At 47.7% G+C, this 237,924-nt stretch overlaps 11 protein-coding genes across 20 annotated transcripts; 6 read left to right on the top strand and 5 right to left on the bottom strand.

The window, feature by feature from the left end:
- Nucleotides 1–6,024: 6,024 nt before the first annotated feature.
- On the top strand, nt 6,025–9,507 carry FNDC11 (fibronectin type III domain containing 11). The gene is made up of 2 exons (XM_066199225.1): nt 6,025–6,083; nt 8,473–9,507. The coding sequence occupies exon 2, from the start codon at nt 8,518–8,520 to the stop codon at nt 9,505–9,507; it is 990 nt and encodes a 329-aa protein (XP_066055322.1). The 5' UTR covers nt 6,025–6,083; nt 8,473–8,517.
- A 721-nt stretch (nt 9,508–10,228) lies between these two features.
- HELZ2 (helicase with zinc finger 2) lies at nt 10,229–35,260 on the bottom strand. Of its 3 annotated transcripts, XM_066198750.1 has the most exons (20): nt 35,208–35,260; nt 29,299–30,442; nt 29,005–29,188; nt 28,535–28,642; nt 27,460–27,983; nt 26,491–27,123; nt 24,594–25,377; nt 24,117–24,192; nt 19,314–22,824; nt 18,397–18,482; nt 17,891–18,019; nt 17,493–17,660; nt 17,133–17,274; nt 16,539–16,655; nt 15,970–16,162; nt 15,374–15,508; nt 14,920–15,138; nt 14,506–14,662; nt 13,834–14,001; nt 10,229–13,373 (listed from the first exon to the last, which is right to left on the bottom strand). In XM_066198750.1, exons 2-20 carry the CDS (start codon nt 30,297–30,299, stop codon nt 13,249–13,251), a joined length of 8,460 nt encoding a protein of 2,819 aa, XP_066054847.1. In that variant the 5' UTR covers nt 30,300–30,442; nt 35,208–35,260; the 3' UTR covers nt 10,229–13,248. The 3 variants fall into 3 exon arrangements, with proteins under 3 accessions (XP_066054847.1, XP_066054848.1, XP_066054850.1); XM_066198751.1 differs by lacking the exons at nt 10,229–13,373; nt 13,834–14,001; nt 14,506–14,662; ... (1 more) ...; nt 15,374–15,508; nt 15,970–16,162 and having other exon boundaries at nt 16,619–16,743; XM_066198753.1 differs by lacking the exons at nt 10,229–13,373; nt 13,834–14,001; nt 14,506–14,662; ... (5 more) ...; nt 17,493–17,660; nt 18,397–18,482 and having other exon boundaries at nt 17,899–18,019.
- A 5,041-nt stretch (nt 35,261–40,301) lies between these two features.
- On the bottom strand, nt 40,302–55,897 carry GMEB2 (glucocorticoid modulatory element binding protein 2). Of its 3 annotated transcripts, none has more exons than XM_066199046.1 (10): nt 55,820–55,897; nt 53,135–53,291; nt 48,666–48,763; nt 47,800–47,930; nt 46,300–46,403; nt 44,869–45,026; nt 43,599–43,670; nt 42,937–43,074; nt 42,293–42,415; nt 40,302–42,112 (listed from the first exon to the last, which is right to left on the bottom strand). In XM_066199046.1, the coding sequence occupies exons 2-10, from the start codon at nt 53,263–53,265 to the stop codon at nt 41,466–41,468; spliced, it is 1,602 nt and encodes a 533-aa protein (XP_066055143.1). In that variant the 5' UTR covers nt 53,266–53,291; nt 55,820–55,897; the 3' UTR covers nt 40,302–41,465. The 3 variants fall into 3 exon arrangements, with proteins under 3 accessions (XP_066055143.1, XP_066055144.1, XP_066055145.1); XM_066199047.1 differs by having other exon boundaries at nt 47,800–47,927; nt 55,820–55,890; XM_066199048.1 differs by lacking the exons at nt 53,135–53,291; nt 55,820–55,897 and having other exon boundaries at nt 47,800–47,922; nt 48,666–48,708.
- A 4,020-nt stretch (nt 55,898–59,917) lies between these two features.
- Nucleotides 59,918–76,462, bottom strand: STMN3 (stathmin 3). The gene is made up of 5 exons (XM_066198963.1): nt 75,980–76,462; nt 66,152–66,247; nt 65,630–65,805; nt 64,963–65,154; nt 59,918–64,485 (listed from the first exon to the last, which is right to left on the bottom strand). Exons 1-5 carry the CDS (start codon nt 75,996–75,998, stop codon nt 64,426–64,428), a joined length of 543 nt encoding a protein of 180 aa, XP_066055060.1. The 5' UTR covers nt 75,999–76,462; the 3' UTR covers nt 59,918–64,425.
- Nucleotides 76,463–80,178: 3,716 nt separating this feature from the next.
- Nucleotides 80,179–126,258, top strand: RTEL1 (regulator of telomere elongation helicase 1). The gene is made up of 36 exons (XM_066198967.1): nt 80,179–80,223; nt 80,823–80,943; nt 82,341–82,539; nt 82,906–82,999; nt 83,919–84,000; nt 84,593–84,653; nt 84,888–84,963; nt 85,142–85,226; nt 86,388–86,453; nt 87,905–88,058; nt 88,383–88,421; nt 89,052–89,130; nt 89,795–89,892; nt 90,955–91,010; nt 93,615–93,692; nt 94,586–94,667; nt 97,894–98,026; nt 98,347–98,460; nt 99,837–99,877; nt 100,655–100,740; nt 101,543–101,620; nt 102,297–102,374; nt 103,583–103,726; nt 104,483–104,598; nt 105,450–105,573; nt 106,748–106,901; nt 108,496–108,650; nt 110,647–110,742; nt 111,882–112,089; nt 113,298–113,435; nt 114,129–114,245; nt 116,017–116,259; nt 117,707–117,877; nt 118,748–118,933; nt 119,440–119,543; nt 124,966–126,258. The coding sequence occupies exons 2-36, from the start codon at nt 80,842–80,844 to the stop codon at nt 125,038–125,040; spliced, it is 3,912 nt and encodes a 1,303-aa protein (XP_066055064.1). The 5' UTR covers nt 80,179–80,223; nt 80,823–80,841; the 3' UTR covers nt 125,041–126,258.
- Nucleotides 126,259–129,189: 2,931 nt separating this feature from the next.
- Nucleotides 129,190–136,658, top strand: TNFRSF6B (TNF receptor superfamily member 6b). Its single transcript, XM_066198900.1, has 5 exons — nt 129,190–129,203; nt 130,996–131,072; nt 131,570–131,948; nt 134,038–134,232; nt 135,752–136,658. Exons 2-5 carry the CDS (start codon nt 131,031–131,033, stop codon nt 136,027–136,029), a joined length of 894 nt encoding a protein of 297 aa, XP_066054997.1. The 5' UTR covers nt 129,190–129,203; nt 130,996–131,030; the 3' UTR covers nt 136,030–136,658.
- An 11,838-nt stretch (nt 136,659–148,496) lies between these two features.
- Nucleotides 148,497–161,055, bottom strand: ARFRP1 (ADP ribosylation factor related protein 1). Of its 2 annotated transcripts, none has more exons than XM_066199116.1 (8): nt 160,974–161,055; nt 159,894–159,993; nt 159,429–159,516; nt 158,890–158,972; nt 158,181–158,262; nt 157,950–158,020; nt 150,944–151,044; nt 148,497–149,437 (listed from the first exon to the last, which is right to left on the bottom strand). In XM_066199116.1, the coding sequence occupies exons 2-8, from the start codon at nt 159,984–159,986 to the stop codon at nt 149,350–149,352; spliced, it is 606 nt and encodes a 201-aa protein (XP_066055213.1). In that variant the 5' UTR covers nt 159,987–159,993; nt 160,974–161,055; the 3' UTR covers nt 148,497–149,349. The 2 variants fall into 2 exon arrangements, with proteins under 2 accessions (XP_066055213.1, XP_066055214.1); XM_066199117.1 differs by lacking the exon at nt 160,974–161,055 and adding an exon at nt 160,854–160,945.
- A 171-nt stretch (nt 161,056–161,226) lies between these two features.
- ZGPAT (zinc finger CCCH-type and G-patch domain containing) lies at nt 161,227–168,809 on the top strand. Its single transcript, XM_066198931.1, has 6 exons — nt 161,227–162,284; nt 162,942–163,075; nt 163,787–163,945; nt 164,970–165,101; nt 165,820–166,231; nt 166,674–168,809. The coding sequence occupies exons 1-6, from the start codon at nt 161,635–161,637 to the stop codon at nt 166,810–166,812; spliced, it is 1,626 nt and encodes a 541-aa protein (XP_066055028.1). The 5' UTR covers nt 161,227–161,634; the 3' UTR covers nt 166,813–168,809.
- A 211-nt stretch (nt 168,810–169,020) lies between these two features.
- Nucleotides 169,021–176,030, top strand: LIME1 (Lck interacting transmembrane adaptor 1). 4 transcript variants are annotated; one of them, XM_066199170.1, is made up of 6 exons: nt 169,021–169,219; nt 171,360–171,471; nt 173,211–173,363; nt 173,863–174,086; nt 174,256–174,668; nt 174,891–176,030. In XM_066199170.1, the coding sequence occupies exons 3-6, from the start codon at nt 173,248–173,250 to the stop codon at nt 175,275–175,277; spliced, it is 1,140 nt and encodes a 379-aa protein (XP_066055267.1). In that variant the 5' UTR covers nt 169,021–169,219; nt 171,360–171,471; nt 173,211–173,247; the 3' UTR covers nt 175,278–176,030. The 4 variants fall into 4 exon arrangements, with proteins under 4 accessions (XP_066055267.1, XP_066055265.1, XP_066055266.1 ...); XM_066199168.1 differs by having other exon boundaries at nt 171,220–171,471; XM_066199169.1 differs by lacking the exon at nt 169,021–169,219 and adding an exon at nt 170,837–171,107 and having other exon boundaries at nt 171,220–171,471.
- Nucleotides 176,031–180,198: 4,168 nt separating this feature from the next.
- Nucleotides 180,199–184,519, top strand: SLC2A4RG (SLC2A4 regulator). The gene is given in 9 exon segments (XM_066199131.1): nt 180,199–180,300; nt 181,169–181,320; nt 182,030–182,139; nt 182,223–182,467; nt 182,836–182,936; nt 183,016–183,232; nt 183,234–183,275; nt 183,425–183,504; nt 183,589–184,519. Coding segments are annotated over 9 exon segments (1,161 nt in total). The 3' UTR covers nt 183,701–184,519.
- Nucleotides 184,520–185,153: 634 nt separating this feature from the next.
- On the bottom strand, nt 185,154–236,002 carry ZBTB46 (zinc finger and BTB domain containing 46). Of its 2 annotated transcripts, XM_066199128.1 has the most exons (11): nt 235,716–236,002; nt 235,404–235,584; nt 228,969–229,096; nt 227,115–227,233; nt 219,535–220,504; nt 204,578–204,859; nt 198,523–198,695; nt 197,310–197,361; nt 196,908–197,219; nt 193,297–193,472; nt 185,154–189,977 (listed from the first exon to the last, which is right to left on the bottom strand). In XM_066199128.1, the coding sequence occupies exons 4-11, from the start codon at nt 227,166–227,168 to the stop codon at nt 189,591–189,593; spliced, it is 2,406 nt and encodes an 801-aa protein (XP_066055225.1). In that variant the 5' UTR covers nt 227,169–227,233; nt 228,969–229,096; nt 235,404–235,584; nt 235,716–236,002; the 3' UTR covers nt 185,154–189,590. The 2 variants fall into 2 exon arrangements, with proteins under 2 accessions (XP_066055225.1, XP_066055226.1); XM_066199129.1 differs by lacking the exons at nt 196,908–197,219; nt 197,310–197,361; nt 198,523–198,695 and having other exon boundaries at nt 235,716–236,000.
- Between the last annotated feature and the right edge of the window lie 1,922 nt (nt 236,003–237,924).

Raw genomic sequence — 237,924 nt, 5'->3', positions numbered from 1 at the left:
TCACTCTGGATTTGCTCTCTGGAGACCTGTTATTTTGCATGCAAAGAGGTTTGCTGAACTCCACAAATGTGCTTCAAGCATTTGACAGCTGACAGAATCCCCCAGGAGCCACCAGCCCTGTGCTCCTCAGAGACCAGGAGTGAGGCACGTGCTGGGGCAGAACTGCGCACGGCAAAGGCCACAGCCAGGCAGCAGGGCCAGAGTGGGAAAGGAAAGGACAGCCCTGGCAGCCACCATGGCCTGAGTGCCAGCACCAACCTCACCTGGAGAGATTAAATCTCAGAGCAGAGTGAGGTGCTGCAGCCATGGTTTTGCTCTCCCTCTCTCTGCTTACACAGGAACTTTTTCAAGACCCTCCTCCCCACAGAGACTGTGTTTTACAGCAAAAGCACTAAGTCATTCATCACAAAACGTAAGCCCGTGTTTCTTTGAATACCTCTTGAGCTCCTCAAGCAGCAGTTACTTCAGCAGCCCTCGCTGGGCCAGAGCGACACCAGCTGCTGCTTGAGCTGGTGGGAGGAGAGCAAGGTCCATTGTATCGACAAAGGACATTCATTTGCCTCATCCCCACACTGATGAATTGCTCCACTTGCCCATGTCAGGCTCCAGCACAGCAGAGGATGAACAGCTAAAGCTGCACTAAGCCCACACACTCCATTGAGCTGGGAGATGACTCAGAGGAGGCTCTCCGTGCGGGTGGAGGTGACAATGAACACAAGGGACAAAAGCCTAGCGAGCAGGGACTGCTCTCCCTGCTGACCCGCTGTGAGGCAGAAGCCTGGACCCTCCTCACCCTCTGTCCCCCTGTTCAATGGCAGGACAGTCACGAGGGTCCTCAGACAGCCCAGCCCCAGTGCTCTGCCACAAGGCTGTGGATGGCACCAAGCTTAAATACCTTCCATCCCATTGCACACAATATCCCAGCAGCTCACGAGCTCAGACAGGAGCAGCGCAGTGTGTGTGGAACGGCCGTGGGCCCCGTCCCTCCTTCTGCAGAACCCAGGCAGCCCTGCCCAGGGGACCCGGGGGATGGAGCAGGGGGAGCAGCATCGCCCAAACCACCTCCTAATTCCACACAAGGCTTCAAAACAAAAATGTAATTTTTGCCTGCAATCTGTCTCAAATGCATTGTGCAGTCTGCCCACCCCACGCACACCCCACCTGCCTCTCCCCAACAGTAGGGACTGCACGTGGCAGCAGCAGCAGCTTCACCCAGTGCCACTTCGGGTCAGTCTCAGTTCCGTGAACAAAAGCTGCTTCCCCAGCTCGTTTCCTGACAGAACTGTTGGCCTGTGCCCGTCTTGGGACCCAGAACTTGCTGGGAGGCAGCAAGGGAGGGAATTAAGAACTATTTCCTCTGCCAGAGATAAGATCTCTAAACAAGCTTCTCAGCCAAGAGCTTTAATTTTTTTATTGTACAGGTTTTGCAAGGGAATCTTATTCTCCAGAATTGCATCCGCCTCCAACCCCACTTAGAGCTGCCAAAGCCTGCACTTCCCCCGGGATCAGCATGCAAGCAGCAGAGATGGATGGGATGACACGGGCGTGACTTCACCCTTCTGTCCTGCTGCTGGAGCCAGGGGCTGTCAGGATTCCCAGAAGACCCTCCTGCTCTGGCCCTGTGCTGCAGCCCCTCCAGCCTCCCTGGATCAACCCCCCCCAAACCACAGCCATGGGGTTCCGCAGCCCCTGCCCCAGCCTAGGGGCTGGATGAGGCCCTGGGAGAGCACTCCTTTGAGCAGCAGCAAAGCCCAACATCACTCCAAGCTGTGACTCTGCTCCCTCCACACAGATCCAGCCCCACACTCACTCCTGTTAAACCCGGGAAGGGCCAGCCAGTGTCTGTGATCATGTGAAGGATGCTCGTGCCCCCCTGAAAAGCTTTCTGGGAATCAGTGAAGGCACTAAACTGGCTGTGCAGAGTTCACCTCCCCTTCTCCACAAACCCAAGTAGGTCATTATCTCTCTGTGAGCCTCAATCCCTCCTTGTGCTACGTGCCTCAGTCCTGGCCCTTCACACACAAATGTTCCTCAAACCACTGTAGCATTCAAGAAATAAAAGCCCCTGCCTTGCTCCTGCAGTTTGCAGTCCCCCTTGCTTGTAGGCTGTTGTGGGATCAAACGCTTCAGGCTGATTTATCCATGGGAGATGGAAGCCCAGACAGATGGGAGGGGGCGCAAGCCCAGCCGGGTGATAAATCACAGCAGGGCAGCTCCGCCTGCCCTGCTCTGCGGCTATGCCGGTCACCGCGTTCCCAGCGGGATCAATGCTCCAGCCCTGAGCTGTGTCTATGTCCCATTCCCTGGGGAGGGAGGGAACACATCCAGCTCCCCAGGCGTGCTGCACCCCGGCATTATCCTGGCTGTACTGTGCTCCCTGCCAGGCACAGCCCCGAGCAGTGACCAGGGGACAAAGCTGCAGGCTCAGCAAGCTTCCCAATTCCTGTCTTTGCTCTCCCACATCCCAGGAAACGTGACCCCCTTGGGAATTTTCCTGGAAAAACGGGAAGCACACTCGCTGCTGGGATGAGGCTGCCAGCAAGGCATGTCTCGTGGGATCTGGGACAGGGCAACCTGCCTTGAACTTAAGCTCAAGGGCGTCTGTCTTGCAAAGCTCAGCACAGCACAAGGAGATCCGAACGGGCTTTTGATGAACTTCCAGCAAGATAAAGGAGCTCCCCTTTTCCCGCTGTATGTCCCTGAGAGAGATCATCAATAAACCAGCGCTGCTGCAGCCTGCGGTTCGGAGGGGCTCTCGACTCTCCTGTCGACACGTGTCGGGTGCTTAAATTAATGTCACCGCTGGAGAAAGGAGGGGGTGTCCATCCCAGGCGTCCACTTTGGTGCCAAGACTTGTCCGGGCTGTCCATCCATCAACAGGGGAGGAAAGAAGGGCCTAGGACGCAGCTGCTCCTGAGGAAATACGGGGCTTTCAGCCCTGCCTGATAGCGAGGCTCAGACCAGGGAAAATTTTTGCCCCAAACCAGCCTACAAACCCCCAAATTTATTGACCTGCTCTATGCAAACAGCCACTACAAATTCTGCTATGTCCAGGCTTTGGGGCTCCCTCCTCGGGTGTCATTAGTGGGTGTAATGAGCTGGAGATAATTGCTGCCTCGGGGACACAATTAACTCTTTCCTGCTCTGGTCCAGCTGGGGCTTTTGCATCCCACAGGAGCAATTCCCTCCCTCCTTCCCCCAGGTTCCTTAGAAAACTTCGATTCCTCTTCCTTCACAAAGTGAGCTTCTGAATCAGAGTCTGACGAACGCCACGAGTTCACTGATGTGTGGCTGTGATTTAGAGTGGGAATATATTTGGAATGTATAATTTATTTCAGGTATCTGAGGCACCAGTGAAACTGGGAGCCAGCAGTGAGTAAATCAGTCATACCCTTGTGATGATGGGGGCTGCAGCCTTTATGTTGCTCTGAAAATCCTGCTTCCACGCAGCTGGGTGAACATCATGAAGGATGGGTACTATTTGGGGCTGCAGGGATAACTCAGGCACCCTGGAGGAGATGATATTGGGAGACTTTAATGACCGTGCTGCCACTGGGACACAACCTCTAGCAGAAAGGTCAGTGTTGCACAGCCCTTTGTCCTGGGACAGGGATCACCTTGTACCAGGTGCTACCCAAAATACTGCTCCTAACCTGGCACCTGCCTCGACCAGGTACCACCTGGAAGCAGCAGAAGAGGAATCAGGCACAAAGTCCACCCTCCTTCCTGCCTCTGTGGTTGTTGCTGTTGCCTTTTACAGCAAATCTCTTTTTCAGAAATGCAGAAGGTGTAAAATATGAAGACAGAAATTGCCAGTGACTTTTAATTTGGGTTCTGCCAATTTTTCTGTTCCAGGTATTGATTTTCCATAAAGATTAATCCCTGCTCCCAGCTTTCTCTGACAGGCACTATCTGGATGTTTTGCTTACCCTGAGTGTGGAAATATATGTTTTATTAAGTGTCAGAGCTCACTAATGAGAAGAAGGAGGAAAATCAATTGTCTGCTTATATCTTGATCTCAGACAGGGCTAACAAGTTCTTTATTTTGAGGCTGTGGACAGGACAGGCAGAGTGACAAACAGTGACAGTGGCTGTCAGCTCTGTTACAGACACAGCTCAGCTGATGAGGAGGGCAAAGGGTTACATCGTGTTGGAGGCTTCAAACACATTTGTATGTGCATTAATTCAAAGAGATTCATAGAATGCTATGAAATCCTATAGTTGAATTGTCCCCGGATGCAAAGTGATGGAAAATACTAAAATTTCAGCTACAGACTCTAAGCAGGTTTATTCTCCTATCCCTAAAACAAAACAAAACAAAACAAAACAAAACAAAACAAAAAAAAAAAAAAAAAAAAAAAAAAAAAAAAAAAAAAGAGCCTGGCTAGCAACTCAGGATAGGGGCAGTCAAAGGTATTCCATTTTTCCATGCTAAAGTTGCAATTTGGGTTAGTATTTATGGCAATATAAGTGCATGCAAGTTGAGTGCAAGTCTCTGCAATATTCCAGTCACAAACCCCATTTCAAACATGCACTGTGCTGTGCTCACAGAAAGTGCTCAGGTGGAACGAGAGGAGCATTCATGTCCCTTCCAGACCAAGCCAGCCTGTGATTCTCCGATTCCATGATTCCTCCTTGGGCATCTGGCACAAGACCCAGCTGAAACAGGAGGCAAGGTAAGCTGGACCTGCACAGGACTCTTCTCATTCCCTCAGACCACCAAGGCTGATTGGAAAGGACAGCTCCATTTCCCAGCACACACACTCCATACAACAGGATCAAGACCTGTGACATGAGCACAAACATTCATTTCCCACAGAAACTTTGTGTAATTATCAAATACTAATCTCTGCTGACCCTCCTCCCCAAACAAGGCTACCAACCCTGCTTTCACTCCTATTTGTTATCTCCCTTGTCTGTTAGAGGATCACACCTGACAGTTGTATAATCTCTTGGCAGCTGTGAAATGAAACGGTAAGCTCTGGCTGCCTTGAGAAGATGCATTGATTTCTTAAAATGACACATCGCCTCCTCCCTTGATGTTCAAGCAGCAGCTCAGGGCTGGTGTTATGGATCCTGCCTGTCATTCAATTAAAAAAGCTTAGTGGAGATGCTCCAGCTGAGCACACCAGACAGCATTAAGGCTAAGCCCTGACCCAAAGATTTAATAGCAGGGAGTACGAAGGCACCTTCAGCCCCAGAGGCTTTACCAGTTTGCTGATGAGTTCACCAGTGGTGGTATGGAGCTTGCCACCATGAACCAGACAAGCCACTCTCTTCTCCACAGTAACACAGCTGACTGGGCAGCCAGGTCCCATAGGAAAGCAGAGCAGGAAAATCCCTTCCTTCCCAGAAGGAAGTTCTCTGCACTTATAGAGCATTTTATATCCTATTTCAACACAGCTCTTTCATAAGGATTATGTGTTTGACAAAACTCTTGACACTGTGAAATGGCTTCAGTCTCACTGTGGACCGTGAAGCGCTGGTGTCTGGCCTCTGATGGACTCTGCAAGATTCTCCCGCAAAAAGCAAATAAGCCCTCATTTGCAGCAATGCCATAAAGCCCAGAGGGCTTTATCTGAGATTTAGATAAGATATTAGGAAGGAAGTCTTCCCTGTGAGGGTGGTGAGGCCCTGGCACAGGCTGTCCAGAGAAACTGTGGCTGCTCCATCCCTGGAGGTGCTCAACGCCAGGCTGAACAGGGCTTGGAGCAACCTGGGAGAGTGGAAGGTGCCTCTGCCCACGGCAGGGCGTGGAACAAGGTGACCTTACAGCCCAAGCCATTCTGTGAACCGGCCATTTCATGGTTCCATCGTGCCGCCTTCCACCTTCCCTGCTTTCATCATCCCATTGTGACTCAAGAGGCAGGCACCGAGTGCCGTGGTGCTGCTGCCCCGTGTCACCACCACACCACGGCTTCGCGGACGCCGCGGACACGTCTCGTTGTCTCGTTGTCTCGTTGTCTCGTTGTCTCGTTGTCTCCTTGTCTCCTTGTCTCCTTGTCTCGTTGTCTCGTTGCACAGCCAGAGCAGACCTGCTCTCCCCACGACGCCCGGCGTCACCGAGCCTGAAGCCCCCGAAGGTACCAGGGACCGGGGGCGGGGGGGAAAGCGGCTGGGAAGGAGATTACTGGGATTTACTGCTCACGGCTGGGGCGTGGAACGGGATGAGCTTTAAGGTCTTTTCAACTCAAAGGATTCTGTGAATTACGGAGGGGAGGATACGAACGATCCTCAGGCCGAGGGGTCGCCGTGGCAACGGCCGCGTCCTGCGGGGACGGGCCGGGCCGGGCCGCGCCGGGGCCGGAGCGCCTGGACACAGCTCCCGGGGTCTGAATAGCCCATGGACACAGCTCCCGGCGCTGAGGAGCGCCTGGACACAGCTCCCGGGGTCTGAATAGCCCATGGACACAGCTCCCGGCGCTGAGGAGCGCCTGGACACAGCTCCCGGGGTCTGACAAGGTGGGCCGGAGCCCGAGGGGGCAGCCCCTGGGTGCCCCTGCGACGTCTCCAAACCCCGGCCTGGGTGAAGACAGAACCCCGTCCTTGGGTGATGCAGCCCTGCCCGGCTGCAAACAGAGCAGCAGTGCAGGGAATACAGCCAGCCCTCCCTGGCAGGAGAGAAAAAAAAAAAGGGGGGGGGGGGATGTAAAAACATGGGAAAAAGCAAGGGAAAATAAGCACAATGACAGCTCGGTCTGTGGGCAAACACATTGCTTGGCAGAGCCAAATCCCTCCAAGAGGGGGGAATGTCACCTGGCACATGTGCTGGTCCTGCTGCTTCATACACGACGCCGGGAGCTGGCACTGCTTTGATTTAGGTCGGGGTTTTTGTGGAAAGAAAAAAAAATGAAAAGGAAATACAGCTTGTTTTTCTTTAGCTGGCAGCTCTCTTGGAAGATAAAGTTGCAAATGAGTGACTTACTATAAACTGTGGTGCTGCTCAGGGCCAGACAGCTGAAAGGTTTACAAACGCTTGGAATTCCTATGAGGATGTGTTATTAGCTCTGTTATGAATTTAGGGAAAATGAAGAAAAAGAAAATGGCTATGCTAAGTAGATCTCACCATCTAGCTTCTACAGGGCATATAAGAATTAAGATATCCCAATTACATCTTAGTTTCAGGATACTGTATTTATATTGTTTTCAAATCAAGTACATTCAGCTTGTGAAAACCACCTAAATATCCTTCTGGGTTCTCATTACAGTATCACTGACAACAGGGACACAGGCATTTATTTAGCTAATTGCTGTTTGTGGTACATAAGCTGTGTGAGCCACGGGCACTTCAGCTAAAGCACAACAGAGAAACACTTTCCACCTTGGCCCAGATGGCACCATCAGCCAGGTTACATCTTTGCCAGTAAATGAAGTGTAAAATCATCCCAGAATGGTTTGAGTTGGAAAGGACCTTAAAGCTCATTTCATTCCAATGCCCTGCCATGGGCAGGGACACCTTCCACTAGACCAGGTTGCTCCAAGCCCCATCCAACCTGGCCTTGAACACCTCCGGGGATGGGGCAGCCGCAGCTTCTCTGGACTATCTGTTCCAGAGCTCCACCACCCTCTCAAGTAAGAATTTCTTCCTATTATTCAATCTAACCCTGCCCTCAGTCAATTTTAGGCCATTCCCCCTTGTCCTGTCACTCCAAGCCCCCATAAACAGGTAAGATTAAGCCAGCAGAAGTGGTGCTGCAAGAACCACTGCCTAAAAACTCCCCACAGCAAACTCTTACCTGTTTACAGGTGCTTTACATGTGTGTCATTCTCTTGCTTTACATTGCAGAAAGGCAAGTAGACCTCATGGTCTGAGATGATGCAAACTAAACCCAAAGATAGGGAAAGCCACACATCACAGAAAACATTGTCAGGTTATGACTGTCAATCCACTGGTGAAGGTAGAAGCGCAAGGAGAATGCTGTCATTCCTCTTGGAAGCTGTTGTAAAGTGGCACTCAGTGGTTTGTGTTGTTCTGCCTGCTGCATTCCAGCTCATGTGGGGGCAGAGGGTTAATTTGAATCACCAATGTGATTATGTAGCTGTAGGAACTGGCTAAGAAGATGGGCCTCAAACCTCAACAGCCTGGCAGATAACAAAGAGAGAAAAATAGGCATCTCCAGAGAGGCAGAAGAGTGGAAAGAAATTGCTTACAGGAGTACAAAGGCAGCTAATTAGAATGAAACAAGATAATAAGATAGGGAGAAATTTTGGCAGAGTGTATCAGAGAATAGTTCCTGTCAGTGAAACTATTAAGTAGAGGTAGAACCTCTCAAGGGCGGGTAGAGAGAGACCAGTTGGAACACGTAAGTAATGGATACAGAACACTAGAAATCATACAAGTATAAGGAAGAATTCCTCTGGAACTACATCTAGTCTGACAGTTCTTTATGAGCTAAGCTTTAATTAAGAGAGAAGAGTCACAGCCATGATTGTACTCCCTCACATCTCCTTTCCCTTTGTTTTTTTCCTTAGTGCTATTATTGTTGCTTTCCTACACAGCATCTAAGCTTTGCAAACATGGCTGAGATTTTACATGAGACTGAAACCACTTCAGACAGTACTGTACCCAGAGAAGAACAGGACAACAGTGCCAGCATGGAGCAGTACCTGAGGAACAAAAACCTTCTTCTTGATTTCCTGCGCTATGACCTGAACCCACACTACCTCCAGTACCACTGGAACAAAATCCATCTTCTGAAGAAGTGTTACTTTTACTTGAAGTTTGAGCCCAGACACGTGTGCGTGAGAGACCAGAACAATATGATTTTTGCTGACATCTTGCAAATAGCAAACCCCTGCCAACTACAGAAGATCAAGAAGTTGGGAAAAAACCAGACTGAAATCCAGCTGACACTTTTAACTGAGCTGTTGGAACAGTTGGAACAAGGTCGGGAGGAGCTGACCCGTTACGTACAGACCTGTGACGTGGAAACTTTCCTCTCCCAGTGGGACTTGAATATGAAGAGAGTGCTCAAGCTTTCCATGCTTTTCAATGAGCTCATTTCCTTGGAAGAGCCAAGGAAGCTCCATGTCAAGCACAGTTTGGTGTCAGAGATACATCTTGGAGGTGCCCAACACCCTCCCATTAGTTTTTCCCTCTATGCAAAGAAGCCGCCGATTTTTGATCGGATGGAGTCGTTTGCATGCCAGACCTGGGCCCAGCTCAAGTGGTTCACTGAAAGTCAAGAGTCGCACCTGGAACGATGGCAGCTGGAGATCAAGCTGGTGACAGATGACAGTCAGACAGAACTAGGATATGGTTGGACCCAGGAAGTCATCTCCAACCTGTGTGTAATCAACCACCTGCTGCCCGGCAGGTTGTATGAGTTCAAAGTGAGGAGATCTGACACTCACATGCTCGTCTACTCGCAGTGGCACGACTGCATTATATTGAAGACAAAAACTCACCCTGCTGAAGACACCAAGGAAGCCCCCAGCTGCAGCCTGATGAGGCGGCTCCTAAGACCGACTCCCCCAGTTCTATGGTTTAATGAAGAAGATGATTAAGAGTAATTAAAAATAAATTGTTTAAACAGGTTGCTTAAAATCAAACTCGTTCTGTTTTCAATGCAATTGTACAGGTGTCTTCCCAAAATCTTTCCAGGTTAGCAGTGACCCCTTCAAAATTTCTCGCAAAAAATAACATCTTTAGGCAGCATTTGGGACTCAATACTTTTGTCCCACTGCCAGAGTCAATAGGTGGGAGCAGCCAGAACCAGGACCTCTTGCAGAACACCTCCGAAGCAGAGCACAGGAGACAGAAGCATCTCCACCATACAGTGCTTTCCATCCACTGAAGGATGTTCAGTGTCAGCTTCTTCCAATGATGTTTTGGGTCTTTGCTGTCCTTCCTCCAAAATACCTGAACTGAACTCTTAAGCTCTTCAAATCACCCACCCAGACTTATGTCCATCACTGGCTTCTCTCACCCTCTACACCTTGTGCCATATAGGTACCTAAACATGACTTCACCCCTCTACAGTGCATGAAAAGATCACTTAATTAAAAAAAAAACAAAACAACAAAACCCCACAACCAAAACCCAACAATAAATAACTCCCAAGCCTCCCAACAAACAGGGAAGGAACATCAATATGTAAAAAACTATTTTTCTGCCAAAAACCTGCAGTTAATGTTAATTTTCTTTTTTACCATTTGGTTCAGTCCAAACTGAGCTGTTCTAGTCAAACAGGTTCTAGTAAAACCATCACATAAACAGACCTTTTAGTAATAAAATTTATTATTTAAATAAATTCAAATCATTTTTACAATTATGGCTTAAATATAAAAAAAGGAATGTTGAGATTCATTCTTATGAACAGTCAAAGCAGATAAAAATATTTGTATCCAAAAGGTCATTTGAGGTTTGCTGCGAGTCACAGACATACAAAAGATAAAAACGTGCCCCATTTCAAGTTCCTCAATTCAGACTTCATGACACTTGACATTTCATTTCTATTTTTAAAAACTCCAACAATTTATTGCAGTAATTTGATTGTCCTACACAGATCTGTCCAAATCCTCAAAAACAGTCCGGCCAGCCTGATGTTGGGCTCACTCCTGGCTGCCTCCACAGGCTCCCCTTGTTTAATTTGTGCTCAAGCTCTAGCTAGGGCTGAGGAAATTAACTTAATGCTGTTGAATGAACTGACATTTGTGTCCTGCACCCATGTGCTTTTGCCATTGACTGTGGAGAACACAGAGCCTGTGACTGGACAGATGCCCTGGGCACCACACTGCCAGGGGATTCCTACTGAGATTACCAAAAGTTTGGCATTTTAAGAATATTCCTTGAACATAAGATTCTTCCAAAAGTAAATTCAAAACTCTGCATGCAAATGAAACCAGGCTAATTTGAACTTTTTTTCCTCTACTGATTTCTATGATTCTCTCCATGAGCATAAGGACAATAACATGATACTCAGCTGTCATTACAGTCTATAAAGAAGTTTAATTGCACTTTCTGCTATCCCTGACTATTGCATGACCAGCTTTCCAAGAACCTGATGACAGCACCAGCAATCCAAGGGCCCAGCCTGGCTGTTACTGCTGCTTGGGTGCATTTCCTAATCACCAGTAATAAAATACATCCTCAGAGGAAAAAAAATAACATGTATATTGTCTTGTAACACCGAGGTGACTAAGCAAAACATTTCATTCTGCCTCCATGGGGTAGAAATAAACAATTTTTTTCCACTAAGGGCAAAAGGAGTTGCTTTATGAGGACTCTCTCCTGGCCAAACCTCCTCCAAGAGTACTGACTAAGCTACTACATCTGGGGTGAGTCTTCTCGTTTGTGTTATATGTATGAAAGAACCCATGGGAGAAACTCTTCATTTACAGGAGATCATGAAAATGAGGCCCACTGGTTCTAAAGGAACCAAGGTGGCTTTGTTAAATGAAGCTGGCACCGTGCTAAAGTAGTTATTCCAACAATTCCAGCATTTTTGAAACTCTCCATAGCATCTCGGAGCTAGATGATTGCATTTTAGTAGTCCACAGAATGATCCCCAGACAATCTTATTTTGGAATTGCAATAATAGTTGCTAATCAGGCTGGTGCAGAACCTTTTAAGACCACAGGCAGGATGATTTCAAAGAGGAAAAATGAATTTTGCACCTTACCAGCTTTCACCAAGCATCTTTAGAATCAGCAGGGGATACTTCCTATGGGTTTTTATCCTCCATGGAATTGCCAGCCATATGCTCACTATTATGCTTCACTAGGACAAGAGCAAGCCTACATGGTCTTTGGAATACAGCTCAAACTCCCCAAAGGCAGACTGCAGGAAGGTAGTTTAAACTAGGAAGAGAACAATGAAACCTCTCCATAGGTTCTGGAGTCAAGTCTAACACAGAGTCATGAGAAGAAACAAAGCGTTAAATAGAGACTTTTCCAGACACAATGCTTTCCTATTGCCATTCCTCCACATGGGAAAGAGCCACGCTGGATTTCAGTTGCAAACAGGACAAAATTCCTCCTGCCATAGCGCTGTGACATCACAGGGATCCACACCACAAGGAAAACTTGTGTGATTGCATCTCAGCTCCATATCCCACATGAACACCTAAGGACAGCCAAGCATGTGGTTTGGGGAGAGCCAAGGCAGGCACTTAATACATTCAGAATTGAGATAAAAGACACCCTCCCATAAAACTGTCATACTTCCAAAAGCAGCTCCATGATTCTCAAAGGGCACCATTCACCACAATACATCTCTACCAGCCACATGTCACTGGATTAAAGCAGCCTCTCTGGTGAACCACAGCTTCCATCTCACAGAAATTTGGCTACAGAAAATATAAAAATACATTATACACATACACTCCTTCACTGCTCTTAAAAACTCAGGCCATAAGGCTGTGAAACAAATTCACAGAGTTAAAAGTTAATAAATTAAAAGCAGCTTTTAAAAAAGTGGGGTAGGAAAGGGAAGAGGGGGGATCAACAGGAGATTTCAAATAAAATTCTGAACAGTTTAAAATGGGCTGACAAATCCCAACATTTCCTGGTAGAGGTCCCCGCTTTTCATTGCCTTTATGCTGGTGAGGACAACCTCCTTTGCACAAAGAACACATAAATCTATTTACAAAATCACCTTGGCCTTGCCGCTGAGATATTTACACGCTCAGAGAACAACATTTTGGCTAGACAAAGAGTGGTGCATGCATCTCTCGTTGCTTTCCTCCTTCACTTAAAAACAAAACAAAACCAAACAAAAAAAAAAGTAAAAAATGAGAAGTCTTAAAAATCTCCTGTCCTTGGATTTAAAATGAGAGGCAGTACTCAGAAGCTTTGGTCCTCCATGGCAAACAGCAGCTTGCTGCACTGCTCCACTGCATGCAGTCATTCCACCCTGATGAATGGACTGAGCATTTGATCCCCGAAGTGCAACTCCGACAGCTGGAGTAAATATTTGGTCCCGCAAACTGCAGCTGCAGTGGCAGGTAGGATGAGGGTTCTGCTGAGCAACTTACAGTTACAAAAATAGTATCATCATCAGTAAAGTCACATGCCCATCATCTATCTCCAATGCCTTTTTGGTTTGCTAGAACTGAAAGTTCCTGCCCAAGATTGCACTGATTAAAAACACCTCAAGGTGCTGAAGCAGATGCTGAAGCTGAGTTGTCATGGTGCAGGAAGCTCCCAGATCTCCGCTGCATTTGGCTCCGTAGGTCATTGAATAATGGAAAGATTTGGTCCTTCCCAAGGCACACATAATGCAGTTCAGGCAGAGAGGGCCCATCCTCACTGGCGGACAGCTGAGGCCCTCCTGACACGAATTTCCTGGGCTGTAGTGCAGCTATTGTGGTGGTAGTAGTGCTGGATCAGTCTCCTCCACAAAGGGTTGCACTCCAGGAGGTACCGGTTCCCTGTGAGCACCGTGATGGGGACAGCAGGTTAGTGGCAAGAAGAGGCTTGGCTGATACCATTTTTATATATGACCTCTAGCTAAGGGGCCTGGGTCACTTGCAGTGACACATCTGTAAAATCCCAGCTCCATTTTCCATTCTGTCATATCTGTAAGCAGCTTCTCTACATATCACAGCCTACATCTGCATGATTAGGAGCAAAATGAGCAGCCAGATTTTTGTTAGGATAGGGCTCTAGCATGAAAGCAGCAGGTCCAAAACAAAAGGTGAGAAAAACTAAATATACTTGCTGTATTCAAGCTGAAAATGAGCCCTGCTTTGCTCAGATTGCCCAGTTTCAAAACCCCAGACTAAAGGGCAGAAGAATAAAGCAAGACCACTTGTACTAATTTGCATCACAACCACTTTATCCAAGAATCCTACTCCCCTAAAGGCTTGTGCATGGTTCAAGGATACCCACCTATGATGCAGAGTCCTTCCTGAGCTCTTGTGATGCCAACATTGACCTGGTTTGGGTCAGTAACAAACCCCAGGTATTTCTTCTGCCAGCTCTTTGTCGGCTTCCTGTCGATCTCAGACCGGGGGCAGGAGCGTACAGTTGACAGGATCACATATCTCCATTCACTTCCTAGAAAGTGGAAGCAAACCAGACTTTCTTAGAAGGAAGCATCTGGCCATTTCTCTATCCCACAGGACACTCATTTCTCTACTGCCCCCCTCTGGGTTTCTTCAGCTTTGGAGGCCTTTGGACTCCTGGTCATTGCTTTCCAAATAAAATAAATGTCTTCTGGCAGTTCTCTAACACCCTTCTCAGATACAGAAGCACAGAATCACAGAATGGTTTTGTTTGGAAGGGACATTCTGTGTTCCAACGTCCCTGACATGGCCAGGGAACCTTTCACTAGAAATCTTCCACTAGACATCCTCCGCCTTCCTGCCTTCAGCAGCCTCACTCTGCTCTAACACTCCAGAGGCTTCCAAAGGATTTATTATAATCACAAATCACCCAGAAATCTGGTCTTCCCTGGCTCAAATGACCCTGGGGTAGGGTTTGCTAGAAGACTGTATCTGTGAGCAGCTCCTCAGGAAGACAGGAGGGACAGACCCAACCCTCCCCCTCCTGTGCCCTCACCTTGACTTTTCATGATGGTGCAGACAGTCACCCCGCGGATGCCCTCCCTCTGTAGGCCCTTGTTGATCTCGGACACCTGGGCGTTGTAGGGGCTCAGGATGGCGATGCTGTCCGGCCGGATGGTGCCATCTAGTGTCAGCTGCTTGGCTATCCTCACCTGGGGACACCAGCGTCCTGCTCACCTGGGAGCGGGGCAGGGGGGAAGAGCCCCCAGCACCCCTCCCCAGGCCAGTGATAGTGCCTGCCTTGGGATCACTCCTACACCTGCCTCTGCCCAGGGGCGTCCTGGTGTGCTCCAGACCAGGGAGGCACCAGGCAGACACTGCTGATCTTTATGTTTTTATCATCTTTCCACAATTCCAGCACAATGCCCTCCCTTCTGCATCCCCAGCAATTCCCCAGGACCCTGCTCACCACTTGTGCCACTTCCTCCAGGTTAGCTTTGGAGTTCTCGTTTCCTTCCTCAGTAGAAACCATGAGGGAGTGCTCCTTCCCTTCCACATGCCCAAAGATGATGGGGCAGCAGTTATTTTCTCTGTGGTGGAGAGCACTGGGTTTCCGAGTAAGCTGAGGACATGTTCTCAGCCGCCTTTCATAGAACTCCTGGGATGGGAACTCGCAGATGCTCTTGTGCTGGCAGAGAAAAGGGGGGAAACTGGGGTGAACAAAACCCAAGGAACTTCTCAGCCTGCAGCATCTTTCTGGGCAGGCTTCACTCACGATGCCATTCTGCTGGAGCTGGCACTGGCATATTCCTAGATATAATCCTGTGTCTAGGAAGGGGAAGCACTAATGGAGACTATCTGATGCTTAAGGCAAGCCTTGATTTTCTGTGATGGAGAGAAGAGAAGCCACTGGAGAGCCTCACCATGCGGTACTGCGTGTCCAGCATCCACGCCTGTCCTTGGTAGCGCTCAAAGAGAGACGTCTCCATGCCAAGACTCTTGCAGATATCATTGTTAACCACCGGCCGAAGCTGTTTGTGATCCCCCAGCAAAACAACCTGGAAGGAAGTGCAGACACCTCAGCTGCGGGGTGGTGGCACTGCAAAGGCCACCAGCTCTTTGACAGGCTGTTTGTACACAGACATTCGGTGCTACTTATTTATGTTATGCTTACAACAACCTCAGCCAAAGACCACATTGGACATGACATAAAGATCCTGTCCTAGATAATGTTTCCATCTGATGGGAGGAAAACAAAGAACTATAGAATTTTAGAATCACGGAATGGTTTGGGTTGGAAGGAACTTTAAAACTCATCCTGTTCCAACCCCCTTCCATGGGCAGGGACACCTTCCACAATCCCAGGTTGCCCCAAGTCCCATCCAACCTGGCAATACCCACCCCATAAAGAAGCACAAACCTTAAAATCCTAACAGATCTTGTAAGCATAGTAAAGGATGGAAAAGGTTTGAGAGCCCTGAGCAGCTGCCCCAGAGACACACCTTGGGCAGGGACATACCTTCTCAGCACGGCGGTGGCATACCAAGGGGATGAGGGTCTCCGGCTCTGTGGACATGGCACACTCGTCGATGATTATCTGCTTGACATTGAGGTGCTCCAGGGAGCTGGCCGATGAGACAGAGCAGGTGCACAGGATGACATCGTGACGCGCCAGCTGATACGAACGACCTTGTAACAACCAACTTTTGTACCTAGTGTGGATGCAGAAAACATCAGGTTGTGCATAAGGGAAACACCTCCACATTCCTCACGCGGGAACCAGGCAGAGGCTGTGCTTTCCCAAATTATAATGGCTTCACCTCCCTCTCCAGGATGAGCTGGTGTTCCCAGAAAAGGGCTTTGGATGGACACTGTAGGAAATGTACTTTGTCCTGAACTCAACAGGGCAGGGAGTCCAGGTGAAGGATTCAAGGGTCACACAGGCAGAATTGGAATTTTGGTCCAGATGGACAACAGCACTAGTGCAGAAGGGATTCACTATTTTGAACACACAGTTTATTAATCTGTGCTACAGAGGTGGCACACAGCCAAAGTCAGCCTCTCTCACCAGGGTCTCCTCTTACTCACTGCTCTATTTCTTCTTCTTTGATCTCCTCTCCCTTCTTCACCCGAGCGTCAAAGTGACAGATGCTCTTCCAGAAGGGGCTGGGCGCCCGCCGGATGCGATGATGCAGGATTATTTCGCTGAATAAAGAGTCAATATATAATAATTTTCCCTCAACACCGAGACCTGAGTGATTTCTTCTACAGTGAAGCAGACCATACCACCTGCCTATGTGGAGAAACACCATTAGCTAAAAAACTCACAGCCAAACTTTCCCATCTTTGTAGACCAAATAATTCAACCTTGAAGACATAAAATACAACTGGCTTTCCTTTAGCAGCTGCAAACAGGGATGAAGACAGAGACGTTCAGGGCTATTCCAAAAGGAGATGAAAACAACTAGGGACTTTTCAACAACTTGCATTTCCTGACTAGGTGCTACATTAGAGTGTACACATTCACTTGAAAAAATTAATTACAGATTAATTAGAAAGCAGGTTAATAGTGCTGCTCTGGAGTGGTGGAATGAACTATCTGCTCTGGTTTGTTCAGCATTACTGATGCAGAGGCCACCTCTCCCCAGCATCCTAGGAGCCTGCAGGGCCATGCCATCCTACCTGAGCTCACGTTTTGGCTTTGCATCCCGTAGGGATTTACGGGAGATGTTCCGGTTGCTCCCTGGGTAGGGGAATTCCATCGTCTCAATGGCCTCCCCATAAACCCTCAGTGGTTTCAGGTCCTTCAGCTTCAGCAGCATCTCTGCAGAAGGAGGGCAGGTCTGCTCAGACAGCACCAGGCACTGGTGATGCTCAGGCTTGTCTCTCCCTGCCCCTCACTCATCATCCCATCTCCACTGGTCCTCGCCCTGCAGTGCAGGGTGTTCTGTAAGGACCAGCCCCACTTTCTGCCCCTCCACACCACGTCTTCTCCCTCCCACCACTACAAGCCACTTTAGGGGCTTAAAGGATGACAGTTACCAGCTACAACATCAACAGATTTGTTGGATGGGCCACAGTACAAGATGCACTTTCTCTTCTTGTCCTTCTCGTCTTCCAAGTATGGTGTTTTGTCCTTCTCAACACTCTCCTCATTCAGTTTATGGAACCAGTAGACAATGTGAGTTCCAACAACGGTCTTCCCTGTGCCTAGAAAAAAAAATGAGTATGCTGAGAACATTTTAACCACAACATTCATGCTCTGGATCAGCATCCAGCTGATCAGCCATGAAATAAAATCAAGAACAGAGGGGACTGCCTTGCACAGCTATAGGTGATGCCAGCCCATGCTCCCTTCTCCTGGCACACTGAGGGTCCTATGGAAAGCAGCAGATCAGCTCTCACCTGCCATTCAGGTGCATTTTGCTGTCTCCCCTTACCTGGTGGGCCTTGAATGAGCATGAAGGATTTTCTTAGAGCATCCAGAACAGCCTGGTTCTGACTCTTGTTAAGTTTCCGGTTGCCAGGGATATCAAAGGATTTTTTCTGCAGGAGTCTGGATGTTGTCACTGTTACAGCAAAGAGCCAAGAAAACAAATTTAAAGAAGGTTACTGAGGACAGCACAGAAGTGATTCAGCAAGAGGGTACAGCAGGTACCTAGTGATGGTGGTCCATTACAAGACCACATGGAAATAATCCTTGTCCCATGCCAAGATACTCTGCCCATGAGCCATCTCCGTGAGTCCTGGGAATGACAATCTCAGCCATGCCAGCTACTAGCAGGGCATCCCAAATTACACAGAACCTCCTCTCATCCCCCTGTCAGGCGAACCTCCTTGTGTGGGAGCATCACCCCTATGGCAAGGGCCCAGAGAAACTGCCAGGGCACATGCCTGGCCAGAAGCAAGTAGCCACAAGGAAAGAAAGGTTAATATTTGCACTTACGTTTTGGAGGAGGTTCGTGGCCAAGGGCAATGCTTTTAGCAAGGTCAGAGGCGTACTTGAGCCTCCAAATTGCTTTTTCTTTCCGTCTGACAGACAAGGAAACATAAGAATGAATGGAATGGAGCATAAAATAGCAAAAGTTGTAATACAGCTTTGCACAACTGTCTTACTTATTTTTTCTCTCTGCTTTGTTGTTGTATTAATTCCTTCCACAAAGAACTTAAACCACAAATAACTTGAACTTATTCTGCCCCTCTACATCTGGGACCATTTCTCAACTGGCTGAAGAGCTGAGCCTGCAAAGATGTTGAGAGCAAGGAACACAACTCCTGTCCCAACTCTGTTTTGTTATGATCCACGCCCTTTTACTGGATTAGCTTCCAATGTTTCCTAAAATTCACAATGCAAAAGGAAGCACATTCTACCCTGAGAATTCTCCAGTATTGGGGGTGCACAGCAGCCTGTTCTGTGTACAAGGAACTGCATACTAGACATCAGTTCTGATTTTAAAAGAGCAGAATTTGCTTTGCAGCAACAACAAAGAGGAATGATTTGGAAATCAGGGAGCTCTTCTGCTAAGCAAACCCCACTCCAGGGCTTCACTTGGTGTTTTATAACACATATTGCAGCAACTCAGTAACATAAGAAGCAGGTGCTCAGGGAAATTTCAGCACCTTCCCCTATCTCCCCATTCTCAGGGAAAACCAGAAGAGCGGGAGACCCTCTGGAAAACAGACCTGAGAAGTGCTGCCACACCCCCCAAAGAGCCACAGCCCAACAGTATGGCCAGTTGGAGTAAGGATAAGGGCAGGTTTTTCAGGGGATCAGCCACAGCAGTGAGGAAAGCCCATGGAGGTGCAGCAGAGGGGTCCCGTGGGAAGCCAGGTTAACCAGAGAACACTGCTGAGTGCGCTTACATGTCTGGCAGCATCTTTGGAATGAGCTCCACTGTGAACTTGGCAGAATTCTGTGAGATCTCCACAGGGATGGTCTCCATAGACATATAGTGGATGTAAAAGTTCACAGTCTGCTGGCTAGACCTGTCTGACTTCTCATCTTCGTTGAACTCCTCCGTGACCCCGTGAGCCACCCAGGTGTAGGTATCAGGATCAACCACAAGTTTGTTTTCTGATTTGCCACTGTCAAGCAAAGACAGGTTCTGGAGGCCATGACTAAGGCATTCCTCATCGCTCTGGGGGCTCTTCGGAAGTTTCAGCCCACCTAAACGAATGCACAGGTAACAGTGGAGGAAGTCCACTTCAATGGAGCAGTCTTTCAACCACATCTTGTTCAGCACAAAGCTCCCTTGCAGCTGTCCTTTGCTTGTCCTTTGCTTTGCCCACTTTATTTTAATATCATGGAGAACAATCGAGTCGTTCTCGGCCACGGCACACGACGCAGACTCCATGGCGCTCATGGGCATCCACACCTTGTTGTATTCTGTCGTGCTCTTGTAACTGTCCTTGGATTGCAGCATGGCGTAGGCTGAGAAGCAGTCGATTGGCTTCTCCATGTGCTGCAGGCAGACATCAAACCCCGGGGTCACACACCACAGCTGCACAAAGGGCACCAGGAAGCCACGGCTGACATCGGTGGTGAGCTGGAACCACAGCGCATCACCAGCGCTCAGCTCCAGGGACAGCTCCATGTAGTGGGAGCAGGAGCTCTTCCGCACCCAGCCTATGTGTCGGTGGTACAGCTCCTTGCTCTGTCGCAGGAGGGATGCGGCCCTGTCAAACTCCTCATTCCTGATGGCCATGAGCACGTCTTGCCACGTCTGGGTACGGAGGAGGGTGACGCTCTTGTCACGGAGGGGTCCTTCCCGCAGGCTCTGCTCCTTTGTCTCTGCAGAGTACATCCTCCTCTTCCAGGTCATCCTGATGCTGTTCCGCTGCTGGATGAACACAGGCTGCTCTATCAGCTGAAGGGACCTGTAGTTAATTCTCTGTGGATCTGGAAGACTCTCCTGGTTCAGGGGAAACAGAGCTTTAAAAAACCTGCTTATCTCTTCGACATCCACCACAAAGGCAATCTTCTGCAGGACTTGGTCCTTCAGCTGGCTGGCCATCTGCAGGGAGTGGGCTTTCTTCTCATATGCCATTGCCTGGCTATTCTTCCTGTTGAAGTCGTGACAGAGAAACTCAATGTCATCTGCAGAATAGATGACAGCCTTCTTGCGGAGCACAGAATGAAGGTGCCGCTGGACCACGACGTCCACGTACCGGCGGATGGGAGAGGAGGCCCAGGTGTAGGAGTCAACATGAAGGGAGTAATGGCCTGCCTTCGACTGGACAGTGGAGTTGGAGCGACAGAAGTAGGAGCGGCTGAGCAGTCTCCTGAACTCCAGGGTCACTGGGGCCAGCTTTGGGTGGATGTCATCAGTGACAACAAGGTCGAGCATCTTCTGGAAGTCATGGGATTTAGCAGCTGACTGCAGGTGCTCCCAGATGGGGCCCAGAAGACTGAACTCCACATTTTTAGGAGAGTCTTGTTCAGGAGGCATTTCTCCCAGGTGATGCAAGAGATGAATGGACAAAGGAATGATGTGGCTGTACTTGTTTTTCATCTGTGACAGCTGTCCAAGACTTGGCTCACACTGACACCGGAGAGGAGTGACATTTCTGGTCACCTCGTGGTTGGTGAGAAACTCAGCCACGAAACTATTGAACATGATCATTAACTCCTCTATCATCTGATGGGACCCCCTGTTACCTGGGGAACTTTCCTCATCCAGCCGGTCATAGAAACAGTCCTCCTGCAGCCGAAACTTCCGATGGATCCTGGAGAAGTGATAAGCCACAGCTATGCAGTCCTCCAGAGTATCAAAACGCAGGGCCCTTGCTGCTCCCTTGTAGCAGTTCTTAATGCAGAGCTCTGCCTCTTCATAGGACAGCTGCCTGTCCGAGCGAATCACGGAGATGGTGAAGATTCCCTTTAACATCTGATCAGTCTCCTTCTCTACGGTGACAAACAAGGAGACCACCCGTCGATCTTTCTGAGGCAGGAGGCTGCAGACATCTTGGCTGATTTTGGGTGGGAACATGCACAGGGGCTCCTGCTTGGGAGCATAGTAGGTGACACCCCGCTTCTTTGCTTCCAGGTCCAAGGCACTGCCTTTGGGAATTATGCCAGCCACATCGGCAATGTGGATCCCAATCTCATAGTGACGCCCAAGATCCCTAACGCTGATAGCATCGTCCAAATCCCTGGCACCTTGTGGGTCAATAGTGAAGGTCATGTAATTCCGACAGTCCTTCAGAGTTTCCTTGGTGAGGTTTATGTTGCTGTTGGAGGAGTATTTGGCTGACTCTCTGGTGACAGCAGCTGGGTATTTGTTCTCCAAACCATACTCCAAGGCAAGGATCTTTAAGCCTTCTTCCAAAGTCAATGCTGTCTGCAGGATCTCTGTTATTATCCCCAAAGGGTAGTAAAACCCTTCCCGCCAGGAGATGACCTGGACACAGAAGAACTGGCACCTCCTTGTCTCCTGGCTGATCTTCTCACAGCTGACCACTCTGTACTTCCCATTGACAAGCCTGCGGATGGGAATGACATTGGGTTTCTCCTTCAGCCCCGGGACGAATATTTTTGTGACAGTGGGATCGATGGGTATCATCACACGGGGATCAAACTCATCCATCATGCAGATGAAGGTCCGTTCCCTATCGGCACGCTTCAGGATGCCCACCACCCTCCCCTGTGGGCGGTGGCTGCTGCTGTCACCTGTGCTGTTCTGCAGGATTTCCACCAGCACCTCATCCCCAGTGAAGGCTGTCCCACAGTTAACTCTGCCTTTGATCTGGATGTTCATAGCAGGGGAGTCATTGAGGGTGAAGGCAGAAGCTCTGTCAAACCCCTCTTTGATCAGCTCACACCTCTTGTACATTTGGGGGTGCATATGCAGGTACTGCTGCATCGTCTGAGAAGAGAAGCTGACATACTCCCACTTGTCTTTCCTCTGGTTTGAACCCTCGGACTTCACGTTCAGCAGCCCTTCATCAGACACTGTCACCAGCATGTTCTTGCTCTCATCCAGGAGCTCCTGGAGGATGGGATCATCGGCATTCATGTTCTCATCCTCAGAGCTCAAGGAGTCTGTGTCACTGTCCTCCTCCTCCCCCTCCAGGCTCCTGCTCCAGCTTTCCTTGTCGCATGCAGCCTGTTTGATCTGAGCCATTGTCAGGTTCTCTGGGAAGATGCTCCCCTTATCGATGCACTGCTGGATGAACCGTTTCCACACTTTGCTGCACTGGCCATGGGAGCACAAGGCCACAGCGTCCCCCACCACAACCACCAGTGACTGAGCTCGGGTCATGATGGTGTTGAGCACTCTGGCCTCGTTGAAGAACTCAAGGTGGTGGGAGGCTGAGACACGCAGGCTCTCAGTGGTGTGGACCGTGCTGATGATTATGACTCGAAACTCACGCCCTGCACCAGAGGGGACAAGGGAAAAGTCACTCAGGAGAACCCAACAGGGATGACCCTGCCTGGCTGCCACCTATTTTTGTCACATGGCCACTGATGTAACCTCGCTTGACTGAAACATGGGGGTCACCTGATGTGGGCAAAGCAGCTCTTGGGGATTGTGAGATCCTCTGTGCATGAACCAGGATGGACATCACAAGGCACCACCACCCACACACACACCAGGGAGGGAAGGAAAGCTTGGAGATGGGACGAGGGCAGAGCACTGGAACAGTGCAGCCATGAGCACCCACAGAGTAGCCCAGTGTGCCCTGTTGCCACCAGCAGCCCCTCCTTGCAAACACGGGAAGAGTTTGCTGTGAATCTCAAATTCCCTGGAGGAACTGAGGGTCTTACAGGAACAAGAGCAGTGATTATTTGCAAGGATCCCTCTCCCCTCGGGAAGAGCTCTGCTGATCACACAACAACCAACAAGAGGCATCTTAGTGATGTCAGAGCTGGGAAGAGGCTGCAAAGAAAGGGTGTGGAGATCACAAACACCCCCTGGGGTCAGTTATTCCCACCACGAGGAGTCCCAGTTGCGCAATAAAAAAAGATAATAAAACCACAGATGAGTCATAAATTAAGTCCTTGAGGACAAAACCAGCCTTATCCCTCTGTTGTCATCCAGAGCAGGAGACTCCTCCTCTAGTGAGCTGTTCTGTGATTGGTACCCATCCTTTCAATTCCCTTCTGTCACTTGCCTTTCTCCCTGGTACTTAGGGCTTCACATGATTCACACATACACAAGTCTCTGAGATGGCACTTACAGGGTTTTTACCCTCCCACAAAGCAACGTCCATATATTTGAAATGAGTTGACAGTTGGGTGCAGATTTAATTCAGTGTGAAATCTTATTCACTCAGAAAAAGACAAAATCAAAGATCTACCAACCAGAAGGGGATGGAAATCAGCCAAAGGAGTTCCAGGCACTCCCTCCTAATCGGTGTTACGTGGACTGGGGTGGTGGCAGAGACACCAAGAGGGCAGGGGAGCTCTGCCTGGCAGCACCTCCCAGAGAGGTATTTTTTCCACAACAGCCAATATTTTGCATTTTAACAAGGAGGGAAATGTAAAAATGTTGGCAACTCCTCTGCTAATGCCCCAGTGTCTCTACTCCCTGCCTGTTATACAGTGGCTGTAGCTGTTATGGACCCTCCTGTCCACCAGCATGACTGCAAAAGCTGTGTATGACTCACGCACAGAAGACCCCAAAATGCAGCCAGGCATGAGGGACAAATGCACAAGACACAAACCTGGCAAATTTTCATAGTTTTCCACCACCACATCTTGTAGCTGCTTTTTCCTCAGCTCTTGTCTTGTTGCAGAAACCTGGTAAGAAAGAGGCACAACTGAACTCAGCTCAGAAATGCCACCCATCAAACACCAGGTCCCTCATTCTGCCCAGCTTTAGGTTCCCCAAATTACTTGAAAGCAGCCACACATCTGGGCTGACTTCAGCCAGAGCTCCCACTGACCTGTCATTAACCTATCTAGAAAATGCTGATAGAAGTGTTTAACTGAGCCATCCCACCATCTCTGCTCCAGCCACCCAGGACACACTACCTAAATAGAGAGTGCCTCAAAAAACCACTGAAGTCACGAGACCCCAGATTTCCTATTTTTACTAGCACAAATAATAACAAATAGATTAAAAGGGTTTTCTTTGGGAGTGTTTAGTCAGCAGTGCAGGCATAGCCTTCTCAGGTGGAATGCAGGTTTCCTCTACGCACCTGCATCCCATGGGAGACCACGCAGATCTTCTTCAGATCCCGGACACCCCACTCATCTGGCCACCTCTGGTAGATCTCCTTCACTTTCTCAACCACTTGTATTATCTCAGAGACGTTTTGCCAAGAAATCATGGAGATATCCCTTTCAGCCACACCAGACACATGGCAGAACACGAGGGGATAAATTTCAGGATGGGGTGGGATGTTCCCACTGGCATGGATAGCATTGCCCTTGCCAATATAGAAGTGCTTGGAGATGAACTCAATAATGCCAGCAGTGGAACGATAATTCTCATTGAAGATGATCCTGCTCTTCATGGCCACCTCATGCCTCTCCTTCTGGTAGAACTGAAAGAGCCGATTCAAGAGGGTGTGATCAGCAGATTGCCCACTCTCAACACTGAACAGCTTTGGGGTTATCTGCATGTGGTCCCCAGCCAGGACAATGCGGGTCTCAAAAGTGGCGTAGGAGAGCGGAACCAAAGCTTCGCACTCCAGCATCTGCGCAGCCTCGTCGATCATGATGTGGGTGAAGTAGCCTCGGGGGACCTTCAAGTCCTTGGATTGCATGGATGTGGTGATAATGATGCGGTGCTTGTCGATCTCGGCCTGCGTGGGGAGGCGGAAGGAGCGCTGGTCTGGCGAGAGGCAGCAGTACATCTGGATGATGGGGTCCGTCATGTTGATGGGCCGGTCGGTGAAGATGATCCGCAGGGGAACAGCCCATGGATGCCCCGTGGTCACATAGTTGTGGAAATACTCCCGGATGTAAATGTCAGCAGCGCTGGAGGGGAACAAAAGGGAAAAGCATCAAGGAATTTGCTGGTGCTGTTCCTAAATTCTGTGAGGCAAAGTTCTCTCTCATCATTCTGCAACACACATCCAGTTTCTCTCCTGGCTCTGGTGACACCACACTTGTCACAGCAGACATTCACAACTGCACAAAGGAACCAGTGCCTACGCAGCCACCAATTCCCAGCCTCTTTCAATAGTATGATTTAAAATAGGAATTGATATTTGAGACTACGACATCTCTTGACACTCTTATGGAAAAATGTGATGTGCCCAGCAAAACCTGTGGCCCTGATGCTGTCCAGGGCCAAGTGACAAGGAGCTCTCCTCTGACAGCAAAGCATCCCCATCCCCAGGTGAGACAAGACCTAGAGGAGAAGCTTCCGTGCAAGCAAACAGCCTGGAACAGGCTAAGATTAGCAGTCACCATCTATTATGCATTAAAAACTGAGGCAGTAACAGCCTGCAGGATCAGATGTGGACACTCTTTTCAGTGTAACTGCTCTAATTTTAACAGTCTTGGCCTGGTTTCTCTGAAAACAGATCCAATGGCATTCAGACCAGATCTGCATTTCCTCTTCCCCAAACTCTCCCTGGAGAAGTCAATAGATTGGCATGTACATAGAGCCAAACAGTCTTCAAGGGCAACTAGAGCACAATATTATCCCAGCATGGTCAGGCAGCAGTTTTCTCCTTCTTGGAGTACACAGTAAAGGCTGGAGAAAACTGTCTCTCCAGCCACACTCCCATTTTATGATGGGGCAGGAATATGTTAAGTGTTCAAGGCCAGGATGGATGGGGCTTGAAGCAACCTGGTCTAGGGGAAGGGTTTGGAACAAGACAAGCTGTAATGTCGTTTCCAACCCGAACCATTCAGGGATTCAGTGAGTCTGCATTGGCTTTTCCACAAAGACTTCCACCCATGCTAGGCTACCTCTCAGCAGAAACTAGAACAGTTTAAGGCAAATTCAATAAAAACTAAATTTATTGCACACTGAGAAAAGGGCAGCTCAGCTCTGGCTCTTACACCCTGGCTCCCCTTCACCCCCTCCAGAGAGCAATGCACTAGCTTGCCCACAGTTCTAGTTGCCTCTTCCCTGCTAACCTGTTTGTGTGAGTGCAGATCAGCACCCGTGTGTTGGGCTGCTTGAGGATCTCCAAGGTGGCCATGGCCAAGGTGAATGTCTTCCCTGTGCCGAAAGGCCCATAGATGAGCAGAGGTGGCACCTGCCGGCTGGTGGTCGGCTGGCCTGTGATGAAGGAGATGGCTTGTTTCTGCTTGCTATTCCCTCTCTGTGGGGACCCAAGAGAGTACGGGATGGAGCAATTGGCAACATCTGGCACAACCAGCTTTTCATCCAACAGGCAGTCCACAGCCTGGTGCCACTGCCGGAACAGCAGCTGGTCTATTTGGAACTGGATCTCCACCTTGTGGGAGGTGTTTGCCTTGAAGTTCAGCTCAGAGCAGCATCTGCTTGGTATCTGTAGCCAGATGGTCTTCTCTGTGGTGGCTTTATGCTCCACAAAAACTTCGTAAACCCGATTGTCCACAGGTGGGTCAAGGGCCAGGAAGGCAGTGGGCACAGACCTGCTCAGCAGGTACCCCTCGTCCGTGTCTGGTGAGAGGTTGTAAGGGGTAGGCACTTCAGCAAACAGCTCCCCAGAGTGAGCAAACTTCGCCCCCATGGAGAGGCTCTGCAGCATGGGGGTCAGCGAGATGACCACACGCAGGTTGAGTCTGAAAGGAAGAAACACCCAAATGAAGAGCAGAGAAAGATCTGTCAATTCCTGAGCCCTCCCCCATGGAAAGGGGATTGCCACCTACACCCAGATAGGGTCTGCCAGCCCCCCAAGCACATACAGGCAGAAACCATGCTTTAGCTAATCCACGGCCACAGGATGAGACCCAGCAAGCCATCCTTCTTGGCAGGTTTCCCGTTTTCTGGGAAGGCACCACAAGACCCAACCCAGAATAGACAGAAGACCCCAGGAGCAGCATGGTCTCAAGAGTCAGCAACAGGTTTGTCGTCCCCAGTGAAGGGAAACCCCGAAAGGGTTCACGCCTGGCACTTACTTGGCAATCAGAGCCTGCTCAGCTTCTTCCTCACGGAAGAGGAAGCTGTGCATCCTCTCCCGATAGTTGAGCCGGGTGATGGGAACGACAGCACTACCCTCACTTTGGTAATCCAGTGCCAGGGCAGGTGGTTTGTACTTTGCCAGCAGAACCACATCTTCATCAGTCTTTGGCACGCTGGGAACGATGATCCGGTTACCCCGATTCCAGCGCACAAAGTTGACGGGGCGGCTGCTCTCCCTGGTGCTGGGGACGTGCTGGGGGGTCTCCCGCCGGCCCACCCTCACCCTGATCTTCTGCATGAGGACGGGGCGCTTCCCAAAGTCAAAGACCACCCACTGCTCGAAGATGCCCAGGGTGCAGCACTCCATGCTGACCTCCACCAGCGCGGTGCGGGGCGAGGAGGACACGGTGGCCACGTGCTCCCCACAAATGTACTGCAAGCCCCGGGAAAGCCCATTCCCCGAGAAGTAGAAGTTGACTCCAGGCTCCCGCTTCAGCAGGGCCACGTGCTGGAGATGCATCTGCCATTGAGGAGAAGACAAGGACATGGTGAGGGTAGCCCATGGGAAGAGCCCAGCAGCTGGTAAGATGCTCCAGCAGCATTTCCTAGAAAAAGCTACTAGAGGAACCAAATACTATGCCAGTCCCACCACAGCTTATTCCTCCAACAATCCCACAGCGATTACTCTAAGGTCTCAGAGAACCTCAGGTTTCAGTTTAATATCAACCAGTGTGCAGTAAATGGGAAATCTACTTTGGAGAAGTAGGCTTCTGCCCCCAACATCCACAAAATCCTGGGCAGGAAAGCAGCTGAAGCATGTTGTTATTTGTGATGGTACAGGGGAGGTGTTGAGAGCAGCCAGGTCTGCCCCAGGACCACTGCACACAACAGGAGACACAGTGGCTGCCCTCCTGCACACAGCCCCAGTGCTGACACCATCTGAGCAGCTCCTGAATACCCAACATGTGTCCTCATTTACACATGCCCAAAACCCCATCCTTCTGACCCTTGCAGAAATAACAACTAAAAAAATTCCCAACCAAACAAAACCCTCCAAAGGCCTGAGCTTACCTGAGAGTGGACCTTGAACCGCCATTGGTATTTCTTCTTCCTGTCCTCCAGCTGCACATGCAGAGGCTGCTCACACACGACTCGGACATCCTCGATGTGCTCAGTCATCTGTGGGGAGGCATGAGAGGAGAGGGACTGAAGGCAGCATCCCAGGAGCACACCTCAGAGCCCTCCACAGTGCTATCTTCATCCTTGCCTTTATGCTACATCTTGCCAAGAAGGATCAAGAGTATATCCTCATATTCTGTCCTCACCCACTACTGCTCCAGGTCCCCATACAGTAGCCTTGGGAAGCAGGAGGACCCATGGCATAGCTCGGGTACCCAAAGCAGGCTCTCAGGTTGCTGTCTCCAAAGAGATGAGGGAAGGAGGATGCCACATCCCCTTTTGCACCCCATTAGGAAGGGGGCAGTGGGCTCCATTCCCAAGCTCACACACCAAAGTGTTCCTGCCACCCACAATTAACTCACAATTAACACCTCGTTGGAGCACATCTTATACTCAGCAAGGAGCCGGTCCTGGTAGGACAAGAGCCCGTCCTTCAGGGCTTGCTTCTTTTTCTTCACAGAAACCTTCACCCTCTGGATCCACTCCTGCAGCTCCTCTTTGGAATGAGCCTTGGTGCAGCTGTTCCCCATTTCACACACCTCTGCTCTGTAGGGAGAGAGGTGTTCCAGGTGCCATCCGTGCCGGGTGGCAGGGGGATCCTCAGGGAGCAGGCAGCTCCCTGCTGTCCCTGCCCTGTTCCCTGTTGGATGCCTTACCTGCTACACAGTGAGAACTTGGTCAGCCCGAGCGGCGGTGCACGGTGGACCCACTGCATGGAGCTGTCAGCCGAGATCATCTGCACGTGTTCGATGGAGGAGCAGTGGTTCTCAAAGCTCTCCTGCGAGCTGCAGGTCACCAGGCAGATGGAGCAGTAGAAGTGCATGGGCGCAGGTGCCGCCGGCTTGCCGTTGGTGCTGCCGGTGGCCACAGACGGCAGCAGGTCGGAGCGCAGCAATCCGTGCTCCCTCTCGGCCTCCCAGACGGCCATCTCCACATCACTGTGGGCGAACTGGCAGCGCTGTGGGCCGTGCCTGCAGGCCCGGCCCCGGGACACAAACCGGCAGTAGTTGAGGGTCTCGATGAACTCGGGGCAGGGCCGGATGGCCGTGTACTGCTGCTTCTTCTGGCTGTCCAGCACTGCGTGCACCAGGAGCGGGTCCCAGGCGTGGTGGGACTCACAGAGCCACCCGCAGCCACCCACTGTGATGCGCTGGGGGCAGCCGAAAAAGCAACGCTTGCAGATCTCCTGGAAGCACCCCCCGAACTCGCTGATGATCTCACTGGCAGCACTGGCAGTGGGTTGGGGGGTGGCAGCAGCGTGGTCCCCCAGCTGCGCCCGCAGCACCGCCGCCTTCAGCCAGCGCCGCTCCAGCTTGTGCTCCCTCTCAAAGTTCCAGACCATGGCCTCCTCCGCGCTCCAGGCGAAGGTGCACTGGTTCTTGTGCCTGCTGCAGCCCATGCCCATCACGTAGTACCTGCAGACGGCGTAGCGCGCCGGATTGGGGAAGCCGGGCTGCCGGGACACCTTCCTCCATGCTGTGCTCCTGCGGCTGCGGCAGCGCGCCAGCAGGATCTCATACATGCACTTGTGCTCCACCTCCCGCGGGTGGTAGGTGATCTCGTTCTCCTTCACACTGCACTTGGAGCAGACCAGGAGCAGCTCCAGCTGCTGCTGGAGGCTGCCCAGTGGCACCTTTGGGCCGTTGGCTGTTGGCATCTTTGGCAGCAGCTTGAGCGGAGCAAAAATTAATGGCAGGAAGATCTCAGAAGGTGATGCCGTGGGGAGGAGGTGCCATGGGGTGAGTGGCCTTGTCCTTGCTCACTGCATACCTGCTGGTCATCGGTGCAAGCTCATGAAGCCTGGCAAAGGAACAAGGAACAAGTGACTTAGCAGGAAACATCAGACAATCCCTGGCTGGGTGCACACAGAGGCACTGGCACAGCCAGGAGCCTCACCCAAGCAACCTTGGTCTTGGCACCCCCTGCCCCAGCTCTGTTCCTCCCACCAGCCCAGGTCCCAGGGGAGTGCTTTGCACAGGAATCAGACTGCAAAATGGTGCTAGTTCCCAGCAGGGCTCAGCCTGGTCCCCGATGTCCCCATAGACCATCAGCATCTACCAGCCAAAGTGGCAAAGCAGTGACTGATCCAGAGGGCCCAGCACAGTCCCCACAGCAGTCACTGATCTCCCACACAGCCACATGATCCAACTTGCTCTTCCTGCTGCCAGCACGTGCCCCACCTTGGGTCCCTCCTGCCAACTTTCTCTTTCTTTGTCCTATTTTCTTCCCTGAGTTGGCCAGGCAGCCCCACACCGAGCAGGAGGAACCCAGCTCCAGCCTCTCAGCCCATCTGCTCCGTAGCACAAACGATTAATTGGAATTAATTAATGAAGCAACCACCCTCTTTGCTCCTGGGATGCAGCACCCAAGGCCGGGAGATGGGCATGCTGGAACAGGGGCCTGCCGGCATCTCTCCAGCTGACAGCTCTGTAAACATCCGGCTGGGAGAGCTCGGCCCTGGTGGCCAGGAGGGCAACTCACAGCTCACTGCCCTCTCCAGCCACCACCTCCAGCATTTGCCATCAGTTTCCTGGGCAACCAGAGGCCAGGAGCATCCCTGGGAATGATGCCACAGGGTTTTGTGGCTGGGCCACGTGGTCAGGGTGAAGGGAACATGCCCGGGCACATCTGTGGGCAGGGTGTGCTGCCAAGAAAAGCCACCGGCCTCGTGCCGAGCACCCAACTCGGTTTCCTGGCCAGCAGCCACCACAGACTGGCTCTCTGGCAATACCAGGGAAGTGCAGGATTTCCGTCTGAGGTCCAGTGGACAACGAAGTAGGAAGGCAAACCTTGCATTGCTTCTGCATTTTTAATTAAGAATCCTTTCCTCTCTTCTGGGATAAACAGGGTGCTGTGCAAAGTGGGCAGGGAGTGCTGATGCTGCTCCTCCAGCTGGAGCTTCAGACAACAAACACCAAGCTGGAAGTGGCTGGAGCATCACCCACATTCCCAGCCTACCCTTAAAGAGCTCCTCACCTCCCATCCCAGTGTCACAGCATCCACCTGCTGCTGAGCCATGAAGGAGTCATGTAATCCTACTTCTCTGTGTGCATCAGGTCAGACGCGTGCTCGGTGGATAAACACCCGCTCGGTTTATCTCTCAAAGCCTGGCAGCAAGCCTGGCGCTGGGCAGAGCTGCAGGTTTCCGTTTCGGGAAGCTGTGGGATGCTGTGGCAGACTCCCACGCCAGTGCTGGCTTGATTTGGGTCACTGTGCCATGCCACTGTGCCATGCCACGAGCTCTGCATCCAGAGCATCCAGAGCTAAATCACCCAGACTTAGCTCTGTGACTTCACTTCCTAATGTTTACTTGAAGCACTCAGTGCAGGCTGGCACTGAAAGAAGAGCAGTGACCCCCAGCTGGCTGGGGCCAGCAGACAGCCAGGGTATTCCTATCCTCTGGCTGTAACAAGGCCATGGTCATTGGAATAAAACTTTCTGCAGTCCAGGGGTCAAGAGCTTTTTGTTTGTTCTGGTTCTTCCACAAAAAAAGAAAAATTGGAGTGACAGCTGAGATTCTGGTGCTGCCTGATTTCTGCCTGATGCAAATAAAATGCTTTGCACTGAAATGAAATAATTTGGAAAAATTTGAAAATAAACACCTATAAGAGGGGAGGGGGAGTGGAACAATCTGTCTCATGCCCAAGGGCATCAAGGGATGCTCCTCCGATTCCCAGCAAGACAGGAAAGGCAGCACGGTGCTGGTGGGGGCTGCAGATCCCCTGGAGCTGCTCCTGTCAAACTACACTAGGCTGTGAGTACTCAGACCCTGGGAACCAGGCAGAAGCCTGCGGAGACACAGCCTGCTCCGAGGGCTCCACTGCAGGAGGGAAAAACCCTGCACCCTTTGGGGGTCAAAATCCCTCCTTTTGAGCCTGGGGAGACTGTTTGCTCGAAGAGAGCATTCCCACTCGGCTTTCCCCGGGAGATCAGGGATGGACTGGAGCTAAGCGGGACCCCAGGGCAGAGGGAGTGTCCCTCGCGACCGCAGGTTCAGCTTGCCCCGGGACCTCGGCACAGGGCAGGGGGACACGGAGGGCGCCGGTGGCAGCGCGGGGCCGGCGGGGCCGGGCTGTTCCCGAATCTCCACAGCGGGAACGCCCGGAGCGGGACACAGGTCACGCTCAGCTGCCGAGAGCCTTTCAGCTCCTTTGAAGCTGGCGAGGGCGGCACGTTCCCAGTGGAACTGACATCTGCAGTTTCGGGAACTCTTTGGTATCCCTCCGATAGCAGTTCGACCTTCCTTCCTCTGGAAGTCTCCGCCTCCGGCCGAGCCCTCCTGGGAAAGGCACTCGAGCTCAGGGTTTGTGCGACATCTGTGCAACACTGTAACTGGTGAAAACTCCAGTAGACCTCAGTTATATGCACGGGAGAGAAAGAAATCTGATCGCTGGCATTCGGCTCCGTGCAGAGGGAGCCGAACTTCCCGGTCCCGGCACGTCCACAGCCGCAGAGCTCATGGGAGACGCGGTCCTGCAGCACTGCCGGCACCGACCCACCCGGTTAAACGCTTAAGAACTGCCCATAAAGACCGTGCAGGACAGCCAGGGTGCCGCTGGAATTCATGCCTGGGCAGGGCATCCCAGCTGGAAAAAGCTAAGAGGGAATATTCCACCTTTAAAGGGGTCAATTCCCCTGCTGTTTATTTTTTTAAGAAGGCATTTGATTTTGAGCAAACTGCCAGAACATGCTCTGGGTCTGGGAGGTGGGAGGGAAGAGGAAGGGGAAGTGCAAACCCCGCTCCAAGTCTCTGCACAGCACTAGTGCTGACGCCAAATTAAAGCTTGTTTCTCTCTACAGCACTCTTATACTAGGAAAAAAAAATGCTAAGGGAACTTTTGCAATCCAAGCTTGGGTGGAGGGAAGACACAAGACATGAGGAAGCTCAGGGAGGTGTGCCCCAAGACAGCTGTCCCACTGGGAACAACACTGATGTCAACAGAGCAAAATCCAAATGCTTCAGGGAAGGTAAGAGCGCATGGGGAGTGGATGGGGAGCAGTATTTACCAGCAAGCCACAGGCCATGATTTACAAGCTGAATTTTGTATATTTCAAGAAAAACAACCTTTTTTACACTGATCCTGAAAAGCTCAGCCTGACATTTAAAGCCACTCACATCCTGCTGATGGGTGACAAATCACCAAAACAGACAGAGACTGGCTTATTGTACCCTCCGCTCCACTTGGGCGAGTTCTGCCTCTCCCAGGCACCAACAACGCCCCACGCAACCTCTGCCCAGCTCTGGTTCAGCCTTGCCACAAACCAAACCCAAACAGAGCACACTCTGGCCTTGCTGATGGCATTTCCTCCATGCTCAGGAAGATGCTTTGGGTCAGGGCCGGGCCACGCTGTGTCCAAGCGTCGTCCCTGGCAGGCGCCTTGCAGGGCAGGGCTGCAGCCAGAGATAATCACATTTCCCTGGAAATGGCGAGGGGAAGCACGGCTGTGGTAGAGAAATGCTCATCGTGCCCCTGCATCCCGATGCTCTGCACCCATCCTATCCCACCAGGAGGAAGGCAGCCCTTCTCTGAGCTCTTGGCTTTGTTAATTATTGACAGAACATTAGGCAACGTGCTACGCTGGTGTAAGCCAAGTGCCCCTCGATCAGAGCAAGTGACGTGGATCAGTGTTGGGAGAGGATGGGGACAGGGGACCATGTGCCTCGGGTGGCTGCAGCCCCACATCCCGGTTACCAGACCTAGCCAAGCACTGGCCCTTGGAAGTTTTTCTACAGCTACAAGCAGCACTCAGAGCAAAAGTGCAAGATCTTCCCAGCATCTCCAGCACCCCACCAGCGATCAGTGCAGCCGGGCTGGCCGGGAGGGTTTGGAAACAGTGGAAGGGGGGCTGCCTGACAGATGCTGGCCAGTGCCCCCCCCCACCACATGCAGTCCTCCTGGCTGTACCGAAACCGCATGCCTCTGGAATCTCTCTCCAGTGCAAAAACAGCCTCCAAAGTTCTTGGCGCCCCCTTTTCCCAGCCTTTTTCAACCAGACAGCTCACTCCACATCCCACTCAAGAGCTGGCACTACCAGCCTGGCTGCTGCGTGGCAGCCGCGACACCACTGCCCGAGTGTGTGTGCAGGCACAGACCCTCCAGTTTGTGCAGAGTCCCGAGACACGTGGACCCCAAGATGCTGCATTTGCTTTTATGCAACTGTAAGAAGTTCACCGGGAGCTCCCAGATGCCATCCCCGGAGTTCAGAGGCGGCAGCAGGGTTAAAACATCGCGGTCGGGGATCGCTCACCGAAGGCAGCACTGTGGACCCCCGGAGTTCTCCCCACCCTCCAGACAGGGCTTTGCACCTAAAAACCTGCACTCTGGCTATGACCCTCCTCTCCCGAACGCATCCCAGCCCAGGCACGGACGCTGCGAGCCGGGGCGGGGGCTGAGCGGGATGCCCGCCCCGCACGCCCTGCAGCATCCCGCACGCCTTGCAGCACCCCCACGGCTCCCTGCGGGGCTACCGGGGGCACCCTCGGTCCTGCAGCCCCCCAGGGCGCTCCGCTGACCGCCCATCCCCGGAGTTCCCCCACCCCCGGAACGCGCCCCGCCGCTCTCACCGCCGCCGCCGCCGCCGGGGTGGGGGGACCCGCGGGGAGCCGGGGACTCGCCGCCGGCGGCAGTTTCGCTTCTCGGGCCTCCCTGCATTCAAACCGGGGCCGGACTTCGCGGAAATTGCATCACTGCGGCCCCGCCCCACCCCGCCCGCCGGCACCGGGGGGAGCAGGAGCCGGCACGGGCATCGGGCGGGCACCGGGCATGGGGGGATCGGCACCGGCACCGACGAGAGCCCCGGCGGGCACCGGGACCGTCACTAGGAGGGGGGAGCCGGCACCGGACAAGAGGGACAGGCGGTGCGGTGGGGGGACCGGCACCAGGGGGAAGGGGCACCAAAGGGAGCGGGCACCAGCATCCAGGGCAGCAGGAGCCGGTACCGGTAGCGGCACCGGCGGGACAGCACCACCCGCATCGCGCAGCGAGCAGGACGGGCGCTCCTGGGGGTACCAGCCTCACACCCCGGTCCCGTCCCAGCACCGCATCCCCGCGCTTCGGGGCCCGAGTCTCCCCCCGGTCCCGTCCCCCCAAGTGCAGAGGGGCCGCCCCCGGGGGCGCTGCTCACCCGCAGCAGGTCCGGATTCCCCGCGCTCAGATTCAGTCCAGAGACGGGAGCGGCGGCACCGGAGTTTTAAGTGAATATTGAGCGGCAGCCCCGGTCCTCAGCCCGGCCCCCCAGCAGCCTCCTTTTTAACGGGCTCGGGGAGGCGGAGGTAGGGGGAGTAGGGCGCTGCTCTCCTTTCTGTTCATCATCACTTTCGTTTTCCGTTCCGTTCTACTAGCGCGATGCACCCGCTGCAGAGCTCAGCCTCGAGCCAAAACCAAACTTAAACCCCAAATCGACCCCCGGCAGCAGCCGAGTCTCATTTGTATCGTGTTTCCTGGGGCAGCACAGACAGCCAGGGGGCAAGACCCCGCACCCCAGTTTGTGGGCACGTGTTACCACACAAGCACCATCAGCTGATGCTCAGCGCCCGAGGAGTGAGGGTTCCTCAGCACCCGGGCTGTGGAGCCCCTTCTCAGCCCCTTCGCTCCTCATCAAACCCATCCCACAACAGCTCAGCACCTCATCTCAGCAGAGGCCGTGCCCTCCCCCTGAGCGGTTTGGTGATGGGCCAAATTTGTGGATAATACACACAGAACCAACGAACCCTGGCACCCGATATGACGCCAAGACACCACCCAAGCAAAATCCTAGGAAGCTTCTCTAAGAGCCCCAGCCCCAGGAACCCACCACAGCAGCCACATCTCACCAGCCTGGACACAAGGCTTCAGGAAGTCCTGACCTGTAAAGCAGGTGCTGTGCACAAGACTGCGGTCAAGCCCCAGCATTCCCACTTAATGGAATTATCTTCATGCCAGAACCCAGCTGCAAGCCCTGGGAACAACCAGGGGAAACTAACACACCTCCAGCTACAAGTGGCTGTAAAAAATCACAGGCACCAGAGGCAAAGTGTCCCTGCTGACAGGGGCGCTGTTCAATCCTTCCATCGACTGATGGGCACGTCGTGCGTGGTGGTGACACCTCAATACAAAGTCAGCCTTAGCAACAAAAGAAAAGTTTTTCCTCAAAGCAAGTGGGAGGAGGGATCACAGAGCCAGCCTATGGGGCTGGCCGGCACTGAAGCAAGGAGGAAGGAAGGGCAGAGACTGATTTCTAGCACATTTGTCAACACCAGTGGAAAGAGGAAGAAAAACCATGCTTTTGACCTTCCTGCTGTGTGCAGTCGCAGCCATTGGGTGCCTCAGAGATAGCTCTCACCTTGCTCCCATCCAGCAGCACCCTGAGGAGCCAAGAAAAGGCTTTTCCCACCAAGGAGAGGAGTGGAGCAGCCCAGGCCTCTGGGTGCTGAATGGACCCCACTGGAGTAGAGGAGGGCACTGGATGGATCCCAGCAGAGCACTGGGTGGCTGTGGAAACCAGGCATTCCTGGGCAGCAAAGCCACCAGGTCTGTGCAACAACACCCTGGTCACTGCTGGACCCGTGGCAGGATGGCCACCTGCACAGGACCACAGCTGCCAGGCTCTGCTGCTCTGTCAGTGAGGAGCAGTGGGTGGCTCAGCCTCACAGCAGGACCTGACCCCATGGAGCCCCTGTGCTCAGTGTTGCCATCCAAGAAAGGGCTTCCCAGCTTTGTCCTTGCAGCTGCCATGGGAACTGATATGGTTTGTGCAGCATCGGGGCCCCATCCCTGCCTGGGAAGGAGTGACCAAGCGAAGCCCAGCCCTGGCATCAGAGTGGTCCGTAGTGATGGAGTCCATGCCCATTTGCTACTGCCTAGGGCAGGAATAATCTTCTCTGCAGTCTTGACTCTAAACCACAGCAAAGATCTCTGTGACAGCATCAGACGGCAGTGGCAAACAAACAAAATACCTGGCACTACTTCCCTGAGGAGCCAGGATGGGCAGTGCCCAGCTCACCCAGGGGGAGCAGCCTTGGCACTGAGGTTTCACTCTGGTTTTACAGGTGGGATATCTGGAGGTTTCACTGATTTTACAGGTGAGATATTTTCCCTTCAGCTCTAGAAGCGAACAGCTTTCACTGTATTAAATAAAGCTTCCGGCCCTGCTCAACACACAGCAAGGAGCAGCGGAGCAGCCCAGGGAGCAGCCGGCTCTGCCGTCCCTCCATCGCTGGCGGCAGAGCGCAGGAAGCCACTGTGGAGCAGGGAGGAGGCAAAGCTGCGTCACCACATCCACGGCATTAGGGCGGGGGAGAGCCGAAACCCAGGATCTGCCGATTTTAGACAAACAAACACCGAGCCGAAAGCCCTGAGTTTCGGTTTCCATTCCTGCGGCGACACGGCCGACAGTTCAACGGAGCGATTTCCCCAGGAAACCATCTCTGTTGTTCCCCGCCCCAGCGCCGGACACGGTGCCCTTTGTGTGCTGCAAACCCCCCGCTTGTCCGAGGAAGTTGCTGGGAGCTGGGAGAGCCTTCCTGCCAGGATGCTGGAGCATCTTCTGTCCCGGTAACAGCTCTAACCTGCCCAGAGAGACGCAGAGAGTGAGGAATTGATGATTCCTCACAGCCCCCACGCCCTGGCACCCCTGCCCGGCAGGACCGTGGCAAAGCTCTGCTCGCGGTGCTGCCGGGAAGTGGGAGCCTCTACTCTTTCCCAAACACTGCAGTCTGCTCCTGTGGATACCTGGAGGAGAAAGTGCAAGTGGCTGAGTCTCCATCACCACACAATCTCAGGGAAAAACAGGGACTTGGCATGAATCATTCGCAGCCCTTACGTAATTTTGTCTCTGGGTGCGAGCGCTCTACACCCGGCTGTGAGTGGAGTAGCCCTGGGCTCCCCACGGGAGGAAAGGGGAGCAGATCTCAGCCTGAGCAGCCAAGGGGATCCCAGGAAGGCAGTGCCAGCAGCACCAGGCTGATAGAATGGGTGCTGAGAGCCCCAGCCCTGCCCAGGGACCCCAGGCTCACAGAGCAGGCTGACACACTGGTACCCACAGCAATGATCCAGTTGTGGGGGGCACGACACCCACTGCCAGCCCCCTGGGGAGGGCTTGGGGGCTCCTCCCTGCAGAGCCCCGGGTCTCAGTGCCGTGGGGAGGGAGAGCTGATCCACGGGTGGGATGAGCTCTCCATGAGCAATGCTTTTATCACCCCTGCTGAAACCAGTGCTGCGAGGCCAGGATCCACAGCCACACTCACATGGGACTTCCCCCCGGCCAGGGAATGTTGCCCAATCGCCCACGGCCGCATCCAACCCGAGGCGCCTTATGCAGACACTGATAATCTCTGCGTGCAACTCGCTGCAGACAATTCCTATCTTTGCTTTTCCTTCTCAGCTCTCATTCTACTGGGAGCTGCTGACTCTGCAAGCCCCCAGCTGCCCTCGACTGGGCGGGGCAGCACCGCGGCGCACTCCGGAGCAGCACTGCCACCCCAGGAGTGGAGCACGTCACCGGGGCATCCCTGAACATCCCAGGCGTTCTCTCGAGGGAGCCAGGGCTGCCCCGCTGGCACCTCCCTGACTGACTGCTCTGAGAGCTGCTGCAAAGGGAGGGAAGAATTGCACCAGCCCAAATCTGCCTGCTAAGCTTTTATTGCTTGGGGAGCTGATGACATCCCAAGGAAGAGCTGTTTTGCAGGACAAAGTACACCCACGCTGGGAATGCTTTGCCGGTGAGGTGATCTAGTCTTCCAGGGCAGGTAGAGGTGCATGGAGCCAGAGAAGAGCTGCTGCCTCCAGCTCACTCTGCTCTGCCCCGGCCCTTGCTTCCCACTGCTGGACCACACCAGCACAGAGCTGACACAAATCCTGTCCCACCCCATACTCCACCTGATGCCCTCTCAGATACCTTTAAAGAGGAGCTAGGAGGTCCCTCCAGCTGTCTCCTTTCCACCTGAACATTCCCTCTCACACAGCTCCTGGATAACCTGGACCAGTTTGGTCAAAGCAGAAATGGCTGTAGTAGTATACTCAGCCCATAGCTCCCCAGGGCTGGGCAAGGCACCAGAGTTTTCCAGCCCTGGCACTGCTGGGGAAAGGTGTCCCTGTGTTGCACAGGGAAATTCACTCACCGTTGCAGCACAGGAAGGGTGGAATTCAGGCTGGAAACACACCTCAGGTGTGGCTCAGCACTGCTGCTCACGCTGGAAAGGCAAAAGGCAGCTCAGGCTGATCACAACCCTTTATATGTCCTCGGTCTGACACGCTACTGCTGTCCCAAGTACAGAGATATGACAGCGATATCTTAGCAGCAACCAGCTGGGAGGGAAAAACCTCTGATAAGGCAGGACTCCTCCTCAGTTGCGGCCCCAGCTGAGTCTTGGCCAAAACGAAACTAAATCTAATGCTTCAGAGGAATAGATCACTTTCTTCCTGATTACATGTCAACTCTTCTAAACGTAGGTTGGAGACCAGTGGTTATCAGCACTGGGTGCAGCCAGGCCACCCCAGCTGTGCCGTGGACAATCAGACTTTGGAGCTGCATTTCAGGCTCCTTGGACACCCACAGCCAGAGGGAACACAGAGGACACATAGATTTATATTTAATAAAGTGTGTTCCTGTCCTGCCTTAGCCCCATTTCACAATCCCAGCTGTCATACCTGGACATAGAAAACACAATAAACCAGCAACATTCTTTCAAAAAAATATTTATTACTCAATAAAGTGACCTGTCGTTGCTGCTGTTGCCAGATCAGGTTTGGAGAAACCCCAACACTCCAAGCACCCGACTCCTTCCAGGCGAAGACAGCATGAGACACACAGGCCCTGGGATGGGGCCTGGTGAGAGTCACAGCGAGTGGGGTGGCTGAAGGAGAACTGGGGCATCCATCACCCCATTACACAACAGCTGCTTGATCCCAGCAGGGAGGGAATGGCAGTGTCCAGCTCCCGTGGGATGCTGGGGACAGCAGGGTCCCCCTCGTGAGGAAGTGTGAGCTCCTTGGAGCACGGCTGTGGGGCTCAGCTCCGCACGCTCGGCAGCACGGCTCTGCCATGCAGAACGAGCTTCCCAACCAGGGCTTTGCTTAAAAATCGCCGTTGGCTTAAAAAAAATCCCAAGAATGGATTTTTTTTTTTAGAGAAAACTAGAAAAAGACCCTAAATCCTCAGAAGTCACAGCTCTTCGCAGCCTTCTGGGTTCCTCTCTTCCTGCTCCTTCCCCAGCAGAGCTGGGCAACCGCCATGCCCCACTGTTGAAACAGCTCCCACTTGTTTCTGCCACCCAAAGCCGGTGTCACACACAAAACTCAACGTCCCAGGGCCTGTGCCCATGCTGCCAGAGCCCTTCCTGGTGTCAATGATTGTACACCTCCACGGAATTCCTGCTCTTGGCATCCCTCTCCACTCCTGCAGTTCCTAGGGATGGGGGAGCAGCCAGCTCCCTGCACACCAGACTCCTCGACAGCTTCTTTTTGCTACTGCCTTCTCCCTGCTCCTGCCCACACCTCTGATGGACACTGCTCCAGCTGTGCCTGCCAACGAGGCTGGGCTGATGACCCAGAGCAGGAAAACTATTCCAAGAGAACAGGGGAGGAAAGCTTTATAAAAAAATAAGCTCTTTTTTTCTTCCCTCCTCCAAACAAGGCAGACCATTTCTGCCTTCCCCTTCTCCAGGCATCCTTCCTCCCCCCTCCTTCCCTCTGACCTGAACCTCCTTGCTCCCAACACGAGCCGCTCTGAGTCTTGTTAGCCCGTGCCCCTCATGACACCACTCCTCGTCCCACAGCGCAGCCAGAGAAGAGGCAGTTCCCCCCAGAGTGGCACGGCCAGCGTCCCTCCAGGCAAGTCCCCCCTCTCACTTCTGCTCCGCCTCATCGGCCACTGCGGTCACCTCGATGGCGGCGGCAGCATGCTCATCCCCGGCAGCCTCGGTGGCACCGGACGGGACAGTCACGACCGTGCTCCCACTGGGAGCTATTTGTGTCACATTCTGGATGGTCGTGCCAAGTCCTGGAAGAGTCAGGAGCTGGAAGGGGCTCATCACCTTCACCACTGTGCTGCCATCCTGGACCGCAGCCGTGCTCAGCACCGTCAGGTTGGAAGCGTCCGGGTGGATCTCCACCGTGCTGGGGAAGGTGGAGCCGGCAGAGGCCAGCACCGTGTACCCCCCCAGCAGAGGGGAGGCCGGGGAGCTGGCAGCGGGGGGCTGGGCTGGGCTCTTCCCCAGCACCGAAGGAGGGAGGGCCGAGACCACTTTGCCAAGAGGGAGATTGGCAACCTGGGACACTGGCACGCCGGGGGTGACAGCGAGCTGCGCTGGCTGGGACAGGACTTGGGAGGTGATGGCAGCTGGTCCGGAGGTGGCCCTGGTCAGCCTGGGGCGTTTCAGAGGCGTGGGAACAGAGACGGGTGTGAGGGTCATCAGGACGTTGTTGAGATGCTGCGATTTGTGCTTCAGCTCCTTCGCTCGCTTGCGGTGCTCGTCACACTGCTGCTCCAGAGCTGGAGAGAGAAGAGGTTTGGCTCAGCCTGGATCCTGGACAAGCTTCTCAGAGGCTGTGGCAATGCCTGGTGTGGCTGGTTTAACAAACACCAGCTTTAACACAAATCCCACTTTCTCAGCCCAAAAGAAAAGGCGCTGGCAGCAATGCACAGTGCCACACCAGTGTGTCCAGGGCATACCTGCCAAATCCCGTGTGTACTGCTCCCTCGAGCGATCCATCTGGCACTTGTGGCTGGCCAGAACCTTCTTGACCAGATCCAGCATCCCAAAGTTCTGGACTACGTTGTTTAGTAAAACAGCATCTTAAAAACAAGACACAGAATCTTTGAGAAAGCAAAATTCCCTGCACAAACTATTTGTGGCTTGGCAAAATCCACATGACAACAAACACGTCCAGTTGAGACAGCCAAAATCTGCGGGAGGATAATGCAAGAGGCTGGGGAAGAGGAGAAGGCAGAAGCCATGAGAAAGAGCAAGAGGTCACTGGCATATAAACAGTCCTCTCCTGCCTAACAGGGGTGATAAGAAATCTGCTGGCACAGTAGCTGCTTGCTGCATCGTTATTCCAATGGCCTAAATTCCACCTCAGTTCCCAAGCCAAGCATTTGTCCAGACCTAGAGCCAGCAGAAAGGAAGTCCCAGGCATGGGGAATTTGAGGTCACCTGAATTATCCCCAAAGCGCACCCTCACCAATCAACCAGAAATTACTTTTTTTTATGATGAGCTATGTCCCTGTTGTGCCATCCAGATATCCCTAAGGACAAAAAAAAATCCACAAGCCCCTCTCCCAGGATGAGTGACCAACCATGTCCAGGTCCTTACCCCCGAGCTGCAGCGGGGGATCCTGTGCTCGCTGCTGCAAGCCCTTCATGGTCTCCACTAGCTCCTGGTGGAACTCATGGATCACTTCTTCCAGGAGACCACTGTCCTTCAGACCTTGCCAAAAAGCAAAGGTGTCATCTGGAGAAAGAGGAAGCAAGGGAGAACCTCAAAATCCTCAGCAGGGTTTAATGGTAATCTGCTATGGGTTCCCCGTGGGCAGCCCTGTGGGGGTGCAGTCCTGCCAGACTGGGAGAGACCCCTGAGGTCACAGGGCTGGGGCAAAGCCCACCCAGAGCATGGACCCAAAGGAGGATACACTCTCCCCACTCCTGACCCACACCAATAGGAGACTTTGCTACAGCCAGTAGCACCAAGGAGAATGATTTCATGACCCTTTTGATAAGAACTTTTTCCCTGAGCCACATTTGACCCTGGCTTTGACATCTTGGTGCTTGGAAACAACATCCCAATGTTGCACAGCCAGCCTGCACACCGGTGGGATATAATACAGTGCTATTCCATAAGCAGCAAAGGAATAATCCTAGTGGAGGTTCATGCCAGGCTGCTCTGGTAAGTGGGTCCTTCCTGCTTCTCACCCTGCTGCTTCCCTCTTTCCCCACATCTCCTCTGCCCAGCAAGCCCTGCGGGATCCCAAGCCATACCTCCAATGCTGGTGCTCCAATCACTGGCATCCTCACATGTTTCTATGGTTATTGTAGCTGGGGATCCGTTCACTGCAACCAATAGCAAAGAAGAAGAGAAAAAAATTCCCAGGTCCTGATTCTTCCCTGTATTTTCACAGGCTGTTTCCAAGGGAAGCACTCCCTTGCTGCATTTCTGTGACTTCTCCTTTATATTGCACAGGATCACATCTGTTTGAATGCAGATCTCAATGCTGAACAGAGATGCCCAAGTGGTTGTGGTGCCAGCTGTACTTATTTTCCTACAATGGAGTGCAATCCCCAGGGATTGCTCCTGCAACCTTTGCAGCACAAGAACACATGCTTGAGAGCAGCATTTCCCTCCCATTCCCCCCTCCAAACACACCAGCGCTGCTCAGGGCAAAAGTCAAACAGATTTAGAGTCTGATTTTTTTGGCCTTTTTACCCAGCCACCGTTTGTCTGGAGGGTTTCTAAAGCCTCCAGGGGAAGAGCAGCCTTCTCACTGCACAGGGATGCAGGGGGGATTCCTCCTTCCCTCCAGCTCTGCCAAATCTCAGCAGTTTTGTTACCATAGAGCCGGGGAACAGGCGTCATTCATGCCGTGCGCAGGAGCGGGATGGATGGGAATCTGGCCAGAGCCCCACGGAGCCGTGCAGAGCCTTTGGAATGCTCAGTTGCAGCCATTAAATCCAGTCCCTCTGCTCCTTTACTCTGCAGCTTTCAGGGCTCTGCTTATTTCAGCACAGCCCAGCAGCTGGCAAACATCTCACATTAATGAGCTCATGTTGAACAGGGGGGCTTGGAGTGGGCTGTGCTGTGCATCAGCTTCCCCACCACAAAACCAGGACGTGGTGGATGGGTACTCTGCAGAGCCAGCCAAGGGGCATATCCTGTCTCAGAGACACCACCAGAACTTGGGGTGTGGGACACTTTGGGGGCTGCTCTTAATGCTCAGGGGCAAAAGCAGTTAAAACACAGAAGTATTTCAAAATTAGAATGCTTTCCAATGAAACAGTTGCCTGTAATTATAGGTCAAATTCATAAAATCAGAGAATGGTTTGGGTTGGAAGGGGCCTCAAAGCTCATCTCATTCCAACCCCCTGCCATGGGCAGGGACACCTTCCACTACACCAGATTGCTCCAAGTGCTGTCCAACCTGGCCTTGGACACTTCCAGAGATGGGGAAGCCACAGGGACATTGGTTATGTGGCACTGGTGTGCTTTGATGTGTCAAAGCCCCTGCTGAGGGGGAGGGATGGCTGCACGTACCATCGGCAGAGGCGGGAGTCAGAGGGATGTACTCTGTCGATGTCTGGCTGGTCAGGGACACCCTGGCTCCAGTCAGGTCAATTTTGGTGCTCCGGCAGGTGTTGGAACAGACCTTTGTGTGCTGGTAGAAATCCAGCTCTCCTGAGTCCATAATCTTCCTGAAAGACAGGGAGCAAGCACAAGGACAGGCACATCAGCAACAGCTAAGAGCTCTGAGATGCAGCTCCTGGCAGCCTTCACCCCAAACTTCTGAGTCCCGAAACACTCGGAGAGCAGGCAGAACCAACAGGAGTCCTTACTGGGACTGATCGATTCATGTCTTGAGGAAAGAAAGGGAAAAGAGAGCCCCTATCTGGTCCCACCAGCACATCCCCTCCGAAGCTGCAGCTTCCAGCCAAAGGGTCGGCTGGAGTCTCAGTTCAGGGTGAGACCACAGGGAGCTTCTTTCTTGCCTTTTTGACTCTACAGCTCAAAAGGAGACAGGACATAATCCTATTTATACACTAAAATCAGGTCTCTCATCTCATTCAAAGGGAGTGGCAACACTGGAACATGGGATCTTCCAATCCAAGAACGTTATCTCCAAAACACTCCCAGGCCTTGCTGGCCAACAACCACCTCAGCTTCCCAAGATTTGCTCCCATCGGCAGCTGGGTTTTTGCCTTCAGATATTCCCCTCAAGGTTTCTTTCCCCACTCTCAAAGCCCTGCCTTGACAAAGTCTAAACTATTATGCAAAATTTATGTGGAGTAAAAGCTGCATAAAAAGGAATATGGGAGATGCCTGAATTGAAGCAGAAGAACACAGGGAAAGGCAATATCACCCTGTGAAAAGAGCACAAAACCACTGACAATTCCTGGGGAAAGAGGTGATTCTTTTTTATCCTGCCCAAAGGCAGAGAAATAATTTAATTAAATCACAGTCTTGGGCTGGTGCTCAGGAGGACTATAGAGGAATTGAATTACTGTAGTTAATACTAGAGAAGAGAAATGCTTGCAATAAAGAAGCTTTTCTCTTTTTTTTTGCCAAGGACTTATTTAGAAGTTATGTCAAGCAGGAGTGCTGCAACCAGAGCATTGGTGATGACCAGACTGATTTCATTTGGTGGGTCATGCTGAGAATCCACAGACAGCATGGCCCAACCACCAACAGCCATTAAAATTTCCAATGTCCCTAAACCAGCTGGAAACTCAGTGTGGTTCAAGCCCTGAAAAGACTAGAGAAATATTTGTCGTCCCAAATTATTCCCTAGGCACAAGGACAGAAAAAAGCCACTGGACCGACCATACTTGGGACCAGGCTGTCATTGAGACAAATGTTTAGTGCTTCATTTGCTCCCTCAGCAACAAAACTGGCACACCAAAGGTTCTGTTGCACCCCACCACAATCCCCCAGAAAGAACTGTGCAGAGATACGAAGGAAGGGACTAACCGGAGCATGATCCCGTTCATCCGGATCGCTCGCTTCCAATCCTTCAAGGTCGACTTGCCTGCCAGGTGGACAAACTCCTTGGGGCTGATTAGGTGATCATGAAACTGCAAAAGGTGCAACATCAGTGCCACAAGCCATAAACAAGTCAAGGGTGCCCTGTGAGCAGGGTTCAGCTGGAGCCTGGTGGCACTTCCCAGTGCCCAGCAGCGGCTGCAGCCTCCACATGCCACTGAACACCACCAAAACAGATGGCTGCCAGGCACTCCCCACCCCAGAGAACACTGCCCAAGTTAGAAAAATTAAAGCCAAACATTTTTGTCACAGATGGTTTGTTAACATCTGCTCCAACCTAAGGATTCAGGGAGTGCCCAGTTCAGGCAGGACAGCTGGGAAAACACCCATAGCTTGTGCAAAGTATCATTAACAGCAGGGAGCTGCTCACAGTCCCACTAACAATGGACTCAGTGAAAGCTGGGCTGCACTGCTAACATTTGGGTCCAGGGGCACATTATGCCCCATAGGAGAGAGGGAAGAAGCCCATCTGGTCTTTGACCTTCTGCTCCCAAACACAACCACCGGTATCAGGGAACCTCTGGCCTCTCTGGCAGCGCACACCCACTGCTGCAGCAAACCAGCTTCAGGGAGCTGGCACACACCGTGCCAACTCTTCACTTTCTTTTATTGCCCTACACACCCAGCTGTGCCTGAACTCACACGCTGAACCAACAGCAACCTGCAGGATCATAGGATTATAGAATCACTAAGGGTGGAGAAAACCTCCAAGATCCTCAAGTCCAACTGTGACCCAGGCACTCCTCTTAAGAGCTGCCTTACAGCCCATCTCAAAGGATTTCCCAAATCCAGGCCTCCTCTTTCCCACGGCCATGTTGATCAACATAAAGCAACTCACTGTTACTGCATGAGAAACTGCATCTCTGAACAAGGACATGGGCTTCAGTGCAGAGAGTACAGATTTCAGGAGGCAGCAGCATCTATCCTCTGCCTCAAGGATAGAGGAGACCGTCTCTGCTGGGAAGGGCAAGGACTATCCTTTGGGAGCCTAAGGAGACTCTCCCTCAGCAGGGTATTGTTTAGGCTGTGTACAAATGCCAGCAATGACTCACCCATGGCATGTTCCTGAATTCATGCAAATTTTAACCATGAGTTACCCAGGACACAGCAGGCAACTCTTCAGTAGGTCCCCCAATCAATTCCTCAAACTATCAACTTTCCAACTGAGCGGACACTGCAAGCGTCAAAATTCCTCAAATTTTCAGTAACACATTAAACCGAGGCACCATCTTTCCAGCCAGAACTACACAATTTAGTCAGGACAAATATCAGGTACCCAGCACCAATAAAATGTCATTCTTTCCTGCCATGACATGGTTCTGGTGTAAAGCAGCTGATCAAAGCTCATCACAACCAGGATAAACCAGGTGATCTCACAATGTGGGCAAGGGGAAAGCACAAGTCCAGTGCTGGGCTCTCTGTTCTCACCTGCACACATTTCACATTGATCCCGGGGCACACAAACTTCCTCCAGATGAGGTTGGCTTTGCTGTCCCCGCAGGTGATGGGGTAGACAATCTCTGCCTCCAAACTGTCCTCGTCTTCAGCCATCTTCACTTCTCACAGGGATCAGAGGAAAGGACAGATCAAAGAGAAACATGAGCCACAGCTCCTGATTCACATGCCTGAGCCACACATGCAATGATGGTTTTGAAACTCAGAAATAATAAAAAAAAAAAAGTAGATGATGCATGGTGGGGTGTGCTGGGGTTTGTGGCCACCACTCACTTGCACTTTGCTATGAAAGCATCCAAACACCCAAATTTCTCAGGCAAAACAGCTCAGGCAGATTTATGCCAATCCAGCTGCAGCTGAGCACAGGGAATATGAGAAGTCATCCATTCTTGATAAAAAAAGAATGATGTTATCTGGGTGGAGTCACCCTTGGTTTTAAAGTAAAATTGGTTTTAAGTCAACTCCAGCCCAGCAGATCAGTCTTTGCTCCCTAAACTCACTATTTCTTGCAACAAAAGCCAGCAGGTAGCTGCAAAACTGACAACCCTGTAGCAAGCTGGAATGGCAGGAGCCAGGCTGGACACAGAGACTCATTCCGGACCAGGAGAGGGCAGCAGCAGCCCAGCCAGCCCTGCTGGACACCATGCTCCCCCGGATGCTGGGAGAGCAGCCCTGGCATCCCCGGGACAGCATCCCCAAGGCTCACAAGAGAACACCCCCAGAGCCTCAGCAGCTCTGCACAACAGTGCTTGGACTGCCCCATTTGACACCAGTGCAGGGCTGTGGCACTCTGGGGTGGTGGAGCTGGCACCAAGGGGCTATGGAAACAGCTGACCTACCTAGAACTGCTTCCTTCAGGTCTGTGGAGGCTGTGAAGGCAGCAGCAGCTGCAGCAGCTGCATTTTCAGTCTCCAGAGTGTCTTCGTTGATGTCACCGCTGGGAAGAGAGGCAGAGACATTCTTAAGCCATGTGGCTGTGCCACCCCCACACCCGATGCCCTGTGGAGACACTGCCTCAGAAGTCCCTCAGAACACATTTTCCCACAAGAGCTAAGAGTCAGCTCTGGGCTTGGGAGGCTCAGCTCCATTTTCTCATGCGGAGATGAAGAACCCCACAGCAGGCAAGACTCTGTCAGCAGCCTGGCCAGCTCTCTCTTGCCTCCCCTTTAATCCCAGCCCTGTGGATCTGCCTCCAGCCCAGCCCAGCCCATGCTGGAGAGCTGGCATGGAGATGCTGTCAGCACAGCCCCTTGCTCAGAAGTCACTGCCAGCCTTTGGAAGCTTTGCCTGAGATTTCCCCAGGAAAAACATGTGTTGAACATGCTGCTGCTCTCTGGGCACTGGACTGGCTGAATCCCCTGGTATGCAGGCTGCTCCAGGGAACAGGACCTCAAGGAGCCACAGAGACACTATAAAGGAGCTGGACAAACCCCAAGAGCAGATCTGTGAGCAGAGATAACATAACATGAGCCACAGACACTTGCAATACAATCTCTGAGCCTCTTAAAACTTGATCTATCCATGATATTCCTTAATAGCTGGCTATCCAACTGCTTCCACTGCCCCACATTGAGATCTCCACCTTCTCTGAGAGCTTTGCCCATGGTGTCACACAGCGGGTCCTGCACAGCACCCACTCCCTCGCTGTTCTCCCATCCCAGCTCTGCTACAGCAATACAGAGCCCCAAGCCCCTCCAAGGAGCTTCCCACACTCAGGGAGAACAGGCACTTCTGGCTGGGATGTGGGACATGCTCCTCACCCCCCCGGCTTTGGAGGTGAGGTCCCAAAGGGGGGGAGCCCACACTGGTGCCCTTATGGACCCCACCTGCACATCACAGCCAGCACTCAGCAGGGACCATTCCTAGCGGGTTTTCATAGAAACACAGAATGGTTTGGGCTGAAAGGGCCCTTAAAACTCATCTTGTTCCAAGCCCCTCCCATGGGCAGGGACACCTTCCACCATCCCAGGTTGCTCCATGCCCTGTCCAACTCAGCCTTTGACACTTCCAGGGATGGGGCAGCCACAGTTTCTCTAGACAGCCTGTGCCAGGGCCTCACCACCCTCACAGGGAACAATTTCTTCCTAATACATAATCTAAGATAGATTTTTATTTAGATGTACGTTTGATGGTGTTACTGAAGCTGACTAATTGCTGCAGAAAGCTTGACCTGCAGGGGCAGGGGGAGAAATACAATTAGCTTTTCACATACTTTGACATATAAACTCCCTAGGAAAACTCCACAGAGAAAACAAACCTCCCTCAGTTTGGTACCACGGATGAATTAAGACAGTCCTAGTGACTCACTGGCAAGCATATTTCTCACCCCCTATGCCACGGGGACAAGGAAATTCAAGAGCAACTGGTTTTTCCATGCTGGGCTCCTAACACACAGCTCCAGGGTGGAACTGCAGCTTCAAAGGATTTCTCCCCTCAGCAGCTGCAGGGCAGGCTCCTGTGGGGAGCATAAGAGATAAGGAATGGTGTGGGTGGCAGCTCAGCCTAACCAGGTGAGTGGCTCGGAGATGCTGCTCCAGAGACAGAGGAGACAGCTCCTGCTGTGACAGAAAGAAGACGGACACAACTCTGTCTCTGCAGCTCACAGGGACCACCAGCCCAGAGCCCTGGCAGAGCATGGGGAGGGTAACATGAAAGGAGTCCAAAAGGTAAATTCTGAGCTAAGGCATTTGCATACAGGTGATTATTACGTATGGGGCAGTCTGAGAGAAGAATTCTAACCTGAGGTTTTTCATCAGTTTGCCGCTGGGTTCTTGCATTTCTCCAGGTGAAAGGCCAGCAGTGGCACTTCAGCAGGATGCCAGAGGAAGCAGCCCCCTCTGACATGCAAAGCCCAGCACCCCACAGCCCTGACCTGCCTCCAGATCAAACACCTCCACTAACTTATAGAGAAAAAAATCCCCCAGCAGAAAAGTCAGCACCTTCCAGAGCTTCCTCCAGGACTCCACCGCTCCAAAAAACGACTGAAAGGCACATGGATGGGGAAGGATAACCCAGTCCACACCTTAAATCTCCAGAGGAAAACAAACAAACTAATTCCCAGCTTGTATGAAAAATTCAGGCAACTGAAGTCTGCATCTGCCGTGGACATGTGGGGGAGAGAAAACCACAAAAAAAGCGTCTCCACGCTATTTCTCCCATTCCAGGGAAACAGACTGAGGCAGAAGCAAGGGAAAACACAAACACCTTCCAAGGCCCAGCAGTGCAGGCCCCCAGCTGGCCCTGCCTTTGCCAGTTGCCATGACGAAGGAAGGGGAGGATGGTTCTCATCTTCCTCCCCAGGAGGATCCATAAACCAGATGGGAGAAAGAGAAGAAAGCACGTGCAGATAAGTCAGTGGGCTGGCGTCTCCTTCCTTTTCTGCTCCTGCCTTGCCTGGAAACTTGACAGAGGAAAGTCTCCCCCAGAATCCTGTGCTGATCAGAAATACAAGAACCACACCAGAGCACCCAGCACAGATCCCCTCCTCTTGCAGACCAAAGAGAAAAAGCTTCTAGCTCATTATTATTTTCCCATTTCCCTCAGTCTTTTCCTTAAGAACACATGAACTAATTAAGCTCTTAACAACTGGTTGTATAAAGGATTGTTTTAATAGCAAACCCATACCCAGACGAGCACTAGAAAAAGGCACCAACCCTCAAGCTGAGTTTGGTTTAACTGTCACACAAGGCAAGTTGAAAGCTCCCCATGTGAGTGGTGACCGAGCCAACACCAAGGGATCCCAGCCAGTGCCTGCAGCTGCACTCCTGACACCAGCTGGGGCTGCAAAGGGAAACCAGTGGGAAAGGCAGGAGCCAGTGCCACTGTGACATTGTCCCAGAAGGAGCAGAGCCTGGTGGGGGCAATTGTGCAAGGCCACGGAGACCGTGTGTGGCTCGTGCTGCCACCCACCACCAGCCCCACTGCCCTGCTCAGTGAGGGCAGTCAGGCAGGTTTTACTCTGTGACCCCAAAATTCACATCCTTTCCATTAATGCACTAGCATGCCCAAGATGCATTCTTCCCCAAGAGCAGCCACATCCCAAGTGTCACGTCTGGCTGCTTCTCCACTGAGGGTGACAAGGGAGTCTCCATGGGACAGAAAACAAGAGGAGTAGAGCCCTTCTTCCCCACCATCACCGCTCTTCTGGGAATTGAAAATGTTCTTGGGAACACTCACAGACGCAGGGTGTGGAGGAAGAACAGAGCAGATCCTGCCCATCCCAGCACCAACAGCTCTTGCTTTTGCCTCTCCGTGCCCATTCTTGACCAAGAATTAATCTTTTAATGGGCTTTATCTCAGCTGGAGCAGCACAAAGGGAGGCACCTGGACTGAGCTGTCACCTTCTGCCCCAGGGCACTGACACAAAGGCACGTTTGAGAAAAGGAGACAAGTATCTTGTGGAAAGCAATAAACAGCCATTCAACACCCACTTCTTTCAGACAAACGTGCCTGGATGCAGCTCCAGGTGTGAACTTGGATTTTCTGCCCACTGAAAGAACAAAATACACAAACGGCTCTGGGCTCTGTCTCACCCCAAGAAAACATAGAGAAATAAAGCAAAGAGTCCATTGATATGTGGGCCTCCAAGGCACCAGCCAGGCTCTTTGGCCATGGCCAACTTGCCACTGAACAGACTAGACCTGAACAAACAGCAGCCCTGAATCTGAAATGCCAACAAAAAAGGCAGAAATTGGGCAAAACAGCAGCACTTCAGTAATCAGACTTTCACTCTGTTTCTTTGAGCAGTGCCTCCCCACACAGGGCAACACTGCTGTAAGGACACCTCTCTCACTCCTATTGCTGGCAGTGGAGGTTCCTGCAGAGCTCAGCCAAAAAACAGCCAACCTCAAACCTCTCAACCTTCATGGAAGGGGAGCTCAGCCGCACCACCCTCAACCTGCTGTGGACAGACTTGTCTCTTGGAGTTCAGAGTTCAGCAGAGCCCCCACGAAATAAATAGCAGCAAAACATTGATTTAGCTACTGGAGTCCTGTTCCAACTGGATTTGTGTCCACTCCAACATCCAAATGCACTCAGAAAAAGGGGTAGGGGTTGGTCTATTTGGGGTCGATCTTTTTTCCACCCCTCAAAAGAGGGAAAGAGTGGAGCCTGTTCTGCACAGAGCTGCAGAGCCCTGGGTATGGGAAGGCCTAGCAAAGAACTGGACACTCCATGGACACCACCACTGAGGTCCCCACAATGAGTAGGGATGCAGGAGGAAGCAGCGAGGGATCAAACCCCAACCTACAACCACGCGTGGGAGGGTTTCCAGCACATCCCCTCAGCGTGCACCAAGCCCATCTCTTACCCGTGCTGGGACAGGTTGGTGGTGACCAGCACCGTCTTCACCTCCTCCATGCCACCACCATCCACGGCGCCATCCGGCGTGGTCACCACCACCACCTCCTCCATGTGGACACTGACGTCCGGCGTGGCCATCGTGCCAGGAGAGCCTCAGGCACCAGCTGCTGGTGGAGAAACGGAGGGAAGCCCAGAGTCAAAAGGTTTCCCTGCAGAATTCAGTCAGGGAAGGGTCCTGGGTGTGGTGGGAGCAAGGAGAGGGGGATGAGCACATCCCTAGGTGCCCCATCCCAGGAGGAAGGATGAGGGGAAGCTCAGCCCAACACACTGCAGGCTGGGTGAGAATGATGGGCATGGGTGGGACTGGGGTGCAGGAGGTGAAGGGCAGAGTGTGGAAGAGGTCTAAAAAAAAATGTTCCTGGCATCCACCATAAACTCTGTGCAGATACTCAGTTTGAAGGTGCATTTCCAAATGTATTTCAAACTATCTCACGATTTCACACTGTTGGAGGAGCTTGTCACTGTCTCCTCCACAGCAGAACAGGGATTTTTCCCTCCTCCAAAGTCACACACAAAAAAAATCAAATTAAAAAAGCACATCAAGCCCGCAGAAACAAGTGACATCTGGAAACTATTTCAAAGTGTGCATTTCTAATAAATCAGCAATAGATGTAAGACAGCACTCCCTCTCCAGCTCTCTTGGAGCCCCTTTAGAAACTGAAAGGGACCCTCAGGTATTCTCAGAGCCTTCTTTTCTCTTCTCTAGCTCTCTCAGCCTGTCTCCAGAGCAGAAGTGTTCCAGGCCTCAGAGCATTTCCATGACCTTCTCTGGACTTGCTCCAACAGCTCCACATCCTTCTGATGCTGGGGGCTCCAGAGCTGGATGCAGCACTGCAGGTGGGGTCTCACCTGAGGAGAGCAGAGAGGGAGAATCCCCTCCCTTGCCCTACTGCCCACAATGCTGGGAATCAGCCCATGCCCAGGCATGGAGAAGTCGATGCCTACAAAGGATCTCCTACAGCACCTATAGCACTGGGGCAGTCCACACAGAGACAGGTAAGGGAACACCTCATCCAGTCTGGCTGCTCCAGGCTCAGATCCCCATGGAGTACTCCAAGCAGTGGCATAGAGCACAGGAGAGATGCCACCTGGCTCCCACCACTTCCCCAGGCCATGGCTGGAGCAGAGCACTGACCCAGCATGCCCAGTCTGACTTCACAACCAAGTTCATGTCCTGCAGAAACATCTGCCTGATCCACAGGGACACCACGAGGTGCTCTTTACCTCCACAGAGCCCACAGGGTTTATCTAAAGTGGAATGGCCCCTCTGTGCCAGCCCAGCAAAAAGCCACCAGCAGAAGCACTTCCGTTTTCACAGCAGCACAGATGCTCAGCTGCCTCCAGCTCAACCACTCCTATTTTTGTGGTCACTCTATCCCTACCCTTGTCCTTCATTTTGGGGTAAAACCCCTCCCACAGTATTAGCATCACTCACAATGCCCCTGAGCTGGGACCCGGTTTCAGGATGCTCCAGACATCCTGCCCAGCATCACGGGATTGAACTCCACGTGTGTTGCTCAGATGCCTCTGGGCAGGAAGCAGCACTTGGAGAAAAAGTGGGCTAAAAACACAAGTAATCTAAAAAGTGGCTAAAGACACACCAGCAGTGGGGCTGTAGAAGGGGACGAGGGGCAGCCCAGCTCTACCAGGACTCAGGGTGTCCATGTATGTCCCTCCTGCTGCACCTTGCATGGTGCTGAGAGTGTGTCAAGGGCTGTGGGAAAGACTTGGGGTGAAGTGAGGGAAAAAATATAAAAGGAATAAAAGCATAGCAGAGCTGGGAGAGGAGAGAGATCTTTGGGGTGCAGCATCAGGAGGGCAGAGACAAGGGAGATTACACTGTGGGCAGCCAGCAAGGCTGTGCACAGGGAAGGGGATGCAGTGTGGAATGCAGAGAGAGGGGGGATGCATGGGGAGATGGCTTCAGGGGGGTTAAACAGAGGAGCACAGGGTGGGGGGGGGGGGTCATAAGGGTGCACAGAGGTACATGGAGAGGGGAGATGGAGAGCAGCACAGGCAGCACGGGTGGGGGGGCTACACGAAGAGGGGGGCTGCAGCTGCACGGGGGTGGGGGGACACATGCTGGAGGGCTGCATGGGTGGGGGGCTGCCCGGAAGAGAGCGGCAGGGAAGCCGCAAGACGATGGAGAGCGGCCTCAAGGAGGGGGGCTTGACAGAGTGCGGCACAGGGGGGACACAGAGAGGGGGTGCCCGGGGGGGCTGCGGCTGCACGGCGGGGAGGAGGGGGGCGGTTTGCAGAGCGGGGTGCACGGCGGGTGGAGGGCGCTGCACGTGCAGGCTGCCCGGGGAGGGTCTCCCGGGGGTCCCCCGGCGCCGAGGCGGGCGGGGACTGCCCCCAGTGTCGCCGCGGTGTCCCCCCCTCGGCCCCCGCTGCGGGGCGGCGCGCGCGGGAGGGGGGTTGCGGGGGGGCGAGGGGGGCGCGTGGGCGCGCTCCCGCTGGCAGGGAAGAGGAGGAGGAGGAGGAAGAGGAGGAGGAGGAGGCGGGGGGGCCGCGGGGCGGGCGGGCGGCCGGGCGCTGCCGCCGCCGCCGTAACGTCCTGACGCTCCGCAGGGACCCGGGCGGCGCGTGCGGCGGAGGCCCCGCGGCGGGCGAGGCCGCGCCCGGCGCTTACCTCGGGCCGGGGTCCCGCGAGCCCCGCTCGGGCTGCGGCGGCGGGCGCTGGGGCCGGGCGGCGGTGGGCGCGGGCAGGGCGGCAGCGGGGCCGGGGGGAGCGGGGCTCCGCCGCGCGGCTCTCGGGCCCCGCGCAGGCGCACGGCCCGCACCGGCTACCGAGACTTATTTGGCGCGGGCGCCGCGGCCCGCGCTCCCCGTGAAATAGGGACCGGGCGGGCGCTCTGCGCCTGCGCCGCCGCCGGGCGGGGGTGGGAGGGGGCGCGGCGCGCGCCGCCGGGGGGTCCCCGCGCGCGGGGTCCTGCGGGGGAATCCCCCCGGTGTCCCCTGTACCCCGCCCCCCCCGTGTCTCCCGTCTGTCCCCGCCCCGTGCCCTTCGTGTCCTCCTCCTGGTTCCTACTACCCCCCGTGTCCTCTATGTGTGTCCCCTGTACCCCGCACGCCCCCCCGCCCCATGTCTCCTGTCTGCCCCCGCACCGTGTACTCTGCGTGTCTCCCTTTGGCATCCTGCATGTCGCCCGTGTCCCACTCCAGGGTTCTGCATGCTCCCCGTGTCCCCTGTATATCCTTCCCCGCCGGGCTGTGTTCCCCATGCGTGCCTCCTGTGTGCCCACCACGTCCCCTGCATGTCCCCATCTGGGGTCCTGCATGGCACCTTTCCTCCTGCATGTCCCTTTGCCAGGTTCTCCATGCTCCCATGTCCCTTGCATGTCCTTTTTCCAGGTCCTGCATGCCTTCTGTCCTTTCTGTGCCCTGCATGTCCCCTGTTGCCCCCTCCTCAGTCTTCTGTGCCCCCCATGTCCCCGTGTGTCCTTTTCCCTGGTTCTGCATCCCCTGTGTGTACCCCCATATTCCCTGCATGTTCCCTTTGGGATATGTGCCCGTGTGTGTCTCTCCCAAGCCCTGTGTCCCTCTCTGGCTCTCCCGGGTTTTGTGAAAGCCCTCAGCTGTTCATTGCTGAACACTTCCTTTAACACTTCCAGTGATCCACAGCTTCTCTGGGCACCCTGTGCCAGGGCCTCACCATCCTCACAGGGAGGAGTTTCTTTCCAGTATCCCATCGGAACCCGCCCTCTGTCAGTGTGATGCCAGTCCCCTTACTCTGTCACTCCATACCCTTGTCCAAAGTCTCTCTCATCTCTCTTGGGGCCCCTTTAGGCACTGGAAGGGCCTCTAAGGTCTCCCCAGGGCCATTTCCAGCATTTAAAAAGTGTCCTTGACCAGTTTGATTCAGGGTCTGTTTTCCTGTTTGAGCCATCCCCAAGGTGCTGCTGGTCCTTACCAGCACTAAGTCTCGAGCTGTGACTCTGCTCTCCGTGTTTCCCCAGCCATGACAAGCTGTCACAGGATTTGGTTAATTTCTGCCGTTTCTGTGCCTGTGAGGCCCAGGGTTTGGGAGGCACTCAAGAATTTCTCAGGGAGGACTTTTTGCATGATTTTATCACATTGCATTTCTTCTGTGAGTAGGTGGGTAACACGTTCTGGGAAGGGATGAGCGAGGCCAGAGGCCCCAAAAGTCACAAATCCCTTTTGGAAACACTCGCTATGTTTCCATTCTGTCAGCTTTTCACAGTTACTGGGTGGGTGGCTTTTCCTGACAGGTGTTCAGGTGGCATTTGGTCTGTTTAGTATTTTTTACACAGATTTCTAATGATCCTGTCTGATACATTTATGGTCGGGGTTTTTTTAATGCTTTCCCCTCAAGGCTCTTTTTTTTTTTTTTTTTTTTTTAAGTCCCCATGCAAACCAAGCCCGCCTGATAACCAGCTGCCACCTCTTACTTCCCTCATGTTCCCCCTCACCAGTCTACCCAAGCTAATACCATTAAAGTGATATTCCATAAGGAATTGTATTTCTTTTCCTTCTCCAAGATAACCAGCATAGTTAAATCACCCACTGGAAATGGTGACTCCCTTTTCCTTGGAAGCCTGTTTATCTCTCTACTGCTGTTGTCTTCCCTGTCAGCTGCACCCTCAGGATCCCATTGGGGTTGGACAGGACAGATAAAAGGTCCCTTTTCCCACTAAAACCATCTCCCTACAGGGCCCAAGAACAGTGGCCTTATCAAGGTGGTAAGAAGGCAGCAAACCCCCAGTAATGCTGCCCTACTCCAGTTTTCCCAGCAGTCAGTGGCCTCCTGGAAAGCAAAACCTGGCTTTTGCTGTCAGATCCCAGGATGCAGTAAGGTTCCTGGGATCCTCCTAATACAGTGAGTGGGATGATTTCACCTCCTGGCACCTAATCTGCTCCCTGCTCTGCCCCTTTATCAGTGGGCAGACTCGCTCCAGCCATGGTTCCAGTGAGGCTGCTGAAACCGGGTGAGCTGTTATTTTTCAAACCAAATCACTCTGCAAAATTTCTGGGTTTTGCCTGCCCAGGTGAACCTTTGCATTTACCTTGGCAGAGTCTCTGATCCCTTCCCTTACTCAGGCACAGCTCGATCACTTTGTAGGGATCCCATCAAGTTACGTAGGTATTTTGCTTTCTTGACTTGATTTTGAATTTTCCCACAAGGAATTCTTGACGTGGCATGGAGTGACAAGACAAGGGGCACTGACAGAGGGCAGGGTTAGATTGGATATTGGGAAGACATTCTTGGTTGGAGAGGCCCTGGTAGAGGGTGCCCAGAGAAGCTGTGGCTGCCCCTGGATCCCTGGAGGTGTTCAAGGCCAGGCTGGAGAGGGCTTGGAGCAACCTGGGATAGTGGAAACTCTCCCTGCCCATGGGAGGGGGTTGGAACCAAACTATTCCTTGATTCTATGGTTTTTTGGGTGCTAGAGTGTGGCCGAAGCCTTCAGTATTGTGTCTTCAGCACTCAGCCCCACAGGGCTGCACAGTGGGTGGGGCTGGAAGGTGCTGGGAGCCTCTCCACAATTCCTTCCACTCCTCCTGCCCCATCCTGCCCCAACAGATCCCGTACCTCTGTGGTTTTCTCCTTTAGATCAAGAAAGGATGAAGGATGTGTCTTGAATTAACTAGTTAGGAGGTGACCATGCTTGGTTTCATCGATATATCTCGAATTGTCTGGCACCAAGAACTGTGCCTGTTTTCCTAAGACAAAAGCTGAGGTTTACTTTACTACATCCATGTTTTAGAAGAGCCTGGGTTAGTGGACTGTATCATATCTCGGAGGAAAAGTGAGCAATGCTGCGTTTGCAGTCAGGTCGTTATCTCCAGAATCAGGAAGGTCAGGCTGCAAAAATAGAATTCCTGTTTGTGCGGGCAACAGCGTCCTGAGGACATGTGGGAAAAGCATCAGGCATGGGCTGCTTGCCACTGCCACCACCGTGATGGCCCCAGCACTGTCCTCCTGGCACTGTCCTCCCTGCCCTTACAGAACACTGCCCTGGGAATTAAAATTTACCCCCGTGTCTTCCCCTCAGTTTGTCTCCTTGTGCACTGAGTGCTGCTGAGCTCTGTTTAAAGTCTCCCACACTGGTTATTTTGATGGGATCACAAGATGTGGGACAGCCCAGGAGGATGCTGCTATTTCAGTATCCCCTCAGGGACAGGAAGGACAGTGGCCAGTGACATTGGGCACTGCTTGTGGTGGCAAAAGCCCTCCCCAAAAGGCAAGTGGGGAAACCTTTCCCCAGCAGCGCAGCCAGGCACCCTCCCCCACATGTCCTTGTGGATTACAAACTTCCCTGTTTTCAGTTGCAGCTTTTGGACATTTTTGTGTACCTGGCTCCGGGGACGGGGTTTGGGAGCGTTGGCCATGCGGGATCTCATGGGCTGGGGTCCCATCTCCCTGAGGACTATAGCCCTGCTCCCTCCCACTCTTTCCAGCCCAGGCTGGATCCTTTCTCAGAAAAAACTCAAGAAGGAAGCATTGGAGTTTTAAATAAAGAACCTCATGTGGTTTCTAGAACTGCAGTTGTTGTATTTGTAGCTGTTTTATATCTTTTTCGATTTCCCAGTGTAAAGACTTTGCACACCCTCACTCCCAGCCACAGGGGGTGGCAGCAGAACTCTCATTCAAGCATTTATTACTTTGTCCCTCTGAGAATGGTGATAAACTGTCAATTTCTGCCTCTTTAATGCTGTGTGAAAAAGTCACTGAGCATTCAGAGGATTAGGATCTATTTTGTTAAATCTTTAGGTCAATTTTCTGTTTAATGCTGTTTATTAGTATTCTCACAATACAAATAAAAGCCTTGGAACTAAAACAACCCATTTCTGGAGAGAGATGGACACATACAGTTTCATACCAACTTTATTTCTTTTTTTTTCCTTTATTTTTTTTCATGATCACTTCTTTTGCACAACAACAACCTCAAGTTGACAATGAAATGCACGTGGCAGACCAAAGGGAACCGGACAAGGCTCTGTTAGGGATGGAAAGTCTTTCCATGACACTGTGCCAGCTCCCCACCCAGCACAAGGGATGGTGACCCCGGCTGTGGCAGGAGGAGCACATCCTGCCCGGAGGGCAGTCAGGGTGCTGAGTCCTGGGGTGACAGCTCAGCCCTGTGCCCACACAGTCATCTCCCAACCGTCTCCTGTAGCCACAGGCCGGGGTGTTCCTTCTGGGGTGCCCAGCTGTGTATCCCAACTCCATACTTTGGTACTTTCCATTTCAGAGCACTTTAGAGATGTGGAGGCATCGGTTATCCCACGGTCCCCATGGGGAGGGAGCATCTATGTCCCCTTGTCAAAGGGTGTGGGAAACTGAGGCACGGGGGATGCTGGGGCAGGGATGCCCAGCTGTCCCCTGCGTCCCTGCACCCCGGGGACCACAGAGCACCCACCTGTAGGTATGGGCCAGTGCCCCTCTGCTGCTTTACTTAAAGTAACTGACTACAAAGGTGGAGTTTATTGGTCTTACTATGTCATCTCGTCCCTAGCATGGAGAGTAAGAAATCTCTAGCACCGTAAACAGCCATTCCCTGACTCATTTCAAGTGGTATCAGAGTGTATGTGCATATATCGTTCCCACGGATGTGTTTCTGTGCGCGTGTGCACAGCCAGGTGCACAGCCACTGCGAGGAGGACAGGAATGCCATGGGTGGGATATAATGAACCCCATGAGATAAGATTGCAGAGCCAGGGCCAGGGAGTCACGCTGGATTAAGCTAAAGCAAGCAAGCTGAAGTTTACACTTGAAAGGGAGCAGCAATACCGACCTACCCCCGAGGTAGGATGCATGAAACTCCTTAACTCCCACCAGCCCTGGGAGGTCAGCTCAAAGGGACTTGAGCTCACAATTGGGTTAGAGCAAGATTTTTAATGACTCCAAAGTAATAAGACAAGGAATAGGCTCAGTCCAGAAGCAGTTGGAGGGGCCAGCATCCTTGGAAGTGCCTATTTACAGGCAGAGCTGAGCTCTGCTGTGTGAAATAACAAGGGCACAGAGCTGTAATTTGGGCCGCAAGGCCGGTTGTTCCAGCTTTCCTACAGCTTCACCCATTGCCCGGCTGTTGGTGCCAGTTGGGAGCTCATTTAGCTTCAGCTCCTCGTTCTTGTCTGAATCAAAGGCTCCTCTCCAGGAGGGCTCCTAGAAGACCTATGCATGCACATAATGATGTCACCCTCCTGACTTTCCTCCCTCACACCGCTGCCACACTTGAGGTCCAGGCAGGGACGCTGTGGGTGCCCTGAGGATGCTCCCTCTACAAGGCACATCCCCGTGTCCATATGCTGCTGGAAAAATGGGTCTGAAAACTGTTGGTTCAGAACATGATTCATAAACACCTTCAGGGATCAGTGGAGACTGCGAGCCCCACAATAAGGAAGGTGACCCCAAGAACTGGGGGTATTGCATGCTGTGTCCACATGCACAGTACATGGGAATGCTCTAGGAATGACATAGGCTGGGGCAGTAAGGATGTTAATGAGGATACTTAATTAGTCTCATCTTAGGCATGAAGTATGCAGCTGCACATAGCCAATAGCATGAAAGGATATGGAAAGGCATGGAATAACCATGATCCTGGCCCGTGCCATGTGCTGCAGGTTGGGCACAGTGCTGCATGAGCTCCTGGCCATGATGGGTTTGGAGCAGTGGGTGGACACCCCTCATCCAGCCAACACCGTGCAGCCAAAGCAGTCACACATTTCCCTGATAGTGCCCAGTGGCACTGGACAAGCTCCTGAACATCCCTACTCCATCCATCTGCACCAGGCAAACATGGCTCTGGGACACGTAAAGCCTCTGGCCCCACAGGTGAGGCTGTTTCCTTGGCACAACGTGTCTCGGCAGCAGCTCCCTGACATTACCAAAGCACAGCTCTCCCTGCACGTCCCTGCTCCTCTTGTGCAGGAGCTTCTCCTGCAGTAACACGTTTTCCGACAATATCCACTGTCCCTCACTGCACCAACCTGATGGAGGGAAGAAAAATTAGTTTCCCAGTGCTCACACCTGCATGAGCACCATCTGCCAGGCCATTCTGCACATGCCATGGGAATTTTTGCCAGGAAATTCTATTGCGAGAACAAGTCCCCACTTGAGACCCATCTGGGCTTCAGGGAGGGGGAAGACAGGGGTGTGGGGCAGCACAAGGGACAGAGAGGGAAGATCCAGGCAGGAATTGAGCCTGGAGACTCAGAAGCTGTTTGGGAGGACGGCTCTGATCGGCACAACCCGTTACAGCCCTCTTCCAGCACATGCTAAACCTGACAGATCCTCCAGCTTCCACAGGATTGCAGAGAACCACCTGGAACCTCCACATGGGGAGGTTTAGATCAACAATAAATTATATGTACTAGAATTGAAGCACCACCTCTATTCCTCCTCTCAGCCCTTCCTTCTCCTCCCAGCATGAGGAGCAGCCGTCCCCGCTCTCACTGCCCTGCCCGCAGGACTCGGCTGCCTCCAGCTCCCAATTCCATCATTTTCGAGCTGCTCTCTGGTCCAGCATCCCACTGGCACCCTACCTTCACCTGGCCCAGCCTCTGACTCCTTCTGAGCCCCCAGGAGAGAGTGAAAATGGCCATTTCTCTTGTTTTCAACTCTTGCTCATGAGTACATTTCTGATAATAATAATCATAATAATCATAGTACTAAAAACAGTATTTACAACAAGCTCCAGGTCAGAATTACACACCAAGCAAACACTCAGCACCACAGAGAGTAGGACAGGGTTAATATCTCGCAGATACCTTCTCAGATCCCACCAACGTGGGACACAGACATTTGACAGTTTCAACCATTTCTTACACACAAACATTTCATTTAAATTACTTTTTAAATTTTTTTTTTAAACTTTTTAAAATTTCTCGTCACTATATGGATGAGGTGATGCTGGCGGTGATGCCGCGCTCTACACAGATGCTTATCTAAGACAGCTGCTACTATAAACTGATCATTAGCTACTGTTAAGAAATTCAACCCTCAGTTTCCTTCTTTGCCCTAAATCTAATTTTCTTTTGTCACTGACTGCACAGGAGCTTTCTAACAGCCCTGTCCTCCCCCCAGCCCAGGAGGAGGGGTTTGGGAGTAAGGTAGCCCTTCCTTTTAGGAGCAGAGTCCCCTGACATCAAGCCATGGCCATGGAGGGATCGCTCCCACATCCAGCCGGGAATTCTGTGGAGATCAGAAAAGAGCCCCAGGATTTGGTCTCCAGCAATCTGCCCTGTGATGGCCCCAAAGAGCCACATCCATCACTGAAAAGAGGGAAGGATTCTGCTGTTCACTAAAAGGCTATTTCACAACCATGCACCGTCTCTGTTGGATTTGCTTTTCTAACAGAGTGGAATCCTATATTGTGGGAGCACTGGGGAGCCCACAGAGGACTGAGGGTCTCTCCCAGGGCTCCCACGGAGCTGGAAATGCAATCACCACCCACAGCTCTCCTGGACAGGGCAGCCAAGTCCTCTCAGTCCCCGCTCAGCCAGGGAGAGGGCGGCTCAGTGGCCAACCAGGGCATTGAGTAGTGCCCACCATGACAGGGACTCGCTGTTATCGGGCACCTGACACCAAGCTTTGGGTGGAGCCCCTCAGCTGCTTCCACATGGGTTCTCAAAAATCACCCACAGACGAAGACTGTGGTCACTGCCTACCTGGGCTGGCTCTGGAGGCAGCCAGAAGATGGGGGTTTTGTACACTGCAACTCCTGAGCCATCCATCCCTCTCCTTCCTTTCTCCTACCATGGGCAAACAGGGGGCTGCTCCCTATTTTACTTCACATACAGAAATTATCACTTACTTCCCATTTTTCTGAAACTGACACTTGGCTCAGAGCAGAGACCAAGAGGAGGAAAAGCCCCAGATAAGAGATCCGTCTCTCTCTGACACTGCTGGTTGAATTTATTAATATCTTCATTCCGTTTTTTTTTCCTTTAACATCAGTTTAAGAAATACTTTGTTTTTTTTAAAAAAAAAGGACAAAACCCTCCAAAGAAGCTGTTTGATTGACTGATTGACTGATTGATTCTCTATTTGATGTGAACTAGTTGCTATTCTGCTTAGAGGTCCCTATGATCTGTGAATCCCCACAAGCACTGACGATTAGGGATGCAGAGAGGAGCGTGTAGCTGGGGGACGAACACCGGGGAGGGGGATGGAGAACCAAATGTCGCATCTAGACAAACAAAATAAAATGTGTTGGTTGGTCGATTGGTTGGTTTGTTAACAGGAATCAGGTGCTAGATGTGTAGAAAAGCCCTTTATCCAGAGATCTCCTCCCGCTGTTCCTTGTTCCTGCGGACTTCGGCTGCGTGCAGTTCCTGCAAAGGCGGGAGAAATGACACCAGGCTAACGTGCCCTGCTCTTGTGATCAATATTTTCCTCCTGAACACAGGATTTGCATCTGACATAAAAAAAGACCAGTTTCCCATTCAAAACACCCCTAGGGGAGGGGGTTACACATGGAAGGAGTGAAGGATCATCTGTGGGAGCCTGGAGGTGATGGAACCCCCAGTGAATGCACTCCTGGAGTGCAAAACCCTTCAGCCATCCAGCCCTCAGTGGGCCTGATGCTGTGGCTTTGGACTTGCACTTATCAGGATTATCCAGGCTATGTTCTCTACTGACCTTGAAGGACATAACCCCTCTCCTCATGCTGCTCTGGAGCAGAGCTCCTCCTCAGCAACCACCAAGAAAACACCCTGTCCCTTGCACCCATCACACATGGGACTAGACCCCATTTTTTCATTAGGATCAGCAGTCCCAGCCCCCAGCCCCATCCCAGAGGTCACACTCACCTTCTCACGGAGCCGCTCCCTCAAGGCAGCGAGATGTGCCTCACGGATCTCCCTGCTCAGCTCCATCTTGTAGTTGAGCTTCTCCTCAGCCAGGCGGCTGAAGTTGTTGTTCTCCTCCAGTGCCTTGTGCAGCACCTCCCGCTCATGTTCCCGCTTCTCCGCCAGCTGCTTCAGCACCTGCGCCTCCTGGGTCTGCCGAGGGATAGGGGTGAGGCCACCTGAGAGGCTCTTCCAGCCTTCATCTCCACAGAGAAGCTTTCTGACTCCCTCCCCTGCTCAAACCACTGTCAGCCCCCTCCACCCCACAACACAATCTTCTTGCTTGGAAGATACTTTTGACGCTTTTTTCCTGCCATCATAGAATCGTCTAGGTTGGAAAAGCCCTCTGAGATCATTGAGATCAACAGTTTACCCAGCACTGACCCACCACTAATCCATGTCCCCAAGTGCATCTACACTGTGATGATGATGATGATAGAGTTGAATTCCCCACCTAAATCATGCTGCAGAACCTCACTCCATGACTCCTATGTCTCACTTGACAATTTACAGTGAAATAACAAGTGTCAGAACACTTCCCAGCCATTTTAGATTACTCCTGCTGAGTTTTAGGGTTTGGTGCAATTAGTACCAGAAAAGTCACTGCTTCTACAGGACATCTCCTTACCTTCCTTCTCTCTTCTGCAGCCTCCAGCCTCCTCTGCAGCTCCTCCAGGGACAGGTCCTTCTTCTTGGGAGGGGAGGAAAGGATTGGGCTCTCAGGAGATAAATCTGAAGGGGACTTCAGGATAACTTCGAAGCTCTGGCCTGATGCCCTCTTATCCAGCTGCTTCACCTCCATATCTTTGTGGGGAAAAAAAAACAGTGACTCTGTGAACCTGTGTCATTCAGGAGAGTGACCTGAGGTCATCGAGCTCCTCACACAGGAATTAGGATCTTCCCATGTCCTGATCTGGGTGATTTTGTTTTATCTCCAGAATTTCTTGATTAGCGATCACCTTCATCCCCTTCATGCAAATGCAATTAATTTAAAGTCATGGCATAATTACAGAAAGGTCACATTGCTGTTAATACCCTGTATGTCACCCCAGCATGAAGCAGACAGACTCTGACTCTGGCGAGCTCCCACATTGCCTGTGGGAGAATAATCCAAACACTGCTGGAACCCCTGTGGGAGCAGATTACCTACCTCCATACTGGTAGATGGTATTGGGATGGGGCTGGGTGTGGAAACAGGAGCAGATGAGGGAGAGCAGAGACAGCTCCTTCATTTTCTCCTTGTAGGCTGAAAAATATGAGATAGCAATGAGAGAGATTCTAATGGCAACAGCATCTCTTTTTCATGGAGAAATTAAGCAAGTATCCCACTTGCAGCTATCAGACTCTATGGAGGCTTTTCCATGCTGCCAGGATATCCCATTTGCAGCTACCAGACTCTGTGGAGACATTTCCATGCTGTCATAGCTTGCCAAAAGGTCCCCAAGGAGTGTCTGATCTAAAGCAGCCTGAATTAGCTCCTAGTGCGGCAAATGTTATGGGAACACACACAGTAGGGATTTAACATATCTAGGGGTATAAGTTTCTGTGCAGGGTTTTCCATCCAAAGGAGCTGGGATGCTGCAGCCTGTTTAGTTAAACATGTTGGGACAGTTGCCCCACCCTGTCTCCACTGGAAGTGGAATTTCCAGTCTCCGAGATAAATGATGCCCACTGACACCTGGAAATATTGCTCAAGCCCTCACGAGTTGGGAATATTTCACAATTCAGCATTTCTGAGGTGAGGGTGAAGAGGCAAGAGGAGATCAGGAATGTGGAGAACAAAGGGCCATTTGAGTGATGAAACTGTTCAGGGGCTCTGCTACCGGGGGAAGAGCTGGACCCCCATTTCACAAGGTACCTCCTGCCCTGCAGCAGCAGATCAGGGAGGATGTGAGTGGATTCTGCCACCACCTTGGTCCGCACAGGCAGAGGTTGGCACAGTCTGTGACCACAGTAACTGTCCTCTGTAAAGGACAAGAAACACACAATCCTTTCGAGCTCTGCTGCTGTGAGCCCTCCAGTTTGCTCGTTGTTCCTGTACTGGAGGATGCACCACAGCACCCTCGGTGATCACAAGTGCTGCCCCAACACAGATTGCAGCAATCTGCTTCTGGGGCAATCTTCACCTGTATTTTTGGAGTTCAGCACTTTTAAGACAGTGAACTGTTTGCACCCACCTGACAAAGAACCTCAGAATAGAAGGAGCTGAAGTGAGTGAGGTGCTCTGTCAGGTCATCACATTCTTTGTCACATCAATGAGACCCTCACAACATCACTCCTATGTGGCAGATGAGCAGCTGGGGCTCAATGGAGGGTGCTGCTGCCTCATAGGTCCTGTGAGGGTCTCTCCTGGGCTGGGTCCTTGGGTGACACTCAGGCACATGGGGACAGTGTCTTCATGGCTGCATGTCCTGACAAATCTGTCCTGAGTGTCCTTGTGCTGCCCTTCCTCCTGCCTCTGCCACAGGCACAGGCATTCTGCTGCCTTGGCTCTACCTCTGGATTTCCCACATATCCCGGTGCTTCTGGCCTTGGTTTGTCCACTCCGTACGGAGCTCATTTCATGCTCCAGCCAGGGGCAACTCTGTAACTCAGCTTCCAATGCCACCTTCAGAGAAAGACCCTCCCCTGAGCCAGGACAGGGAAATCCCCAGAACTATGTGATCCGAAGAGGCATTAGATGCAGAACAATGCTGAAAAAAGTAACATTGTGTAACACGTGCCATTAGGAATATCTTTCAGGTATTCTCCTCTGCCTTCCCACAGTTTTAAGTGGGAAAACCCATGCCTGCTTCATGCTTGCATTTATTTTTTCCTCCTAGGTACAGAACTTCACCCTAATTAACACCCTTCTTTTGCTAAACCACAGTCCCTGAAGCTCAGATCTTGACTGAACACTTTTTTAGCTTGCTCCCCTTTCTGATATGAACCTCCTACCCAGTCCTGCTGTTAAATGTAAACCAAATAGGAATAGTTTACACCAGCAGTGGCAGCCAGACATCTTTGATTTTGTTCTTAATGAAAAAAAACTCTGGAGAGCCTCTGAGAGGCCCAAAGTCGTGGCATGGAGCAGGAAGCTAATGCATCTCCTAATGTGCTGCCAAGAACCCTGAGGAAGATCCCTGGGAATAGATGAGAGACATTATCATTTATTATCATTTAGACATTATCATTTAATACAAACAAACCAGTCAACAAGGTCGTTGCTTCACCATTATGTCTGGTCCTGGGCGAAACCAAGGCATGAGGCAGATGTGCCCCACCCCTGACCCCCTCATTTAATTCAATTTAATTGTCTGACAGCACTTGTTACAGAGCACAGTGCTTTGTATTTCATGGCTTGGGCTTCAGTACTGGCACTGTGTGCAGATGATTCCATGCTGCATTCCCTGCCGCTCACGAGATTTGCCGTGGTGATTTCACAGCTGCCCCCATTCCATCGGGATCTCCCCTGTCCTGCTTTCCCTTCTGTAGAGCAAACTGACCGTCCCTCTCTGTCAATTAAAATGAAGAGGAGCAAGAGGACAAAAGGCCCTGGGCTGCGGCAGAGCTGTGGTGAGCGCTGGAAGTACTCTGCGTCCTTCCCCCGCCCCGGAGCCTGCAGCTGCACCCCGGCGCCAGCCGTCAGATGCAATTAGCGGCACACGGGGCCGGGGAGCGGGGCTGGAGCTGCCGCGGCCCCGGGGACCGGCGGGGGATGGTCCCGAGCAGCCCCCGCTGCCGGGCACTCCCCTCTGCCGGCGGGGAGCGGGGGAAGCAGCGGAAAGGGGGCAGAGGACTGAGCCCCTCGGGACCCCGGGAGCTGCCGGTGCTCACCGCCCAGAGCTGTCCCTTCAGGACCGGCACCCCCGGACCCCGGCCGGGAGCTGTCCCTTCAGCACCTCCGCGGGGGCCGGGCATGGAGAGGGACAAGGACTGACTCCTGAAGAAATTATAGAATCATAGGAGCACAGAATCATCACAGATTTGTTCGGATTGGAAAAGCTATCCAAGACCATCAGGTCCAAGTGTTCCCCCAGCACAGCCAAGCCCATCACTAAACCATGTCCCCCAGGTGTCCATCTACATGGCTTTTAAATCCACCTAGGGATGGTGACTCCACTTGTTCCCTAGCCAGCCTGTGCCAAGACTTGACAGCCACTTCGGTGAAAACATTTTCCTAATGTCCAATCTAAACCTCCCCTGGCACAGCTTGAGCCATGTCCTCTTGTCCTGTCACTTGTTAATTGGGAAAGGAGGCTGATCCCAACCTGGCTGCATCCTCCTGTCAGGGAGTTGTGAGAGTGAGAAGGTGCCCCCTGAGCCCCCTTTCCTCCAGGCTGAGCCCTCGCAGCTCCCTCAGGTACTCCTGGTGCTCCAGACCCTTCCCCAGCTCTGTTCCCTTCTCTGAACACAGTCCAACCCCTCAATGACATTCATGTCCTGAGGAGCCTCTGAACCATGCCCCGAGAACTACATGGATCCCTGAAACCTCCACACCTGTGATGCAGAGCCAGCAGTTACACCTGTGGGACACTGAATCATCACAGTGATGGCCTTGTGCTCATGACAGATTCTGTGACAAATAATTGTTTTATCAGCCTAAGACAAGAAAAGCCATATTGTGACAAGAGGCACATCCTCTGATTCAGTAACTAGATGAAAGACCCATAACCTCTGGGTTGCTATTTAGGAACCCGTGTCAGCGAAGATCAAACCTGAGATCTCCTGAAGCAAGACTTTGGCTCAATCACAGCTGCCTAAAACTCAGGGGTAAAAGATTGTCAACTTCAGCACTAGGATTTGTTTCAGAAGTATCTGCACTCCCATTTGCAGTAGATTTAAGGTTTTGAGGACATACTTTTGCCAGTGGACAAAACCCTTGAACTAGGAAAAGACATGTGGCTGGCCAGAATATGACATGGCCAAGGAGTTCCTTCCTGTCAAGAAAGGATGGATCTAGTGCACAAATGTGCATATTTTAAGAACAATAGGACAGGGAATGTTGAACTTTTTACTCGAGCATCTATTAACATTTTTAATTCTATTAACTTAGTAAAAATAAATTCAGCTTGCACTGAGCAAATATTTCATTTCTGCATAAATTAATCTCACTCGGGTCCTCAGGGACTTGCAGGATACCAAAGCATTGCTTCAGTCTCAGAGGTGCAGCAAGAACTCTGCCTAGCTGGTGGGCAGAGGATTAGGACAGGCTGCTCACTCAGGTATGAATTACTGACATTTTACTTCTCTTTTAAGGCAAACACTGCAATAGAAGGATCAGCAGCAAATTCATTCACTCTGGTATGGTCTTCATTGCTGTGTCAGAACATTTCACTTCTGTCATATCAGAACTGGAGTGAAATATTGCAAATAACTGAGTTGTGTATACCAAAAAAATGAATAAACTATAGAAGCTAGAGAAAATACATCAGCATCCCATCCTGTAAAGTGGAGTGAATTCACATTCCATTGGCTTTAGAGGAATTTGAGCCGTGATTGAGCTACAATCCATAGAGCTCCAGTCAGTTCCTCAACCTTTTTGAACATTTGTGCCCTGCAATCAGCACAGGCTGATTCTGGTTTGGTTGTATTCCACCCCACACCCCATGGGCCAAACAGTCTTTATTAAAATTTTTCATCTTACTTTTCTTCATGTATTACTATTATATTACAATAGAACATGTTGCCTGGGAAAATCACTTTCTCCCTTTGGCAAAGAGAAGAAGGGAGATGTCCTGAGCTTTCGCCGAGGCACCAGGAGGCTCAGGGTGCTCCCAGCTCACTCTAGTGACCCCTTTCCTGTGCTCCCTCCTGTGCTGTAGGGAATATCCTGCATTTCCACATTCCCACTGCTTTGCGCAGTGCTGTGCACACAATTGATCCATGTAAAGTGTTTATCTCCAAGTCAACCCCTGGAGACATTATCCAGCTGCTCCCCAAATGCTGGTGGTGCCAGAGATGGAGGAACAGCTGGGAATGGTGTGATGCAGGAGCAATGGGATTCATTTTCCTGCTCAGGATGTGCCTGGATGGTGGGGCTTGACACCTGTTATTCATTAAAAAGTTTTGTTCTCTGTTTCCTAAATACATAAAGCTAAACTGCAGCCAGGTTTTGGAATGGTATTTAATGACATCCAGCAAACAGAGCGAGGCGATCTCGGCACAACACGGACATGGCATCAGTCACAGTGAACCAGAGGCAGAGCAAAGCTAATTTATGTGAAATTTAAATGGATGAGACTGGATGTGGTCTGTCTGATAGCAAGGTCAGAGGAAGGTTATTACAAGAAAATAATTTGGTTTGTGAAGATAACTTTGGAGAAGTAAGAATTGCTTCCATAATGAATTTTATCTCATGAAAAAACAAGAACAGGCCAATTATAAATGCAGTCAAAGCTTAAACAGAAGGTACAGAAGATAGAGAGACAGAGAACTGAGACCTCCAGCACAGACTGCAAAGCCACAAATACAACAAAAGCAACCGGAGTCCTCAACAAGCCTTGAGAGAGTCCTCAACAAGCCTTGAGAGTTCAGCAGGCTCTAGATATTCTCCCCTGTTATGAATCCTATCATAAAAAAAATTGGCCAGGCTTTCAATCTAATGCACTTCCACCTTCTTGCTCCCCAGCTTCCACAAACAAGTCAGCAGCAGATCTTACAGAACCAGAAAACACTAGTGGGTTTTTTGTTTGGTTTTCTGTTTGGTTGATTGATTGGGTTTTTTTGGTCAGCTCAATAATTGTAGCCCACACTGATGGTATATGGACACCATGAGATCCAGGTGCAGAAGTTACCATGGGCTCATGTGGAATCATCCATGAGAACAGGCAGATGTGAGGTTTACTCTGCCTTCTGTCAGACTTCTGCTATACTATTGCCCAGTAATGTTTTCCAATTACCCACCTCCTTTCCCCCAGGTTTTATTGGCAGCTCATGAATGTCACAACAACCTGTGCTGTGCACAGCCAATGCCTCAGCAAATCACTTGAGCTGCAGCACTGGAATATGTGGGCTGGTCCCAGGAAAATGACCAGGGAAATCTCCTCTTGTATGGGCTCAGCAAGCTCAGAGAAGGGCCCAAGCTGCGCAGCAGGGCCCTGGCCGGGGGTTACTGTTGGAAGGAGAGAAGTGTGGTCTGTGTTGCTTGATAAAGCACAAGAAGGAACCAGATGGAAGCAGCTGACCCAGAGTGTTTGTGGATTTGGGGCAAACACAGGTTTCACACTCAGGTTTAGGTGAGACAAAGAGCTATGAAAGAGCTGTGGAGCTGATGAGGCAGCAGTTCATGAGACAGTCAAAGACAGAGCCCAGTACCATGATGTGTCAGGTGCAGACATGCTGTGTAACCACAGACAGTCATTTGGTCTCTTTGGATCTGGGTTTCCTTTCCGTTAATTGAGGATTATTATATTTCCCTATTATATAGTGGTACTATTGTATAAACAAATTCAGAGGGGATAAGATTCTCTAGTAGGGAAATAACCATGTAGAGGTACTTTGAAAGAATAAAAGGATTATTTGGAAATATGCTGAGCAGCCTTTCACCATTTGGGAGGTACCAAAATGCCACAGCACATGCACATGGTCTTTGGTTGCTCTCTGACTCTTTTGTATTTTCTAAATCATAGCACATTGGTTTAACTCCCCTCTGGAGGGAAGACTTTAATTTTTAAAACATGACTCACATCTGGACGAATAAAGTCCATGTCAGTAGGACACCTGAGAGGGATTAGCCAGGCATGTTGTTTCCAGTTAATTTAGGGGGATAGAAGTTTGAGTGAGTTTCAGGTCCCTCCAATGATTGTCATGAGGAATCATCGGCCCTGTTCACCCCTCTGCTGCCCACACTGCTGTCACAATGGGCTTATCTGCAGCTTTATGGTTGCCACATCCGACCACTAAACCTCAGCTTTTACTTAAAAGAAGGAAAATGTGTTCATCTGATAAACCAGTGTCTTCACCATATCTGAACCAACAATGACAGATTCCAAGCAAGGGCTCATTTGAGATATCTGAAGCATCTTCCTGGAGTCTACATGGTGCCATTAAATAAGATATTATTTAGATTTTAGAAAGAACAAGTATTTGCTAATTATCTAGATCCCTTTGGATACACTACTGAAAAAAATACATGAATGAGTACAATAATATGCTCTTTTGGCATGTAAAACTGAATTCTCAATGAAAGATCCATAATTTTTTAAGGCCACATATACTTCTTCAACAGCCAAAGAAAACGACAATAATCATTTCTTGAGAACACAGAGAGGTGGAGACCTTGACAGAAAGGACTCTGACCCCCCAGTGTGGGCAGTAGAAATGTCAGGATGGGACAACACCATATGGTGTCCTTCAATGCCACCCAGAAAAGGGATCAGGGGATAACCCAGGGCTGCAAGAAGTCCCTCAGCTCTCACATTTCAGTGCAGGACGGGGAAACCTTGGGATCTGACAAGGCCAATTTACCATGCCCAGTCATGAGGCCAGGAATGACAACCTGGTGTTTCCTCTTGGCTCCACCTTCTCAGACACGCCAACGTCGGAGAAAGCCGGTGGGGATGTCATCTTCTGCATCACTCCATAATCTCAGTTCTCTTTATTCAACCCAGATGCTACAACCTGTGGGGGGGAGTTCCGTAGCCCTGCAGAGCCCAGCCAGGCCCCCGGGCCGCGGTGCACAAAAGCACAAAGCCTTGTGCAGATGCTGCGGGGAGGAGGTGCGAGGGCTCTGCCCCTGCAAGGGCTGCCCGGCAGCAGGGCCGGCACCGCAGCTGAGCCGGCACTGAGCATGTGCCGCCCATCCCGCGGCTCCGGCACCGAAAACAACCCCCGGGGCCAGCAGAAAACGCCTGAGGTGACAGGGAGGAAAGAGAGAGGGCAGCCAGGCTCGGGGGAGCGAGCCCTGTTTCTTTTCATCCCGAGGATTCGGTTGTTTGTTTAAACAAACCAAGCAAGTCTTCCCGAGGGGGATAAGCCCCCGGGCATCAGCCGCAGACGACTGCAGCTGCCCTCCCCTCAGCACGGATCGGCTTTCGCTGAGAATAAAGAAGGAAATAATGAAGAAAGCGAACAAGACTCATTCTTTAATTAAAGGATTCCTAATTCTTTTTCTCCTGCCTTTCCAGGCTACTCTCCATCGCTGCTGTACGAGCTGTAGGCGATGGGGAGATGGGGAGCTGCTCCTGCAAAGGCAGCTGGGCGAGGCTCAGCCCCGACCCTCCCTTGGCACACAGCGCCCTATTCTCTTCCCTCCTGCCAAAGCACTGCTTTCCATGACTTCCTACTCCTTGAAATTGCTTCTCTGCTTGATCTGAGTCACAAGGAAGCCCCATTTCACGCTTCTTCATGATCTTAAGCCTCTTTGACAGTAAAACTGCATCTTTGGGAGGACGAAATGTGCTATGGGCATGCAGTGGGCTGGAAGGGTGAGAATGCACCAACTGGAAATCGCATGTTCTGCCTACGTGGGCTTCATCCACCACCTCATCCATCCCAAGTTTGATGCAACCTTGGTTTAGAGGGCTGGTAAGTCTGAGCCTTCCCTCCCACCCCCATTCTGCAAACGAGGTCCAATCCTGCTCAGTAGGGAAGGGAGGAGATGGGTGGCATCTCCCAAGAGTGCACTGCTGCAGACGTTCATTGAGACAGGGGTACTCGCAGGAATATATACAATAGCTGGAGGTTTTCTATCATAAACACTTTTTTACAATGCTGCTTTATGTCTTTAATTGCATGCAAAGCCCTCTCAGGATCAGCTGCGCCCTTATACACTCCCCACATACACACCCCTCCATCTCTCTGTCCTTCCTCCCCCTGCATCTACTGGTCTTTTAAAATGAGCAAGGAATAGAAAATGCACGGCAGGAAACCTCGGCAAAGGGCAGTGAGAGAAGCAAGAAGTGTTGCCTGGTCTCCTGCGGGCTTGTTCCCTGCCTGGGGGGCAAAAAGCACTGCCTGCTCCTCTTTTAAGTCTGTCGCTCCTGCTCAGCCCTCCAGGATCTCGCTTCCCCCTCCCAAGCCCCTCTTTGTGGGCTGCAGAATTCACAGTCGTTCTAAGAAAAAAAAATCGGTTTTCTAAAAGAAAAAGACCCTCTAAACCCACCCCACTGTTCATTGTACCATTTGAAGCTTTTCTTCTCCTTCACCCACACTCCCAGTTTCAGCCACTTGAATCCCTCCTTCCCAGTCAAAGGGGGCAAGACGGGTCTTTAGGAAGCTGGACCGAAGCAGCACAGCTGCACATCCTCGGGCTGCCATCCTGAAGCCAAACCCGAGCAGGCTCCCGGGCAGCCGCGCTGTGATTCCCGGCACTGCTGCAGGAGGGAGGAAGGGCTTCCCTTGCAGCATCTCATTTCATCCAACGCCATCAGAGGACCGCTCCCCTGTAGCATCTTCGAACCAAGAAATGTGAGCTGTGCAAGAAATCTGGGGCTGGGAAGCCAGGAGAATACCCAAACTCCCATCCAGGTTCTTCTGGTTGGCTTTGGGGGATTTTTTAGGGCATTACTGACTCTTGCCCATGTCTTCCTCTCCATTACCCATTTAGGCAATACATGATCTTCACATAACAAAACGTAATTTCTGACTTCCTTACATCCACCTGCACCGTGTGCAATTTTTTCTTAAGGGGAAAAAAAAAAGCTCTACGACGTTACAAAAATAATATTTAATTGGCACGTAGCAGCATCTTCTAATGGCACAATGAAATGGCAGCAATACTTTAAATTGGCAAGTTTATCACACGTGTATTCATATTAAAATAAAAAGCCCACCTGCTATCTTGCATCAGAGGGGTGTGTGTACGGGGGAGGAAGGGGAACAATGCTGCCATACCAGCTGCCTCCTCAGCACAGAACTCCCCCGAAACCCACGGGGGAAAAAAACCCCAACCCAACCCAAACCTTCAGAATAATGGTTAAAAAAACCACAAACGTATAAAACTTGATGGCTTTAGAAGTGCATTGATGTCAAGCCCCCGAGAAGCCGCCTGTCCTACCTGAGACGGTGCTGGCCATGCTGCGGCGGGAGCGGAGCGGTGCTGCAGGAGCAGGAGGGAGCGCAGGAGCTGCGGAGGTGCTGCAATGCTGCGGGGAGGGAGGACTGACTCAGCTGGAGGGGGCTGCAGCCATCCGCGGCGGGGAGAGGCTGGAGCGCCCAGAGAAAGGCGAGGGGCGGAAAGAAAAAGAAGGGTCACTAGTTCAGAATATTAATGAGCGTATCAGGCCTCCTTTCCTGGGTGGCTTTGACGGCAGATCCCTCCCAGGCAAGCCTGCCTGCCAGGAACACAGCCCCACGGCGGGGGGGCGAGACACACCCAGCCGGGCGCTGGCAAAAGAGGATTTTTTCCTCCTCTTCCTCCCTTTCTTGTCTGCTCGAGATGGGCTAAACTGCTTTTTCCTTTGCTGAAAGCAGAGTTAAGCAAGATTTTTTTTTTTTTTTTTTAAACCAGCCATTCCAAGGCAGCCTCACCTGCAGGGCCAGGTTGGGGGCCTGGGTTGACTGGGCTGAGGTATGAAACCCAAACCCCAAACCTTGCAGCAGCTTTAGGCAAACAGCAAAGGGAGGAGGGATCCCAGCAGGTTTTTAGACATGGGACTAGGGGGGTTTTTTGTGTGTGTGTTTTTTTGGGGGTTTTTTTGCTTGTTTGTTTGATTTTGGGTTTTTTTGGGTTTTTTTTCACCAGCACTGAGGCACTAAAAGGAGCTGCAGTTTGGGGAGGAAACTGCTGTAAAAGTAGAGGAGAAAGAGCAGAATGGAGCCTTTCAATTTTATTGAGAATTCTCTGGGTTTCTCCCCCACCCTAGGCATCAGAACATCTTTTCTTATAATTTTCTGTCTGTTTTCTATAATTTCTATCATTTCCATTTGTCACTATTGCCAGGGGCCAATGCTTGTGTGCTTTTAGAGCACCACGCACACACTTGGGAGCAAGGAATCCTCCCAATCCCACACATCTCCTGGCACGCTGCAATGCAGACACTCCCAAACAATTCCAGCTGCTGCAGAGAACCACAGGTTGTTGGAATACCTGCCAGTGCTCTGGCTTGCTCAGGGGCAGAAGCCACATGCACTGCCTACTAAATTCAGTTATCAAGACAGAGATTTTTCTTCTTCCATAATTTCTCCCCCAATCTCCCAGTGCCCTAACACTGTTGTGGAAGGAAATGGAGAAAATGTCTAACTTAGAATAAAATGAACACTATACACACATTTTCAATCTGTGTTTGCAACAGAAGTTTTTTAATGACTTTTGACTGCTCCCTGTTCTGTCCAAGCCCTTGTTTTGTAGTTCTAACTCTCTCGACTTTCTCCTTGGATTGGAACTCTACGACTTGACAGGTTATCTTGTGTGTGTTTCAAAAACAAAACATGATCAGAGCAAGGCAGCCATCCCAGGCAACTGACTGCTGGAATGATTTCCCCCTTCTGTTCTGGATGAACTCTGGCTTTGATATTCCCAGCAGTCCCAAGAGGGTCTGGCTGCCTCTTGCAATATTCTGGATCTTTGGCATCAATCCAGTACACATTTCTTTTATTGAGGAAAGGGTGTGGAATGATTTAAAGGTGCCATGGCCATGTGTCCCACTGGAATACACTGTGTAAGAAATGGGGAGCAAATGATTTGGAGGGTCAAGGTGGAAAGCTGTGTTGTTATTTCCCAACAGTAAATTAACTGAAAGGCTCTGGACCATCAGGATTAAAAGAAATCAAATAATTTAGGGGGCAAACAAAAGACTCAGAAAGACAACAAATGGCAACTCGACCCTCCCCTATCTGAACCTCATGCCAACCACAGGAGTTTCACAGATGGCCCTCGTGGCTCTTTTGTCCCATTCCTGAAGCTTTCTGCTCCTCTGTCAGCATCTGGATCTCATCTGGGAAGAGAGATCCTGCCTGGGCAGGCTCTGAACAAACATGGCCATTATTCACTTTGCACTTCTGCAGAGCACCAGTGTTTCCCTTGCTGGGGTCTCTGGTGTGGTTCAGCCACTTCCCCACAGAGGTTAAGGATCATCTTTCACAAGGTTTTTATTTTGTACATTGTGGGTTTTTTCCTTGAAAATGAAAAATAGTTTATCCAAGATCTTAAAACCCAGTAATGAGTGAGAAGTGGAGAAGGGCTGGTTCCTCCTGGCTGGGCTGGCAGGGACAGGCTGGTGTGGGGCTGTCACACAACCCTCTGTGCTGCTTGGACACAGTTTTGAATTCTCTCCTTCCTCTCCAAACTCCAGCTTTGTAAGAACTCAGGGTTTATCCTAGGCAGATGACAATCCAGTGTGAGACCAACGCCTTTATTTATCATGTCTTTATCCCAACAGATGCTGCAGCTTCACTAAACCTCCACGACAAGGAATACATTTTTCCCTCAACTCACAACCCACTCCCTCTGTTCTGTTTTTAGAAGGCCAGCAATGCTGGAGGCAGCCTGCAGCCCTGGTCAGGTGAGGTCACTGGTGCAGAGGAGCAGCCTCCAGGAGCTGCAGAGTGGCTGGTGCTGACTCATGTTTGCTGCTGGACTCACAGCCCACTCCTGCCTTGGGCCAGTCACCTCCCAGCTCCCCTCTCTCAGCAGGTGACACTGCTGCTATCAACAGCGCTGAAATAAGGCAAAATAATATCCTTCGATACACTAATGATGTTGTTCTTCCACGTGGGAAAGATGTATTTAAAGGAAATAACAACACGGTATTCCATGTATTTATGAGGAGTTCTAAACATTTTTTCTCCCCTCAAGTCATCCCACACTCACTCTCCTTTCACAATCTTTACAAACTAGTATCTTTTGCAGCTTAATCGTGTGTGACTGGTATTACATTGAAGAGTTCATAGAACAAAACCAGCTGCTCAATTTTGTGTGGAACACACGAAGATCCACAGGAATAACTCAGTGTTCTCCAGCCCATTCCCTACAATTAAAGACAGTTCATGATCCAGGGAAGTTCAGCTCAAGGAATTTAAGGGCTGGCAACCAAAACAGCAACACCCATGAGCTCCCCTGACCCAACACCACGACAGAGAAGGTAGACCAAGTTCGGGAACAGAACAGACCACACAATGTTTAACTGACATAGTTGAAGGTCTGTTTCTTTTAACATTAGGACTGTTTTACACACAAACAAGCTGTGCAGCTGGCCAGGAGCAAAGCATTTTAAAGCGACATGAGAAGGAGCCACATCCTGTTCTACATCTATGCAGTGACAGCATGAGGTACAGCAACAAACCACAGAGATGAGTACAAAGTATTTTCTTCCTGCCTTCTTTCTCACAGAGCTGCATAAAACACAGTTTTACAAAATCTGGGGATCCAGGTAAACCATGCCTATGCATTTATTCAAACCAGATTCTGACAAAACTGGCTAATCCGTCAGTTCAGAGCAATTCACACGGCCCGAGAACCTGGAATGCCGACAAAGCCATTCCTGGATGTGCCTGGACACACTGGCAGGGGACTGAAGGGTGGGAGCACCGTGCTGAAGAAAAGCCGGGAACAAAGGAGCGGCACATTCACCCCTAACAAAAGAGACCCGTCAGAATTCATTACCGCTCCTAACGCAGGAGCTACGAGGCTCAGCATAAAGCCACAGAACCCTCCCACTTCAAACGCCGAGGGTTTCACAAAGAATCCTGCCGTGTTCTGCCCTCTCCTGCGGGCAGCACCGCCCAAGGGTGGCCGAGGCCAGCACAAAGCACAGCAGGGAGCAAGGAGACCAACCCTGGCCAAGGGCATCGCTTATCACACGCTCCTCAGCCGTTCAAAAAGGGGAGAAACGCCAGTCTCGGGTGGCCCTGGCGCGGGGGACAACTAGAGGGCTGGGAGGCTTTGGAAATGCAGCTTTTCGCCAGCGAACAGCCGACATTCCGCCTCTTCGGGGCCGAACCTCGGCCTCCGCCCCGGGGGAAGCGGCTGCGGAACCCTCCGGCGGAACCACCCAGGGCCTGTCTGGGGAGCCGAACCCGCTTCCCTCAGACCCGCCAGCACTCAAACCCCGCCGGGCTTGCGCCGCGTCTGCCCGGGGCCCTCATGAGACACCACCAGCCCCCAGCTCTACTCGCTCCCTGACACCCCGGCCCGGGCTCCACCGGGATCCCCCGACCCGGGCCCGCCATGGCCGCCGCCTTCCCGGCCCGTTACCGGGGCAACGCCGCCGCTCTCGCGAGCGCGCGCGCCGGAAGTGACGCGCGGAGGCGCCGGTGCGACACGTGACAGCGGCGCGGGGATTCCGAACGGCGCCGCCGGAGGTGCGGGAGCGCCGGGCCCCGGGAGACGGCGGTGTGGGGACATGGGGACGGGAGGGCGCCGGGAGACGGCGGTGTGGGGACACGGGAACCGTGCACCGTCAGGGGTCTGGGACCGCGTGGAGCCGGGTCCGCAGCGGGCGGTGCGGCCCAGGCGTACGGGAACGGGAGCGGGTCCCGAGTGCCCGTGAGCTCCTGCGGAGCCGTTGGTACCGGCCCGTCCCGAAGCGGTGTGACCTAATTGCTCCTTCCAGTTCCTGAAGGGGCCGACAAGGGAGATGGAGCGAACCTGTTTACCTGGAGTGACAGGACAAAGGGGAAATGGCTTCAGCCTGGCCGAGGGCAGGGTTAGATGCGATGTTGGGAAGAAATTCATCCCTGTGAGGGTGCTGACAGCGCTGGCACAGGTTGCCCGGGGAAGCTGTGGCTGCTCCATCCCTGAAAATCTTCATGGCCAGGTTGGACAGGGCTTAGAGCAACTTGGGATGTGTCCCTGCCCGTGGCAGGGGTTGAACGAGGTGAACTTTCAGGTCTCTTCCAGCCCTATCGTGGCATGACATCACCATGACAGCAGGATCATCACCATCTGCCTTTCCTTGCAGGCACCTCAGGGAAGGAACCATGCCCAGGATCACTGTGAATGGGATCACGGTGGATTTCCCCTTCCAGCCCTACCCGTGCCAGAAAGCCTACATGGCCAAGGTGCTGGAATGCCTGCAAAAGGTGCGTGAGTGTCCAACTGCGTGTCATTTCTAACTGTACAAAATGATTTCTCTAAGACGAGGTCGTCACAATTCAAGTTTTCTTTATGTGCTTTGTATGCTGCCTTTCCAAATCTTCTCTGACCTTTTACTTGTATTTTTATTTTGCTCTGTGGTAATTAAAATCGTGGCTGCCAGGTGATAGTCAGTAGAAATTTACATGGGATGTTCCTGCCTAGATTGGGAAAAGAAAGAAAGGCTGAGAAAGTAGTGCTTGTATTGTCTGTCCTTGGCTGGCTGGGTCTGATTACAGAATCATGAATGGTTTAGGTTGGAAGGGACATCAAAGCTCACCTTATTCCACTCCCTCCCATGGACAGGGACACCTTCCACTATCCCAGGTTGCTCCAAGCCCCATCCAACCTAGCCTTGACACTTCCAGTGATGTGGAAGCTGGGTTCTCTGGGCAGCTTGTGCCAGGGCCTCACTACCCTCATAGGGAAGAATTTCTTTCTGATCTCCATTATAAACCTATTCTCTGTCAGTAGGAATCCATTTTACCTTGTCCTGTTTCTACAGGTCCTTGTAGATAAGTCCCTTTCCATGTTTCTTGTAGCCCCCTTCAGAAACTGGAAGGCCCCAGTTAGGTCACCTTGGGGTCTTCTGTTCTCCAGGCTCCAATCCCAATTGTCTCAGCCTTTCCTCATAGGATGGATTTGGTCTTGTCTTGTTAATATTTGGACTATTTGTATAATTTTCCATTTGCTGTGCGAGAGGATAGTTTTACTGAATGAATGTCAAAATAATAAATTTTTTTTTGCAGTAGTTATCTTTTTTTTTTTCTGGACACATCACTCTGTATCATGGTACCTGCTTGGTGCCTCCTCTCATTGAACTCAAAGTGTTGTGACCTCATGATATAAATTCCTTTCATATACTTGAGCCCAGCTGCTGCTTTTTTCCTATTTTTAGTATTGCCACACACTTAAAAATTGTAACATCCTGTAGGATGAGGTGTTCCAAGTGCTGACAAAGTTCTCTGCCTAAACTGACATGGGATAAAACCTTAATCCTAAAGGAAACAGCACTCTTTTATTCAGGAGGAACTTTCTGGGCTGTTTTTTCAATAATTTGCCATATTTTTATGTATTTTATGCTGAAATGTGACACACTCCAATGGCTCCAAGAGTGGAGAGCTGAATTCCTGGGCTAAATAAATCTGATGGCTGGCTCTGGGTTTTTGATTGAACCTGGTTAAGTTAATTAGGGAATCCTACAGGCTTATTAGACCTCTTGTGTGCGTGTTCCTTGGTGGGGGCTGCCAGCTACTGTTTGCTCCTTGGCAGAGGACATTCAGTACTGCACCAAGACCTGTCCTACTGACCCTCTAAATCCCTCTTTTATTTCTCTCCAACAAAGAAGGTAAATGGCATTTTGGAGAGCCCTACAGGCACAGGAAAGACCCTCTGCCTGCTGTGTTCCACCCTGGCCTGGCGGGAGCACTTCAAGGACACCATCTCAGCCCGGAAAATCGCGCAGCGCATGAACGGCGTGGAGCTCTTCCCTGACAGACCTGTGTCCTCCTGGGGCACTGCTGCCACAGATGGAGATGTCCCGAGTGAGTACCACCACCTCTGCACTCAGGGATGTTGGTCAACACGTGCTTTTTTCTGTCTTCTATAATAAATGTACAATTATAGAAGTTACAGAGCTATCGCTGAGCAGCTGAGGCATAGTTTCACCATTTTTTTAGGTTTTCAAGGTGTTTTAAGTAGCTTGAATTTTTCTTGGAGCTCAGTTGGTTCTTTAGTTTCTTAGAAACTCATTTTATATGTGTGAATAGTTAGATGACAGCATTTCCTGCTGTCTCTACTAGGCAAACTGTTACCATAGTGCCAGCTGGGGAAGGAGGCTAAGAATATCCCTAGTTCTCCTTTCTATGCTTATAATGTCTTTCTGCTTCTTTTCCTCTTCTGTTTGGCAGCTTATTACACTGACATTCCAAAAATAATTTATGCCTCCAGGACTCACTCCCAGCTTACACAGGTCATTAATGAGTTAAAGAACACAGTGTACAGGTGAGTATGATTTAAGGTAGTGTCCTTATTCAAAGAAAAGGTAGAGAAACCCCTCTGGTGTAGTTATTGTTTGAACTTCTATGGATAAAAGATGATATCCAGAGAAATGTAGTTCCTTTAATGTGCATGTTTAGAACCTGGTTTTCTTTGTTGACGGGTTTGGTTTATTTTAATACTTCACAGCTTCTCTTCTCTCCTTCAGTCAGAATTTTCTGAATTTAGTCTGGTTTTGTTTTTTTACTTGACACATTAACTTATAAAATTACCTTTTTTAATTTTCCCTCTTTATATTTTTGGGGACATTTTTTAAGGCAGTGGGAAGCCATTACCAAGTTGAAACTCCTCAGGCTGATGTAAATCTATGAAGAGCTTTGTGGTTTTGTTGTACCAGTGCCTGTCACAGTTTTCAGCTGTTCCCATGCCAGTGTGTGACTGAGCTCTTTGGACAGGCATAGTCATTTGTTTATGTAGTTCTTGGAAAGATACAACCTTGTAATAAGCAGAAAAGCCCAAACTATGGTGAATGTTTGTAGTGAATCAGTTCTGTCCTAACCTTGCTCTGAACATCACAACCAGCTGGAAAAAGCTTGTAATGGATGACAGGCCCCAGCTGACTGGGCTGAGCTGTCATAACAGAACCCAGATTTTGTGGTGGATGGTGTAAATTGCTGCTTGTGACTTCTTGCTGTGAGCTGCTGCTGCTTATTAACACCCACTGCTGCCAGCAGAGATGCAGTGCCTCAAAGTCCAATAACACATACAGCAGTTACAGACAGACTAATTGACTTGTTCTGGCTCTGACTCTTGCTTTGGGCTCATCTATTTCTCCTGAATCTTTCACTTTTAATATATTGAATCTAAGCACGTACAACTCTGTTCTTTCTTGCCGTATTTTTAACGTTCAGTTTTGTGTATCCAGGCCAAAGATTTGTGTGCTGGGATCCAGGGAGCAACTCTGCATCAATCCTGAAGTGAAGCGACAGGAGGGCAACCACATGCAGGTGAGATCAGAGCCTAGAGAGGATGTTCAGGGAGAACATGGAGGCTTTTGTGTCATTTCTGTGTCATTCTTCACTCTGACATTGTTTAACTACAAGAGGCTGCAGGGAAACACAGTAGTTGTAAATGTGTTTTTAGGAATGTTTAGTTTCCAGTTTTGTGAGTGCAAAATGTAATTCTGAGTCTCTGGTGACATTTTCTATCAAGAGAAAGATGTCACGGTGTAGAAGATGACAGTCAATAATTTGTAGTTTACTTTCTGATCTGCTCTTTAGGTGTTTGTCAAGAGCGGTAATAATTTCAAAACGTTGCTTCAGTTATTGATTTAGCTGTTATTTTTACAGTATCAAAGATTACTGTTTTGAGAAGTATTAATGGGAAAATATAGCGCATTTTTCTCTGAGCATGTGGGTGTTCTGTGCTGCAGAAAAAGAGCCTAACTTGCAAGGTGAGCAGGACATGTGATTTTGAAGCTGAAGAACTGTGATTAGCATTTATTCATTAACTGGTGTTAGAACTGATTTCACTCCTTAACCTGCTTTCAGTGCCTGACAAGCTGTCCTTCTCCGGACTGAAATAGGTTTTGTTTTACAGATCTACATGTGCCGAATGAAAGTGATGGCTCGTGCTTGTCATTTCTATAACAATGTGGAAGGTGAGTGTGGCTCACCTTAACTTCCCCTGGAAGCAAAGCCCTGTTTTTTTGGTGAGAGGGACGTGCTAGGCAGATGGAGAAGTTTGGAAGAGTTGGCAGAATCCACCTCTGTTTTTCTCTGTTACTGTCTTTCAAAGATGAAATATTAGTGGATGAGTTTGATGATCAGGGTAACAACAAATCTTCTTGTGATGCCTTCACCTAAGCTGGTGGTTTTAATGTCATATTTTACAGAAAAAAGTACAGAGAAAGAACTGATTGATTCAATCATGGATATTGAAGACTTGGTTAAAAATGGAAACAAGCACAGGTGAGCGATCCCCTCTGACCTTCCTCCCCCTGACTTGTGAAGATAATGAAAATTGTTTCTCTGTTCACTTTTATTAATCCATTTGTGTATCATAGTGCATGAATGTTGAATGCTCTTAGTATTTCAGCAAGGATTATAGTCTGTACTGTGGTTTTTTTGTACTTTTTTTTTTAAACAGAGCTTGTCCTTATTATCTCTCTCGAAGCCTGAAGCAGCAAGCAGACATTATTTTTATGCCTTACAACTATTTACTAGACTCAAAGGTAACATGTTAATTTGCTTTTAAATACAATTGTTCTCCTGTTTGTCATATGTTGGCTTTTAGTGGATAAACAATGAAGAGTGATGCCTGGCAAGTGAATGCATTATGTATGATTCAAAACTGAGCAAACCCCAGTTCAAGTTCAGGGCCATAGGGGCTGCCATTTTGGGTGTTTTCTCTGTAAATTATCTCCTATGATTAAAAAAAAATTGTTTAAGATTTTTCTGTATTTGTGGAGTTAGCTTTGCAGAATGGGGTGCCATTTTTAAGTGATGTTCACCTCCTGGAAACAAATCTTCAGTCACACACTGTGCAGTATTTTTGCATGCAGTCTGAGATACTTTTGTTTCTGCAGCTGCTGCATGATTTTCAGAATAAGGAAACTTTCAGCAGAGATTGGACCTATCCCTTGGAAATAATTTCTGGCTTTGTGTACAAACAGTTGTAATAAGCTGTCTGTATTCCATGGATGGAAAATGAAACCTTTGAAAACTCTTGTTGAGAGTTTGAAAGCTTCTTGTTGAAGAAACAAATGTGCTGACATCTTCGTGCAGCTTGGAGTAATTTGTGAATTATAAAAAAAGCCAGATTGCATTCCACTGCTGCAGGAAGACCGAAAGTTTAGTAAAGTAAAAAATAAATTTTAAAAATCCCTTAAGCCCCATAAGCAACAAAGCATTGTGAAATGAAGTTATGTGGTCTTGGGAGGAGGTGTTTTCAGAATATCCACTTGCAAAGACAACATGAGCATAAAATTGTAAATGCAAGGCAGATCCTCTGCTTTACACCCCACTTCTCCCAGATCTCTATTGCCAAAAATGACTCAAAGTGACTCAAATCGATAGTTAAACTTTCTCGAATCAGTTAAACTAATCTCAATATGGCACACCTGGGCTTTTTTTTTTCTTTATTACAAATTGTAACCTCTGTAAACATTTATATGATACATTTTAGCACCTTCATTTCCAGAGAAAGTGATTCTGTGGTTTCTGCGGTGGGCAGCCACAGCCATTACTTACTGTTTTCTCAAAGGAAGAAACCAACCCAACTTCAAAATACATGAAAATCCAAAAAGTATCTCATCATCCACTTTCTCAGCCAATCAAATCCATATTTCTCAGTGGCTTTTTTGTCCATTTCCTTGTTCTGATTTTGTTTTTAGAGCAGGAAATCACACAACTTGGACCTGAAGGGGACTGTGGTGATACTTGATGAAGCTCACAATGTGGTGAGTTGTTCTGGTCTGTTACCATTTTTCAATCTGCATCCAAAGAGTAAAACAGACCTTGTCCTATTACAAACAGCCTGTAAACTCTGTGCTCAGATGTGTGTTGTTAATATTCATTATCACGAACATTTCTTGTTTCTGTGACAGTTAAATTATTGTAGTTCAATTAACAGTCCTTTGACACTGCTGGATTTTTACAAGGTGATGGTTTTTTTCTAAAGGGTACATCTCCAGATTTATGAGGTGCTTCTTTTCTTGGAGACTTCTGAGAAATCACTGTGTAAGAAATCATGAAAGACCCATTCTCAGCTGCATCAGCTCTCCCAAGTGCAGTAGATGGCAGACAGGACTTTTGTAATATTTCCAAGTCCTCACTCATAGAGGAAAACAAGAAAATATAAATAATGCTGCCTTACGTGTTCTTCCTTTTAGCTGGCTTGAAACTGCAGCTCTTTTCCTAAATGATGAAATGCAAAGGAACATTTGAAATATGTCCCTTTCTCTGCCACACGAAGCCAGAGTCTCCCAGTGGGATTTCTGCTGAACAGCTGTGGTTTGTGGTCTGAGTGCCTGGTGTCCTTTCAGTAAACAGCCACCCGGGTCTGCTCTGTCTCACTAGAGAGACTTGCATAGCTGCATCCAGGATTTGCTCCTTTCATCAGAACATCTCTCTTTCTGTTGAAAAAATGCGTGGAAATCCGGTCACAGTTGTTTGGGGTTTGGATTTGTTTTTCCCTTTGTAGTGTGCTACACTACAAAGGGAAAAACTAGAAGTTCTAATTGATGCCTGCATGCAGAAATTAACCAGAACAGCTTCTCATTTTGCAATAGTTATCTGATGGTGCTGTCTCTTCCAGGTTAATATGTGGAAAATTAGTGATTACCCTGAAATAAAATTAATTTCTTTCTGATTAGATCACTCAGCATTTTTTTTTTCTTTATAACTTATTTCTCCATCGCTATTACAGTCAAATATTTGTGTAGGTTAGGCCTTATGATTTATCATCATTTGTCAGGGAAAGTGATTTTTTTGGTGAATGAAAGTTTCTGGGGAAGCAATATGTGATTTAATTTTCAAAGTCAGAGAAAGTTTTGTCAAGCTTACTAATCCTGAGTGTTTACTTTTTAAATAGAAAGTATAGAAATAGCTTTTTTGAAGAACAAACTGATTCTCTAAGTAAAAAAATTTCCTGCTTGAGCATCAGACAATTACTGTCTGTACTCTCTAGAATGTTGATAATGTGGAAGAGGCAAAATCTGTTCTACATTTCAGAAAGAATGATGCTTACTAATAGTCAAGGTCTTCAAGTGTTTATAAAATATCCTCTGGCCTGAGCTGGAGATGAAAAATGAAATCAAGCCTGGTCTTCTGGACTTCGTCATGTCTGAAACTGCCTGAACAAACTGCACACAGAGTGGTCAGAATAATTCTTCCATTCCTTGTTTTTTAGGAGAAGTTGTGTGAGGAGTCCTCTTCTTTTGACTTGACTCCCTATGATTTGGCTTCAGCAATGGATGCAATAAATGTTGTCCTGGAGGAACAAGCCAAAGTGGTTCAGCAGAATGAAATCAATGCTGAATTCAACATGGAGTTGGCCAGTTCAGGTGTGTTGACAGTGACACATCACTGTGTCTCTGGGATTATAAAGTGCCACTACCAAGAACTGGAAAATAACTTTTAGGGAAAGTTTCTGGGAAATTTGCACTCTCGTTAGTAAATAAATTGTTGATAATTAGTAATTGTTGCCAGACACTGGTAGATTTGGTCAAACCAATGTGACCTGAGGGGTTATGAAGGAGAACACAAAAAATACCTTTCCGTGCACACAATTCTAACCTTCATAGCCATAATTTCTGGAAAGGCATAAGGAAACTGGGAATGAAATGGGTGTGAAACAACTTCTGTGAAATCTTTACCTTTTTCAACAGGACTGAACATGGAACTGGAAGACATAGCAAAGATTAAGAGTAAGTTTATTTTTCGTGTTGTTGAAAATTGTTGAAGCAGTTTCAAAAGGTCTGCAATTATAAATCAAGCTCACACACCATTGCCATATATATTATTTATAACTGAGACATTCACAGAGGCTTAAATTGTTTGGTTTTTCCCAAGAACTTTTGGGAGTGTTTAGTTAGTTTTTTCCCAAGAAGAGAGATTTGGCAGATGAATGCGTCTTTTCCTTCTTTGTTAGAAGTTTCCCTGTTTTCTAATCTTGTCAGTGTGCTGGAATTTCATCAGTTGCATCGTTCTGCTGTCAGAACTTGAAGTTAACAGCAAGAGCTTGAGATATCTCATGTATACAAAGCATTTCCAAGAACAACTTTCCCTGTCTGTGAAGAAGAGTTTAACATTTAGCTGCTGACTTCAGCTTCATCTAGGAATTGAGGTCATGGAAGTTCTTGGAGTTGATTATGAATATTTAAAGTTGATATCCAGGAAATTTGTTTTGATCAGTTTGGTTTGTTTATAGAGTCGAGAGAAGCTGCTCTCTTTTGCATCAGCCTTTGTAATAAAGTGCATTTGAAAAAGTGACTTAGATGTGTCCCAGACGTGACTTTCTGTGCACCCTAACTTTAAATTTTTTAATTTTCCTAAAGAAATACTACTTCAGCTTGAAAGTGCCATTGATGCAGTGCAACTGCCAGCAAATGGTAGTGGAGTCACCAAAGAGGGAAGGTAAATTTCTTCTCGTTTATGTGTTTAAATGTTTAAAAGTACAGCAAATTGGGGCTGGATCAGCTGTAAGAGTTTTATCTCTATTCTAGTTTCTGGGAATAGTATTTATTCAAGGTTTTGGTTTTCCTTAAATCCCCCTATCTGTAGTAATCAGTATTTTTGGAGGAACTCCCTTTTTTAGTGTTTCAGGAGAGGAAAATTCTCTGCTTGGATTTCCTGAGCTGGAAGAGGCTCCTCACTGTGGTTCTCTCAATTTCATGTCATGATATAAGCAGAGGTACCAATATTGCTGTATTGTGTCTGAGGTACCTCTGAGCTCTGGAAGCCCATTTCTAAACTGGTGCCTGTTGAACATGGTAAAAAAAAAAAAAATCATGGAAATTGCATGCCAATCTGCTTCTAAATTAGCAATGGATTATATGTTGGAGAGGAATGATGAGAAAAAGGAATGATGTGGTCTGGGCTTTCTGCCATGGCAGTATTGTGCACTGCCTTTATAAGCAAGTATTTACTTTTATTCTTGTGAATTTTTCATTCTCATGGAGACAGAAACATGTTTTGCTACTTGATTGTGAAATTGTTGTTCTGAAAGAGTAACATTATTTGTGCCCATTTGATTCTTTACAGTGTTTACCCATTTCTGCTTTTTCTTTGTAAATTGCAGCTACATCTTTGATCTGTTTGCAGAGGCCCAAATAACATGGCAGACCAAATCCTCCCTCTTGGAGTCGCTGGAGCAGATTTTACAGTTTCTTTCAGGCCGTAAGTGCATGAACTTTTTACCTGTTTTACTCAGACTTTCCTCTTTAGTGGAAGTAACTGGAAATTTGCATTGTTAGGGGAGACAATCAAATGATAAAGCTTCTATAAGCTAAAATTTGACCTTAAGGACTTATGTCTTTTTATTAAGGCTTGCAGGGTTCTCTGCTGGGGAATATATTTTATGTCTCTTTCTGTAACTGAACTAATGCTGAGAACCACCTTGTGTCTAAACACGAGTGTGTAGCCATGTATGGGTCCATCCATCCACACAGAGGATTTTGGACAGACACTATTTTTCTCCAAAACCACATGGATTGTGGTGTGAAGCTTGCTGACATTTTGCTGATGGTACTTTTAGTGTCTTGAGTTCTTCCTTGGTCCTAGAGTTAAAAGACAGGAATGTAGAGAATCGTATAATGTGTTTGTGTTTGGGTTTTTTTGCCTTGATTTAACAAGCTTCTATTCTATTATCTGTCAGCAACTTGTTCTTAAATTGCTCTTCTGTAAAGAAAATTTTTCAAGTTCTACATGTGTTAAGAAAATGATTTAGCTCTTACCAGCAGACTCTTCAGAAAAAACATTGAAGGGAGTAGAATAGAGACTGTCAATTCTGCAAGGGCATCCTTGGATGACACATCCACCCTTCCTTTTTTCTTTGCCCAGCACCTTTCTCCTTTTAGGCCATTTGCATTCTGGCCTGACAACTGCATCTGTTGATCATTTCTGCTGCAAAATCCCCACCATCAGTATGTTTCATATGTTCTTTTAACTGCTCCTCTAATTGCTGCTTTAATTAGCTCCTTTCCCATTTTTAATGCAGAGGAGCTTTAAGAAGTGTATGTAATTTGCTGGGATGACAGCCTCCCAGTGTGTCAGACATGGAATGCCAGTTTTAGATTTCTCTTTGCATCTTGAATAATGATGAAAAACTTGAAATAAATTATTTGTGTCAGAGAATATTTTGAAGTCATATTCAGTGTTGAGCAATTCAGATAAGGTGTGGTTATACACAAGAGGATGTATATTGGTATTTTAAGAGTAATCTTGTTTTGCTTTCTCCAGGTACTGGGATATTTATCAATACATCTGGATTGCATAAGGTCTCAGATATTATCCAGGTAAATATTTAATGCTGCTTCTGTAAATATGTGAAGGATGGAAGAGTTGGTTTAAAAGATGTGGAAAGATACTGGGTCACTTTTATTCTTGTTGGGATGTACACTTGTGCAATGGTGCAAGTTTGTAATTTTTGAGCAGAAAGCTGCTGCCTGATGGGATGGATTAATCTGATTTTTACCCAGGTTGTTTTTTTACAGTTCTGGTCTCCCTTTCTGGTGATGATGAATTTAAATTTTGGCTAAGCTTTAGCATCCACCAGGTGGAGCTGAGTCATTGAACTTGTTTGCAGCAGTGTTTAGGAATATGAGATCATTTCATGAAATAACAGTAGAGCCTAAAGAATAAAGCAAACAAAAGATAATTTAACTTTTTTTTCCTATTTAATTATTAACTTATGAGATGTCTAAAACAAAGAAACTTTTCAGTTCCCTGGGAACTGAATGTGACACTTGTGGCTTTCTACATAATGCTGTCAGTTGTGTCCCTGTTGTGCACTTCCAAAACTTTGATTATGAAAATCCCAAGCCCCATAAAATTCAGAGGTGCAGTGGGCCAGTGGTCTGCCAAATACATGTGTGCAAAAGGGCACCAGAGATTACCACCCTGTTTAAAACTGAAAAAGAAAAATATATTCAAACTTTGTAGACTGTATGATAAAGACAAGTTACCTGGGTGTGTTTTGTATGGTCCTGGCAGGTTTGTAACACTGAGCTCTGAATGCATGGGTGTTTGTGAGGGTGCATGCACAGTGGCATACATAGGATTTTGTTAAACAAAACCTTCATGTGTGTTTCAGTACAGTAGTAATGGTTTGTGTACACTGGTACCAAATGGTTTGTACTGGGAGATGTTGCTTTCTGAGGGAAGGTCATGTGAGCCTTATTTAAATTAATTTCTCAGGGTTTCAGAGCCTGATTAGAGACAAGAAAATTCAGAAGTAGACAGCAGGTCTCGTGATCCCAGGACTGTTGACCAACCTGGAATAATTGTCTGTGTGTGCTCTTTTGGGCTGTGGATAGATAAAAAGAGATTTGAATTTGGGGGAGAAAGCTCAGATCCCTTTTCTGCTGCTGAGGATGTGCATGTGGACAGTGACTGCAAAGGATCTGACATCTTGAGATGGGTGGGACTAGGACAGAGCTTTCTTTGAGTAAACAGTGTTTGCTTCTTGCAGAGCCTTGTCTTTGAGTCTTAATTTATCCCCAGCTGGTTTTAATTAATAGTAAATTTTTTTCTTCCTTTTCCAAGAGCACTTCCCAAAATGTCTTTTCTACACCATATCTTTGGCTATTTTTCAGAAGTAAATATTTCCAGGAAAAGTGCTTTTTTTTTTTAATTGCTGGGGAACATCTTGTAACTAGCTGAATCTCTTATGAACTTAGGTAATTCCTATCAATATCTGGAGAAATTTTGTTTAGAAAAATTAACAGAGTTGTAAATATTTGAGAACCACAGCTGTTTTCATTGAAGTTGCACTGGGATGCTTTATGTTTGAAGGAGCATCATCTGTAGTCATGAGACATCACATACAGGAAAGGGGGGAAATCATAACTCTGATAGAAGCTTTTAATTTAAAATGTGGACAATTAGATATGGTTACAACTTGATTGTTTTTCTAAGCAGAGTGCTATTAGCAGAGCGACCACGGATGACATTTTAAACTGAAGGAACTCAAAAAATTCTTCTATGCTTGGTTGTGACTGATCTCTTATATAAGAATGTTTGTTTATCCGCAGCCAGAGTCATCAACAGTGTGAATAATAATATTGTCATTTGTATAGTTTGAGTATATTTAGATACTGGCTTGCAGTTTTTGGAACAATGAGTGCACCATGTGGGTAGCAGGAGTCGCCTGAAAGAACCATATTTATTCAAGGTTCTCTGTCTTATTTGATAGCAAGAGCAAGGAAATAAATTTAAGGTTATTGCAGCAGTAGCTTTTGTGGAGACACTTCTCTGTGCAAATACACATTAGGGATTTTACTGGAAGCAAAAATCAGAAGGATATATGTGTTGTATGTAGCAAATAGAACGTGGCCAGTAGGACCAGGGAGGTGATTGTCCCTCTGTGCTGGCCAGTGGTCAAGCCTTGCTTCCAATTCTGTGTCCAGTTCTGAGACTCTCATGACATGAAGGACATTGAGAGGCTGGAGCATGTCCAGGGAAGGGAACAGAGCTGGGGAAGGGTCTGGAGCACCAGGAGCCACTGTGGAGGCTGGGGTGGGGCTCAGCCTGGGGAAAAAAAAGGCTCAGGGGGAGGGATCTTGTTCTCTACAACTCTCTGACAGGAGGATGCAGCCAGGTGGGGTTGGGCTCTGCTTCCAGGGAACAGGGACAGGACAAGAGGAAATGATCTCATGCTGTGTTAGGGGAGGTTCAGGTTGTTTCTTTGTGGAAAGGATTGTCAGGCATTGGAAGGGGCTGCCCAGGGAAGTGGTGGAGTTCCCATCCCTGGAGGTGTTGGAAGAGCACCTGAACGTGGCACTCAGTGCTCTGGGCTGGGTGACAAGGTGGGGATCGGTCACAGGTTGGATTCTCCAATGATCTTGGAGGTAATTTCCAACCTAAATAATTCTGTCAATCTGTTTCCCTCCACTTTCCAGACAGTGTTCAGCATCGATCCTCCAGAAGGAGTCACAACAGGGTTCCTGCCACGTCAGGCAATATCTAAATATTACAAGGTATGGGAGGCTTTGTGTGCTGCGTTTTTCCTCACAGCATTTAATGTCTGTGTGTTGTGTATCTAAGACTTGGAAGGATGTGGATAGTACAGCAAATGATGTTGATTACAGGGAGGGAAAAACGAAGACACAACAACAAAAAAATACCCCAAAAACAAAACAAAGAGCCAAACCACGAAAAACCCCAAAAAAACCAAAACCACACCAAAGGAACTGTATTTAATTTAGACTCTGAAGAGAAACACAATTTTTAAAGGAACTTGTAGATTAAATTTTGAAAGTGCATTAAATGGGAAGTTCATAAAATTTTGATACTGGATATTAAGCAAGAATTGATGTGTTCTTCTAGTAATGTGTTTTTAGTTTAGTCCAGTGCCAAGCAAATGCAACAAAACCACTGAACCTCCTTACTGAAGTTGTTTTAATTTGTTTAAAGTTTGGGATGTGTTGTTTATGGGATGTGTTGTAATGATGAATTTTAGGAACAGATATTTTTCTAGATATCACATTAAGACTTGGTACTATTTTTGTTACCAAATGAAGCAAATCTTTCCACCATGACACTGTTCTACATTTAATCTGTGTGGTTTATGCTGGTGGAAATACCCAAATAGTTGGACTCTTGGTCTCTGCTTGGGTCAGCCCATGAAAAGCTGCTCCCATCATCTGAATCAAAAATGACTGATTGAATGATGATGCACTTTTTTGCTCCTTTGTTATGAAATACTGGAAGCAAAATAGGAAAGAAACAGGAAATTGTATAACCTCAGTAAAACTATAAAAGTGACACTGATTGCATTAATTATGCTTAATGTGAGCCAGATTTTTTTGAGGGATGAAGTGCAAGTTTGTTTCTGCATCCATTGCTAGAAATGTTTGTTGCTTTCCTTCAGGTACATATTCATGTGGATAATGGTAATCAGAAAAAGAAACAAAGGACAGATCTCTGGAATTCATCATCTTCAAAAAGACAAGGTACAGGACTGCCCTTGGGGAAGTTCATGCAAAAGCTAGGTTGAAAACTCCTCAACTGCTCCTTTCTGATTGTAGTAGAAGAAAACAAGTACACAGTTCCATTGTTGATACAATGAGTTGGGGACAAGCTTTTCACTTTCATAGTTATTTCTGAAGGGGGCATGACATGTGCCATCTCAATATCAAAATTTCTTGTACCACTGGTGTTTTGTGCACTGTTGGAATTCTTTTAGGGCAGTGATTCTGGTGAAAGAAGATCATCTCCATTATGGAACTGTTGTTTGTATTTGGTGTAGAAAAAATCTTTAGAGCAGCCAAGAATGGGGAGCTCTCCTCCAACCCTCAGGTTGATACTGAGGCTCATGACATGTTCTGTTCTCCTCATACCAGCTGGATTTCTCTGTACAGCTGTCTTGAGTTAAACACAAAATTGGTGTTGAATAAGGCTGTAACTGCCTTTGGCAAGAAGGGGTTCAGGTACGGTTATGATGGCAAAAATGTTTGTCAAAGGTGGTGTAAGAGTAAATTCCATGAAAGTTCTCATTCTCTGTTGAAATTGTTCACATTGTTCAGGTGCTGCAGTTTGTTGGCTCATTTTGGAGTCCCTTGGGAAGGTTCATGTGATGTGCCAGATATCTTGTCCAGATCGTGTGAATTCTTAGGCAGAAAATGTCGTGCCTTGAGGCATGTTTACCTTTCTGGGGTGACCTACTTAGTGAAACTTCCTACTTTGAGCAACTTCCTAAATTCTTCAGCATGTGTTGTCAGTTCTTGATGGGATTTCTCCCTCCCCTTGTCTCTCTCCTCCCACCTGTTTTTGTTCCTTATGTTCTGCAGAACCCAGTATCTGGAATTGCCTCAATATAACCCTTCTTCGAAACCATGTATTTAAGAGAAAAGAAACTTGGCTTCTAAATCAAAGGCTTATCCTAATGCTCCTATAAAGCAGCACCAAACTTGGCTTTGTTGGACTACAGCATTCATTCTTTCTGATTTTTTTAATTTATTTTTTTAATAATTAGGTTGAAAACAAAACATTTTCAGTTAAAGAAGACAGATGCAGATCTCTTTACCTAAGTCTTCTTAACAGAGCACTCTTCAGGGATTTTTGTAAATACTTTGCCTCATACTTATCTACTTAATTACTCAGCTAGGTACTCATAGTATGTAAGTATCTGTTTCATGTAAGTCCTTCTTTTAAGGACAACAGTAACATTTTTCAAAGAATGAATTTCCAAGAATTTACTGGGTTTGCACATAATATCCCCTTAAACGTTTCCATGAAGTTAGTGCTGTTTGGTAATCTTTAATTGTTATTTTCCTGAGATATTGCTCAATTGGAGTTTTAAGATAGAGGAATAATTCTGAGTAGTTGTGGTTTAAGATGCGTGCAGGAAGAGACTAATGCAAACACTTTTAGGTCAATTCTGGGATTCTGATATATTTGCTTTTCAAATAAAACCAGTATTTGCAAGTACCTGTGTAACACAACTGAATATGCTGAGAACTTGTGCTTTGTGGAAGCCTGGCAGAGGCCAGGCATGATAGATCAAGTCTCTGGTTTCCTATAGTGATATAACAAATAGTATAGAAATAATTCAAGCATTTAAGAGCAGCTGTTTTCCAGGGATTTTCTGCAAATTATCCACTCAAACATCATTCTCTACAAAGTAATTGATGAGGAGAAGGGGCATAGCTTGGGATAGCTGATGATATTCCTGCCTGAGTCATCTGGGAACAGATGCTGTTTATATCAACAATATTGGACTGTTGCAGTTTAGCATTAAATTAAAGTGATCTTATTTGTGATTTGCTCAAAATCATCATGTTGTAAATTATTAGCAAGCCATTTCTCCTTGCTTAGCTGTTGTTGTACCGGGAATGGAAAAAGCTTCTGCAGAGGTCAGCTTTGTTTAACACCCAACCCTTCCTGCTGGTGAATGCAACCTTGAAAATGGTTGAAAATTTTTTTTAAGCTTAAAGACAATTGCAGCACACCAGGCTAAAAATGTACAGCAGTCCCAGCTTGTCCAGGAACTGGTGCCAGGCAGTTGTCATGAAAATGAAATGTCATTTCAGTTACAGAAATGTGTTTCCAGCTGAGCTCCAGAGGAGCAGACATGAGAGGTTGGTGTCCTTTTCCAGGCCATCCCAAACCAGCCCAGTTTGCGTTTGTGCTGGGATTTCTTGGGTTCCTGGCTGAGTGACTTTGTTCTTGTCTGTAGATACTCACTGGCCTGCCCATACGCAGATCCAAACTAATTTGCACCAACTGTTAGTGTGAGTTAGAAAGATACAGAATTTGCTGAATTTTGGAATGTGAGTCTTCTAGAATTTGGGCATTGTCTGGATGTGTTTGTCCAAATGAGATGTAAGGGTAAAACTGTACCTAAGAGTAAATGTTCATTTGTAATTCTAAGCAGTAAGTGACTCATTGAGCAGATATTAATGGGGATTTCCTGAAAACGTCAGCTTTTGCTTTCAGAAATGAAAGCTTTGACTGACATGTGTAAATTTAAAAGAAATGCACGTGATACTTGGGTGAGAGATATTTTTTTTTATCACTGAAACTAATCATGCAGAGCAGAACCAGAAACAGAAACTGAAACAAAAGCTGATTTTTATTTAGCTGCTCTTGTTCTTGACATGGATATTGTTCTCATTCCCTTGTGCCTGTGTCTCTGAGAAGCTGATGCAGTTTCAGCAGGTTGAGCTGAGCAATGAAAGAAATGACTGATGCGATTTATTTATTTTTCTTAATATTCTTTCTGTTGATAACTTACATATTTTCAGAGTCACACCCTAAAATACGTGTGTGTGTGTGTGTGTGTGTGTGTGTGTGTGTGTGACCACATCCCACAAAAGATTTGGGCAGAAATTGTAACATTTGGGAGTTGACTGTGGGGAAAGTGGGAAGTTTAGGTGAATGATTTATAGCCTATATAGATATATAGGAAGTTCCTCATAGAGAAGTTTTTTTTTTTTCAAGCAAGTGCAAGGTTGGATATACTTTCTTATTAGATTACGAGGCACCAGTGATGTTTTAACTAAAAATCATTAAATCTGGGAAGAACCAAAGCAGGACATACCATTCATCTGGAATTTTAACTTTGGTTGCGGTCTGGTTTACTCTCAGAGGTTCAGGTGCAATGTGCCATGTGCTGGTCATAGTTTGGTTTTTCCACTTTGACTGACTGACTTAGTGTTTTCTCTTTATTTAATGCAGGGAAGACCTTAAGCTATTGGTGTTTCAGCCCTGGGTACAGCATGCACGAGCTCGTTCGGCAGGGAGTCAGGACAATCATCCTCACCAGTGGGACACTCTCCCCCCTCTCATCATTTACAATGGAAATGCAGATGTGAGTACCTGGGTGTGGGAACATTGCCATTCCTGAAAAATGCACAATCTACTCTCGTGGGTTTAGGTTTTTTCTCAGGATTTTAAAGTGTTCTGTTTGCCTAGAGAAGCTGTGGCTGCCCCACCCCTGGAAGTGCTCAAGGCTGAGCTGAACAGGGCTTGGAGCACCCTGGGCTCGTGGAAGGTGTCCCTGCCCATGGCAGAAGGGTGGAATGAGATGAGCTTTCAGGTTCCTTCCAACCAAACCATTCTATGATCCTATCGTTCTGGAACTGGTAGGGAATCATATGAGTGTGACTGGGATCTTCTTTCTTTCTCCAGCCCTTTTCCTGTTTGCCTGGAGAATCCTCATGTAATTGATAAACACCAGCTCTGGGTTGGGATCATTCCAAAGGGACCTGATGGAACTGTGCTTACTTCCACCTTTGAAAGAAGGTAATGAACTTCCGTGTAGAATCCTGGTTTGAAGTTTTGGGTTCCAATGTTTTGGGTTCTATTAACAGGAGTATGCTAGCTAAGTAAGGGATCTCTAGTGGTTTTCTTGGATAAATGATGAATAACAGCACCACTCCTAGTGAAAATTTAGAGCTGGAGGTCTGGAAGGGATCAGGTACCAAGGCACTGATAGTCCTTGATGGCCCTGACCAGCCTCAGCTGGGACCTGCACCCACAACCATCCCCCAGGAGCTGCACTGAACCCCATCCAAAATTTTTCTTTTGCTGAACGCTTAAATGGCTTGAAGCATGACCGACCTTTGTAATAACTATATTTATATTTAAAACTTGTCACCATGCCCAGTCTCTCTTTCACCTCTGCGTTGCCTACTTAAGGAAAACATGTCCAAATATTTGTCAAGCTTTTCGTCATCATTTTTCTTGCTCATCTGGCCTTCCATCACTTTGCCTTTGTGTATCTGTTGTTCAGAGTTGGCAATGCTTCTGCTGCCAGCAAAGGCTAGATGTTCCATAGAACTGGAAAGGGACTCAGCAGTTGTAATGGACTTTTACGGAGAAGTCATAATCTGGAAAACCCTTAGACTGGATTTCTCATTTTCAAAGTTTTAATGTGCCATTTCAGTTCTGTTGAAGATACTGTCTTTTAAAGAAGGAAGGGTTGGGGATTCCACCCCTCCAAGGCTTTAGAACATGGGGATTTTTTGAAGGAAAGGTATTCACAGTGTTCACTGTGTTTTGACAACATCTCTGTTTTGATACTGGCATTTGTAGGTCTTATAAAGGTATATATGTTGGGGTTTTTCCGTGCATATATAAATTTTCTGGGAAAACGGTACACAAAACTACAGGGCACTAAAAAGAAAGGAACATAAAGGCATGAGAGAACAGGGGATTTTTTCAGTCAGGTCTGGAAGATGGCTTATTGGAGAGCAGGACTTCTTCAACTGAAGATAAAGTGATTTACAAAACAATAACCATAGTAACCAAGCCTGCAGCAACACCACACCTAATTCATCAATTACTTTAAATCGTTGTAATGTTAGTCAGGCTTGGCAGGCCTTCTGGCAGAAATCTCACACGTGTCTTGTTACTCACATGGCAGCCCATTTTTACCTGTGCATTTTGAAGTATTGAAGCTTAGATCATCTTCAGAGCCATCAATAAGAATATTTCATAGTATTAGTAAAATGTAGTCAAGGTATTATTCTTGCCTTTGGTGTTGGTGTTTGCCCCTGGAGGGAGAGCAACTGGGAATCTGGAAATGCTATTTTAGATAAACATCAAAGGAAGTCAGGGTGGATGAAAAACATAGAAAAGGAAATGCAATAGTGTTACTTGATTTTTCTTCTTTGTAGGTTTTCAGAGGATTATTTGTCTTCTCTGGGGAAAACAGTTGGTAAGTGAAGTGTGTGGATTTCAGAAATGGGTTCATGCCTGAGATTTTTGGAAATTTAGAAAGGGCAATGCTAAAGAAGATGCAGTAAGAGAAAGTTAAAGGATTGCAGTGCATATCTCACTGCTGTCTGGTTTTCTGTGTTTCTGCTTGCTCAAGGCAGCTGGGTGCAGTAATAGTACACAAAATTGAGTCCCTGGCTTCATATTTCCAAGTCTGGACTTCATTTTTACTGTCAGGAGTTTCTGTTTGGGTCAACAATATGGTTCCTAAACACTGTCAGGAAGTGGATCAAACTAGGAAATCAATAGCCAGAGATGATGCAGCCAAGGATGAGCAGAGCAATTGAGGATCACAGGAAATCAGTGCAATTTTTGATATTTTAATCTGTGTCAAGCCTGCCTGAAGTCAGCATTTATTGTTTTGGTAGTATTTTATAAATATAACGGAATTACAAAGTCATAACATGCAAGGACAGAATAAAAGAAGAGCATTTGTGTAGCTTGGCTAACATGATTGAAAAGAATCTGTTAAATCTAGAAATGCTTCAAGGACATGGAGGAGAAATGAAAACTGGTTTGGTTCTGTGTTAAAACTTACACCTTGACAGGATTATCAAAGAGTTTAGAAATGAAACAACTTCTAATACACAGTCATTCATGTCAGGAAAGTAGAAAATATTTTAGAAGGAGGCCATGCTTTTGTTTTTCCTCTGAGTCCATGTTCTCCATCCCAGGATGAAAATGCCCTCAGCTACACACTTGTCTTACCTCTCTGCAGGTAACCTTGTGCGAGTTGTGCCGCATGGGCTGTTGTTGTTCTTCCCATCATATCCTGTCATGGATAAGAGCCTGGAGTACTGGAGGGTATGTTCATTGCTCTGCCTTTATTAGGAGGTTTGAGTACATGCATCAAGACAGCTTGTAGTTATTCCATTTAACCATGTTAATTAAAAACCTTCTAGTGGAAGGAGTCACTGCTCATGGCAGGGGGTTGGAACGAGATGATTATTAAGGTCCCTTCCAACCCAAAACATTTTGGCATTCTATGAAAAATTCTTTGTTGATAAGTAAATTATAAAGTCTGGAAAGTAAAATCTCAGGTAAGCCTTCTTTTATTTTGATCACAATATACTGTGCAGTGCTATAGAAAGCAAAAGAATCCAACCAAACCCAAAAGAATCTTAATGTATTATTCCATCGGATGTCATATTTTATTTAGTTCACAAAACCTTTCTTTATTGAACCTCTGAATTAGAGTTGGTCTCTGTGTTTCAACACTTGGGGGAAAAATATGAGCATCTCTATTTTTAATTTGTAACCATTGCAGCTGTAACTTCTGGTACTTCTGTGCTCATGAGTTGAATATCCCTGGTGAGATTTGCTAGAAGAGTTTTGGTTTAAATGCTCCTTGAAAAGGCAGAGGTTTTATGCTGCAGAGTGGGACTGGAGGTCAGTGCTGGAACTCTCCTGTCTGCCTGATGTCTGAGGTGCAGCAACTGCAAGGAATCAGTTAGGAGGTTGCATGTTTCAGCTTCCATCTCTTCCTCTGTTTGGCAAGAGAGGAACAGGCTGTGGTGGGAAGGTGTAGTGACCATTTCTGAGCGTTTCTGTTCTTGTGGTGTGAGCTCACTTGGTGTTTCTGACCTGCTCCTTCTCTTTCTAACAGGAGCATGATTTTGCCAAAAGAATAGAAGAAGTGAAGCCGATGTTTGTGGAACCCAGGAACAAAGGAAGCTTTTCAGAGGTTGATTATTTACATTTCATACCTCTTTTATTTTCAGAAACTGTTTCTATGTTTAATGACCTTCTCTAAGGTGCATTTGGGTGTGAAACACCCCAGGTTTTGGCCTAGGGGGAAAGTAAAACTGAGTGCTTCTTTGAAGTGTAGTTTTTCTATGCATCCTTCCTTTCCTCTCTTGTCTGGCCATGCAGGGTTCAGTCTTCATTTAAATCTGGTGATGTAACAGCAGCTAACATACACAAATGCTGAGTAATCGAGCTGTCAATTCAGTAGTCAGTGTTTGTGAATGTTCTGCAGGACTTTTCCTCCCAGCTCATCCTGCTTTGGATGTTAAAGAACTGTGCAGTGTTGTCCTGTTTATTTATACCCATTCTGTTTGCTTCTTAGAATGATTGATATCTGAGAATTGATTTCCTGTTTTGTCTATTTTACTTAACAATCTGCAGAAACACAGGATGGTCCATCCTCTCATCAGAAGTATCAGAATTTTTTATGCTTACCCAGATGTGTTCTGGCTTTCACCAGTGTTATAAGGATTTTGCTGAGAAAATGGCTTCTGACATTTGCAATTAGTTAAAAGTAAAGACAATTATACTGGGCCAAATTAATCACAGTTTAGATCAAATTTAGTTAGTACAGTATAATACCATTCTTCCTCTCAAACTTGTTTATATTTTAGGTTATTGATGCCTACTATGATAAAGTCACCTGTCCTAAGTCCAATGGAGCTGCATTTTTGGCAGTGTGTCGGGGCAAGGTAATGTGACTGAGAATTTGTTTCATCTGAGATCAGATTATGTAATTGTTAAAAAACCCTTCATTTTGGATTTCAATACATTTCTGTTATTTGACTGTAATTATATGTGGGGAAAAAAACAAGTGCTCCGAAGCTTTTTCAAAATTAGGTCACATTTTTATATGATTCACTCCTGTTTTTATTAAGGGTACACATTTTGATTTCTCCGAAGTGGATGAGCATCATACTTGCATTTCATGTTGACTGCTCACTGAAAACATAACCCATGAGATGAGAACAGCTGTTCTGGAGAACTGTAATGAAACAAGTTAAAACAACACTGCTCCAAACCAAACATAGTGCTCAGCTTTAAAACACTTGCTTCGTTAACTTCATGTTGTCTGGACACATTTGATGACCTTTCCTTTGCATCTTCCAGTGCTGGTAAATTGACTTATGTTTATCAGTCGAAATATTTGTGAAATTACTCTTAGAGCCTTTTTGCTGCTGTTTACTGTGTACCAGAAGATCCAACTTTTGAAACTTTGGTTCCAGTCTCCAAGGAGACTGTTAGAGTGAAGAAAATACTTTAACAGCCCTCAGCAGAGCTTGAGTAGCTCTCTCAAGTCTCATTGCTGGGATCTGGAGAATTGATTCAGCTGAAAAACAGAACGGCTTTTTTTTTTTTCCCTATTTTTTTTTTCAGTCTGTTCAACTTTATTCATTTCACAAAGTGATTTGCCAGCACAGTGAGAGTGTACAGGGGACATGAATGACAAGTACTTGATGGGATGTTAAACAGCACAGCTGCTGGATATGGCACTGTAGTCTGGTGAATCTGATGGCTTTCTGTTATTGCTTTGAAATGATCCTGTTAATTTTTGCTGTCAGAGAAGGTTTGCAATGTTATGTCTTGTCAACAGCTCAGGGTGTGGAAGGTGTTTAATCAAAGGTGTTGACATGTTCTCAATACAGCTGTTCTCATCTAGGAACAGGCCAGCCATTAACAGGGTTGGCTGAGCTGTGCTTTGGCAGAGGAAAAAGCCAAGTTTAAACTCCTGACAATAAAAGAAAAAAAAAAAATCTAGTTGAAACAATTCATTGAAACTACTGACAAACTACACTTGGCCAGGGAATTAATTGAATGGAGAAAAAGGGCCAACAACTGCTGAATTGCTCTGAAATGTCACTTCAAACCCTGTGGGTGATGGAAACCTCTGTCCCTGCAGGCCAGTGAAGGCTTGGACTTTGCAGATGCAAATGGACGAGGAGTCATCATTACTGGGCTTCCATTTCCCCCTCGTATGGAGCCCAGAGTCATTTTAAAGATGCAATTCCTGGATGAGATGAGGAAAAGTGGTGCAGGTGCACAGGTAAGACTGGGCAGCTTCTCACTCTTGGCTGTTTGCATGTTCGTGTCATTGGTCCTCCTTCTTGTCCCAATGGGTTTTGGGTTTTGTCATCCTCTCAGCCTTGTGGGACCATGAATATCAAAAATGCAATCAGCCTTGGGAATTTGTCACAAATACAGCCACCTTTTTTAATAGTGTTGAGGGTTCCAAATTCTGCCACAGGCTTAAATATAAGCCCCAAAAGAGGATGTAATTAAAGTTTACATCAAAATCTTTGTATGTGTGTTATCCATCTCTCATTCTGAGGGTTGTATTTCATCCAGAGAGAGTGCAGGCAGGAAGAATGGCCTGTGCTGCCTGGTTTGGGAATTACTGTTTTGGAAGCGTGGTGGTGTGTGTTGGGGTGTTTAGGTTTGGTCTTCTATTGCTTCAGGCGCAAGAATGAATGGTGTTACAATTTAGTCTGTTCTGCAGGTCTTAAAGAGTATGGTGAGTCTGTTGTACTGCCAAGGCTCTGAGTGCACCATATAGGAAATAGTCTCTGCAGCTGGACATCGCTGCTTGAGTTTTCTGTGTTCTGTAAACCAGGTGTGACTTTTGAGTCTGTCTGTGTGTGGTATTCCTCAGCTCTTTGAGATTTTTCAGTACGTCTGGTTGATACTATCCAACATCTCTTCTGTACTTTTTATTTCTTTAGGAAAAAAATAGTGACTGTACAGCACAGAGAACACAATTTACCTGGTAAATAATCTTAATTCTTCCTCCTACCTCTTGCAGTATCTGTCTGGGCGTGAGTGGTACAGTCAGCAAGCATCCCGGGCTGTCAACCAGGCCATCGGCCGGGTCATCAGGCACCGCCAGGACTATGGGGCCATCTTCCTGTGTGACCACAGGTAAGCCCTGGCTCTCTGGATGCCAGAATATTTTGGGTTGGAGGGAACCTTAAAGCTCATCTTGTTCAAACCCCCTGCCAAGGGCAGAGACACTTTGCCCCAGACCGAGTTGCCCCAAGCCCCATCCAGCCTGGCCTTGAGCGCTTCCTGGGATGGGTTGTCAACAAAATCAACAACTTTATATCCCAAGAGAGGTGTTGGTATTTGGAATATAAATGTGCTGCTGTTGCTGTTTGGAAAAGGCTACAGTTCGTAGTAACAACATTAATTTATATAACAGGTTATATAAATATTTCACTACTTCAAGAAAGTAACTAGATTGTTATCTTCTCCTCCCCAGCTATGTAGTCTTGGAGTTGCAGAAGGAGGTTAATGGTTTTAATGGAAAATAGACCAATTTTTGGAATTCATGTTTGTAATACCACAGGAAATTAAGCAACAACATCTTACGGTCTTGCATTTTTTCCATCTTTCATTTGAGATGGCAGTCAGCAGCATTGCAGTGTTTTGAGAGAAGAAGAATGGAAATGAGGACAGATTATGTTACTGAAACAATGTTATTTATAGCCATATCCTGTATTAACAATATACTGCATGAATATCCATTTCTGTAATGCTAATTAGTATAATATGTGTATTATAGGCAACAGGAGTTTAATTGATAGCACATGGAATTAGCACAGCCCCTTTCTCCTGAGTGAAGGCATCACCCCATTATGTTTACTGCACTGTTATGTCTTTATTTGTGTTGCTACTCCTCGCTTGTCTTTTTGGATAGTGATCTAGGGTTTGTTTAATTAATTGTTTGTTTAACCTGGCAAACAATTCTCAGGTTTTTCCATCCTCCCCAGGTTCACAACCTGTGATGTCAGAAGCAAACTGCCTTCGTGGGTCCGTCCCTACGTGAACGTTTATGACAACTTTGGGCACGCGGTCAGAAGTGTCTCCCTCTTCTTCCGTGTTGCTCAGGAAATTGTATGTGTCTTTTTAAAATAACCCCACAAAATAAATAACAACTTTCCTGAATAGTGTTGGAAACTGGGAATGCTAAGCTAGGTGAGAGATGTGAGGGAATCACAGCTAATCTCAAATTGGAAGGTATGCATAAGGATCACTGAGTCCAGCTCTCTGCTCCTCACAGACCTGCCCAACACAGAGTCACTTGTCACTTCTAAACACTGGAAGATTTACTGGAAAGGAGATTTCCCTCATCTTTCTCCAAGACTGATCTGGTACAGGATGTTGTTCTTATGCTGGGCAACTCATTAGGTTAGATCACAAAAATAACTTCCTCCTCCAGTTCCTCCTAAATAAACATGTATTTATTGGCTGGTATGCAAATCCTGGAACTGATACTGGCATCCAGAAACTTTGTATCTCAGGGAGAAGTTATGTGTGTGGAAGGATCATGCCCCAAAATTTAAATTGAAGCTGACTAGTAATAAAGAGTAATACAAACAGTCAGTTGTTACTGCAGTTCATCACTGGGTCATTTATACTAAAACGACTTCTCTATTAGCATTAGGAAGCTGATGTTGTCTGTAATAGTTCCTTGATTTAAAAAGTAATATTGAAAAAAAGCTTCCTAATTCACTGAAGAAAGTAATAGCAAGAAATGGGCTGGAAGCCAGAATGGGAAATTCTTTGCTCCCAAAAGGGAGGTTAAGATTAAAATTAGCATTTAAAATTTCATATACAGGCTTGGACAACTTCCTGGAAGATGCTCTAGCCAAATGCAAGTTGTTCAGACTAATTAGTTACAGATGGATGATGCTTCAGGACTTGATGATCTTTTCTGATCATGAGTGAGAGTTTTGTGGTAAATCAAAACCACAACCCAATGTACTTTGTCAGAAGAAGCTGTTGCAGGGATAGCATCAGGAAATGACTGTTCTTTAGCAGGTCACAATCCTTTTTCTGGTACCAGGTCACTTAGAGTTAAGCCTGCTTACTGCACTACAGCTGTGTCACTTGTGAGCTGTTTGATCCTTTATTCTAAAACCCATAAACCCAGAATGTGTAACAGTCTTGCTGCCAAAGGTTATTTGGGGAAAAGGAGATGTCTCTGGATTGTTGCTGAGATTTTTGGTCATAGATGGAGTGGAAAAGTGGCCTTTGCTTATTGTAACACTTTGTAAACTGCTTGCAGATGCCCCCACCCCTGCCTCAGTGCCCTCCTGGACATGCTGGTTCCCTAAGTGAAAGCAATGCAGCACCATCTACTTCATCTGAGCAGATCCTCTCCCTGCAAAAAGCTAAAAACCTGGATGACCATGTCCCAAGTTTGAAGAGGAAAAGGAAAGGTAATGTTTGGATCCTCATAGATGCACCTTTTTGTTTTAAGCTGAACCACGAGAAGGAGGATCAAGAGGCTAGAAACTGAAATGGGAGAGAAAGCAAGGAGGGCCCAAAGACTGATGGAAAAGTCTCATCAGAAGGGACATAGTTAAGCATTGGAAAACAGGGGCAAACAGTTGCAGTTGCAGAGAAAAGAAGCAGATGGGGCTGGCAAAAGAGTCCCACAGAACAGGAGGAGTTTTTGATGGAGTATCACAGATAGTTTGGAAAATAGGAACTGGAAATCTCTTTTTTTTGCCTAGCACTGTCTTCCATGTGTCCTCCTTCCATTCCGTTGTAGAAGATGATTCTTACTCAGTAATTTGTCTAAGACAACAAAAAGGACATGGGAGCAAAACAATATTTAAAATTCTGTGGGTAGCTGATGCCAAAGAATGGAGCATTTTTCATATCAGATATTCTTTCAGCACTTTAGATTGCTTGCTGGTTTGGAACAGCACAGTGAAGTTTGTTTAAAGCTGTGTTTCCTAATCGGTTATTAGTGGGGGTTGAGTCCACATTACGTTTAAGCCAATTGCTACCTGTAGGGAAGGCTTTATAAACCTTTTATAAAGCTTTATAAAGCCTTACCTATTGGTAACAGCCAGTGTGATTGCTGGTTGTTGTTAAAAGGGATTGCTTTGGCCACCACATTTTTCCCCCTCTCAGTTTCCAGCTGTGCACTTTTTGCTCCTTCCTTTGATTTGAGTCCATCTTTTGTGCAGTTGCAGAGTGAGCAACTGAGCTTTGCTGAACCAGTTTATTTACCTTCCATACACTTGACCTGTAGATCAGTCTCAAAGGATGAATGGAATGTGTGACTGGAGGTGAAGGGAAGAAGCTGCATTTCCTATTTAATAGAGATTTTCAGTTGCATTGCATCAGTTGTAACATCAAACTCCCCTGTAGTCACAGTGATCATAATATACTGCCATCCTTTTCAAAATAGTGATATTAGTGATACTAATTTAACCCTACTTGCAGATCAAAATTCTTAAATTTGAAACCTGGATTCTGATTAGTGAGAATATGTAATTTGGGACCTTGGTCACTGTGTCTTATGGGTATTGATACTATAAGAATTGTAGGCTTAAGGAAAACTTCCTCTGTTTAAAAGTAGTAAATCATGTTTTGTACCAAAATCTCTTAAAAACTCTGGAACTCAATTTTGGGAAAATCCATTAATCTAAAATAATTGAACACAGACAGCTGCTGTAGTAAGAATTTTTCCCATTGATCCTAAACCATTTTTGGGTTAAATGTCACCATCTCTTAAGAAAAAGTTTGAGAGTGATCTGCCAGGTTGTGGTATCAAATGCTTGAGCAATTTTGGAAGTGATGTATTCATATCAAGTGCAGTCTTCTTATTAAATTATATTTAAATTAGATTAAATTACTATTAAATTATATAGTGCACTTTTGCAAGAGGTGGAAGATTTTTTAATTAATCAACACATTTATGGATTGCATCATAAGACTGGGAGCTGTCACTAAATTAAAGAAAATGCAGGAGAGAATGTGGAATGTTAATTTGTCTGCTGTGTTCTGCTGTGATGGCAGTAAATGGAGATGGAGCACCCAGCCTATGTGTGGAATATGAGCAAGAGTTTGTCTCACCACGAAGAAAATGTGTTGGGCTCTTGGATGCCTTGGAGCGCAGTGAGAAGAGCAGTGAAGATGCAGAGGAGGAAACTGATTTGCCAGGAGAGGAAAAGGTAATGGTAAAATACTTCCTTATAAGTAAAATTGCAGGCTCTAAAGCAGGATGGTTGTGGCATCAAGGGAACCAGCTCAACCCTCTTTCAAGAAAAGCTCACTGTGATCAGCACCAGTAACTGCAAGTTATCTTAAGTAAATTAATCAAAGGGTTTCCTTGCCACTTTCAAGTAGATGATCAACGGTATGTGCTTGTTCTGTGCTCCAAGGCTGCTGACCAGGAGGATTCCTGGAAGTTAACCACACTTTCTGAGGAGCAAGGAGCTCTCAGGGAAGAGGTTTGTAAGTACACAATTTATCCTGGGTGGAGTCTGCGTCAGCCTTTGGTATGAGAACAGGTATTGAATTCAGAAAAGGGTGGGAGAGGGTTTATGGATTAGAAATTACATTTTCAGATGAAAATCTTTGATTAGCCCCAGAGTAAGAATGTTGCTGACTTGTGGAATATTTTATCTGAATTAAAAATCCACTATCACGTAAAGATCAACAAAGCTGCTTCTGTGCTGTTAGTTTTCTTTCTGCTTGGATTGGTATTTTTGATACATCAGTGATTGGGCTGTGTAATCCCTGTTTGCAGTAGTTGGAGGTTGGCTCCCTTACCTGGCTGGAGTATTTTACTTGCAGACCCAATTCATGGGTTTCAGCAATGCCTATTGCAGCATTCTTAAGTACTTTCCTTAGGGGAAGAATGCCTGAGATAAAATGTGTAAATGTAGGAGTATCTGGGGAATATCTGCGTAGGCCCAAGAACATGAACGGAGACACGTACAAAACAGAGGGAATGTGTAAAGAGCAGCAAATATTTAACTTGTGTTCAGCCAAATGGGAAATGGGCTCCGTCACCCTTTGGGTGGCCATGACATAGACACCAAAACCCATTCTTTGGAAAGCCTGGCACATTTCCAGGGACTTGGTAACTCAGCTACGGAGTATTTCTAACACAGCTGCAGTGCTTTTGGCAGAGCTCGGCATTTCCTGGAGTCAAATAAGATGATAGCCCCGGTAGTTTGGCACTTGTTCAGGTCACTTCCTATTTGCATATTTGGCTTTGCTGCCTGTCTGAGGCTTGTGGAGAGCTCTGAGGTCACCCTGTGCTGCTCCCAAATTGGTGACCCAGCCCCAGCAGTCTGATGAGTGTACTCCTGAGACAGGCTGTGGCTCTCAGGCAGCTTTCGCTCTGAGTCCAGCACTGAGCACTGGTTTTGGACTGAGGATGGGGTTGGTGTAATTTCTTGTCTTCACCATCCAGCACAGTGTCTGTGTTATCATTTTTCCTTTTATCTAATTTACACTGTACTCTTGTTCCCTAAATAATGAAAGTTTAGCTGCTCTCATTCTGAAAGAATTTGCTTTGTCACTTCAAAAATTCACTATACAAGTAATAATTTCTCAATCCATTTAAACACTAACAGTTCCCCATAGTCAGATTTCCTTGTGAGTTACGCCTCATGAAAACTTGTCTTGGAAGCCTTATTTCTGCTGAATCATGCTTTTCAAGGTGCTGCCTTCACATTGCACAGGATTAAGAAGATGGTTTTGATTATTTTTCTGACTTACTGCATGTATCACAAATATTTGACTTGCTGCTTAAATCCCAATTCTTCATTCCCTTATGTACAAGGAGTTCCAGGCAGGAAGGTGAAGGACAGTGTGAACCACCAGTTACACACAGGTCTGTGTACACTCTCAGACTGCCCTGGAACAGTCTGCTGTGAGTCCAGCTTTGCTTAGTCAGGAATTTGCATACTTAAGACCAAGTTTGTCTTTAATTTCTTCTGGTTTGCTCTCTGTGAGTTGTCCAGTAAATTTCTATCCTCTAGAAACAGCTTTCTGCCCAGGTTCCGTTAGAATAATTTATATTGGCTTGTTGCACTTTCTTGAATGGTGTCACAAACTGGGTTACCAAGTTTCACTGCTGAAAAGACATAAATTAAATGGACAATAACTCTGAGGAACATTTTTTAAACCTCACTTGCTTTCTTTTCATCTTCACAGGCACATCGTCTGTCCACACTTTCCCTTCAGTATGAGAAGAGATTAACAGATGAGCAGAAAGGAGGAAGGAAGAAAATAAAGCTAGTCAGCAATACAGTATGTGTTTCCCTGTGTCTATGCCATCCCTTTGATCTGTATATTGCTTTAATTTGAATTGCAAGTTTCCAGGCAGACAGATGACTGATCCCAGAACAAGTGTGTTTTTTCTCTAAATTGTAAATATTCATAAGTGCACATCTGAAGTCTATTTGTCATGCTCTTTCCCAAATCCAGACATCCCAGACCAAATCAAGCACAGGTCCAGGTAGGGATGGTAGGTGAAAAGAATTGTTTTCTGACACTGATTGCTTTGTGTACAATTTGACCAGGGTGGTGGGTGCTTTCATTCTTTTTGATTAAACTGGAATAGTTCAGTTGGCAGGGAACTACAATGATCAACAAACCCAGCTGCTCTGGTAGAGCCTCAAATGGTTGAACTGACCAGTTTGGGGTAAGGAATCACATCCTACCCCCCTGAGGTGGGTCATAGTTGTGTGTTAGCTCTGCAACTCTGCATTATTGTTTTGCCCTGTCTCCAGTTAACTAGTGCCACCAGTTAACTCATTAAGCAACTCATTGCTTACGTCCCAATAAATTCAGGAAAGTTCCCTGTGTGATGTGAGTGCCAGTAGTTGTCCAAGGTGCTGTCCTAACTGGATGTTCCCTGTCTGTCAATCTGCCGAGCACCTGGCAAACAAAACTGATCCCGAAGCTGATATTATCTGGGAGAAGAGAGTAGGAAGAGAACAGGTTCATGCAGAAGGTTGTTTGCAGTTTGTTGCTATCTGATGTCGTGATGAGTCAGCTCAACCTCCAGCTTTGGAAAAAATGTCATTTTGTTAACCCTTCTCCTAAGAATAGAATTGTGCAATGATACTTGGCTGCCTTCTCTAGGAATTTTTCCTGAAGCTGTCTGTTTTGTCAATGGGAGAGGTGAATAATACATGAATTACGGGGGTGACTGCCATAACTGCAACCTGTTAGGTGAAAACGTTCCTGGTTTCGTGGTGAGCACAGTGGTGCTGCTGGGTGTGGTCCGTTGGACTGGATGACCTTGGAAGACTTTTCCAAACACGGCGATTTCTTTGATTCTGTTCATTATCCTGTGTGCTGTTGGAATTGTAAACACATTGCTTCCACCTGAAAGTAACTCCTCAAGTGTTGCTGTTTACTGAGGAGCCTTTCCTGCCTTGCAGCAGGGGCAGAGAGCGGAGCCGGCAGAGCCCAAGAAGGCGCGGGCCACGTCTTACATCGCCACGGTGAAGGACACCCTGAGCCAGCAGAACTACGAGCTCTTCTCCAAGGCTCTGCAGCAGTACAAGAAGACTGATGACTTCCATGCCATGCTGTCCCAAATGAGCTCTCTCTTCGTGGAGGATGAAAAAAAGCACATCCTGCTGCGAGGTACATTCGGAGTGTTGGTATATAGCCCTGGTATATTTGTAGAAGTGACTTTCGTCTTTTAAAGGGTACTTCAGAAGTGTTTTAGATGTGAAGGATAGCTCAATTAGGATGATTCACCACTTTATATCCCCAAATAACACAGAAGAATCTCATAAATCTAATTATCGTGAAGAGAATCATATTCCATGGAAGTTTGTGTTATTTTAAGCCTTGTCTAAAAGTACAATGACTTATTCCTGGTAACTTAGGAAGTAAAGAACATGGTTGTGTGAGTTGGAGAGATGCCTTCATAAGGGTTCAGTGCTAAAGCAGTAAATCAATAGACAGAATATAGAGAGAAATTTTCTATTTAAGTAATTGTGAGTGTAAGACGAAGGATCTGGGCAAACACGGATAGTTACTGCGTTAGCTGTTTCTTTATTGCCTTTTAACAACTGTACTGACAGGAACTGAATTCCCACCAAGATTTCTTCTAGTTTAACTGTATTTTCTGTGTAATTTTACATTTCTCTCTCAGCTTGTGAACAAATGGACAGATTTTTCTGTAACTTTTTCATCAACTGAAATAATAAATGTCTAGTTATGCATCTTGTAAATTGTTTCAGGGAAATTCTGAGGTTAAAGAATGGGAAGCTCCGATGCTTGGTTTCCCAATTGGCTATGATCTACATAAATAAGAAAATATTTGATCACCAAATCAAGGTCTAAGTCTAGTTTTGAAAACTGTCAGGCACCTGAAACCTAAAGTTGATTTGATGTTTAGGGTTCTGGTTGGCCAGCGTTTTGTGGTGAGTAAGTAACATGAGGTGTAAAGTTAACAGTATTTAAACTTAACAGTTATTTAAAGTATCAGCCTAGCTGTTACTTGGATCTCATGGTTTATGGGGCACCTCAGGGGCTGTTTCACTGAGAAGTGAGTAACTTTATATATACAGTGAAAAAATGTGGTTTTACTCACTTGTAATAATCTTGCTCAATGTTTGCATGGTAGCTGACCATTGTGTAAAGTGTCATTTGTAAGTGTGCTTATTATATAAATATTAGATAAAAACCTTTAGATTTTAATTTATCTTTTAATTTATCTTTTTATCTAACCGTGAAATTCCACTGTTGTAGGTTTCAGTAGCATTTATTTCCTGTTGTGGATTGATTTTTTTCTTTTCCTTCTTTCTTTCTTTGCCCTCCATTTTCCCTCTCTGTGATGCAAGATTTTTACCAGTTTGTTCGACCCCAGCATAAAAAGCAGTTTGATGAAGCGTGCTGCAATCTGACTGGAGTGGGCTGTGGCTACAAACCTGAGCACAGCCTCCCACGGGAGGAGAGGGAGATCCTGGCCAAGAGAATGGGTGAGGAGCTTGGTTCAGTTGTATCATTTGAATGACAAATGTCCATGTTCACCCAGTCATGGAGCAGGATGTGTCTGATATGTAGAAATGCAAGGAAGTTCAATTTAATTGATACTGAGCTAAGGCTCTGCACTCCATGATCCTCTTGCCTTCCCTTGAGCTGTGCTGATGCCTGAGCACTGGTTACTGCAGAATTAATAATGATGTCATTTTGTTTCAAAAGGGGATTTTACTGTTCTGCTTAAAATGTTTAGTCTGGGGAATTAAACAACCTCGTGTGTGTCTTTGCTGCCCACATAGTGCCACCAGAATTGTGAACAGAGGGTGATTGTGTCCTCACAGAGCTTGTGAAATCTGTGAAATCCTGCAGCAGTAAAGTTCTGAAAAAGTGAGGTGTTAGCTCATCATCAGAGAAATAAATCTGTGTGGAATCCCAGACTGGTTTGGGTTGAAAGGGACCTTAAAACTCATCCAGTTCCAACCCCCTGCCATAAGCAGGGACATCTTCCACTATCCCAGGTTGCTCCAAGTCCTGTCCAACCTGGCCTTGGACACTTCCAGGGATCCAGAGGCAGCCACAGCTTCTCTGGGATGCTCAGATGTTTTCAGCACAGGGTGGCATACTTTGAAATGCACCATTCCATGTTCATTCTTCCCTAAATTCACTGTTAATGTACTGGTTTAATTTAACAGAAGAAAAACAAAGCCAGCAGAGAAGTTCATTCTCCAAGGCCTCGTGTGCTCAGCTGAACCCTGGGCTCCACCTGAACCAAGGAGGATCCCACTTGGCAAGAGGACTGAATAGTGCAGGTACCCTCTATGTTTAATAAAAACCCAGTCTATTCTGTTTCATTTCATCATTGACTGGAAGTTCTCCTGGGCATACCAATGTTCTTTATGCTCACCTAGCACAGTGGCTCAGTCTCTGGAGGCGGGAGGGATGGTAATTCAGAGTTTTCAGCAAGAATTGTGCAAAACAAGACAAAAAAGTCATTAAATTAAATCAAGGTGGATGTTAAAGAATCCAGCTGAAGCCAGAGATTTGATATAGAAACTGAGCTGGGATGAGTGGGAGTTGAGCACAGGTCTGCTGGGCTTCCTGTTTGTTCAAGGTCCATGAAAGGGAACTAGTTAAGGAGTGTGAGTTAAGATTACGTGAGTATAAATTCAGGTATGAAGAAACTGTTTCATTTTGTTCTTGGTGTATTGTGTATGCTCCCACTCTGGACAGCCTGTTTTTTCTGCAGAAACTGGGTATGTGTCATGTCTGTGTGCATCCCTCTAATTTCACTCTGTCCAGTATTTATCTTCAAACTCAGGGGCTCATTTATTATTTAATTCTGGGTTTTCCAGAGAACAGCAGGGAATTTTTGTGTTTCTCACAAGGAAATGAGTAGGATTGTTGGGCAGCTTAGAAGTCTTTCTTTAGAGGACAAATAGTCAAATATTAATCCTTCCTTTAAAAAAACAAGCCAGTTTCCTGGAAGGCTTTAAATGCTTTTCATGTGTGAAGCCATTTTGTTTCTTTTGATTTGTTTTCCCATTTTCTTTTTTATTTTGAGAATATTTGAATAAAGCAGAATCTTTTGTAATTATCTTGTCCTGAAGCCATTAGAATGATTTCGCAGAAACTTATTTCCACTAAAAGTAATTGAGAAAATAATAGGAGTAAATGGATGTGTTATTTCTGTGCCTCACTCCTTAAGAAGAGAATGCTTCTGTGGAAATATAAGAAAGCTCTAGGATATTCAATAAGTACTGATTATAAAATTCACACCCATGCTTTTTCCCTTCCAGCAAATTGAATGAAGCCTGTGTCTTGAAATCTGATTATCTTTATCATCCAATAAAGGATTTTTAAAGATCCAGATACCGAAAGATATGGCAGGTTAATTTAAGTCAGGTTCTTATCATATCCTTCTTCTGTATTTGCATGCCTGTGATATGCAGACCAGAACATTTTTCTCTAAGACATACCAGAAATCAGAGAATTATATTGTAAGTAAAGTTCACTTGGCATTTAGCAGGATGTTCCAAGCTGCTCCTACCTTTTGCAGACCTCCTACATTGCTCTTGTGCTCTCTTGAGTGTCATTTCAGGTTAGATAGTATTTTTGGACATTGTTTTCCTGTTGGGAAACGCACACACCCCACCTCTTGTCTGCTCTTATGCTTAAGGGGTCAGAAATCTGTACTTTAAAATTGCCCATTTCAGGCCAGCAGAGTTGGTTAACCCATCTGTTTAAGATGCTTTTAGTCCTTCAGTGGACCACAAAACCTGATTTACTGCTGACCCCCATGCCCCTTTTCCTCATTCCCTAGTGACCTTCTGACACATTTCTCCATTTAAAATGATCAGGGAACTCCAGAAGATGCCAGAAGTGATCCCCAGAATCATTTTGCTCCATTGCCATTTCCAGGAGCAGGCCTGGCCATGCCACAGGGAGGTGTATGGCTGGGCAGGTGGAGTCAGCTGCACCACTTCAAAGTAGTTCAGGAATTCCCTTCCAATGAAATAAGTGGATATGGTGGAGTGACCTGTTGGTTCCTCAAGCCCTGCTCACACATTCTATGTCTCTCAGGGCAGAATGCCAGTGCAGCTCCCAGGAAAGAGGCTGAAAAGGCTCCAGGCTCCAGGAAAGAGCATCACCAGGCCCTCAGGACTGCTTATCTCAGTGATGTGCAGAGGGCTTTGGACAAAGGCAGCTACAGCCAGTTCTACTCAGCTCTGCTGGCTTACAAGAAGACGGATGATTACGATGCGATGGTGTCGGTGATAGCAGCCCTCACCACGGAGAGGCCACAGGACTTTCATCTCCTACAAAGTAAGGGGTTTTTAAAAATCACTCTTACTTATTGGAAAGGAGAGTGTGGGTGCTGTGATCTCGTGTGAGGCCTCACCTTTTGGTTTAGCTGCCCAGATCAATGGAGTGGCAGGGACAATGTCTTCAATGAATGCCACTGAGAGAGCAAAAAATGTCAAGGTTATAAAATGTTATCTCTGTTCAGGTAGAAATTGTTCATTAAAAACATTTTACAAGACCTCAGTAATTCCAGTCCTATTCACCCAGCTTACTTCAGTCAGATGCTTCCATGACTGTTTTTTTCTCCTCAGTTACTACAATTGCTCTTTAGAAAGGACAGTGCTGACTGTTGAACTGACCCAATTTTATTCCCATGACCAATGATTGCTATACTGCTGCTAAGCTCTTAGATCACTTCCAGGTTTCAGGATAAGCAGTCAGGCTTTTTATTTACTATTCTTCTACAGAGCTTCAGGTGAAAATATTTCTGGAACTGTGTCATAATTTATTTTCTCAGAAGTGCTTTGTTTTGTTTTATTTCCCTTTCATGGGTTTAGTGATGGAAGGATTTAGGGAGCTACAGGTTTTTAAAATTTGAAATTGGACTTAATTGTTTAAAAGAAGCAGGAGAAGAGGCATTACTATATGCTGATCCTGGTTGCCTCAATGTTGGCATCTTGTGTGATGTTACACCTCAGTTCCACCTTCTCCCATGTCTCTGGGATGACTCTTCTGCTGGAAATGATGCATTTGGTGTATGCTGGGAAGTGCTGATGGAATTTTGTTTGTTATCTTTAGCAGATAACAATAAATAGTCCACCGGCCTTGAATGGATACCATAGTCTGCAAATTGTGAGAAAATACCCTTTTTATGGTGTGTTAACTAGTTAGATTAGCCTTAACAAAGTGGAGAGTGGGAGGAAAATGAGCTGTGTGACACCGTGAGTCATAATCTCCCCCTGAGCGCTCTTTCACAGTCACTGTCTCTACTAAGCAAATGTTTTGACCTCAGAGGACTTTGTGGTAGAATTATCTGTGCTTGGCAGTAAGTCATAACTGGGGCTTTTTAGAATTTCTGTATGTGTGTTGTGAATCCTTGTCTACCAAACAAAAACAAGAAATTTCCTTCCTGAGAGTCTCGCTGGATATCGTGTGTATACCTGATGTTCTTAGATCACTCATTAGGTGAAATGCTGGGGTGGGTGTTTATTCTGAGCTGTAGAGAGTGGAAAAATTTCAAGATAAACAGAGATGATTTTCAATACCAAATACTCATCTGCCTTCTGGCAAGGAAAACCCCGTAATTATAAAAATCACAAAAGCATCAAGTGTTCCACCAAGCTGAAGATACTCCGAGGAATCTGATTGATGTTACTCCGCTTCCGAAGAATTTCTCCCCTCCAAAGCAAGTCTTCCATGGTCAGCTATAGATTTTCCTGTGCATTTGACTGTGTTTTCTTTTGGCCAGGGTTTTACATGTTTGTGCGTCCTCACCACAAAGAGCAGTTCAGAAAGCTGTGTAAGGATTTGACTGGAATGGTCTGTGGTGATGGAGAGAAGGAACTGCAGCAGTTGGAGCAAAGTGAAGGGAAACTCCAGAGCTTGGAAAGCTGCAAAAAAGGAATCAGCCACCTACAAGGTAGGGAGTGAACAGTTGTCAGAAGCTTAAAATTTTACTTATTACTATGGTGGGTAGGGCTCAACAGCCTTAGAATCATAGAATCAAAGACTGGCTTGAGTTGGAAGGGACGTTAAAGCTCATCCAGTTCCACCTTCTGCCATGGGCAGAGACACCTTCCACTATCCCAGGCTGCTCCAAGCCCTCTCCATACTGGCCTTGGACACTTCCAGGGATGGGGCAGCCACAGCTTCTCTGGGCAGCCTGTGCCAGAGCCTCACCACCCTCACAGGGAAGAATTTCTCACTAATCTCTAATCTACAGCTGCTCTCCTTTAGTTTAAGGCCATTTGCCCTTGTCCTATCACTTCCCACTCCTGTGAAAAGTCCCTCACCTGGGCTAGGGCTCCCTGTCTGAGGCCTGTCAAGGAGAATCAAGGCCATTGGTTATCTCTACATTGGGTTAAAAAAACCACACTCAGACAGGAGTAAGATAAAAGGTAACATGAGATCGGGAAGTGTAAGGAAATAAGAAAGAAATTAGTTATGGTTCTGCCATGTTTAAACTGTGAAGTGTGTTAAGGGTGAAGGCAGAATTTTTACATTTAAGTGGGATGCAAGCAGGAGTAGATCAAGGCCTATTCTGTAGGAAGAATTTCCATAGAACTATTCCAATATGAAGGATCTCTTTCAGTAGTATTCAGCGTGTTAGTGTCTACCAAAAACATCTGTTGCCAAGCAGTGTGGCATAAAAACTAGTTTTTCAAATTCATTTTTCTTCTTATACAATGACAACTGAGTGAATTTCCTCCTGACTGTGTTTTGCAGAGTCTGAGTGTTTGTTCTGCATGATACAGGTTTATACACTGGTTTTCTGTTTTTTTTTCCCCAGACACAGCCCCTTTAAAGAGTGGGGCACCAGAAAAAATTCAGAGTAAGATTTCCTCCTTCTGCTTTAGCCAGAAAAGTGAACTTGAGTTGCCAACAACTGAAGTGTCCAAAGAAACCAATATTGTGAGAGCACCCACAGACTCTGGAGCTGTGCCCATCTTTCCCCTAGAGATGGAACCAGAATGTGGTACGTACAGGGGAGGCTTGGAATGTAATTTTCTAATACTTGGGAATAAAGATAAATTACAGAAATGAGACTGAGACTGATGGTGTATGAAACCACTGGTTCCTGCCTGTGTTTGCTCAGGTGCAGTGTGATTGCTATGATTTGCTGAGTAGAATCTGTACTTTCTGTACCTTGCATGTGCTCTCCAAGTGCTTCATTGTCTTCATCACAATGCTGTAGTAGTTTCCTGAGAACTTTAGGGATTTTTTTCTTGACAACTTCCTTGTAAAGGAAGGATGTAATCCGGGTTCCTACTGGGATCTGAAGCATCAAGAGACTGTGAGGTCATTTGAAAGAAATAATGTGGCAGGGCACCGTTGAGGTAGTTCATTACACTCATGGTCATTGTTTTCTGGACTGCACTGGAAGTGTTGGTACATGAAAATTTCGCAGGTGATTACAGGAATTTAGTCATTTCCTCCCTGTCTTTCTCTCTTCCCCTCTCTTCACCCTCCCCTCTGTTCTAGGAAGATTCCACTGCTCTAACTGCAAATGCGAGGATGATGTGCCTTTTAAATGCCCATTTTGTGACTTCACTTGCTGCAAAACGTGCTGGAAGCAGTTCTTAAAGGTTCTCCTGTTTATTGGTTTGGTTTTTTCCAAAACTGCCGGGGAATTTTGTGCTTTTCAGGAGAATGATGTGAACAAGCCTGGAATCAGAATTCTTCTGATTTACCACTCGATCCATTGTTTCCCACAGTTTGCAATAGGATTGGAGGCAGATCTCTGCCCTAAGCTGGGGTTTTTATACCTTTGCATCTTTCTGAGCTGCCTCCACGTGTTTTCTGGTCTAAAACTACATAGGCAACAAGCTGTGGAGTCAACTTGAAAAACTGTGGGGTTTTTTAACATTTTAATCTTTATTTTAATTTTTTTTCTTTCTCAGTTTTGTAATTTTCCCCATCAAAATCCTACTATAAAGCGCTATTGTGAGAAGGAAGCGAACAAGCAACAGGCTGCCCAGGGAAGTGGTTGAGTCACCATTCCTGGATGGATTTATGATGTGTAGGATAGAGGCATAGTATAGAGGTGGACTTGGCAGTGCTGGGTCAACCATTGGACTCTGTGACCTTTAGGGTCTTTCCCAGCCAAATGATTCTGTGAATCTGTGATTCTGAATTCATGCTCAGAGATTGCCTGTGTCATCCGGTCTGTTGGTTTTCCCTGCTGAGTAAATTGGTGGCTGGAATTCTTTAGGTAAGAGGATGTAGCTGGTCCCAGGGTGCCTGGGTTTGGCAGCATCTTACCCAACATTTCAATCAGCAGCCAAGTGTCAAAAGACTTTCAAAACCAGAATAATGCAAGAGTTGAGGGGTTTCTAAACATTCATATGTGATGAGAAGGCTGCTGATCAATGGAGCTTAGGAATATCCAAAAACAGTACAGAAGGAAAAGAAACTTCTTCAGCTTGTCAATCTATAAGCAAGTACAAAATCTGCTATTCCAAGTTCCAGAGAAAGGTCTTTTTCTCAGGAAAAAGACATTGAACTGTCAGCTAAGCATAGAAAACATTGGGCTGACATCCAAATAAAATATAACAGCCAAGACAAAGTTGGTCCAAGAGGAATATAGAATAAGCATAGGATCAGGGTGGTTTGGGTTGGAAAGGACCTTAAAGCATATCTCATTCCACCCCCCTGCCATGGGCAGGGACGCCTTCCACTATCCTAGGCTGCTCCAAGCCCCATCCAACCTGGCCTTGGACACTTCCAGGGATGGGGCAGCCACAACTTCTGTGGGCAACCTGTGCCAGGGCCTCAGCACCCTCACAGGGAAGAATTTCTTCCCAATCTCCCATCTAACCCTGCTCTCCTTTAAGGCTATTCCCTCTTGTCCTGTCACTGCAGGCCCTTATCCAAAACCCTCTCCATCTCTCTCAGGGTTGCTTTAGGCACTGGAAGGGGCTCTAAGGTCTCCCCACTCTTCTCCTCTGCAGGCTGAACATGCCCAGCTCTTTCAGCCTGGCTCCAGAGCAGAGCTGCTTCAGCCCTGTGATTAACCCAGTAGCCTCCTCTAGGTTTATTCCATGATGTCCAGACTGATGTCTCAGACACATCTCCTAAAGGGAATTCAGAATAGCTCTTCAACTAGATTTCCTTTTCAGTCCGTTCTGTCATATTTATTTTAATCCAAAAGTGTCGGATTATAAAGAACATACTTAAGAAAGTCAAAGAAAGGCATCTCATGTTTGCTGCAGATGGGACAGTCAAATTTACTGCAGAATATGTAATTTTTCCTTTTGTGCTGAAGTGTAAAGGAGATGAATATCTGACAGGCAGCATCCTCCACTGTAGAAAGAGCTCCAACAAAGTCATGACAAGAATTTTACAAGCATGTGTTCATAATCTTTGCCATTTGAGACTTGAGTTGCTTAAGGACTTGAATGAGGTCCCTGAGGAGTTTTTTTGGTTAGCCTAGCATTTCAGCATCCCACAGCATGGTTATGTTATCTCAGGCAATAAATACTGACCTTATAAAGGGGGGGAAAATTCACTCCTTTTACCAGTAAGATGGAACTTGTTGTTCCATCAGTTTAAGAATACACAAAATTAGAACTGTTGTATATTGAGCAATTGTACTGCCCTGTTCTGGTTTCTGTTTTGAAATTTGTCACTCTATGGTCCTGATTTCTTTTTAATCCTCAAGTCAATGTGTGTTTTCATAGCTCATAGATCATTAACTTGGTCAGCCTCATTTTTTATTAATCACTCCTTTATCTGATTGTACATTTCCCAGACCAGAGATTAAAATAGTCTGGCCTGCCAGATTAGATTGTGTTTAAGATTCAGGTACTTGAGGGTGTCCAGAGGAGGGGAAGGGCTGGATGCACCTCCTGGGAGGAGTGGCTGAGGACTCTGTGCTTGCCTGGTTCAGAGAAAGAAGGCTGAGGGGTGAGCTAGTGTATCTCTGCAGCTTCCTGAGGAGGGGACACAGGGAGGTGCTGAGCTCTTCTCCCTGGGATTTAATGTCAGGATTCATGGGAGCTGTCCAAAGCTTTTGTCCGTGAGGTTCAGCCTGGATACTAGGGGACATTTCTATACCAAGAGGGTGGTCAAACACTGGAAGAGGCTTTATGGAGAGGCCCTAATGCTCTTTAATATGACAATGCCATTACTTCTGTTCAGCCCTGAAGAGGTCAGGCCTGTGGACTATAGGATCACTGTAAGTCCCTTTCAACTGAAAGTATTCTTTCTCTTCTGTTGAGATATCCCATGCATATCCCATGTTTGAGGAAATGAGTCATGGGTCATTTGCTACTAATGATTTCCATGTTTTCTACTTGCCTGAATAATCATATTATCAATGATTTCCATATTTACCCCTTACCTGATTAATCTCTCTTATGACAGACATACCTTTGTAGTGATTAATGTTCTCTACAGTAGAACATTACAGAAGTGTTAAGTGGCTCATTATGTGATTCAGGTGTTGTTTGGTTAATGAAAAATCAAATACAGAGTCATAGAATCAATAATGTTGGAAGAGACCTTAAAGACCATCAAGTCCAACCATCAGCCCAGCACCCACCACTGTGTTCGCCTTAGAACCACATCCTGAGGTGCCATAGCCACATGGTTTTGGAACAATCTCAGGGATGGTGATTCCACCACTTCCCTGGACAGCCTGTTCCAGTGATTTACTTCCCTTTCTGTGGAGAAATTCTTCCTATTGTCCAAACCTCCCCTATCCCCTTGTAGTTTAGGATATGACTTGGGCTGATGCAGAGATGTTTCTCCAGTGGTGAGGCAGAGCTGTGCTGGTCATGCAGCTGAGAGGGAAGCACAGGATTTGCAAACAGGAAGATTATTCTGTGTTTCTCTGAACCCAGTCCCAGAGGAGCCACGTCCTACCACATCCATGCCCATTCCCACTCATGCCTGAGGAGGTTGGACAGTCAACCCTATTCATGTGTTTGGGATAGGGACACCTTTATCAGCAGGAAATGAGCAACCATGTACGAGGTCTGAACTCTCATCAGATGGGATTGGGCTTTGTCACCTCTGACAGGGCTGCATTTAAAACTGTTTTGCCTTCCTAACAACTTAGTCACTGATTTTTCAGCTCAAAATCCCTTTGGTGCATGTTATCCCACCAAGGAAGTGACTCAGAGCACGGGATTTGCAAACTGTGATCTTGTCCAATTCGCTGTTTTGGTGAAAGAGTGGTGGGGACAGGTGGTGAATAATTTTGGAAGCTTTTGGAGGAGCAGAGCAGACAATTCCCTGCAGCTAGAGGAGGATTAGGAGGATTAGTGCTGTAGCATGTTGGGTGACTCAGTGTGTTAGGGCAAGCCTCCCAGAGACTGGACCAGGATATGGTGCTTTGGGGTGTGGTTTTCTCTCCAGAGGTTCTGTTGCTGCTTCCCAGTGTTTAAATGCATCATTTGTTCCTGCAGGTCTTCTAAGAAGACCGAGTTATTCTCATTTGGACTATCTGGGATATGGGCAAATAATTGAAGATTTCACAATTAAATGTTACAGTTAAAATTGCCTTTGGCAAAACACTGGCTGTTGGGAGATAAAGTGACTTTTCCACTGCCCTTCCATTTATGATATTTCGGTCAATGTCTCCAGAACCAAAATCCTACTGCCTGAGCCAGCTTTGCAGTCTGCACCTTTTCTTGCAATGGCTCCCCACTGCCAGAGGTTAGATGGGATATTGGGGAGGAATTTTTCCCTGTGAGGGTGGTGGGGCACTGACCCTGCTTGTCCAGAGAAGCTGTGACTGCCCCATCCCTAAATGTGTCTAAGGCCAGGTTGGACAGGGCTTGGAGCAACCTGGGAGAGTGGAAGGTGTCCCTGCCTGTGGCAGGGGTTTGGAACGAGATGAGCTTTAATGTCCCTTCCAACTCAAACCACTCTGATTCTAATGATGAATTTCCACACTCCAGGGAAGGCTGTGCAGTGCCACTGATGTAGCTGACCATCTTTTTAGGCCTCCTGAGCTGGCAATCTCCTCCCAAAGGTTACTTAAAAAAAAAAAAAAAATACTATTTCCCTTTTGAAATAAACAGACCAGTTCAGTATTACCAGTAAATTGCAAGCTATGAGAAGAGCAGTTGGGATTCATCTGCAAGTCAAATGACTTTAAAGTTGATGATTAGTGAAGAAGCAAACTGAAACCTGAGTGGAGAAATGATTCCTCATGTGTCTTCATGTCTTGTGCTGCTAATGAGTAAGGTGTGGGATGCTATGAAGAAATAAACGCACTTGGTTCCCCTACAAAACTCTTGGTAACGACCATGCCTGTCATCCATGTCCGGGTATGCCCAGGAGACATTTCCTTGTCATCTGTGCAAGAGGAAGCGGGAGTTCAGGGAAGTCATCAGCCCCTTGACAGGATTTTACTCACAAGTGCAGGTGTACTTCACAAGAGGTCTTGCAGCTCCACATTTCCTCGTTCCTGTATTTCAGTCCTCCAGATGTGTCATAGCTGGGACAAGTGATGTAAAGTCTGGTGCCACTTTGCATGGTGCCACAAAGCCTCCTCTCCTTTTTATTACTACCAGAGAAACAATTGACTGTGCGGTAACAGTGAGGTTGCAAACAGCAGATACAATCTCAGGGACTGACATGTGGCTGCTGTGGCTAGTAGTTCACATTGGACAAAATGTGGTAGAGATATTTAATATCAGAGGTTCACAGACTAGTTTGGGTTGGAAGGGACATTAAAGCTTATCTTCTCCCACCCCCTGCCGTGGGCAGGGACATCTTCCACTAGACCAGGCTGCCCCAAGCCCCATCCAACCTGGCCTTGAACACTTCCAGGGCTGGGGCAGCCACAGATTCTCTGGGAAAGCTGTGCCAGAGCCTCTCAGCACCCTCTGAGTAAAGAATTTCTTCCCAAAATTTAATCTAATGCTTCCCTGTTTCAGTTTAAAACCATTGCCCCTTATCCTGTTGCTATTTTCCCCCATGAAAGCTTCCTCCCTTTATGGCATTTGCTCCACAATAAATACATTCTCCGTGTGTTTTGTTTGTTGATTTCTACAGGTGGTGAAGAAGTGCCCCAAGTGCCTCAGTGATGTGAAGAGGAAGCGATTAGTCCAAGTTTTCTTCTGGTCCTGATCCCACCTGCAGAAAGGACAGGAAGCCCTTTGTGCCAGCAGGAGGCAGTGGCTGTGCTCTGACTCTTGCTGAGCAGGAGCAGGATGGAGATTCCTTTAAATCCCTGTGAGCATTGTCTCTGGATTACAAGCTGAGCTCCAGCACAGGTCGTTTTCTGACAAAGGTGATCAACTCTGAAAGGTCTCACTGCAGGAGACAAGACAGAACATTGTCTTTTGTTGGAGCTAAGAAAGTTAATTTTTACTTACTTTATGCTCTGAATTCTCCTGTGGCTACTCTTAGGTTGAAATTTTATATCCTGGAGGCAGCTGTCATTTATAAGCCCTTCAGGTAATACCAGATCATGGGAAAACCCCAGGAATGCTCCTACAATGGAACTGAGCTGGCTGAGGAGGCCATCCCTACCCCACTGGTGTTCCTGGAAGAGGTGATTCACATTCACTGTTTGGGGTTTGGCAGCAGCCACTGTTTCCAATAGCAGAAGATACTGAAAGGATCATTTTTTATGGATGAATTCCACTGGTGGATGGTGAGCAGAAGCTCCCTCTCATCTGCTGTGTGCCCCAAAACCTGATTCCATCATCCACCACGGTGGGATTTTTTGGAATGTGCTTTTAAGGAGGCTTTATTCTTCGCTCAGTGCTGATATTTTCATGTGCCCGTATTACCTGATTTGCTTTCCAAGAAGAAGAAAGAACTAAATGTTTTAAAACTTTTAAATTAATCAAGCTAGATGGGTTAAAAAAAAAAATCTGTAATAATTCCACTCTCTGTGAGCAGTGGGTATAAGTGGTTAACCTAAAAAATTGTATCAATTTTAAATCTTCTTTAGCTGCTGTAAAATAGAGTGTAAAATAAAACAATTTTGTTTAAATTTGATTTGGTTTAAAAAATAAAGGAATTTTTTAAAAAACCAAACAAAAACTAGATTTAAAAACATTGGATATTGAGTCCTAATGGCCCTGGTAGAAGCAAGTGGAAAGGTTGTACCCTGTAGGTGATTTTCATATCTCTGAGTTGCTGGCAGTGAAATGGGGAATTTTGAACTTCAATAACAATTAAAATGACAAAGTCTTGGTCAGGAATTGAGGTAGTTCTGGGCTATCATATATTCTGTCATGTTTAAATTAGTGGATGAATGTTACCTTCTAGCCATGTATCTCTTCAGCAAAGCAAGAATAAATAATGCAGAAACAGTCCTGATGTTTCAAATATAAGTGGGGGAAATGCCGGAAAAATGTTATGTACATACAGGTGTGTTGTAGAAATAAACAGAAGTCTATTTGGAGTGAGGCTGGGAGCAGTGAGCAGTAACATGGCATTTATTGGTGGGTAGTTCAGTGCCTGGTCTCCTGGGAAGGTCTCCCAGGAAAGCTGCAGCTGACTGCTCTTGCCGCTGGAGGGAAACCACAGCACAGCCATGAGCGCCCTCAGGGGCGGTGGCACCACGGCTCTGGTCGGGTTTGCTGATGGAAATTATCTGCTGTGGGCTGCAAAAATGCTGCCAGATCCAACAAGACAAGAGGAAGTACTTGAAAAGTATTGTGGGGTTTGAATTGCATCAAACGCTTGGGAAGGGGTTGGCAGGGACAAATATTACGATGCTGTTTTTTCCCCTCAGGTAAAGTAGTTTTGAAGTTGTGCTTTTTCCTGGAGTTGTTTTAGTCTGAAGACTGTTCCAACCTGGGGATGCTCTGTTCTGAGGGCAGAGAAACAATGATAAGAGTATCTCAGTGCCTTCAAGAGATTCACAGAGCGTTTGGGGGTGGAAGGGACCTCTGGAGATCGCCCAGTCCAACTCCCCTGCCAAGGCAGAGTCACCTGGAGCAGGGGACACAGGAATGCAATGCATGTGGGTTTGAAATGTCCACAGAAAGAGACCCCACACCTTCCCTGGACAGCTGTTCCAGTGCTCTGCCATCCTCTGTGGAAAACTCTTCCCCATGTTGAGGTGAAACTTGTTAAATTTTAGTTTACGGCTGTTGTTCCTTGTCTTGTTGCTGAGCACCATAAAAAGTCTGGCATCCCTTGGAGATATTTATATGCATTGATGAGATCCCCTCTCAGCCTTCTGCAGACTAACCAGGCTCAGCTCCCACAGCGTCTCCTCATCAGAGAAGCTCCACGCCAGTCATCATCTCTGTGGCCTCTGCTGGATCCCCTGAAGTAGCTCCTTGTCCTTCTTATACTGAGGGGAAAACTTGCTGAAGGTACTTTCTATCCCTTCATCCAGGACATTTATCCCTTTGTCCAGTGAACTCCTTCTCTTCATCTCTTACTCTTCAGTCGAGGGATTACATCTGAAGAGGTTTACAGTCACTGTCCTTCATTAGCTGAGCCCACCCAGACAAGCTCTGGAACACCCCAGTGTCCCACCAGTAGATCTGCCAGTGCAGATGGGTTTGGCTTGGGGTGGGTTTGATGCTGATTTCTGCTGCAGTGGGAATTGCACTGCAGTGGGTCTGGGAATCAATCCCTGCTGTTGGTGGCTGGGGCAGGAGAGATGGATGCTAACAGCTACTGGAGATGGGAGAACTGGATGAGCTTTGGGTCCCGCTCAACCCAAACCATTCTGTGTTTCCATGAGACCTTGAAGAAGAGGGTCCCCAGCGCTCAGGACTGTTCTGTCATCTGGAAACTTGTTGAATTTACAAGAAGGAAAGACAGGGACAGTTAATTACTTATTAAGAACAGAAAACAAAAAAAACTGTTTCGGAAAAATCTGTATTGCTTTAGGTGCTTAGAGGAACTGATGCAAATTATTTAATGCTTGGGGGCACAGAAACCTATTTTGGACACTCCTTGCTGATTTTCAGAAACAAATGACACATGGCTTACAGATCATGAAGGAAGTAAATACTAATTTTTTGATTGCCCCTGCCTTGCAGTGCTATGACTAGACCTTGACTGAAATTTTAGTGGTGCGTCATAGAACAAACCTTTCCTGCTGTTTCCCCCACCCCCCACAGCTGAAAGGACTCACAAAAGAGATCAAAACCAGCAAAGTAAAATGTTTTATCAGGAAAGATATGAGCCCTGTCTTTGGCTGGCAAAGTGGTTACTGATGGGAAGTGAGGGATTTCTTTGCTTTACAGAATTTTCTATGAATGTAACAAGAAACCTTATTTTGCAAGAGGAGTTTTGGAAGGTGATGCTGTTGGACACGCCGGAGTGTGAAACTATGTCCTGTATAGTGAAAGGGAAGTGAAGTCAAAGCCATGGGAATATGATGCCGAATTCCTTTTCTGTGCTACCTCCACAGGTCAGTCAGTAGTGAGTTGTGTTGCTGCTTTCTGGTAATCAGGTGGCGACACATAAACCCATTCTGAAAAGTTTGTTGGACCAACAAAAGAACAGAGAGAAAAAGAACATCATTGTTCCACCAGACTGTTAGAGTCTGAGGAAGTTGTCTGCGGAAGCCCCTTCTGTCCCATTAATGTGGTGTTTCACTCTCTAAGAGCATCCAACACATTTTTGTCGTTATCAATTTCACAACAAAAATTGTTGATGAGGCATTGCAGTGCAGCGAGCAGCTGTGGATTCAGTTTCCTGGTACATTGGGTCTATCCCAGCGGGGACGGTGGCTGGAACACAGGGACTGCCACAGTTGCCATTCAGGATGTGACCACCTGCTATTGTTTCATACACCTTGTGGGTTCCATGTGAAATCCAGGACAGAAAACTGAAAATGTGTTTCTTCTGTGGAGAAGGAAACGCCCTGCAGCTCCTGGGAGGTCATGCCTCAGGCAGGGGGATCCCACTGAAACTCTCAGCTGGGTGAGCCCAGAGCAGGACTCTCTGGGTCTAATCTCGTGGGAAGTTTCACCCCATAAAGCATCAAGGGGTTGTGCCTCAGTGCCAGCGCAGGGCTGGGAGATTAGCTGGTTAATTAGAGACGATGCACACTGATGAAGCAAATCCCAGCAGTCCTTGGCTCAGGGATTGTGTCAAATTGAATTACAAATCATCAGGATTACTTTGGACAGCTACAGGGGATTGAGATAAACAAGCAGTAAAATGAAAGACTACTTTAGAGTGGCCTGTGAAAATCACCTGTTCTGTGTGAAGTGCAAATAAACACAGCCCTGACCCTGTGCTTGGACTGTAGTACTGACCCTCCTTGGCTCCTGCAGGAGTCAGAGGATTTTTTTTTAAGAACCAAGGTTGGTAGAAATTGATCTTACTGGAAGGAGCTTTGGATTCCTCCTGACCATTGGTGTTTTCTTCTCCTTCTGGGTCGTGGAGAACTGGGTTTGATTTTCTTGGTGAATGGTCTGTTTAGCTCTTGTAGGTCTGGTCTTTCAGAGTGTTCAGAACAAAGGCCGTGAGATTCTCCATCTGCAGCCCCAGTGGCTGAGAGCTGGAGGCAAGAGGCAGAACGCAGATACAGAATTGTTGATTCTCTGTAGTGATCTGCAAGAGGAGCAGGCTGCTGACTCCTGAGGAGAAAAACCTCCATGTCCTCTCAGGTCCTCACTGTGGTTCTCTCATTCTTGCAGAGACTTGCATTTGCTTTTTGAGCATTTGCTCTGGTTTTGACTGTTCACCATTGTCTGTTCAGAGGGAATCTGGTGAGACACAGCAGGACAAAGTGCAGGAGTCTCATGTCTTGGAGCAGGCACCGGAACACGGAGTCTGCCAGGGCTGTACCTGCAAGGCTGAGTTCAATTTTCATTTGAATCCTTGGGGTCCAAGACTTACAGCACTGTCACCTGTAAGGGAATTCTGACCTCCTTAGCTGCTGGATGTTGTTGTGCCACGAAAGGTACCTGTGTTTAGTGTTACAGTTAGAGTTGGTGTCATCCTCGGTGCTCCTGAAAGAAGAGGATTGAAGCTCGGGGCCGGCTTTAGGAATGCGGTACCCAAGCACTGACGATCGGGGCCGTTTTGGCAGGGTCAGTGTCCTCGGAGGGCGCGGGAGTGGGATGGGGTCTCGTCCCGGAGCCCCTGGGCAGAGCCGGAGGGATGCTTCCCGCAGCGCCGGTTCACTGCCCGCAGCCACAGCCAGAATCGGCCCCTCGGAGCTGCCCTTGACGGGGCAAACTGTCCCCTCACAGCGAGAGGCAACTGCTGTTACTGGGAAGTTATTTGGCGTTTACAGCCGTGGAACAGAACGTTCACAGGGGAATTTCCCTACCTTTCCCCTTGCCAGAAAACAATTCCTTACCAAACCCCTGTAAAACCTACAAAGCTTTGAAAAACTGTGCGAATCCCACTCGCCTCCTTCCTCCACACAGGTAAAGGAACTTCATTGCTTTAAAAGCTTCGCTTTTAGAGGCAAACGCAGAAGTGAGAGCGAAAGCGGCGCTCGGGTGAGGGAGGGCGCCGGGACGCGAAGGCGGAGCCGGTGCCGCCGCCGAGGGGGATCGGGAAGGGCTCAGGGGCCGGGATGGAGTCGGGGGGGCCGGGATGGAGCAGCGATGTCACCTCCCCTTGCCCACGAGGGGTCTTTCCCACGGAGCGGTCTATAAAGGCGCTGCCGGCCGCGGGGAGCGGAGCGGCGCGGAGGCGCGAGGCGGAGGCGCGGTGAGAGGAGCCAGTCCCCGAGGAAGGGATGGGGAGGGAAGGGGAGGGGAGGGAGACCTTGGCTGTTTCCCCACCAGCTCCTGCTCCCTCTCGGCTGCGTTGGGCAGGGGTTACTTCCCTCCCCCCGGGCGATTCCTGGACGTGTCTGGTGCTGTATGGGTGCTCCCCACCCCCAGCCTCTATAAGGCTCCGCTCCGTCCCTGCCCTGGGGAGAGCCGGCATCTCCCTCGGAGAAAGGGCTGACTCGGAGGAAAGCAGGCGAGGAAACCCAGTCTTTCCCAACAGCCCTTCCCTATCAGCCTCTACCTGTCAGCCCTTCTCCATCTCCCTCTGTTTTAACGCTGGCGGGTTGGGTTGAAGCTGATGCTGCAGAGAGGAGCTCCAGCCCAGCCAGCAGCAGCCCCTGAGGAGCCCTCTCTGTCTCCCCAGGTTTCTGATCCCGGTGCTCAGAAGACCTCGGTGCGATGCCATCCTGCCACGCGCCCAGTTTGAGGCATCCATCCAAGGTAATATAGCTTCTTGCTTGTCAGGCTGGGCACGTGGGCTTTGAAAAGGAAAGGGAGGATAAACAAGCTCTGGGATTCAAGTCCTATCCTGAGCATCTGGGTTTCCAAAAAGTGTTAAAGATCCTAGGGAGCATGCTCTGTATCTGCTAGTTTGGAAAACTTCCCTTCTGCTTCTTGGTTTGCTAAGGTGTCTCTTACTGCATGTGGTGGGGATCTGAATGGGGAGAAAGAGGGGAATGTGCTGGTGCTGCTTCAGGTTCTAAATGAGGGAAACTGGGTTCTGAAGGCATCACAAATGGGTTTGGGAAGGATGCTCTGTCACCTGGGATGGCAAAGGAGGGCGGTAGCTGGTCCTGGGGCTGGGAACGGCATGGGGAGGGAAAACAATTTCTTGTATCTACAACAATAACAAGTTCTGTAACAGCAGCAGCCGCGTTTGCTGCTCCCGCCTCTGCCTGAGGATGAGCTCAGGGCACTTTGCGCTATCTTTGCCGTAGTGGATGCTTCCCCCTCTCCTCCTTTTGCTGGCTGAGCTCACCTGCGACGCCCAGCCCACGTACCAGTGGAAGGATGCTGTGACGAGCCAGAGGATCACATGCCAGCAGTGCCCGCCGGGGACCTTCGTGAGACAGCACTGCTCCAGGGACAGACCCACGCGGTGCGAGCCCTGCCCCGATCTGCACTACACCCGCTACTGGAACTACCTGGAGAAGTGCCGCTACTGCAACGTCATCTGCGGAGAGAAGCAGGTGGAGGTGCAGCAGTGCAATGCCACGCACAACCGCGCCTGCCAGTGCCAGCAGGGCTACTACTCGAACATGGAGTTCTGCATCAGGCACTCCGAGTGCCCGCCGGGCTCTGGGGTTGTGAAGCCAGGTAAGTACCCAGACGGGAACTGTGCATCCTCACAAGGCTCTTGACACGCCCCAAAAATCTCCCCTGGAGATAAAAATCAAGGACAAATGCAGCAGACAAATGCAGGAGCCAGTTCTTGCCCGTAGCCTGACCGACTCCCTTTTAGCTCTGGTACTGGCACAGTGCCATTCTTGCGGCACACTCCTGCTTCTTTGCCAAGGAAGAATTTGGTTGGGTTTTCCCCCAGTTATCACTTTGAAAGCCTTTGAAATCCCCAGCAGCAACTTCGATGGAATGTGTAAATCCCAGTTAGGTCCCTCACCTGCCACAACAGGCAGAGCCAGGCTGTGACTTGGCCATCCCTGGAGCAGCCACCGGCCCTGTTCCACAGGCAGGTAGGAAGGTCCAAGCTGCTCCTGATCCATCATCTACTCCCTTCTCCTTGCATAGGCAGCCCGGGAGATGGGAATGCTGATTATCTGGGCTGAAAAAGGTGGCTGATGATGTAAGGGAAGGGCCGGTGTATATGTGTAGCTGGGTTTTGAGCAGTTTGGAGAGGTTGTGTTGAAAACACACAGTGGACAGACAGCCAAGTTCCAAGTCCACAAAACCAGCTTTGTTTTGACTCCAGAGTCTGACACTCCATCTCCTTGTGTGATCTAAGTCTCAAGATATTTTAGGGAATTTATTTTCCTGTTGTTTCACCAGTACAGATTTCTCTGGTCCTTTAGTTGCTCCCAGTGCATGCAAACTCATCAATCACTGAGGACCAGGCTCTGCATGGAAACCACAGCAGGGGGCAACAAACCAGTGTGGGCAGCACCAGCAAAACCAGCAGCATCTTGCTTCACTTTGAAGCTGGGAGGCTTTTGAAATATGGAGGCTTTTGAGGCATGGAGTCTTTTGAAGTCCTTCCATGTGTGGCATGGAAGAGCTCCAGGCTCACCAGCCAGAGGGAAAGTATCTGTTGTCTTCAGCTGATATTTATGATTGAGATTTGGGGCTTAATTTTCTATAGGACATGACAAAGTGTAGTAACACAGCAAAGGGGGAAGAAGATCTCCAAGCATTACAGGAAAACACTTTGAAATTAAACATGAAATTTGTCTGGAGGAGGAGGATTGGGGAGCCATGCAAGCATGCTGGGTATTTGAGGAGAAGTTGGTTTTGTGTTACTATTATTTATTTTTTGCAAATGTCTTCTTGTGTAGAGAGGATTGCACCCCAGTCCAGCCACCTGAATAGCACAGCAAGGACTGAGTGTCCGGTGTGGTGGGCAGAGCCCTGGACCTGCCAGTGCTGGTGTCTGGATAGGCAGAGTTTGCTGGTGTTGGGGTTGGATGAGGGCTTTGATCCATGCGCAATCGCCCTGGGCAAACCAACTTCTTTGGGATTTCCCATTTGCAAGTAGTGGCTCAGATGTTGGGGGTTATGACCGGGCCTTACAATCACAGAATGGTCTGGGTTGGTAGGGACCTGAAGGATCAGACTTCTGGGAAAGCCTAAAAGTGGCGGCAACAACATAGAAACCGCTTGTAATTTGATTCATGAAGAGGTAATGAGAGGGGTGGGGAATCTCCTGCCTGCAGAGCCCTCACCTCTGCTCCCAGGGAACAGGAAAGTAGCTTGGTGCAATCCTGCCTGTGTGCCATCATCTGTGTGACACAAGGGAAGCGCTGGCCCGGGGCCAGGGGGAGCAGTGACAGTGCAGCCAAGGACAGCTGAACTTTCACCTCCAGAGACTTTTACTTTCACTTGGTCGGGAGCCTGTGGCTCTGGGAAGAAGGGTTCTGGGAACCCAAGGGCTGGTTTAGCAGCTCAGCCACTGCCTCCTGCCTGGGAGGTGGCTTTTTCTTAGATGAGATGTCCTCTCGTCCTCTCATGTCTGTGTGCTGCTGACAATTTATCAGCCCAGGCTTGAGAGAAGGCCGGGGGAAGCACTACTGTTTGCCCTATGTGAGGACATGCAATTCCCAGGGGAGATGCTGGCAGTGATCATTTTCAAAACATCACCCTCATGCTGAAATGGTGTCTGGCATCATCCCCAGCTGCTGCCTCTGCTCCTATGCCAGCTTGTCACCTGACAGTCCCCATGTCTCCCCATGCACAGGTACCCCCTTTGAGGACACCCAGTGCCATGACTGCCCCCAGGGCTTCTTCTCCTCCAACTCCAGCACCAGCCCATGCCAGCCACACCAGGACTGTGAGCAGCAGGGGAAGGTGACCAACGTGCAGGGCAACAAGTACCACGACACCCTCTGCACGTCCTGCAGGCTGGGGAAAGGCAACAGCACACAGGGATCAGGTGAGCCACGGGCACAGAGTGCCAGGACTGATGCTGTCAGGGTGAGGGCAAACTTCCTTGTGGCTTTCTCCCCCTTAGATGGAACATTAGGTGAAATGGCTTGTAAAAGCATGGAGTGATCCATAATCAATAATAATTATGGATAATATAGTAACTCATCTCCTTCCAGTGTCAGTCCCATAGAACAAGGACAGGGTGATGGGCTTAAGCAACAGTCACTGCGCAGTGAGAACAAAGAGCTGACAGTGAAATCCTGCTGGATCTTACCAAGGACAGCTCGAATGCTGGGGCAGCGTTTTGGCATCTGAGGCACCTGGCTTGGCGGCTGCCATGGCTCCTGCACTCCCTTTTCCTGGCTCCACCTGTTTTCCAGACGTTTTTATGGCAGCCACAGCCTGGTCTCATGCAGGTTGAGTGGAGCAGAGCCTAAGGTTCATCAGAGCTGAGTGTGGGGTGGATTTTGGCCCGTGAGGTGTCCAACTCAGGACATCCCATGACTCTAAAAGATTTTCCTCTGTGGTGAGGGAACGTGGAGGCTTCCCCTCCGGCAGCTCTCGCCTTTCCATCCTCTCCTGGCACCACCAGCGCAGACATTTCTCCTTACAAAGCCTGACTCACACCGTGAGTTCCCTGCCAGGAGTGTGATCCTGACACAGAGACTGGAAAGCTCCGTCACCAGTGGGATGCAGTCCCGGGGTGGGGAACGGCCAGGTCAGAGCAGTGTCAGCAGCACGTGCGTCAGGCACCAGCCTCCGCAGCCAGACCAGCCCTTTGCAGATATTTATAGACAGAGGATGCCCCAGCAATGGGAAGTGAAGGGGGGTTTTTTTTAGCTCCAGTTTATGATGATTCCTCTCAGAAGGCACAAGGGACCTGCTCATCGTCAACCCGAGCCTGCTGGAGAGGCTGAGCCCGAGCAGCGGAGCTCAACCCATTCCACTATAATCAGTGAAACTGTTTCAAATTCGCAATGGCATGAAACTGGGCTAATCTCTCCCTGATTGAGTAATCCTTTAGCCTTGGCCTCTTAAAAATTCTTTCTGTTTTCATTCCTTATGCTGGATGCACTCCAGCAGTTTCACCAGCTGGGACTGGATCTGTCCCATCCCAGTGCCCTGACTGGGGCTGGGCTTTGGGCTGGTCCTGTTACAAAATTTACAAATTTGAGTGGGAAAACAGAAACTTTCAGGAAAAAGAATGTGTAAATACTTACTGCAATTACTTCAGATTTGTCTGGACTTTTCCTCTAATCCCTGATGGGGGAGGAGCATGGAATAGATACATTGATTTTCTTCAGAACTTTTACACTTTGTTTTCCAACTGCCCTGTGTAAGGTGCATCACTGATAGGAAGTTCAGCCTTCCACTAGACCAGGTTGTTCCAAGGCCCATCCAACTTGGCCTTGAACATTTCCAGGCCTTGGGCATTCACCACCTCCCTGGGCAGATGTCCCACAGAGAGCTTTGGCAGGGCTGTGCCCTGCTCCCCCTTTAACCCCCAGGCTGTTTTCCCCCACCAGCTGCAGAAGATGACGACTGCGAACAAGCCATGATAGACTTTGTGGTGTACCAGAACATCCCCGTGAAGAAGCTGAAGCGCCTGCAGCAGATCCTGGAGCGCACGCCAAGGAAGCAGGCACGATGGACCAGGGCAGCCATCCAGGAGAAATTCCGGGCCTTCCTCACTCACAGGAAGGAGGAGAACTCTGAAGTCACCAAGGAGCTTCTGGATGCACTGCGTGTGGTCAAGCTCCACTCCATTGAGGAGAAGGTCCGAGAGCGCTTCCAGCTGCCCTGAGACCATGAACTAGACTTTTTGGGTGCTCTTTGTTTTGGTTTTTATCTTCTGAGGCTTCATTAATTTATTCATCTTTCCAAACATAACTTGAAAAGCAGTGTGAGAGATGAGCGATGGAGTGGCACCGTGCCATGGCAGCTGTGTCACTCGGGATGGGATGGGGTGGGGTGGGATGGGATGGGACAGAATGTGTGAGCAGCAGCATCCTGTTGCCAGTGGCTGGGGCAGCTCCTGGGTGCTCACCAGGTGTTGGAAACTGATTTTCCAACGCTCAGCAAGGGTCAATAATTTCAATTTTCAATATCAGAAGAAAAACCTGCATCCAGGGTCATTATTTCTGGGGAGGAACACGGTCCCCTTTATAGAAAACTGTTTGGCTTAGTTTTAAACTGTGTAAATTTGGGTTTGTTGGGGGTTTTAGTCATTTAACAGTATTTCCCACAGAGGATTTGCTTGCGTTTTTCCACCATGCTTTTGTTTGAGAAGTGAGTTTGCTGCTGAGGCACAGGAAGGGGGAGATGCCCCAACCTCGCTGGTACAGCTGGCTTGAAATTTATTTCTTGACTACCTGTTTTTATACCATGTGTGAAAGATGTTTTCTAATGAAAGAAACCAAAGAAGTTTTTTTATGGTACAACTCTCTGTCGCCAGAGTCCTTTCCTAGTCTCACTTGGAGGTGGTGTTGGGAGTCCCAGACCATTGTATCTGACCCTGCTTCCCCTTGTCTGCTTTTCCCATGTGTTTTTCCACATGTCGGCATCCCTGCCCATGACAGGGCATTGGAACAAGATGATCTTGAAGATCCTTTCCAACCCGAACCATTCTGGGATTCTATGATCACACACCCCCAGCCACCCCCTGCCCCTGTGAGCCACGGTGAGGCTGTGTGCCAGCAGGATGCAGACAGTTTGCACTGGGATTTATGGCCAGGGTGACACTCATATCTCTTGGGTCAGCCCAACTGTGTTCCTCCGAGCCCCAGTTCTGTCTCCAAACCTGACTGTGTGCTCAGTCAGGCAAGAGCTGGGCTTGGGGCAGTTGTGCTGACTACAGGAGGTTTTTTTTCAAACAGATGTTGCTTAGGGAAGTCAACAAGAGTGACGTCCTCAGGCATTTTCCAGCCTGTAGCAATGATGATGCAGAGCTACATTTTATGCTGTGAATGAGTTTGACTTTTCATAGCTTTTTCTTAGTGGAGCAGATGCCAGGAATAGTTTGTGGTTCACAAGAGGATATTTCCCCCCAGCCTGGAGCTGTTTAAAGCTCTCTGAAGCAAGTGCTACGTGAAAGTGCCCCCGCACTTCCCCTGGGCAAGGAAACTGTGGGAGGAAGAAGGGAATTTTACCCTCCCCTCACTGCCCGCAGAAACATCCCAGGCTCTTCCTGCTGCAGTGACAAGTTAATCCATGGCAGTCTGGATGACAGGGGATGATTCCAAGGGGCAGTGCTTGCCTCTTCACTGCTCCAGAGCTCGAGAGTCCCTGGATGTCTGCTCATACCTCCCTGGCACCACAGGCTTGAAATGAGGATGCCAGGCTTGAACTGGGATCCCAGACTTGCAACGTCTCACCCCAGTTTTGGGCTCTGAGGATGAATCAGCACAGCGACCCTGGCACTGTGCTGGGTCAGTTCAGCCAGGGAAGAAGAGAAGCAAATGGCTGAAAAGCAGCTGAGGGAAGCACTCCACCCCCTGCGTTGAGCCTGGGCTGATCCTGGGAATCTCCTCAGTCCTGGCAATCTCCTCAAAGCTTCATCAAGCCTGGCCTTGAAATCCTGCCAAGGAGCTTCATAGGAGACCAGAACTCCCCTTTCAATGCTCAGTTTTTACCATGTCTGATCTCTGCCCTCCCAAGCTGCTTTATCCCAGTGGGATGCACCTCAGACCCTGAGCCTCACTTATTCCAAGTCCATTGGCAGGAGCCAAATGCCGCTGCCACGGTCTGAGGGCAGCTGGGGCAGGAGATGAGAAGGGTTTCCACTGGAGCACTGTGAGAACTGAAGCACGGCTGCAGCACTTTTCTCCAAGGCATAGTGCGGGGCAGGACACCCAGTGTTGATGGGTTGAAGGCTGGAGCGGCCGGAGCCTCTGGCACTGGCTGCAGCTCCTTGAGGGATTCCCATCTTGCTGCATTGCAGTTATCCTGACCCAGCATGAAGGATTTGGAGACTGAAAGGGGACAGGAATGGAGAGCTGCTGGCGCAGAAACAGCCTCCTACACCATCCTGGCTTCTTCAAATACGTATTTGCCATGGCAGAGGGAGGGAAAACAGGAATATTATTGGCAAGAAGCTGGATGCTGGTTTAGTTGTTTAGTTTGGTATCTTTTCCAGAGAATCAGGTGCCTTTTCTGTGTATTTCTTTTTGTTGATAAAGGACCTCAGTGCTGATGTGGAAGTCCCCACGGGGCCTGGTGGCTGAGCTCAGGGTCCTTGGGACACTTCATGTTGTCCTTGGAGGTTCCTGCCCTTCTCCCCAGGGTGAAAAAACCTGGGGTGTCTGCTGGAGGCCTCCAGCAGGTGTGCAGTGAGACCCAAGGAGTCAGCTCTGTTCCCTGGGCTCCTGGGTGAGCTGTGGCTGCTCTGGTGCTGTCTCATGGCCAGGGGCTCAGTGAAGGTCCAGGTCCAACCGCACACTGGCAGAAGTAGAAGCAGAGCAGTTGCGGTCCAGCCATGCTCGGCGCTGTGCCCGCTGAGCAATGCCAGAGCCCAGGAGCTGATAAACACAGCCTGGGAAGTGATCCTGCTTCCCCCAGCACCCAGCCTCCCCCTACACTGCCCTGGCCTCTAGGAGAGCCCAGGAAACAGTTTCCAGTTGAATGCTGATGCAGAGGAGGGAAATTTGGAATCCTTTTTATAATTTCGGGGTTTTTTATTTAATAACCTGAGTGCTCCATCCCACTTGGACACCAGTCAGCGCAGATCCTTTGTCCCTTCAGACAGAGCAGATGCAGCATGTGCTTTGACAGGCTTGCTCTCACATAGAGGTTTGCCAGAATTTATGTCCCACTGGTGTAACTGTGAGGGTCACTACCCATGTGCAGGTGTGGAAGGGCGAGGAGAGCCACCAGCTCCGCGCCATCCTGTCAGAAAGTGATGCCTTGCTGACCCTTGTGGCCCTGCCAGCACTGAATGAGGGTCCACCATGTCCAACCCTCCTTAGGGCACCATGCCTGGCACCTTGTGCCTTGGCAGGTTGCGTGGGGACCACAGACCTCAGCTTGGTGAAGCAGGGAAGTGGGGTTAAATAACAGGATGGCCCAGCCTGTGTCAGACAGCTCTGCACTCACTGCCAGGCTTCCCCTGCCACTGGCCACTGCAGCACCAAGGGGCTGGCAGGGGATGGTGCTCTGTGCCACCAGCGGCTCCCCAGCTTGGTGCCACCAGCCTGACTTGCTCTGCCAGGGAATCTCCTGAGCACCCATGTGTTATCATGTTCTGTTCAGGGGATTTGGAGCCTCTCCTCAGGTCGCGCCCCAACCCTGGACCCCTCATTGCCAAGTTAGCTGGAATTTCTGCACAGGGAATTTTCTTCTTATGTGGGCTCCTAGGCAGGGTGACTGAGGAGGATCTTTCTGGTAAATATTAACTTTTAGAAGGGTGGCCAAACACCCTGGCATGTGAGTCCTGCTGGGCTTCCAGGAAATGGGCTTTGCTGGAAAAGCTGGGATGAGCACTGCATGCTGCCAGACCCAGCATTCCCCACCTCCACTTCCAGTGCCCGGCACCCACACCACAGTGAGCTGATGACACTCTCAAACCACCTGTGGCTTGATCACGAGGTATTTCACCTTTTCAGTTAATTGACATTAAGAGGATAAAAACCCCTTTTGGTTTCCCCTGAAGTTTCCAAAGCCTGGAGAGAGAAGAGGAAGAGTCAGCAGCATGATCTTTTTCCTGATGGTTTAAAAGACTCTTTCCTCATAAGCTGTGGCAGACGAGCACATGGTAACATCTAAAAGTGGATGCAGTGCTATCCCAGGATGACTCAGACATTTAGTACACAAAAGATAATTTTCCAAATGCTACAAGCCCTACATAAAAAGCCAAGCCCATGCTGTTCTCCACGTCAGGCTTCCCCGGCTGTTAAATGCTTAAACCCAGATGAAATCCCACAAAACCACTGGTTGGTTTAAAGTGCTGAGGTAGGTTAGCCATGGGCTCCTTGGCCACCTGTTACCACAGCCAGGTGTGGCAATGACTCAGGCTGGTGGTGATGCCTCAAACCCCGGAGCACTGGCAAGCAGGAGCTGACGTGCTTCCAACCTGCTCATTGCAGGAGCAGTTGGGACATGTCCCTCTTCATCCAAGGAGAGCACTGCAGATGCTGACCCAGCTGCAAATTTTGGAATGGGCTCAGAGAATGACTAACGTGAGTGGAAGGAGCCAGAGGGAGTTTTTCTTGTGAGGTCACACGTAGCTGGCTCATGCTTTGACCTCCAAGGAGAGCCAAGATTGACAGAGGAAACCAAGGGGGGGAATTTCTGAGGTGTGCAAAGAGATGCAGAGGGGATGAAACCAGTGCAAAAGCATAATTTATCTTGTCGAAACAGCCTGCAGCCCTCTTGGTCCTGAGACTGCCACCTTGCTATACACAAGACAGGTAAACTCACTCTCTTGCCTGCAGATTTTGCCACCCTCCCATGTTTCTCAGCAGCTGCCAGTGGGCTGAGCCCTCCGGGCTCTGTGGGAGAGGACTCAGGGTGTGCTTTTGTGCATTCATCCATCACTATTCCAGAGGTGCCAATTTTATCTTATTTTGAAGCACACTTCTATTTTCCTCCTGATGGTAGCATTTCCCCTTCTCCCTTTCCTTTCCTGTATGACACATCACACAGGATTATAGAAGGGAAGCTACAGGAGCTACAGGTGCCAGCCCTGTTGGAGAAGCAGAGGTGAGCCTGAGGAAGTCAATCCTGTCCTGGAGCAGCAGCAGAGAGAGGTGAGACATGCAGGGCAGCCCAGCCTGTGGGGCAGAGAAAGTGGATGTCGGGAGGTCTTTTGCCACAGGGTCTCACCTGATTACCTGCCCTCATTTCTTCTCCTCCTCATCTTATAATTTTTGCTCTCTTTTGTGTTCGAGGAGCTTCCTAAGAGTGGGAAGTCTCCAAAAGCTAGCACGAGAAGGCACAGCAGGTGACCTGTCCCAGATGGGGCCAGGGGGACACAGGGGAACAGAGGGGTGAGGACCAGGGACCCCCATAACACGTTGGTGTCACTTTGGCCAGGTGAGGAGATGAATCAGGTGCTCTTGGGCTGAGCAGGGCTCAGGTGGATCTGCACCTGGAGCTGGGTGAAGCTCTGTCTCCTGAGACCATCAGTTTTTTAATGGAAAGAGAATTTTTGCCTTGCATTGACAAAAACCAGAATCTGACTGATAAATCCTTCCAACGAAACTATGAAGACCTCCACGAGAAACATTGGCAAAAGGAAACATAGTCAATATAGTTCTGTTAAAGAAGCTCAAACACATTTTGGTGCCCTGATGACCCTACAAGTGTTGCTGAAGAGTCACCAGTTTAGAGCTGTGTCTGGCCTTGAGGTCCAGGAGGGGCTGGGGGTCACTCCCTGCCCTCACCTCACTGTCCAGCTGCCTGCATTTGTCTCCAAAGGGCCTTTCTGTCCCCCTTGTAAAATGGCAGAGTTGGAACTAGATGGTCTTAACAGTCCCTTCCAGCTCAAACTGTTCTGTGAAATGGGAGAATCTTTCCAGGTTTCACATTCCAAGGTATTGGGATGTCTTTGGAGTAATCAACTTCCAAAAAAGCAAATGATTGCTGCCTGCTGCTGAATAAGTTGAGAACAGATAACAATCCTTTTAATCACCATCTCCCAGAGTAAACTCATTTATCCAAGAATATTTAGTGCACAACAGACTTGTTCAGACAATACTGTAGTGCTGAGTCAATCATTTAAAAGGTAGCTAAAGAAATACTAACCTAAAATGGTCTTTTTAAACAAAAACTTGGATTTGGTTTCTTGTGGTGGTTACATAGCACAGTGCTGTAGTTTTCACTTCTTCCTAGAGTTTGCTTCCAAGCAAGTGTTGGGACACCACTTGTCACTCACAGGACAGCTTGGTTATGCCCTGAGAGGTTTAAAGGGTCACTTTACAGGGGCAGCACCGGCTTTTGCTCTCTGGTGACCAGTGACAGGACCTGAGAGAATGGCTAGAGCTGTGTCAAGGGAGGTTTAGGTCGGGTGTTAGGAAAAGATCTTTCTCCCAGAGAGTGATTGGGCATTAGAACAGGCTCCCCAGGGCAGTGGTCACAGCCCAAAGCCTGAACCTGAGCTCAAAGACCATCTGGACAATGCTGTCAGGCACATGGTGGGATTTTGGTATGTCCTGTGTGGGGCTGGGAGTTGGACTTGATGATCTTTGTGGATGTTCTGTGATTCTATTTGGTCAGACATTGTTTGGCTCCCCTGACTTTGCTTCCAAGGTACTTGGGCTCTAATGATCTGGTCTGGGCACTGCCTTCTCTTAGCTGAATACAATTAGAATGTATTAGTAAACCTTCTGGTGCCCTTTAACTTAGAAGAGTTTTCTTGGTAACAAAGCCACGGCCACAACTCCGATATCCATACATGAGCCCATGACGTGTTGTTGTCTGAGTCAACAGAGTCTTCCCTCAGCAACTCTTTGTTTACCCTTGAAAAACAATAATTACACAATGTTTAGGGAAAGACGGCAGAAGACTGCTGTGTGTAAGTGACTAAGCAGCCTTGGGGATCCCAGATCTCACTGTGCCATGTGGGCGTAGGGAGAATCGAGGTCTCTGTTGTGGTGTCCTTTGTCACTGCTCACCCAAGCATCACCCTGGGCCATCCAGTGCACCAGGATCCTGTGCTTGGTCTGAACATGGAGGAGCTCCAGCAGTGTGGTGACTTGGCTGTAACGTGGGAGACTTGATCATTTTCCTATGGAAACACAAGGAATGACAAGTTCCCAGCCATCGCTGTGAGGAGGTGAGCTCAGCTAGGATGTGTGCTGCTGAGCCTCAGGCATGTAGATTTCAGGGTGGTTTTGAGTGGGAAGTGTAACGCCCCAGATAAAGAGTCCAGATTGGCTTCAAGGACTTGATCCAATGTGCTTGCTCAGCCTTGGTCAGATCACACGGATTCCCTGCTGCTGGTTTCTATTCCTGTCTCTACTTCCTTCTCTGATACTGCAGCTTGGCAGGTGATTTATTGGACTTCTTTTGATCTTCCCAGAAGCTAAGATTAGATCTCATTAGCTGGGAAACTTGGGAGATAAGAATAGGAGTGTACATTTCCCACTCCATGACTCTGAACCTGAAAGGATAAATCAGCTCTGAGAATATCAATGCCAAGTTCTCCTTTCACCCAGTTTTATGTGTTGTGTCACATAAATGTGACACATTTCAGGTCATGTCATGGAGGAACAACATTGCCTGTGATTCAGCACCTCTTGTCTGCAGGGATCCCCTGCCCTTTGATAAACCACACGTACTCATAGGGTACTTATTGGTCTTTCACAGCTTGTGGTGTGGGCTATCCCATGATCCTGCCTCTTCTCATGGCATGGAAATGAGCTGTCAAAATTTCCACCACGCTGAGGATGTGGGTACAGCCCTGGGAAAGCCTAATCCTTGCCATGTGGGATTGGTTGGTTTGGGTTCAGTTGTCCTTTCCCAGGAAGCCACAGCTGCCTTTACCCCCACTGTTGGACCTGCAGGGCAAAGCCCTGCTGGTGCTCAGTACTGGGGGTTTCATGTGTAACTGTCAATATCTCAGTTAAAAATAAGCCTTGTTTGTGTCAGAGGAGCAAAATCCTTCAACAGGGCAGGAAACACCTCAGTATCCCCCAGGACCTCTTTTACCCCTGGTGAAAGAGCCCATCTGAAAGCCCTTGGTCACAAAACCCAGCAAAAGCTCAGCATGGAGTTGAACTCGATGATCCTTGTTGGTCACACCCAACTCAGGAGATTTAATGATTCTCTGAAATATTGAGCTGCCCATACATTCCTTTGCATATTACTGTTACAGGCAGTGAGGATGTGCTGTGCCTAACACCAGCTTCTGGGACAGCAAATTCCTTATTCCTCCTTATGACTGCCTTATAGAATGTTTTTATTCTTTGTGAGAGTCTGACTCAAAAAAGAAAAAAATTCTAATGAAAATCTCCAATGAAATGGTATCAGGTTCTCTGACTTCTGAGAACTGGCAGAGGAATTCCTGGCTATGAACTGAACTGCAATGCAACAGAAACAACTGCAGAGGTTTCTGTTTCAGGAAAGCACTTAAGAATATACTTAATTTTACAATGTAATTTTTCATAGTTTGCCCTCAGAGAAGTGCTTCGGGTATGTGCTGAATACAGGTGGCTTAAGGCTACACGGGGTCAGAGGCTTGAGTTAGTTCCTCCAAATATTTAGTATGAAGTGCATTCAACTGAAGGATATACTCCTCAAATGATGGAGAATCATAGAATTCCAGGTTGAGAGTGACCTAGTGATCATCTAGTCCAACCCTTCTTGGCAAAAGCATAGGCTAGACAAGATGGGCCAAGCATAAAAAGAAGTTACTACTCATGAATTAGCAGTGTTAGTGAGAATACTACGTATTGGACCAGCAAGGGTTTTATTTCAAGGAGAGGATCCTGTGTGTTCCTAAGTGAATGTATCCACTGCCTCACCTTCACAGCTACCTTGGGTAACACAAGGGAAATGTGGGACTGCACAGACATCCTCAAGAAAGATACGAGGAATGTGGTATTCAAGAGGACACTCGTAACAACATGGAAATTTTGAAACTCATTTGGCATCAGCTTTAAGGAGAAAGTGCAACCAGGAAGGAATGAGGAGATTCCTGCCTCCTGATTTTGTGTTTAAAAATAATGTTAGGCAGAACTCCAGCACTATGTAGTTAACCACCTGTGTTCCTCCTCTCCTTGCTTCCAGTTGATGAGCATCTCATTTATGAAAATCCTATAGGTAATTTTTTCCCCTGGTGCTATTGCACACTGTGCTGTCCATGTTTTCTGTACCAGAGCTGTGTCATTTTCCATGAGGTCTGATTCTTTCTAGTACTAGGTTGTTGCCTTATCAGGAATTTTAAGCATCACTCCCTTCTGACGTAATGGGTAAAGGCCTGTGTTTGGGTGTAAGCTGAGCAGATAAAGTTTTTCAAGAGCAGACACTGCTGAGAGTTGGGGCTAGATCCTCATGAAGGCAGTTTGGGAATAAAAAAAGCTTGAGTGTGTGTAAAGAAATGAATGGAAAGCCCCCCAGGAGTTGTCATGGAAGCTGGTTTTAGCAGAGGAGCAGAGAAACAATTCCCTTAAGGAATTGCAGAAGCACAAAGAGCAAAACCCAAGGGTAAAGTTGCAGGAAATACCAGAGGTCAAGTAAACAATAACTGGTGTTATCCACCTGGAATGTTTCACATGGGATTTCCAAGTGATATAAAATTCCAGTACAAAAGCACCTGCTCCAGTTTTTCTAGCATCCACTGTAAGAGCTCAGCAGAGTGGAAAGGCTCTTGGCACCTCACCATTGCCCCTTATCACTCAGGAGAGAAATCTGAGGCAAATTTGAGTAGAAAATTGTGCCAGGAGGGAATTTTGAAAGGCCACCCGGCCTAGAACCCATTTGCATGGCAGGGGAAATTCAGGCTGTCTTCATTAATTGCTCAAATTGGTGTTGGGAAATCTATAGACAAATACTCAGGCATGAAAACAGCTGAAAACAGCCCCAAAGCTGAAGGCAAACTGAGTCTCTGGTGCTGCTTTGGGTAAAAGCCGAGGAGCAGCAGAGCTGGACATGGAGGCAGAATCCACTGTCCTTCATGTCTGGACACTGCTGGCTGTGGCTGCCAGGAACTACCATCCACATTAAACAGATTTTTTTATTTAAAGGGATATTTGTCAAGTGCAGTGACAGCACCACTCTGCCTTTCTCTAGAAGTTCTCTCCTTGACACCATTTGCCAAGAGAGACATCCCAGGACACTGCTAAAAATCCAGGGAAATGCCTAGATCAATTCAGAACCCGCCCAAAGTACTTAAAGGCAGATTTCTAGCTGAGCCTTACATTTCCAAACCTGCAGTAGTAGGTCAGAGTCAGTCAATCAAGACCTTCTGGAAATCATGACTAACCCAGCAATCTCATACAAATCTAAAACATCACTGCTGAAGAGACTCATTCAAGATTGTGATCCGCACTGTAACAGCAGATCCTTTCCCTAAGCAAACTGCTGGATTTGCTGGATGTGTGAGCAGTACACAAGCAGGATGATAAGGAAGAAGAGACTAAAAAAAGCTCAGTTAGCAATAAAAGCTAAATTATAAAATACCCATCCTACAGCACTGGATATTAAGTCCACTTCTTGATGATGGCTTGATTTCAGCTTAGCAGAATAGGAAGAATGGCTGAGGGCAGAGAGCCTAAAAAGCCTCTGTTTGCTCCACCTTCTCAGACAGATGTTAGCAGCCAGAGACTGGACTAGGATGCTGGACTTACTCTGAAGCTGGGTCTGATTTGTCTTGGCATTTTCCATGGTTCTGTGGGACGGAATGTTGCGGGAAGTGGGCTGAGCTCTGACGTCAGCACCACTGCAAGGCAGACCCGCACGTCACTGTTGCCTTATGTGAGGACAGGATGGGAATAGGTCAGACCAGCCAGAAGTGCTGTAATTCAGTTACTCTGCGTCCTTCCAGAGTTCCAAATGAAGATGGACTTGCCAGCACATAGGCAGTGCTGGGACCCAGAGATTCACTGGGATTCTAAATGCTTTAGAAGTGGTTTTTTAGCTCTTGCCTCCTGCTGCTACCAGCTATTCAATGCTTGCATAGGAAATTCCACATGGGTGAGAGAAATGTGATCATCTGCCAATGTGCAAATAAGGCAAGTGGGATGCTCTGCTGAACTCTTACCTTTATCTCACGGACAGCATGCCAAAAGGAACAGGATTACAAAGTGCAGATGATCAACCGTTTCCCCTTTGGAAGATAAAGCAGCTCTTTAGGCAATTTCACTGCTGTGAACAGGCATGGGCAAAACAGGTCAAATGCAAATGTATCAAAAATCAGGGAAACTGACTAAATTTGAACTCTGAATTCAGAAACATTCTTGCTCTGTTTGAGGTCTGGTAGAGGGGTGACTTGAAAAAAGAAAAAAGCATTTCAAATAAGTCTGTGCTTCCTGTAAGTATAAAATGTGACAGACCATTAAATTTCTGATCAAAATATAAAAAATTGTCCCATCTTCTGCAATACTGCTGTGGAAGGTCACTTTGAACTAGAGTGAACTTTTCACTGGTGGTTTCAGAGAAATCTTCCCTGATTTGTTGTGGCCAGAGCACACTCATACATACCTATCCCAGCTTGGGTATTCCTCTGGGAAAAGGACTCTCCAAGGTTTGAGAATTTGGAATCCTGAAGTCAAAACACTGGCTTTAAAACCCTCTGCTCATATGGACCACAAATTAGTCTGTGTCTACAAACTGTTTTGTCCTTTCTGGTTTCCCAGGGGGAAAAAGAGAGGAAGAAATCTGAAAATAGTATGTGGAAATCTTGGAAAACCCCTTGTGTCCCAAAGAATAGACATTTCAAGCTACTTGACTGAAGTGTTTTGACTCTCAGCAAGGTACTTTTGTTCATTAGCTACTGTTTTTCATCTTCAGTTCAATTGTCAGTGCCAACTCTGCCAACCAAAACAGCCAGGGCCACAAAGTCACCTTGAAAACACTCAGGCTTTTCCAAGAGCCCAGTGAGAGAGATGCTCCTGATAATCAAAGGCCATTGGTTCTCCAAAACTTTAGCACTCTTGAAAATCTCAGCCCTGCATCCCATGCAGCACCCAACAAAAGTGCCACTTCCTACAGTGGGTGAGTGATTTCCAAGGGATCCTCCACATTCACAGAACACACAAGAAATACGACTGGGTCACTAGGTCTGAAGGAGCCTTACTTCTCTTACTGAGAAGCAAAGACTCTGCTCTTCAGTTTGCAATTATTTCCACTGACTTCACGAACTTAATGACACAGCCCAGCTGTGAGAATAATATTCTCTCTCAAAAAACATCTGCAATGAGTTTCACACAGAAAATTTAGCAGAAATTTCTTTGACAGATGCCGACTAATAGACTTTAAACAAATACTATGGACTGGTTCAAGTACAGCTTGAAAAATGGCCCCCTCATTATGTCAGCAAATAGCACAGAACATTCACCAGTGCCAGGAGTAAATAAAACAGCAGAGGAGGGATACCCATTGCCAAACCACCATGAAATTCACATAAATACTCGTATTCAGGGAAATGATAGTGATATATCAGCAGATCTGTCTTAGTAGGTGATGTAAGCACAGAGCACTGTTTGTCTTTTGAGTGCTGCCTTTCTCTTTTTTCCCACATTTAAAAAAAAAAAACAAACAACCCAAAACAAAATAAAAAAACCCCTAAGGGCTAAGTACTGCTATTCCCAAATACCACTGTTTCAGCCAGGGAAGTTCAAATAAGTAGGAAGCTTTATTGCATACTGATTTCTCCCTGCCTAGAGGTTGGTTTCAGCTTGAAAAGATCACAGAGAGGGCCTTGAATCACTCCAGTTACAGAAGATCCAAATCACTCTTAGGATTAAAGAGAAAGCACAGAGACTGGCAGTCAGAGCAAGGCAGTGCTTCTGGAATCCGTGTCCTGGTAGGAATATCCATTTCAACCAGAGCAGCTGGATTTGACAAGGCCTTTTCCAGCCTTAACAAATCCATGATCCAATGACCACCATGTAGTTGCTGGTTTCCACATCTGCTTTTACCACAGGTCAAGGTTATGAATCAACACCCCCAGTGAAAATCAAGTTCTAATCAACGCTGTCTCTCCCCACTACACAAACAGCAGCATAACAGGGCCAGTAACACCCTGCAGGAACACGGGGCTGGAGCAGCAAGGACCTTTGCAGTTAGGAGGAACAGCCATTCCCCAGGCTGTTCCTCCCCTTCCACATTCACCTAAACATTTCCTTCAGGAATTCCTTCATGTCACCGGCCTCCAGCCTGTCACACTATCAAATCAGGAATCACAAAGGAAGATAGTAGAAAATTGAGTCCTTTGCATTGGCAACAACATGTAGGTTGCTACATAGGATGCTCTGAGGCCAATGACAATACTTTATGTAAGAGATTCCCACCCCCCACCCAGTTGGAATCCTTGGCTCGAGTCTTTTTTTAGACAGAGAAAGAGAGTAATTGTCTCCAAACTCAGGAAAGAATCAGGTGTAATAGGAATCCAGTGGATCACCTTCTTTAAAGGGAACACAAAAGTGTGTGGAAAGAGACTGTCCATTGCTTGGCTGGCTCAGAGTTCCTACGTGATGTCCTTCTTCCTCGGGGGGCGGTGGATGTTCCTCACCACACACTTCACCATCCATTCAATTCCTTCATTCACCCCTTTGCTAAGGAAATAAGACAAGCAGACAAGGTTTTAAATTTAACCAACAACAAGAAGCAACCAAGAACAGAAACATGGATCATATAGGCCCTAAATGAGGCTGGCTAGCTAAATCAATAGCCCTTACACGAGGAAGGGGAAGGGCTCTAGTCATCCCACAATTATTTGTTGGTATTTCTGTATTATTTCTCATGCAGGCAAACAATAAGAACCTCATTTCTTTTATCTCAGCAATATATACCTCCAGCCTTTATTTTTCTGGTGTCTGTGCGAGACTACACCCAACTTAGTCACCAACTCTGTGGAAATCTTGGTATGAACAAGCAACAAACCCACCTGACAGCTGGTTTGAGGTTATTTTGCCACAAACCTCACACTTGCAACCCTGGTTCCAGCTTTCTGTAATCATCTGTGCTTGGGCTGCCAAGTAAGTCACCACCTTGCTGGTCTGCACAGCTTCCCAGCCATGACTTCCATGAGTTACTTATTCTTTTAGTGCAAGCTCAAACTGGAATTTTGAGAGGAAATTCCATACAAATCAAAACTAGAAATGTTTGTACAAAAAAACCCACAACTGAAAAGGTTGTTTTTCATAAGGTTATTATCTAATACTTCTCTTCCAGTCAGTGCTTGAACATTGTTCTTGTGGTCATTCACCTGCTTAATGCCATGTGATTTGCAGCAATGCAGACAACAGATTTTTTTCACAGTTCAAGAAGTTTTTGTTATCCTTTGCAGTAGCTTGTATGATAACGCAGAAAAAAATTCAAAGCTCTAGATTCAGCCCAGACAGTAATTCAGCCAGGAGTGCTTCCACCATCTGGAACAAAACTTTTGACTTATGCCAAGTAGCACTTTCCACTTAAAGAACAGAAAGTACAAGGAACCAAAGTGCTCCAAGTCTTGATGCACAATAATGATGTTGAGCTATCAAGAATCCAGTGGGTTGGTCAAGGTCATGGCAGCAGCTGTGTAAGCCTAATTTAGGGTCTGTTTTAGACATTAAATTTTAAACCACAAGCATCCCCATGTAAGAAGACTCCTGGAGACTGTGATATCATCCCCATCACAAAGCTCATCTGGGTGTCAAAGCATATGGAAGAAGAATCATAATTCTGGCAGCCAAAGTGAAGCACCACGCATTTCTCTGGCAGAGGCATCAACAGTTTTCAACTGACTTCTAACCTAAAAGCCAGGAGCTGCAGCAAACCAACATCTGCAAGGATTATTGTGTAAGGAACAAGGGATGATACATACAGGACAACAAATACGCCTCCAAGTCCCACTGCTCTCAGCCAGCAGTACATTTCCACTGTGTTTTACAGGCAGGATTTACAGACGAAGTTACCGAGCAGGTCCAAGTCCAAGGTTCTGGAACAAGTGTCTGCGAGTGCTGGAAGGAAGCACAGCTCCCTTTCAAGGCTTAATAACTCCTGTAGTGCTGCTCTGTGTGTGACATCCCACAGCTGCTCAGCCAACCAGTTCTCAGTCTACCCCTTCTCATACTCACCCAGTAAGGGCTGAGCAGGCTTGTGTCAGGCAGTCTCTCTTCCCAATTTTGTTAATGCAGTCACTAAATGCCGTCTTGATATCAGGTATTGACAGACAAGTCTGCAAAGGAAACCAAAGTAGAGCTTGTTTGTGCTACAAGACATGGTGACCTTCTTCCACAATGAATCATACCATGACTGCAGTCCTGCTTCAGTCAGGATGGCAATGCTGTGAAGTTAAAACCACTCACCCACCAACCGAACAAATTCATCTCTTTGCACTCCAAAGAAATGAACGTATTCTTTTTTCACCAAAGAGAATGTTGTTTGCTGACAGTACACACAAACTGCTTCACCTCCCTGATCCATAATCTGTACAGTTCTAAACAAATAGTCCTGAAAATGAGCACAACCTGCACCCTCCAAGGATACCTCTTCCAAGCTGCTCAACAGCTTGTATTTACCAGGACACAAGAGCTTTAGTATTTACGAAGTCTTTTGACACAGTGTCCCTGCCACAAGCCCAGATGACTCTTTGCCAGTGTCCTGGGCACTCTCACATAATAAGTTGTGATTTTTCCACAGTTCTCAGCACATTCCTTGGCAGTACAGCCATGCCCCACCAGCACTTGCCTGTTTGCATTCAGAGAACACACTGGCAGCACTGAATGCAGCACGTTTTCTGACGCCTGATGTCACTGTGCTCTTGACCCCCAGCAGGTCCTGAGCTTCAGTGAGGCTGCCAGGAGGCTGCTGGGAATAACATCACAAATCATAACCCCCCAGTAAAACACCAGATTACTTTCCTCACATAAATCACGGTGTCGCCACAAAAAGCTACAACAAAAGCAAACCTGCCCAACTAAAGTCTGGACTTGCACCTCCCTGAGCACTCAGCGCTCATTTTTTGCTCAGAAGCCTTGGACAAGCCATTTAAGCACTTCAGCTGGACACGAGCCCACCTTTCCTCCTCTCTGCAAAGACATTCTGGACCTTCAACAAGCCTCAAATACGTGTTTCGAACCTTCCGTCGGGCCCACATACGTGTTTTGGACAAATGTTTACAGAAATGCCAAACTGGACCCTTGTGAGTCCTGAGGATGGGCCAAGTGGACCTAAACTCTGAGAGAACAGAAATATGAAAATCAATGTTTCCAGCCATCCATTTGCAAAACACTGATTTTGGAGAAATTAAACAAAGGAAATTTTTGTGGATAACAGAAGTAGATTTCATGCTTATACATAGGAAGGGATCTTAAGAAATGGCTTGCAAGGAGTTTAACAACACCCAATTCCCCCAGTGCCCTTGACTCCACTAACTGTGCAACTTTTGATGACTGTACTTTCTTATGACCTCAGCTGCATTTAAAACTTGCCCTTTCAATCAATGACCTGGAAACTATCCAAAACCGTTACTGATGTCATTCCATAAAGGCCTCAACAATTTAGGTCAGAACTTCTGACATGTGAAAACCGTACAGCTCATACAGATGAGCTGTCAGCCACAGGATAAACAGTTAATCTTAAAAAAACCAACAACAATTACTAACTTTAGAGGGAGTCAGACTGGACTTGGGAGCTGGAATTCAAATCAGTAGGTCTGGAAGATGGGCAAGAGATTACAACCAACCAACCATTCTCTACTGGTTTGGTGTCTACTGCCCAGTAAGAAAGGCAGGTCCAAATGCCTCCCAGTTTAACCCAAAGCTCTGGACAAGTCAATTACCCAACAACTGGGAAGGACAAGGAGCTGCATGTCAGTAATTTGAACTATTTTTCACATCTTTGTTTTTTTCAGTCAGTGATACTTGGCAGCAGGAAGGTTAAATCTCAAGGCAGCTGAAATTGAGCAAATGTTTCTTGAAATATACATTAAGCTTCTCAGAGTTTAATAACATTGTATAATGATACACTTTTGAGTATATCCTTTCTTCTTCTTGAGTCTACCCTTTCCTTCTCCTTTTCTGAATGATGATACATTTAAAAGTATTTTTAAATAAATCAGATTAAGTGTTTAAGATACAAAGTAACAACAGAGAGCACAGTCAGGCTGTCCTTGATTCCTCAACTTCTACTTGCACAGGCAACAAAGCAATCAGAAAATGAACTTTCCAACACCACCAGCAGACCAGGACACCTGCACATACCCAGCAGCACACAGAACCCACATCCTTCACCTTGCCCATCCCTGAAGCCCTTAAGAGTCCCCTTTTCCCAGTGCAGCTGACAATTACAGCCATTTTTATCTCCCAGTATAAACCACTGTTATAACTTCCCTTTTCCACCTTCTGGTGGAGCTGTGGCCTGCCCCACCTTCCACAGAACTGCCCAGCCATGGCTTTCCATGGAAATCTGGATCAGAAAGAGTTTTGCTTCTGCGGAGACTTTGCACCGTTCGCATTGTCACAGCAGGATGCCCCTGCATCACCAATCCTGGTTTGAGGAGCATTATTTTCCCCTTGGGATGAAGTAGAGCAGCACAGCAGAGGGGTAACACCACACTATCAATGCCTTGTTTTAGTGTTCCAGGGAAAGCCATGAACTGGAATCCCATGTGACAGCAGGGCATGAGGCAGACTATCCATCACTTCAGCAAGGGGCATCTGAGCTTCTCACGCACAAGGGAAAATGTCAGCTGTGGCTTTCAAGTTCCCCTTCTACCCAGTGACATTACAAAATATTTGTTTACAGATCTGTTTTGTTTCTCAGCTGCAAACATATAACCCAAAGACAAAGAAGGGAAGCTGGACCTGTGATCACATCAACAGTGGTCCATTAAATAACACAATCCAGTGACCTTTCAGGTATGCTGTTATATCCCCCAGTTCACAGGAACCTCACACAACACATGACGAACCAGATTTCCAACCCAGCTTCCCCAAAATAATTCACTCTAAAACATCTTTTGATGAAGGCTCCTCCAGGCATAATCTAGCCGGGACTGAACCAAATTCCTCCTATGAAGGGTTCAGAATAGCATTACCCAAAGTAAAAATCAGCAATGGCACACCTAAAAATCTATCAAACAGCAAGGCAAGTTTTAGCCAAAAAAAGGTTGCACTGTAGAGCCTTTGCCCATTTCCCAAATCCACTGGAGCAAAGACAATGCTGCTGCCAGGTCTCCTGTCAGGACACAACTGGAAGCATGGATAAAACCTCAAGCAGAGGCTCTTCAGTCATCTCAAGAGTAATCAACCATCAGAATGGAACTAAAAGAGAAGCAACAGCAAGGTGGATTGCCTAAATAAAACTATATCACAAAAAGTCTGACTCACCTGACCTCTGCTGTGGGGCTACCCTTTTTACAAGTTTGTTTTAAATTAGAATTTAAGCTGCTTTAAAATTAAAGATGGAATAGTATAGCCTCAATTTAAACAATTTTATTTAAATTAAAACTAATTTTACAGGGAAGCTGAGGTAGGTCTTCAGTTGGAAACTAGAATGGCTTTCATGCAGAAGGTCTGTTTTCCAACAACTGTGTGGAAATGAGTATTCTGCTACACACCATGACTCTTTGTGTTTTCCAAAGGCACAAGGAGGCTTTTTAACATTCTGGAGATTTTACTTGGGTTTTGTAACCGAAAAAAAAAAAAAAAAAAAAGAAAAAAGAAATGTTTCTTCTATTCCATCTATTGAAACCCGGTTAGGGAGATTTTTCTTTATCTGTTGTAACTCCAGAAGGGAGAAGGTAACTGCCTTCTCTAATAACAAACCAGCTGTTGAAAACAGAGTGGGGTAGTGTTGCTTATCTTTGCTCAGTGGGGCAGTGTTGGTTATCATCTCTGCTCAGTGGGGCAGTGCTGCTTAGCTCTGTTCACTCTTCCACCACCCCCATGAGGATATCTTCTGTTAATGGACCATTAAAGCTCACCAATGGCACGACACATTACATCATACTATTGTAAGGTACTCTACCCAGGGAGGAGGAGCCAAACCATCTCCACCTAGATAAAAGGAGCCACAAGTGTCACCAGACATTCCAGTGTTCCCACAGGACTCCCAAAGGAAGACTGGACCCATCGCTGGACCCTTGGCTCCACAGCACCATCTCTACTCCAACAGAATCACATCTGCCACCCCAGGAGGGCTTACTGTGGACAGCTTCCAACACCCTGACCAACAGGGCATCAGGTTGTATTTCTGACTCTGTCAGGGTTTTCTAGGATTTCTTGTTCATTTGTTTGCTTGCTTATTCTCCTGTACTACAACATTTGTATTTTTTATATCCCTAGTAAAGAACTGCTATACCTATTCCCAAAATCTTTGTTTGACAGCCTTTTAATTGCAAATTTATAATAATTTGGAAAAAGGTGGGAGGCTTACATTCCAAGGGAGACTCCAATCTTCCCTGGCAGACACCTGTCTATTTAAACCAAAACAAGATTTCAAATTAAATTTCCAAAATTTATCTTTAGATGGGTATGGCAACATTTCCTCCCAGATATGGGTCATCATACAGCACTCAGTAATTTTCAGATTTTTAAATTTCAGATGCTGTTTTTGACAGGTCATGATTTTCCAGAATTTTCAATAGTGTTGCATAATAAGCCATTATATCCTCAATTGTTACAGTTCATTGTAAAACTTAGAAATATATACCTTGTGTAAACCTTTCAACAGCTGCATTCACATCAAAACAACAAGTATCAATTCTTATTTTGCCGTTTCTTTCTGCAATAAGCCGTATTTTCAGAAGTGGCATTCCGAGTTCACAGGAATTAGTAGATATTAGGTATTTTATTTCTCCTACAAACCAATAGTTCCTTTAAAAACCTAAACAAATTCCTTCCTCCAATATACACTGGACTCAGTTTTTAAATTATTTATAAAATAATTCAGTTTTGAAGCCTGTGCTGAATATAGAGCATTCTCCTGATACCATAAAATATCACATTTAGTATTGTGAGAATTAGAATTGGTGTTTTGCAGTCAATTACCATATTTTATCCCCTGGAATGACCAAATACCACTCATGCTTGGCAGTGCTGAGAGGACACAATGTACCCTGGGGTTCACAGCACAGTTCTTAACACTCTGCAATTTCAGGTTGCATCAGCACTTTTGTTATCTTAACAGAATGTAAACTTAAAAACCAAACAATGTCAGATGTACTATTTCTGATGTATTTGATCACAAGCCTTCTGCTGGCCTCTACAGACATCAAGAATTACCCTTCATCTCCAAATACCAGCAAGGTTAAGATACCACTTATCCTGCCTTATCATGGTTCAGGACAGAGGGATGCTGGTTAGAATTTCCTACTACAGTTTTATGTCTGGAGATCCAGAGCAGAAAAATCTCTGCCAATTATCAGTTTTACTCCAGAGGTCTTCCATTCTGCTAAATCAGGGGAAGAGAAACAGGCTACTGAGTTTTCTCAACCTTGTTTAAGTGAACATCAGTAATTACTGAAAAATAAGCTATAAGGCTCTCAGTGATCTGTTAATAGCATTGATGTCTCTTTGCTGGGTCCATACCCAAGACCATTCTGTAGGAGTGGACCTCTAAATATCCAGTGCAGGTATTTCCTACAAACAGGCAGACTTCCAGTGGGCTAAGTTTTGCTAATCTCTTGTAGCTCTACAACTGCATGAAGCACCAGGTCTGTGGGCTGGTCTTGGACCCTCCAGAGGGGGCAAGAAGTCAGACTTTTTTTTGAAAGCCTGTTCCAAATACCTATTTCTAGTAATTTAAAGAAGCCCATTTGTTTAATTATTTGTCTTTAGAATGGGTAGAGTGTCAGAAGAGCCAGCGTCTGCAGCCTGTAATAAAATATGCATATGCAACCAAAAGAGAAACTGGAACAACTTTCCAGGTCACTGCTTGGAGCTTATCCTCAACAGGTCAAGGCAAGAGTGCAGGCTGCTCCCTACAGAAAAGCTGTGGGCTTGCACAGAAATATGAGAGTCAATATTCTGGTTTCCACTGAAGGAAACCCACATTTCCCCATATTCCAGAGACCACAGCAAAGTCAAGACCATAAACCAGGAGTTCAGTCTCGATCTCATGCTTTTACATGGAATTACATTTCTCTTATTTCTAAGACTAGGTAGTCTAGATAATCTAGATGAATTTGATCATCCAAAAACCAATCTGTGCTATACTCATGAAGTGTAACCAAATCCTCCCTTAAAGCCAGGTGACTTCTATGGAAGTCTCACGTGTTTCCACAAGCGCAATCGTTCGGACAAGTGTAAAGTTCAGAGGAAGAACCTGAGAAATATTGGCATCCTTTGGAACAGAGACTGATCCCAGCTGCCAGGGCTGGTGCTCCAAATCCTACTGGAAGCCTCTGGCTCCATCTAGAGACGAGCCATTGGAGCTGCAGTCCTGGAATTCCAGGTACAATTTCCAGGAGGAAAACACGAAAAACACCACGATCACCTTGGGCACTCTCTTCTCTTTTTTCCATGCTGGGGGAGATAAGGATGGCCCGGGATGTGTCACCTAAACACTGCACCACCCACGAACTGTCAAACCCAAACCAAGAGCTTTACAGTTCTGAATACACTGGAAAGAATTCAAATTATATTATCAGAAAAGAGCATTCCTTGCCAGTCACTGCTGTCACTGGTGGAATGCTCTACAACAAACAAGTGTTGTATTGAACAGATCTTATCCAGTTATGGGGAAAGGATGATCTGCTTCACATACATCTGTTGCGCTCTTCCTGGGTTTTAAAAGAGCAGCATAAACAAAGTGCACTAAACATTGTTTTTCTGAATAAACAGGAAAAAACAGCACCAATATGGCCAGTCACGGTACAAGAAAAACCCACCATAGCTTTGCAGTTTGTTCTGCCTACACAAAGAGTTCAAAACAATGTGCCTGTAGGAAGCTCATTCATGGCATGGAAAAGGGCTGGAGGAGAAAGGAAAAAAATACAACGAAATTCAAAGCAAGTATTTCCAGTGTTGGGAAAGTACCACAGGATCGGCTCAGGACTGTAGAACAAATTTAACATGAATGCAGAGTTCACCTTTCCAAGGCTTATTTGCTCATTTATGTAAATCCTCCATATTTTACCTCTACGTCCTGCTTGTTGGCCAACACCAGAATAGGAACCCCTTCCAGAGCTTCACTGGTAATCATCTTCTCTACAAAGGACAGAAACAAAACCAGGTTTAGCCAGCTCTGGAAGTTGTACAAATGCCTGGCACAGATTATCTGGACAGAGGGATGAAGCCAGAGGCTCCTTCTTGCATTAGTTTCATTTGATAGAACCTTTCAGGTCTATTTTGTTCACATTGTACTTACCAAAAGCTCTTTTGGACTCAGAGAGCCTCTCCTCATCAGTGGAGTCAATAACATAGATCACCCCGTGAGATTCAGCATAGTACTGGAAGGAGAACACAGATATTGGTGTCAATCCACTAGGATTGCTTTTTCCTTTCCTGATTTTATTTTAATTTGGTACAGTTTTGGTACATGTGGAGGAGATCAACCAGTTAGAGGCAGTTGTACCCACAGTGTGCCTGGACAGAATGGAGGCACAGAGCCTGTGCTGCCTGTTCTGTCTGCAGGCCTGATCAACACACCAGCTGGAAAAGCTCACCTGCGTCCCCCAAAGCTTATCTCTACAGCACAACCCCAGATCTGGGTTGGTAATTGCTGTCTGTAACCAATAATGCAAATATTAAGCACAGAAATAGTGGAATCTCTGAAGAAGTGTTAATGTTAAATACTGGGGTTACCAATAAGCCTGTGTGATTACCAAATGATGTAGTGGTTCAGTCCTAAAAGAGAAAAAAACAGTTCTAAAAGAAATCATGGAATCACAGGATGGTTTGTGCTGGAAAGGGCCAACCATCCCATTCCAACCCCCTGCCAGGAGCAGGGACACCTCCCACTCTGATCAGAATCAGAGCTCCATCCACACTGGCTCTGAACACTTACAGGGATGGGGCAGGCACAGCTTCTCTGGGCAAGTTATATAAATCAAATCAAACAAAACCACATCTCTAACCTTGTCCCAGAGCGACTGCAGCTCCTCCTGCCCGCCAAGGTCCCAGAACATCAGCCGAGTTTTGCCAACATCAATAGTTCCAACTAGAAGGAAGGAAGGAAGGGCAGTCCAATGAAAACTGTGGGTGCTGTAAAGCACAGACACCTGCACTCAGAAATCTGGGGTGGGACAGGCTTGTAGGGGAGCAAATCACAGGCAGCAGCTACTTGTGACCACAGAGCAAAACCTGCACAGAGTGATCACAGCGAAGTATCAGTGCAAATAATTCCAGAACTGGGCCAAGGAATGAACTCCGGGGAAATATAGTTTGAGGACAGCACTGATATAGGATACCTGGAGTTTTAATACTTCAAGAGTTTCTCCTCCTAAGCTAAGAAAGTCTATTTTATTTTCTAGAAAAAGAACTGGGCAATTGGGAGATACAATCTCTGCATCCAGGAACTATTCTGCCCTTCTGAAATCATAAACATTTCAAACAAAAACCAGCTGTTGTCTAACTGTGCAAGAAAGCTGAAAAAATTCCATGTGGATTTACTTACTGTTTAAGCCTACAGTGGTTGTGATTTTGGACAAACTCATCCCTTTGTAGTTCTTGTTAAATCGGGTTTTAGTTTGTTCAAGGAAGGTCTGAAAAAGAATAAGACAAAGCATTTGCTGTCAAACATTTTACTGGCTGGGGCAATCCTACCCCAAACCTGCCTTTTCATTTCTGCACAATCCTGCTAGAGCAGATACTGCCCTACCTAATTCTGGACACATCACTCTTCTTGCTCTCTATTTTAGAAAGGAAAGAAGGGATTGTAGATGATTATGGGATTACCAAAGCCTCAGCCACATCCCTGAAAGCTTGTACTAAATTTAGGTAATGAGGAAAAAAGTTGATTGGTGTGACATCACTAAAGTAACTCAGAACACAGCTGTTGTAAGACCCTTGTTGGAAGCTTTATCCCTGGAGGATGTTTAGGATTGTGTGTGCCCTCCACAGAATGATAAACAGCACTTACAGTTTTACCAGCATTGTCCAAACCCAGGATCAGGACACAGTACTCATCCCTCTGGAACATGTATTTATAGAGCCCTGAGAGCAGCGTATACATCCTGCTCCTGCAACAAATGCCAGGAAATCAATTAACAAACAGGTCATTCCCAAAAGCCTCTCGTGCCACAATGCAAGTTCTTCCCAACGCCAGGCAAATAAACGATGTCACTCTTTTATGAGTAACTCTCATATTTAGGCAATCCCAGCAATAATCACAAATCTAAGAGAGATCATGAAAATAGCTCAAGATCAAATTTGGGATTTAAAGGGGAACTGAGGAAGGACTTGACCACCTCTTGCAGTAAATACAAGACCCACAGAAGATGAAGTGAACTTCATACAAATACAAAGAACAGGTATTTTGAGCAAGAATCTACAGAAGCTCACACCTGTTTTTCGTGGTGCTGGATTTGCACACACAGGGCAGAGCAGCTTTGCTGGGATGCAGGAGACGCCGGCACCAAGTGCTGCAGCTGACTCACAGGCCATTGCAACACCCCTTCTGCTCAAACACAGATAAAGGGAACCTCGAGGCAGGGCCTATGAGGCAGCTGCCTCTAAGCAAGTGCGTGGTTAAATAACCACTTTGAAGCCAAACACCATTACCTAAAGGGAAATAAAAGTGTTCCAAAGCAGGGATCGGGGGTTTCACTGTAAGGGAGGACAGGGCACTAAGGGCTTCAATCCCACCGGTACCGGGGCCACTCTTCGGCCCCGGCTGTGCGGGAGCGGGGGCTCCTGCCGTCCCCCGGGGAGCAGCCGGGCCGCAGGCTGGGGAGAGCCCCGGCCCGCTCCCCTTTCGGGACAGCCACTGATCCCCTCAGCCTGCTCCTCCCTAACCCGGGAGATCCTCCCGGACCCGGGAGATCCGGCCCTTTCCTTCCCTGCCACAGCCAGTGACGCTGAAGGGGAACACCGGCCCTACCGCCATTTCCCTCGAACGGCCCAGCGCCACGTCCCGGATCAGCGACAGGTCCTGGCCCCAAGCTCCCGAGCGCAGCGGGCGAGGAAAAGAGCCCCGAGTCCGAGGCCCGCGGCCCCTCACCTGGTCCCGGTGCCGGTGTCAGCGCTGGAGCCGCAGCCGCCTCTCACGACTCTCCAGCGCCACCGGCCGCGGCCATTCCGCGCCCCGGCCTCTGGGAAATGTAGTCCTGTAGCCGCTGTGATGGCCGCGCAGAGGGGGCCCTTGGACTACAACTCCCGGAATGCCCCGCGGTGCCGGCCTCCCGGGGACCCCGGGTGCCGAGCGGGTGACGCGTTGGCGAGCGCAGCCGGAAGTGGGGACGCTGCGGCCGGAAGAGGGCGTGTCATGGCGGGTGTCATGGAGGCAGCGCGCAGGGGCTGGGGCGGCTGAGGGCTCAGTGGGGCCGCCGAGGTGGCAGCGGCGGTTCAGGGAGGTGTTGCAGTTCTGGGGCTGAGGGAGCGCCCAGGCTGCGGGAGGAGCGGTGCCGTGCGAGGGCCCGGTGGGCGACAGTGGACTCCGTGGCGGGGCTCGGCAGGGTCAGGCCCTGCCTCTCCCGTCTCCTCTTGCCGCCTGTTTCCAGCAGGAGCACCGCTCTGGTGATTTCCGAGGGGAAGAGCGGGACGGCGGGTAGATGTCGCTTCTGCGGGCGAGGACTTGTTATCTAAAACTGCTTGAGTGAACTCTGAATGTGTTTTGAGTTCGTGGAGAGGACGCGGGCAGAAGCGCCTTTCCTGTGCTGACAATGGATGAAGAGAGTCTGGAGGCAGCGATCCAGACCTACAACGCCCAGCTGCAGCAGGTGGAGCTGGCGCTGGGGGCGGGCCAGGATCCATCGCAGCAGTCGGACCTGATCCAGCTGCAGGAGGATTTGAAGCAGCTCATAGAACTGACCGAGTCGAGCCTGGTGGCTGTGAAAAAGAGCAAACTTCTGGCCACTTTGGACACGGATGCCTCCTCCTCCTCCCCAGCGGGTCTCCCAGGGCAGGATTCCCACCTGGAGGGCTCTGCCCAAGATGAGGAATACGCTGCTTTTAAGGAAGCCATTGCTGGGCTTGGAACAGATGAGGAGCCTCCAGCTGATGACAACAAGATCCCCTCAGAGAGAGAGGGAGAAGCTGGGGATAAAACCAAATCAAAGTGCAGTGAGGAGGAGGAGGAGTCTGAGAGAGAGGAGGAGGAGGAGGAGGAGGAGTTGAGTGGGATGAAGGTTAAAGCCCCCTATTACAGCTCCTGGGGGACGCTGGAGTACCACAATGCCATGATTGTGGGGACAGAGGAGCTGGAGGATGGCAGTGCAGGGGTCAGGGTGCTCTATCTGTACCCCACCCACAAGTCCCTGAAGCCCTGCCCGTTCTTCCTGGATGACAAGTGCAGATTTAAGGAGAACTGTCGGTAAAGAGAGAGGGAGTGGGAGGGGCCTTGTCTTTCAGAGGGATAAACCTCCTCCTAAATTGCCCTGTGTGGCTTTCTCACCCAGAGAAATTGTGCCTTGATGTTTTTAAAATGCACTGTAGTGAGCAGTGGCATCAGTTTGGCTGTTTTCTATAGCTGGTGCACAGATGAAATGGAAAATCCTGTGTGAAAGCTGCAGAGATGTTACATAACTGAGTGGATAAATTAACAACTGATGGAGTATTTTAAAACAAAATGCCCAAGTCCGTGGATAATGCACACATTCCAGTTGCACAGAGAGGTTGTATAGGCTCTGGTTTTGGGGATCTTCACCAGGATCAACCTCAGTGGTCTGTGGAGGTGCTGGACTGGAGCCCTGCCTGTCTCTGCTCCTGTCTATCCCCAAAGCCATGAACTTTTTAATTTGCTGTGTCACTAGCAAGGAAGTCTAATTCTCTGGCAGAGGATGCATTCTTTGTCCCATGACATAAATAACGTGTTAAAGGTGAAACATGAACAACCTTATAACTGCAACAGCACGTGGTCAGACTTCCCTAATTGTGGTGAAGGTTCCTCACCGCTGACACTCGTGTGTGCTTTTCTTTTGGGGAAGGGAGGGATTTCCATTTGAAAGCTCCTGTTCCTCCTTCCCTGCAGGTTTTCCCATGGGCAGGTGGTGTCCGTGGAGGAGCTCCAGCCGTTCCAGGAGCCCGACCTGAGCAGCCTGGGCGTGGGCTCGGCCTGCCTGGCCAAGCACAGCGATGGCATCTGGTACACGGCCAAAATCACCGGTGAGGGGGGCAGGGCCTTTCCCGGGGCCCGGGGGGAAGGTGGAGGCTGAGGTTAATGTGGATCGAAAATTTGCCTCTGTGGTTAATGACAGAAAAACATAAATTATGTGGCTGCTGCCCTGAACTCAAAATCTTGACATAGCTGGGGAAACAGTCCGAGTTTTGTCAGGCTAGAGGGAAACAGGACATACAAAGAGAATGTGGAAAGGAAATGACTACGAGGTCATTAACTGCTCCAGGGAAGAGGGAGGGACTGCAGGAATTTACATGTGTAGTAGGTGAGAATTGCAATAATCTGGTCTTGTTTAAACAAAAACCAGGGGAACTGGCCCTGCCCAGCAGCTGCTGATACAGGCCTCCCTCTGTCCTGGGAAGAGAGAGGGTTTATTCCCTCTTTCCATCTTTCTTTTAACTGTTATTAAGTCAGAAGTGAGCAAGTCTAACTTCTTTTTAATTCCATTTCTCAGCATCCCAGCTTTCTTGATCTGTAGAGATAAAATTTTTGGGTATCAACACAGGCATTGTGGAAATAGCTTTTCATTGCAGTGGGCACTTCTCCCTCCCAGACAAAAATAAAAATCACAGATTCAACCCACAATTTTTTATAACTGTTCCTTGGGCGTCTCCCCTGTCCTGTGTCATTCTGCTGGAGCTGACTGTGGTTTAGCTCTCTGTGTGCTGGAGCTCCTGTCCTTGCTGTTCCCTCTGTAGATGTGGACAGTGGTTACTACACGGTGAAATTTGACTCCCTGCTTCTCAAGGAGGCCGTGGTGGAAGGGGACAGTGTCATTCCACCCCTGAGGAGTGAAGATGCTGCTGAATCTGGCGAGTCTGATGAGGACAGTGTGGATGACTCTGGTTATGCCAAAGGTAAGGGAGTGGGGAGAATTTGAGCAAAAGTAACTTCGGGTTTTGTTCTGCTTTTCTCTGGGGCTGGCTGACTGTCCTAGAGCTCTCACTCTGAGTGTCTCACCTCTGACAAAAGAGCAGTTGATCTGCTCTTGTGTTCCTGAAAGACTGAGAGCAGTAATTGGCTCTTATGCTATAACTGCAAACTAAAATCTTCGTTTTTTGCAAATCCCTGGGTTAATGAAGGCTGGAGCTTTCCATGAGAACTTCCCACATGTGGAAGAAGAGGGTGTGATATTTTAGAGTTCCAAGCTCTGAGCCTGTTTCTTACATGTCTGGCTGAGATGAGTTAATAAGTGAATCAGATTTTCTCATCCCTGGGAGCTCCATGACCCAGCAGCGTGAGACCCAAGGAAATGGAAGTGTTGGCTCCTTCCAGTGCCTCAGTGAGGCTGCAGGAACCATGCCGTCCCTGTTTTACTGCTGAAAGGTGACACAGAGAATGCCCAAGTGACTTCCTGGAAGTTGCACAGGCAGCTCTGTCCCTCTGGTGGTGCCACAGCTGCATCACAGGGACAAAGTCGTGTCCTAGAGCTCTTTACGTTTAACCTAACAGAGATTATTGGATCCAAATAACACAAAATTAATGCTGTGGCCTGGAGGAGCCTTATACCAGAAACAGGAGCTGGAGGCACAGGATAAGTATTAGGTGCTAATACTGAGCTCAAGTCTACTGAGATGTGTACATTAGTCTGTATTATCACCCTGGAAGGAAGGAAGGAAAAGAATCATCAAACTCCTCGGTGATTCTGCCTGGAACTGGGAGGTTGTATGTGCATTAGATCAAGTGAAATGTCACATTTCAGTCATTCTCTGTGCAGTGTTCGTGGAAGGTGACAATTCAGTGGGAGCTAAGTAAGGCTGGAGAAGTGACCAAATGTCTTTAGGGCTGGAGAAGTGAATTGTACTGTCCTGTGAGGGATGCCCCACGCAGCAGCTTTATTCACAATTCCTGTTTTACTGATTCTTCTCTTCTGTACCACAGTGATAGATTCAGGGGTTCCAGAGAACGGGGAGTGGACCCCTGCCTGCAGCTCCTCTTTCGGTGGCTGGGAGGCCCATACTCGTGGCATTGGCTCCAAACTGCTTGTTCAGATGGGATATGAGTTTGGAAAAGGTAAGGGGAGAGGGTGGTCCTGGGGCTGTTAAGAAAAACCCAAGATTTTGGTTGAAGCCAGAACTTTGCTGTGCTGAAAGGCTAGTTGGCTGAGGCTCAAGCAATGTGATAGATCACAGCAGTGTTGGAGGGAAGAGGGATGAGTTATTTCATGGAAGTACAGGCATGTGGGGCACCAGCCCCTGTATGGTAATGGCAAACAGTGGAGGCACTTGGAAGCATGGTCAAATCCATGATCAAAGCCGTGAGAACGTTGTGGAGTGTTCAAAAGCTGGAGGTGGAAGGGAGCTGATCTGCAAAACTTCTGATGTCTGTGTTAATGCATCTCCTGGCCTGGACACAGACTTCAAAGCCTGCTGAACTTGCTGCTCCCACCCAAATTGCATCGAGCCTTGGGGGCTCTGGGAGGGCCTCTGTGTCTCCGGTTCTCCCAGAGGAACCAAACCAGTTTTAAGCTGAACCTGGCTTGAGAAGCTGAGCATGAACCTGGTTTCACAGAAACCGGCCTGATGGATGGCCTGGGGCTTGGAATCACTAATCTCCTGCTGTGGAAGGCTGCTGGCCTGGCCTTTACTGGTCCCCTTGGCTTGGACAGAAGTTCAGCTTTCGGTACCTCAAAAGCCTCTTTGCTTGTTTTAAGCTTGTGACTGTCAATGTAGCTCGTGGTGGGAGGTGACTCGGAGAGGGGATGCTGTAATCACTCGGAGTCTCTCCTCAGGCTTAGGGAAGAATGGCGAGGGCAGAGTGGAGCCAGTGCAGGCTGTGGTGCTTCCTCGAGGGAAGTCCCTGGACCAATGTGCTGAGGTGCTTCAGAAGAAGAAGCAGGGGAAGCTGGAGCCAGGCAAAGCGAGGAAATGCCGAGCAAAGGGAAGCAGCTCTGGACAGGCGGGCGGCCGTAAGGCCCCGCGCAACGTGTTTGACTTCCTGAACGAGAAACTGCGTGGGAAGAGCGCCGGGGACAAGGTTGGGGGGGTGGCTCTGCCCCAGAGGAACAGCAAAGAGATCTACCACGCCAGCAAGAGCACCAAGAAGGCCCTGAGTGTCAGTCTCTTCCAGACCACGGAGAAGATTGAGCAGACACAGAGGGATATCAGGGGAATCCAGCAGGCCCTGGCGCGCAACATCGGGCGGTAGGAAAACGTTCTTTGGGGTCAGGGTTTTGGTGCTTCTGGGGAGGGGTGGGCTTGAAAGGAGATATGGAAGGAACAAGTGAAATATATCTGGATGGCACTTAAGGGGAAGTGGAGAAGAGAGTTCAGTGTGTGCTTCAGACCAGAGTGGACACTGGCAAATATGTCTGGAGTCGTTTGGCTAGAATTCAGGATGTGGCAAAGAGAGTAGCATTCTGAGGAAAGGTGCTGGAGTCCTTCTTGTCCCCATCTCTGCAGCATTGCTGTTGAGCATCCCAGGAGGACATCCTCTAGCCCAGATAGTGCTGAGCATCAAGTTATTCCTGGCTTTCAGCAGGTCCCTTGGGCTAATCCTACAGGAATGGGCAAACCCTCCTGGGATGGAAGAAGCCTTTGATTTTACCATGCAGAATGACATTGCCACTGTGCTTTCTGCTTTCAGGCACAGCATTGCTACAGCTCAGCTGGAGGAGAAGCTGGCTGATGCTCACAAGCAGCTGGGGCAGCTGCAGGCCCAGGAAGCCAGGCTGCAGCGGGAGCAGAAGAAAGCAGACACCCACAAGAAGATGACTGAGTTCTAGGTGCTGAGGAAGGTGTTGGACTGCAGGAGTTGTCCTTCTGGTGCTCCTGGCCTCAGAGCCTCGATGAGCTGTCCTGCTCTGCTGGGCCTCAGGCTGCCCAGACTAAAACTGGGTGAAAAAGCAGCAGTTTCTGGATGCCTCTGAGCTCTTCTGGGTGGGGGAGGAGTGCACATCCGTCCAGCCCTGAAAGCATTCAGTGAGCTGGGCCTTGGATGAGGCCTAGCTACAAAGAATACAATTCTCTGCTCTCTTGCACACTTCTTTCCTTCACTTTCCCTGCAGTAGCAGCTCCATCCAGAGTCTGTGGGTGCTCAGGTGATAACTGCTGGCTACAAACCAGCTGAGGGGGCTTGGACAGCCCCACATCCTGCCATTTAACTGTGGCTTCTTTCTGTGGCCACCTGCCAGGCACAGGTGTCCCAACCATGGCTGGGTGAAAACATCAAAGGTCAAGTGCTTTAGCTGCTCTCTGCCTTCTGGTTTTTACTATGGGATTTATCTGAGAACTCCTTTTTTGGGGGGGAGCAGTTCTTTGTAGCCCTAGTGTAAGGAAGAGACAGAAAACTGAGAGGTGGGAACCAGCAGCCTGGAGCATCAGATTTCAGCAGTTTGACTCTAAGAGTATCCCAGGCCATGCTGTAGCCAAACTCACTGGCTTGGCATGGAAAGCTGCCTGGTTCCACAAGTAGAGTGCCATAGCTGGGGGAATAAGCCAGCAAGCATAACAGAATTCCCAAACCTCCTATCCAGGAACAGCTCCACAGGGAACCTTGTGATTTTTGCCACCATTAGTTGGGTTTTTCTGTCCAAGGTGGCTTACTGAGCACAGGTCCTTCTACTAAAAAACCTCAGGACCCAGATCCAGGTTGGACTGGGCCCTGGATGGACACAAAGAGCAGGATCTGTATGAGCCCAGTGTGCAGCCTGCAGTGGGAGAGCATGGGGCTGGGCTGGAAGCAGGCCAGGCAAGCCAAATGCCCTTCCTTGGAGCGTGGAAAGAGTTTTGGACAGGAATGATGTCCTCTCCCTGTGGTTACATTCTGTGTTGGTGGTGGCCAGTGCTTGCCTCAGAGGAGATGCTGGTTTCATCATCTGGTGGGATTTCTGCATTGTAAAGGCTTAGAAAAAAAAAAGTTTGCAATTCATGCCAGTATCTTAAGGACACCAATTTTTTTTTATTATTTTTTTTATTTAAGGAACCAATTTCCTTTTATTCTGTGAGTCACTTTTCTAATGAAAAGGTTCCTGTAGTACCCTGTTTTTTATCTATCCCTAAGAACAGATTAAAATCAAGCTGTCAGCCTGGGCAGGGCTGTGCCTGCTTGCAGGGTCGGGCTGCCAAACGAACAAGAAAATCAGAGACTGAAGGAGATATGATCAGAGCTGTTCAGGTCGTGTGGGATTTCACATTGCTGCAGACACACCTCAGAAACGCAGCGAGACAGCAAAACCAAACAAGATGAACATCTTCAGGAAACCGGTGGGAGTGAGTCTGTGCTCCTGAAGAGCACCTGGATCCTGCTGTGATCCTCGTGGATGAGGCAGCTGTCATGGGCTGCCTCGGGCACTTCAACATCCATCAGTTCCTATTGGAATTGGCTGTACTGTCCTCATTGTTCTGAATTCGTGTTCTCCACACACGGGGCTCAGCTCAAGGGTTTAACAATGGCCCTTCCCTCACAAATGACTCTCTGTTTCTCACACTTGAGTGCTGAGTGGTGACGAGGATTAATCTGCCCAGTTTAGCATGGATGCTCACTGAAGTGGCCCGTGACTGGAGAGCTGAGCTGGGCAGAGAAAATTTTGGGGGTTTATTTTGTGCTCTGAGACTGTTTAACATCATCATCTCTTTAAGAACTGGGTGTGTGAGCCCTGTATCTTAGCTAATTCCTATTGTGACCCTTCCTTGGGATCTTCACAGCCTATTCCAGCGGCTGCCACCTCCCACCCAGCGCTCTTCACGTCCCTGACGAATAAAACTGGTGTTTCTTTTTCCCTCTCCTTGTAAGGCGTTGTTCATTTGCAAGGTAATGATGCTATGGGGCGCCCCACTCTTTCCTTATATTGCCCTGAGCTCCCGGAGGAGCCGGGCGGGGCAGAAGGTGCTCGTGTGTGCCGGGAGCCGCGGTGCTTCTCGCCCCGGCTGCGAGCACAGACCCAGCCTACCCCGGGGTGAAGCCACCACCTCCGAGGCCAGGAAGCTGTGGTGTGTGTGCTCTGTGTCTGCTCACAGCCGGCTGCTCCTCAGGGAGCGGGACAGCTCACATCGGGATGGTGGGAATGTGCGGGAGGCCCTGACTGGGACTTGCTGTGGGATAAAAAATGAAATTCTCCAGGCTGACCGGCAAGGAAGAAAGCATCATTGGATCCCTGCGCTCTACACTCACCGGATTTTGAGTTCCTGCAAGTAAGTGGTGGTGGCTTTCCTGCCTGGGAAACGGGGAATCTGCAGCTAAACTGAGGGAAATACTTTAAACTCCCCAATGTATTTAGAAGTCACAGCATTGTCAGAGGTGCTCTTGGGGCTGGATAGACTGGACAGACAGGATTCCAGCTCTGCTCTGGGAAGCCTCAGCTGGGTTCAACTTTGAGAATTGGGCTCCAGACTCTCTCATTCCATGCTTTGTGCTCTTCAGCTGGGCTTGAAAGGGAAGAAAAGGTGGTGGAGCTTGGCAGTGCTGCTGGGATCCCATGGCTAGAGTCTGGAGGCTGAGTGGGAGCCAGCTGCTTTTGGGATGAATGAATTTAGTTCAGAAGTGTGTGACATTGTGGAAATTTCCAGTTGTGTTGTGGGGAGGGGGACAGGAGTATTGCTGGTGTGTGCAGTGGGAAAGTGCTGAACTCCTGTGTCTGGGTGAGGAGGCTTGCTAATGTGGTCATTGAAATGCTGTCTTCTGAAAACCTAAGATGATGTAGAAGTAGTGCATTTGTGGCAAAGGAAACCACTGTGGTAGGCCGATGGTTCTTGAGAAGACATCTCCTTAATACAGCCATCCTGTAGTCTGGAATTTGGCTTCCCATAACAGCAGCTCCAAGCTCTCCACTGGTCTCCTGCTGTGGCTCAGCTCTTGAGCTGATTCTTGCCTTAGAAGAACATGAAGAGCTCAAGTTCAGCAACCAGGGAAGGGAAGAAAGAGAAGTGCTGAAATGGTGTCAGCCTCAAGCAGAGCTGTACGGTGAGGGCTCACTGTCACTCACCCAAAGGTTTTAAAGTTGTATTTTCTCAAAAGCCACTCCAGCATGTGAGCAGTGATCTGAACTGCAGCTAGAAGTCTGCGTCCAAGTTTTCAGACATTTGGGTCTGGCATTTAGAAGTATGCTTGGCACTTTCTAAATGAAAAGCCCCCAGAGGTGTATGACCATGAAATCTCAGTACAGAGACGAGAAAAGTGGGTAAGATCTCATGCTTCATTTTTTGAAATAGTCTTAAAATCCACTAATTGCACCCCATAGTCCAGGGCAGATTCGGTGTTGTGACTGACTGTAAGCGGAGCTTTCACTTTTTGTAATTGGAAAGAAAAAAATCCATCTACTTCTGCTTCTTGGGCCTTTTTTGAAGTTCAACTCCCTGGGGTACCTGAGCAGAGTTTGCTGCAGCTGTGTGCACAGTTGCTGATGGAAATCAGCTGAAAATGTTCTTCTTGGTTTTGTGCAAATAGGCTTTGAGTAGCTTCACAGACTTTTCTCTTGCCACCCTGCACTGAACACTGTGGTTTTATCTGGGGAGATGAATCACAGGGCAGGCAGAATCATCACCAGCAGCACTTGATTTTGCAGTGAATTTTAGCTTGCTTTCAGGAAGCCCAGATGAGGAACTTGCACCTTTTGTAGGACTCACAAAAAACTCCCACGACCTGGAGTAGCAACCCATCTGCCTTAAGGGTGCGTGTGCTCGGGTGCCACACACAGAGGGGGGTGATCCCTGCTCAGAGGGCTGTGGGCGTTGTCACACGTACGCAACGGCTGTGACCGCCCTCGTCTTCAAAGCCACCTCAGCTGGCAGAGTCAGCGCCGTACAAAACGCTGTCTGCTGAGTCTCTGCCCCGGGGAGCAGCCCCAGGGCTGGGAGATCGATAACTTTATCGGCAGGAAATTCAGGTGTAGGTTTCAGAAGGTCTGGCTGAGACTTTGCCTTGCAAACTTGCTCAGTCCTACCTGAGCGTCTTTAGTCAGGCACTGGGCTCCGGTCGTGAATCTGTGATTTTGGAAGACTCAACATGTTGTCCCAAGGAGTAGCTTCTCCCAGTGACTGCTGAGCCTGAACACTGAGGAGCATGCCCTGCACAGTTTCACTGGTCAGAAATCCTGGAGCAACCACCGACCTGCTCTACAGAAAGTAGGCCAGAAGAATTTCTCTGCATTCGTTTCTACTCAAGGAAGTCTCTCCTTTTAATCTTCAAAATTCAGGGATGGAAAATCCCCCTGCTGTGGGATAAGCTGCCCTGTGTGTGCCTGCCTCAGCATGCTGAAAGCTCCCACCTCGATTCCAACATCACACCAGCTCCCGGCTGTCGAACCTCATTAGAACTTTGTCTGCTCAACTCCAGAGCCCGCTCAGCTCTGCCCTGGTCCTGCAGCCCATGATTCCTTCACTCTAATGAGCTGAACGAGTCCAGCGAGGAGCTCCAGGCTCTGTCTAACGCACCAGCCCTGTTGCAGGTAATCCAAATAATTAAAGTGTGCTCAGACAGAAAAGCCGTGTTGTCTAATTAAAACGGCGTTGGAAAGGGAACAGCCTCCCCTTCCCAGCTCTGATCTAAGCCAGTCTGTCCAGCCCGGTTAGTCCTTAAAACCTCTCTGTCTCACTTTCTGCCTTGAAATAATTGCTCTCCAGGGTTCATGCTTCAGTCAGGGCAGTTTCCAAAGGCATGGGAAGTTCTTAGATAAAAGGATGCTCTCAGATAAAAGGGTGCTGCAAATGGGCAGAGGCCTTCTGGTTATTGGGGTAAAAATGTGCCAAAGATGCTGCTGTGTGACCCGGGGTGGAGAGGAGATGGGATCTCCTGTGGGCCTGCCGTAGCTTCTGGGATTTACACAAGGCAGGGTGGCTTCTCACCAGAGCTCGTCTGGGCTTTGTCATCCCGATGAAGATATGCAAGAGAGTGAGTAAGAGGTGCTCGGCATGTCCCGCCGGATCTGTGGGTTCCCGTCCATGCTGGTAGAAGCTGATCCTGCCCAGCTCTGCCCAGGGACCCTACAGCTGGCCCCATCTGGATCAGCTACCGTGGCTTCTCGAAGGTGTGTTTTACTCCAGGAACTGCCTCCATCTCCTTTCAGATCAGGCATTTCCTGGGTACTGGTGTCAGGCCAGCCTTTTTTGTAGAGCAGGGTGCACAGAGCTGAGCTGTGCAGAGCTGGGAGCCGCAGCCACCATCGACGCTGGTGAAGGTGAAGGGGTGTCAGCTTTTGCTTTGGGTTTGCAGCACGCTGGCAGCAGAGCAGGGACAAGGATGGTGGCGTGGGAATGATGGGACAGGGGTCACCAAAAGCCTCCTGGGGAAGGGGGTGATCCTGAGAGGCTGGGGAGCATCTGTGCTTTGTGTCAGGCTCCCCAGCACCCTCCTGCCCCTGCACCGCTTGCTCTGGCTCTGCCGCAGTTTGCAGGGGATGATTTTTGCCTTGAGGAGAGCACAAGGACAAGGGTTGGATTTGGGCAAGGCACAGCTTTAGGCAGAGGGAAGGGTTGGGAAGATCAAGTGTTTTCTGCTCTGGTGTCACAGCAGAGAGCAGCTGTAGACCTGGGGTTGTGGTGGCACAGGGAATGTGGGGTCCATGTGAATCCATTGCAGAAGGAGGGTGTCTTGGTGTGTTCTGCTGAGCCCAGGGCATGAGGAGGGAGAGGAGGGAGGGGAAGGAGATGCTGAAGCTCACCCTGTTTCCAGGAAATTGAGTAATCCTGCCTGTCCTTACTGGCCTCCCCTATGCTCAGGAGTTGTGTCACCCCTGACCCACAGCCCAGGGTGGTGTCCTGGTGTCCCCAGAAAGCACTCTGTCATTTTTAGGGTGTCTCCAGAGGGTTTTGAGGCCTCCTGGACATCTCCTTTTTGCCATTTCAGTGGCAACTTGTGAGCTTGAATCCTGCTGGTTTTGTTGGACTGTTTTTTTCAAAAGAAACCCAAATCTGAAGTTTTCCCCAGTGGTGGCAGAGCACACTCTGCCAAGTGTCCACACGGGGCTGGGCACTGGACGTGTTATGGTGACTCTGGGGATGGCAATCACTGGCCAGAAAATGGGACACCTGGAGAAATGTCCCCATCCAGAGCATCCAGAGAGACCCTCTGCTGGGGGGACTGTGCTGCAGGGGTCCCTTAAGCCCTGAGGGTCATAGAGCAGCATTTAATGCCATGGTGAGCCCAGCAGCTCCTGGCTGAACTCCAGCTCGTGTTCTCTCTCCTCAGAGCTCAGCCCTGCAGTGGTGCTGGAAGCAGCTCCCCCATGGCTGCACCCAGCGGCGAGGGGACAGCAGGGACCCGGCTCCTGCCAGCTGGCACTGCCCTGGCCCTGCTCGGTGGCCTGGTGTACCTGGGCACCCTGTGTGCTGCCTGTAAACGGTACGTGCTGCCCATTGCTCCTCCACTTCCCCTCCTGGGGCTGCGATGGGGCTGGGGATCCCTCAGTGGCATTTGGTGGCTGCACATGGAGACTCTGTGTGCAGCCATCCCGAGCTGGGACCATGGGGATCCGCTGCTCTGCTCACCCCAAGCCCCCACCTGTGCCCCAGTGCAGCTCTACCTGGCTTGATCCTGCATCCCTGTGTGTTGCATCCCCCTGGAACACCCCCTACTCTCAAAAACCTCAGAGGAGCAGCCCAGAGAGGGCTGAGCCATGAGCAGGATGGGCAGTGCCGAGGGTAGTGCCAGTGGTGCCCTGCACAGCTCTGTGGGGTGCAAGATGCAATTGCAATGTCCCCCGCCAGCACAGACCCTGCTGTGGGGCTGGGGAAGGAGCAGGATGTGGGTTTTGGGGGTGCTTTGTTGGGTACCTGGGACACCTGCTCCTCTCCCCTGGCTTTGCCATTTGCCTTGGGCTCAGCCCCACTTCTCCCTGCAGGAAGGGCAGGAAGAAGGTCGCTCCAGACGGGGTAAAGCTTGTGGATGAGGTAAGAGCACATCTGGGGGGCAGGATCAGCTCTGGGGGTGGTCTGGGCTCTCGGCCCAGCCTGAGGGTGTCTGTTCCCCCACGGCAGGCCCTGCTCTGCCAGACACAGCTGCGGTCACTCAGCAAGTCGGACACGAAGCTGCACGAGCTGTACAGGATGAAGGTCAGAGACAACGGTGAGTGGCCGTGGAGCAGAGGGAGCCTAGGGGGCTGGTGGCCCATGACGACTGCCTGCAGTCCCCATGCTGTCATCATATCATGGACAGATGTGACACAGTGCTGGCACTGTGCTGGCACAGAGGTTGGTGCCTGTTGCATCCCCGCATCTCCTCTTCTCTCCCACAGTTCAGCGTCCGGCCAGCCTGGATCTCCCCTGTCCCACGGGCCCTGGAGGCGAATCCCTGCACAGCTCCGGCCTCCTGCACCGTGAGCTGCCCCAGATCCCCGTCCCTGAGCCCCCGGCCACTTGCCCAGCCCCCGACCAGACCTACTCCAACCTGCTCTTCACCCCACTGCGGAAACCAGCGCCAGACACTGTCTATGAGTGCCTGGCAGTGGGAGGGGAGGACATCCCAGTGCCCCCCATGCCAACTGGAACCCAGGTGTCCCCTCCACGGGCTGTGCATGGGGCAGCTGATTATGCCTGTGTCCATAAAGTGAAGAAGGTGGTGTCGGTGGAGGTGCAGGATGGGGCTGTGGCAGGACCCCCTGGAGCACAGCACTGCTGGGATGGTGCAGGCAATGCCCCTCTGGCCAAGGTACGACCCTGGGGGGCAGCAGGGATGGGGCACATGGGGGGGATCTTTAATTCCCTGTCTCCCTGTAGTGCCCACGTTTGGAGCAGGGTCTAAGTTAGGATCCACTGCCAGGATCCTCCTGGGGGGCTGTCAGAATACGGGGGAGACAAAATCATGAGGATACCCTGCAGTGGGCAGGGATTCCCCCCAAACCTCCACCCAAAAATAAAATTCCTTTTGCAGCTGGAGGAGATGTACTCGACAGTGTGCAAAGCCACCAAGAAGAAATCCCAGGTGCCTGCATCAACCCCAAGGGCTGTGAAGGAGGTGGGTTCTGGGTGGCTGCCCCCCCGCCAGCAGGAGGGGGCCCCAGCAGCCCCAGGCCCCCCTGACCCCTGTTATGAGTCCATCAACGACAGAGCATGGACTGCTCAGCGCCGTGGCCCTGACCCCGACTATGAGGCTGTGGACATTAACTGGAAGAAGGCAGCAAAACGGGACAAGCCGGGGAAGCCCTGTGTCCCTGAGAGCCTGTATGAGAGTGTGGGGGACGTTTGGGCAGGGGAGCCCCGGAAAGCCTCTGCCCGGACGACGGCCAATGGGCTGGAGGTTTACATCACCAACCTATAGCCCCCCAGGAGCAAGGGTGGTGCCACAGGGGGGTCTCACCTGGCTGGACACTGCTGGGTGCCAAAGGGACAGGTGCCAGCAGCCCTGTGCCCACCACGGTGGCTGTGTCCCTGCACTCACTCTCTGTATATATTTTCTGTTACTTTTCTATGAGCGTCCTTATCCCATCCTAGCCCAGGTGGTGCCAGCAGGTTGATGCTGGGTTGTCCCAGGATGGGCAGTTTGGGGGTGCTGGGTGCTGTGTGGGACCCCAGTGAGACAGGGCTGGCACTGGCACCAAGATGGGAACAGGGTGAGGACCAGTCATGTTTTGGGGCAGGGGGGATGACAGGGCTGCAGCCAATCCCATGCCTTGGGCAGAAGATCAGACCCTCATCAGGAGGTTTCTGCCATGACTGAGCCTCTCTGTTCTCCTCACACTGCCTGGGGGAGACCAGGGTCCCCTCCCGCCCCCAGGAAGCCCTGAGAAGCTTTGCTCCCATCACAGAATGTCCCTTGTTATGGGGAGATGGGGTCAGCCCAGTGCCTTCGTGGAGTCATAGACTATATCCTGAGCTGGAAAGGACCCACAAGGGATCATTGAGTCCATATCGTGACCCTGTACAGGACAATGCAGAAATTTCACTGGTGTGGACTGTGGGCTCTGTGGGCATCCTCCATTCCCACCCTTTCAGACCCACGCTAGGGTGTCTCCCATGGGCAGCCCTCTCCCAAACACCATTAAAAGGCTGAGAGAAGGTTTACACTCTTAAACTGAGTCTGAGGACTGTTTGCTGCTGCTGGTGCAACTGATGCTGGGAGAGCAGCTTTGAGCACAGTGTGACTGTGCGTGCACCTGCCCTGGATTGGTGGTTTGGCACCTCGGAAATGAGGACACAAAGCCACCAAGAGCTGCCGTATGGGGTGATCTTTGCCAGAGCAGAGCCTTGCACAGGACTGGGGTACGAGCCAGGCTCCGTTTGCCCAGCATTTGCTTCCTTGCTCACCTCCCCATCACTCCTGTGGGTCCTGCACCAAAAAAAAAGTGCAAAAAAAGCTTGGGTGAGCTGGATGTGTACCAGAGCTTAATCTCCCCTCCTCTCCTCCGCGGTGGAGTTGCACATCCGTGCCTCAAGGGACGCCGTGGCGAGGCAATGACAATGACGGTGGCCCTGGTCACATGGCCACCGGCTGGCCAGCGGCTGCCTGACCTCGTGGCACGATGGTCTGGTGCTCGCTGGAGCCGGGGGGAACCCGCAGCCCCCGTGCCGTGCCAGGCTGTGTGGCAGGAAGCGACGTGCCTTCTCTCAGCACCTTTGCCCCTGCACCGCGGCAGGTGAAGAGATTAAAACCGAGAACGCGGTGCTCAGCAAACCCCGCTGAAGGCGTTAGAGCTGGAGGCACCCCAGGCGTCGTCAGCCCCGCGCTCGACGCCAAACCACAGCCGCCCTCGAGAGCTTTTCCCATCCCCCTGCGAGATAAGGGCGCTGATAGAGCACGGCTGGGGCCGGTGCTGCCGCGCTCTTCCTGCTGCCAGCCCACCACAGTGACGTGTGGGCTCCCACCACGCTGCCCCCAGTTTCATCCTTCCCCTGCTCCCCTTCTCCATCATCCTACCGCACGTGGCTGGGTCCCTCCTGCTCCACCTGAATCCCCTGAGCTGTTCTGGGCTGTGTTGCCAGGCACAGGAGCATCACTTCCATGTGGGATCAGTGTGACTTCACGCCAGTCCCTACGCTGCCTGTGGGCTGGGATGTGGGGACCACTGTGCCACCTCTCTGGGGAAAGGCAGGCTTGGAATTGTACCAGGGAAGGGAAAGCTCTTGCTGTGGCAGAACTGAGGTGGCCAGATTTGGTCTTCAATTTGCCCCAGCAGCAACAGAAGCCGTGCAGAACTGCCTGCTTGCCCATAATTCCTGTGGGACTTGGGAGAGCCGGACTTACTTAAGAGAACAACTGCCCAGTTCTCAGGGTGATGGAAAATGTGCCTGGAGCCCTGACTGGAGACTCGAAGTCTGGGTGGTGAATGAAGAATCCATCCCAAACATCACTTGGAGTCTCAGGGTCTGGTCGGGAAGGTCGGGGTTGGGGTCAGTACCCCGTCTCAGCCCCAGGGGACAGAGTGTGCGGGGCTCTCTGTCACTGTGAGGGGACGGTGCTGAACGTCGCCGTTCCCACAAGAGGGAGCGAGCAGGAGCCCAGCGAGCGCCGTAAGAGCCTGAACGGGGCTGCACGTCCTATAGTCCTGCACGCTGTAGGATGTAGCACGGCGCTGCAAGGTGCACTGCACACTGCACGGTGCGACACCTGCACGGTGCGACACCTGCACGGTGTGACACGCTGCATGGCGCTGTACGGGGCTCTGTAGTATAAGGATCCACCCCCCCCCCCCATGGTCCCTGTACCCCGTACGGCTCCGTAGCCCGCGCACCTCTGTGGCTGTACGGCAGCACAGGGCTCTCCACCCAAACTAGCCTCACACCTGAACAGCTCCGCACCCTGCCTAGCCCCACATCCCTAAAGCTCACACGCGTAAGTCCCCGTCCCCCGGCAGCTCTGCACCCCCAGCAGGCAGCCGGGGACACGGGTAGTGCGGGCACGGCCGCGCCTCCCTCTGCAAGAGCCCCTGAGCGAGGGGCATCGCAGTCCAGTCCACAGCCAACCCCTAGCAAGGGCATCCAGGTACCACGGGGGGATCTCCCAGGGATGGTGATTCTTGGGGGGGAGTCCTGTTCAGAGCCAGGAGTTGGACTAAAAGATCCTCGCATGGCTTTTCCAACTCAAGAGGGACTATGACCACGATTTTAATTTGGGATGCCACCCTGCCGACCCCCAGGGCCCGGGCCGGGGGTCGGGCTGGCGGCACCCTGTGCAAGGGTGGGCGATTCTCGTGGAGTTGCACAACACCGAACGGAGCTGCCGGAGCCTCCAGCTCTGCGCTTCGGCCGCCGTTAACCATTAAACCAGAGCGGGGGCGGCCGCGGAGCCTCCCCCGGGCCCCACAGGCTCCTGCAGGGCTGCGCTAACGGGGGCTGCGGGATCAGACTCCCCGGGGACGGGACAGGATGGGGAAAAAAGGCTGCTCCGGCTGTGCTCCTCCTCCCGCGCTGCCCGGGGCCCCGCGGGTGTCTCTTGGGGGACACTGCCCTTCATCCGGCTGGTCCCCAATTCTGTGGCGTGCAGGGACACCCCGCGGGCGGCTGTGCCGGGGTGACACCGGGAGCTTGGGGGGGTTCGTGGGGGTTTTCCCGGTTTGCTCCTTTTTTCACCATTAGGAAAGCACCTGAGGTTGGCGCAGGGTGGAACCGGTACCTGAGCAGGGAACAAGGGGTGGCCGAGCAGGGAAGAAGGGGTGGCCGAACACCCCAGAAGCCAAGCTGGGAACATCGTCTCCCCAGGCAGGGGATCCCCGGGATGCTGCCCCAGCAACCCCACAGCCCCCGAGCCACGGGAAACAGCCGTGTCAGGCAGCCCAGGGTTGCTGGGGGACAGGCAGGGGAGACAGGCGGGGAGGACAGGCGGCGGGGGACAGGGGGGGGCCACCATCCGGGACAGCCGCACGGACTCTGTCCCGGCCTTCAGGCTGCGGGTTGGTCAATCCAGCAGGAGCAGGACCTGCTGGCCCTCGCCGCCTCCCGGCGGTCGCTGCCGCGCGGGTTTTGGGGCAGGCGAGGAGCAGAACGCGGCTGGGCGCCAGCAGGAGCTCCCCAAACACCCCATGCGCCCCAAAATCTCACGCACCCCATGAATCACATGGACCGCACATTCCCTCTTCACTACAGGTACCCCGTGCCACCCCACGTGCTCTGGGCACCCCAATGCACCCCAGAATCCCATGCATCCCAGGCACTCCAAGCATTCCATGTACCCAGGGCATTCCATGCATCCCACATGCGCAGGGTAGCCCAGGCTCCCCATGGAGCCCATGCACCCCGGTGTACCCCCCAGGCACCTCAGTACCCCAAGTACGTCCTGGACCCCTCGCAGCCCGGACACCCCACCCGCACCCCGCCATTCTGGGTGCGTTCTGGCAGGGCTGACGGTTGAATTAGGGACTTCTTTCCTGCTGGGAACGGCACACACACCCCAAAAGTCCAGACCACACCCCCTTTCTAGCAGAAGGTGACTGTAACTTTTGGGGGAGCTCTAGAGCTGATGGGGGGAGCCCTACAAGCAAGTTGTGGGGGATATAAAACTTCGGAGTGAATTTTGGGGGGACCCTATAAATTTTGGGGAGCCTAACTTTGTGAGGAACTCTGCAACGTTTGAAGAACCCCTGTAACTTATCGGCAGCCCTATAATTTGGCGGGGGACATGACTTTTGCACGAGTCCCCCAAATTTTAATGCTTCAAGTTTCACCCCGGTAAGTCCGCAGGAGCCGTCGGGACTTTTGCGGGATGCTTCACGGTGGCGGGGTCCCCACGTTTATTTGGGGGGCGCCCAGAATCCCGCGCCGGAACAACAAAATCGGAACTTTCGGGGGTCCTCTGCAACTTTTGGGGAGCCCCGCGAGTTTGGCGGGAAAAGGTGGGGGTGACTTCACGGTGGCCCCAGGGGTGCCGGCGGGGTCTGAGCGTTGGGGGGGGGGGGTGACACGGGCAGTGGAGGTGGGCTGGGGTTTTGGGGAGGTGTTTTTTTGGGGGGGGTCCCGCGGTGAGCGCGCGCGGCGGGAGGGCGGGGCGCGCGAAGATGGCCGCTGCCGGCGGGGGCGTGGCGCGGCCGGGGGGCGTGGCGGCCCCGCGAGGGTGGGGGGCGTGGCCGCCGGCGGCGAAGTGGCAGCGCGCTTCGACCAATCAGCGGCGCGGAGAGCGGCGGCCGCGTTCCAGCCCGCGCGCTCCGGCCAATGGCGCGGCGCTCGGGGGGCGTGGCCCAGCCGGCGCCGATACCGGGGCCGCGCGCGGCGGAGCGCGCTCCCCCCGCCGGGCCGCGGCCGCTCCGCGCATGGACCCCCCGCGCCCGCCCGCGGTCCTAATGCCCGCCCGCCGCCGCCGCCGCCCGCCGCCGCCGCCCGCGCCGCCCGCCGCCCGCGCCGCCGCCGCCAAGGTACCGGGGGCGGCGGCGGAGACCGGGGTGGGATCCGGGGGAGGCGGCGGGGGGGCGGTGACAGCTGACAGCGGCCCGCCCGAAACTTTCCCCGCCGGTAAAATGGCGCCGCGATGGGATAAACTTTGGGGGGCGGGAAGGGGGGGTTTGCAGCGGCGGAGCGCGGCGGGTGGTGGTGGGTCGCATCGTCCGCACCCCCGCGGGGATCGTCTCTTCTGGATCGCAGCCCGTTGGGATCTTCCAGGGGTCTCCCGCCGCGGGGATCCGCCCAGCCCCGCCCCAGGGAGATCGGTAGGATCCGCTCGCAGCGGGATCGACTCGGTGCTGGATCACGTGGGATCTCCCTGGAGTGGAATCCACTCGGTGCCGGAGCTCCGGCAGGCAGTGGGTGCCGGTGTCTGGGATCGGCCTGGCAGGCACGAGTGTGCTCCCAGCTCTGGGATACCCGCTGGATCCCGGGTGATCTGCTCAGAGCGGCATAAACTTGGGATGTGGATTCATAAGGTGCGGGATTGTGGGGGCTGCCACCTTAGAGCTGCGTTGCCAGGAGGGTGTCAGGTCGTCTCCTGGCTCTACTGGATCCCTGCTGATGCTCAGCCAGTGGGTGATGGTGCTGGCAGCGGCATCACAGGGGGATCTGGAGAGTGCTAAGGAACTCCTGGCTGGAACCCACTGCGAGCTGCTGGGATCCACATGGGATTTATTCCAGGGGGATCCATGGAGTGGCTGGCAGGGTCCCACCACTGCCCTGCCTGGAGGCACTGATCCAGCTCCCCAAACCCACCTCCCCATCCCACCGAGGTCATGGGGATCCCTGTGGAACCCACTGCCCGGGGATCCCTGCTGCCCGCTGCCGTCTCTCCCGCAGGCTCCGCTGGGATCCGAGGGCTGGCTGGGGGAGCCGCCGTCGTGCCAGGACCCGGTCGGCCAGGAGGACATGCTGCGGGCGCTGGACGCGGGGCTGGAGCGGTGCCTGGCGCTGCATTCGGCCGTGCAGTGCATCCCCGTGCCCCGGCACAGGTAGGGACACCGGCACCACCCTCCCGCCAGCACCGGCCTCGCTGCAGGAGCAGGGATTTTTTTCTGCAGGAGGACTTTGGCCGCTGTTGGCCTCGCCGGGATCCCCGGCAGTGAGTGGCTGTCCCGCTGTGGCAGCTCTGGGGGCTCCCGGCTGGGAGCATCACCAGGTTATCGGTTTGCAAAATGCCTTTGGGTGCTTTTGACCTCTTGCTTTTCTTTTTTTTAATCTAAATTTTTATTTTTTTTTTCCCACCTCAAGGAACTCTTTGGCCTTAGGCAAGCCGCTCCCTGCGTCCCTGGGCAGGATGGAGGTGACTACCCTCCAGCACAATGCTGCCCACGGGCATGCAGAGTTGCCCCTGGCATGGCACAGGCAGTGGCATTTTGGCAGCCTGCCTGCACCTCTGCCTGTGCCATGCCCAGGGGAATTCCAGCCAGCTGCTGGGATGATCCCTGGAGGAGTCAGCAGCATCTCTGGGTGCTGCAGGATGTGGGACATCTGCGGCTGCCTTTCCACCTGGTGATGCCACCAGCATGGTGGGGCCACTGAGACCTTGTGCCACCCCTGTACCCCCACACAAGCCACCCTGGGGTGTGTGCAGGCCACCGTGGGTGGGAGGTCCTGGCACCTCAGTGGGGGAGGGAAAGTGATAGAGGGTCCCGGGGGGCCCGTCCATCCTGACGCAGCCCTCTCTGCTCTCGCTGGCAGGAAGCTCTCGGGCAAGGCAGGCATTGACGAGGTGATGGCAGCGGCGGTGCTCACCAGCCTCTCTGCCAGTCCGCTGGTGCTTGGGCACCCACCGGCCACTCATGCCCCAGGTAAGAGCATGTTCCTGTCCCCCCCATCCCTGGACATGTGTCCCACGGCAGGACCTGACCTTCCTCTTCCTCCTTCTCACCAGAGCCTGGCAGCGAGGTCTGGAAGGAGGCTCCTGCCATGTCCTCCAGCTGCAGCAGCAGCAGCAACACCAGCGGGGACTGGAGCTGGGACCCTTGCAGTGACCGATCCACCCCCTCCACCCCCTCACCCCCCCTCTCCAGCCACGTCCCCAGCACCTTCCTGCCTGGCCCACTGCCGGATGAGGGCCCTGATGAGCCCGATGGCACCCACTTCATCTTTGGAGAGCCCACCCCACGGAAGAGGAAGGTGGGATGAAGCTGGGGATCATAATGGGGGTGAAGTTGGGTTTTGGGAATAGTAAGGATGGGGATGAAGAGGAGATGAGGTTAAGGATGGGGATGACAGTTGGGATGAGGTTGGACATGTGAATGAGTTTGGGAATGGGGACAGTGTGGATGGAGATGAGGAGGATGACATTTGAGGTGGGAATGAAGAGGATGAGGTTGGAGATAGGCATGACAGTTGAGATAAGTGTGGGGGTGTAGGTGATGATGAGGGTAAGGTTGGGGATGACAGTGAAGAGGATATTTGGGCTGGGGTGACCGTGGGGCTGGAGGTGAGGTTGGGGATGAGGATGGGGATGGGTCTGCCAACCTGACCTCTCTGTCCTGCAGAACTCCACCAAGGTGATGTTCAAGTGCTTGTGGAAGAGCTGCGGCAAAGTCCTCAGCAGCTCCTCAGGGATGCAGAAGCACATCCGAACCATGCACCTTGGGTAAGCACATGGGGTACCCCTTGCAGGGTCCTGCAGTGCTGGGGGAGAGTGTCCCAGCCAGCCTCTGTTCTCCCTGCAGCAGGAAAGCTGACCTGGAGCAGAGTGATGGCGAGGAGGATTTCTACTACACGGAGCTGGACGTGGACGTGGACGCGCTGACTGACGGGCTCTCCAGCCTCACTCCGGTCTCTCCCACCTCCTCCGTGCCTCCCGCCTTTCCCGGCCCCGAGGCTCCTCCTCCGCCGGCGCTGCCGATCCTCGACCTGGCCCTGGCCTCCCCCTGCAGCCCCCCGGCCCCCCCCCGGCCGCTGCCACGTCCACACTGACCACGCATACCAGGTGAGGGGCACAGGGATGAAGCGAGGACAGGGATGGAGTGGGGACAGGGGTGGAACGAGGACAGGGATGGAGTGGGGACAGGGATGGAAGTGGGGCTGCTGCAGTCCCTCATCACCTTGTCTGATGAGGGTTGTGTCCTCTTTCTCCAGGGCTGCCGGACGCCCCCACGGCCACCGGTGTCCCCCACTGTCCCCACCCCGCCACCACCCAAACCACCAGCCGTGCCCAGGTGAGCCATTGCTGTCGTGCCCCACCCTGTCCCCTCTCACCCATGTGTGTCCCCCGCGTTGTGACTTGTCCCCTCTGCCCGCAGGCGGCCGCGGGGGGAGGCCAAGAAGTGCCGCAAGGTGTACGGCATGGAGCACCGGGAGATGTGGTGCACGGCGTGCCGCTGGAAGAAGGCCTGCCAGCGCTTCCTCGACTGACGGAGCCCCGCCGCTCCCTCCTTCTTGCACATTTTGCACTCGAGGTGCCTTCGCGCCCCCCCGGCCGCCCCCCCCGGACTCAGGGAACGGCCCCCCGAAAGCTTTATGCACACACACAGCCCCCCCCGCCACGGAGCTTGTCCCCCTCTGCCTTTTTTTCCCTTTGAAGATAAGCTAAATCCAACAATCCAACCCCGCTCCTTGCCGGCGGGGGCTGGCAGGGGGTGTCTGGCTGCTCCCGGCCCCCTCCCCACTCCGGTTTGGGGACCCCCACATGGCTCAAATAAGCTGTGCCTGTGGCTGGCGGGGGCTTGGGAAAGGGGGTGTCCGTTCCTGCCCCCCACCTGCTCCCGGGGGGCAGCCCCGGTGCCCAGGGCAGAGGTGGGTGCCTGCCCCCCCTCACCTCCCCCAGGGGGGTTTTTACTCTTTGTAATGTCATTTCTCTCTCTCGTTTTGGGGAGCCCCCACCGGGGCGATGCCCCGGGAAGTGCCTGCAGGAATGCGCCCATTTGCACTAAGCCAAACTGCACAAAGAGGGGTCTTTTTGTTTTCCTTTACTTTTATTATTTTTTTCCTTCGTGTGGTTTTTATTTTTTGAATAAAATATATGAAAATTCGTATTTTTACCTACTCCCTCCCACAGCACAAGAGCGCGCGGGCCGCGGCACTGCGGCAGCAGGGTGCCTCCAGCCCTGGGTGGGTTTTAAGGGGTTTAATTCACTTTAAACCTCCTTTTTACCCAAAAAAACCCCCATTTTCCCCTCAAAACCCTTTCTCCCCTCTTGTGCTGTCATTCTCCAGCCCAGGCAGCAGCTCGGATTTGGCCAGGCCATGCCACCCCGCTCTCCCCTGCAGGGAGGGGACAGGCATGGGTGGTGGCCCTGCCACCCTCCTGCCCTGTGGGAAGGTTCCTTTTGCATCAGGGACACCCCATTGCAGGTTCCCCCCTTGCAGGGGGTTGGACACTGCTTTGGCCCCATGGGTCAGGCTGGTGCTCTGCCCCCACTTGTCCCCTCCAGGGATTTGATGTATCAGATCCAAAAGAAAAAAAAAAAGTTTGGTAATTTTTTTTTAAGGATTCCTGTTACTTAGTTACTCTTAAGACAGGCAGGATGGGCACCCTGCACTTCCTGGCAACCCCAGACCCACAGCTGTCATCCCCCTCCTGCATTCCACATCCCCCTGGAATGGCATCACCCTGTGCATCCTCCTGGGAGTTACTTTCATGTCAGGTAATGTCCCAAAAATAAGGAAATTGCCACCAACAGGCAGCAGGGAGGGAGGGAATCAGCTCAGGTGCCTGTTTGGAATGAGGAAGGGGAAGGGGTAGGGAGCAGTACCCCCAGCCTGGGGGTGAGCAGTGCTCCCTGCTGGTCCCCATGTTGCCCCATCCTTCCACACAGGGCAAGGAGGAAAATAATTATGTATTTAAAAAAAGGAAAAGCAGACAAAATTGTAGCAGCAATTTCCCGATTTATTGAAACTGATTGATTTTTGCAGGTATGTCTAAGCTAAATCCCATCACAAAGGTTCTATCCGAGGGGCAGCCCCCGGGCAGGTGAGGAACTGGGCAGCAACTAGAAAATAAAATCAGATTTACCTGAACTACATCGACAGAAAATCAGTACAACACAGCATGTTCTCCCACTGACTTCTGGTTACGAAATCTCCTCAACCTCCCCAAAATATTAAACACATCTTCAATACAAACACAGGTTTATAATAATTAATATAAAGTCAGTATAATATAGAATATTCCCAGCAAAAAAAAAATCAACAATCTTCAAACACTGTCCTTTTTGTGTTTGTTCAGCTTTATTTTTGTAGACAGGTTTAAAGCACATTGAAAAATAAATATATATGAAAGCATACACACAGCACTCTTGACTAGGGGGACTAAAAAAAAAGGCTGAAATTCAAAACACGACTCAGGATCTACAAAATCAAAGGAACCATTAATTATGGCTTTCGTAGGAGTCGCACGTGTCACAGAATGAGTGAAAATTAGATTATCTTTCAGAATATTGCAAAAAATTCCAGTTTTTGCATTATTTTCATGGGGTTTCTTTCCTCAAGGGTGATGTGCAAAAGGGGGGGGCTTTGAGGGGAGGGTGCTCAGGGACAATCCCAAAATGCAGCCATCCCACCCCAAAGCCACAGCTTTGCTTCGGGGAAGCGGAGTGTTTAAAGGCAGGAGTGGGGAGAGGAAACAAAAGGGGAAGTAACGCTGGAATGGGTTTCCTTCTGGACAAAAGTTACTCGTTTTAATGTCCAAAAACCTGATTTTTGACAAAAGAAAAAAGGGGAAAGGACAATCACTTTGGAAACCTTCATTAGAGAAGTCCCCCCTGCCCCCCTGCAAAGCCGCTCCGCAGCTCTGAGGCTTTGGGGTGACCTTATAAACCACAAAACTGGGGAATTCATGATTTCAAGAAAAGTTTTGGAAATCCCAAATCAAGACAAGGACCTCGTTTGTCTCCATCCTTTAAGATGTTCTCCAAGTCCATGGCTCCCTGGGATGTTTTCCAGAGGGCATAGACAGGACGATGCCCTCTGCCCCATTCCGCTCTCTACTCCTGGCACTCAGATTTAAAATAAAAAATGAGGGTTATCAATGAATTCAAGGAGGAACATTTACATGTACAAATTTTACATGTAACTCTTTAAAAAAATGAGTTGCAAGTTCTCAAGATGGAGTATATCCATGTTTTACCTCTAAGGGAGTTATTGTTTTGGAACTAAGTCTGTATATATATACACACACATATATATATATATTTAGAAAAATTAAAAAAAGGGAACCTCAGTGAAGTATACAAAGCCCTGAAGGGAAATACAAAGACAAGATGCAGAACAGGCAGAATTAGTGGGGTTTTGTTTAAATCTCCAAGAGCAGAAGTTTGCATAGGCAGTATATCCGAGAGACCCCGGAGAGAAGCTGGAAGGATGCGATCACCTGGAGTGACTGATGAAGTTTATAAAGTTTCAGCATAAAAAACATGCCCAAATTCCTTTTTTCCAAACCCAAGTCGGAGCATGGAAGGTAAAAGATGAATCCCTGCATTTCCAACTCTGCACACCTCCATCAGAACAAAGCACTTAAATAAACATCAGGTGTTAGAAGGGTTTTATTTGGTACATGGTGTGTGTTAGTGGGACAGAAGCACGTGTGAGGTTATGACATAGGAAAAGTCAGTTTTTATGTGGATTTTTCATTTTTCTCTCCCTTTTTTTTTTTTTCTTTATTTTTTGCATCCTCAGTTCAAAGAGCCTCAAAATGACACAATTTGGAAACACTCCTGAGAGCTACCCGGCTCTCTGCCCACCTTTAATAAAAATATGGAAAGAAAAGAATAAAATAATTCCAAAATTGAGTCACCCAAGGGCAGGGAGGAAGAGGAGGGCTTGGCCCACACCTGCTCCTCCTCAGAAGGTGGATGCATACACCAGCATTGGAGGGGATGGGCCATCGGAATGTGACACAAACGGAGGGGTTTGAACTGTTTGAGCTTTAAAATTCTCTTTTAAATAGTTTTTTACATATAAAAAGCAAAGCTAAAGATAAACCTTTAAGTACTGCATGTATTTGTCTACATGCAACAGGTGAGGCTGCACATTCAGGACTTCAGGCACCCCCTAATTCCTCCACATTTACAGGGTAAATGACAATAAATACAGAGCCCACACTCTGGGGGGCCAAAATTGGGATAAGGGAACAGCCCCCTCACTCTGGGACCCCCCAAAACCACTGGAAAAAAATATATAAAAGTCCAATTGTGACATACTGGGTGGGTTTTTACAGCTTTTTAAATAAGGGAGGAGAAGGAAAAGAAGCTGAAACGCAAAATGAGATTTTTACAAGTTAAGAAAAATGTTCCTGCATGACCCGCTCAGCTCTTCCCATATTTAAGAGGGTTTTCCATGCTCACTGCCTAAAGCAACAAGTGCCACTAACTCCTCCAGTCCAAGGGGTGGCAGCAACAGCAGCGCTGGTGTGGCCCCACTGAGCCACGCAGAGGATTTTTGGAGAGACCCGTGTTCCCACATCACTGAGCACCCCCAGATGGACGGGGCAGGAGCCTGGAGGCTCCCAATGGAAGCAATGGTGAACCGGGGTGATGGAGGCAGAGAGGAGGTGCTGAAGGTCTGCAAGGACTGAGGAGCAGAGAAAGGGAGTGAACGCCATAAACCCAGGATGCAAGTGGAAGGAGGGAATGGAGAGAGAACCCAGCTCCTGCAGGTGCCAGGATCGAGGATCCCACCACGCTCCACGAAATCCTGGCACCGAGTGGCTTAAATCCTTTCAGATCACTTGGGGGTTTATTGTACAATATACTTTTAATTCCTTTGCTGGGTGGAACCACACTTTTCCTCATGGACCACCAGGCCTGCAGGAAGGAAAATAGCACCTTGAGTCATTTGGCTTCTGGCAATGGGTTGTCTCTCGTGGCAAGTTTCAAGGTACCACAGTCACGGACATTGTAGAAAATTGCTTGATGGCAAGGATGCAGTGAGGTCTTCAGCATTTTTTCTTTTCAATTTAAAAAAGCACCAGAAGCAAAGAGATGAAGGTAGAACAAGCTGTTTCTCAGGAATAACAAGACAATTCCAACACACGCTGTTGCTGTTGTTATTTAGGTGTAGCTGGAAGAAGGCAACAGTGGCCGATATGAACAGGGAGAATCCAACTATCTGGAAAAGCCCCACAGAGTCTGAGGAGACGCTGGGAGAGAAACCTGGTTCTTATTTAAAGAAAAAATGGTTTATTGGAAAATTTACACGGAACCAGTGCAACTAAAGCTGAAGGTTTTTGTCGTGGATTATGCAGGTGTTAGACCTACCCAAGATCAATGAGAATGTTGAGATTGGCAAGGAAGAACAAGGTACCCAGATGAAATCCTGGCCCCACGGAAGTCCATGGGATGGGAACAACAAGATTCCATCCTGCTGGTATCTCCTCACCTCGGCTTCTCACCTTTCCCAGCTCATCCTGCACTTGGCCAAATGCTTCTGTTTTGCTACAGTTTGCATATATTTGTGAAAAAGGCAGCTGAGCAAAGGGAGAAAAGTGAAGATATTTCTGGAGAAGAATGACAGGTACAGAACTGTGTCCTCTAGAGCAAAAGATGCTTCCAGAAGCACAAATGCATTTCAGTGCCTGTGGATGACCAAGGCTGGAAGACAGGACGTGGGTAAGATGTCAGTAGGTCCAAGAAAAGTCACAATCTGTCTTTGATGGTGATTCTTTTGGAAGCTAAGAATCCAAGAGAAGTATTCATAAGGCTGTAATCTGACTTGCCTTTTGATCTATTTGGCTCCATAAAAAATAATTAAAACTCTTTAAATAACTTTGCAAAAGGCCTGTATCATCAGGGGAAGCCCTCCAACACATCCATCCATCTGCTTTCACAGCCTTAGCTTGAAATTCCACTGCTGCTGGGATTTCAGCACAGACAAGATGTAAAAAACCCCAACCAACCAACAAACCTGCTTTGGACACAAAGACCTCCCCAGTGCTCGGTTTGGAGTGGGCAGGGGAGGAGGATTAATGCTTCACCAGCCTCCTCACACCTGCACAGACTCCACTTCCCTCTTGGGCAGCCTGGCTGGCTTGGCCAAAGGGGTGGCCATGGGCAGGGGGTCACAGGGGGAAACGGGAAAGGGAAAAGGGGGAAGGCGAAGTCAGTCGTGCCGCTGGAAGCGACCCTGCTAAGACAGTGTCTGAGTGGAACAGAGAAGGACTTGTTTAGAAAACACAAGAGTTATTTTGCACACATGGACGACAACAAGGCTACTTAGTTTTTCCAACATACTCCTTCCTCCCCACCCTCCCTCCCCCTACAAACGACAGAGCGAAACAAAAAAAAAGAACCCAAAGAAAAAATAATCCCTAAGAAATCCAGGTAAAATCCTTGTCGTTCTCCCCAGAGTTGTCCTGCTCCTGCGGGGAGTCGACATCTTTGTCATCATCTAAAATCACATCATCCTGTGACATTCCCACGTCATCCTTCCACTTGATGTCGTCGTCGTCTCCCATCTCCTCGTCTCCTTCCACTTTGATGTCATCCGGGTCTTCCATGTACTGCCCTTCCCCAGGGTAGCACTCATCTGGGGACCCCTCTCCCCCGTTGTGGTCCAGGTGCCCGGCCATGCCGCGGCCGGAGCAGTCGGCACAGACGCCGTGGCGGCGGGAGCCGTGCTTGATCCCCACGCTGGCCGCCGACATGAACACCCGGTTGCAAACCTTGCAGACGTATTTTTTATCTTTGCTGTGGACCTGGAGAAGAAGAAAGACCACAGAGGTGAATGCCAACGGAGGTGGAATGAGAGCTGCTCCCGTGTCCTTGCAAAGGCAAATCCACAACTGCTGCCTGAGATCACAACTGGCTTCCACCACGAATTCAAACCCACCACGATTAATTCAACCCTGCAATGATGACACACAGTGGAAAATCCTTTGGGACTGCCAGTTCATCATCACACTCGTAAGTCTGAGACAAACTTTTATCATAATTTTTTTTCCTTCCTTTTTCCTTCTGTTTTTCTGGGGTGAAATAGTTGTATCACACCCAACACCAAGAGGAAAATGTTAAAAAGAAATTAAAAAAAATAATCCACAAGCACCAGTTCTGTGAAAACCAGAGAAAAACAACCCTGATACAACCAGTGCTAATGTCATGGTGATGTAGTGGTCTCCCTCCTGATCCCACTGCACTCGGAATATCTCCTGTATCTCCCAAAAAATGCATCTGAATGCACTTCTCACCTTATTTCTGACTACTTTGGTTTGACAAAAATATTTCTCTTCCATAACTCATGCTGCAAGAAACCTGGGCATATGAAGCTATCGCAGAATACGTGGCCAGTAAAGGAAGGAAGGAAAATGCTCTGCAGGATAAAATAATTCACTTCCAGAGTGAAACCACACTATTCAATGAGCAGAATTACATACTTTGAGAAGCACAAAACACCAGATTAAACGTGAAATCTGTCCCTGGTTGCTTTTGCTCTGCATGGAAGGCAAGGAGCTTGTCAAACCATGCACCTGGCTCCTCTGCCAAAGGAAACCAGAGCAGTGAGAACTCCCCAACTCCACCACAAGCAGCCTCATCAGGTACTTTCACACATACAGATATATCTACATGTAAAATACATATTGATTTCATATATATAGATAGAAAAGTTTAGTTTGAAGGGACCCATGACAATCTTCTAGTCCAACTGCCTGACTGCTTCAGGGCCCAGTTTGTATTAAAAAGATGTATTTTTCTTTTACATTTTTTTCTTTATTCTTTTATCTATTAACACCACACGGGGACAGCACAGGCACTCGATGCCCTGTGTCTGGCACTGATCCTCAGGAGACACTTTAGGAAGTGGTGTAGAAACACACAAGGATCCAGTGTCAGTGGTTTGGGGTTGTTCTGAGCAGCTCAGCAGCCACCAGGGCCTTGGGTACATATCACCAGTCCCTAATCCTTTTTAACTTGTTTCTTCTTTTCATGCTCACAACAGCCTGTGGGAAAGCTTTTGCTGATTAAAGTCCTTCCTTTTATTTTAAATCAGCTGCCTGGATGCCTGCTCCCTGCTCCTGCCTCAGCATGGGATCACCAGCTCTTACCATCTGACTCTTGACAACCCTGCGCTCTGGAATACTCAGCTGAGCTAAAGCTCTTTGGGAAGAAGACAAATTGACCCATTGTAGCCCCTCAGCCCTCACTACTGCAGGACACTGGCTCAGGCTCTGTGTTGCACCAGTCCCAGCCGTGTTCAAAGCCTGTGAGTGCCTCTGATATGCTCTGGCTGCAGGTTCCCCTGCTCCGAGCCAGTCCCCACGACATTCTTCTACTGCATCAACAAAGGCATGAGATTTTATTAGTTTTTTAAAGCAGTTGGACAGGGCTGCTCAGAGTCATCCAGCAGGATCTATAGGCATCACTCACTTTCAGCTTATACAAGAATGATTTTCAGGCATCAAAAGCTGAATTGGAGAACAGAAGGTGGTCAGGGGTGCAGAATAAGGGCTAAAAGAGCCATATAAAAAGAAATTATAAAACAGGTACTAAACCAATTTGTAATTATCACAGAATGGTTTGGGTTAGAAGGGACCTTAAAGCTAATCTAGTTCTGACCCCCTGCCATAGGCAGGGACACCTTCCACTAGAGCAGGCTGCATTTCTGCTAAAAAAACTGATCATGTCTCTCCCTCTTTTCCAATGCTGACAGCACAGTCAGCAGGTTCAGAGCCATATTCCTGGATGCAACTGAACAGAAATTAATCTTATTCCCCTTATTGGCACTGTCCAATACTGAGGACCAAATGCTGTTTCTGTGTGTAATACTAATTAAACACAGAAACAGCATTTGATCCTCAGTATTGGACAGTGCCATTAGAAAGATGATAGTCTAACTGATTAAATGTCCATAATTCAAGGAAGAGAAGGGGAAATATGCTGACAACATCTTAAATTATGAAAACACAGTTTTAATAAGGGAAAGTTTTCAGAAATAAAATGCTGGAGCCACCCAGCTGGCACGACAAGGTGTTCCCTGCTGCAAAACCAGTAACAGATCTCAAAACCTGTGTGCTTGCAGCAGGATTTAGCTCACGCTGGGATCTGCCTCCTGAGCTCCAGGACCCCAAAGAAAGAAGGAAGGGACATCTCAGGGAGCAGGCAGTGCTCAAGCAGATGGCTGGGCACTCATCCACACAGACATGGGAGCACTGAAGGAAAGGAAGGAGATGATGGGGATTTGGGCACTGTGGAAAAATGTCACACAGGGCTCCAGGATCCCAGTGAGGGACCTGGGGCACTGTCAGTGGTGAGGCAGGCCTACTGCAGGAATTATTGCCTAGAAACTACCTGCTCTGCCACAATACCACCTCTGTAACAAGCTTTGAGAACCTTTTTAGGATGGCAAATCATTTCTACCCTGAAAAGAAAAATAATCAAAGTTCGGCTTAAAATTTTGTTTCTGAAGAAGCTGTGAAGAGCCAGACACCGGCTCCAGCCTCACAGTCAGAGCTGAGGAGCCTCTTTAATAAGGTGTAACAGCATTTTTGATAATTAAGCATAGCCAGACCAGAGTAGCTTTGCCTCAGGTTCTTGCTGAGCAATGTGTTTTAAAGCTGAGGAATGTGTTTTAAAGCTTTCTGCACCAAGTCATAGAATTACAGAATTTTTAAAATTGGGAAAGGCCTCTAAGATCAAGTCCAATTGTTCCCCCAGTAGTGTCAAGTCCACCACTAAATATTGTCCCCAAAAGCCACATTTACATGTTTGTTAGACCCTCCCAGGGATGGTGACTCCACTATTGTCCTGGGCAGCCTGTGCCAGGGCTGAGCAACCCTTTCGGTGAAGAATTTTTTGCTGATATCCAACCGAAACCTTGGAAAGCCTCTAGCTGAGCTTGGAGTGCAGGGGGAGGATGGACAGGCAGCCAGCCATGAGGCCTTGGAAAGGCAGGGCAAAAAGACACAGAAGAAGCCTGCAGATGAGCACTCAGTGGCAAAAAAAATTCAGACTTAAATGAGGGGCAGCTCCTGTTCTCTTTACCCTGCAGAAAAGGGTTGGTGCCCCCAGCGCTGCCCTTACCAAGGTGTGGCGCTTCATGTGCTCCCGGCGGGTGAACTTCTTCCCGCAGATCTCGCAGGGATAGGGCCTCTCTCCCGTGTGGGACCGCATGTGTCTCTTCAGGATGCACTGGTGCATGGCAGAAAAGCTGCAGTACGGGCACTTGAACTTCTTCCTGATGACTGTGAACTCGTTGACTGCAAGAGAGAAAGCAGAACACGCAGATCAACCTCAGAACGTCTCAAAACAGTCTTCTCATTGACTGTTTCACTATTAAATTATTTCACTGTGAAATCACACTCTTACCCCTTAACCATCGATATATTTTTAATCCTTGTACTGTGCATGACCTGCATCCCCAGCACACTCCTTCCCAGCCACCTGCTTCCAACACATCCGTGGATTTCCAACAGCCTATTCCTGACTCTGTCCGACTCCAAGATCCCTCGTGCCTGCATTCAGCTTAAATCACTCAAAACCAATATTTTCAGCTTCTGTATTTAAAAATACTCACAGAACACTGTTTGCAGCTATAGTTTTATTGAAAACTATTTTTGCACCAAATAGCCACATATTTAGTTCTGGTGTCTACAAAAGGAAACGCCTCAAAAACAGCAGCATGGTCAGAAAAGTAAATGTAGTGCAGCATTAACATTTTCACAGTCCTGTAAGATACACGCACCCACAGTACATCTATTTAATGCATAAATACCAGCTTTGGTATGAGCATCATCCTTTGTCTCATCGACAATATTTTATAGAGCAGCATTAACTGTAGCAGCGTTAAGGTCCTAAGAAATCATCTTTAACATGATCATCAAGGTGATAAACAGCAGCACCATGGGTAAAGAGCTACTGGACACAGCACCAAGAAATGGAGAAGGAAACAGAAACAGTGACACAGTAAAAATCTGTGTACTTAATGCCACTAAAATATTTATGGAAATGTGTGTTTTTAAAACCAACACAATAATGCTTGGGAAAAAAAATCTTTGGTATTGTCATCTCAAATAACTTCCTTCACTGAGGATGTTAAAGGTAACAGGCTCCTACATCCCTGAGAGTGAAGGAAAAGCACTAGTGATGCCTGATGGAGCTGCTCCGAATTAACTCTGTAAACTGTCATCTAGTTAAACATCACTGGAATACTACATTCTTTGGGTTATTAGAAAGAATTCACAAACTTCAGGAGAATTCTTGTCCGCTAAATCCTCTTTATATTTAAGGTTATAAATAGCAAGGTGCAATTTAACTGTCAGATTCACACCTCCCATCGGCTTCCCATGCCATTTCCTAACAGTAAAATCCTGCTTCTAACACCTGTTCTACACAAACCCCATAAAGCTCTGCCCTGCTACACCCTTTTGTTCTAAGAATTTAAAAAACCTAGTCCTGATCCTGAAGGGAAGCACTGGAAATTCCCAGTGCTGATGTCTGGAAGCACTCTGATGCACAGGTCAAGGAAAATATTACTAAAACCTCTATTAGAGACAGTGTTGACCTGACTACAGAAAAAGAATTCCACGTTGAATTAAATTCTAAAATACAAGAAAAATGAGCAAACATGAAACCTCATTAGCTATTATTATGTAATGAAGCCTTTTAAAGGTTGCTGAAATTGCTTTTCCTGGCATCTTACTTTCCCAAGCCAGACAAATCCTTCCCTGCTGCTCCCAAATTTCCAGATAAGATTCATTGGGTTACAACTTTGTTTTCTGGCTCAGCTTTCTCCTTTCTCACTTGCTGATTATTTAAGAGCAAAATAAATAACGAGGCAATTACTCTGACATCTGTCACAAGGGAAGCTGACACTAAAAGCTACACACATTCACAGACAGCCGAGATCTCTGATGCCAAAGATGTCAACGGGAACAAGAGCAGAAAAAACGAACTTGACTTTGCAAAAACCATAACATTTAAACCCAAATGATTAAAGTGTACTACAGTGATTACACAGGAACTTATCCTCAGTTCTGACTGCAGCCTGCTCAAACGAGGAGTAAGAACTAAGCCAAGCAGGGAAACTCCAGCTTCCCAGTCCTGGCATGACATGGAGCCGTCTCCTTGATGCTCCAAATCCCAGCAGGAACAGGTGGAGCAGAGCTGCACCAGAATATACCTGTTCCATCTCCACAAGCCCAAGGGCAGCAGGACCTGATGGGCTCCCTCAACCACCTTTCCATAGGAAAGGGCTGAGGAAGAAGCTCCTCAATAAGTCCATTGTGCACAAATAAGTATTTCTCATTTTTTGTCTCCCTGAGATGCAACAGTATCATGAGAAAAAACTTCCCTGAAGAGCTCTAGAGAACATTTGTAGAAGTTGGTTTTTTTTCTCCTCAGCTGTCTCTTGCACTGAGGAAAGAAACCCCACATGCTGACAAGCTGTGCTGCACACAGAGCAGCTGGGAAGCACTGCTCTTAATTATGCTACTTTCATTTCACAGTTACCATAATCTGGTTTTGTATGTAAATATATAGCAAGAGACACCGAAATATATAATCTTTTTAAAAAATAAGTGAATTTCATAGAACGAAACAGGAATTACAGATTTCTACCCACCAGGAACAGCCATTACTGATTCTGTATGCACACCCCAAGTTACAATTAAGTCTATGCAAAGCCTCCTTCCTCTGCTTCAATACCACCACACTCAGCCTGGCTAACTTAATTACAGTATATAAACCAAACGAGTCACAAAAATGTTTTCAGAATCCCTGAAAACCACAGCCATACTCCAGGATATTTTTTATAAAAAGCCCTGAAAGTACTGAAATATAGTATCAGTAAAAGATGCAAGCCTTGCAACAACTTTCAAGCCCAAATAACATACTCTACTGGACATATGAACAAGCAGTATGTTTTTTTCTCCTTTGAAAGACATAGAAAACCACTTTACAGACAGCAACCCAGTGCTTCCACAGTTCCTAAGTTCACAGTGAATACCCCTGGAATGCCCAAGAGGTCTAATGGACAGAGTACTAGAGCAGAACTCAGAATTGAATTCTATTATTAATTCTATTGCTAGCACTTTCAACAACCTGAGGGATGTTATTTTCCAGAGGAATTGGAGGAAAACATCACCATTTCTTTTATAAAGCACTTTGAGATCTACTGATAAAGCAGTTGAAGGTAGTGTCAGAACACAGAATGAGCATTCCAATAAAACAGCCGAAGTGCCTGTTTTATGGAGCCCAAAAAGTTATCTTTGCACAAAAATTGCCCCAAGGCTGCAGTGACACAGCATCTGGAACCAGCACAGCATCAACTGACCAGCTTTGGGGCGTTACTCTATGGAATTACACCTGTGGAACATTTATTTGCAGCACGAGAACCATGGCACAATTTGTTTTTCCTAGTTCAAGGAAGTGTCTCATATACAACAACAGCAGCTATGCATCCTCAGGATCCTCGCTTGGTCCTACACTGTCCAAAAGCTCCAGCCCAGCCAGGTGGGCAGAGCCCAGGTAACACATTTTCACGTGGCTACTGAGGCTCTTCTGGGTGCTGAAGCCCTTCCCACAGCAGAGACAGACAAAGATATGCTCGCTCGAGTGCACGGACAGAAGGTGCCGGTTTAAGTCTGTCTTGTCACGGAACAGCTTGGCACAGTGAGGACACTGCATCTTCTTACAGTGGAAGTGGATGGTCTTCTCGTGCCGATCCATGTTGGATTTCAGGGTGAAGCTGGCGGGGCATTTGGAGCACTGGAAGCGGCCGAGCTGGCCGGCAGCAGTGCCGTCGGCGAGGCCGGGCCGGGAGCAGTCGAGCACGTCGAGCGGGAGGAGCATGGAGAAGGCGTGCTCATGGATGTGCTCCTTCAGCTCCTCAGCACACTGGAACACCCTCCTGCAGAATCCACAGGTCATCCTCTTGGCCAGGGCTGAATCCAGGAAGGTCCCATTGGCGGCGATGTCTGTGTCTTCGGATCTCGGGAAACTCGGATCTGAAAAGAACAGTGGGTACACGTGCATGGATCAGCCTCTTCTGGTATAAAATAACGACAGTTTCAAGATGTATTTTTCTCTCTGCTTACCTGAGTCAGAGTTATCAAACTGCCAAAGTGCCAGCAATCCGTCGTAGGCAGCCTGCAAAGGAAAAGCACAGGGAAGTTAAGGCAGGCATTTACAAGAACCTGTCCTGCAGGCAGAGCTCTGAGTCCCATCGCTGTCACTGCCTTCATCCCTCCTCTAAGAGAGGCTCAGTCATTTGACCTGGCAACTCAAAGTGCCTTTACAAAGCCTTCACTACCAGAGCAGTGAACCGGGCCTTTATCTTGCTTCAAAACACCTGATCATTTGATGTTTTGAAGACAGTAATCAACATCCCTGTTTAAGTCTTGGATAACTACTCAGTTTCCAGTCTCACTAAGCATTTGTAGCTCCCACTCAAGCCAGTGGGAAATGCTGGACAGAGTATTTTTAGTTGATACAACAGAACTGGAAAACTCTCCCTTAGCCCTCCACAGGTACTTTTCCTTTCCACACAGAAGAGCCTGTAGAACACAAACACCTTCTGCATAGCTCCCTTTCTGCAATGCCCTCTGGCACTGCTGATCCAAATTCTAAATAAAAGCTGATTTTATTTTTTTTTTTTTGTAAATCCTTTGCGATATGCCAGCGTGTGGCAGATGGCAGCCCTGTATGAGGCAGAGGCATGCTGCAGCCTCGGCAGGTCTGTGCAGACCAGCTCACTTTGCTCCATGGAGACTGCAAAGCAAAATCTTTGTTTTCCACCCACTTGTTTAATAGATTATCATTCAAAAATATTAAGAATAGGAAATGCTGCAGAAACCTATGGATTTCAGGTCAAACTTCTGAGTTCTGTAATAGAGGGAGCCAGCCCACTTCTGTCTGAATTCAGGCAGTTACAAGAAACCCCAATGCCCAACACTAGAAGTGAGCAACGGGTAGCTGAGGTCTCATGCAATTATTACATGCTAGTGTGCAATGTTGTGCAAATGAAGGAATTTACAATAAAAAGGGCATTTATATTAAAAAAAAAACCAGAGGTTTTTGAACAGAAGTTCTGTTGAGGTAAGACAGAAAGACTAAAATTGGGACAGCACCAGTCCTGACCCTCAACACACTTCCAGTTTTAAAATAACCTGTATTTTTTTTTATAAAAGCTCACAGATTAAAGTATAAGGTATTAGATCTTTCAAAATACTCCTAACTGGGGAGGATTTGATCAAACAGACACCTTTGCATTTCAAATGCTTTGTATTTCCCCCTCCCCCCCAGTCTTACCTGGGTTGAGGAAGGCACCTCTCCTTTTATCCCAGTTTCTGGTGACATTTCACCAGAAGAGCAGATCCCGTGGGGGCTCTGAGTGGCAAGGTGTGCTGAAGGCAGCGGGGGAGATGGTGCTTCCACTTTGCCATCACTTTCACCCCTTGAACGATTCGAGTTGGTGCCAGGCCCTGGGGAACACAGGAAACGAATCTCACCCACGTGAACGAGCACCAGCTGGTGGCTTTAAAAACGGCCTCGCAAAGGCAGCGCCCCAGCACTCGCCGCTCATCTTCTGTCAGTGGGAGGGAATGCAGCAGGACAGGGATGCCAGGCTTTTGGTCTTTCTGGTTGATGGGTTGTTTGGTTTGTTTTTTTTTGTTTTGTTTTGTTTTGTTTTTTTTTTAAAAACCAGCCTCCCCACCCAAATGTCTGTGTGTACTGGAGTGACATTGCAGGGCTCGGTCACTACAGAGTCCGTCGGGAGAAAGAAGCACAGTGCAGCACCAATGTCCACATTTCTCTTGGAGAAGCACCATTCTGAACACATACACTTCCACCTTTAAGGAATGTACATGCAAACTTCATTCCACTAGCTTTCTTCAAAGTTTATGTCACAGGTTCAGATCTCAAGATCTGTCCACGGTGATTTATTTAATATCGGATTGTCAATAGTTGATCTCAAAGTGCTTTACAAAAGATGGAAAAAAGGATTCCTGTCACTCTATATTTAGCAAGGATGGAGGTTCAAATATTTGTACAAAACTGTTCAATTATACCTGACAGTCATTACAGTCTAAAAGTCTCCCATAATTCAAAAGGAAAACATGCTGTGTCTGGCCCTCGCCTACACTGTAGCAAATGGAAAACAATATTCCAGAAACTGCCCTGAGGATCAATGACAAAGCTAAATACAAATAAAGACTGTGTCATCAATATCACTGTACATTAGAAAATATTATACAAACTTTAGCACATGCCTTGACTGAATATTGGAATAACATACTGAGCAGGTCGTTCTTTTTGAAATGCAAGGCGGCAAAACCAGAAGCAAACATGGCATAAAATAAACAAATTCATATTTAAAGGACTCTGTGGCCTAAAGGCTTTTTCATTTCCGGCAAAAAAGAGTCTAATGGAAACCTTCAGGGATATAAAAGAACATTCTTTAATGCAGCTACAAATAACAAGTCACAGTTTACACTGTGTCTGAATACAATACACTGTGATCTGGGAGTGAAACCTCACCAAGGTTTCAAAATGTGAATAACCCCAAACTTTACTTTTTTTTATCAGCTATCAAAGGAAATTCTGCTCTTGTGCCACGAGCTGGATGTTTGATTTACTTTCCTCTGCTTTGATCACAGATCAATATCTTTCCCAACTTAATTAAAGCTAATCAGGTGGGATAACAATGCTCCAAGGTTTCCTTCAGGTGTTGCTCATCTGTTGCTGTTGTCATTTCAAAATAGGACAACAAAATTCCAGAAATTCAAGATAGGAAAAATTCAGGGGGGCAAAGGGCTTTATCAGTATTTCCTGTTAGAAACTGTGACCAGGAATCCAGCTCTACAGGTCCATAGCAGAATTCCTGTCTAGACAGACATATGTTTCATTTTTTTTTACCCCTGAAAATCTCAAACTTATTCAAACTGCCCCAAAGGCATCTCTGGGTTACACTTCTTTGAACTAATGGTATTTTAGCACACAGTAAAGATAAACCAGTGAGGCCTGGCTTAATGAATTCTTTATTAGCACCTTTCCAGAGTTCCACAGGTTCCAAAAAAACCTCTGCACTTCTTAAAGCAAAAATTAAGGCTAATGAACAAGCAATGAAATAAAGCACAGAGAAGCAATAAACTATCATCCAAGGTGTACAAACACACAAAAATGTACAACACAACAAAGATGGGTTTTCAAACAATAGTCAGTATTTATTTGGTTTCAACAACTGCAAGTAACACAAGAAGAGAGAAACCCACATCAATGACCCACACTTTGTACATAAGAACACAGATTTATGTCCATTCTGACTTGTATTGTGAGAAACCTTTTTCCCTCCTAAACTTGTACTAAAATGAATTTTAACCAAAAGTATTTTGACTTTTAAATCAGAAATCAAACCCACTTTCCTTCAGTCAGTTCTGCACACAGAAAATGAAGCAGGTGTTTAGCAATATTTGTAAGAAGACAGAATTCTTGTGACAGCTGGACAGTAAACTATTGTGGAAAAGAGAAAGGCAAAGTTCTTATATCTCATTTAAAATTGCATCCATTCTCTCCTAAATCTTCTTTTACCATGTCCAAAAATTCCACACCGAAGTGAATACCTTTAACTTCTTCCTGGGAAAGTTGACCACTGTGTAAAATGTATTTCTTAACATCCAGTGCAAGGATAAATTATTGGCTCCAATGAACCACTAACTAAAAATAACTTATTAGCTGGTTTGCCCAAAAGAAAAGGGCTCTGTGTACCATGTAATCACTTGGACTGGAAACTTCATAGGAATTGCTTCTATAAACAGTTTCAGATGCAACAGGGTAAACAGGAAAAGCCAAATTTAGACATATAAAAAAGCCTTCAAATGTGATATTCTGAAATGTGGAAGTCGCCCTTTAAGGGAGTCCTCCCCCCTCCACCATCTGAAAGTTCTTTTTTTTTTTTTTTTTAATGAGAAAACAAGGATGTAAACTAACCACCTCATTTTCTGAAGAATATTCAAATTCTCATTCACTTGATTATACTTGGCAAAACCATCTCAAAACATTTGATTGAAACCTTTGAGACTTCTGGCCGTGTGATGTAACCATGCGGAACAATGCTACCAAAGTTCAGGCTCATAAATGACATGAGACACGTTATTAAACCAAGGAGCTCTGCAGAGCAGCTCTGCTGGAGTGGAAATCACAGCACAACCACCTCCTTTTAGAGACAAACCAGGAGAACATGGCAAGACCAAGAGAACTCTCATGATGTCTTATCTGAAAGGCACCCGCAGCAACAACCCAGGCAGGTTTAGTAACCAACAGTTCCCCAGACGACCTCGGTGTTACCCATGAGTAACTCACACATTTTTTTCTACAAAACCTGCGTGTTCCAGGTTTCTGACAAGCATATGAACCACGTCAATCTTGATCACACATCATGAACATCAAACTCTCAGAGGCCTTCAGCTGCAGGTTATCTGGCGACTGTGCTACCCAAATGGCAAGATACTTAAGTTTTCCCTTCTGATTTTAAATGAGTTTGAACTGGTTAACTACAGAAATTCACCATAGAGATACAACACTCCCACCCCACGCATTCTAGGCTTCATTTTCCACCAGCAGAATGTCGAGTTCATATCTCATGTGATCATATAATGAATTAGTCAAAAAGAACACGGGGTAAAATGAAAACCTTGGGATATCCTCTAACTTCCATAACAGGAAGAATTATGTGGAAGAGCAAATGAAAATTTTTAATGTATGCAGTAACCTGGAGAGTAATATCCCCATTAGAAATGGCTCATCCAAATTTTAAACATGTTTAACACCCTCTTTGCATCTGTCCACCTTCATTAAGTCTTTTTTCCTCCAGAAAGAAAAAAAAAAACAAAAACCAAAACCTGAATACTGCTCCTTGAGGCAGTTATGTACTGCAGTGCTTTGTAAGTGAAGACAATCCAGTGATAGCAGCCAAGATTAAAAAACACTTCACTTCTTTGAAGTCAAGAGAGACTGATCACTTATAATCCCTGAAATTAGTGCATTTCTTTTCAAATCAAGACAGATGAAAACCGCTGGGTTTGGTTGTCTTGTTAAACTCAGTCTTTTTCACAGTGTTCCTACCTACTCCCTCCTCCTTTTTTTTTTTTATATATAACTCAGGACTTAAAATGACTCAACATCCTCAAATTGTTTTTGAAGAAAAATGTCAGAAACACCTACAAAGCCAGCACCAACCTAGACTGTGCTTTTACATCCCCACAATCTTCCTACCACTTGCTTCACTGTCTTTTTATACACTGAAAATTCTCATCAAACTTGATGTCCTGTTGTATTCAGTAATGACCACTTAAAAGGGAATCGTATATCACAAGATCTTTTTCAAGTGATTAAAATAAATTGATACCTGGGAATCTGAATAAGATGAAAGGAAAATATGTCTCTTAACTCCTGGCTTCTATAAAAACACTCTTACAGACCACAGCCACATCCCCAACTGCTGTGAGAGCTACAGACCAAGCAGGAAGTCTTCCTTTTGACTTGGGCATTTCACTTTGCTTCCATAAAGATGAGACAATTGAAGCTCAGCTGAATGAAATCCAAGTAACAGTGAGAAGACTGGAAAAAAAGGACTTCAAATGGATGCTGGACAGAACCTCCTGGGCCATGGCACCCTTCACTGAGCTATCAACTACCCCCTTTTCTAAATGTATCAAGTTTTATTTTAAACCCAGCTGGTCTACTGTCTGCACCATGCCCAGCCCCAAACTCTGCTTCTCTGGTGGTTGGGCAAACTCTAATTTTTAACCTGGATTTATGGCTGCTTCATACACATTTATCTTTATGTCAAGTGGTGCTTCAGTTTTTAAGTAAAACCTAAAATCCTCCAACAAGGAGAAGGATGATGGATAGAGGGCAGCCCTGTCATTATTCCAATTTATCAAGACAGAAGATGGAACTGCTGATTTCACCTGTCAGGAGCCACAGACCCAAAGCCATGGTGCATCCATCACCCACAGCTGTGCATCAATCCAGGCTCCCACCCACCCCTGTGCCAGCTCAAGGCACTCTGCTCCTTGCACCCAAACCCTGCCACAGAACTGAGCCACATCTGTGCTGTTCCACTGCAGCTGAGGAGTTTTCAACCCTGGAGCCCAATCTGAACTATCTAAACCTGATTTAACTGGAGATCCTTCCAGAAGTGAGTTACTGCAAAAGAAACCAGAACACTGCACCGGCCATTTGCCACGAATACTTAAGCTACAGAATAAGGTACAGAAACTTCAAGGTTTTTGGATTTTTAAAAAAACAACCCCATTGTTCAGACGTGAGAAGTGAAAAGAGTCACTAAGTCTGACACCTCATTGTGCAATTATTTCCCTTTGTCACACAACTCCAGGGACCAGGTGGCCACTTGGATGGGGCTTGGAGCACCCCGGTTTAGTGGAAAGTGTCCCTGCCCATGGCCAGGGGTTGGAAAAAGGTAATCTTCCAAGTCCCTTCCAAGCCAAAGCATTCTGGAATTCTGTGATTCATTCTCTAATTCGATGACCATTAAAGTTATCTATCTTTTCCCACCGAGGAAATGAAAAGTAAATAGAATAGTAGATACCTTAAGTGAACTTTTCATTCTATTTACTTGGTCAGTTTTCTCAGCATAGATAAAGATAAATCTTTTCTTCTAGAAATTAACATGTAGTGCCCAGAAAACTGTTGCTTGCTCTATTCTATTTCACAAATGATGTACCTTTTCAGATATTATTAAAATACAGCATTAATAACTTCTTTCTTTACACACTAGAGAATCAGGCTACAATGAAGAAAACACAAAAATATGCTGAAAAATCAGCTGTCCACACCTAGTGGTTCACATCAGCTGTCTCCAATAGATCATCAGTAGAAAAACATTCATTTCCAGGTGCAAATATAACAAAATCAATAGCTGCTCACTACTTACAGGTCTAAAATGAAACTGCAAGAAGTAAAGAACATACAACATACAACATCCCAATTGTTTCCACAGAAGCAACATTCAAGCTGTTTAACATCCAAAACCTTTACTATAATGCCTCAGATACTTTGTATTTTGTTTGCAATTACCATTGTGCAAATGAGCGAAACAGAAATTTGAGGGCAAGCACTACAGGCTGAATACTTTCTTCCACGACTTCAGCAGTCAACATTAAAGTTGGATCAATATCAGACAAAAGTTGCCAGATTTTATGGAAAGTGGGATTAAACAGGACTTAAACCTGGGTATAAACACACCAGCACGACAAACGAGGCGGCGACCTTTATTTTCTTCTCTATAAAGGTTTCCCCTAAAGCGTCACTAAAATAAAGAAATAGAAGAAGGCCAACTTACGGGAGAGGGAGTGCGTGCCTTTGGGGAGGTACTCGAAGAGCAGCGAGCTGTCATCGCCCAGCATGTCGGCTTTCAGCGACAGCAAACTGTTCTTACTCATCAGGGCCGCTCGCAGGTTGGCCACGGTGGCGGCCTGGAGCGCATCCTCCTTGTCGGGAGTCAGGGGCTGGTGGATGTAGCTGGACTCCCCGGCCAGCAGCGCCTCCTCCACGTTGGTGTAGGGGTCCGGCCGCTCCACCCTGCTGTCCGAGCTGCTGGGCTCCGGCCCGGCCCCATCAGCACCTGCAGGAGGGAAGATCCTGTCAGAGACACGGGAAAACTACCGGGACCAGGAAACCTGCCTCAGTGCGGATCTGGGAAACAGAACCGGGAATGCAGCAACACTTGTTCCGGCTTTGCTTTTCATACAGGAGTGCTGCTCTCACCCCCATTTTCCTGTCTCACAGCTGGGGGTCCTGTTTTTCCAGCCCGTTCCCTCCTGCCCCACCAACTGGGCTCCAGTTCAGTACCACACGCTATGAAGGCAGGGCAGAAGGAGGGGATGTGTATTTTACCCACAACCTGGATAAGACTATTTATTTATCTTAAACTAAGATTTCAGGATAGTTTGCTCGTACTGAAATTACATTCAAAGGTTTAAGTTCTGTTTTCTCCCTAATTTTACATTCCAGTAGCCCAAATTTTCACTCTTTTGTTTCTTCCCCATGATGAAGGTTTTGTGAAACCCAGTAATAAACAGCATCTAAAAGTGGGGTGCTGAGTATAAATCTCTTGGGATCACTTCTCTAAAAAATACACAGTAACCAGTGGTTCCCAGCATGTATCACAGGGTGGGTTTTATACAGAAGTGTTACAGTTAAAAAAAATAATGGATCAGCCACTTTACAATCTGTAACTACAAAGAAACTGTATAAAAACATAACATATTAGTAACAAGTATATCAATTACTGTACCCAAACAAAACTGAAAAAGCTACGATAAGGGAAACTCCTTCCTGCGAAAACACAGTTTATTTTTTGTATTTTTGGGGAGGCCTAATTGAAGAGCCTCATTTGTTTGAACTTTGACTCTCTTATCAGCTTAAATAATTTATGTACTTTTATGTAAAGGAAAATGACTCTCAGACTCCTCTCTATTCTTCACATGAAACAACAAAAATTACACACAAAAAGGGCTGTTAGCCCATTTTAAAAGTGCATAAAACAAATTGCAATTACCTACTCCACAATCTGCAGCAGCAAACACAGCTGACACACTCAAAGCCCAGCTGAGCACCTGGCAAACGGAGCTGAAGCTTCCCAACAAACTTATGCCTTTATGGCACTTCTCCTATCAATGCAGAGGGGAAAAAAAATCCACATCCAAAGAGAAGGCACATATAATGAGCCATCAGGTGGAGAAAGAAGCTGTTTTGCAGATCCTGAATATTTTATTGCCTCCTAGTTTAAAAGAGATTTAAATCTACTTAATGCAAGAGGGAACTATTAGAGCTCAAACCAGTGGTAGGACACTTACAAAATTAATACCTGCTGCTTTCACAAATTCATTTTGTGCTCTTCAGGGCAAGGAATTCAGGTGTTGTCCACACACAGCACTGCAATAAACTCACTCCTGTACAGAAGCTCAGGAGGAGGAGGCAGAGTGCGACAAAGCAGCACTTGGTTTCCCCGCAACTTCAAACCAGGGCAAGGCATTAATCTGCAGAGCCTTATTAAAAAATGCTAATGAGGACACTGGTACCGTGCCCACCTCCTGTAACCTGGAAAACAGCTGAAGCAAGATCATTATTTTTATCTCCATTTTACAGGTGGTGGCTGCCAGAGAAAGACGTGGGGACTCGCTCAAGGTGTCCAGCCTGTGGAGCCAGGAGCAGCCAGAGAATTTCCCAGTCGCAGCTCAGGGCATATCAGATTCCAGAACTTGTCCACATTGGTTTTACTAAGCTGCCCTGTTCTGCCGGTACATCCTACTGCTAAGTTGTTCCTTTAAAAAACAAACAGCCTCAAAGCAAACAATAAGGAAAAAGCAATCATGGGCAGAGTGCTCCCACACCCTGGAGATGGAGGCAATGCCCAAGGCCGGGGGCTACAAACACAGTAGGAAGTTCATAAATGTGAACTACCAAAGATGCTCTCTATTTAAAACAAACCATCTTCCCTCCTCCATCTGTGTTTTGCTTGTATAATTTCATATTATCAGTTTTATTAAATCTTAGCCAAGCAGAAGAATTCAAATGCTTTGAATTTTTACGCATTTTGTCATCCCTCTGTTAGCGGCTCACAGGATATCCACTTTTCTAGATGATAATGAAAGTTTTTTAAAAACAAGCCAGCATGCCTACATAAAGGCAAATTACAAGACTGTAAAAACCAGCAGCTGTTACAAAAGGTGACGAAGGAAGCAAATTAAACTTTAGGCCATTAAACTGGTTAAGGTAACAGAAAGCTTCATCACTTCAAAGCCATGATAATACCACTGTGCCACTGCCTACATGGGGAATCACAGCACATAACTCAGGCCAGAAAGGGTCTTTGCCCACAAAACTGCATTCCCAAATAACCAGGCAGGCAGGGAATCACCTTGTGCTTTCTGCACTCCTCCCTCAGAGCCTGTTACAGCTGCTGATTGACAGTTGCCAGAATTGGCTGCTGCCCGCTGCACATAAACACTAATTGCTAAAACACACGCAGATTAATTGTAACCACAACAAGACATTAAATGTTCCTCAAAAGCCAAGATTAGAGACAGACAGTGAAATAGATGCTTCAGAGCTTCCAGTATTTATAGCTGACGTAATCTAATCAAACACACATTATGGCAAAATAAATATCCACTTAGTCACATAAGTACTAAAATACTCTCAGCACACCAAAACCCAAAAAATTCACCAAGTTCCTCTCCCCAGTGCCTCCAAAACCACTTCTCTTTTCTCTAGAATGCAGCTGCTTTTAACAAGATTTAGCCAAAGAATTATATGAATCGAAAGCATCCGTCACTTCCCAGTAATCCAAACTGTTTACTACAGCGCTTCAGCCCCGCGTAAACCAGGCTTTAGTCAATGAGCTTCTATTCTGCAATTATTCACTGCCACGGGCCCCAGAGCTCCATCCCAGCCCTCCAGAACTCGTTTTTCACCCAGCTGGGACAGCCCCTGCGACTGCAGGGCTCCACACACAGGAAATCCCGAGCTAAACACGGGATTAATGCTGCTCGGAAAACTGAGCTCATTAGTCTCTTTAGCAAATCATTATTTTGCAGTTATTCTATTACACCAGCCTACTTTCCAAAACACAGAAGCTTTAGAAAAGCTTTCTTAAATTTGTTGACTTGGATGAATATTTTATTGTTAGCTTTTATTGTCAAATAAAACACAGAGCCTATTTTTTTTGACAATTTTGGCAACAGTACTTCCAGTGCAATTCTGAAAACAACAGTAAAGTTCTTACCTACACGTGAAGCATCACATAACAGGGACACAAGGACTGCAAGCACCTTCTCACAGAGGTCACCCATCCCAGCTGAGCTCAAAACACACTCCATTCCCAGCCACACAGACCAGGCAGGCTTTAACAGATCCATGAAGAATAAACCTCACACCAGAACAACAGGAGCAGTACAACATTCCCAACACACCCAGGCTACTGTGGGAGCTCTGGAAGTCCTATAAACTGAGCTCCTGTCACAAACCCAGGAATGGGAAAAGCAAGTTGCACTAATCACAAAAAATCAAGCCCTGCAGACATCTGGCAGCCCCTTGGAAAGGGCTATGGCACAAATCAAAGCAATGCAATGTATTAAAAGTATCCAAATGTTAACGTGATAATTTATTTTCAAATATCTAGGTGGAAGCTGATAGTAAAAAGCATTACACCTAGTCCAACAACTGGACAAAACACACATGCCATCCCAGAAACAGCACGAAAAAGCTCCATTTTAAAGACTCCATTTACTACCTTAATTAATTACTTTAATACGCTAACCAATTTTTTCTCTTGTATTTATTCTCCCTGCTTCTGTCATTTTTTCTCATTACAGCTTAAACTCAGCTGTTTCCAAAGTACCTCCTCAGCGTCTGCTTCTCTCACACCACTTATTTCTTGTTTGTACTGTGTTTTAACCTTCTCAGTAAACCCCCAGTGGGGTTTCCCAGACTCCCAATGCTATTATTCTCTTTCATAGTTTTTTTTTTTTAATTATTTTTTCCCCTTTTCATCTTTTATTCCTGCTCTCTCATGTAGACAGTTGAACATCTAGAAATCAGTAGCTGGAGAACTAAACCCATGGGAAGGGAGAAAAGGCGTGAATAAAAGCCATGCAAGGTTGTATCTGCTGCTGGAAAACTCACAGCAGAAACAAGCTTTGTCCCCAAGAACTAAAGGCAATGTTTTGCCAGGTTGGTCTTTCTCAATATTGCTCTTTTTGAGGTAAGAGGGGAACAAGAAGTCTGTCATCTTCTCTTCAAAGCCCCATTCAGTGTGGCAGGAGCACAAAGCAGGGACGTTTCTCCCTCGGTGTCCCAAGTCTCCGGGGTTGCGTCACAGAGGTGACCCCCAGCAGTGAGGGGGAGCCAGCCACAGGCACAGGAGTCCTTCAAAGGAGTGCAACAGCACCTCACTTACCATTTACTGAGCTTTAAAACAGTTCCTCTGTGTTTCTCCATCAACCTGGCAAATCTCAGGAACCTTTGAGGAGCCCTCCCAACCCCTGATCAGCCCCACCAGAATGCAGGGGTGTTTCATGAGCCATTCCTCCAGCACACCTTTCTGAACTGGAGGTCTCACCCCTCAGCACCTGGAGTAAACTCTGCACATGTCCCACAACCTCCAAAGAAATGACAATTCAAGCTTCCTGTCATAATAAGCTCCTGAGCCTTTCCCATAGCTCACCCCACCTGCAGGACTCAGTTTGGCAGAATTCGGGTGGAAAGGTGAAGACACCTCTGGGTACAGGAGTCCTGCTGCCAGCAAGGCAAGAACCTGGCAAAGTACAGACTGGACAGAGAAGCAGCTGGACTTAATCTGAAGTGGTGTCACCATCAGACAGAGGAGTGAGAAGTCATCCTGACCCAGGGCAGCATCACTGCTCTGTCACCTGGAGTCATCTTTAAGAATTGTAGAATAAATTAGGTTGCCAGTAACTTCAGAGCTACTTTTAGAGTTAGATTCCAGTGGCTTGTACAGGCCAGTTGTGAATATCAGCAGGGAAGACAGAGTACAACTTCTCCAGGACCCTCCTCCACCTTTTGACCACTTTGTGAAGAACCTCCTTCTTTCACCCTGTGAGAATGGCCCTTCCTGTAACTCATGTCTATTACCTCTCATCCTTTCTCAACCCACATCTGAGAAGGGCCTGGCCCTGGATAATCCACGTGACCCCCTTCTCTTCTTCAAGATTTTAAACCACACACATCACCTTGATGGCCTCGGCTGCACTTGCTCAAGCTTGTCAAAGTCTTTCTTGGCCTAGAGATCCCCAAACTGGATCCTGTACTCCAAATGCGGTTCCTAAGGCAGGCAGCCAGCCTTCCCTGGCTGCGAGGGCACACAGGCTCCTCCTCAGCTCCTTACTCACCAGAAGACATTTTCTGCAAAGCTGCTTTCTCTCTCCTTGGCTGCCTACCCAAACTGCTGCACGGGGTTATCCTGTACCACACGCAGGACTCCACACTTGTCTTGGTGGAATTCCTGCTGTGCCTGGCACCGCTGCCTTCCAGCCAATCATCCCTCCCAGCCTGGTGCCATCCAAAAACTCGCTGAGGGTTCACAACATCCCACCACACAAGCTGTTAATGAACAAAGTCAACAACATCAGGCCTGGAAGCAGCCTGGGATGGATGCAGGCATCACATTTCCTGGGGCAGATGTTTTGGATCTCCTGCACACAGCTGGATAATTTTTAGTGTGATGGAAAACATATTCTTTTTTTCTGTTTACATCATGACAAGCAGAAAGGGAAGAGGTCCCAGCATCAGCAACTTCTCCCACCCCAAATTCCTGCATCCTCCCCTGCTACTCCCTCAGTGGCACCAAGACCACATGTATAGTTGTGACTGAACTTGAGACAGGAACTAATGTTAAAAATAAATTGATTTATTTAAAAAAGTTATATTTAAATGCAGATCAGTTCCCCTATCTGGTTCTCTACATGGTCACACAGAGATTTTCACCGGAACAACTGCAGGAGAGCGTGGGGCTGAAAATAAGTACCAAAGGAAAGTGGGAGCCACTTAAACTCAGCTTTTGTTTCAGGTACACTGACAAAATGTGACCCAAAAAAACTTAGGTGAAATAAAAGACTTAATTTTCTGAGGTTCTTCAATCTATTTGGGTCAAGTATCTGCCTGACAGTAGATTTTATCTAGAATTCCAAGGATGATGTTTCTTGCGTAAGTTTAGGAAGGTTTGGCTTGATCTCCTTCTGCACAAAAGGCAATTAATTTTTAAACTCTCAGGGAAAAAAAGAAAAAAATAGGTTTCATTTCATAGTGTGTTTTTTTGATTGGGAATTGGAAAAAAAAAAAAAAAAGAGCACACAGGCTGGCAGAAAAATGACAATCTTTTACCAGCTGCTAAAAATATCCTTGAAGTTTGTATTTCAGTTCCCTCCTCCTTTCTAACAGAAATCTTCCCAAAGTGTTTCACAACTCACTATTTGTTAAGCAAACCCCAGAGTTCTCACCCACTGCAATATTTACATGGGGAAGTGATGCCATGAGCTATATTGGGTTTGATTTGCACTATTTTACAACCATAACAGCAGACATGTGGATACAATAAATGTGCACAGCATTCAGAATCAGCTCCAATTTCCTAGAGCAGGAAACAATCAAGCAAACACAGATATTTAACCACAACACATATGATCATTAAAAACTGCCTTTATGTTGAAGGCTGTAAGATATCTTAAGTGAATCCTCATGGAATCAAAAACTTGGTCTCCTTCAGGCTGTGCTTTCCCAGCCCTCTTCTTTCAGGTTTGAGCCCTACTACAGCTTCTCCACCACGACTCAAAGCAGGGTGACCTGGGACTGTCAGGATTTGAGTTCTGAAAAACACTGCTCTGCAGGGACATGCCAATTTCCAATGCTGCTCCTGTTTCTGGAGGGCTCAGGAGGAGCCCACGCCAGCTGAGGCTTCAGTGTAATTTTCCAGCCTACAGCCATAGGATGTTCACTATCTGTGTTTTACCAACAGAAACATTCTCCTCACTATCTCTAGAACACTATTGCTAAAATAAGCCAGGCTTGCTCTACACAAATACGACCTGGTTTTATGTTGCTATTCCTGCAGCGTATTCCAAAAGCACAAGTGTATCCCCATCTTTGTCTTCCTCAAAACAGTAATCAGTGTACAAAGAACTGGAAAATTCCCTTCACTCCTCCAGGGACTTGGGAAAAAAAAATAATCAATTTTCATCTCTTTCCCGTAATATTTGTTTTTCTACCGTTGAATCAAGTTCTGCACTTTCCTGTGGTCAGCAAAAGGAGCTCCTGGCCCAAACCCTGCTGCTTGTTGCTGCTCCCCCACCTCCTGTTAGTGACCTCAACTCAACTGTTCCTTGGGCTACAGAACAAACCTGGCCAACTGCTGATCTTCCTAAAAAAAGATAAAACAGAACAAATCCAAAAAAAAAGAGAGAAATTGTTAACCTGTGTGAGTGAATTGTTTTAGAAACCATTCTAAAATGGGATAATACAGTGTCCTTGCGGAGCAGGAATGACTGGGCAGTGCAGAAATACCTTAAGCCACTCTTATTTCTCCAAAATATGCAGAGAATTGTACAGTAACTTGAGACTATCACTTTAAAAGTACTGCAAGCTTAACCTCTTTTACCAAGTCTCTTAATTCAGGCAATAAAAGGAGTGACACTATTCCCTGCTGCTCCCCGGGACAGGGGCAGACACAAACATGAAGGGACAGAAATAAAACATTCAAGTACCACACTGAATGTGAATATCAGCACTCAGGATATGACAGAATGCTGAGTTATAAGCTCTGAAAATCCTCAGAACAAATATTTACCGTTTGAAACACGTGCCTTGAAAAAAAAAAAAAAGAAAAAAAGAGAGAATAAAAAATAAATCAGAGACCAGTACAGAAAAGCTTGGGTTTGATTCCCAGGCACTGCATCTGAAGAACTAATTCCTACTACATTTTAATGCAAAAGCAGCACTGCAAATAAGGAAATTAAAGTACCGAACAGGGCTGATTGCAAAGTAAGAATAGAATTTATGTTAAAATACTAAAAACTTCTTGATTTCTCACTTGTAATTTCAAAGTAAAGAACCAAAAAGGGGTAAAAAGTTTTTGAAAAGTTGAGATCTCTGTAAAGAAGAGCACAAGGAATAAATAAAATAGTGAGAAGGGCACTCAGGAGAGGGGAAATGCCTCTGATCTCTGGAGTTAAAGCAGATTAACAGAATCAGAACTGCTGCCACAGGGAAGAGGAAGAGGAGGAGGAGAAGGAGGAGGAGGGCTTGGGAGCCTGGGGAAAATGGAATGCAGGGTGGGGAAAGGAAACAGACACTGAGCACTGAGCTAAAGCTGGTTTAGGGTGGAACCATTTTAAAGCCAGGGTGTAGCCAGGGAGTAAGTGTGTCTGGGTTTAAAGCGATGATTTTAGTTTCCAAACTTGAAAATAACCTGACCCAACCTTTCAACAACAGAAACTCCGAAGTTACTCCTGCAAAGATTGTATCCTAATAACTCCATTAACCTATAGCTGTGGTGATATGGAAAACCTGAATCGTTCACTGAGCACCCTCTGCAAAATTCTCAACATGGACACAGAGATCAGTGGTATTTGGGGTTGTGTGGGGTTTTTTTTTCCTTTGGTTTTGCACTTTGAGGCAACTCTCAGCCACCTCCACGCAGTGCACTGGTGCTTCAGGCACACCAAGAGTTCCAGAGAGGATCCAGAAACCTGGGCAGCTCCTAAGCCCAAGGAATGCAGGCTAAGCCGATTTCGGGCTAAGAAAGAATTCAGGGGGTGGCATAAGAGCATAGAGCTGTAACCCCTCCATGCCTGGCTGCATCACTGGCCACCAGGGTATCAAAATACCTTCCCAGCAAAACCCCCTCAATTGCAGCAAAGATTTTAACACCTTGCACCATAATTGCAACGTCATGGCTGTAAAAGAAGGTGGAAAAATGCAGAAATGAACTTAATTTTCCAAGTGGCAGGCAATTTGTAGTTTACCATTACCTACCCTCAAAAATACTCCAACACCTTTCCAATAAGCTGTTTTAATCCAAAACATCTACCCTGCTTAAAAAGTGATCTTTCCAAAATGAGGCATAAAAATGGTCTAAGTAGAAAACTAAAAGTAGGAAATTATTGAAATTTGAGCCTGTGTTGGTTTTTAGGACATCAGGCATTCATCTGACAACTGAAATTTTAGCCAGCCCAGTTTTCAGTCATGTAACAAACCATTAAACACTTGAAATTTTCCCATTGCAACCAGGACTCAGACCCTGGCAGGTAGACTGGAGACTCCCTCTTTTCAAAGCAAAATCCATTTAAAGGAAGAGTAACTGACTGTATTCTGTCTCAGTGACTTTTCTGGCTGGATTATTTCAACACTGCCTGCTTCGGAAACTTCTCTTAGCACCTCCTTCAATAAATTCATTTTTGTCTTGTAGAACACAGCAAAAATCTTGAGGAATTTCTTAAACACCTGAATCCTGAGTAACAACACCACACTCATCTTTCCCCAGTTTTCTCATTTTGTAAAATCTGGATTCCTCTAGTTGGACCAACATGCTTGCCAAATACCACAACGGAAACAGGGGAATTTTCAGGGGAATTACTTTTTAATAATGACTTGAAAATATGAATCAAGGGAAGATCTGAAGATTTGTATTGACAAAGGGACAGAGTTACAAGAAGCCCAGTAGCTTGCTGAGAAAAAAACAGTTTTGTTCCAAGAATAAAATCATCCTGTAATAAGGCAATCCACACATTCACCTGCCTGCACTCAGGTCCAGAGACCTCACCTGCAGAAACCTCGTTGAGCTCATCTGGAACAAGCTCTTCCTTGCCTGCCTCCGAAGCCTTTTGCAATGTAAGCTCCCTATGTGATCCAACTGTTCAGCATCTGTGCTCCCCAACAGCTCCTGTAATCATAATTTGCTCTCTGGAAACCAAGACAGAAAAAGGGATGGGAAATGTTGAGGACACCAGCTGTCTCCAGGCTTCCAGGGGAGTGCAGCTCCCTGCAGCAGCCACTGCAGTCACATGTGTGGCATCGGAAAATGAGCGACTTCAACGTCTCCTCACCGGGAGGGAGGAAACTTGTGCATAATTAAAGATTTTGATGGGGAAAACGTTAAAGGAACTGTGAGCTCTGCAAAGTCAGAAGGATACGGTGAAGTCTTGCCTGTCCTTCCCATTGAGGTCACTGGTCTGGGCTTACTCAAGTCCTGAAGCTCTTCTTAACAAAATACAGCAATTCTGCTACATGAATTAAAGGAAAGAAAAGAGTTCCCCAACTGTAGAGCCTTGAGAAAGGGCTGCTCTGTTTTTAAAATAATTAGCTTCATTTCACAGTCAATTGGCACGCAGAAATTCACTTGCAGCTTTTGGGTGCAAACACTCTGAAGATGTGTGGGAGTATTTCCTTGGAAATAAATTCCTGAATCAGAACTACCATGCTTGAACTAACACATTAATAAAGCCGTCAATAAATTCTTCAAAAAGACACCCTTCAAGTGGCAGAGTTTTCCACTATGTGAAGAGGCAAAGCCAGCAACACTTTGCTGTCTTAACAGTGAAGATATCCATTCTCTTTGCCAAGAGACTTCTGAACACCACCTGATCCTATAGTCCATGTACTCAGGATGTGTAATCCTGTAAAAGTTTTATCCAGCCAGGTTAAAGGAACAGCAACCTAAGGCAAATATAGATGTTCAAGGCACAAGACTATTTCTGAATTTCTTAAGCATCTTTGATAAGAAGACTAACAGAGAGCAACATGTTTCTTTAGAAAACCTATAAAATTCAAGAAAAAGGGATAAAATAAAAGGCAGACCTGTTCTTTTGGCAAGTCCATGGAGGAAATTCTTCTTGGCTCAATTATGAAGAAAGTTATTATTTATAAAAGCCCATCCTTCAGTTTACTTTGGAGAACTGCTGCTTCAAGTTAATGTGTCTTGGTGAGGAAAACATATACATGAATGTTTCCTACAAGGAATGACAGACTGACATCCTGAAAAACCCAAACAGGATGAGAAAAACAAAACCTAATATGTTTGATGCTAAACAGATAGTCCAAATTAATAAATACAAACTAGCATGAAAAGATGGTGCTCATCAAGCTTTGTGCTTGACTGACACCACCCTGAGAAACTGAGAGCTGAATTACAGCCCCAACCCAGCACCTCAGTTCTTCATTCGCATTCTTTTGCAAATCCTATTTGATCATTCTTTCTTGGATGAAAAAGACAATCTTCATGGCAGACATTAACAATCTCTTGCTATTTCCATTATGTTAGATTACCATTAATAAGATTACTCCAGACACTCCTTTTTATTTCAATCTCCAATGTTGTCAGATACAAAGACTTTCAACAGCATCCTACCAGCATACAGGAAATCAACGGATTCGCAAAGAATTTTCTTAGCCTTTCAATTTAAATAAAATCTGTGTCTTTTTTTTGAGATGTCATTGATTTGTATTTAAATAGCCTACTTAAATATTTGGGACACTTTAATACACCTGCCTGTACTGATAAGAATGTTTTTCCCACTGAAAGCAGCACCACTGCTGAGTGTGAATGAGCTGAGTTGTTTCAAAAGCAAAGTTTCAGTGACGGCAATGTGTTTCTTTGTAATATAACAGGAATTAAATAATCCCATATATAATAGAGGAGTAGGAAGCATATTTTTCATCTGTGAATATCCTGCTCCAAATAATCACTGAATTTAAAGGGTGATGTAATGGTTACTTGCAAGATTCCCCTTCCAAAATGCTGCTGAAATGCAGTGCTGTTTGCAACCAAGACCAAAAGAGTACCTTGCACAATTTCAGGAGGAAGACTGAGCTTTGAAGAAGTATTCTCCAAAATCAGCTTTTGCATTTCCAGAACGCAATGTCTGTGTTAGCCCAGCAGAAGCAAGGGGCATTTGTAAACCACCCCAATGAACCCAACAAGAGCTTTCAGCCTTAGGAAGCAGCATCTTAAAATAACTGATTAGATCAGGAAAGTGAACGAGCCTCAAAGAACAAAGAGTTCTAGGTAACTTTCTTTCCTCTCAGTTACTTCTGAAAGAACATTCAACACCCATTTCCTCAGTGAGTAGCTTTCCATCTTAGCTGTGAACATTGCTGATAGGGACACTTCTAAATAAATGAGGTAAAAGAGAGCCCTAGACTATGAAGTCTGCTTTAAAAAATGAATCCTGACATGACTAAATCAAAGACAACTTTCAAGCTGAAACTTAAACACAACCCAAATACCTGTTACAAGTGTCTGCACTGTGTCATTACCCATTTGCACACAAGGAAATCAATTATTTTTCACACTTAGGAGTCAAGTCTGCAACACCCCTAGAGCACTGCTGAATTTTAACAGGAGAGGGAAGAACCTGGGGTACCAAAATCCAGCCTAAGCACAACCCTGTAGCTCAGGATATAAAGTTTGCAGGAAAATATCTCCCATCTGCTGGATATGGGAAATACCCATGCACGATCAGAAGACCCTACTGCTTGCAGGGCCCCAGACAGTGGTGTTTTTGGGGTAGCAGGGTTGCTTTTACTTCACAGAGGAAGAGCAGCAGCCTCATCTGAGTGCCCATTTGATTACCCCCAAACCACAGGTTTATCACACTAGAGGCTGCCTGTGGACAAGGTGTTCAAGGCTAACCAAAACTGAACATGTATGGATGTCAAATCCTTTGAAATCATACTGAAAAGATCCCCAATGACACCACAACTTGACCTACAACACACATAGGGCTTGCAGAGACAATCCCTGCTGTTAAGCCCACATGCACCCATTCCACAATGCAGAGGAACCTCCCTGTCCAGCAGGGCAGAAATGAGAATTTTACCTCCATTCACCTCTCCAGATGGCCAATATGGGGAACCCAGGAGCAGCTCAGTGTCAACACATCCTCCTTGCTCCTCATGGACACACTGCTCTCTGCCAGTTGCCACTGCCAGCACAGGTAGCCCTCAAGCCTGTTCATTTTGGACAGCAAGAAGTCTAGCCATTATTTTCTTCCTTTTCTTTTACCAGCACTATTGGAATATTGAAACTCTTCCCCTAACCACCAGCATTCAGCTGGCCTTTTCCCACCACTGAAACCACCTCCCTTATTGGAAACTGCATTTAAGGCAAGATTTGGAACAAATAATTTGATGTGCCTGCTGACGTGCTGTCTCAGCACCGTGCTGAGTCAACCCCCCGAGCCATCTTCCTCTCATCTGCGAACAGCCACTGCAATTTAATTCCTTAACAATTAGGAATTAAATAATCTAAGTTTCATTCAGCTTCCAGGAATACAGTCTCTTCTGTTCTGCACTATTTTCTGTAAAGACACTCAACCTACACCCAGCTTTCCAAGAGGATCAGAGCTGCAGTTCTGTTTCTGCAGCCACTCCAACATGTCTGGTTCACTCCAGGTACCTGTCCAAACCCACATCCCTCAGACAGTACAATTGATCGAGCTCTTTTTATGGGATGCCAAGGAAAATGAAAAATAGTAGCATGAAAACAGAGACCAAGCAATCCATGATGCAGAGTCTTCACTCAAAACAAGGATAAAATACATGCATTGCAAAAATGAGGTTCTTCATAAATCACTGATACCTTAAATTGTCTCGCATTTTTCTTCTAACTGACGTTGTTTAGATTTTATAATCAGCTAATTAGAATAATTACATGCAATTATCTTGCTGCAGCAGATAACCATAAAACATAATAAATCTCAAGAAATTTGCAGTTACTGCTCAATGAACACCACATTTAAACTCCACTATGTGAGCAACTTCAACCTCCTTTTTCAGCCCATAAAGACTTTTAAGACTTTCAGCACCCTTTGTATTGTTTTTTTTAATCCAAATTTGGCAACATAAAAGTTTATAATCTCACATACCCTTCTCCTGGCTGACTTGGATTCTGGTATATAATGCAACACAGGCTAACTCACAGCACAGAATAAGTTCTTGAGCGAGTTTACTAACAAACTCCCTTAAGTCCTCAGAAAAAAACCACCAAACTCCTAGTTCAGATGCATTCCTGAATCTATTTATTGCCACTGAATAATGAAACAAATGGGACAGTTATCTCGAGACTAAAACATAACTCCTGAAGATTCAAAGGAAGTCAAGAAAACAATTTTCTCACTGGCTACACACTTTAAACGCAGCCACTCGTCTCAGACCACAAGAAGTCACACATCAAAATACACTTGAAGCCATAGTGATGCCTCAGAAAAACACGTTGTTCTTGAGAGTTCCTAAACACTTATCCTTCCATTACCATCAAGAAGCTACGGTGGTTTTCTTACCCAAGAGAAAGTGACACCTGAATATCAGGAAATTCTGAAGATGGTATCGGTAAGACTAAATTACACCTGTGTGTGTGGTGTAATTACATCATCAATATACAGTGCAAGGAAAATTCTTCAACCTTGACATCAATGTCCACACCTGCTAAAATAAATTCCTTTAACCATTCCTCTCAATAATTCCAATAGAGTGGTGGTTTTGGGGTGATTTATGTTGTTCAAGCCAAAACAAAACCAGCACTTTTACAGGAGAACCAGCCTCCACAGGGGCTCCTGACTGAACCACACAGTGCTTGGTGCTTCTGAATTGCTGGCAACAGAAGTTTCAACATTTTTGTATTTCTGGCAAGCTCCTATTTCAGAGGCTAATAAGATCATGCCATAAACAGATCTAATTAACTCAACATTTTCAGTTTCATCCCCAAAAACTGGAAGAATTACTTACTTGGGTCTCGACTGCCGTACGGCCATCCTGAGGCAGGTAAAAGGGGCAGCACAGGAGAATTTGCCCTGCTGTCATCCTCCACTTGCTGCGTAATATGTCTCACAGTTTCTTTGTTTTTCCTGTTCTTCCTGCGGCCCGTGGGCTGCCAGCCATCCCCCACTCCTTGCTCTGAGAACCCACTCTGTATTGCACTATCCTTGGCAGAATGCAGCTCACCCCCTCCGTAATGGGACGGGGACACCTGCTCCTCTTTGATACGCAAAGACCCATAGCCCATGTCACTAGCCCAGAGAGACTGGGACGAAATGTCTTCGTGGCTGTCTGGTTTTGGTTCTTGATCCTCTTTTCCATAACTACTCCCTCCCTCATGGCAGCTGGCAATGGCTGAGTCCCCAGAGGAGTTTGCCGGGCTCGTTCTCCGAGCTAACCAGGGGGATATACTCCTGCCAGCCACGACTGCCGAAATCAGAGCGTCCGTGCTGCTGCTGGAAGGGGCTCCCAGCTCATAATCGACCAGGTCCTCCGAAGCATCAGACTTGATGCTTATGTCCAGAGCTGCTTTGATGAAGTTGTGACAGGCCTGCACGATGTCTGTCATCTGCAGGTAGCTGGCGGCCGACATCACCTCGATGACGTTCCTGCTGGTCAGCGCCAAGTGTGCGGAATACATGAAGTCAATGATTGCCTTAAAGCCCTGGGCGGTGACGATGTCCAGGTGCGTGACAGTGGCCTGGTCAGAGGTTTTCTGGACCTGGCAGTAGAGGGTTTTGAAGTAGCGGCTGCTCCCCAGGAGGACGTTCTTGTGAGCCTTGAAGATCTTGCCCTCCACGATGATGCACACGTCGCAGAGGATCCCGTGCTGCCTCTGCTCGTTCAGCTCCCGCAGCAGGTGACGGTAGTGGGAAGCAATTTCCATATCTTCCTTTCGGTTATTCATTTGGAGATCTTTATGTTTCCTCTTCCACAAGTCCTGCAGGGTGAAGGAAATGACAGGATTACAAAATCCAGGACAAGACTGAGACAAACCCCAGGCTGTAGCGAAAGAAGCAACAGGTTCATCTGGGAGGAGTGCCACAAATACAGCTACTGCCTGCAATGCCTCCACATTCATTACAAAATGCACCTTACTTTAACCAGACTTCAAATAATTTACATTAAAAAGGATTATATTTGAAGCCAATCCTCCAGTGGCTCATAACATCCCAGAGAAATGTTTCTTTCAATTACTACAGACTTGTAAGAAAACCCATCTGAAGGAACCAGAGAACAACAGCTGTCAGTTTTTACTGTGAATTTGTTGAAGTTTGGTTTTGAAAGAGATACTGCTCTTGAAACCATGCTCAGATGCCCACAGACTACTGAGGGGCACACTGTAAAACATTTTTCTTGAGGGAACAAGCATCGTGTGTAGTACACAGAAGAGTTGAAATCCTCAAACAGCAAGAGCAAATTGAACCCAGCATTTCCCTTGTTATACTGCCATGGAGGGGCTATAAACATGGTTTAAAAGTCAGAAGAGAAACAAGCAAATCCAAGACCACAGATCACAAAGTTTTAAGTCCCCACCCAAACTAAACTGGTAATAGATCATGACTATGAAATTAACGTTACTTGAAGCTCAACTACTTACAACCAATACTTTGTAATAAACATGTTATTTCCTTGCTTTACATCTCCAAGTTTACCCTGCAGTCACCCTCAGATACTGAGTCAAAAAATTCTCATGATCACCTAAAGAAAGGATCCCCTTATGACCAACATAAAGCTGAGAAAAATTCACAGGCCTTTTGATCGCCTTCCATAAAATTTGGCAGTATTATCCAAAATAAAAGGCTAGTTGGTGCCAGCAGCAAGGTATCTTCTCAGTCATGTTCCACATTATCCTCCTCTTACACTCCAAAACAGAAAAAAAGGTCCTAAATGTTGACAGTAATCAGCAGCGTGAGGATTTTCAGATTGAATTTTTTCCGGTTACTATCTTTGCAACTCCATATTTGCCTTTGATGCCACAGTTTTACAAATCCTTTGGCATTCAATTCTGCCATTTTCTCTAGCTTACAGCACTTTTTTTTGGAACTTACTCTCAAGATTTATCTACCATGGAACAGGGGTTTAATGGTCCAATTAATTAAGAGCACCAAGGTGAAGGATATTTTACTCCTTTCTCTCAGAAGCTAAAAATTTGTTCCAATATAAGAAGCCCCAACTGTAGAATTGATATGAGGGTCCACACGTCAATACACAACCGTAAAATTGGACCCAGTTCCAAATGTTCTTATGTGCAGGCACAGTCACAAGAAGCCTGGATTTAGGCTACTGGTTGTTACTTATAAAAACAAAACCTCTGAGGTCGTACAGCCTCAAAGCACACATGGTTTAATGTTAGTACTGGCATTAAGGAGGCTGTTTCCAGCCTGGAGCACCTTTCTAACATCCACGGAGTTCACACACAAATTCAGTCCCATCTGCTCAAACTGGCTTGCAGCAGTGGGCAGCACAGCCGTGATTCAGGAAGTTTCCTTGGCACATTCAAGTGTGTTTCCTGGGCTGTGGAACACAGATCCACAAGTACCCTGCCCCCTTCCCCTACCCTGTGCTATTATTATCATCGGCAGGAGCAAAATAGCTGCAGTTGAGTCAACACTGTGGGCTAGAAAAGCACCTCCCAGCCCACAGCACATCCACGAGGTGGGACCTTCTCCTAGAGAGACACCTGATGATTCAAAAGATCAAGTTATGCAAGACTGCTTCAAGCTCCTCCAGTTCTGCAAGGATGGAGCTGCCCCCCTCTGCAGCCCCAGAAATCCTAATTTGCAAGGCCAGCTGGTCCCTGATCATTGAGAAATGTTTGCTTCCTTCAAGAGAGTAAGGACCATCTTCCTGCAACACAAGCAGGCTGAACTGTGTTCATCCACTTCAAAGCCATACAGCTTTTCTGCAGAATTAAGCACAGAATGCAGAGAGAAGCCAATCTTTTTTTTTTTTTTAAATTGAACTGGAAGAGGTCAATACCAGTGCAGCTGCACACACCTATTTACCACAGAAATCTGCCCAAAGAGCTCAAACCAAATCCTCACCCAGACACCATCTCTGTCTCAAATAAACAAAATAAATCAATGAAAATCAAACCAAGAATCAGGGTCAGGGAGTATGAAAAGAAAAATAAATTAATTTTCAGATGTTTGGCCTGAAAAGGTTGTGATGGCACCAGCCAGCACAGCATCTCTCTAATCCAGGCTCTGGAGGTGGCTGCCAGCACTTCCCAACATCTCCATGTTGGAAAGAACCACCTCTTAAGGCAGAGTGACAGTTCAGTTTTGTCTTTATTCCAGAAACCACTATTGCATCTACTTTTAGGAGTTGAAGAGTCAGCTTAGTCCCCTTAGGAAATATGAATTGCCACATAGGATTAAGTGAGTTGTCCATCACCACTCGTGTCTCCAACAGCTGCCATATCCACACAATTCAGGGGAAGACGTAAGAAAACCTCAGAACCCACAGTGAGGAAAGGGTCAGAATGTTTTGGGTATGGCATTTCCTTTCACTGTTCCTTCATGGATATTAAAATCCAGATTCCAAGACACCAACTCCCTGAAATCACGGAGGGGAGGGGCAGGAAATCTCCTGCAAGGATAATTTTCTCTTCCTCAATTTCATATAGATTAGCATCACAGTATTCATCAATGTCTCCACTTGCTCTTGTAAATTTATGGCACAACAACTTTCCTTCTTCAACTGGAAAGTATATCAATTCCTCGAGATTTTATTTCTTTGCTATCTCATACATTTATTCAGTTTAGTTCATTGGATTGGGTCCCCCCCACTGATAACAGTCCACTTCAGATAGATCTTGTCCTTTTTTAAGCTGCCTGTGGCAGAAATACAGAATTTAAAATACGTCTCCTGCTACTTTTGGTTTGGACTGGAGCAGTTTGAGGTTCAGGCATTGACATGGATGGATGGATGGATGGATGGATGGATGGATGGATGGATGGATGGATGGATGGCTGGATGGATGGATCTCTTGCTCCTCTCTTTAAGAAATAGAAGATAAGGTCAGAGAAAAAGTATCAGGAAATTTTTACTAAACACACAGACACAAAAATCTATGCAGAACTCCTTACTGGCCACTGAGGTGGGCACATTACAGCACTTTCAAGTAAGCAGTGAGGCAGATACTCCCGTGTTCAGGGTAATCAATAAAATGTAACAGTTTCCAAATCAGGAATTATTAGTGTGGATGTCTTGATCTTCCTCTGTCACAAGGTCTGCTCCCTCACACACGTTGCTCCACATCCAACATCTGTCACAGCATTGTACCTTTTAAACAAGAGGTCTTTGGGGGAGAGAATTAAATATGCCTCAAATTCAGAGGAATTAATTAGTTCTCTGTCTACCCATGTCAAACCAGAACATCCGTTTAATGTCAAGGATCACCAGGGAATTAATCCAAGTTAAATTTAAGGCAATTTGCTAGTAGTTAAAAATTCAGGAAGCTTTAAAACCCTGTGCTCTTGTGTTCCAATTTCACATGCTGTTTTGTGGCTTGTTGATGGTTTGTTTTCCTTTTTGGTTTTTTCTCCCTTTCCCGGGTAAGGATATTTATTTCCACTTTAAAAATGTTGTGGAAAGATTTCTTCAGAAAAGCTGTACCCTTCAAACTTCTGTAGAAGCAACGTGAAGATGGAATAAACTGTGGAGATTTCTTAGAAACAGACCTCGAAGATTAATGATGTATTTTTTTTTTTAATCTCAGGTCTTTTTAGTACATGAAGGCTTTAAAAGTGGAGCATCTACCAGAATTCTTTAGACCACATGGCCACAACACAGCTTTCCAGGAAGACAACAAACCAGGAAAGCTCATCTGAAGATTTTCCACAAAATAAAACAGTAGCAGATCAGGCTTTCTTCATAAGCCAGTTCACAGGCAGTACAGTAATTCAAGTCTATTACTTCTCAGAAAAGAACTAAAAAAAAAAAAAAGTCACAAACCAAACCATTGCATGTAACAGCAAAAAGAACACAAAGTGGGCAGATTTAAGAGTCACTTTCATGCAAAGTTCTGTCAAGATACAGGCTTGCTTTTTTTTCCTCATATCAGAAAAACCTTGGTCTTGAGGTAAACACTAATAATTTATAAAATCTTTAACCCTAGCTAGAGTGAACCTATGAAAGTGGTTTATTTTGCACTGTCAGTACAGTTATTTAAACATGAAAATAGCACCTGATGGCACACTAAGAGTCTAAATCACACTTCACTTCCCATTGGAAAGGTTTTAGGAAGAGTAAATATTTATTTATTGGCAAATTTCTCAACATACACCCCAGGAATGAGTCTCCTAACCAAAATCTTAACATCACTAAAATTAGGGGGCACAAATGTGTTGCATCTAAATCTCAGCGCACTACTTAAATTTTGACAAAATGACATAGATGAGAAATGAATTGCACACAAAATCCTCTACAGAGCAGTCCCCTGGGAAATAGTGGGGACAAAAATAAACTTCCTTCCCTCAGAAAGAAAACAAGGGGAAAAAAAAGGCCTGGAGGTTTGTTTTTTTTTAGGGGGGGGGAAGCAGCTTGCTGTTGTTAGGATTTGTTTGGTTGGTTGTTTACATTTTCTTTTCTGAGAATGTAAATGAACTGAAAACTTAAACTACATGGCATTTTGTCTTTATCAATTTTCTCAGCATGTTTCTACACTTAATACCAAGGACCAAAGTTAAAGAGCACCAAAATGCTCACTAGTGCACTCCTCCACCATTCTGCTCCCTAGAGAAAACATGCCAACTGGAATTTAACCAAAAATGTGTTGTTTCCTCCCCCCCTCTCCCTTTACAGAAAAGTAAAAACAGATTAAGGAAGAACTCCAATTCACTCCAATGCTGTAACACACAAAAACCCAACAAACACACCCCACTTCTCTGCTTCCCCTGTGTCCTGTCCACGTTTCCACTCCCAAGACATTCCAACATTTTTTAAATTCCTCTGCAAAGGAGCTCTGTAAGGTGAGATTGGGCTTGAAATGCTTCCTTGCACAACAAGACACAGTGTGCATGGAAGTTTCACTTTTATCCAGTTAAAGACAACAGAAATGCACAGGATTCCTACTCTCCATCTGCCCTGTGCTGAAAAGAATGGAGAACAAAACCCCTCAGGAACTGAAAAGGACAGGAAAGGAGAGAAAAAGAAGGCTCAGGGTATTCATTGATGGTAACTCCCTGCAAAGACACTGCTCAGGAGCTTTACAAGCACAAATCTCCACGAGTGCAGTGTTTTCTCACAAGGGTGTTTGAGGAACACACAATTCTGAAAGAGTTTTAATTTCTTGATACTATATGACACCAAATGTAATCATATAATCAGCTTTGTCCAAAGTATATATAAGTAACATCTTACAAGAATGAAGTCATCAAAAAAGAAACTCCTTTATCCTATTTTGATTCCTGAAACCAATCATCCATTGCTTTAAGTTGGTCATTCCAACCACAACTCTGAGCTGGAGGAGAAAGAGGCAGATGTTTGCAAACAGACCAAACGTGACCCTGAGCCAGAGGGGTTCCTCAGAGCTCAGGGTTTCAGGCAGACAGTGTGTACCACCTCTCCCTGATGACTAGGGATGGGAATGTTTAATTGAGTCCCTCATGGGCTGGGACTCACAGGAGAGAATAGAAGTTTCATCATTCACTTTGAGAAGAACTACAGAAGGGGCAGGGATTTGGGAGGCACATGATTTTCAGTAAACTTAAAGAAAAATACTAATTCCATTTTCATTTTCAAATTTGATAGGCCCACTGAATTGTCAGTCATTGCAGGGCAAAAAGAGCCCCAAGTCCTTACATAAATTTATTAACATTGGTCTGACCAGGAGTCACTGAAATTTCTCCAACTTCAAGGCAAAGCTGCCCCATCATAGACAGCATTAAAACAACATCTCTGTTTAGAATCTGAAGCAGATACAATCCAGAAAGTCCATGAGTAAAGTTCAAACAGCAGAGTAGAACACTACACACTTCCAGCATTTCACCACACCATTAAATCTTTGTTTCCTCAGTCCAAACAAGAACCGCAAGCAAAACCTAACTGCAACTGCACAACTTAAAATAGCAGGGAGTAACCATTAAACATTTCACTTTACTCCAAAACTTTAAACCAGAGACTTGGCTGTGGCCTTTGACCTGTCAAACCATCCACCAGAAGTTACGGGACAGTCCATGTGCAGGAGCTGGACAGCATAAAAGTGCAATCAAAACACAGGATTTCATCGAAAAATCTATTTATTAACCTTCATTCGTTCTGACAGCAGATGAAGAATTTCAAGAGAAAACCAGGACTGAAAATAAGAGGTAAGTGAAAGCTGCTGTCCTCCACATTTCGAGAGGACAGCAATGAGAATTTAAAATTTAGAAACTGTAAAGTCAAAAGTTTAAGGGGGAAAAAAAAGAGAAGACCAGATACGCATATTTTGCTATATTGTTCTTAAAAGTAACAAGTGATTTTTGCTGATTTTCTTAAAGAAAACATGTAAACTGAGATAATGAATAAATAAACAAATAAGATCCAAGACAGTTACTTCTTACCAGTAACAAACTGGGTTCCAGGTCTAGTGTTTCTCCTACAACAGCTGAGGACATCAACAGCCCCAGGGCAGCACAGGTAGTGCCCTGTTCGTCACCTTCCGACAGCACTGGTGTGAACCCTTGTAGGAGAAAGACAGAATTATGACAAAAAAAAAAAAAGCCAGAACAAATTATTAGCAATAAACTAACAGTGGAATGTTTTGAAGTCTTTTCCCTCCAAACTCACATTTATGACATCCTTACTTAAGATTTAATGAACTACAGAAAAGTCAACTCCAAGCATATCAATACATTGGAAGTAATTAAAGCCTGGCTACCACTTTAACAATGTAAACAAGAGTTACTTCTTAAAGGTATGGGAACAAAAAGGTCTAATTTTAGCTCCAAAAACATCAATCAGACCCTTGAACAACAGGGTTTCCTGTTTGGGAGCTTTTCAAAACATTCTCACTTAAATGACTCTTTAAAGAGACTCACCTTATCTGACCTATAAAATACTGAGGTTTAAAAGCTACCAGTACAGCTCCTGAAAGAAATTTGGAACACTCAGGAGAATTTGCTCTTGAAATGTTTAGTTGCCAGTTTCTATTGGCTGACACCATTCTGGGTTAAGAGACCAAACAGTCTCAAGATTTGTAAAGTTTTGTGTAAAATACAGATATTTAGGTATAGTAAGACACATTTCCAGACAGACTTCTCAGAGAAAACCTGAGTGTTTATAGTTATAAGATACAAGGAGAAGGAATAGTTCAACTACACCAGGATGTGTCTGTGAGGACACATCCACTAAAACTATCATCTTATACACCTATTTCTCTTGTATAAAACAGACTTTATTTTCTTCAGAACAGCATATACACCACACTGGCAACATTTAACTTACAATCTTACACTTCTGAGTCTGGTTTATTCAAAGCACTATATTGTTGGCCATACCAAAGTGCTTTTTGATCTCTGCATTTCAAACATCTTCAATACACAGATTAGCTCTCTTAATGAAAATAAGCTATAAATCAATACTGGTGATTTCAAAACTGACCTTCTGTAGTAACAGATTGTGAAATGAAACATCAGAAGATAAAAGTTAAGAAAGCTTTTCCAACACAAATTAATGCCATTATAGAAGGTGAAATAAAATATCTAATAAACAAATGAAGTAATATGGAAAATCCAAGCATTCTTATGGCAAACAGCAGAAGTGAAAATCTTGAAAACAAATATGACCCAATTGAAGCAAACACCAGTGACTTTGTTCTCAGTTTCTATTCTGGACTGCCAAGTCTTGCCTTTCTCTATTTCTGATTGCTTCTCCATAGCAATTGTTTTGGCGAGCTCTTTTTAGTCCTGTTATTTGGACAGTTAAGAAAAAATAAAAAGGGGTGAAGTGAGGGAGCCAGACAAATCCAGACACAGGAGAAATTACTTTGTTAGCAAAGTGTAACAAGGTGTGTGTATTCCGACTTAGACTTGGGGCTGTTACTGTTAAAACTTTCACTTAGACCTGTACCAGAACACAAGAAGAGCCAGAACAGACCGGTAAAAATGGCAAAGTTGAGCCCTGCACTTTTTCTTCTCTGCTTGGAGCTCTGCACCTGTTTTCCTCCTGTGATCAAACAGATGAGAACTGAGTGGCCGTGAAGGGTGGAGGCACCTCTGCCACAAGGAAGGAGCAGAACAGCCAGAGGTATTTCTCCAGCTTTTACAGATGACCAAGACTTCTAAATGAGCCCTTGTTATAAATGTTAAGTCAAGTTTTACGAAGACCTGTCAGCCCTCATAACAATGTTCTCTCCAGGTTTCCTTTCTCCTTCCCATACCACATGACAAAAATATCTTTAAATGCCGAGAACTTACCGATACTTGAAAGTGTTTCCTGTTAGCAAAAATAAACCTTGCAGTGTTTCACAGCTGGACAGTGCATGTTTCAATGAAGAGAGGAGAATGGTCTCTGGTAAGAAGCTCCAGAAAGTTCATCAGATGTCCTGTGTTTGAGAATGGAAAGAATAGGAGGCAAAAATTAAAATTCAAACTTTAACTCAATACAAAGCCCTTCTGTGTCACATAATTAAAAGCAATGTTTAAAATAACTGCACATTTACAACACTGTTTCCCATTTTAACAAGAAACATTCTGATGTATGCCTATAATTAATCATGCAGGAAAAATTACTTAGCCCTTGTGTTAATGTAAAGAAAGAGTTCAACATACCACTATTAAGACTGTTAACAACGTCTGACTAGGCTTCCAGAAGTGCTTTGAAAACGTCACTCTAAAGAAACAGCACTTTATAAAAGGATTTTTTAAAAAATTTAACAACATTGTTTCAGTTGACATGTAAGTTTCAGTGAATGTTTCTGTGACCTCTGCCACCCACGTGCTTTAAATGGCCTTAGAATTAATCTCACCTCATGGTGAGAGTGATTCCCCTCCAAACCAAAATATTTGCCTAAGGTTACAGAAAAATCATGTGCCCATGTTGTGTGAGAGATTTGAGTTTTATTCCCATCCAGCTCGACTGAATCACAGCCCTAAAAAGCCAGCATGACCCTCTGTTTTTAACTACCAAGCAGCAGCCACACAGGTACTGAGGAAAGTACTTTGCTTCTCTTGCAAACATTAAAAAAAAACAAACAGCAACAACAACAACAAACTTGGGAAAAAAACCCAAACACAAATATGAAGACAGAAATAACTAACAGAAGCTTTATTTTTCATGCCTGTAAAAGCTATGCAGCCTGAAATACAGTATTCCAGCAGGTAACAAGTTGTTACCACAGGATGCACCTTTGCAATAGGGCACAGGTGTGTGCACCCAGCTCCAGATGCTCACTTGCAGTAATATTTCCACTGCATTTGGATTTCCTCTGCATTTCCTTTATTCATTTCCAACTCTGTCCATCTGCCTGTGTCTCCACCCTGGTACAGTAACAGCTGCTCAAATCATTCTCGTTTTTCATCTCTGTTCTCTCTCTCTCATCTGGTTGCACCAAGAGAAGAACAGACCCAACACTACTCATGTCATGGACCCTGTAGAACACAGCAAGAACTTGGCAGAACTGGTACAGGGTACGAGGCTTGAGAAGTCTGGTGACATCAAAAAATTATAAGAATTTAGCTACAGATGTATCTGCTACTCCAGCAGCAAAGATTAAAAAAACAACCTGAAAAATTCAAATGCCTGTGGCTCATATGACACTTACCTGTCCAAGTGCCATTAGATCTCCTTAAGATCTCCTACAAGATCTTAAGCTTTTACTTTAAAAAGTCACAAAAGAAATCTAAGCAAAAAAACTCTGCCCTTGTTCATCTATTAGTCAAAAAACAACATAAAAAGTACCTTTAAAAAAAAAGAGGATTAGAGAACTGTAAACTTATCATACTGGGAATTGCCCTGAAGAATGGTTTCCCCCCAAACTTTCTCATTGGGTTTTGGCTCTTTAATTAGGGGATCTTTGCCAAAGTTCCCAAACTCAACACGTAAAAAGGGAGGGAGCCAAAGGAGGAAGAATCATGAGGTCATTTTTAAAAAGAAGTAAAGCAGGGGTAAAAACCACGAGAAGGATCACCTAAAAGACAGAAAAGACACGCAAGGAGTCACGAATAATCTAAGAGTAAAAGAATCAGCCAGGGCAAAACTAAAGATAACATATGAAGGGCTCTGAGAACAACCTAATTCTGTTTGTGCAATTCATGGTACAAGTCCTCCATGCCTTGGGTAAGGATCCTGGTTTACTTTTTAGCACAAATCTCATAATCCAGATTTGATCAACTACTATTAAAAAAAAAAAAAAGAAAAAGTGGAGTGAAGCCAAGAAGGACACATTGGTAACAAGAAGGAAGTCTAAAAGCTCATTTTATATTGAGCCACCACCTCATTCTCCAACCTTATAGTAGCAGGACTGTTAAGAGCAACTGGGCTCTGACTACTTCATTTATTGGCACTTAAATTAGTTGGGTTTGGATATTTTAAGCATCTAATGTCCAATACAGATCACTGATTCTTCTGTTTCAGGGCACAATCTGAGCACTAGTCAGGAAAATATTTCCTCTGATGCTCTATCAGTGCAAAAGGTGCAAATTTTGTTTAACCCTTTCCTCTAAAGAGAGCGTGCCAAAGCCCTGAAATATCAGCTTTCTGCAGAGCTCTTCTCCATGGGATGAGATACCAGGAAGCAAACTCACTTGGATGGAATAACCAGTGTGTTCAACATACGACAAGAAAATAATTAGAGAAGATAACTAGGTATTTCAATATACCGAGGTATAAACATATTCCTTAATGTACAAAACCTTGCTCGCTTTCCTAAGTAGGGTTCTTGGGCAGGTAAGGTCCTGGTACACACTGGCATTCTCATCAACAAGTGTATTTTTGTCCACGCACAAGCTCAAAATGGGTTTGCAGATTTTTTTTTTTGACACCTTGGTGAGTGTTTCCAGTACAGGAGATGCCAACTCAGAGTCACTATAAAGCAAACACAGGGCAACATCCAATATTTGCAGGGTGTTTTTCTTCCCAAGGGCACACATGAGTCAAGTGAACAGCAGGACAAGATCACCACTGTCTGGACTGGAATAAAAGCCAGCCACATCCCCAAAAATCAAGGCAAAAAGGTGAGTTTCAGCACTAATTCAGCATCTACCTGTCACATTTCAGCAAAACCACCTCTCCCCTCCTGCGCCAGGGACATCCTTACCTATGCACAACTGAACACTGCCAAGTGGGACACATTTCCATCTCATTAGAATGGCTGTCAAGGATCTCACCCTGCCTCTGGAGTGCTCAGAAGCTATTCCAGACCAACATCTCAGCAGCAGCCTGATGTTTCTTAAATACACGGGTATGAAAGAAAGTTAAAGTGACTGTTCAGAAAATAACTGCACCACAGCTGACTTGGTAAGGGACAGCAAACCCCACCCACGAGCCTCTGGACTCCACCACATCCCAGAGGGAATTCATCCAGGGCTTCACACTGGTTTGCCTTTATGAAGAATAAGCACTTCTAGTACAATTTTTCATCAGTATAATTGAAAATGTTTGGGAGAGCTGAGTAAATCCCCGTTTCACAGAAGGGGAGATGGGTAACAAGAAGTTACATACCAGCATGCTCAAACAGGTGGAGGATGGGAACTGAGTCCCAAAGAGCAGCTTTCCCTCTAAATTGGACATCCTTGCACATCCAAACACACCAAGGCAGCACAAACCAGAAAACCATCGATCTGTTTAGGGAAGTTGAGATTCTTCCCTCTTGCATTTCAAGGAAAGAAGCCCCACATAGAGTGATACAGGCTTTTATTTCTCATCCTGCCTAAAGGACTGAAGATCCAGAGGGAACTGAGAAACCCAACTACTGAAGGCTGTATTTAAAGGGGCTGCAAACACGAACATACAAAAAGTTCTCGGGAATGGAATAAAGTGATGTTTTGAAGCAAGAAATTTTAACACTGGAGCTCTGACTATTATTGCGCTTGCCCAAATATCATCAAAACTCCCACGGAGATGCTTTAGGGATGGAGTAGGATCGCAGGACTTCCCGCAGACCAAATTCCTGCCTCTGCCTCACAGCCACAGTCGCTCCTGGGGCTCTCTCCTAACGTGACCCCTGCTCTCTGCACACAACCTGTGGCACATTCACTTTTACTATTAACACACTTGGAGTTTCAAATATCACAGGCAGAAAACACAGGTGAGCTCCATGCTTCAAAACATTCGAGCAGAATGCAAGCCAGGAGCAAAATATAAAAACGGAATTAATCTCTCTGTGTAAAGTGTCAGAATTTTCCAGGGTAGTGCTCACAGCCAGGAATGGACACAGATTGCTGCCTCCTGGGAATTATAACGGACATGTGGGATAACCATTACAACTGCAGGTAGCTCTTCAAAGACTTAAACTAAGCCCTGTCCCTGCCCTTCTGTTTGCCCATTAAACTAAGCACACAGGAGCATGGAAAACCCCCGTGAATGCTTTGTACCAGTTTAGGGGGAGTCTGGAAAGCGTTACAGAGTGCTCTGGAGCAGCCAGTAAAACCAGCAACACGAAGGGAAAAATGTCCTGGGAAAAGTTGAGCTGTTTATGAAATAATTCTGCCCTGAAAGCAGGCAGTGGCAGTTTGGATTGGGTGTCAGCCTGTTCTGTGCTGCTGCTGGGAGGAGAGGAAACTTTGCTTAGAAACTTCAAAAACACAGATCTGAAAAAAAAAAAAATCCACTCAAGTGGATAGCAAAGACAAAAAGAATATGCTGAACCTCACAGCAACACAACACATCACCAGAGGAAAAGCAGGCAATTAACAGATCTTCCATACATGAGGCATTTTTCATTTTTCCTTTTGACAGAGGGCTGCTGGAGAGGGGGGAGCTGCTAAACTGGTTTTCCTCTAAGCACTTCCAGATATTAAAAAAAAAAAAAAAAAAATCCTCTTGTGAAGAACATATCCACTGTTGTACAACTGTCCCAGAAAACAAAGACCACGGGGAGAAAGTGGCCCATTTTCTCCAGCCTCCAAGAACCCCGAGTACAGGTCATGTTTTCAAAGGCTCAGTCCTACACACTCCCGAACGGAGCAGCGTTTAAAGCACAGGAATAAACACCTAACATGAGAGTTACTAGAATGCCCCGTTTTTGGTACCAGACTGAAATTGACTCAATTCCATCCAGGCGAACACAGAGTCTATGAAAACAACCGCGAGAGAAGTTTCGCTGTGAATGAGTTTCCCCCTCCTGGACACGCTGCATCAAAACCAAAAGACTCGTTTTCTATTTCAGTTACAGTTATCCCATGGAATATTGTTCAGCAATTTGGGAGCCCCCTGAATCCTGTCCTGTAGCTCTCCCTCCAGCCCATGGGCAGCTCCTCTGCCCGTTCCCAAAAAACACCTCTAAGCTGTAATTCCTCACCGCATGTTGAAAATATTGTGACTAATAATACACTCCACCCATTTTTTCCATCACTAAGGATTTCAAAATATAAAACTTGACAAACAGAGAGAGAGTTTAGAAGGGGAAAGTCAAATTTTATTTCCAATTAAAAGAGGCTATAAAAGCATAAAAGTGAGGTATTGATTGAAGTGAAAGAGCTATCCAGTCACAGAAAGCTTTTTCTTCAAAAATTATGTTTTTCTCAATCTTCTTGGGTATCACTGCCTTTTCTTATAATCCCCACAGGAAAATAAAAAGAGAAAAAAATACTCCCTGTCTTTTTGGAGAAAAGACATTTAATGCATTAGTAGCAGGGCTGTTCTGTGCATACAGAGAACCCACACACAATAAATACTTGACTGAGTCCACAAACTGAGACCTACATCTCAATGACAGTGACTAAATGCTAAAAATGATACCAGTGATGCAATTAAAATGCACGCAAGAACTTTGGTACAGGTGTCTACAATGCCACTGTTTGCTAACCACATCTCCTAATTAGCATGGCTTTAAACAATGCTGATAATAATCCCGTCCTGTAAGGCTTGCCAAATGAATCATTGGGATTGCAAAATAAAAAGCATGAGGAATTCATTAAAGAGCTGTTAAACTCTCCTTTGTTTATCTTTCCCCGGTCAGGTGTAAAAATAAATAAATATGAGTTTATGTCTCCGGATTCCATCCGAATGCTCCGCTCCACAATAACGCGTCGGGGAAGAACCTCCTCAGGAGGTACCAACATTTTTTTTTCTCTCCGTTTCAAAAGAGAAATCCTCCCACTATTACAGTCCTGAAAATCTGCTCCATTCTCTATTTGTCATCTGGGATTGAGTTATCAGACACTACTTGTATTACTTTGGGAACTGACATGTCTATTTACAGAGACACAAAGGCAATCCAGCAGCACAACCTCTGCTTTTCCCAGCACCTCTCCTTCTCCCCTCCACCAAATTCTACCAGCACTTTTTTCTGGGGAGGGGGGAGGACACCTCACTAGTTTTCCAGCATGACAGAAAACATTTCCAGCCACTTTTGCACTTGTTACAGCCTGATGAAAAATCACCTATATCCCCCCAAAGGAACAGTATTATTTTTCAAGGTTTTTTTTGTTTGTTTGCTTGTTGGGGTTTTTTGTATTTCTTTTTTTAAAAGAGGGTCACTTCCCCCATTTCAGCCTGCAATTAAAATGGAGGCAAGGCCAGGCGATCTATGTCTGGCTTTAGGGGGAGACAATAACCCAAAACAGGCCTGGCTTTAAAAAAAAAAAAAAAAAAAAAAAAAAAGAAAAAAAAAAAAAGGAGAGGAGAGGGAGAAAGAGAAAGAGAGACAGACAGAAAGAGAGAAATACAACATGCTTCACCAGTATTATTACCTCATCCCTTTTTCCAAGCAGTTTTGAACCACACTCCTGACAAACTCTTGGTCCAACTTGCACGGATGCTGGTTTTTAGGGGGCGGAAAGGGTTTTAATGCTGGAGCCGGGATTGAGGCTGGCTATCCGCAAGTGGAGCTGCTGTTAAAATGCCCCCTTGTCTCTTCTCCTCTCCCTTGAGCTGGGTGTTGACGCAGCAGAAATTACCAGCTGGAAAATTCCCCTTTTGGAGGTTACGGGGAGGGGGGGGGGGCGGGCGGAGGAGCGAGGGGAGGGGAGGGCCGGGGGAGGGGGGTTAAACCCGGCACTTACCAAGTTAAGCCATCCACCCACACCAAATAGGACATCGCGTCCCAAAGAAGGCTCCGTGCCCCCCTCGGCGGGCAGGGCGCGACCGGCCGCGCTCCCCCCGCGGCGGGCGGGCAGGGGGGGAATAACGGGGATAAAAACGGGGATAAAAACGGGGATAAGGATAAAAAACGGGGATAATAAGGGGGATAATAACGGGGATAACACCGGGGGCGGCGGTGCGGGAGCAGCGGGGGGGGCTCCTCGCCGCTCCTCGAGGGGTGGGGGGGCGGCCATGGCGACCCCCGCTCGCCCCGGGGGGCGGGGGGCGGCGCGCTTACCTGTGCCCCATGGAGGAGAGCGGGGTGTCGGAGCGGCCGGAGCGGTGGCTCCGTCGGTCACTCCGTGCCTCTCCTCCCGGGTGGGGAGGGGAAGGGGAAGGGGGGGCGGAGGGCGGAGGAGGTGGGGGGGAGAACCCGGCGGAGGGGGGGAAGGGGGGGGCGCCCGGGCGCGCTCCCGACGCTCCCTCGGGCGCGCGGGGCGCGAGCCCGCGGCGGGCGGGGGGGGGCGCGGGGGGGCGGGGCCACGCGGCGCGTGCCGGCGCTGTCCCCGCCTACTCTCCCCCAGCGGCGGGCGGTGATTGGGCGGCGGAGCCCCAGTCGGCCGCTCCCCTCGTCACGCCCCCCTCCTCTTGCGCCGGGGGAGCGGGGGCGCCACCGGCGGCGCTGCCACTGCCGGACACCGGAAGTGAGAGAGGGCGGGGGGCGCGCGGCGCGCGGCGCGCGGGGCACGCCGGGACAGCGCCGAGGCTGTGCTGAGGCGGGGGCGGCGGCGGCGCCCCGGGAGCGCTCCCGCTGTCCGTCGTGGCCCCGATCCTAACGCCGCTCCTGCTCCTGCTCCGGACCTCTCCGGGCCTCCCCGGGTGTCTCCTGCCCCCGGCAGGTGCGCCTGGCCCCGGGAGGGGCGGCTGTGCGCCCTCAGCGGGGCGCGTCCCCTAAGCCCCACCGCGGGATGGAGGACGGCGGGTGTTGGAGCGGGACAGTGCCGCAGCCGTGCAGGGAGAAAGAAAAATCACTTTCCGCCTCTAGTAGGCACTGAGATGTGTTTCACACAATCCCCTGAAATGAAACAATGTAAAATAAGTGCAGTTCGGAGCCCCCTGACCCGTAATGGCCAGAGAGCGAGGCCGGTGGTCGGGGAAGGATGGAGATCACAGCGGATGGAGATCACAGCCAGCTCCGCAATGGAAAACCTCCCGCTGTAACAAAGGGCAGGGCTTTGCCCTTTTGACTGTCGCGCTGAAGGATCTGACAGAAACTGCCCTATATTTCAAAGGACGGAGCTTAACAGGGCAGGATAGGTCTGGAGCGTGGGGGAAGTCGGCGCGATCGCACGATGGCTGCGGTGAGCGGGGAAATCGCTCTCGCTGCTGTGCGGTCGCTGGATTGTGAAAGCAGGAGCTGGTCCGGCAGATAAAACGTTTGCAAACTGTTTTATCGACAACTGCGTGCTGTGATTGCGCCCAAAGTTGGGGAAATACGTGTCTGACCATCGGGGTTGGCCGTTTGCATAGTTAACTGACTTAGGTGTGTAATCACAGTGATTGCCTGGCGAATTGCGTGCCGAAGGTTTAAAAATTTCCTCCGTGGTTTCCTTTCCTACATCCTATATATTTCCTTCATCTCTGGCTTTCAAGTAGGCAGACTGCTATCGAAATCTTAGACTTGACTTTTATGCCTACTCTTCATTCAAATCCATTTCCATAAGGTGCTTTTAATCCCTAGGATGTCCCCTCACAAAAAGTGTATTTTCCACTTTTTAATCTCTAATTTAAATGAATGGATGTTCCATCATGTGTCTCCCTCCCCCCGTTTCCTCCCACATACCCTAAGTACCTTTAATTTTGAAAAGACTCTGAATAAACCTGATTACTGAAAACAAAATGCCTTTTCACTGCAGCATGTTTTTAATTACCTCTTCATTTTATATTGCAACAGAGTCCAAGCACCACCTTCCTAGAAAGAGTTCCATTAAAATGCAAATGAAGACTTTGCAGAAGTTGTTAATGCAACCAAGGACACAATTTCTTAGACTTGAGCAACACAGAATCGGCGCTGGGCGGGGGTTCCTGCTGCCACCTGCTCTTTCTGCACGCACAATCCTGTGTAGAACACGTTTTCCAGCCTCTCTCACCTGTGGGTGAAGAGCACCAGAGCTGAACAAACAAAATCCC

This window comes from Chamaea fasciata, unplaced genomic scaffold (assembly GCF_029207755.1).
Source record: "Chamaea fasciata isolate MVZ Bird 193981 ecotype frontalis unplaced genomic scaffold, bChaFas1.0.hap1 SCAF_17, whole genome shotgun sequence".
Lineage (NCBI taxonomy): Eukaryota > Metazoa > Chordata > Aves > Passeriformes > Sylviidae > Chamaea > Chamaea fasciata.
This window is presented reverse-complemented; position numbering and strand designations above follow the sequence as displayed.

What these genes read in the sequence shown, in the direction of transcription:
- RTEL1 (XM_066198967.1), top strand. Translation starts at nt 80,842, where the DNA reads ATGCCCAGGATCACTGTGAATGGGATCACGGTGGATTTCCCCTTCCAG. An exon ending in AGGTCTCAGATATTATCCAG is followed by an intron (nt 91,011 to 93,614) that starts GTAAATATTTAA and finishes TCCACTTTCCAG; the next exon opens with ACAGTGTTCAGCATCGATCC. An exon ending in GGACTTTCATCTCCTACAAA is followed by an intron (nt 116,260 to 117,706) that starts GTAAGGGGTTTT and finishes TCTTTTGGCCAG; the next exon opens with GGTTTTACATGTTTGTGCGT.
- STMN3 (XM_066198963.1), bottom strand. An exon ending in CTGCAGAAGAGAGAAGGAAG is followed by an intron (nt 65,155 to 65,629) that starts GTAAGGAGATGT and finishes ATCCCTCGGCAG; the next exon opens with ACCCAGGAGGCGCAGGTGCT. An exon ending in GGGAGCGGCTCCGTGAGAAG is followed by an intron (nt 64,486 to 64,962) that starts GTGAGTGTGACC and finishes CCGCCTTTGCAG; the next exon opens with GAACTGCACGCAGCCGAAGT.
- ZBTB46 (XM_066199128.1), bottom strand. Translation starts at nt 227,168, where the DNA reads ATGTCCTCAGCTGTTGTAGGAGAAACACTAGACCTGGAACCCAGTTTG. An exon ending in TGGAACCCAGTTTGTTACTG is followed by an intron (nt 220,505 to 227,114) that starts GTAAGAAGTAAC and finishes TTCACCCTGCAG; the next exon opens with GACTTGTGGAAGAGGAAACA. An exon ending in ACATGAAGCGCCACACCTTG is followed by an intron (nt 189,978 to 193,296) that starts GTAAGGGCAGCG and finishes CTTCTTCTCCAG; the next exon opens with GTCCACAGCAAAGATAAAAA.
- ZGPAT (XM_066198931.1), top strand. Translation starts at nt 161,635, where the DNA reads ATGGATGAAGAGAGTCTGGAGGCAGCGATCCAGACCTACAACGCCCAG. An exon ending in GTACACGGCCAAAATCACCG is followed by an intron (nt 163,076 to 163,786) that starts GTGAGGGGGGCA and finishes TTCCCTCTGTAG; the next exon opens with ATGTGGACAGTGGTTACTAC. An exon ending in GGGATATGAGTTTGGAAAAG is followed by an intron (nt 165,102 to 165,819) that starts GTAAGGGGAGAG and finishes GTCTCTCCTCAG; the next exon opens with GCTTAGGGAAGAATGGCGAG.
- TNFRSF6B (XM_066198900.1), top strand. Translation starts at nt 131,031, where the DNA reads ATGCCATCCTGCCACGCGCCCAGTTTGAGGCATCCATCCAAG. An exon ending in GTTTGAGGCATCCATCCAAG is followed by an intron (nt 131,073 to 131,569) that starts GTAATATAGCTT and finishes TCTTTGCCGTAG; the next exon opens with TGGATGCTTCCCCCTCTCCT. An exon ending in CTCTGGGGTTGTGAAGCCAG is followed by an intron (nt 131,949 to 134,037) that starts GTAAGTACCCAG and finishes CCCCATGCACAG; the next exon opens with GTACCCCCTTTGAGGACACC.
- FNDC11 (XM_066199225.1), top strand. Translation starts at nt 8,518, where the DNA reads ATGGCTGAGATTTTACATGAGACTGAAACCACTTCAGACAGTACTGTA.
- LIME1 (XM_066199170.1), top strand. Translation starts at nt 173,248, where the DNA reads ATGGCTGCACCCAGCGGCGAGGGGACAGCAGGGACCCGGCTCCTGCCA. An exon ending in CTGTGTGCTGCCTGTAAACG is followed by an intron (nt 173,364 to 173,862) that starts GTACGTGCTGCC and finishes TTCTCCCTGCAG; the next exon opens with GAAGGGCAGGAAGAAGGTCG. An exon ending in GCAATGCCCCTCTGGCCAAG is followed by an intron (nt 174,669 to 174,890) that starts GTACGACCCTGG and finishes TTCCTTTTGCAG; the next exon opens with CTGGAGGAGATGTACTCGAC.
- GMEB2 (XM_066199046.1), bottom strand. Translation starts at nt 53,265, where the DNA reads ATGGCCACGCCGGACGTCAGTGTCCACATGGAGGAGGTGGTGGTGGTG. An exon ending in CCTGAAGGAAGCAGTTCTAG is followed by an intron (nt 47,931 to 48,665) that starts GTAGGTCAGCTG and finishes GATCCCTGTGAG; the next exon opens with AAGTGAAGATGGCTGAAGAC. An exon ending in TTGGAGCACCAGCATTGGAG is followed by an intron (nt 43,075 to 43,598) that starts GTATGGCTTGGG and finishes CTCTTTCTCCAG; the next exon opens with ATGACACCTTTGCTTTTTGG.
- ARFRP1 (XM_066199116.1), bottom strand. Translation starts at nt 159,986, where the DNA reads ATGTATACGCTGCTCTCAGGGCTCTATAAATACATGTTCCAGAGGGAT. An exon ending in TGCAGTCGCTCTGGGACAAG is followed by an intron (nt 158,263 to 158,889) that starts GTTAGAGATGTG and finishes TTCTCCTTCCAG; the next exon opens with TACTATGCTGAATCTCACGG. An exon ending in CCAACAAGCAGGACGTAGAG is followed by an intron (nt 151,045 to 157,949) that starts GTAAAATATGGA and finishes TTTCCTTTGCAG; the next exon opens with ACTTGTCTGTCAATACCTGA.
- HELZ2 (XM_066198750.1), bottom strand. Translation starts at nt 30,299, where the DNA reads ATGCCAACAGCCAACGGCCCAAAGGTGCCACTGGGCAGCCTCCAGCAG. An exon ending in GGTTCAAGGTCCACTCTCAG is followed by an intron (nt 27,984 to 28,534) that starts GTAAGCTCAGGC and finishes CCTCAATGGCAG; the next exon opens with ATGCATCTCCAGCACGTGGC. An exon ending in GGAAGGACTCTGCATCATAG is followed by an intron (nt 13,374 to 13,833) that starts GTGGGTATCCTT and finishes CGGTGCTCACAG; the next exon opens with GGAACCGGTACCTCCTGGAG.